Below are 254,356 nucleotides of genomic sequence, written 5' to 3' on the forward strand. Positions count from 1 at the left end.
TCAATGGAAAAATATCCTTAGATGAGGATTTAAAATATAAATAAATAAATAAATAAATAAATAAATATCTTAATGCTCGAGTTACTGCTGCATTTACTTTAGAGACTGAACAAACCATTGTAGGTCCTGACTCAGTGTGCAAGGCATTTTAAACTGCATCCGAATACCTGTTCCCTGTGAAGGATGACAACAAACTCAGTAACTTCTGTCCCTTTCACAATAGGACAGCAGTAAGGTGCTTTTTGCCACCTGGGTTTAAAGGGGGCCCAAAATATATTCACCAAGTAAGAGTATTTCATATGCTTATGTAGTCTATTTAAGTAGAAATACAATTTTATAGGTTAAATCCATTCAAAAAAAAATCTTTTGAGCACTGAGAAAAAGAGTAAGAAATAAAACAGAGTCACTATAGTTAAGCTGCTAAATCATTAAAATCAAGTAGACTGAGGCATGCCGTGTGATTCTGTTTTCATTCAAACTGACTCTGGAAACAGACTTTTGAGCTTGTCAGTTGTGCACCAATGCTCCAAGGTACATTTGTCATGGGACAGGGATGGGTTCTTGACTTCGTGCAGGAAAGGTTTCACGACACAAGTCCAGGTGACTGAGAGGACGGTCATTAAAGCTGGGCACAGTGGAGCAAAGGAGGGACATCGGGTAGAAGAAGCAACGGGAGAGGGCCCAGCGGTGCTCTGCTTTGGCTCCTAGAACATTGCAGGAAAGACAGGAGCCAAGATGGGGCCACTGTTAGCTCCCTGGGGAGTGAACATCATAGTGACAAGAGTGAGCCAAGGGGGGGCTGCTGTTAGCTCACTGGAAAGTCAGAGACAGTTTCAGGGGGTGAGCCCCAGAAAAGCTGCCTCTGCCTGCTGCTCCCCCGGTTGCAAGTCTTCTGGGGACTCTTAGAGTTTAGGAGAAAGTTCACACCCAGGAAGGGGCATGGACCTGCTCTAGAGCGAGCCTGCACTGGGTCTTTGTCCTGAAGGCTTTTTATCTTTTTCTCCCTGTGGATGAGAATCTCAGGGGAGGGTTTTAGTAGAATATTCATCAACTTCCTAGGTGAATATGTAATATGTGGATGCATCAAAATGAGTGTATAGGGAAGTTTGGGGTTACTCTTGGCCTGCCTCTCTGTTGCTTTTATCATGAGTCTGCCTGGTTCTAATGGGGTTTTTGTTATTTGTTCTCCTCACTTCATCTGTCCTTGGATTTAGCTGGCACACATGTTATTAATTGGGTCTCTGTTCTCTATTTCCCCTACCAGCGTGGTTTGTATTCTCTGGTTAGGGAGAGGAAGTATAAACCATTTGTTCTCAAGTGTCCTTGGTTAGGGAAGACAAGGTCTTGGGATTCACTGGCTGTCTGTAAGTTGCTCAAATTGTTTGGCCTTGTTTAATTTTCTTGTCTCAGTTTCCCCGTTACACTTGCCCAGGAATTTTTCTAGATTCTTACTATCCTGCCACACATGGACTCCATAGAGAACATTCTAAACAATTCAGAAAAGAATGCTTCATTAGCCAGACCATCAGTCACCTTGAAGAATACCATCTTGGACCAATTCAGAATACAAAACTGAATTGTCTCAAGAATGTACTTTTCCTATAAGAACTTTCACCTTTTCTTTCTTCTTTGGAGCCCCCTGCTGTTAGCTCACTGGAAAGTCAGACAGGATCAGGGGAAGAGCCCCAGAAAAGCTGCTGCTCCCCTGGGTATTCCCTAGATCTGTTGCTGGTTTACAAACCCTAAGACCCTTGAATAAATCTTCGTCATATTACTAAATAAATAAATAAAAATAACAAATAAAAAAAAAATTATCTGTTTCTTTTCACATCATTAATTTTGGTGCATTTTAAGTGAGAAAGCTTTCCATTTATGCATTTAGCAAATGCATTTAGTTCCCGCATGCCCAGTGTTGTTCTTGGTACGAGGGATATAGCGATGAACACAACTAAGTCCTTTCCCTCATGCATCTTACATTACTGGAGAGAGACAGACACCAACTAAACCATTGCACATCTCAGACGGTGATAGGCAATGTGGAGTATAACAAACCAGGATGAGGACGACAAGAGGAGCTGAGAGATGGGAGGTGCTACTCTTTTCTAGGGAATGACTGTCAGAGAATGTCTAATCCATAGACTGACATTTAAACCGAGACCTCAGAAAATGACGAGAGCTTTCTGTGGAGCGTTCCAAGCAGAGGGAACAGCATGTGTAGAGTTCTGGAGGAGAAATATGCTCGGTGTGCCCAAGGAACAGCACATCGCACGACTGCTATGTGGAAAGTGAAGGAGTGATGTAAAAGGGTCAGAGAGTAGTCAGTGTCCACACTGCGCTCTTAGAAGGCATTTTTAAAAGTTACTGTCACTGCTTTGGCTGTTACATTGAGTGGGGATTCCTAAATAGAGGGACAGAGTGAAGAGAAGAAAGGGGGGGAGCGGGAAAACCAATGAGGTGACCAGGGCCTTGGAGCAATGAGATATTTGGGGGAAGAGGAAAAACACAACAAAATTTACGTGTGGTCATTTTTATTTTTTTATTACTATGTATTTCTTAGACAAAGTAGACTGTGATGATCCAATAATTAAGTTAAATGTATTTACCGGACCCCTATATGATTGAAAATTTTATGATTTCAAATTCCTAATGGAATGAGTTCGTTTTTCAATACATAATTTAAAATAAGTGTAATGAAGTGTAGATTTGGGGCCCTCTACCACTTATGTGTCCCTATGTGAGAGCAGGCACAAAAGTGATAGAGGCTCTGTGTGAGGAGTTGGAGTGGCCTGTTGTGACGTGGGTGTCTGTTAGGGTCCTCAGTTTTCCATGAGGAATGGTCAGTCCAACCAACCGCTCTGGTACTTGCTAAAGCACCTAGCTCTGCATTCAATCAGCAGCAGCCTAGAACTGTTGCAACCACAATACTTCAGAATATGAGAAGGAATTCCCTTGACACCTCTCAAAAGTTTAACTATTTAAGTAAAATTTGTATTTATGAGAATTGCCTAAAATTTACGAAGCTAACCCACACGCTAAGGTCTCTCTTCTAAATGGGGCCACCACAACACAGTGGTCTGTCTGCTCTAAGGCACTTAGCAAATAAATTACACACACTTATATCAAGCGAATTACGATTATTCCCTCTCACTATCTACTCTTTCCATCTTACATTGAAATAGAACTTTAGCTGGGCATATGCCTTACTAAATTTAAGGCCCATTTACCAGCCCCTGTTGCAGGCAGGTGTGGTTAAGTGACTAACTTCTGGCCAATCAGATATGAACATAACTGACCTCAGCAACTGTATTAGTTAGGGTTGTTCAGAGAAACAAAAGCTATAGGATGGGTATATATTTAGACAGAGATTTATATTAAGCAGTTGGAGCACGTGATTATGAAGCCTGCCAAGTCCAAAATCTGCGGTGTAGGTTGGCAGGCTGGGAACCCAGGGAAGAGCCAAGGTTGCATTTCAAGTCTAATGGCTGTCTGCCGGCAAAACCCCCTCTTATTCGGAGCGAGCTCAGTCTTTGTTCTATTAAGGCTTTTCTACTGCTTGGATGGGGCCCATCCACATTGTGAAGGGCAATCTGCTGTATTCAAAGTTCACTGATTTAAATGGTCATCTCATCCAAAAAATAATCTCACACATACATACCCAGAGCTATGGTTGAACAAATACCTGGGCATTGTGGCCCAGGAAACTTCATGCATAAAATTAACCATGAAGCACATGCTCTTACAAAGAATAGAGGTGATTTCTGTGTATCACTTTGTATCTCCCTGCTGGCTTGATGATGGACATGGTACTGAACCTTCGCAAACAATACGCATGAGCTCAACACTCCAGGCACGGTTGAGCAAAAGAAAGAAGGCACCTGGGCAGAGGGTATCAGCTTGCAATTTGGGATGTGAGAGAAACAAATTCTGTCTTTTAGGCAACTATTGTTTTGGGATCTATGATAACAGCTGCTGAATTAATATCTTAAATAACATGCAAAGTTGTGCAATACTTTTATTTTTTAAATTGTGATAAAAGAAAGTTCCCTGTTAACAGATGGGTGGTGGCCATAGGCAGTGGGTGGGAGTGGTGAAATGGTGAAGGAGGTCAAAATGTACAAACTTCCAGTTGTAAAATAAGTAAGTCATGGGAGTGTAATGTGCAGAAGGGTGACTATTGTTAATAAATATGTATTGCATGTAAAAGCTGCTAAGAGAGTAAATTCTAAAAGTCATCACAGAAAAAAAATGTATAGCTATATATGGAGATGGACATTAACTAGACTTATTGTAGTGATCATTTTGCAATATACTATACAAATATCTAATTATTATGTTGTGCACTTGAAACTAATATATGTAAATTATAATTCATTAAAAAAAATACCTACAAAGTTACCTCCAGTAATATAGTAATAATATAACTCTTTCTTTGCTTACTTCTCTCTCTTTTTTTTAAATTGATGTTCGAGAGAGAGGAAGGGAGCTAGAGACAGAAACATCAACTGACCACCTCCTGCATGCCCCCCACTGGGGATTGGGCCCACCATCTGGGCATGTGCCCTGACCGGCGACCTCTTGGTGCATGGGTCGATGCTCAACCACTAAGCCACACTGGCCAAGCTCTTTGCTTACTTCTTTAGTCTGCTTTCTTCAATAGTAGACTAAGTGGATGATTACACATTCTTATTTAGTTGAAAAAAGTCCTTTTAATTTATTAATGCTTACTTTTATCATTGTACTAAGGGCTGACAATATCATGGTGAATGAGGCAAGCATAGTTCAAATCTCACAGAGCTTTTGGTCTAATAGGTAATAAAGATAATTAAAAAGCGATTTAAAAAATATAATACATGCTATGACGGAAGACAGGAAACCCATTTCAGAAATAACAGCCCTTCTTTTACATACATGCCTTTGTGTATGTGTGTGTACGTGTATATGTGGTTGGACCAAGGGAAACCCATGCTGTAGTAAGAAATAATTAAGCCAAGACAAGAATGATGTGTAGGCATTGGGTGAAGAAAGGCAAGAAGGTTGTATGCCAGATACTTGTGCTTTCAATGAGTGAGGAGTGAGCAGCCACTCAATGGAATATGACTTGGAGGGGAGTTAAAGCTGATGCAAAGAGGCAAATACATTTGCTTGAAGGGAAAGAATAATTCAGATTGAACAGTGGAGAGTCACAGAACATCAACTACATCTCATGATGGTTTCTAGAAGCATAGTCTTTCTCAAGAAAGTTGCAGAAAGCATTATCCTCAGAGGAGAGTCAAGTTGTAGAGGGCACAGTGGAATGGTGGAGCTAGAGAGAAACAGTGCGTGCTTAGATAAAAGGGGTTGGGAGGAAGAGTGGGTAGCCCAAGAGCTTCTGTTTTAATCACTGAGCAAGGATAAGAGAGATTTGGCATGCAGTATTAAGTTTATTTTATGGTTGATAAGAGGAAAAACCATTCAGAACTTGAGAGTTTCTTGTTGGATTGCTGTCTTTAGGCAACATCAGGGTATACCTACAGGAGATAAACAAGAAATCATACAAAAATCTCCATACAAAAATCTCCATACAAAATCTCCATACAAAAATCTCCAAGGAGGCTCTCTTTCTCTGCAATATTCTTAGATCTGTTTACCCTAGAGCACTGTACAGATTGCCACCCGTGTAAGACCTCACCTCCCGTCCCTCCAGGACACAGCTGCCAGGGAATTCTCCAGGGTAGTTTATGTCTTGTCCTTAACCAGCTCAAAAACAGTCACTGTCACCCCACAGGCTAGAATAGTAAAACCTTCAATGTTCTAGCTAGGCTGTTCACGATTATGTCAAAGAGTTTTGCAGCTGCCACGAATTGGGGAAAACCAAAGGCAGGGAAAAGTAAAATATCACTGGGGTATATTTTGAGAGTGATGGGAATGAATAAGCTGAACCATTTAGTTGTGTAGCAGCAGTAATTACAGACATTTGTAACAGTGTAGAACACTGAGGTTTTCCATCATGTCATATCAACAGGTCTTGAAAAGGGAGAAAATTGTTGCATGATCATCCACATCTTGTTGATACGCAGCAGGGGGTAAATGCTCAGTTTCCCCTTCTTATGTTGAGAACATCTGTGGAAAAGGCAGCTGGCAGTATGGCGGACCACAGCAAAAAGCAATAAAGTTCTCAACCCAAGTGAAATTAGACATGTCAACCAAATGTTTGCTATTAATCCATACTGCCTCATTTGCATCTTACTGTAACACATGTGTTTCTCCCAACTGGCAAAGCTGATCATGATAATTTGATATTTACTGAACATCAGCAGTGAACTTGGCAAGGGGCAGAACATAATCATGGAAAAATTTCATGGGCAGAGACTTTACATAGTGCTGAAAAGTAAGCAGAAAAGTAGAGACAAATGTTGATACGAAATATTTAATTGAAAATTATTACCTTGCTCTGGTCAGTTTGGCTCAGCAGTTAGAGCATTGGCCTGTGGACCAAAGGGTCATGGGTTTGATTCCGGTCAAGGGCACGTACCTCAGTTGCAGCTCAGTCCCTGGCCCTGGTCGGGAATGTATGGGAGGCAACCAGTGGATGTGTCTCTCTCACGTGGATGTTTCTCTCTAGCTCTCTCTCTCCCTCCCACTCTATCTGAAGATAAATGGAAAAATATCCTTGGGTGAGGATTTAAAAAAAAAGAAAGAAAGAAAATGATTACCTTTATGATCCTGCAATGAATTTGATAAACTAATATTAAAACAAGACCAAAAAAGTGATTTAAAAAAGAACTTAAAGTTAAAAAAAGAAGAAGAAGAAAGGATGAGCTTCTCATTCTGTCCAAAGAGAAGGCATGGTGTCCCGGAGCAGCCACAAAGGCCCCCAGTCGGGGGCATCGCTGTGAATTTGTTCATCAAGTGCATGCACATTAAAACATGCATTCAGTTATAGAACCGACTTGGATACCTATATAAGAAATGTTCCTCCTCATGTGAGTTAGCAAAGTCTGGAGCATGCAAGATAAATATTATGTCAAAATTTCCATTCAAGTCATTCTCATTATTCTAGCAACTGTGGGGTAAATGGCATAAATATCTAATGATCTACACATTCCAAAAGTGGTCAAGTCTCAAAAATGTGTTAATAAATAATGGACTTAGCCCTGGCCAGTTTTGCTCAGCGGTTAGAGCGTCAGCCTGCGGTCCGGAGAGACCCGGGTTCGGTTCCCGCTAGGGGCACGTACCTCGGCTGCAGTTTGTCCCCGGCCCTGGTTGGTCGTGCGGGTGGCAGCCACTCGATGTGTCCCTTTCACGTCGATGTTTCTCTCTCTCTCTCCCTTCCTCTCTCTCCCTCCCACTCTATCTGAACAAAAAATGGAAAAATATCCTCGGGTGAGAATAAAAAAAAAAAATGGACTTATTCAAAATTAGATAAAATACATATATAAATGATTGCTCATTGAGACCATAGAGCATGAGGTGGACCCCATCAATGAATTATCCAGGTAACTGAAACATTTCATGTTATTAAAATAAGTGTGAGAAAAGAATGAAAGGCTGTATGGGGTAATATATTTCAGCAACAGGCATGCTAGCTACTTTGTAGAGTTCATTATAATCTAACAAGTTAGATTTTATTATTATTACACCATAGAAGAACAAAATAGAGCCAGAGATTAGTTAAGGAACCTCAGGTTAGTAAAACAGGGAAGCTAAAATTTGAATCTAGTTCTGCTACCACAGAAATTCATGTACTTTTTTAAAAATTGAATTTCATTGGGATAACACTGGTTAATAACATTATATAAATTTCTGGTGTACAAGACTGTAATTTGACATCTGTGTACTCTATTAGTGTGCTCACCACCTGCAGTCTAGTTTTCTTGTGTTTGACCCCTTGATTCACTTCACTGTCCTCTGACGCCCTGTCCCTTTGGGCAACCACCGTCCTATTTGTATCTAGGACAATAATCACTCACTTTCTACTACACTACCTCCTCCAACTAGAAAAAAAGAAAAATGTTGTTAAAAATATTTGGTCAAAGTGGCACAGTTTTGTCAATATGGGAGGTAAGAGTGTTGTCAGGGGTGTGTAACTAATTATAGAGTTTCATGGCATATTCGGGTGTATGTAGACTGTTTATCTCTAAATAATGGATTATGTCATATTTTTACAAACTTTATCTCTAAAAAGGGTAGAAATATAATTACAAAATCGTAGCAAACTTGGGTTTTCCTAGTCTAGGCAATATTAACCTCCTACTAATCATTAAATGGAATCTGTGTGCACAGGCAATGTTCCTGTCATCTGTAAGATACTGATATTTTCACCAGTGTCATTGTATTTATAACAAATCACGTCAGGGGATTTACTAACCCCTTCGATACTGAGCCTATTGTAAGATTCACTTATCGATTACATATTCAATCCATGGGGTGGAGAGTATTGGAGATCATTTTATTGTCAAAAAAAATCATTCAATGGCAAGCCGCTAATTTTTTTACTATTCTATTCTGGGGATCTTGGGGGGCTTTACATTTACACGAGTTACATTTTAAAAAGTAAATGGCATAGAAATATCTTAAACTTATCAGTGATAAAGAAGGAAAACAGCTATTGACAAGTGACAAGCACCCACCATATGGATTCTAACATTTTAATTATTTTGTTCTTTTTCTTTTTAAAGCAACTCTTAGTGGTAATAATTTTTCAACTAATTAAAGACCAGCTGCTACTTAGCAAGCTAGACACCCAATTAGGAATCCAAAACCTGCTACACAACCTTTACTGCCAGCCAGCTGGCTGAATCACCTCCTGTCACTGGCATGGAATTGATTATTTTTTGTTTTGTTAAATGCATGTTGTTGTCACACACACTGGATCTTCAGAATGTTTTCATTTCAGAAGATCTGAACAATCTGACACCCTGTTCAATTTCATTTTTTGAACAAGGCTGAGATCTGTAACAAGGTCATTCATCTATCTTTGTAAATATAATTACAGAGTGGCTGTGGAGAATTATGTTTTGCAGAAAAAAGAAAACATGAAATGTAGAAAGTAACCACACACAACAGCTCAATATTACTTAGTGACTGACAATGAGAACGGTATTCTGTAAAATTGTTTTTATATACTCTGGAAAAACTTATCCCCAAAAAGAGAATTATATTTCTACATATAACAAAGAAGCTGGGTTTTAAATTTTAAAGACATTTTTTTTTTGCCTAAGAATATCTTAAATAATGGACTCTATGGTACCAGGATACACTTTAGAGAAAATAACTTTCAAAATGCAGTTTTATTGCATGAACCCTCTAGGAGAGTTCAAAGCAGTTTATCTCACAAAACAAATTAAATCTCCCAAACTGCTAAAGGAAATAACATATTTAGCATTGATACTATTGAAAATTTTAAAATGTAATATAATACTCAAAGAAATTGTTTCTCATCATTTTAAAAAGTTATTGCTGGTCAAAACTGAGTTCCAAAAATCAAATTGAAATCCAGAGATAATTGAGCATGCACGACAAATTGACATTTTGATTCATAAAGAGAATTCAAAATATTCTCTCAGAAGAGTTTGTCCAAGGCCTGGTGAATCCTTAGCTGTCAGACACCTTAGAGATCAGCAGAGGGGTAGCTGGGTCCCATTTTCAGTTGTGTTGAGTAATTCTTAATGGTGCGGAAAAGCTAATGAGATTGAAGGTGGCAGAGACAACACGAAGTATTGCCTTCTCCTTGGGCTTTCTTCACTGTGGCAGTTACAGGTAGCCCCATTTCTGTGCTCTGAGCACAGTGGGTATGCAACACACATTGTTTATTGGCTGCCATGACACCTGCTGAGAATGGCAATGAGTGCAGCCAAGGACCCTCGGGTGGCTCCAGCACAGAGTCGGGGCTCCCTCCAACTCTGCAAGCTGGAGTTGGTTGGAAAAGACAGCAGGAGGGGTTGCAATCTGGATCATATTCTGAGTCCTGCGCGGGTGCCGAGTGCCAGCGGTGTTTAGGATGTGAATCATGGCTGACTTCACCAGGGCGCCTCTGGGGACAGACACTGTGGCCCGAAGGCACCTGCTTAAGCTGAGAATGTACCTGCTCAGTGCTGACTGTGACTTAGGGAAGACACTGAAATTGCCTCTGTCAGGTGTGCCAGCAGGGAAAGCAATGGGAACGGGAAGTCGACTTTCATTCCACAATTCTTCATGTCTCTATAATGCTGCCATAGCACTTTTCTAGAAGGCGGGTCAGATCCTGTCACAATTACACTTCAGCACGTTAATGACTTTCCGCTGCCTGCAAGTTCACATTCGGGGTCTTCAGTGTGACAGACGAATCGAATCCTCTGTGAATTGGCCCTTGCCGACTTCTTTTCAACTTCTTGTCTGACTCAGATTAGAATATATCACCTTTTTTGGCAGTTACAATTTGTTAGGCGCCTTTCTATATACCTTACATATACAAACTCAATCCTGGGCTCAGCCATCAAGACTCGGCTAAAGAATTTTTCCTTATAATCTCTGATACTTCAAATCAGAGTTTCCCATTCTCTCTATTTTTTTAACCAACACTAGACTTAGAGAAGAACTAGTCAGAGCAATAGCTACCCCCACTCCCACCACAGCAATAATAATCACCATGTATCTATCACTTACTGTGTGTTTGGCAAGGTCATATGCCAGCTTCAGTCTCCACCAGCACACCGGTGCACGACAGCATGGTACACAGAAGTTAAGCAACCTTCCCAAGGACAGGTAGACGATGGGAGACAACTAGGATCCAAACCCAGATCTGCCTGTGTCAAATTTGAGACCACTTGTGAATAATTAAAAATGTTAGACGGCTACAGCAGAGCATTAAACCAAATGTGTGCTCTTTTAAGCATACATACCTATGTGACTGATGTCACAAGTGGTCTCAAATTTGACACAGGCAGATCTGGGTTTGGATCCTAGTTGTCTCCCATTGTTTACCTGTCCTTGGGAAGGTTGCTTAACTTCTGTGTACCATGCTGTCGTACCCAGCAAGCCAGCCCTGGCAGGAAGCAGTGGGAAAGCAACTATTACTTACTCATTTAGTAACTGAGGACATTACTAGCTTTAGAACTGAGATACACAAATGGATATGCTAATATTGAACTATTCTTGCCTATCCAGAATAAATTTCACTGCTGTATATTTTTAAGATGGGTCTGGATTTTACAGGCTAACTTTTATTTACAATTTTACACCTATATATTTTTTTATTGTTGAAAGTATTACAGATGTCCCCTTTTTTCCCCATTGAACCCCTCCTTCCTGATATATTTTAAGTGCTATTGTTATCAGCGTAGATATATGCTTCATTGAAAACATTAAAAAATGTATGTAACATTATGATTATGATTATCGAGTTTTTGCAACGTCATAAGACTTCCTCCCTGAAAGCATCTAGATGCTATTTTGAGTAGTATTTCCTTAAAAACATTATTTCTTTTATAAAAATGTCTTGGCTTAAACATTCTATTTCTACTCTAAGAAAATTTGATAAATTTTATTTTTATTAAGTTTATTTTTCTCTCATTTAGGTTTTCAAATATATATTTTGGAGTTATGAAAAGTAATCTCAAATTATTTTTCTAAAGTTTTTCTGTTTCAACAGTTATTTTCCTTTATCAGTTTATCTTATAAATTTATACTTTCTGATTTTTTTTAGGTTACCTAATGTTTGTCTATTTTGGTTTTTTTCCCCAAACAATCTTTAATTTATTATTTCTAATTCTTTCCTGTTTTCTCTCTCACTAATCGTGCACTTTTTTTTTAAATCCATATATTTACTTTATATTTTTTATTGGCTTTATGTTTGAATTTATTTAATGTTTTATCTCTTTGATTATTTTTATTTTTTCAAAATTTTATAATTTTTCCTTTTATTTTATTTCCTCCTATAGTTGGATTACAGATTTGCCACCAGATGGAAAGATTTTTTATTAATATTAATTCTAATTTTATTGTATTGTGATAAAATAATATTTTTGCATCATTACTTTTAAAAACTTGAGGTATTCTTGATACTTAATATATAATTGATTTTTGTGAAACTAACTAGAAACTGGGCATTTTGATTGTGATACAAGTTGAAGTAGAATTCAGGCCAAAAAGCACTAAAAATGACAATAATTAATACCTTAAAATATTACAGGACAAAATGTACAATAATAATAAAAATAATTATGAATAATTATGCAGCAAATAATACACAAATTAGACAAAGCAGAATCTGCAGGTAATGCAAGAATAAATAAACAGACACATAAATAATAGACTTTAACCTTTATACAATGCCTAGTCAAAGAAAGGTCAAGTGCATAAAAAACAAAGATATGCAAGATCTAAATAATGTAATTATTTTCTTAATTTTTAGTCTTATTGGATATCTTTAGTGTGTCTTTTATCTAAAACAGTTAATTTTTTATTGATAAAACAATTTAAAATGTTCTTTCTTTTAATAAGTGACTTAAGTCCAGCCAGTGTGGCTCAGTGGATTGAGCATCTTCCCATGACTGAGAGGTCCCAGTTAGATTCCTGGTCAGGACACATGTTCAGGTTGTGGCACAGTCCCCAACAGGGGGCGTGCAAGAGGCAGCCAATCGATGTTCTCTCATCAACATTTCTCTCTCTTTCTTCCTCTCCCTTCCTCTCTCCCTAAAATCAATTTTTATAAAAACAAAACATTTTAAGTTAAAAAAAGAGATTATCTCCGACATTTATTTCTCATTTGTTCAATCTCTTTTTTTTTTTCACAACAATTAATTTAATTTTTCTTTAGTTTCTCTTTTGTCACTCAAACCTGAAAAGACTCCACTTTATCTTAGAAGATAAAATGCTCCCCAGGCACTTTCTGGCCACATCAGAAACTACCACTGGCTCATGCAGAAGCCCATGTTTTTCACCGACGAAGACCTTCCTTCCCCTAGAAAGGCTCTGTACCCCGTACACTGTCAACTGCACCTCGCTTCCTCCTGAGACTCTACTCTGTTGCACATCTTGTTTCAAAAATTCATCCAAGAAAATTCATAAATTTATGTTTTGCAATGAGATATTAAAAGTTTCCCCTAAGTTAGAACATTTTTCCTGGAATGTTTTTACTTTATTTTTATTGTTGACACTTACAGATGTCCCCATTTCACTGCCCCCTTTGCCTACCTCCACCAGCCCCAGCCCCAGCCCAGCCCCCTTTTTCTCTGGCTATTACTGCTCTGTTGTCTGTGTCTATGTGATATATGTTTTTGGCTAATCCTTTCACCTTCTTTATTTATTTTTTCTTTATTGCTATTAGAGAGAGGAAAGGAGAGGGAGAGAGTGATAGAAACATCAATGAGAGAGAACGTTGATTAGCCACCTCCTGCATGCCCCCCCCCCCCACTAGGATTAGGCCCACAACCTGGGCATGTGCCCTGATCGGGAATCAAACTCTTGGTGCATGGGTCAATGCTCAACAACTGAGCCACATCGGCCGGGCTCACTTTCTTCATTTTATTTTACTTTTGTTTTTGTTTTTTTATCCTCACCAGAGGACATTTTTGCATTTATCTTCAGATAAAGTGGGAGGGAGAGAGGGGGAAAGAGAGAGAGAGAAACATCGATGTGAGAGAGACACATCAACTGGTTGCCACCCACACAACCCCAACCAGGGCCAGGGACAAACTACAACCAAGGTACATGCCCTTAGCCGGAACCAAACCTGGAACCCTCTGGTCCATGGGCCGACGTTCTAACTGCTGATCCAAACCAGCCAGGGCTCACCTTCTTTAAAATAGTCCCTCCACCAGCTCCTCTGAAAAGCTGTCTGTTGCATGTATCTATGCTTCTGTTTCTATTTTGTTCATTAGATTCTACATATAAGTGAGATCACATGATATTTGTCTTTTGATAAAGGAGGTAAGAAAGAGCATAAAATGGAGTAAAGACAGTGTCTTCAATAAATGGTGTAGGGAATATTGGAGAGGTACACACAAAATAAAAAAATAAAACAAGACCACCAACTTACACCATACACAAGAATAAACTCAAATGGATAAAAGACTTAAATGTAACTTGCAAAAACATAAAAATCTTAGAAGAAAACATAGGCAGTAAAATCTCAGACATCTCTCATAGCAATACTTTCACTGATATATCTCCCATCTAGGGCAATGGAAACAGGAAAAAAATAATAAACAGATGGGACTACATCAAACTAAAAACGTTGCACAACAAAAGAAACTATCAACAAAATAAAAAGGGAACCCACTATATGAGAGAAAATATTTGCAGGTACTTCTGATAAGGGGTTAATTTACAAAATCTATAAAGAACTTATAAAACTCAAAACTAGAAAGACAAACAAACCAATTTAAAAATGGCAAAGGACTTGAATAGACACTTCTCCAAAGAGTACCATTAGACATGTGAAAAAATGCCCAATCATCAGCGAGATGCAAATTAAAAACCACAATGAGATATCACCGCACACCGGCCAGAATGGCTACCATCAATAAATCAACAAACAAGTGTGAGGATGTGGAGAAAAGGGAACCCTTGTACACTATTGGTAGGAATGCAGACAGGTACAGCCACTGTGGAAAACAGTATAACGTTTCATCAAAAAATTAAAAATGAAACTGCCTTTAGACCCAGCAATCCCACTTCTGGGAATATACCCTAAGAATCCTGAAACTAACTCAAAAGAATATATGCACCTCTATGTTCATTGCAATGTTGTTTACAGTAGCTAAGATCTGGAAACCGCCCAAATGCCCATCAGTAAATGAGTGAATAAAAAAGCTGTGAATCATTTACAAAGTGGAATACTACGTGGCCATAAAAAAGGAAGAAAATCTTACCTTTTGTTTCAGCATGGATAGACGTGGAGATTATTACACTAAGTGAAACAAGCCAGTCAGAGAAAGTTTTAAAACTTAATACACGTAGCTTCTCCAAAATTAGAAAGACAAGCTGCCCTAAAATTGTGTGGAATCTTTTTCTTTAACTCCATATGCTCCTCTTGAATAATCTCAAATCTCAGGACATCTTTCCTAGATCAGGCCCTAGTCTTCTACCTCAGGCCCCAGAAACTCTCTGAGAACTACCATCCTTTGTCAGGGGACAAAACAAATTTCCTCACCTATCAGCCACTTTTATTTTATTTTATTCTCACCCAAGGACATTTTTCCATTTTTTGTTCAGACAGAGTGGGAGAAGGAGAGAGAAGAGAGAGAGAGAAAAATATCTACGTAAAAGGGACACATCAAGTGGCTGCCATGACCAACCAGGGCCGGGGACAAACTGCAACTGAGGTACAGAGGTATGCGCCCTTAGCGGGAACCAAACCCAGGACTCTCTGGACCGCAGGCCGATACTCTAACTGCTGAGCCAAACTGGCCAGGGCCTATCAGGTACTTTTAAAGAAGAGATTCTCCCCTGTGATTGTACATTAGAATCACCTGACACCTTCTGAACTACTTGGGCCCTGAAGTTTATCATTAAGTGAGAACCTCCGGAAAGGGATCCTCATCAGGATAGTTCAACCCTCTCCATGTAGCTCTAATCTTCAGCCTGAGTGTGACTCCCAGTTGCTAAAGTCCCCACCTCCCTGGAACACAATGTCGTGGGAATGGACCAAGGAGGCCCCTGCACTCGGGTGCGGCTCCTGGCAAAGTGTATGATATTCCACTAAGGATGCAGAACTCAACGCAGGCTGAATGTAGCATCACGAAGGAAATTCACAAACACAAATACCTGGGACCCAGCCCAAAATAATTAAGTCTGAATCGCTTTTGAAATGCCATGCAACTATTGTAGAATCGGGGCTGGGGAACTATGTTCCTGCTGAATTCACTTACTGTCAGTGCCGTGATATTGCTGCGTCTGTGGATGAGTGGGAGATCTCGCTCCACTCGACCGGAAGGGGTGGAGAACTCCCCGAGGTGTTAGTCAAGGTCAAGGGCAGAATGACAGGGAAACATCTCTGCCGGGTGTTGCACTCTGAAGGCCTCTGCACAGTGACTACTTGAGAACGGTGAGAAGGATACACCAGCTTGACGAACGGCATTCGTGGGGAATGGGAGAGGAGCAAACACATCCTAGACCTTTAATCGGGCCGAGCTCCCAGGGCTTCGGACGGCCAGGAGCAGAGAAGAGCAAACACGTTTCTGACTCTGCGGGACCTCCTGACCCTCCTGAGTCCCGCGGAGCAGAGACAGCGCATTTCCCTGCAGCCTGGATGTGGCCCTGTGGCTAAGCACACTGCAGGGCAGAAGTGGAGGTAAATTGGGAGGGAGCCTGCTACCTGTGTGTTTGTGGGATAAGAGCTGGGTTATGTGTCTTTCATTTTATTCCATAAGCATATTTATTTATTTATTTGTTTGTTTATTTTTGCACGTGCCCCTAGCGGGAAGAGAACCCGGGACTCTGGTCCGCAGGCCGACACTCCAACTGCTGAGCCAAACTGGCCAGGGCTCCATAAGCATTTTTACAGCCATTAAAATGTGTGTCCTGTAAACTTCTGTGTTCTGTATAAAATATTTTAATCCTCACAGCAAGCCCCAAGGAAGGCGTCTTTATTTGTTATATGAAGAGCCCGGGTTGGGGTTTGTTGATTCCCGAGGACAGGATGAGAAAGACACGGGTTTATTAGGACTATGTGCTCACTGGTGATGGCCCACCAGGGAGTCCACCGCCAGGTCCCATCGGCCTGAGGACGGCCACCCCGGGGCAGCCGGCCAGGGAAATGTTACTGCAACCCAGACCTTCCGAGGGCAAGGTTACAAGGACCACAGAAAACAAAGCAAGCAGGGCATGCAGCAGGAGGGGGTGTGCTCATGCACAAGCTGTGTGAAATCTAAACGCAAACTGTTTCCCTGCAGTTATTTCCAGTCCAGGCTCACATTCAAGAGCAATTTGGTTTGGCCATTTCTTGACTGAGGAGCTGGCCAGACTCCCAAGGTCGGTCCCCACAGTGTGCTTACTGATGCTCTTCATCATATCGCCACAGCGTGGGAGTGGGAGTTGGTAAATTCTCGTTTACCGTACATTACTATATTCAGTTTACAGAGAAGGAAACTGAGGAACAGCATAGAAATTCCAGTTGTAATTTCAGAGCCGGGAATAAGAACCCAGCACCGAGGCTCTTGAGTCCAAGACCTTAACAGCTGCTCTGTGCTGCCTCTTAACTGCTTGATCACTTCACAAATCCCTGACTTTAATGGGATTGTATGTCTGCTTTCATATTTTATTTTAGGCATTGTGTTTTCCTCTCTAGAAGTTCCATTTAGGTTGTTTGTGTGCCTTCCTATTATCTCCTTATGCTCTGCTTCCTCTCCATGTTTGACCTTAGGAAGTGCATTTACCACGGCTGTTATAAAGTCCCGTACAATTCTGCCATCTGTGTGGTTTTGGGGTCTGTTGATTGATTTCCCTGCTAGTGGTGGATGATATTACTCTGTTTCACTGCACACCTGGTAATTCTAGGTAGTAGACCAGCATTTTGCATTTTACATTGTTGGGTGCTAGGTGTTTTGTGCTCCTTTAGATTATGTTGTGTTTTGTTCTGTGATGGCATTAAGTTACTGGCAATCACATTGATACTTTAGAAGACTGTCCTGAATCTTTGATAGCAGGGACTAGAAAAGATTCAGTCTGTGGATGACTTGGCTCCACTGCGGAGTCAGTAAGTACCCTTCTGAGCACTCTGCTTGAGTCCCCTTGCATGAGAGGTCTTTATACTCTGGCTGCTGGGGACACACATTCTTCTGACCCTGAGTGACCCCAGGGAGCTAGTATTTCTATGCTGAGTGTTTGACTATCTGATTCAAGGTGTTTTCATTTACACGATGCTGATTTTGCAGTCAAATTTTACCTGAAATAATGTATCCTCATTTTATAAATTCCTCTTATGTTTCCCTTGTATAGATGTTATTTGACATTTTTTTGTTCATTTGAAAATGTCCAGTGTTTAAAAGACTCAGACGGCATATTTTTGTTTTGATTATATACTGGCATAAAAAAGTGATATTGTCTTAAAGAGTAGAAATTAATTTATTCGTCTTATAACTAGAAGGTTCTACCACATATTTCTTTGAATATATATCCAGAGGAAAGTAGGATTGCTAGATCATACAGTAGTTTTATTTTCAATTTTTTGAGGAATTTCCATAGTGGTTTCCATAGTGGTTGTACCAAATTACAGTCCCACCAAGGGTTCCCTTTTCTTCTCACCAGAACTTGTTATCTTTTGTGTTTGCAATGACACAATTCTGACAGATGTGGGAAGATACCTCATTGTGGATTTGATTTCCATTTCCCTGATGCTTAGTGATATTGCACCGTTTAATGTACCTGTTGGTCATTTGTATGTCTTCTTTGAAAAAATGTTTGAGTTACTCTGTCCATTTTTAATTGGATTGTTTAATTGTTTGCTAGAGAGTTGTATTATGAGTTATTTATATATTTTGGCTATTAACCCCTTATCAGATATATGATTTGTAAATATTTTCTCCCATTCTGTAGAATGCCTTTCCATTTTGTTGATGGTTTTAGTTGCTATGCAGAAGTTTTTAGTTTGATGCAATCCCACATATAAATATTTGCTTTTGGTGTCTGTCATATCCAAAAAAAAAATCATTGCCAGGACCAATGTCAAGGAGATTTTTCCTATGTCTTCTAAGATTTTTATGGTTTTAGTTCTCATTTTTAGGTCTTTAATTCATTTTAAGTGAATTTGGGGGTCCATTTTATTCTGGATGTGGCTATCCAGTTTTGCTAACAACACTTATTAAGGAGACTATTGTTTCTCATTAAGTATTAACTTGACCATTATACAAGGGCTATTTCTGGGCTCTTAATTCGACTCCATTGGGTTATGTATTTATTTTTATGCAGGTATCATACTGTTTTGTTGATTACTATAGCTTTGTAATGTAGTTTGGAATTCAAAAATGTGATGCCTCTAAGCGTTGTTCTTCTTTCTCAAGATTGCTTTGGCTACTTGGGGTCTTGTGTAGGTCCATACAAATTTTAGAATTTTTTTTCTACTTCTGTGAAAAATCTATTGAAATTTGATAGTGATTATTTTGAGTCTATAGATGGCTTTAGTAACCATTTAAATTTTTCCACTCTATGAACATGAAATATCTTTCCATTTGCCTCCCAGACAAAACTTTAGTTAGGCTTCTTTGAGTCCTCCTCTCAATTAAGCCTTGACCTTGACCTGCCTTTAGCAAGAGTCTTGCTGAGTTAGTTTAGTAAGAATCATCCATTCTTTTTCTCTTTTTTTTTTTTAATCCTCACTGAAGATATGTTTATCGATTTTCTAGGAAGAGAGGAGAGAGAGAGAGAGAGAGAGAGAGAGAAGAGGGAGAAAAATTGATTGATTGCCTTTCGTATGTGCTCCACCAGTAATCAAACCCACAATATTTTTGGTATGCTGGACCACACACCAACCAACTGAGCAATCCAGCCAAGGCAGAATCTCCCACTCTTTATATATGATCAAATTCCTCATTCCTCACCCTTGATGTTCTTGTCCCTCACTTTTTAAAACTAATTAATCAATTTATTTATTATTTGGAGTTAAGTTCATCACTCAACATTACATGTGAATTTCATATCATTGTGTAAAATTATGGAATGGTTCTTCATATTGGTGTATGTTATATCATTGTGTGAATACGTTTATCAGATCTACTATTGATGGGTAACAGTATATTTCCTGTTTTTAGTCCTTACAAACAGTGATATTATAAAGGTTCTAGTACATGCCCTTACACTTTTGTTGGATATATCCTGGAAGTGAAACTGTTGAGCCAATTTTTCAAACTATTTGTGGCTATTTACACTCTCACCAGAGTCTGTGAGGGTTTTCATTGCTCCGTATCCTTGCCAACACTTGGTATTTTAGTGTTTTGTTATTTTTTATTGTACATATTATGGAGTTCAATTTATCAATTTGCTCATTAATAGTAGGGTGTTTTTTTTTCTTTTAGTTTTATTTTGTATTGGTTTCAGGTGTACAGCTTAGTGGTTAGACAATCATATACTTTACATAGTGTTTCCTTTGATATTTCCAGAACCACAAATGGTACCATACATTTATTGTTTAAAAATTTTTTGCTAAATGCTAAAGATGTTCTATCTCATCCTATTGTTTAATCTTTTGTATTTAGATTTGAGTCCACTGAATTTGGGCTGTGGTGGGGTGGGAAGAGAGTGTGGTGTAAGACAAGTATCCGTAACTTTCTTCCATGGCTATCCAATTGACAAAGAAACATTTATTGCAAATGCAATTCTTTCCCAAATATTACACAATATTACTTTTGTCAAAAATAAGTTGAAACATCTGTGTGAATTTATTTCTGGAGTCTTTATTTTATTGATTTGTTATTCTTTACTTGTTACAAAACATTTCTCCATAATATTTATAGTTTTCAGTAAAGAGTTCTTGCAAGATTTTCTATAAATTTACACCTAGATATTTGTTGTTTATTGATGTTGCAGTGGTGACTTACTTGGATTTATTACATTATTCAAAACAAATACATAAATAACAAATTCTTAGTCAATGATATATGTCATGAATGAAGGATAATCATTAATGTAATTTTATGAAAATAAGTTTTTAAATGTCACCTTATGAATATAATTAATTTTCTCATATACTATACTATATAAATATTTCAATGATTTAGAATTCAGTTTTTCAATTATATCTTTAAATGCAGAAAATTTTAGAAAATAAGGTGACTGGGAAAAGTATCTACTCCAAGTATCTATTCTTCAATATCCCTATCAAGTGGCTATTGTACAGCTTTATCTAGAATAGCTGCAAAATCAGAAATTTCATTTTCTCTGAGACAGCTCTGTCCATCATTGGAAAGTACAAGGTGAGGAAAAAGTGGGTTTACAGTTGTTCATCTGGAAAATAATATAATAATTAATAAATAATATAAGAATAAACTCTGTTTCTTGTTCTCACAACTGTAAGCCTACTATAATGGATTAAACACTTACTCCTTATAATTATCCAAAAATCTATCTCCATATTAATTTTCTCCCTTTGGTTCTTATTTAAATCCTATATCGATACCGAGCTAGTCTATATCTTTCATGTGATAACTCTTCCGATTATAAGGGCAGTCTCCATGTCCTTATTTTCTTTCCCTTCCTTTCTCTGGGCTGTCTTCCCTTTTTCACAAAACATGGTTTCCAGCCCTTTAACCACCTGACACTCTTCCCAGAATTCACTGAGGACTTCCAAGCACTCTGCACACTCCACACTGTGGTGCCCATTATTCCAGGTGTGGTCCGGAAAACGAAAGTAGACTGGGAGCATCTTCTCACTTTGAACTAGGTTCTCTCTTCTATCAATGCCCTGAAGTTATGGTGTCCTTAGAGAAGCCTTCCAAATTGGCATTTATTCATTCCACCATTGTGATGCCTTAGCTTTGCCTTCTTGGTGACTTTGGCGGCAGTAGGGACCTGTACTTCAGTGAAGTGATCACACTAAGCTTGAAAGAAGGTTAGCCATGCACATACTCCAGCTGGTCTTCTCTCCCTGAGGGAAAAACACCTCCTGAAAATAAAATTATAATCATAAAACTGATTGGTGAACATAGAATCAGGGGAAGGAGAATTAGTTCAGCACTTCAATATTTACTTACATCAGGGTTCTAATAGTCAGATACATCCCTCATCAGAAGAGAGAGATACCTGTTACCAAAACCAAGCAGGGTGGATGTTTTACTAATGTGTCCTCTCCCCAAAACAGAACTAGGGGAAGGGACTACTATCATTGATTGCCTAATGGTCTTGCGTTTCTATATTTTATGCTAATTAATCCCTGCTTTTAGTAAATTATTCATTTTAGACTCATTAATATCTTTTCTCATCTTGCTCTGCTCAGGAATCAATGGCACTCTTCCAGGTGACTTTGAATCTCTTTTATAATTTACTGTGGATTTTATAATTTAATTCTTAGAGAACAATCCAATTTCTGTCTTTTCCAAATTATGAGAAACTATCACCCACATGAATGTATATGGCCAAGTAAATAGCCTTATAAAAATTTGACTCTGTGGCTACACACATGTGTAAGATCTTTTCTGCGTCTTTTCTGTCTTCTCTGGTGCCATTGAGTGGGGGCTGTAATGGATTCTGGACAGTTTGACCATAGGCGTTAAGTGATGAGCATTAGTCCTTTGGATATCAGTCTTCCTGGCCTATTTAAGAGGGCCAGCAATATCTCTGATTGGACCCTTCCTGCCTATACAGCTTTAGAGTGAGGTCTCATCTGTCCAACCTCCCATTCGCTTCCCATCTTGCTAAGGCACAGCCAATTATAGTTAAAAGCACTTGGCTTCAGCAGAAGTCTATGAAGGATCAGGGAATAATGCAGTTCAGAAAAGCACTTTAAAAACCTCGTGTTTTCCATAAATATTCTAAAAGAAATTCATTTGAATATTTTTTTTCCTCTGTGTAAGATAACATCTATATTTCTGAAGTTCTTTCAGCATCTCAGAAGGCCCTGACAATGTGTCTAGACCTTACATATTGGTTAACATGTGCTCTCACGGAATCAGACAACAGTTATCTCTATTTTAATATCTGCAGAAGTTCTCCACTGAACTATATAAGAAGATGCAGAAGGAATCATCTTTTTTATACAGCGACTTTGAAGATATGAATACAAATTAGAGAGGAAGGTGAAGATGAGAAGCAGTACCACAGAAAGATGCGTATCTTTCTAAAAGCTAATTGTAATGATAATTACTTTCTGCTATAGAGGCACATGGATGATGTTGGCTCTTACAATGGAATTTGTTCAAAGAAGTAAAATAGATTGGGCTATTCAACAGTGACTGAATTGTTCATTGTGTTCAGAATGGAAAGCAATCTTGTAAAATGTCATCTTTTGCATTTATTTTAATTTTCTGAGAACATTTATGCCAACTAAATGTAAAATTTCCCCAATATCACTCCTACCTCATTAAAGGGGAAAAATAATACAGCTAAACGCCTTTGACAACTGGTGTCATATTATTGAATAATTATCACTGTCTTTTTCAGCAGAGATACAGACAAAGAAAAAGCAGGTGAAGGAGCGAAAGGAGCATTCGAGATATTTGTTAAGGTTAAAAGATAAAAGGAAGACACAGTTCAGTGAGGGATTCGCCCTCTGCTACAAACAGCAAAGCTCTGCTTCTCTCTGGGCCACTGTGAACCTGCCATTCCTTAGTCATCACCCCTTCAACACACACTCAGAAACGTGACTAAAACAATGGCAAAGAATAAACTAGTTCCTGTTCTGGAACTATAAACAGCCATACACTGTTTATATAAATCTGCACATCTCTTCCGGATTTTGAACAGCTGTTCCTAGTCATCTGGTTACAAGCTTCCTTCCTCCGGTGTCCTCAGACCCAGCTTGAAGGCTGGGCTGGTGCCTACGAACTGGATTGTTTCTGCTTGAGCCTTCCTGCCCGACTGGGGCCTCTGCAGGTGAACTGCTTTGGGCCTGCGTCACACCAGCCTGTACAACCTTCAGCTTCCTCTGCTCATGCACCTCGATTGGCTCAAGCTTTTGGAAGTAACCTCTGGCCTGCATGCTGAGCCTGAAAATCTTATTCATATGTCCAGGCTGGCATCACACCCATACTCTTTTATTTTAACTGAGGTATAATTGACATAACATTGTTAGTTTCAGGTAAACAATCTAATGATTCAATATTTGTATTACAGAATGATCACAAGTCCAGTTAAAGTCATTACCATACATAGTTACAGACATACCTACTTTCTGCTTCACAGATATTACATTTTTTCTTTTTATCCTCACCCAAGGACATTTTACTATTTATCTTCAGATAAAGAGGGAGGGAAAGAGAGAAACATGGATGTGACAGAGACACATCGACTGGTTGCCTCCCATACAACCCGAACCAAGACTGGTACAAACTGCAACCCAGGTACATGCCCTTGATCGGAATCGAACCCGTGACTTTTTGGTCCAGGGGTCGACACTCTAACCACTGAGCAAACTGGCCAGAGCTACTTTTTTTTTTTTTTTTTTACAAATTGAAGGCAAGACCTACCCTCCTACCCCCAACGAGCAACAAGGTTACAACTTGTTTTATTGAGATACTCATTTTACCGCGGAGGTCTGGAACCAAACCCACAATATCTCCAATGTATGCCTTTACAAATATTTTTTTCTTGTGATGAAAATTTTCAAGATCTGCTCTCCTAGTTACTTTCAAATATGCAATACAGTAGTATTAACTATAGTCACCATGCTGCATGCAACCTCCTCATGACTCACTCATTTTATAACTGGAAATGTGTACCTTTTGAACCCCTTCACCCATATCACTCATTCCCCAGCCTCCTGCCTCAGGCAACTACCAATCATATCTATATATCCAGGAGCTCGGATATTCTTTGTTGATTTTTTTTTTATTTTAAGATTCCAAATATTAGTGAGGTCATACAAAAGTTATGCTTTTCTGTCGGACTTGTTTCACTTAGCATAATGCCTTCAAGTTTCATCCATGTTGTTGCAAATGACAAGATTTCATTTTTATGGCTACATAATATTCATTGTAGATAGATACATAGATATACACACTATATATACTATATATACCATACACACACACACACACACACACAGATCACATCTTTTATATTCATTCATCCATCAATGCACACTTCATGTCTTTGGTATTGTAAATAATGCTGAAATAAATAAACATGGGGGTGTACATATCTTTTAGTGTTTTGTTTTCTTCAGGTAAATACTCAGAAGTAGAATTGTTGGGTTATATGGTAGTTTTATTTTTATTTTGAGGACTATCCATAATGCTTTTCATAGTGGCTGCACCAATTTACATTCCCTTTATTCCACATCCTGGTCAACAGTTATATTTTTGATAATAGCCATTATGACTGTGAGATACTATCTCATGGATTTTCATTTGCATTTATCTGGTGATTAGTGATGTTTAGCATCTTTTCACATACTGTTGACTATCTATATGTCCTATATGAGAAAATTTCTATTCAGATGCTCTGTCCATTTTTTAAATCAGATTGTTTGAGGGGTGGGGTTTGCTATTGAGTTTTATGAATGCTTTATGCATTGCTATTAACTCCTCATCAGATGTATGATTTGCAAATACTTTTCCTTATTGACTATGTTATCTTTTCATTCTGATGGTGATTTCCTTTGCAGTACAGATTTAATGCTTAATGTAGTCCCACCTGTTTATTTTCACTTTTGTTGCCTTTGCTTTTGGTGTCTAATCCAAAACAAATCCCATGACCTTTGTCAAGGAGCTTACCACCTATGTTTCCTTCTAGGAGTTTTATGGCTTGAGGTCTTACATAAGCCTTTAATCCATTTTGAGTTAATTTTTGTTTATGATGTAAGATAGTGGTTCTGTTTCATTGTTTTGCATGTGGCTGTTCAGTTTTCCCAACACCATTTCATAGACTGTCCTTGTCTCATGGTATATTCTTGGTTTGCTTGTAACAAATTAATTTACCATATATGTGTGGGCTTGTTTCTGGGATTTCTATTCTGTTCCATTGATCTGTGTGTCTGTTTTTATGCCAGTATCATACTATTTTAATTACTATAGCTTTGTAATATAATTTGAAACCAGGGAACGTGATGCCTCCAGCTGTGTTCGTCTTTATTGGGATCGCTTTTGCTATTTGGGGTCTTTTGTGGTTCGATACAAATTTTAGAATTGTTTGCCCTTTTCAGGGGGAAAAAATGCCATTGAAATTTTGATATGGATTGTGCTGAATCTGTACATTGCTTTGGGAAGAGTGGACATTTCAACATTAATTCTTCCAATCTATGAGCATGGAATATCTTTCCATGTATTTGTGTCCTCTTCAGTTTTTTTCATCAATGTCTTATCATTTTTAGTGCATAGGTTTTTTTTCACCTCCTTGTTTAAATTTGTTCCTAGGTAGTTTATTATTTTTGATGCTATTATAGATGAAATTGTTTTCTTAATTTTTCTTTCTGATAGTTGATTGTCAGTGTATAGAAATGCAACAAATATTTGTACATTGATTTTATATCCTGTAACTTTATTAAATTTGTTTATTATTCCTAACATTTTTGGGTGGAGTCTTTATGATTTTTCTATATAATATATTATATTCTGCAAATAGTGACATCTTAAAACCCTCTCCTCATACTCTTAACCTTGCTTTATTTTCACACCTTGTGACAACATTCTGCCCCCTTTCTTTCAAAACAAGTTTCTTGTGTAACATGAGTCCTATATCCTAGGCCTTTGGAATAAATTATTCTGAGTCTTCCTAAATAATCTTGACTCAGCAAGTCACTATGGTAAAAGAGATCAATGTGCCCTGAGAGAGGGGCCTTGAAATAGGTCATGAAGGCCAAGCAGAAGATAACGATGGAACAGCTCTGAGGACAAACTTTACATACAAATCATAACTCAAGAGAAGTCTGTGTGGGGGACAAATTAGGATCACGAGGTGAACACCAAGGAAGAAAAGAAAGCACGGAATTATGAAAGGTAATTGACTTGCTCAGTTTTGAGAAAGTTGTTTTAGAAGACTGTTATTTTAGCAGAAATTGTAGATTCTTAGCTAGAGGCAAGTGTACACCTATGATTATCCTTAGACAAAGACAGAATGATTTTCTTTGTTAAAATTGGTGATTAATTTGCAAATTGTCCTCATAAAAGAGATTTTAATTTTTCCCATTTACTTTATTATTCTTCCCAATAACATCTAAAGACATGGCCAACAGAGGGAGGGGGGAATTAGAGAGTGAGCAAAGAAACATAGCTGGAGGAATTTGTCTGTGTAGACACAAGGCCCAAATACTGCCCATATCTACAGAAAAATACTGACCAATATCTTGGGAGATTCTAAAGTAAGGCTCTAGTACAAGATTGCTTATTTTTCCAACATCTAGCATGTGAAAATAAAACATTTACAAGGCTCTTTTACATGCACATTAATTTTATAAAATTAGAGACCCTAAGAGTGGTCCAGTAAGTGCTGATTAGACAATGATGTTATGAGATCTGGCGGCATCAGTAATAAAGAACTAAGTTTACTTTTCAAAGGGAGGAGATATCTTTAAAGTTTTTGTCTCTCAACAATTCAGTTATAACATACCTAATGTGCTGGACCCTAAGACAGTTATGGGACTGTTCTAATGTACCTGTTTGCTCGCATTTATTTTCTCAAAAGATTAGGCTTCTGTAACTATTTTAGATCATTCTTGGCTCTCACATACTTCACAATATCTTCCTTCCACTTTCTATACTTTTTCTATCCCTTAGATGTTTGAATAGATGACTTCAAATAAAATGACTTTGCTGGGATAAAAAAGAAAAAACCTTTAAGAATGCCTTTTAAATATGGTTTGGTGGATGTCTATTTAATGTCTCCTTTGTTGATCTCATGCTAATGCCTCCCTGTGGTCAAGAGTCCATTGGCCACTCACTTATTAAATCAATAAACACATTGTCCTCAGTGTATCCTTATTCCTAAATCATTTTTATGGACTGCCACATGCCGACATCTTTCCTTCCCGATTCTGCAGTCTATCCATAGTCATGATTAAATAGTGCCCTGTGCCCCCCTGGTATCCCTTCCAGGTTTGGGTCTCTAGATTCAATGAAATAATCACTAATTTTATCAAATAGTTCTTGATAATGTGAAAAAAAAACTAAATAAAACATATTTCCCTTACATGTTTTAACCAGAGTCTTCGTTGAAATCTCCCTGCCTGTGTCTCTCTATACAGAAACTGTAGTCCAGGTATGAGAACAGCATTCCCAGAGGCTAATTAGGCAACTGTATTCGGACTTTGGGGTTGCAAGTAACAGCAACCATTTTAGAAATTTACAATAAGATACACACAAATTTCCCAGAGCCCAAAGGTATGCAATTTGAAGAGAAAAAAAAATCATGTGAGATACAAATTTGGAGCAATTAGGAAATGCATTTTATTTAAGGCCATGATATTAGATGAAATGAGCACCAATGTAGCAGAGAAGAAGTTAGAGGGCTAAGCACATAAACACTTTGAGGTTCCTGTGCATATTCACTTAGAATATGGTGTCCCATCTACCAAGTGAAAGAAGATTTGAAAAGGGAATGATCCACTGTGTCAAAGGCCACTGACTGCATGAATGAGAAACTGAAGAATGAGAAACAAGTCTTTTGGCCAAGTGGAGGTCCTTTATGATCTTGACCAGAAGTAGATTTGGGGGAGGCGGGTTATAGGGAGGAAAGCCTAATTAGAGAAAGTTCAAGAAAGAATGAGAGTAGACAGAAGACTATAAGGAGGACATTTTAAGATGATCTGCTGCCCTGGCCGGTTTGGCTCAGTGGTTAGAGCGCCGGCCCATGGACCAATGAGTTGCGTGTTCAATTCTGGTCAAGGACTCGTACTTCGGTTGCAGATTGTCCCCAGCCCTAGTCGGGGTTGTGCAGGAGGCAACCAGCTGATATGTCCCTCTCATGTCGATGTTTCTCTCTCTCCCTCCCTCCCCCCCACCTCTATCTGAAGATAAATAGAAAAATATCCTTGGGTGAGGATTTAAAAAGAAAATTATTTGCTAGTGGGATATTGGGAGGTAACAGGAGGAGTATACAGTATCAAAAGAGGACTTTTCTTTTTTCTCTTTTTTAAAAACGTTAAGATGGAAGCACTTACAGGGTGTGTATATGTTGATGACAGTTATGATGCAGAGACAGAAAGGTGATGATGCAAGGAAGAGGGGACAATTATCAGAGCCGTTTACAAGTGAGGAAATGTGCAATGTTGAGAAGTTTTTACGGCTGGTAAGTGTGAGACCTGGAGTGAACCTCTGCAGGTCTCACTCCCGAGAGTCCTCTCTTCGGTTCTACTCTGTGCTGCCCCTTCCTGAGGGAGGGGGGGTAATTAACCAGTGACTGTCAGCTGGGGCTATGCCTCTCATTTGTTCATCCCAGCAGCTAAAAGGGAAGGGAGTTCCCGGCCATGGTTCCCTGCCACGGGCTCCTTTTATAAACCTTGGTGAGTTGAGAATGCCCCTGTGGATGTTAGAAAATATTCTCATGCAGAAAGGATTTCTCTCAAAGGTTCGTGGGAAAGTATAGGCCATCATCCCCCAAGGTAATAACAGCAAAGAAACTAACCACAGGCCTGGCCCACAGGCTGAAGGAAAAACACGAAGCACAATAATACAGAACAAGAAAACCAAGTTCACGTTTCTTTCTCTCTTCCTGTCCAGGCCAAGGCAGAACGAATTCACCACGTTCAGCAAAAGTCCAAGAAGAGTGAGAGTAAGGCAGGTAGTTAACCTCCTCATTAGGGCAGAAGATTTCATAAGGCAGATTATCTGTGAACAAACTATGTTCTACCATACTAGCAAATGAATAAAGCTATTAAATATTGAACTCTATTTAGTTTTCACTCTGAACTGAATCATCAAGAAGCAGATCATTCAGGAGCCACCTTTGTGGAGGTCCCATCCACGGTGGCAGCACCGTCAGAGCCCCGTGGGACACCTTACAGGTGATGTGGTTCTAGAGGATCTGAGTTGCCTTGTGCAAGTCTTCATCTCCTCCAGACCAGGTTTCCTTCCACCGGGGCATCTGTCCACCAGATCGGCAGGTGGACACTGAGTCTTTAGCTTTTGCACTGTGGGCTGTGTACAAGGGCCCTCCAGCCAAAAGCAGTTCCCCAGTTCCTAGCAACCAATGCAGGCTTTTACCAGGGAACAAGATATCTCCCCCCCAAGAAAATCTAAGATTTCTGAGAAGGTACAGTCTCTTCTGCCATAGCTTACACTTGACAAGTATTCGATACTGTGTTAACTGTAGTCACACTCATTCTGGTGGCAAAATGAAAGCTAGTGAGTTTTCCATCCTCAAAGCTTTGGTCAGGATCCAAACTACAGACCACTCTAGTCACCTGCTCTCTTTAATACTGACATCCTGTGGTGCACCAATTCTAGGTTTATACTTTCTTCTACTGCTCACTTCCTTATTGAAGATTCTACTGTGCTATCAAATACCTCAGTTCTAGGATTAATTCCTTTATTCCTCAGTATTCACTGACTATATTTTTTCCATTGGCAGAACTGAAATCCATCTTATTCCTGTGGATGCTATTTTCTCACCATTTTTCTCAGGCAAACACTGTTCATTCTCTTGGGAATACCTATCTTAAGACTCAGATAATGACAATAATTAATGTTTACTGAGCACATATGGAATGCCTTTTATGTTTATTGTCTCAGGTGATCCTATTAGCATTTTTCAGATGAGAAAAATGGAAGCACAGAGGTCAAGCACATCTGCAAAACCACACGATCAGTAAGCTATAGAACCAAAGGCTCAAAAAGCCAGGTCCGGTCCTGGTGGACGATCAGAATCTTCTTGCCGAGTGCCCTTCCCTTTTACATAGACTGGGCTGGAATATGCATTGCAGGAACGGTAGCACTGAGACCTCTGGGTGCAGAGGTACCCAAACAGTGTCCTTCCGGGAAATGTGTGTCTGTCTGACACATAACATCTCAAAGCAGATTTTATCAGAGGTTACTAAGTGAATGTGCATTAGGGATAATGCCAGATATATATATACATTAATATAAAAAACATTATATATATATCTTAATATATAAAACATCATATATAATCTTAATATATAAATCATATATATATCATACATCATATATCATATACCATATATTTATCATATATCATACTAGGAAAGCATCCGTTACCAAATTAGGAGTTGAGGTTCTTTGGCCAGGTCTCACCTCTCCCCTTCTCTCTAGTCCTGTCAGTCTAATCCCTGCTTTGACTCACACATTCTTTGTTAGACAGAGGACACATTTTTGTTCACATCACAATTAAAGTTAGACAAATCTACCTCAAAAATCGATCTCTAATCACATTACATTTTCCATCTCCCTTGCCGTCAGCCAAATGTAAGCCTGCGTCACTTTTTTCCTATTTTATCATAATATTCTTTTATTTAACTCCTGTTTCTATCCAACTCATTTTCCACCTAGTAGTTTCAATATGTTCTGAAATGGGTTGCTCTAAATCTTCCATTATTGTCTAATTGAACCTGGGGGACACTGCAAAGTTTTAATTGCAGGATCTGGCCGCTGCCTACTGTCCCTCAGCTTTCTTCTCCATCACTGCTCACGCCGCTTCAGACACAGGGATCCGCGGATTCTTGGCTGCAGTAGGCTTCCTTTCAAGAGGCTCCGTCTTTGGGCTGTGCCAGCCCATGTGTTGCTATGGGGAAAGAAAACACTAGAGCCCTAGAATCATATTTTTATCTTATCCTTTATTAATGCCTATTTTTGCTGAAACATAATACATGTTTTATAATGTAAATAATAAATATATATAGGAAATAAACTAGAGAGGGAGAGAGACCAGTTAACTATTGGCCCTGCATGCTCACAGGTTTTTATTGCTAGAAGTGTAAAAGAAAAAAAAAAAAGAAAAATTGAAGGCACTGCTGCTTATTGCCTCTGGATTTCAAACGTGTTACTGGGACGTTCGTTGCCCGAGCAAGTTAGCCTAAGCTAACTAATGGCTCGTGATGTAGTGTCCTTTGTAGAAAATGAAAACTGCCCAATCAAATTTGGTCCCCCTGCTATATGTTTTCTATACCTTTTCTTCAAAGCATTTATCAGAGTATGTAAATATATTTATATCAATATCTATAGCCATTTCTATATATGGTAGCATTATTTATTGTGACTCTTCTCAATTAAGCAGTAATTTTCTTGAGAATGAGAACCATCGACATATTTTGCTTATCACCAAATCACAACTCCTTAAATAGGACCTTGTTCAGTGAGTTCCTCAGACGAGGTGCTGTGGATGATTCTTTGTGTCTGAAAGACATCTTTCTTTACGTCTTTGCAGGCCTGTTATTTAATTTCGTAATGTATCATACTCACCGAGTTCTTGCAGGCCACCTCTTCCGCTCTTCAAACTCTGGAAACCACGCGAGGTAACGGAACCCCGCTGGGGCACACCGCAAGGCCGCCTGGGTCCGGCTAGACTTCAGATCTCAGATGAGAAGTGTGAAGTACTCAGGCAGCGTCGGTCATATTCAATACGTGCGACCATAGCCAGCTGTCCCCTGGCCTCACTCTTTTTACACAGAGGAAACTGTGCTTTTCAGCTTTCCTTTTGCAAAAACACTTACCTGGGCACATGAGGGTGATGCACAGTGGAAAGAAATCACAGTTATAAAACATCTAAAACTTTTTCAACTGTTTGCATATTATGGCTTTTTAAATTTAAATTTAAAATTTTTAAATGGAGGTATAATTGACATATAACATATTAATTTTAGGTATAGAGCATAAAGATTCAATATTTGTATGTATTGCGAAATGTTCACCACAGTAAGTCTAGTTGAGATCCTTCGCCATGCATAGTTACTCATTTTTATTTTTTCATGTAATGAGGACTTTTAAGGTCTCCTCTCTTAGCAACTTTCAAAGATTCGATAGAGTATTATTAACTATAGTCACCACTGTTTGACAATAGTGACAAATTAATCTTAAATTTAGTTAAGATTAAACCTTTTCCTTCGCTCTTCCTATGTAATTAAAATATTTGCTTTTCCGAAAACAATGTGTTCCATCATTCTTTATGAAAGTAAGTCCTCTGGGGAAAAACCTTTCTAGAGACCTCGGAAGCAGTTGGAGAAACTGCTGTCCTTGTTCCGGAAACAGGCTCCCTGATGAGTCCCCGCCTCGCTGAGAATGACGGCCGCAGGCATCTAACGGTGCTGCATTTGTGACTGCCAGCAGGGCCTTCCCTCGGGACCAGCTCACTGCTACCGGCTTCCTGCACCTGTTTGAAGTACCCGTGTGCGTTTCGGGATTTATGCATTCAGCTAGTTAGAAATACTTTGTTTAAAGATTAAATCTTAATATAGAAAGCTTGGTCCTGGCCTTTCAGATTGGTATTCGACTTTAATTGAAATGTGAGGTAGGTTATATGAAACTGACGCCTAACCTAGGGAATGTGAGGACCTCAGGAAATGTCCGTTCAAGAGAGTTGAAAGGAAAAGCAGCTCGTTTCAGTGGAGAGACGTTTACAAGAAGCCACGGAACGTGGAATATCAGGCTTGATGTTTCATTAGAGTCTAGACAGAAAAATAAATAAGTATCTTACATTATTATAGAGTTTATCTTTTTTTGTTTTTGTTAATCCTCACCCAGGTTTTTGTTTTGTTTTGTTTTTTTGTTTTTTTTTCCCATTGATTTTTAGATAGAATGGAAGGGAGGGAAGGAGGGAAAGAGACACACATCAATTGGTTGCCTCCCACGCTGGGGCCAGAGATCAAACCTGCAGCCCAGGTACATGCCCTTGACCGGGAATTGAACCTGAGACCCGTAGGTCCAAGAGCGATGCTGTAACCGCTGAGCCAAACCAGCCAGGGCTAGAATTCATCTTTGAAATTTTTTTCAGTTACATTGCTCTTCTTAGAATTAATATGCATTTTTAAAACAAAGCTAATGGAGAGGAGATAATAGCATTTTGGGATTGTATTTGAAACTGTAAGTTATTCCATTGTTCATTCATTTATTCATTTACATATTAACACATTCATTCAGAGTGTACTTCATAAAAGCTGCAGAGCAGACAACCTGACACTTGTCTCCACGCCCGGGAGGAACCCCTCCCACTTGCTTCCAGAGAAGGGCAAGACATCAGTGTGTTTCCGAAGTCCCTGACTGCACACCTGTTCTGTCGCAGAACACCCGCAGCCAGACTCTAGGTGGTGTGCTTGAGTCAGAGAGTCAAATCATGTCCCTTGAAACTCCTGTCTGGTGAAGTTTGTCAGAGACGTTCACTGTTGGTTTGCCCAAGTAGCAGAAAAGCAGTGTGACGGGAACGGTAGTAGTTGTCTGGAATTGTCCCACAAAATGAGGGCATTCCCGGCAGAAACTCCTTCACCTAGAACACGTTCTGCTGGCAAAGCCTGTCTCTGCGCGGACAGAACGGGTTTCTCACCCTGGGGCTCTCTTCCTTCTAATCAAAGGTGCTACTCCACGGGCAGTTAGACTCCAGGAGGTGTGCCAAGAAAACATTGATTGTATTAAAGACTTTAGTGAAAATCTGTTTTTTCTCCTATACTTTTCTTTAGAGGATCACAAAAAAAAGTAGTTCTTTAAGTATGTCATTACCAATGTGACATCTAGAAATTGCCGTACATTGGGAAATAATTGAAATATGGGCATTTTTACCTAAGTGAATATTATACCTCCTACAATTCACTTGTTTGTTTATATCTTCTGACAATTATGTTTTCCAAATAAATGCATTTATGTTTGTTTTTCATGTGACACTGTAGCCCTCTATACAGAAAGAACAAATCTTTGTTCAATTCCTTTTTTAAGTCTTTCACTCAAAAGATTTCTAAACATTTATTACTTGTGTTGGTAAGATTTTATAAAGTACAACAAGTATCAAATTACTTTAAATTCCCTTTTAAAAGTTGCAGAGATTTGTCTGCCTTTCCTCCGTGTTTAGGAAGTCTCGCTCTTGTGAAGGCTTCACGGTATCGTTGTTAACGTCACAGTGCGTGTGGCGCCTTGACAGCTGTTCACCACTGACCGTAGTGGGTGTGACTGCAAACAGCCTTCGTGATAACTACGGTGTAGGTGACTTTGGTGCGATCACCTTAGAGGATCATCTTTACTGGGTAACGAGGCCGTGGAGCGCTCCAAGTCTGTGGGCAGGGGGACCAGTTGGTTGTCATTTTCTCTTCTGTTCACATTCTTAGTAATTGCTTTTGTTCTGCAGTTCATCTTTTCTTTTTTCTTTCTTGACTCTTCTTTTAGAAATTTTGTAAACAAGGTGTCCTTTTCTACGAGTTTATTTAGTTAAAATAAGTAAAATTATAAGTATTTATAAATCCACTTAACTGGTCACGTGTGAACTACAATACAACAAGCTTAACAGCCAACTCCTCCACATTGTAAAACTCTCCTCTTTTCTTTTTAAATTTTATTTATTTATTTATTCATTTAGAGAGAGGGGGGATGGGTAGAAACATTGATTTGTTATTCTACTTATTTTTGCATTAATTGCTTCTTGTACGTGCTCTGCCTGGGGATTGAACCTGTAACCTTGGAATATAGGGACAACGCTCTGACCCACTGAGCTACCCGGGTCTGCCCTCTTTTTTTTTCCAGGAAATTTAAATACTACAAGTGATATATGACTAACAAAGACCAAGTGAGCATATCCTGGCCAATCTATACATTAAATACGAATCAAGTTTTTTGAAGTAAGAATAAATTCAGACAGTTTTTGTATACTCTTATGACACCTTCAATTAATCTAAGCATTTTCTGGCCCACTACCCTAGTGCTACCTACTAGGAAAGTTTATATATAAAAAAATAGTACATTTTAAAGTTTGAATTATGATTTTTTTTAAAAGTTGAATGTTGAACATCCAAATACTCGTTAAACACAGAAATAGAAATAACAATAAAATTTGACATTTATTAGGAAAAATATACATTTCAGTAATACAGTAATTTAAATACAAATATAAAAATAAAATTGCCAGAAAACACAAACATTACTAGCTTTTAATTAGAACACATTGGACAGGAAGTCAGAACAAAAGCACATTACTGAACTTATTCATAAAGAGCAAACACTAATTTATTCTAAGTTGTTAGAGTTAATGTAGTCTGTAACAGTGGACAAATCAATGTTAATTGAGTTTTAAAAGGAATACATGCAGGAAACAGCATTCACTATTATGAACATTGGGTAACTATGAAAAGGCAGCATTGAAATTAAATACAATTTAATTCAGTTCTGAAGACTTTTGCTAACATAAAAAATGCTGGGCCTTTGCCAGCATGGTTCAGTGACTGGAGCTTTGGCCCATGAACTGAAGGGCTGTGGGTTCAACTCCCAGTCAAGGTCATGTACCTGGGCTGCAGGCTCGATCCCAGGCCACGGTTAGGGCTCCAGTGGGAGGCAACTAACTGATGTCTCTCTCTCTCATCAATGTTTCCCTCTCTCTCTCTCTCCTCCCTCCCTCCCTCCCTTCCACTTTCTCTAGAAAATCAATGGGAAAAATATCTTTGGGTGAGGATTAACAACAACAACAAATAGGTAGATAGTAAATAAATTACATGCATCCTTAGTGCCGTATTTTTTTTTCTTTCCAGTACTTTATTATGCAAACATTTAAACGGGACAAAAATTTGAAGACCTTTTTAGTGAATACCCCTAAATCTCCCACCTAGATTCTCCCATTAACATTTTACTATACTTCCTCAGTCTGCCCCTCTCTTACTATACTTACTGTCTGCCCCTCTCTCAATTCATCCCTGAATTCATCCTATTTTCTACTCTTTTAACCATCTCAACGACTTCCTCAAATACTTTAGCATGCAGTTTTTATGTAAAATAAAAAGCACAAATTTCAAGTGTGCATTCCCTGAGTTTTGATAAACACACTCGCCTAGGTAGCCAGACCTCCATCCGTACAGAGCCTTACCATCCATTCACTCGAGAAAGGTTCCTCGTTACCTTGCCCACCATTCTCTGTCCCCACTCAAGACAACTGCTGTGAACCTGTGATTTATAACAAAGAATATATATGTGGTGTTCGTCCCTGTTTCCGGCACAGAGCTCCTAAAACCACTGGAATTTTCTGTGAAGAGAGCTGTAGTGGTGTCTTTCATGTATTATTTTTGTTATCCAGGAGGGACCTTTTAGAAAGCACCTAAGGATGGGGGCTGGGTGGCGGTGGAACCACGTCCAGGAAAGGAAATGGGCTGGCGTATTTGAGCTCAGTTCCACCAGCCAATGATTTAAACCAACCATGCCTATGCAAGGAAGCCTCCTTAGAAACCTAAGAGGAGAGCTTCTGGGTAGTGAACACAATTGTTATGCAGGTCGGGTAAGAGTGGCCACTGGGAGAGAGCAAGGAAGCGCCTGCTCTTCCCCACACCTTGCCCTATGCATCTCCTCCATCCGGCTGTTCCTGTTACATCCTTTCATAACATACGAGTTATCTAGACCCGGCCGTGTGGCTCAGGGGACTGAGTGTCATCCCATGGACTGGGTGGGAGGTTCTGCTTTGATTCCCTGTCAGGGCACAAACCCAGGTTTCAGGCTCGATTCCCAGTGGGGGACATGCAGGAGGTGGCCGGTCAATATTTTTCTGTCACATGAATGTTTCTCTCTCTCTCCCTTCCTCTCTCTATTAAAAAAAAAAAATCAATAAAAACACATTTTTAAAAATGGGTAATCTAGCAAGTAAAATGTTTCTCTGAGTGTTGTGAGCTGCTCTACAATTAAACCTGAGGAAGGGGGTTGTTCAAACCTCCTCTCTATAGCTGGTCCTTCAGACACACAGCGGGTAACCTGGACTGACAACTGGCATTGAAGGAGGGGGTGGGGATGTCTTGTGGGACTGAGCCCTGACCCTGTGGGATCTGATGGATCCAATGCCATCTGTGAGCCGAACTGCAGGGCACCCAGCTGGTGTCTGAGACCTGCTAGACAATGTGAGAGCCCCCTCCCGCTACATGCACATTGGAAGTGGGTGCTCAGAACCTCTTGAACTACTCTGTTGACTAAAAAATAATATTGACTAGGTGTTTTAGCACCAAAAAAGATTTATTCATGAAAGAGAGTTGCAACCCTGTGTATGCAGACATAGCAAGCCGCATGCACACTTCAAGTGACGTAGGCTTTGCTAATGCTTGGCCATGTGCCTAGATGGAGAGGTATTCACAGAAGGGGAAGGAAGGAAGAAAAGGGAAGGGAGTTAGAGCCATAGAGCTCTGTCATGAACAGAGTTCTTCCCATAGGGGGCTCGCGTGCAGTGTTCTCACTACTAGAGAGTGAGAACTTCTGTGAGCCTAGCACCTTCCATAGGCCCTTGCAGGCTAATGCTGTTCGCTTCAAGTTCGTTAGTCTTGACCAACTCTCAGGATGGATTCCACTGTAATGCTGGACATTTCTTAATATGACTGACTATGTAAAAAGGAATTATCATATATTCAACTGCTGGGCTTCTATTTTACAAAGACATTAGTAAAGTTTCTCTGGTTAAAAGATAATATGTTAAATTGTACTTATAAAATACTTAGGCATCTTTAAACAGTTGAGTAAAAACTGAAGAGTTTTTAAAATAAGAAGAATTTATTTAAAGGGAGGCTGTATTTGCCTGTAGAATGAGTGGAACATTAGAAAACATCTATCAAATTTCAGTGAGCGGGCAACTTACCTGCATTGAGGATGAACCGGTCACATTGCTTATTCTTCACCTCGTTGCTTATCTTACATTTAGATCTAACTATGAAATTGCTAACGACACCAGTTATACAGTAGGTACGCAACACAAAGCTGTTAAACGGATTAAGAGTGGATAAAAGGACAACAGAATGAATGAGGAGGGACTCACGTTCGCTAACTGGCTGGGAATGTGACTGGCACAGTGCTACGGGTTTTGAGTACATCTTCTCGTGTTTTTCCTTGAAACAGTTCTTCAAGTGACATAGGCTTTGATAATGCTTGGACATTGTAAGTGCTCAATAGATCACTTTAACCACTAAAATGCATCACTGCGACTATTGAAATGTGTAAACTGTAACTTACGGAAGGATTTTAATCCGTAAGAACATCACAGCAGCACCTGGAATACTCATCGGCAAAAGGCGTCACACTGACTTTTCATATGTCCAAATTCTCTTTGTCTGGGTCAGAGCGGAGTAGCCCAGGAAATACTTTATGAATATAAATCATTGGCATTTGAGAGTAAGTTATTGCTCTGTTATTCTAAAAACAGGAAACATGAGCAACATTATTTCAGTGTCAGAATTTTTTTACTATAATTGGTTAAATAGAAAAACTGTATAAAGGGTCGCGGCATTAGGAAGGTTGAGGACCACTGCAAGGCAATGGCAGCAGTACAGTGCCCAGGAAGAGGAGAACATCGACCACCCAGGTGACTGACTGCTTGTTTCAATGTGTCAATGATCTCAATAAATGTTAGGTGGCAAAACTTTTCCTCAAGAGAGAGTTAACTAGCTTAATTATTCTTTGTTCAGGTGGGTCCCGAGTTAGATCTTGCACAACTGATAGGGTGTTTAAGACACTTTCTGGCCCTGGCCAGTTTGGCTCAGCGGTTAGAGCGTCGGCCTGCGGTCTGGAGAGACCCGGGTTCGGTTCCCGCTAAGGGCACGTACTTCGGTTGCAGTTTGTCCCCGGCCCTGGTTGGTCGTGCGGGTGGCAGCCACTCGATGTGTCCCTTCACGTCGATGTTTCTGTCTGTCTCTCCCTTCCTCTCCCTCCCTCCCACTCTATCTATACAAAAAATGGAAAAATATCCTCGGGTGAGGATTAAAAAAAAAAAGACACTTTCTGTCTGTGAAGTTAACTCTTTACCATCATAATCTCTTATCCTTGCTAATGAGTTGGACCACGTAGGCTCTATTTGTGAGAGCAAGCACCAAAAGGAAAAATGTTAGCTGGCAGAAAACTTACAGATTTACTGCCAATGTCGTCAATCTTGTAACAGTTCCATTAAATAAGGTGTATTGAGCTCTTACTGTTCAGATGGCATCTTCATGCAGGGTAAGTTGCATCCTGGTCTTTGACATTTGAATTGCAATTTTATGGGAGATATAAGAATCTTACTCATTAACATTGACCTTTATAAGAAATGCCTCTCTATCTTATACAATGTTTCCTCCCTTCAAGTCAACTTTGTTGTATATTACTATTGGGACACCAGCTTTCTTCAGATAACTGTCTGCATAGTATATCTTTCCTTCAACATTTTGCTTTCAGCATCTGTCTTTATATTTAATGAGTCCTTAGAAGCAAGCAAAAACACAGGTTTTGTCATTGTTTGCTTCATTATTTAGTTACAGATGTTTCTCCTTTTTCCTCCTTAGACACCCTCCTCCCGATCCCCCCCCCCACACTCCCCCCCTCAGCATTGTTGTCTATGTCCATTGGTTATGCATACATGCATGTAAGTTCTTCGGTTTATCTCATCCATTACCCCCAGGCCCCCCTCCTCTGAGGTCTGTCAGTCTGAACCATATTCCTTTCTGTCCCTGGGTCTATTTTGTTCATCAGCTTGTTTTGTTCATTATATTCCACAAATAAGTGAGATCATGTGGTATTTGTCTTTCTCTAATTGGCTTATTTCACTTAGCATTATACTCTCCAGGTCCCTCCCTATCATCTCAAAGGATAAAAGATCTCTCTTTCATACAGCTGCACAGTATTCCATTGTGTATATGTACCACAGCTTTTTTATCCACTCATCTATTGATGGACACTTGGGCTGTTTTCAGATCTTAGCAATTGTAAATAGTGCTGCTTATGAACATAGGGGTACATATATTCTTTCTGATTGGTGTTTCAGGCTTCTTAGGGTATATTCCTAGAAGTGGGATCACTGGGTCAAATGGCAGTTCAATTTTTAACATTTTGAGGTAACACCATACTTTTTTCCATAGTGGCTGCACCAGTCTGCATTCCCACCAGCAGTGTGCTAGAGTCCCCTTTTCTCCACACCCTCGCCACCACTGGTTGTTTGATGATTTGTTGATGGCAGCTGTTCTGGCAGGTGTGAGGTGATACCTCATAGTGTCATTGTTTGCTTTAAACTAAAGCAGTGGTTCTCAACCTTCCTAATGCCACGACCCTTTAATACAGTTCCTCAGGTTGTGGAGACCCCCAACCATACAATTATTTTCACTGCTACTTCAATTCATACTGTTATGAATCGCCATCGGAAATATGTGTTTTCTGATGGTCTTAGGCGACCTCTGTGAATGGGTTTTTCAACCCCCAAAGAGGTTGTGACCCACAGGTTGAGAACCGCTGAACTATAGTATTGTTACTTGACATTTGAAGTAATTATACTGATACGTTTGGCTTTGTATCTACCACCTTACTTCTTCATGGGAAAAGCCACTGTCACTGCATTGTTGTTACTTTAAATTGAGTGTTTATTGTTCTTAACTTTTCCACTCTTTTCCTCTGATGCTTTATGTGCAATTCTCTTTGCATTTATCTTGCTCAGAGTTTGGATAGTTTTTCTTGTCTGTTGACATCCATTGTTTTGAAAAATTCATCATCCTCCCTCCCAATGTGGCCTCCTCACTATGTTTTATCTCCACCACCACCACCACCCCCATATCAAATCACAGGTATGTTAGACCTGTTCAATGTCCCATATTCTCTTCCATTTGTTTTTCTGTTTTGTAGGAGATATATATAGTATCCTCTCTTCCAATTCATTAATCTACATTGGCACATGTTCATTCTTTGCTTAAACCCATTTTTCTCAACTTCAGTTATTGTAATTTTCAACTCTAGAATTTCCATTTCATTTTTTAGATTCCAATGCTCTGGCAGAATTTTTCAGCTTTCCTATATTTTCTTCTTTCTCTGTTTTTCTTGATAACATTAATCATAGTTGCCATTGGGTCCTTGTTGGGTAATTTTAATATCGTGTTCACTTGTAGCTATGCCTCATTTTACATTTTTCCTCTTAGCTTTCTGTTCACAGGGTCCTACTCTTTAAATGCTATTTGTTTAATACCTTACGGTAGAAAAAAATTTGTTGAAACTCTATATAATACTATCTTTCTCTAGAGAGGATGCATGTTTTAATCTTTTGCAGAGCAGAGGCTGATGACATTGGTCCAGTCAGAGACTGAGCTGAATTGAGGTTGTGGGGCAGGTTATATTTATGTATTTGTTTTGTTTTCATTGAGAGGTAAGTGACATATAACATTATATTACTTTCAAGTATATAGCAATGATCCTATTATTTGTATATATTGTTAAATCATTGCCATGTAAGTCTGGTAAAATTTGTCTCTATACATAGTTACAAAATTTTTTTCTTGCAATGACTTTGAAGGATTACTCTTAGCAATTTTCAAATATGCAACACAGTATTAGCTATAGTCATCACACTGTACATTACATCCCTATAATTTATTTACTTTATAACTGAAAGTTTGTACCTTTAGACACCCTTCACCTATTTTGTGCCCCACCCCAACCCTTGCCTCTAGGAACCATCAATCTATTCTCTGTATCTATGAATTCGATGTTTGTAGATTCCCCATATAAGTGATATCATATGGTACTTGTCACTTAGCATAATGTCCTCAAGGTCCATCCATGTTGTTGCCAAAGGCAAGATTTTATTATTTTTTTATGTCTGAATAGCATTCCATTGTATGTATGTATATCATCCATCGATGGACACAGACTGTTTCCACACACTGCTACTGTAAATAATGCTGCAATTAACACAGGAGTGTTTTAGCTTGTGTTTTCACAGTCTCGAACAAATACCCAGAAGTGAAACTGCTGGACCATATGGTAGTACCAATGTCTGGTTAGAGTGCCATCAATCTGTTTCTGTCAAGTATGCATACATTCATCATTTAAGAACAGAACAATATTCATATTGATGTACTTGAAAAAAATGACAGAGCTAGTTTTAAGTGTATATTAAATTCAAGTTTTTAAAAAGGAAAGAATTTACTTCATAATAACCTTCAACTCTAAAAATAACAGAGGCAGTCAATTCAAGTGGACTTGTAAAACAATTTTAATTTTTACTCAAAATATATATCGTTAGCCCTTATCTTACACTTGGAAAAATGGAGAGAATTGTACAGAAAAAGAAGGAAACAGATTTTTAAACTCAGGTTTTAAAAATATTCAGATAAGACAGGTAAAAATTCCAGATACTTTTCCCATTGCCCAACATGGTCAAACATTAATTTTCATACCCTTCCTTACTTTATAACATAAATATTATCACTTATTAAGAATAAGAGTTTATTTTAGATTTTTTCCTAAATACAGGCTCCCCAGTAGTGCCACTGACTTTATAAACTGACCTGCAGCTTCTTCTTCTTTAAAAAATTCTAAACTATTTCAAGAATAAATATCACATATCCAGGGCAAATGATTTTATCCCCGCCAAATGTAAGTGATCCGTATTTTACAACGAAGAAATCGCAGTATTTAACAGCATGTTACGATACTATGATCGGACTAACCAGAGTATGGACCTTCGTATACAAATTCTGATAAGAAAGACACCTGAAAAATAGAGGGAATGAAAAGAAATGCTAGGGACAACGCTTGACTACATAAGTTTTAATTGAAACTTTCCAGAGCTGATAAAATTCTTAAGAAATTGCTGAAAAGTGCTGCCCCTAACATGAACCGTAAGTAGTACTGTCTGTCCTGGGAAAGTCACCAACCCAGCAGCCAGGCGTAAGTGGGAGTCAGACAGCTCTGTTCAGTCGCTCCGACCGCAGCAGGCCGCATGTACTTCAGTGCATCCTGACATTGCAGAGAAACACATCACAACCTTACTTAACACAGCAAGGCATGAACATACACAGTGAAACAATAACAAAAATAACAATAACAACAAAACCCTGTGATGGTGAACTTCGTTCGTACCAAAACCATAGCAAGGAACTACTGAAAAAGAAGGTCTGTCACACAGCACGGGGCACACGGCACCCAGGCCCGGGCACCGCTCCGCGCGGCGTCGGCTCCACGCGGGGTGTGCTCCGCAGCAGCCCCCAGACCTGACTGTAGTGAATGTGGACTGTGGCTGTTCACTCACGCCATAAATAAGGGTGGCCAGTGCCATTATAGATCTTTGTTGACTGCATATTACTCTTGAGGAATACTTAGCCTCTAGACAGTTTCTTAACAAGCAGTTTCTCAAAGATGAACGAGAATAAACCTTCACTGGCCTCGTTGGCTGCTAGGACGTTGGCCACTTACGTCTTCTGAAAACCCCAAAGCTGTCTGATAGGCAGTCACTAAAATAAATCCTCCCACTTTCAACCTACTGCCCTTTCTTTTCCCTACGGCACACCCAATGTAAACCCAAAAACATGTGGGAACTTAATATACAAGGTTTATCAAAGTGCAAAATGTGTTACACATAGTTTCATAGGCTTCATTTAAACAGCATTTTATACAATACAGTACAGTTTGATATTTCTGCTCATAAATTACATGACTTAACAACCACTTAAAAAGTCGGCCACTCAAAGTAGCCCAAAGCCTTTTTACACATGGTTAATATAGTTGAACTGTACAAGCTTTGTCCACACCAAAATAAAGTTAATCTTACACTTATCACATATATACATATGTATTTTTAAATGCTCTTCAAATGCTTACATATAGCTAGACAAATCGCACAAACCATGAATTATCTTACAGTTTGGTTTCTGATTTGCACATAAACATTGTCCAGCATATTTTAAAACTGCGGTTCACTTGACTTCTTTCTGCAAGGTTTGGTCACCCTGCAGCTCTTCTGGAAGGGTCCTTGACCGCTGCAGAACCACGCTAAGTTCTTCAATGACCTTTGACGGCAGCTTATTGCCAGGGACCAGAGTGGCTTTGCCATTCCTGTCCTCAGTCTTCCCCAAGGCCTTTAAGCCTTTGAGGCCCTTCTGCTGCCCATGCAAGGCCTCAGCCTCGCTGTCCTCCATGCAGTTTAAGCTCCGGTGTTTCTTGGTTCGATGGCGCACTCGCTCGTCCCTGTGCTCCAGGCAGTGAGCTACCAGGGTGGCTCTCTCCTTCAAGGTGCTGTCCCCAGCCTCCTGGTCGCGCTGTCCACTGAGCTGCAGCTTCTCCAGTTCCGCTCTCACACTCTAAAGTAAAACAAAGCATCGCACGGGAAAGCAAGACTTGGCACAACTTATTAAAACATGTATTGCATATAGAAGTCGATGCTTCTGAGATTAGAGCTTATGTCCATGATTTAGGTTCTAATTTTACTTTGACTCAAGGGGCTTGTTTACATTTATACACTGATCTGAGAGCTACAAAATCAACTAAAATGGAGACCACGGAAATTCATTTTAACATGCATTTAATGGAGAACTTCAAAGACATCTCTCACGTCAGTTATTCAAATTGACTGTCATTTCAAACTCGCCTCTTCTGCCTCACTCCTGCTTGCGTGTGCCCCGGTCCGTGCAGCACCTGTGGTTCCTACAGGGTAGTACTCACAGCACCCCGAGAAAGGAAGTCTCTGCAGCCACGTGAGCAGGGGGATCTGTGCCACACAGCCCCTCTCCGGGACTCACACTGCACAGCAGCACGTTAAAGACACTGAGAAGCATTATGAGGAGACCTCTGTTTAACTCTTTTTGTACTTTTATACCGCCCCCCAAAATATTTAGTAAAATCTTTTCTCCCACGTAATATTAGAATTCTAGATATATTTTTAAAAACACTAAAATCCCCCCCCCCCATGTGTGTACTCCCACTCCTGTACCAGGGGACTAGAGCACCGTCCAGTCAGCGAACTCGGAGGACCCACAGGCACTGGAAGTCCACTGCTGCTACACCTGCAGGGGTTCCGAGGTGCACCTCCATTGCAGTTCCAGGTTGCCGCATAGTGGTGAGCTATTTCTATACCTTATGAAGTGGTCACCCCGGTAAGTGTAGCAATCCACACGTCATTATCAGTGTTTCTGAGCACCTGCCCCAGGTGGTGCTTTACATCCCGGTGGCTGTTTCTGTTCATGGGTAAATTATATTTCTACTCCCTTCACCCTTTTCGCCCATCTTCCCAACCCCCTCCCGTCTGGCAATCATCAGTTCGTTCTCTGTATCTATGAGTTTGTTTCTGTTTTATTTTTTCATTTATTTTGTTGTTGTTTTAGAGTCCACATGGTATTTGTCTTTCTCTGACTTATTTCCCTTAGCATACCCTACAAGTCCATCCATGTTGTAGCAAATGATAAGATTTCATTATGTATGGCTGAATAATATTCCATTTATATGTGTACTACAACTTCTTTATCCTTTGGTCTGTTGATGGACACTGGTTGCTTCAATATCTTGGCTGTTGTAAATAACGCTGCAACAAACACAAGGATGTATATATCTTTCGAATTAGTGTTTTGAGTTTCTTCAGATAAATGCCCAGAAGTGGAATCACTGGCTCATAAGGTAGTTCTAGTTTCAATTTTTTTGAGAAACTTCCATACTGTTTTCCACAGTGACTGCACCAATTTACAATCCCACCAACAGTGCAGGAGGGCTCCCTGTTCTCCACAGCCTCGCCAATACTTGTTTGTTGATTTATTGATGACTGTCATTCTGGCAGGTGTGAGGTGATATTTCATGGTTTTAATTTGCATTTCTCCAATGATTAATGATGTTTAGCATCTTTTCATATGTCTATTGGCAATCTGTATGTTCTCTTTGTGAGACATCTATTCAGGTCCTCTGTCCATTTTTTAAATCAGATTGTCTTTTTGGTGTTAAATTGTATGAGTTCCTTATATATTTTGGACAATAACTCCTTATTGGATGTATCATTGGCAAATATCTTCAGCTATTCAATAGGTTGTTTTTTCATTTTGTTGGTTTCCTTTGCTGTGCAAAAACTTTTTAGTTTGATGTAGGTCCCATTTGTTTACTTTTTCTTTCTTTACCCTTGCCCGAGGATATATATCAAAAAAATATTCCTAAGAGCAATGTCAGAGTTTACTGCCTATGTTTTCTTTTAGGAGATTTATGGTTCATAAGAAAAATGTTCAATTCTTACTAATTTTGTTTTAATGCTTCTTAAACTTTCAACTTTTTTTCCCAACATTGAAATATTTAAAAACATTATTTGCCTATATGTTGAATCACCAAATCACCACATTTAAATTTAGAAGAAAAAAAAAAAACCTGATTAGTTTAACTACTCATTAATTTTCCATTAATTAATATTTTATGGAATTGTTTTAAGAGCCTCTTATAATTTCTTCAGAGTTTTAGATTCATCAGCTTCCTGGTCTTAAGTATGCTAAAAAAAACTTTCCTGAATTTGGTATTAGGTAACAATTATATATTAAATTTTCATCCCAATTTGTAACTGGGTGCTAGTTCATTTATTTTGATGCTAATACTATATCCTTTGCATTACCCTGTAACTGATCCTAAGGCCGTGTCAGGACAAACTGGGGTCACAGTTGGGCATGTCTACTCCCTATGTTTGCTTCATTTGTTTAAACCATGTCTCCTAACCTGGGTTCCTGGGAAAAATGACTCTTAGAATTGTAAGATTCTTGATTGGCTAAGGAGCCCATAGTTTTGCAGGGCAGTCTGTTAGCCAGAAAACCTAGAAGTGCAGAATGGCAGGAGAAACAAGCTCATGACTTCTTGGAGGCTTATTCTTGGGTTTGAGTACATCAGTGTAGAAGGACCAAGTACGCCACTGAGGTAATAGACCATTATTTCCAAAGCGTTTCTCTTTCAGAGAAGAGGAACGTTATGATGAGATAAATGCTCAAAGAAAGATAAGCATGGACAAATATTTTTAAAAATCTGACCACTAAATTAAAACGGTGTTAGTCTTTCCAAAAATATTTCTGTTTGGAAAGCAAGAAATTCAAAGAGCTTAATTCCAAACCTAGCCTTTAAGAAGAAATAATATCTTTCAATTTGAGAAATAGCATCTTTCTGCTTTGAGAGACTCCATGAAGGCACTGAAACATGCATTCGTCCCAACGTAGGTCATTAGCTTTGAATGTAAACAGCCAGCATCCTTTCCTGAACAGACCCAACCTCGAGTCAGGACTGATGTACTTGTTCTGTGCCCCTCGAGGTGAGAAGGAAAACAAATTGCAGCTGTCGTGAAAAGTGCCAAATCTTCTTTATTGATGCCCAGAGGTCATCTCGCAGTTCCTTAAATTAACTGGGACACCCCATTTGTTCCCAAACCACTGGAACTTGATTAGTTACTAGAAAGTCTAGTTACCATGGCTCCAGACATGGGCTGGTTCTCAGACTGTTAGAGGTAAACCAGGAAGACTACTTGGAGACTGTTTTTACCACCAGAAGTTCTGTACACGTGTAACATTGCTTGGTTACTTTAAGGATAAAAAACAGGTAGCATTGGGCATATTTAACAGTCAATGACATTATTAAAACTAATCATTTAAAAGAAGTTAAAAAAAACACAAAACTTCAAAAAGGTGCCATAGGGTTTTTCATGATGTTTTCTTATGCTTTGATGATTTTTCTTATGCTTTTATAATTTTTCTTATGCTTTTCAAAGTGAGCATTCTTGATTTTTTTGAAGCCAATAAATGAATTAATGCACTCAATCACAGTAAGACATAAGAAAACAAACACTATAATTAATATAAAAGAGAGAAAGTCCTAATCTACCTGAATGTTTCTCCGGGCTTGGGTTGCATTTCCCTCATGCTGGATGGGAATCAGAGGCAAACCTCCGATTTTGGGATTTTTGGTTATAGAGCGTTTTCGTTCCTTTCCAGCTGGTGGCTGTATATCATTTTCATGCTGCGGAAACAAGATTTCCTGCCGTTGGTGTGTGGTTTCATTACGTGGCGTACACCATGTCAGGAGTCACTTGGCTCCCTTCCCATGCACACAGATCGATGGTCTGCCTCCCAGGAGAACGCCGATCAGGGCGCTGCCTCTGGCCGCAGCATCGCTCGAGGACAGCAAGCTCCTAGTGAACTGAGCTTGGCGGTCTCAGTTCAATTTCTAAGTTTCAAATACACCAGTTCTCTACTACTTATCAAGCCAAAAAAGGGAAAATATTTTAAAAACTGGCAAATCTCTTTGTGGGAGAAAAAGAATACACTTGTCTACATTTCTATCCCTGTGGTAAAGTAACTACACAGTCACTTTTGCTCTCTCCACCCAAGACGACTTTAGTGTAAACATAATAATCTGATCTTATATAGTCTAAGTCAATCTTAGGCACGTCTATGAGAAAAATTAACCTTATTTTATGACCTTTATAAATGTTACTTTTTCATCTAATTGAATTCTAAAGAAATGTTACCTTGTACACAGACATTTATACTGAAAATCATTGTACAACAGAGAGTGTCGTACATTTGTTCTCAAATTATTGACTATATATTCTGGCCACTGAGCCATTATAGATATGACTGAGAGAAAGTTAATTTTGCAACTGGGAAAAATATCCACAGGTAAAAATATAAGCTCTTGAGTGATAAATCCTTGAGATATGCAGATAAAAGAAAAATCTTTAAAGATTTTTCTACTCCTCAGGATAGATTCACTTGTCAGATGTTGGGAATTGATTTTCAGACAACAATCTATGAAAGAAATACAGAACAGCAACTATAAAATGAGCAGCTTACAGATGCTGTGATAAAATGAAAAACATTTGGTGAACTATACAGCTAAATGCCTTCTCGTATTTTCCTCTACTCCTTAGACTCAACAGATTCTTGTTCTTGTGTTGCAATTAGTATTTTAATGTAGTGTTTTACAGCACAAAATTCATTTCAACAAATGCTGACTGTGTGCCCACTGTATAATAGCTACTTTATACCGAGGGGCTAGACTTTGTGTTTATCAATATACATATATTATCTAATCCGCAGTGATCTACAGTGCAGACCCCATTTATTACTAGACTTAGTGTATGTGTATGGGGTCTATTCAACAAATCAACCACAGTAGACTGTGCAATATTTCAATCAGAGGGAAAGTGACAAACTTCATAATATTTTTATATCATGGTCCCAAATTTAATAATTTTGATATTATATAACTGGGATGTTCTCAACATGTGAGGCTGGGAGAAAACTGGTTAGCAAGGAAATAGGCAATCCTATAATTATGCTTACACTTTTAGTCACTGATGTATAGTACATGTATTAAATGATACTTTGAGGAACCTCAGAGCAAATGCAGTTTTCAAACACTATTTCTTTTCCTGACATGATAAACAATGCTGTGCATACTGGCTAATTAGGTCTCACTGAATTGACCCAAGAGGTAGTTTACCCAACAGCAGAAATCATTAGATCGCAGTAGTGTGTCCTGACATTTACAGTTGTGTATAAGTGCCTTCCAAAGCTCTCCTGCATAGATCATACAGCTGAGGATCATACTGCCATTATAACCAGTGTTCACACCCCCAAATCTTCATTCCTGTCTCCCACTTTCTCTTTGTTTTCTTTGCCTATAGCTTTACTGAAGTATAGCTAACAAAACTGTAAGCTACTGAAGGTATACAGTGTGGTGATCGGATGTATGAACATGTTGGGAAAGGGTGCCCCATTGGGTAACGACCACATCCGTCACCCAGCATGTTTACCTTTTGTGGGGGAAGGCTTAAGTTCTACTCTCTTGATAAACTGAAACTAAACGATACAGTGTTATCAACTTCAGTCACCGTGTTATACAGCAGATCCTCAGACCTTATTCATCTTAAAACTGAAAGTTTATACCCTTTTACTCGTCTCTCTTTTCCACCCCCTCCCACACCAGCCCCAGCAACCACTTTTCCACTGTTTCTATGAGTTTGACATTTTATTTTTTTAAGATTCCACATATAATGATACCACACAGCGTTTGGCTTTCTCAGTCTGGCTTATTGCACTTAGCATGATACCCTCCAGGTTCATCAATGTTGTCACACGAGACGGGGCATGTCTCTTTTTAAAGGCTGAATGATATTCCAGTGTGTATAGACACTACCTTTCCTGATCCGTTCATTCATCTGCCAACAGACACAGGTGTTTTCATACCTTGGCTCGGGTGAATAATGCTGCAGTGAACGCGGGGTCTGCCTCTCATTCTCCCACCTTGACCTCTTATCTTTCCAGGTAATTTAATTTAGGCTCCTCAAGACCTTCAATGCATTCTACTCTGCACATTTCCCCATATCCTTCACCGCCTGGCCTAGATTTCGGGGTCAGTCCGTGTACTCAGCTCTGTGTGAACACCTTCAAGCCCCACGCTCACTCCCTCCACCATGCTTGCACAGCCCTGGAACGAGTTAAACCCGGTTCCACGTCCTCTGTGAGTACTGACCGACAGATGAAGGAAAATAAAACAGGTCACCCTGGAGATGCACCTCACTTTAAATTAACCTTACACTTCAAGTGAGCACGCAGCACGACATTGACATTCTACTACAGTGCAATTAGCTTCCTCACTCTCTGAAGAAGCTCACCTTTTACTCTGCCCCATGCTTCTAATATCCCACACTGCGGTGACCTGATTTAATTAAAAAATTACTAGTAACCATTCCAGAATTTTACTCTCCCATCATGAAATGTCTCAATCTCCCCTGTATGTACAGCCGAACAAGCGAGGCCCCTCCTCTTCGATCAGTATCGCTCTGATTAGAGAACTTCCTCCAGCCCTGGCTGGTTTGGCTCAGCGGTTAGAGCGTCGGCCTGCGGTCCAGAGAGACCCGGGTTCGGTTCCCGCTAAGGGCACATATACCTTGGTTGCAGTTTGTCCCCGGCCCTGGTTAGGTCGTATGGGTGGCAGCCACTCAATGTGTCCCTTTCACGTTGATGTTTCTCTCTCTCTCTCTTCCTCCCACTCTATCTTTCCAAAAAATGGAAAAATGTCCTCGGGGGAGGATTAAAAAAAAAAAAAAAAAAGGACTTCCTCCAGTGAGCCAGAACACAGTCATTTGCAAAGAAAGGTGCCCCGCTCGACACTCTTCCCAGCAACAACGAACAGGTGCACCTAACGGCTTCATGTCTGCTCGGGCCTCTGCTGGCTCAATAACCCGCCCCCTCCTAAGAAGATACATTTTGCTTCCAATTACTGGGTTGTCTTCATCAGTATATACACAATTTCCCATCTTGAAGACAAACAAATCGAAACCCCAAACCTACCTTGAGTTCTTGTTTCTATCTAGTCATAGCCTCATTTATGTAGCAAATTCCTTGATAGAATATTCTGTACCCATCACTTGCTTTTTTCTCCTTCCTCAACCCATTTCATTCCTTGTGATGGTTTTTCTCATGTTATACTTGGCCTTCAAATTTGGAGTGTCCAGGGCCTGTCGTCTCTTTCTCCTCACGCACAACCCTCTCGCTCATCCCTGTCTCTCTCATATCTCACCCGAACTCATGGCTTTCAAAACAATCTAAATACTGACTTCTCCAAAATTTACATTTCAGCCCCAGATTTCTGCCCAAGTTTGTCATCCCTACACCCAACCTGTAACCCAGCATATCCACTTGTAGGTCTAAAAGGCATCTCAAACTTCATGTGGCCAAAACAGAACTCTCCTTTTTTTCCTGCATCTCTGATAACATCACTTACATTTGCCAGTTGCCCAAGGCCAAAAAGCTAAGATTCTTCCCTGATCTCTAAATGTCTCAACCTCGTGTAGCCAGTGCATCTGAAAGCCTGCTGGTCTGCACCTTCCATGCCCAACCCTGAAGGTCTTGGCAGACCCGCCTGGTCCCACGGCCCTCGTCCCACAGTGATCCCTCCTGCTTCCACGCTGACCCCTGCAGCGCAGCCTCGACCCAGCAACCAACGTGATGTTTTCAATTAATGTGAATTCTATATCTTTTCTTTATTCCCTCTCAAACTCTAAACCGGGGACTACATGACCTGCCCTGTCTTCCTCATCTCTTATGTCCTCTCTTACACAGGCCTTCATGATGTGTGTGGAATAGGCCAAGGTTACGACATTGAGGGAACTTGGTGGCCCCTGTCCCTGGAATGTCCCCTGCTACACAGCGACACAGACACAGCTGCCAGCCAGCGACTCGGAAAGGTAATTTCTGAGAATATTTCTCAGTGTCCTACCCTACCTCTGCCACACTGGCGTTCCTTTCCCTCGCTTATTTTATTTTATCACACTAATATCTATTTGAAATTTTATCTGATTATTCATTTTCTCTTTTTCCTATTTTACAAATTCTAACTGAGCACATATTTTGTAAAAGGCATTGGGTTCTGTGAGGCAGATCTAATACGAGTCTTTCACCAAAGAGGACACACAGATGGCCAATAGACATGAAAAGATGCTCAACATCACTATTTGTCAGACAATGATCACCTCACACCTGTCTGAATGGCTGTCATCAATAAATCAGCAAACAGGTGCTGGCAAGGCTGTGGAGACAGGGAGCCCCCAGCACCGTTGGTGGGGATGCAGGCTGGCGCAGGCACTGTGGAAAAGAGGATGGAGGTTCCTCAAAAATGTACAAACGGGCCCTGGCTGGTTTGGCTCAGTGGTTAGAGCATCAGCCCGCAGACCAAATGGTTGTGGATTTGATTCCTGATCAAGGGCACGTACCCGGGTTGCAGGTTCGATCCCCAGCTCTGGTGTGGTCATGTGGGAGGCAACCAATCAATATGTCTCACATGAATGTTTCTCTCTCCTTCCTCCCTCCCTCCCACTCTATCTACCAAAAAAAATATATATATATATCAATGGAAAAATACCCTTGGATGAGGATTAACAAAACTGCATAATGACACAGATATCCACTTCTGGATATATGTCTGAAGAAACCCAAAACACTAATGGAAAGAATATCTGCCCCCGTGTTCCCTGCAGCGTTATTTACGATAGCCAAGCTCTGAAGCAGCCCAAGTGCCCATCAATAGAGGGGTAGATAAGAGGTAGTAGCACATATACACAATGCAATATTACTCAGCCTTAGAAAAGAATGCACTGACTGTTACAGACAGGCAGGCAGGCGTGAGCAGAGCAGAGACGAAGGGCCAGGTACCGAAACGCGCCAGGGCAGAAAGCACGGGCTGCCTGGCAAGGGGCAGAACAGGGGGCACAAGCATCTTTCCTCCCCTAGCGTATTGCTGGTCACGCGCTTTAGACCCCCTGACCTTTCCTCCCTACAGATCACATCTAGGCCTCAGTTGCATTTCAGCTCCAGGCCAGAAAAGTAGCAAAACCAGACAAGTGACACCAAGCCTGACCTCAGGACCAGCGACATTAACTAGTGACCTCCTGCCCTGGCACCAGGACCCATCAGTGGAGACCACGGCCCTGAAAGAGAACACCTAGAAAGCTGATGAATGTTCCATTGAGACCCACCCCCATGACCTTCCCGAAGATTCCTACCTGCTGGAGAGAGAAATACCCTCCACACAAAGGACCCAGTGTGCGCACCCCCAGCCCCAACCACGCGGGACCACACCCATGCCATTCCCTTCCCCTTCTGTCCCCTAAGGGACCTCAGGAGACTTGCAGCCAGGGGAGCGATGGGCAGCAGCAGCTCATCCCAGGCTAACCCCCTGACTGTCTCCAGGCCCCCTCTCTCTGACTTCCCGATGAGCCAGAGCAGCCCAGCCCGGCTCCCCTGTGCTTCTTCTGTGCTCTTCCTTGTTTCACTGAGCCGAGTGTGTTTTGCCGCGGCCAGTGAGTTCTTGCTGGCTTTGCTGCACTTGGTCTCGATTGAAATCTTCCCTTCGAGAAGGCAAGAACCCAGGTCTTGACATCTCACCAATAACTGGCAACAGCATGGGTGGGACCTAGAGGGTATTATGCTCAGTGAAATAAGTCAGAGAAATATATATACCATCTGATTTCACTCATATGTGGGATCTAAAGAACAAAATTGAAACAGACTCGTAGACACAGACAGCAAACTAGTGGTTACCAAAGGAGGTGGGTTGAAGTACTTGGTTGAAGAGATGAAGGGACTAAACAGTTATACAACAGTCCTGGGGATGTAAAGTACAGCATAGTGAATACAGTCAATAATACTGTAATCACTATGTATGGTGCGGGGGTACTAGAAATATCAGGGGATCACTTGCACAACATGTGGTTGTCTAACCACTGTGCTGTACACTTGAGACTAACACAAAATAATATTGAATGTAAACTGCAAAATAAAATGAGGGGGAAAAAGACTGATAAGTCTTTCCTCTCATGGAACTGATATTTTATTTTATTTTATTTTATTTATTTATTTTTTGTTAATCTCCACCTGAGGATATTTTTCTTTTTTTCTTTATTGATTTTAGGGAGGAAAGGAGAGGGAGAGAGAGATAGAAACATCGATGAGAGAGAACACTGATTGGTTGCCTCCTGCATGCGGACTGGGCCCACAACCTGGGCATGTGCCCTGACCAGGAATCCAGCCAGTGACCTCTTGGTACATGGGTCAACTCTCAACCACTGGGTGGCACTGGCCGGGCCTGAGGATATTTTTCTATTGATCTTTAGATAGAGTGGAAGGGAAGAAGGGGGGAGGGGGAGAGAGACATTGTGATAAAGACACATCAATCAGTTGCCTCCTGTACAACCCCAACCAGGGCCAGGGATCAAACCTGCAACCAAGTACATGGCCTTGACTGGGAAGCGAACCCATCCCTGCGGTCTGCAGGCCGACACTTAACTGCTGAGTCAACTGGCCAGGGCTGGAATTTACATTTTAGTAAGGAAAGACAGCAATGAAAAATCTAAATACACAAATGCTTTGCACTTAGTGCCATGTGTTGCGCACAGGATGTTCAGTGTTCCACAGGCAGGTCTACCTGGAAAATGAGAACGCTTCCCTGAGAATAACTGACAGGCAAGCTGAGGTCTGGAGGACTCTGAGGCGGGTGAGGATGCGGACGGATGTCAGAAGAGTATTCCAGGTACCAGAAAGACTTGTTTTAAGGAGCACTTCCTACTGATTTACTTGTGCGTGTGTGTGTATTAACATGTATTTTAACATTTGCGACTTTCATGTCTGTTTCCCTATGAAGGTAAACCATTAAATCCTTAAATGCAAAGGACTTTCTGTTCCCTGTCTGGCCTGGCTCAGTGGGTAGAATTGGGTTTCGCATTCAATTCCCAGTCAAGGGCACATACCTGGGTTGCAGGTATGATCCCCGGATCTGGTTGGGGTACAGGCCAGATGCAACCAATTGATGTGTCTCTCTCACATAGATCTCTCTCTCTCCCGCCCCCCCAGCCCCCACCCTGGTCCCTCCCACTCTCTCTAAAAATCAGTGGGAAAAATATCCTCAGGTAAAGATTAATAAAAGTAACCAAAAGGACCTCTGTGTTCACATTGACCCTAAGATGGGCACGAACCAGGAAAGGTAGCAGGGCGGAGACAACAAAGGCAGATGAGGCAGGAGAAATAACCGGTTCTGAGGGCAGCCTCTGCTTTCTGGCTATTTATACTCTGATTTTTAAACTATAGTCGACTGACTTCAATTATATAAACAAACAAACAAACAAAAACAATTTAGTTGCGCCACAAAGAGACTGTAATAGTTTTCCACTCTGTAGTTCCAATTTTAGTAAAATTCTACAAATCTAGTATTTTAGAGTAGGACTTGAATATCTGAATTATTAAAAAGTCACAAAAAAGAAGAAAAGTCTCTAAAAAGTTAGCAACTAGTCTTTTTCTGCAAATGTATTCCCAGGCTGAGAGGAACAGTGTTTATTAACCACTAGAGAGGATAATAAATTAAATGAACAAAGAAAATGGTTTTCAAAACAAATGACCAGATTTTGGGGGTGGATTAGCTGCTCTTTAAGAGGAACGCAGAAGTACATCCTCCGTAATAAAGAGTGGCAACCTCATCCTTACCACGAATGCCAATGCTCTTGGGGGAAGCACTACTGGAGAAAAAACCAACTCCACTAATGGGACTATATTTTAGTCAGGAGAGACAGAAATGAAAAACCTAAATACACAAATGTTTTTCACTTAGTGCTATGTGTAGAAGCACAGGATGTTACGTGTTCCTATAGGCAGATCTAACTGGAAAATGAGAAAGCTATATAGTCCTAAGCAAATGATGGCACCTCTGTTCATCTTTATTCCCTCATCCAGAAGCAACATCATGCAGTTTGTTGCAAGAAATACATGAGTTAACTCTTTGAAAGTTCTAGCAAATGACAAATGTTAAAGAAAGGTAGGTACTGTCCCTGTCTGTGGATAGGCAGGGGTGGGGAGAGTAGGTTCCCAGCGAGAACAAAAAGGAAATGAGCATATTTTTCTAACGAAGTCAACGTGGGACTGTTGAAGGATGGCAGCTTAGACGAGCCCCCCTTTCTTATTCTATCACCTTGAAGCGAAAGAGCTGCTGCTGGGATGGCAAATAAAGAGAGGAAACTCTCTTTCAAAGAGTATTGGAGCTCGGCTGGTGGGCTCAGTGTTGAGGGTCAACCCATGCACCAAGAGGTCGCCAGTTCAATTCCCAGTCAGGGCACATGCCTAGGTTGTGGGCCCCATCCCCGATGTTCTCTCTCATCGGTGTTTCTCTCTCTCTCTCTCCCTTTCCCTTCCCTTCTCTCTAAAAATCAACTTTAAAAAAATAGTATTAGATAAATCTGGATGCTTACATATTTTAAAAAAATGTATAAATGAGTAAATAAAAGTATATGCATAAAACAGTAAACATTACTCAAAAATCACCACCATTTGCCACATACCATCATTACACTTTACTGGACAACTGAAAACAGAGATCTTACTTGGGCAATGAAGACACTGGCCAACCACTCCATCTGAGCTTGTAAACTATCACAACACAGGTACCTGCAAAGCCAGATGGACAAATACATAAATCAAGAAGTTTATTCTCCAGTGTGCTTGGTGATTAAGTAATGATTTCTCTGATTGATGACTTAATGCAATCAACATAGGAGTATTTCAGTACAAGTTGCTTCCGGCTTCTTAAGGACACAATATAAAAATAATAGTGTACATATTTGTACACTATTTGAAACACACTATAACTAAGGTTTTGATAACTGCTCAACAATGATCAGCAATATTTTTGGAAAGGCAGAAATGTCACTGGCTTTATAAAGTTCATGATGCGAAAACATCTTTATCCCTAGAAACTCCCAGCATAAGAAGAAAAACATGAACATACTTTCTTAACAACCGATTTTTTTAAAAAGGCTTTGACAGTCTCCATCCTTATGATTATAAATATTAATACCCACAAGACTCATGAAAAATAAACTAAGTGAAAAACCACTGCCTGTCCAGTAACACCTTTTGTTGAAAGCCTATATATAACAGATCTTGCCTCAAGATTCACATCGTGCCCTGGCTGGTTTTGCTCAGTGGTTAGAGCGTCGGCCTGCGGTCCAGAGAGACCCAGAGCACGTACCTCGGTTGCAGTCTGTCCCCAGCCCTGGTTGGTAGTGCGGGAGGCAGCCACTCGATGTGTCCCTTTCACGTCGATGTTTCTCTCTCTCTCTTCCTCTCTCTCCCACCCGCTCTATCTGAACAAAAAATGAAAAAATGTCCTCGAATGAGGATTGAAAAAAAAAAAAAAAGATTCACATCGTCCACTAGGGGAGCCAGAGTGCAAACAGAGGAGGTAAAACTGAGGGAAACCAAGAGCTGAAACTAACAGGAACAGCACACTTGGGGATGAGGTGGAGGTTGTTCCCTCTGAGAGGAAAATTTTGTAACTGGTGGGAAAATGAGAAAACAGGCATTGCAATGAACTATATTTTTTATATTCCTGTACAATAAAAAAAAAAAAATATTTGGGAAAAATGTTAAAATTTCTGAACTATTTTTGCTTCATTAGATCCTCATAAAGACCCTATCTCTTCCCATCACCAGGTCCAAGAAAACCCTTCTCCCTACAGATCATTTTACTTACACACCCAGGTGTACAGAATACTGTAGACAGGAAGAAGATAGACACAGTGCTCACAGGTGAGAGTTAGAGGGTTTGGGGGCATTTGAGCTGCGGCTTGAATGAAGGACAGGTGAGCCGAGCAGGTGAGCAGAGAGTAAGGAAGAAGGCTGGGTAAGGGGACCACACCTATTAAACACGTAGATATGAAACAGCAAGGTGTGTGCGGTGAATTCAAGAGAGAGGATTGTTTTATCGTTCAGTGAAAAGGAAAAGTCAAGGATGATGAAGCTGATGAAGCCCCTATGTAAGGGAATTGTACGCCATGCCAACAATTCTGTACTTTATCCCATAGGCGACAGGATTCACAGGAGAGTTTTCAAGCAGGAAAGAAACATGATACACTTTAGAAAGTTTCTTTGGTGGCTGGGTGGAGAATGTACTAGAAAACAGAAGCAAAGTCAGAGGCAAGGAGCACACTTATCACTCCTGGTGTAATCCAAGGAGATGGATGAAGGCATGGCCCTGAGGGTACAGGGCACCGGTGGGTCAGAGATCATGAAGGGGCATATTTGGTGCAGTCAGTGAGGATCGACACAGGCAGGGGAGAGATGACATCTAGCAAAACCTCTCGGGAGAGTGGCTAGATTCTGGTGACATCAGTGGAATCAAGTCCATACATGTAAAGAGCAGGTGGGAGACCAACATTTTTCTCGTTCTTATTCTTTATTTAAAACTGAATTTTGGCCCTGGCCAGTCTGGCTCAGCAGTAGAGCGTCAGCCTGTGGTCCAGAGAGACCCGGGTTCGGTTCCCGCTAAGGGCATGTACCTCGGTTGCAGTTTGTCCCTGGCCCTGGTTGGGTCGTGCAGGTGGCAGCCACTCAATGTGTCCCTTTAATGTCGATGTCTCTCTCTCTCTCTCTCTCTCTCTCTCTCTCTCTCTCTCTTCTTTCCACTCTATCTGAACAAAATATGGAAAAATGTCCTCTGATGAGGATAAAAAAAAGACAAAAAACAAAAAACTGAATTTTGCCTGCTTATCTCATAAGAGCCAGGATTCCGCACTCATAACTAGAGAGAAATCAGACACAGTTTCTCTTAAGAGGTACAGGCAATTAGGACACATGAGACTGAAATGGACCTAAACCCTGGAAGCAACTATACTGTCTTCCTAGGCTCCAGGTATTTAGTAAAGATTTTACCTTCACTCAGGTAAAACATTCCCTGTCTATAGATCTACCTGCCAAATCACATTATTCGTTTACTGACGTTTCCATTAATACCTCACATCCCCAAACTGCCAGCTGGAACTTACCAGAGATGTTTTTCAGAATAGGCTGTCAATCCCCAACTGCATCACATGGAAAAAACACAAACATATTCAAAATGATGAATTTTACAAGACTGAAAACAGGCTCGGCTGCTAAGGAGGTAGCATTTCATGGTGGAGAAGCATAACAGAACTGACACCCACAAGTGATGATTCCATGGGTGTGCTTTAGCTAGAGGTACGTGACAACTGTTGAGGGATTTGGCTACACATTTAAATATGCGGTGGGAAGGAGCCTTGTGAGGGTAAAGGGCATTGGGGAACATCTCTCCAAAAGCAACCTTGCGCAAAAGCAGATGTCTAGGAAAATGTCCAAAGAGAGAGAGAAAGAGAAAGAGAGAATGAGAATAGACATGCTGACACACTGCTAGTGTGAGAAATTAAACAGTGTGCCAATCGCAACACAAGTATATGTGTTGAGCTTATGAATTAAGCATGGAGACAAAAATGAGAACATTTTCAGAATCTCAAATCATATACAGTTCATTAAAATGAAGTTTCATGAGGTTAACTATGTAAGTAGACAATTAATTAGCTAATCAAAGTAATTTGTGATAAGAAAGTACAGTGTAACTCCAGCCAGGTGGCCGGTCAGTTAGAGTGTCATCCCATACACCAAAAAGGTCGCAGGTTCAATTCCCAGTGAGGGCACATACCTATGTTTTGGGTTTGATCCCCTGTAGGGGCATGTACAGGAGGTGACCGACTGATGTTTCTCTTTCACATCAATATGTTTCTCTCTCTCTCTCTCCTCCCGCCCCCCTTTTCTGAAATCAATGACCATATCCTCAGGTGAGGATTAAAGGAAACAGAAAAGAGAAGTACAGTGTAAAGCAAATGTTGGGTTGATTCAAGTGTTAAAGAGAAACATGATGTTTAAGAGGCGTCCACTTCACACTGGCTGGTTTGGCTCAGCAGTTAGAGCGCTGGCCCTCAGACCAAAGAATTGTGGGTTCAATTCCCAGTAAGGGCATGTACCTGGGTTTCAGGTTCAATCCCTAGCCCCAGTTGAAGTTGTGTGGGAGGCAACCAATTAATTTGTCTTCCTCAAATGGATGTTTCTCTCCTCCTCTCCCTCCCTCCCTCCCTTCCACTCTATCTAAATAAAAAACGAATGGAAAAATATCCTCAGGTGAGGATTAACACACATACACACACACACACACACACACACACACACACACACACACACACACACGGGGAGGCACTTCCTCTCTACCATCTATGTGCTATGGATTTACTGCAAGTTCAGCAAAGCACAATGGGCAAACTATAGAGCCGGGAACAATATGTTCTAAAAGCCAAGCATCAGGAGGCCGAGGGCAGCCGTCTGTCTTCCTGTGCACAGAATGGCTGGGAGCATTCCTTACGCTGTGACTGGGGAAGGAATGGGATGTGGATGAACCAGGTGTTTCCAAGCAGACAGGGCCGTCCGGGGACTTCTACAAAGGGGACATGCGATCACCCAGAAGCCTGCCTGGGATGGGGACACCCACCCTCCTCATCCACCCACACGGTTCTCTTGATCTGGAACTTCAGAAACTTGACTGAAGCTTAGTTAATAAAAAGTTAGAATAGTACCACCGGTCCCTAATTCCTTGAACAGACATATGTTCCCCTAACTCTTACAACCACCCTTCCCCTTCAAGCTTTACCTTGTTGGAGGTTTCATTTTCTTTTTCACTCCAAGATAAAACTTCATTGAACTGAGAGGGAACATTTTGTCAGGTTTGCTACTCTGTAAGGAGAAACAGTATGTAATGAAACATTCTATAAATATCCTTGTTATTTGCATTGAGTGTAATGACTGGGCTTGGAATTATTTAGTTCCTCCAATGTTTTATGAATGTAAAACCAAATTTTTAGTAAGAGTGTTTTGATGACAATGTTATATATTTAAACACATAATTTTGGATATATATGTATGTTTATATATGACTATTTAAATTCACATACACAACAATTCCTTACTCATAACACCTGGAACCAGAAGTACATCAGAATTAATAATTTTTCATCTTTTTCATATTTTAAAAATACAATTTAGTGCATATACAATGTTACATAACTCCACACACTACCGGGGTTGTTGGGGCAGCACCCTGTATTCAAATATATTCCTATTTCCATATTAAAATGAGACATTTCATACAATATGAGATACATAAAGGCTATAGATACTGTTATAGACAATGTTTATATAGCCCCCTGCCCCCCCGACCCCCACAATTCATATGCTGAAAGCTAATCCCCAGTGTGATGGTATTTAGAGGTGGGCCTTCAGAAGGTAATAGGTCATGAGGGTGGAGTCTCATGAATAGTATCAGTGCCCTTACAGAAAGGGGCCAGAGAGCTAGGTTCTCTCTTTTCACCAGGTGAGGATACCAGAGGTTGGTAATCTACAACCTGGAAGAGGGTCCCTCCCTAGAACCGGACCAAGCTGGCAACCTGACATCCAGCCTCCAAAACTATGAAAACCGAACATCTGCTGTTTGTAAGCTGCCCAGTCTATGCACAGTACTTGGAGCAGACCGAACTATCAAAATCTTCATGTTGGTTTGGGTCAAGTTTTGCTACCAAATGAGTTGTGACTGTCCATACTTTTTGGATTTCAGAACTATAGAAAACATATCGTGAACCTATATGGACACATACTGAACTATCTCAAATATCCATATGAATGAAAATTTTTCACTAATAAATTCATGAAAATAGATTATAAAAAAGAGTGCACATACAATTGCTTTAGATCAATTGTACATTCTCCATACACATTCTGGCATATTTATCTGTGATGAATATTTTTAAAATGTTAATCCTTGAACACAGACCACCAGGAAAGTTGTCTGACAAGCAAAACTTGAATCATTATACTTTAATTAAAAAACTAAATATCAAATCACATACATTTTAATGTTTATCCTTGGATACCCTGCAATAGATTTTATAAAGATAATAGCTATGGAAATAATTATTAACAGTCCCTATATCCTAAAAATTCTCAAGGAACTCTCATTTCAAACCGGTAGGCAGATAGCGTTTATAACTGACAGAGGGGCTGAGGCTCGGAGAGCCCTTGGTGCAAATCTGTCTTGCTACTTACTGGTTTGTGACCTCATATAACTTCTCGTGGCCCTTATTTTCACTATCCCTGTTTACAAACTAGAAATATTGACCGTCTCATAGGGTTATTATGAAAATTAAATGAGAAAGTAGCGAGTCACTGTGAAAGGCTTTGGTACAGACCAAGGGAGAAAAATGCTTGTCCCGGGTTTAGTCCGGTAACTGGCATGTGGCAAGCACACAGGAGATTGTGACTGTTATTGTACATTTAGAACACACCCACAGAAATGGCAATACAGACAGGTTACTAGGATCGAAGACAGTGCACAAAAGCCCATTTGGCAAATATGTAGCTCAAATCAGTGCTAAGTTCTATCAAACTTAAAACTCTTACTATGAAATCTGTTTCTTATGAAAACAGCAGCATTTGAAAAGGGGTGGAAAAGATGTTTATAAAATCAACACTTGGTTTCCATGGAGAACACAGGTATAGAGGATACACAGAGGAAAAGGTAAGTAGTAAGAGGATCAGGAATTATGCTTTGGTGACAAATGGCTTCTATAACAGCAATGACAAGGCCTGGAATTTACATGATGAATTTACTCCTAGTCACTATTATTTTTTGTAATAAATAGCCTCACCCAAGGCTATTTTTCCATTTTTTTTTTTTTTTTTTTTTTTTTTTTTTTTTTTTTTAGATAGAGTAGAAGGGATGGAGAGAGAAACATTGATATGAGAGAAACAAAAATCAGTTGCCTCCCAAACGACCCTGACTGGGCTGGGGATCGAACCTGCAACCCAGGTATGTGCTATGTATTATAGAAGAACAAGGATTAAGTCAGTCAATCTAATAAAGACCAAGGTGGGTGACCCATTAAAGAAAACCAAGTAAAATTCAACCTAGATGACTTGACAATCAGCTGTGAAGTTTAACATTTACTTTCACAAATATAAACCTAAGTTCATGAACTTTAAACGCTGATGTGTTCAGTTCACATAACCCCAGATTCTTATGTGCCTTACTTCTGCAGACTCCATTTTCCCTCTAGGGAAGAACTGCAGGAGAAGAAGAAACAGTGGCTTGCACCTGCAGACTCCCTGTGGGGTCTGTCAGGCGGAACGGTGGGGTAGGCGGGCCAGCAGGGCAGATACACCACCTCTGGACAGAGGCACCAGGTGCAGAATCCAGGGCTGTCCTGCTAGCTTCCTGCCTGGACATGCCACATGCCACTATCCTCAGAGAAAGTGAATATGAGATGTTTGCATAAAGTAGGAATGCAACTAAGATTCCTTTATCGCCATGAATGGAGGCTTCCCTGGAGAAACATACAGAGAAAGTGGTCCAAGGAGGAGGAGACCTCAACACATACCACCAAGAAATGGGGCCACAGAGCTTAGTAAAGTTGCCTAACAACTCTCTCTTCATAACATGCTAACAGGTGTTGCGAGTCTGGTCTTTCTCTGTACACTGCCACAACACAACATAGTGAAGCGCCACACACTTCAAGTGTGCAAGCAATGTACAATTCAAGTGAGTTTTATTATTCGATATAAAGAAATGTGGCTTGGTCCTTGCTGTCATTCAGCATTTAAAATAACGGCAAGGCTACTGCCTGAATCTTAAGGAAGTCGAGATTATTCTACACACACCCATGCGCCCACCACCCAAAACTGGATAGAGAACATTTATTTCTGTCATTCTAGGAAGTACCTCCCGACTCTGCCTCTTCACAGTTCCACACCCCAGGCAAGCACTTGCTAATTTCTATCACCATTAATGGTTTTGCCTGATCGTAGACTTCTTACGGACAGACTCATATGGTACTATTTTGTGTTGAGCTTCTTTTACTCAACAGGGATCTGAAGGTGCACTTGTACCCATGCTGCTGCATGCACTGATACTCACTTATTCTACTGCTGAGTGCGATTCCATTGCATGAATTCATCCTTCTTATATTGATGGTCACTTGGACTGTTTCCAAGTTGCAGCTTTTATGAATAAAGCTGCTTCTGAACATTCTTGAACAAGTGCTTTTGTGGACATAATACTTAGGGACAGACTTGCTGGGTTATGGGGTAGATGTACTAATAACCTTCTCTACAAACTGCCTAACATTTCAACACAGCGATTGTTTATTCCATCAGCAATTTATGAGTTTTAGTTAATCAACATCCGTCAACATTAGATGTTGTCAGTCTTATAATTTAGTCATTATAGTCAATTAAAAGAGTAAAACAGCATTTCAAAGTTTTAATTTGCATTGATTAATTTCCATTAGCTAAACTCAAGCAACTTTTGCTTTAGGGCATGACCCATACTCTCAGTCAATTTTATTGACTGAGATGCTGATTTATATGCTAGTTTATATAACACATATTAGGCTTTTCTTTAGAATTTTTTTTTTATCCTCACCCAGGGACGTTTTTCCATTTTTTGTTCAGATAGAGTGGGAGGGAGAGAGGAAGAGAGAGAGAGAGAGAAACATCGACGTGAAAGGGACATATCAAGTGAATGCCACCTGCACAACCAACCAGGGCCAGGGACAAACTGCAACCAAGGTACGTGCCCTTAGCAGGAACCAAACCCGGGTCTCTCTGGACCACAGGCCGACATTCTAACTGCTGAGCCAAACCAGCCAGGGCATTTTTCTTCAGGAATTAAGTCATTCTCTGCTCTAAAAAAATGTGACAGACATGCTCAGAAAGGCCATATATGAAGCTCTTTACTATGTTACCGAGTGCATTACTATCATATCCCAGAGGCTGAAAGAAATCCTCAGCCTCCTATGCATTTTGTTTACTACAGGCTTTGACTCCCAAGAGAGAAGGCTGAGAAAGGTATAAAATAAAAATGTTAATACCAACACAAAAATGTGTACATATTCAAATACTACACATACAAGTACCTTCTGATCCTTGTAAAGAATGAGATATCCATTTCGTAAAACACAATACCGATCTTGAAATTTATTTCCAGCCAGTATTTTAGATGGTTCTTCTTTGATTTTCAAGGCTCCCTCTTTGATATTTTCCAGGGCCCATCTCTCTGTAAATGAAGTACATTTCTTCTGTAAATTGGGTACATTTTCATTTATTTGGAATAGAATATAAAACATTTCTATATTTTCAGTTTTGATATTATGAAGTAATAACTTGTTTCCTATAATTAAGAAGCCTATGGTTAATTTCTGGGAATACAGCATGCCAGGAGTGTGTTGGACAAGTCACAGACCCACAGAATGGATTTATTTATATCTATTTATAATATATAGGCCTGCCCATGATGTCCCTTTAGTACTTAAAACATGGTTAGTCTCAATTGAGATGTGCTATACATGTAATATATACATCAGATTCTGAAGACAGTACAAAAAAGCAAAAAAAAATCTCACAATTTTGCAAGATTGATTACATGTCAAAATATTTTGAATATGTGAGTTTAAATAAAATATATTAGTAAAATTAATTTCACTATATATATTTAATGTGGATGCTAGGCAACTTAAAATTACATAATCAGCTTGCATCATATTTCTTTTAAATAGAACGTGTACAGGCAATGCAAATACACAAGTCAATAGGGAAACCTCTAGCAGAATTCTGACACAGGAACCCAGGAATTTCTAAGGCATTCAAGAAATTCCCAGCAATATGAAACAGCTAAGGATAACTAAGGCAAAGCAGCTAACGTAGAATATTTAACATCAATTATATTTCATATGCAATATTGTGATTGTCCCACACTTAGGAATTGTTTCAACTAATTTTATTAAGAAAACACTTTTTGGTAAGAATACCAAATTTGTATGTGCATTAATTTATCAATATATCTCCATAAATTTAACATGTAAACATTTATCAATATATCTCCAGTCTAAAACTTCCTCCTCGAAATCCAGACAGTAATCAGCAGCCTACATGAGAACGGAAGCACAGGGCGAGAAAACGCCGAGTCGGGTAGCCATGACTATTGCAGTGCCCACTCCTGCTTCCCCTGTGACACGGGAGCCCTGACCGTCCTGCAGACGGCAGACGGCTGTGGCCCTCACAGTAGATGATGTCCACAGAAGGTGCAGGGTGGGTACCACAGCAGGCCGGGACCATTAGCAACTTCTTGGTGTTAAGGAGATACAATTCTAGAATATTCATGCATAATTTCCAAAATTTATAAAATAACTTGAATGACTGTAGAAAGAAGAATTCTGTCTTCAACCAAATAATCCTTGGTTTGGGGAAAACCCTACTTACACAGAAAATAATACACAGATGTTCACAATTATAATTAGCATAAGAAAACACTTTTTTAAAAAAGATGAGCATGGAATAACTTCCTAGAAGAAAAACCCCCATGATGAATCACGTCACTGATGCTAACCACAAACAATCACAGGTCATCGACAAACCCACCCCCATTTCCATGATACCCACGTACTGGCCACAGATAACATTCCTTCAATCACACTGTCATACTAAAATAGGTTATTTTTAGGTAGTTTGTGACTTTCAAATAAATTCTGAATAACACTGCTAGAATGGTCTCCTGGTACAATTTATTAATATTGAGTTTCATAAAAATATTTTAAATGATATTTTAGCCTTGGACAGTTTGGCTCAGTGCTTAGAGTGTCAGCCTGCAGACCAATGAGTTGCGGGTTCAATTCTGGTCAAGGGCACATACCTTGGTTGTGGTTTGTCCCTGGTCCTGGTCCAGGTCGTGCGGGAGGCAACCAGTCCATATGGCTCTATCACATCAATGTTTCTCCCCCCGCCCCCACTCTGTCTAATAATAAGAGAAAAATATCCTCCAGTGAAGAATAAAATAAAATGATATTTTATAGCTAAATAACTTCTACTTAAATTAAAAATAACACTTTTACAATTAAGAGACTTGAAGGCATGTTTTTATACAATTGGAAGATAAGAGAAAAATTCACATTATATAAAACTAGTATACATTTTAGACTTTTAAAAATGTTCACATAGCCCTGGCTGGTTTGGCTCAGCAGTTAGAGCACTGGCACGTGGACCAGGGAGTCCCGGGTTCGACTCTGACCAAGGGCATGTACCCCGGCCCCAGTTGGGATCCTGCATTGGGCAGCCAATCGATGTGTCTCTCACATCGATGTTTCTCTCTCTCTCTGTATTTCTCTCTCTCTCCCCTCCTCCCACTCTGAAGATATTTGAAAACAATATCCTCGGGTGAGGATTAAAAAAAATAAGTTCATATATTTTACCTCATGTGATTTGCATGCAAATTTCTGAAGTAGGGAGTACAGGTGATTTAATTTAATTTCACAAATGAGAAAATTGTGGCTCACAAAGGTTATGTGACAAGGTGAGAAGGCAACATCACTAGAATCACAGTTCAGGTCTCTTAATATCAAAGAATCTTATCTTTTATGCTGAGACACTTCTAAGTAATGGTCACGATCATTGTGATCACCACCTAAACCACAATAACAGTAAACATCCAGGTACCTTTCTTGACCTCCTGCACCATTTTACACTGTTCAGCAATTTTTTCCCCCTAAAACTTAGTCCTTTGATGATTTCCCTGACATTGCTCTGTGTTTGTTTTCTTGTAACCTTGTTAATTGCTCCTTCTCGCACTAGGCCTCCCTTGATAAATCCATCCCTTAAAAGCAAATCATGGTAACTCTCTGCTCAGCCCGCTAATGTTCTTACTTTATCAAGTCAGCTGCACGATCCTGTCTTCCCAAGGCTAAAACCATGTCCATACAATACGCTTCACCACTTCCTTCGTTCCCTTCCGGACATCCGCCCTGAGCACCCTTCACAGACAAGTAAACCCAACACATCCAACCCAGAATTCAGTGCCCTACCCCTATGGCAGCCCAAATAGTAACCTCTGCTGTGCTCCCTTCCTATGCAAAGCAGGACACTGACTGTCTCTGTGACAAGGCAACGCTGACTTCCTAGGACGCGCCCTAACTACCTGAGTAGGTGCCCCTGCAGTCTGGTGGAATTCTATCAGTCACTTCCTCCATCACAAAGTGCTTTCTTCATTTATAAGTTTAAGAAGTTTACTCAACAGGTACTTGTAGTGGGTAAAATAACAAGATAGAGTTGTATAATGGAAGACTAAGACATAGAAGAAAAACGAAATAGGAAATGATATTTCCTTGACTGAGAGACATTCAAGTGTTAGAAAAGATGTCAGTGACCATCGGGCTGAACCACTTTTCTGTACTTGAAAGCTCTCCATGAAAATACACACCCTGGTCTACAGCAGTCATTTGTAGCATCCTGTGTGTGTATTTATATTCATATTTAAATAGTCTTCGTACATTTGGATTTTCTGTTCCTTGTGGGAAATGAAAACCCTTTAAGTTTTCCACCGATTTCTACCTGACACAGAGAGCTAACGGAACCTTACCAACTGGCTTTCTCAGTACCAAAGTACAGTAAGTCAGGACATTCATACTCTAGTGAACATCAAAGACGATCACCAAGTCCCAAGAAAACTTCCACTTGAAGTAAACTGGGTCTTACCTTCAACTTTTAAACATCTTCGGATCTAAAAAAGATTTCATGGGAGTGGCATGTGAACTATTTTAGCTAGACTATGATTTATAGACTCATTATATTTCTTCTGAAATTTACTTTTATTTTCCTAAGTCAGTTGATAGTGGATGGCTCAGCTTTCCAGGTCTGAACTTGCTGGAAGCAGGAGTGTTTGGAACTATTTGATTCTAAATCAAGCTTGATTCCAAAGCCTCTGTCTTAGGCAGCCATCGAAATGTAGAAACCCCCAGAGATGTGCATTCGAGTTACATCTTATGTCTTACAAGTATTCCACTTGTAAGTGGAATTACTCCATCATATTCTATTGGGGTAATTTTTAAAAAATTGAGCATTTAAAATAAGACTTTAGCAACATAAAAGTATTTACTCTTTAACTTTACAGAAGCTATAAAGTTATGCCTTACTTGTGATGCAAATGTTGAAACAACTCAATATAACAGATAACGATAAAAGATGGTGTAATAAGATTAGCTATGACAAAGTCTATTTAGCCACTTTAATAAAATTTTATACTCGCTACCTCAATGTCTAAGTCATAATCCACAGGGTGAAAAAGAAATCTGAGAACTAGCCTTTCTTTTCAAGCTAGTTAACGCCTCATTACAATAATGACAACGGCACAAAAATGTTTCTAAGAAATCAAATGCTGATTTTGAAAAGCACGGAATTGTTTTTTAAGTGGAGGCAACAGAAAATTCATTTACTCTAGTTTACTTCTATGAAAGTAAAGTATGTTACCTCATTACCTTAAATGAATGAGCAGAAATGAAGTGTTGGCTGAATCTGCATCTATTCCTACTATTATGTCTACACTTTCAACTGTTCAGATGAAGGGAGAAAATTAAAATCCCTAGCCCCCCAAACTTTTATTTGATAAAAATTCTTCAATTAGCAAGAAGGTGGTGAAAACATAATGTCAATCAAAAGTATATGCTTAGAATTTACAAAAAATAAATGTCACACAGTTAATGAAGTGTAAGTCATATATGTATTTGTATGTGTAGTTAGAGTTGGAACAGAGACAGGTGGACAGACAGTAAAATTTGTGGCCACGAGGTGTCAAGTCTGAGGGATCAGTGTCAAGGACGGGGTGTTGCTACTTTACGTTTCAAAAAATGTAAACTGAGAGAAAATGTGACTGCAACCACCATCCTTATCTCAAACTCCGCTGACTTCCATTTGCCACCGCCCACCCCAGGTTAGAATAAGAGAATCTTAGGTGAAAGAAATCTTTAACATTGTTCTGTTCCTGCTGTGAAGAGCAGTGTATTTCTGAGAAGACTCTGGTTTTTCTAACAAACTGACAAAAAAATCACATATCGCTTATTTTCTATATTTTCCTTTTAGGTCTCGAGTTTAAGGAGTAGTGGATATACTCAAAGGAACAATAATTCCGGAGTTGGTCACTGTGATTGATTTAGGGGATATTAGCCAAGACAGAGACAAAGTAGAATGAATATCTAACCCACCTAAAACCTATCACACAGTATAACCCATAAAAAGTACTTCTAAGTGCCAGGTTGCTACAAGATCCAACTACGGGGCGGGGGGGGGGGGGGGGGGGGGGGAGGGGTAGATCATGATTTAAGAAATTGATTTAAAAACAAACAAAAAAACCTCAGGCCAGAGCTGATTTTTTTTTTTTTTTTTAATCCTCACCCGAGGACATTTTTTCTATTTTTTGTTCAGATAGAGTGCGGGAGGGAGAGAGAGAGAAAGAAACATCGATGTGAAAGGGACACATCGAGTGGCTGCCACCCACACGACCCAACCAGAGCCGGGGACAAACTGCAACCGAGGTACGTGCCCTTAGCGGGAACCGAACCCGGGTCTCTCAGGACCGCAGGCCGACGCTCTAACTGCTGAGCCAAACCGGCCAGGGCCAGAGCTGATTTAAAAGGCAATCCTGAATTCACACCGAGGCAGAACAACCATAATGAAAGAGACTGTTCTACTTTGATAATCAAGCTCTAATTAAAAACATTTCTAAAAATTTTGTTGGCTACCAAACTAAGAAAAGTACTTAAAATATTTATTTCATAGGTACTTCTATTTTTGATCCAAAATATGTAACTACTAATATGAAATGATCCCATTTTTTTTTTTTACTGACGATGCTACTTTCAAACTCGACTCTTTTCATGCAGTGAGACCATTTATTGGTGGAAACAACTCTAATGGAGAGTATAACAAGCTGTATAACGGTCTGGCAAACTGAGGCAGGAACAGCACAGGGACAGGGATGCGTTTCAGCTCTGCCCTGGCAGCGGGATGATGGAGACAGGAGAGTAACAGAAGTAGTGCCATTTTACTCTGGAGAATGTTCCATCCAGATCGGGAACGACCACGTAAGCCTGCCCTCCACCCCTCGGCTTCTCCAGTTCCTACGCGTGGCGCTTGGCCCAGACTCGCAGAGGCTGGGTGCTTTCACAACAGGAGGACAGATCGTGACCCACGCAGGAGCCACCGGGGATGTGAGCTTCCCTGCAGTGCCCACCCTTCCTACCCAGGCTGTGGGTACAGCCAGCGCTCAGTGTGTCACGCTACCGTTTCTTCTTGTCTTTAATCAGCACAGAGATTTTACTCCGAGGCGATGCTCTCCACGTGCTCATCGTTACTCCACCCCCACCCCACTTCCCCAAATCAGCAGAACTGAACAGTGTCCGCGTTTGGCGTTTGGATTATTCTTCACACCTGCACAAAACCTTCCTTTATATCATAGCCTTTTATGATGTTATTTTTGTCTATTCATATTCACAGAGCCAGCCCGCTACCTTTCAAACAAGAGCTAAGGTATTATAGCTAAGTGTGGGTGTCAAGTATTTTGCAACACGAAGAATTAGGTATTTGAAAGAATACCAGAAAAAAATGAAAAGCAAAATACTCACCAGAAAAAGAAAACTTTACCAGAAAAGTTGACTTATTTTCTAGAATAAATCATGAGAACCTATTTTATATATGTGTGTGTGTGTGTGTGTGTGTGTGTGTGTGTGTGTTTATAAAGCCAAACTTGCGGTTTATAAAGCCACCCAGTCCACCGTAGTTACAGCGGCCGAGACATCATCACGAAGGCCGCAATTTATCAAGTTAGCCATGGTACAATTTAGAATTCACTGGCCTGTGGATAATAGCTGGAGAGCCTGCAGTCCTACTAAGTAGCAGGTGTACAGCATTTAAGAATTGTATCGATACCCCCACATTGTTTTTTAATTATTAGAGGACAAATCTGTTTTCAAATCCAATATTAGCTATAATCTGGGTGGGGCAAGTTACTTCATTTCTCTGAGCTTCTCTCTCCTAATTTGGAAAATTCAAATGACAATATAACTCACAAGGACATTTAAAAAAGTTTAAACGAGAGTTGGTGTGTTTAGAGCTCAGTAAATGATTAGTATGTTATTAGGTTGTTATATAATATGTGATTAACATATTAATAGAGTTCAGTTAATATACCATTAATAAATTACAATGGTTATTAATATTAATTATTTAGCTGTGGTAAGTTTCACCTTACAGAACCTGAATCCTTTGCTTTTGGGGTTATTTTATATGCAAAGCTGGCAGGAAATCCTTTTCTGACCTGTCAGTTAATACCAACAGAAAGAAGAATCACAGTTTTTAAATAAAAGTTTTGTTTTGTTTTGTTTTGTTTTTTTTGGTGAATCCTCACCCAAGGATATTTTTCCCATTGATTTTTAGAGAGAATGGAAGGGATGGGAGAAGGAAGAAAAGGGAGAAAGGGAGAGAGAGCGAGAAACATCGATATAATAGAGACACATCAATTGGCTGCCTACCGCATGTACCCTGACTGGGGCCGAGGATCGAACCTGCAACCAAGGTATGTGCCCTAGACCAGGAGTCGAACCTATGACCCTTTGGTGCATGGGCCGATGCTCTAACCACCGAGCCATGCTGGCCAGGGCATCAAAATAAAAGTTTTCTGATCTCTCATCCAGGCTCAGAGACTGTCTTACATGGTCCTGTGTGCTAGCTAACTTCTTATTTAACCTGACAAATATACATGTCTTCTCCCAGGTGGATGTAAGTATCTTTATTGGAAATGTTTTATTTTATACTTTTTGTTTTATAACAACAACAAAAAGAAAATTATAATAAGCAATCGATCTCAGAGCTTGCCTAACTTGTACTTCTTGGATACCCAGAGAACTTTCCTCACTCAGGAAGAAGGTTCACCTGCTACCTAAACATTAGAAAAACATTAAAGCATGGCAAAGGCCCTTAAACACATAAACCACTCCTTCCAAAGGCTTTACTTTGGCACCATCAGATTAGCCAACCACTACCAAAGTGTCGTGCTCAGGCACTTGGTTCTGTGCATCTACATGTTCTTTCTCTTGGACAATACTCTGTCACCAGGTTCTGTGGTTAGCTACTCATTTTTATTTTATACATGTTCAAATAACACTTGTCCCATAGTAATCATCCTTTAATCACCCAATTCTCAGTCGCAGTTGCAATGTGAAATAAGAGCACCTACCGTTATAGAGTTGGACTGTGTTCGTGGTTAAGAATCTCTTCACCACAAGGTAAGCAGAGCCAGGTTCAGCTAATGAACTCCAGCGAAGCACCTGCTCCAACACATTTTCTGTGTAGTGAAGAGGGCGCTCTGCAAAAGAAAACCAATCAAATAAAAATACATTAAGATGTCACTTTATATAACTATAATTTTTTTAAATCCTTTAAAAGTAGCTATACTCAACAATAAGCATAACCATATCTATGATACACAACAATTGCATTAAGACTATATAAAAGAGACTCTTAACACCTAGAACACAAGTATATAATAACATCTACTCTATAAACGTATCTGTGCAGGAACATTTGTTTTTTGCTCAACTATTTAAAAAAATTCACAGATGCTATCCTTTAGATAAAAGCCGCAGAAATGATGCTAACCTTTTGTACAACAAATCATTATCTTGCACTATCTTCTTTTGAATTTAGATAGCATTCTGGTTTGTTTATGGAAATCTGTCTAATGCAATGAAATAACTGTAAAAGGATTAGCAAAATTACTCTTGTCCAGTAGCAAGTAACAACATAAATTAATCCGAAAGATTATCATATTGCAATTTCTGATCAATAGTAGTGAACAACTTAATGTTGATATTCTCATAGTCAATTAATATAAAATTATAAAAAATTTCAACAGAGAACATATGAAAATAATCAAAATATACTAATAGTTAATCTAAGTTTAACTATGAGTGGAAACATAAATCAGAAACACTATGTGACAATATTATACATTAACTGTTGATATGAAGGAACAAAAACAAGAAGTTAAAAACATCTTAAAGATTTATCCTTGATAAATACTCATCCATATACATTTTGTTTTATGCAATCATATTTTTTAATGCATCAGAAGTTCTTAGCACAAAGTTAAACAGATTTTGCAATGACAATCAAATCCTCACAGGAAAGTTTTTAGCTGATCATTAATAAAATGCTACAACAGAAGCATATACTGGGGAGAAAAATTCAACCCTTTCCACAGTACACTAAAAACAGCATAAGTAAAACAGCAAGCACATCAGCTCTAACAGCAAGATGCTGATGCAGCTTTCCCAGGATCACTGCCACACAGACGTCAATCCAATTCTTTCATATCCTTCTAAAAGCACTTCAGCTTTTCATTTTGGTTAAAATAGGAATGCTAATGACAAACTCGACAGTATCATAATGTTGATAGTATCATATTCACGTACGAACCATGATTTTTTAATTGATAATAAAACCACAAATAAAGACAACCAAATATATCATATCCCTCTTCATACCAGTGTCCAGAACTTATCAACAATCCCAGGCCCACAAAAGAACAAAACAAAAATTCTGCTTCCAATGGAAATGACCAGATTTTGCTTACTATTCAGTACAAGGTAATGCAATTCTGCATTTTATGTTTACTAGAGCAAGCCAATGATAATGGCAATTCAAATAATGAATGAATGAATGAATGCAGAAATACATAAATAAATATGAGCAAAGGCCATACATCTTGAAGATATATCTCCCTCTCATTTACATACATAGTAGAGTGCTGACTACATATATACTAGATGTTCAATAAATACTTGAGTAATAAAGTATCTTACTGAATTTCTATGGTGGCCTATAATTAACAGATTGCAAGTGGATCAGCAAACAAAATATAATTCTTTTTTTTTTTTTTTAATCCTCACCCGAGGACATTTTTTGCATTTATCTTCAGATAGAGCAGGAGGGAAAGAGGGGAGAAGAGAGACAGAGAAACATCAATGTGAGCTCTCTCGATTGGTTGCTACCCATAAAACCTCAACTGGGGCCGGGGACAAACTGCAACCAAGGTACATGCCCTTAGCGGGAACAAAACTTGGGACTCTCTGGTCGGCAGGCTGATGTTCTAACTGCTGAGCCAAACGAGCCAGGGCCAAAATATAATTCTTTATAAAACTAGAAAAAATATTTTATGCTATATCAATCTTGTTTTTCTTCAAATAATTTTATAAAGAGTTTAGCAAAGATCATAATTGCCCATAATTTGCCAAAGCTATAATTCACTTGTTGATTAATCTATACATTGGTCTTCTATTAATGGAGGTTATAATTCCATTTAACTGTATTTAAAAACAAAATTAATTATAATTTGAAGTCCTAGCCACAGCAATCAGACAAGAAAAAGAAATAAAAAGTTATCCAAGTTGGACTGTAAGAAGAAAAACTGTCACTATATCCAGATGACATGATACTTTATATAAAAAACCCTAAAGATTCCACCAAAAAATAAAAAACAAAACAACAAAGACTATTAAAATAATTAAATTCAGTAAAGTTGTAGGATACAAAATTAATATTCAGAAATTTATGGAGTTTCTATACACTAATGAATTATCAGAAAGATAAATAAAGGAAACAATTCATTTGCAAGAATAAAATATGTACTAACAAATTTAACTAAACAGGTGAAAGACCTATATTCTGAAAACTATAAGACACTGATGACAGAAACTAAAGAAGACACAAATAAATGGAACAATATACAGTGCTTATGAATTGGAAGATTTAGTGTCATTAAAATATCCATGCTACCCAAAGCAATCTACAGGGTCAATGCAATTCCTATCAAAATACCAATGCTATTTTTTGCAGAACTTAGAACAAATAATCCTAAAATATATATAGAACTACAAAGACCCCAAATACCCAAAGCAATTTTGAGAAAGAAGAACAACATTGGAGGTATCACACTCCTAGATTTCAATCTATATTACAAAGCTACAGTAATCAAAACAGCACGGTACTAGAACAAAAACAGACATATAGATCGATGGAACAGAATAAGATGCCCAGAAATTAACCCATGCTTATATGGTCAATTAATCTATGACAAAGGAGGCAGGACTATACAACAGGAAAAAGACAGACTCCTCAATAAATGGTGTTGGGAAAACCAGACAGATACATGCAAAAAAATGAAGCTAGACTACATTCTTAAACCATACACAAAAATAAACTCAGAATGAATTAGAGACTTAATGTAAGACCTGAAACCATAAAACTCCTAAAAGACAACAATACTGGCTATGAAGTCTTTGAGAGCAGTCTTAGCAATATTTTTTGAATATGTCTCCTAGGACAAGGGCAACAAAATCAAAAATAAACAAATGGGCCCTGGCTGGTGTTTCTCAGTGGTTAGAACACTGGCCTGTGCATCATAGGGTCTTGGGTTCAATTTGGGGGGCAACCAATTCATGTGTCTCACATTGATGTCTCTCCTCTCCCCCCCCTCCCCTCCCCTCCTCTCTCCTCTCCTCTCCTCCTCTCTCTCTCTCTCTCTCTCTCTCTCCCCTCCATCTCTCCCTTCCTTCCACTCTCTAAAAAATAAATAAATAAATAATGGGAAAATATATCCTCCAGTGAGGCTTAACAATAAAATAAAATAAACAAACGGAACTATATCAACTAAAAAGTTTTTGCACAGCAAAGGAAACCATCAAAAAAATTAAAAGGGAGAATGGCTAATATAAGAAAGATCAACAAATAACAAGTGTTGGTGACAACATGGAGGAAAGGAAATAATGTCAGTGGGATTGTAAACTGATGCAGCCACTATCAACTCAGTATAGAGTTCCTCAAAAAATTATAAATAGAACTACTACATGACCCAGAAATCCCACTTTTGGGTGTTGATCCGAAGAAAACAAAACACATTCAAAAAGTTATATGCACCCATGTTTACTGCAGCATTATATATAATAGCCAAGATATGAAAGCAACCTAAGTGTCCATCAGTGAATGAAAGGATAAAGATGTGATATATACACATCCACACACAATGGAATATTGCTCAGCCATAAAAAGAATGAAATCTTGCTATTTATGACAACATGGATGAATCTCAAGGGTATTGTGCTCAGTGAAATAAGTCAGAAAGAGTGAGATAAATGTATGATTTGAACTCATGTGGAATCTAAAAAACAAAACAAATGAACAGAAACAGAAACATACCCACAGATACAAAGAACAGACTGATGTTCTCCAGGGGAGAGGGTGGTACGGGAAGGGCAACAAAGGTGAAGGGGATGGAGAGGCTCAAATTTTTGGTTATAAAATAAGACGTGGGGATATAATGTACAGCACAGGGAATACACTCAATATCGAAAAAAACTAATTATAGAAATAAGCACTCTCTTTACATTTCGTGTTATATAATCTTCTTTTACTGCTTGCAAACTCTGGGAAACTTCTGATCCCATGAAGAGTTGCCATTTCTGGAATAACTACTATGTGTCAGACATTCTGTATGTTGGATACTTTGCAGTAAGTTCTCACAACAATATTCCTTATTAAATATTATTGTTATTCACACTTCACATGTCAGAAAACCCAGGGATCAGAGACATTTAGCCACTTGCCCAAAGTGAACTAGCTGGTTCAAGTAAGAAGCTGATTTGAACCTCATTATTTGTCTGACTTTACAACCCCAAATCTTAACGACTACACTTAGTTTCATTTTAGCAAGTATGTAAACCCACACATGATGCTTTTCTCACATGTAATTTGGGGAAAAAAGTATCAACTCACCAAATACTTTCTGAGAACTGAGCCAGGTGACATGAACAAAGGGAAAAACAATGTCAGGTTACACTGTTCCTAATTCCCTTCCACTTCCCAGTCCTTAGTGGGAGGGCAGTAGGAAGTACTAGCAAGGCACTCCAACCTCCCGCACTTAAGGAAACTGATGCTACTGCCGTTGGCTTGGAGATAAGGATGAGATATATAGAGAGAAAGAGAAAGAGAAATACCGATGCAAGAGAGACACATTGATTGGTTGCCTCCCGCATGATCCGACCAGGGCCGGGGACTGAACTGCAACCAAGGTGCATGACCTTGACGGGAATCGAACCCGCGATTCTTTGGTCTGAGGACCGATGCTCTAAACGCTGACTCAAACTGGCCAGGGCAAAGGTGATCTTCTTCACTGGAAAACAGTATCTGGACTGAAATAAAAGCTTACTCGTCTTTACTGGGACTTCTAAATCTCCGACAGTTTACACTGAAGAGGGACTGTTACAAGTAGGCACTGTGGTGACGGCTCGCAAGTGTTCTCAGTTAGAGAGAAATACATCGCAGACACAGAGGCAATGCAGATCAGCAAAAACTAGTCGTGTGTGTTTCTCACATCAGTCTCATAGTATAAACTAATTTAGGAGAGCAAAAATCCTGAAGACTCATGTTCCTGCATAAAAACAGAGCTAAAAAATGGGATGAAAAGAAAAATGTTTACTATACTGTCAAATGCTATAATTACAAAATGGCATTAAAATCCACTGTAAGAAAGAGATAGGGGGCAGGAAAAATTGAGTCATCAAACACTGCTGGAATACAAATTCCTACAAATAATTTTTCATTTATAGTTACATTTACAATCACCTGTCATGACAGATTATATGGCATGTAAGTCTGGATTAGGGCATTATCAGAAATAAATAACCCATTTGTGTACTCTCTTAGCATAGGAATTGCTGAAAATGCAGTGCAGTCCTTTGAGAAGAACAGGATACGGAGGTGGCTGTTTAGCTAGGTAAACCACATTATTAATAGTTTAGAGTCATGTTCACGGAAATAAACCTGGCCTCCCTTGTTAAGAAAAAGAGAACTATCTATCCATTTATCACTTGAAATTACAGGTATTGTCATTAAATTTCTGGCAGTAATGACACAAGATTTCCTGAGAGGACAACTTCCACAATGATGAAATTCTCAGTGCCAAACTCGGAGCTGTGCAAGTCTCTCCAGGTCCTGTCCATGTAATTGGAGGGGGACAGCACTTTCCATGTCAATCAAGAGAAAGGCTGGAAAGGATCCTAATGAAAAATGAACAGATCTTCTCCATCACAGTAGCTTTGAAGAAAAATCAAGAAAGCATTTCACTATGATATTGCTGCACAAAAAGTGTTTCACAAACTTGAACCGCTCAGTGAAAAAACCCACTTGAATGAGGGCCCTCAAGCAGTCACTGTTTTTCAGCGTGGCGAGGACCTACAGGCTCTGGGGCTGTATCAACAGAGGAAAGGTTCAGTTCTAAGGTGAAGCATTAAACTAACAGCCTGCTTGAGGAGATTAGCTCTTGATGAAGGTAACAGCCTCTCCTGGGGGGCTCTCTTGTGTCGATGATTGGCAGTGGTTGGTCAGGGATGCTTGGCAACTTTCAAAGGATGGGACAAAGAAAGACCTTTTTCTCTATCCACTACAAATTTCAAATGTCCCCCAAACATTCATTTAGAGCAGTGGTTCTCAACCTTCCTAATGCCGCAACCCTTTAATGCAGTTCCTCATGTTGTGGTGACCCCCCAACCATAAAATTATTTTCATTGCTACTTCAGAACTGTAATTTTGCTACTGTTATGAGTGGCCATCGGAAATATGTGTTTTCCGATGGTCTCAGGTGACCCCTTAGAAAGAGTCATTCGACCCTCAAAGGGGTTGTGACCCACAGGTTGAGAACTGCTGATTTAGAAGGAAAACCTACTTATAAATTAACAGAGCCTAGAATCTAACGCAGCTTTATACATATAAACTCTCAAAATATTTTATCCACTTTTAATATAACATATCTTTTCCATGAATCTGACTACCATATAAGCTTTAGATCACTACCATATAAGATCAGAACTGTCTAGGAATTGCTGACCATTTGCAAGAGTCTGAATGTTCATCCCCCTGAATTTCCTAGGTTGAAACTGAATCCTCAGTGTGATGATATGAGGAGGCAGCACCTTTGGAAGGCAGAGTCCTCATGAATGGGATTAGTGCCCATAGGAAAGAGACCTCCCAGAGCTCCCTTCCACCACGTGAGGAAAAGAGAAAAGCCCTCTGTGACCTGGGAGCTGGTCTCCCTCACCACACACCAATCTGCCAGCACCTTCATCTTGAACATCTCAGCCTCCAGAGCCGTGAGAAGTGAATTTCTGCTGTTTGTAAGCCATCCAGTCTACGAAATCCTGAATGGACCAAGACACCGTTTCACCAACAGCAGCGATGCTTCCACTGGTGTGTGAGCCACAGACTGACATGCGTTGTAGCTGTCACATCCATGGTGATTCCATACTGGTGTTAAGACTCTATTTTCATTTTTTTTGACCATGTAGCAGTGTGTCAGTACTTGTATGTTATCACATTTTCCTCTTTCTCATGTTATATTTTAATTAGCGTATTTTTTTTTAAAAATAAATATAATAGATTATCTCGAGAATTAAAGGAATATTAAAAAATATTTATTATACAAAGGGGGCACTGGATACGACAGGGAAGATCCCATTGCTTTAAAATTTACAGACACACCCTGGCTGCTCTGGCTCAGTGGTTAGAGCATCGCCTGTGGACCAATGAGTCCCGGGTTCGATTCCAAGGGCATGTACCTCCACTGCGGTTCGTCCCCGGCCCTAGTTGGGGTCGTGCAGGAAGCAGCCAGTCGATGTGTCTCTCTTGTGTCGATGTTTGTTTCTCTCTCCCCCTCTCTCCCTCCCTCCCACTGTATCTGAAGATAAATGGAAAAATATCCTCAGGTGAGGATTAAAAAAAATAAAAATAAATAAATAAATAAAATTTACAGACACCTAAAATAAAGCCCAGCACTTCTGGTTCACTTATTTATTTAGTTTTGGTTTCTTGCTTACTTGGAAGATTTATATATACATTAGGAAAAGCACCAGCTCCCTGCTGACATTCTTCCTGTCAACCAGTCTGTGGCTGCCCATGCCTCCACTTTGATCTTCTTTTTTATTTCACTTCATCCTCCCTGCATGTTCCTAGCAATAAAGCGTCTAACATTTCAGCAGGTCAGGCGGAGGCCCAGTCCCATCAGCTTCAGTAGCCGGCAGAGTCACAGGACCCGCTGTGCCCCTAGCTTTGTTCCTCTGAAAGCTATGACAATCACCCCCGTTTTCTCCTCCGGCGGTTCGACTCCGACAGCTGACCAAACAGTAAAACCAGCCAAGTCTGAAGTCTGAACTCCTTCAAATGTATTCTCTCCTGAGGTACATGGGCTGTTCCTTTGAGTATGTATTTGGACATTCACAAATCAAAACAACTTGAGGGCTCTTTGTCTTTTTATAGCTCCAACAAGGTAACTTTCTTTTCTTTTTTCTTTTTAAATTAGACAGAAGGAACCAAAAGAGCAACAACAACAAAAACCCACCCAGTCCCACCAACCATTGGTGATATGCTCTCTGTCAGATGCCAGCGGATAATCGTCATTTTCAGGGTGAGCGTCCCTTCATTTTCAAAGATGACACGCGAAAAGGATGTTTCTCAGTAAACAACAACTCTCCTCTGACTGCACGTAATTCCTTCCTGCCCTCACGCATCCGGCTCGCTGCTCTCGGTCACGAGTGCGCCGAGGCAGAGCTCCACTGTGACGCAGGGACATGCTCTGACTCAGCCCTGGAGAGAACAGGGCGGCAGGGAGATGATGCCACCCCCAGTCCATGACTCCTTATTATGTTGTGGAGTTCCTAAAAAACCGACAGAAGCAGAAGCAGGCAGGAGACAATCCGCTGTCTCAGGCCTAACCTGGGCCTTGAGACATCCTAGGGGTTAAAATCTGCAAACAGAAATCACTGTGTACGTGCTGGCCACATTCCATACACTTATCCTAGAAGCAACAACAGGTCCCTGGGGCCAGAATATGTCTATTTCAGGCTCCACCTCAGTTAAGGTATTTGCAGGACGTGTTCCTCATCAACACACTATGCAAGAGGCAGTGAGAGACATAAAGGTCTGAAAGACACGGTAAATGTCCTAAAGAACATACGATCCAGGGCAGAGCCCAATGTACACATACTGCTATTCCGTCAGGCAGGCAGTACACAGTATTATAGAGCTATAAGCAAATGATCAGAAAAAGATCAGTGAGAACTGTGTGCAAGTATCATCACAGAAGGGGCATTGGAGCTGGATCTTGCAGGATGGACGGGCAATGAGTAAATAATAAAAGGGCTTAAATGATGGGACAACATGATCCTATTTGTGATTCGGAAAGATAATTCTGGCAGGAATGCCGACAGTCCTCTTTTACTAGCAAATATGATGGAGCTGATAACTTAGCTCCTTTCCTTTAACGTAAACAACAAACATCAAAAGACTCTACCACCGTTGAACCATATAGTGATGCAAAATTGTGCTTCCCTTTTGTATGAGATTTTAGCTGTACAGCAACTATGTCCTGGGTACTGTGCCAGATGCTAGAGGTAACAAAGAGAGTGTCCCTCCTTCCTTCCCACACGCACCCGTTGAGATAAATACAAATCCATGCAGTGGGCCCTGTGAAAAAGGATAAGACAAAGTACAATAATACCCTTAGTCTGGACATTAAAGAAGGTAAATGGGGGGGAGGGGCACGTGGAGGCGAGTAAAGGGGCATTTGGGGAACACCAGCTCACGTTAGTCAAACACAAAGGATAGAAGAGCTTTATCTCTAAAAACATGTCAAATGAAAAAAGATGGCAAAGGAGATTGGAGCAGCAGAAACCCACCGCTTAGGGGACAGAGGAAGAAGAATCGACAAGTGAAATAAAATAGAGCTGGGAGGAGAATCCAGTCAGCACAACACACTGAAGACCTTGGCAGAAAAAGGAATGGTCATGAACAATACATGCCGCAGAAAGGACAAAGAAAGTGACGCCTGAGGCAAAGCCACCGGACGTGGCATTGGGGGCGGAGCACAGGAGTCACCTGACAGAACACTTTCTGTAAGAGGAAAGTCAGCCTGACGGGAGGCCACACGTGGGGCCAACACCAAAGCACCAGAGTCGCTGAATCCTGACAGTGAATATTGAAAACAGTGTTTTAATACAAACAAGATTTTTATTAACTTTATTATTATTATTATTTTTGTTAATCCTCACCTGAGGATATTTTTCCATTGATTCTTTTAGAGAGTGGAAGGGAGGGAGGGAGGGAGAGAGAGAGAGAAACATCAATGTGAGAGAGACACACCCATTAGTTGCCTCCCGCACAGATCATGGCTGGGGAAACCTGCAACCCAGATACGTGCCATTGACCAGAATCGAACCCGAGACCCTTCGGTCCCGGGGCTGACGCTCTAACCACAGAGCCAAACTAGCCAGGGCACAAATAAGATTTTTAAAGAACCGTGCATGGTAAAAGAAATGAAGATATAAAACCGTCAAGAATGGAGCAGCGAAAGACAACGTTTCTGATACTCCCATTTCACTCTAACACAATTGAAACATTCCTAATAATACCCGATGGGGTGTTTCCACATTGAATTTTAATTTTTATCTTGAGCTTGCAGTGGCAAGATTTTACTTTTGGCAGTCTGACAGGGACGCCTGAAAGGGTCCCATGGCCTTAGTAGACATCAGCTAGACAGATGGCCAAAGCACAGACACTCTGTTTCTTATTTTTGTTTTTCCTAGAGGTCTTTAGGACCCAATGGTGTCATTAGAATGTGAAGCTTATTCCGCACTTTCCTACTGGGCTAGTAGAAGAGTTTTATAAGCTCCCTTTATCCTTCCACTCCAGTAAAGATACAGGAAAAAAGATTTTTTTAAAAAAAAGTCTTCTGAGAAGGCTTTAAATTATTTTTTTAAATAATAAATAATCTTTCAAGTCAACATTCTTTTTGTTCAATAAGTAGCATACAGGAGTAATGTGGGTGGTGGTGGTGACATTTAGAACATTGTTACAAATCAAAGTGCTTGTCCTTATAAACAAAAACCTTATTTCCTGAGGCAACAACATAGACGACTAATGCTTTGCACATTTTAATAGCCAGTAAAATAATCCAATTATCGTGTTGAGTAAAATCACAGGAGGGCAACCTCACATGATACTAACACATATGGGCACATGCTCTAAAGTAGAAGGGAATTCAGTGTTAGTCTTCAGAACAACATAAGATGTTAGCAATGACGTCACAAAAATAGTGTTTCTTCACACTGTAGGGAATTTAAGAATTCCTGGCATGAAAATCACTTACCTAGCTCTTCATTTTCAATTACTTCAAATGTGGCCCAGATATCATCTTTTGAAGGAATAATATTTTTTATTGCTAATATATCATTAGTTAATTCTTCTGCTTCCATCACAGGAGATATCTGTAAATGAGGCAAAATTTCTTTAGAATATATGTCAGCCCCAGACCTAGCCTTATGCTAGGGCAATAATATTCACCATCCACCATCTCATGATACCCGGAGTTTCCTCCTAGTGTGTTTAACTAGCTTCTCTGAGCACACAGAGCAAAGAGCCTATACAGATCTTCTACATTAAATACCTTTTTTTCCCCCCCCGATTTCTGAAGCCTCTCATCTGAAACAAACAAAAGCATTTTTGCACCTGTGTGCTTTTTTTTTCATCTTTACTGTTGTAAGTATTACAGGTTTCCTTTTTCCCCCACTGACACCCTCCTCCCAGCTCCCATGCCCCCTGCCTTCACCACACTGTAATCTGTAACCATTGGTTATGCATATATGCATCACCTCACACCTGTCAGAATGGCTCCCATCAACAAATTAGCAAAAGATAGTGCTGGAGGGTGTGGAGAAAAGGGGACTCTAGGACACTGCTGGTGGGAATGCAGATGGTGCAGTCACTGTGGAAAAGAATATGGTGTTTCCTCAAAAAATTAAAAATGGAACTGCCATTTGACCTAGTGATCCCACTTCTAGGACTATATCCTGAGAAGCCTGAAACACCAATCAGAAAGAGTATATGTACCCCTATGTTCATAGCAGCACTATTTACAATGGCTAAGATCTGGAAACAGCCCAAGTGTCCATCAATAGATGAGTGGCTAAAAAAGCTGTGGTACATGTACACAATGGAATATTTCGCAGCTATAAGAAACAAAGATCTTTTATCCTTTGAGATGACGTGGAGGGACCTGCAGAGTATTATGCTAAGCGAAATAAGGCAAGCAGAGAAAGACAAATGTCACATGATTTCACTTATTTGTGGACTCGAATGAACAAAATACACTGACTAACAGAAAAGATTCAGAGACATGGAAGTAGGGAACAGACTGACAAACCTCAGAGGGAGTGGGGGGAGTTGGGGATGGGAAGAAAGAAACCAAAGAACATAAAATACATTTTAACACGAGTGCAAAGTTATTACAATAAAGACAGAATCAGGAAGAATTCTTTTTATCACTTAGTGAGCAATCCGATCACTCAGAAGGGAGACCATACCTGGTTACACAGGTAAAGACCGTCACAAGAAAGCAAAGCCAGTGGTCTCCTGGAGTAAAACTTTTCAGTTCTATAATCAGGAGTTCAAAGTGGTTTGGTGTACTCAGCCTGATGCCAGAATTACACAGTCGACGGCCGCCTGCCATGCCAAAGAGCCCCAGGGTTTTAGTGGTGTGCGGGGTGCCCTGCCATGCCAAGTGACAGATGGTGGGACACCAAAGCATGGAGCCAGGTTTTTAGGGCACAGGGCAGGGTCTGCAGTGCCAGCCTGGGGCCAGCTCTACACGAGTCCAAAGCCTTAGGCCACTGCATCAGCACACCAGCTTCCTAACGTCTGCGATCTCTGATTTTTCTTCTTGTTACTGTTGCCAATCTGAACTGCTGCTGGCCAAAAGCAAGCTGGCTGTCTTCAATCAGGATTTAGTTACAACATTAAACAAATAAGAGATGTTTTTAAGCATTAGAGTATTCTAACTGTACATTTTCAGTTAAATATGTACCTATTTTTTAAATGTCTTAGAAAAGAAATGTGCTCGTGTCCATTTCCCCCATCCATTTGTTTTTAAATTATCAACTTGAGAAAGAGACAGAGAGAAAAACATCGATTTTTGTTGTTGCACTTATATAAGCATTCATCGTTGATTCTTGTACATACCCTGACTTGGATCAAACCTGAAACTTTGGTGTATGGGGACGACACTCAAATCTCCTGTCCATTACTGATTATAAGCATATTTCACATATATAAATAATGTTAACATTTTTCATTACAGGCAACTCATACAGTCTATCTTTTGGACTTCGTGAAATCCAGTACTTCCTTTGGAGTACATTAATTACATGTGAGGTCCACTGCTTTCCAGTTAGAAAAGCCCAATAAACTTCAAAGACAAAAACAAACAAAAGCAGCATCTGGGAAAAGTAGAGAACTTGAAGCAATAGAACCATTAGTAGATGAATCATCTGAGTAGCTTTAAAATCTTTTCAGCATAGCCTTTTCTTAAAATAATAAATTACTGAGAAACCAAACTTGCAAAAAAGTCAGCAAAGTGTGCGCCTCAGACTGGCACAGGAGAGGGGGATGGAAACTCTGCTCCTTGTCCCAGGGAAAACCCAGGGCCCTTCTTCAGAACACCTAGAACTCCACCAAGGACACTCGGGAAATCATTATTCTAGAGAATACAAAAATCAGTGGACTGAACGTCACATTTGAAATAGGATGATCCAGGTTTGTGTCCTGGCCTTAACGCTTTTTAATTACCAGTATCTATTCTTATAAACGTGGGACATTACCTGTTTTACTTGCCTCCTGGGGTTGAGGTAATGATCAGCTGAGATAAATGTCACTAAAGATTCTTGCCAAGTCTCAAGTATTAAGCAAACATTAATGATTATTTTTGTATCATTTTTTGCAATGTTTTAAAAGAGAATTGGTAAGGTGAAACTGGACAGTCCTTTGTCTCAATACTGTACTTAAAGTAACAGAAACGTTGCTCAGCTGCAATAACTTGTTATAGCTTAATTAGTATGATAAAATTCCACAGAGCTACTAAAGAGGTCAGGTGCCGATGGAGTTCAGTCGCTTGCTGGGAATACCAATTCTAACATTAGAACTGTGCCGATTACTCTGTACTTACTGGCTCCTCAAGCCCCCTATTGTCACCATCACGAAATCAGCGTAAGAAATATGATGTGACCAAGGAGTCGCAAGACCAACCCCTATGCTCGTACTTCAGTTCCATGTTCTAAGTAACCAGTACTACATAGTCAGAATACATAATTATTAAAAATATATAAATTAACAATCACAATATATGTTTGACAAAACTAAACTCCAGAAACATCTAATATTAAGACCCTGGTTAGCCATAGCTGGTTTGGCTCAGTGGATTGAGCATCAGCCCACGGACTGAGAGGTCCCAGTCTGATTCCCGGTCAGAGCACATGCCCGGGTTTCGGGCTTGATTCCCAGTGGGGGCGTGCAGGAGGCAGCCGATCAATGTCTCTTACATTGCTGTTTCTCTCTCTCTCTCTCACTTCCGCTCTCTCTAAAAAATCAATACAAACATATTTTTTTAAAAAAACTGTTTAATCTCAAACTTTAAAAAAGATAAGAAGCTGTGTCTATGGGTTATTCATATATGTTCTCTGGCTAATCCCTTCAACTTCTTTCATCTAGTCCCTCTCACCCCCTCCCTCCGACAGCTGTCAGTCTGTTCCATGTATCAAGGCATCTGTTTCTATTATGTTTGTCAGTTTATTTTGTTCATTAGATTCCACAGACAAGTGAGATCATATGGTACTTGTCTTTCTCTGTCTGGCTTATTTCACTTAGCGTAATACTCTCCGGGTCCATCCGTGCTGTTACAAAGATTTCCTTCTTTTTCACAGCCAGGCAGCATTCCACTGTGAATGTACCACAGCTTTGTTGCTGTTGTTGTTAATCCTCAACCAAGGGTATATTTTTCAATTGATTTTCAGACAGAGTGGAAGGGAGGGCAGGGGAGAGGGAGAAACATCAATATGAGAGAGACACATCGATTGGTTGCCTCCTGCCCAACCAGGGATGGAACCTGCAACCCTTCAGTCCACAGGCCGACGCTCTAACTGCTGAGCCAAACTGGCCAGGGCAATACCACAGGTTTTTCATCCACTCACCTACTCATGGCCATAGACAACAGTGTGGTGATAGCCAGAGGGAAAGGGGTTCGGGACTGGGTGGAAGCAGGCAAGAGCGGGGAATGGGGACGTCTGTAATAGTATCAACAATAAAAATAAAGCATAAAAAAAAAGATAAGATGTTAAAGCTCAATTTCTACCACTACATGGCAGGATGTCTATTCCTCAAATAGAGAATGAATTTCTACTAAGTAGGAATCTGAAATAGCGCTATTACTCTTCCTAACGCAGATTAAGTATTGAATATGGTAGCATGATAAGGATCTTTTTAATTCATAAAAATGATTAATAGTCTTGAGAAAGAGTTATTAAATATTCAAATAAACTGGCAGACTGGAAGCTCAAATCTATGATACAAGGGTGGAGAGTAATAATAATAATAATTGTAACAGTTATTAAGTAGTTATGTGCTGAGCACTTTGTTAAGTGTTTTACACATATTATTTTACTGAGTCCTCATATCAATGCTCTGATGTAAATACTGTAATTTTTCCTCACTTTACAGGTGAGAAGTCAGGGGCTCAAACAGAATAAATAACTCCCCTAATGTTAAGAACCTAAGAGGGGCCCTGGCCGGTTTGGCTCAGAGGTTAGAGCGTTGGCCTGCGGTCCAGAGAGACCCAGGTTCGGTTCCCGCTAAGGGCATGTACTTCGGTTGCAGTTTGTCCCCGGCCCTGGTTGGTGGTGCGGGAGGCAGCCACTCGATGTGTCCCTTTCACGTCGATGTCCCCCCCCCCCCTCTCTCTCTCTCTCTCTCTCTCTCCCTCCCACTCTATCAGAACAACAACAAAAAAAAAAAGGATAAAAAAAAAAAAAAAAAGAACCTAAGAGGGGAAGGAGCAAAAAAATCAAGCTCAGGTTGTTTTCTAGAACCTCTAGAAAATCCTAACTTTAAGCTGAAGCCCTTCCCAAATGACTAAAACCTGGAATTCCCAGAGGAAATTGGCTTGAAAAGTCAGTCCTGTCATCGGTCACGGTTTGAACTGGACATGTAAAATCAGCCATAAGAAACAATGAAAAATCCAAAGCATGTAAGTTAAGCTAACACTTGCAATTCCCAACAGTACTCTTTCCACCCATCGCTAGGACTCACCCGGATAATAATACTGCAGTCGGGTTCCTTCCTTTCAACATACACTTCAATTAGCAAATCTCCAGCCTGGGAAACCTAGAAAAGGGCAGACGTGAGGACAACAAATAGAAGTCTGTTGTAAGAACACACACGACACTTAAGACAGGAAGTCCCAGTCCCAGTTCTAAACAGGCTATAATAATGCCGTGAGCCAATCTCCCGTTCAAGCGTGATGACACCATGTAGTGGACGTGGTGGATTAGGGACAAGGACTCAACTCAAACCGTACAAACAGCAACAACAGTCACAGTGAGGCTCTTTCTCTCTTACTAAGAGTTCAGAGTCCTCAAAACCCTTATATTCTGACTGAAATAAGGTGTCCGGGTAGAATAAAACGATGCTTACCATAGCAACAGAAGTTGTTAAACAAAACAAGGAGTGAAAAGGAGCCGTGTATAATTCTGCTCTGAGCTACGGTATGGGCCTAATACAATAATTAAAAGGGAAAGTAGGCCCTGCTAAATTTTCACAGATAATATGTCCAAAAATTGAAATCTGAGGATAACTTAGGTCAGAGTTGTTTTAAAACTACAAATAGAGAAATTATACTTAGCCAGAAAAAATGAAAGTAAGTAATAAAATAAGGTAGATAATAAAGATAAGTTTTTAATTCTCTTTAGCCAAGCGTTAGTGCTATTTTGGGTTATTATTATATCTGGGAAGATATACTAAGTGAAGAAATACAAGCCAAAAAATAAAACGCATAGATATTGTTATGTGGAGACTGACAGTATAATGTGGTGAAGACTAACAAAGAACCAAATGAATCTATAAAAAATACTGAGTTGCTTTTCCCAGAAATTCCCCCAAGTTCTATAACCGCTTGGAGATAATACCCATCCTCCAATTTTTAATGGAGAAAGAATTATTCTAAAGTTAAATTTGCCTCAGAGTAAAACCTAATGAGTAAATCTGTGGGGAAAACATTAAAAATGCACATTGGAGAAGCGTTTTAATTATTCTGACACTGTACGCTTAGAAAAGCTTATGCCCAATTTTTCTTTCTCACTTTCGATGCTATACAAAAATTCTAGGGAAGAAAAAATACAGTTGACATTTTTACTCTTCACTGTGTTTGCATAAACAACTCTCCAGGAAGGACACATTTTTTAAAATTAAAAAAGCAAACACCACAAACTCATAGAGAGAAGCCAAAAACAAGCATAGCTAGGAAATTCGAACAGGGGTAAGACAGACTGTTCAGAAAAAGAGTCCAAAGGAGAATTGGATAAAAACAGAGACAAGCTCTCCCTGGCCAGTATCGCTCAGTGGTTAGAGCATTGGCCTGCGGTCCAGAGAGACCGGGGTCTGGTTCCCGCTAAGGGCACGTACCTCTGCTGCAGTTTGTCCCCGGCCCCAGTTGGGTCGTGCGGGAGGCAGCCACTCGATGTGTCCCTTTCACGTCGATGTTTCTCTCTCTCGCTCTCTCTCCCTCCCACTCTATCTGAACACAAAATGGAAAAATGTCCTCAGGTGAGGATAAAAAATTAAAAAATAAATAAATAAAAAAACAGAGACAAGCTCAAGCAAAAGAACAGATTTTTCTAAACACTTCTACTTTCCTCTCCAAACTAATCTATTTTATAGGTAATTCATTTCATATTTTTATTTAGACCGAATTAGAAAGCACTCCAGACTCATTTCCTCATTGTAATATCAATATAAAAGATAAAAAAAGCAGAAGGGACCTCATACTTCATGTAAAACAGTGTAGCCAATGCTGTCAAAGATTAGCCTTGGGGCTCACACCATCCTTTATTCCCTGAATGGAACTCCCCCAGAAAAGCGAGAATCGCAGAGAACCAGTGATAAGCCTGCTCTGTCAGTGGTAGAGCTGACCCCCTGAAGGCTGCAATCGTCCCTCTGGGTAAAACGGAGGAGGCACTGCTTTAGGGAGTTCATTTCCGTCTTGGTGCTGAGGGAGGTAGGCAGAGAAGGAACCCTTCCCTCCTCTCCTGCATACCAAAGGGTGCCTCTGACAGCTTCTCCAATGAGGAGCGGATATTTCACGACTGAGGTGGGTTCAGGGTTTGACTGATCAGGAGGCATTTGTCTCATTCTGTGAGTGCACCTAACAAAGAGAATATCTCTGACCCATTTGTATTATTTACACTGGTACCCTGAATCCACTACAATTTCCAGTTACTCAAAGAGGATTAAAGATCAATTTTAAGCAAGTCCAATGAACAGGCATCAAACAAGGAGAGGTACCCTAGGAAAGTGTGGTACAACCTGAACTTCCAACAGAATGCGAGTGAAGAAAGAGAAAGACCTGGAAAAGTCAACTGAAGACATAAATCAGCATATAGTACAAAGATCACAGAAACATTCCCACGAAGGCAATCATCCAAGAGCAGGCAAAGCAAAAGCATGTGAGAAGTAATTTATACGTTCAAAATCGTAATGGACAGAATCACAAGGGAGTCTGAATTTTCAATTTACTCTAGTATTTTTGCCTTTAAATGCGCACTGTGAAATCCACTGGCATTTTCAATAGTGCTTTTATAAATGAAAACTGACTTTATAATGGATGTTTCGATAAGATTAACACTGATTTTTTCCTTCTATGTTTTGAAAAATTTACATGAATGAACTTTGGCATTTTGCAAATATGCATCATGCTGCTGAATTACACAACTACTTTAGGTTGGGTCCCTTTGCCCATTAATTTTACTTTGCTTCAGATAGAAACTTGAAAATAAACACAACAGATGTCTTTACTTACAATGGAGGTTTTTGGTGTTTATTTTTGAAAAACTTTTTTTTATTCTTTGGAGATCTAACTATTACTACTCACTTGAGTGTCTTTCCACTTGGTAATAAAGCTATTTTCTATGTCCATTTGTTTGACTTGGTCTTCTTTAACCTGTTTAAAATATAATTTGGGATATTCTAATAAAATACATGGAGTGATGGTACTCATCCTCACATCAGTTTCTTTAGGAATTTAAAGACCAACAAGTAAAAGTAAACGAATGGCCCTCTTAATCCGTGGAACAGCCAGGGCAGCATTGAAGTCAACCAGGCCGAGCTTCGCAAAGCTCAGAACGTTTCATGGTGACACCACTGCGGGTGACAGGGCCCACCAACAGGGCCCCCTTTGCCAAAGCCATTCAATAAGCAAAGAGGCAGATGGCTGGCTTATGGAGTTTATGTTGGTTGAGAAACAAGACTCATTTCTCAAACTAAAATATTTATTAAGTGCTTATGAAATTTCCACCATTTGAAGTTGGATTTAACAAAACCATGAAGATAGCAATTACCTGTTTTATCAACACAACAGTACAAATATAAAAATAAAGAGAGCATGCAAAGCCACACACTTGATCCTAATTCTTTCATTTCTCAGCATCAGAATTATTGCGCAGAGGCTGCTGTTGATCAAAAACAGTGAGCACATATACAAAGAAATAAAAAGAAGATCAAAGGAGAAGAAAATCCGACAACTCTGGTGTCCATGCCTATTTTAACTTAATATACAAATGGATATTTTACTTTATGAAAATGCAGTTTCCTTCCCTTTGCTAAGTAATCTTGTGATCAGTTATCATAAGAACGTAAGAACTCTACCAACAGTAACCTATTATATTGACCCATTTGATTGCATGTGGTGATCTACAGCACTGGAAGACAAGTCCTCTCCTAAGACACCCTTTAGTGGGTTGCTCACAAAGGTCCAGGGACAAGACTGAGATGCCACAAATAACCATGGAGCCGGACCATTAGCCCAGATCCCTGCATTTCCTACATTCGCAAATCCTGGGCTCGCTTACTCTATTTTTACATCTTTGAACTAAGAAAAACCATCCCTATTCTAACAGTTTTCTGATGAAACATAACAATATTACCTTCATAAAAATAACAAATTGAAAAGTCAAATAATTAGAACTGAGATGACTTAGCAAAACCCACAGAATCCTATTTCAGAATTTTCAGTTTTTTCCCAACTCAGTGTACAATGAAAAGAAACACTTTCAACTGCAGAATTTAACAGCCTGGTGTTTATTACTAAATCTGTAAATTCATAACTTCACACCTCTAAGTACACGTTCTTAGTGCATACACATACTGAGGAGAAAAAAAAACGTTAGTGCATACCCATACTGAAGAGGAAAAAAACACTGTAAATAGAAATATTCTGTTCAACAGCTACCAGATGGTAAAATAAAAAAAAAAGCCTTAAAAGCAGCCAAATTTAAATGAATGATTATACCTTTAAAAGCTAGTTATAGCTAAAAAAAATTAAAGATCAAATATAACTATATTTTATTTTTAAATATTCATAAAGATTTAAATAAAAACATCCTAAAATATGTATTTTTGTTTGTAAACAGTAACAAAGAAACCATTTTAACAAGAACACGATATAAAATATTTACCTCAAATATTTCAACATAATTATTAATTAAGTCCTCGATTACATTCACTTCTTCGCTGGTTTGTCCCTTCGTTTGGAACAGACAGGATGAAAAGACCAAGGCCAAATTATGGGCGTTCATATGATTGATTTCTGAGCACTTCTGAACCCTGTTGAAGAAAAGCATAGCTCTTTATGACACACTTCAATTTGAAAATTTCATTGATCATTTTTAACATGTTGAAGGTCTCCGATATACAGGGTCCAGTGGTGATTTAAAGAAGAATACATGGTTCTTCCTTCCAAGTAGCTAACAGTGTAGTTAAGAACATAACAGAAAACCACTGTTCAAGAAGACAGTACCACAAGTTCAGAGCAGTACTTACATGTTGATTTAAAAGGAACCCACTGTATTCGAACGGTTCCAGATAACGGGACAACCGTGGCTAAGCATAAAGGCACGCTTGCAGAGTGGTGGGAAATGACTGTGCACCGAGGCATGCATGAGAGGGCAAACGGGGCGGGAGGTAAGTAGGAAAGGAGGCAAGAAGGGCGAGCCCGGAGGCATATGGTAGAGAGCTCCAGACGCCATGGGCTGAATGCTCCAGGAGTGTGTAGTCAAGTGAGAAACGCCGTGCGCTATGTTTGTATGATTATTCAAACTGGATATTAGCTCTCAAAAAGCAAACACTTAATTTAAAAATACAACTACACTTTTCTCGAATATAACCAACAATGGCTTTTTGTTGTTGTTGTTCAGATAGAGTGGGAGGGAGAGAGAGAGTGAGTGAGAAACATCGATGTGAGAGGGACATATCGAATGGCTGCAACCCACACGACCAACCAGGGCCGGGGACAAACTGCAACCTAGGTATGTGCCCTTAGCGGGAACTGAACCTGGGTCTCTGGACCGCAGGCTGACGCTCTAACCGCTGAGCCAAACTGGCCAGGGTAAGAATGGCTTCTTATAATGAACAGAAATGAACAGACAAGTCAACTCCCCGAACCAGTAGCCTACACTTGGGTCTTGTAAACGTCATGTGAAGCAGTCACCTATGTAAGTTCAAAGAGATGAAATAGCCTGTGGCCCAGCCGGTGTTGCTCAGTGGTCGAGCGTCGACCTATGCACCATGAGGTCACTCGTTTGATTCCTAGTCAGGGCACATGCCCAGGTTGTGGGCCAGAGCCCCGGAGGGAACATGTAGGAGGCAGCTAATCAATGTTCTCTCTCATCAATGTTTCTCTCTCATCAATGTTTCTCTCTCTCTCTTCCTCTCGCTCTCTCCCTCTGTCTTCCTCTCTCTCTAAAATCAATAAAGAAAAAAAAATTTAAATAGCCCTGGCCAGTTTGGCTCAGCAGTTAAGAGTGTTGGCCTGTGGACCAGAGTTGCGGGTTCGATTCCAGTCAAGGACACATCTTCAGTTGCAGTCTGGTCCTTGGCCCTGGTCAGGGTTGTGTGGGAGGCAGCTAATTTATGTCTCTCTCTCTCTCTTTCTCTCTCTCTCTCCCTCCCTCCCATTCTATCTAAAGATAAATGGAAAAATATCCTCGGGTGAGGATAAAAAAAAAAGATTAAAATAAAAATAAAAAACTACAGCCATCACCATAATAAAAGAAAATGTACACTGATAAAATGCATGAGATGAGATGCACATGGAAGAATCTATGAATGCTATTTGACACTGGCTATGTATACACAGCTGGGTAACTGCCTAATTACATTCGCAAACTTTCAGATATATACTAAACAAGGCAGACCAATTCCATCCAAAGAATAAGCAAGACTAAGGTGGGTACACCTGTATGTAAGAACAGAGATTCTAGTAGGTACAAGGAAAAGGGAGTAAATATGACAGCAGTATGTATGATAATGTGAGAAACAATAAAATGTCACACTGCAGAGCACAGATGGAGCAAGTGCATCCATCCTACAGGATTTACAAGAAGCACAGAGCATTACAGGTTGATAGAGAAGAACATAATAACTGTGGACACCCCTCTCAAAACCACTTCTGCACCCTTATCACACTACGCTGTGAACATCTGGAAAATGTATCTGTAAGTCTGCCTCCGTTAGTAGAATCTGGGCATCTCACAGGCAGAGACCGCTGCCTTAATCGTACTGTAGTGCATAATAAATACCTGAGAATGGAATTAAGGACCTGGTAGTTATGGAGGAAGTGATCTTGTTTCTAGGACAAGGATGGAATTAAATGATAAATCAACCTGACCTCATCCAAAGTGACCTCAAACTTCTGACGACACTAGCAAACATTCCCGCCTTTCTTGAGACCGCTCTCTGCAGCAGCATTCTCCTTTGCTTCGCTTCACCTCTCTTCGCCTTCTGTAGATGCCTTCGTGTCTGGCAAAAGTCGGTACACAGAGTACTTTCCCTTTCTTCCTTTCTCAGCCGCCACAGGCTAGCATTACAGATGCTCAGTCTCTTCTTACTCAGGCCTTCTCATCAGAAGCCAGAGGAAACCGTTTCCTAATTAGTTTCTCTGACTCTATTCTAACCTCTTCCCAACCCATCCCATTACAGGAGTCATTATCCTACAGATTTAATCGGTCACTCCTAAAGGAATAAAATTCAAGTGTTTTCCCAATGGACAGAGCCTTTCACAACCTCCTGCCAGGAAACTACAAACCATCTTGTCTCCTAGCACACTTAATTCCTAGAAAACATCCTTTGCTCATGTCTTATACTCATCATTATTTCATGCTCAGTTCATATGTCTCCAAATCTGAAGCACCCCTGGACCTCGGTCCCTCCTCCATATGCCCATGTCTCATGGTAAAATTCTCTGTAATAAAATCTGCCTCAATGTTGCTGTGCTCCCTTAACAATACGAACCCTGCAGACCCTGGGAGCTCACTGTGATGTCCCAGGGCTCCTCGGTGCTCAGTCTGGGAACTGCAGACTTAGGACTGTATTTGTCATTTATGTATAACATCAAATATTTATGTTTGCATGGACTCTGACTAGGCATCGTTGTGTACACAACAGAAGTTAAAATACATGTTAGTTGAAAAGAAGGAGAGAGGGAGGAAGAATGGGAAGGAACTCCTTATCTCAAATTCAAATCTGCGTTAAGAATTATAAGAATAATGATGTGTAACTCAATGTTAATAAAGTATAGCAGCCTGGCCACTATTAAAAATGAAGAAAAAAAAATCTATCCTGCCCTGGACAGTTTGGCTCAACAGTTAGAACATGGGTCTACGGACTGACGGGTCGCGGGTTCAATTCCGGTCAAGGGGGAGTGCTTGGGTTGCAGGTTCGATCCCTGGCCCCAGTCAGCATGGTGTGGAAGGCAACCAATCAACGTGTCTCTCTCCCATCGACGTTTCTGTCTCTCTTCCACTCTATCTAAAAATCAATGGAACAATATTCTCAGGTGAGGATTAACAAAACAAAACAAAAAATCTATCCCAATGCCTCACAGGCACAGAGCAGGAACTATACACATTATATTTATATGGTGCAATAAGAAAGTCAGATCTACAGTGATGGAGTTTGCATGAGAAGCGGTGGCTGGGGAAGAGGAAGAGAAACTGTGGAGGATTTCAGAATACAGACTCCAAACAAAGTACTCTGAGCAGAATTCAGCGTCACAGAAATTTATTCAAGGGACTAGTGCATCCATGCAGGAGACTACAACAATATATTCCTTAAGCAATATTTGTACTTAGTAAAGTCGTCGTAATAATTTTCGCCAATAGCAAAACATTTGGTTTTAACATAAAAGGTTATTTTCAAACACCCTCATCTTTCAGGGGTCATTTCTCAAGCTACCATTATATTCCTCCTATCCTCCCAAATGCAGGGACTACAGGCCCTGACGTAGAAAATGTCTCTGACTGTTAAAATGCCCTCATCTGATAAACAGTCTGACACCGACACATTAGTCAGGTTAGAGACAAACTGGCAACAAAGAAGTAAGAGCTTGAGGACTCCACCAGGAGGAGATGCCAGGCTCAGTCCTGACCGAGAATTCTGGTCCCTGGACTTTCTCCTCGTCTCCAGCTTCCCTCTTAATGAGTTTCCAAAGTCTTGCTTTTTCGCTTGAGGATGCCATACATGATTATTTTTAACTCACTTAAGAAACTCTCCAGTGCTATTTATTTGAAATGCATCTTAATTGCAGAGACACTAAAGTGATGGCTAAATGGGAACTTCATTCTGAAACCCTTCTGAAGAAACAGGGACAGATCTGCAGTAGCAAGTAGAAGGTTACGCACAGTACTTTAAATTCAGGAAATAATGACCTATCAAGTGCCATGTTTGAAAATGCATTAGAACCTTCATGAATCCACCCACCTGTAAAGGTGTTCAATTAGAGCTGCCAATGTTGCTCGATTGACCCCTGGAAGAGTACGTATAAATGCTCCATATTTTTTCACTCTTTCCTTGTCATCTTGGGTATCTAGACATTAAAAAAGAAACACACACACACAAACTTTAGACCTAAAAAAATAGTACATGTTACAAATTTGCCTTTAACATCATTATAAAACAATATTCACAATTGTATTTCACTAAGTGATGCAATAAAATTTCAATAGAAAAATATTCAAACTTCTATAATTCTGGAGAAGTATTTACATAAACATTCCATGGCTATATGCTGTAGTTCTTATACTTTGTAATTAAAAATATATTACTTTCAAAAGTTGTTTTTTATCTTCTACTTGATTATTCAACTGCACCTAATAGGAATACATTCTATTAATAACTCAAAGTGGAGTGAAAATTGAAGAGATAAGGCAAAAGTATTTTAAATCTGGCTATGGAAAGATTGCACTATTTGTGTTTTAAAATTTCTGTTCTTTTTTTTTTCTCTTGCGAAATCATAAAAATCTCCCCCAAACTAAAACCATCCCAGAGCTGGGAGCTGTGCATTACTCTGCAGCCCAGGTGCCTTCCACTCCCTGGAGAGGAAGAGGGACAGGAGACGTCATGTGCGGGTCCCGATGACTGTGACACTGACTTGGAGGAGGATGGACCACTGCCGGAGTCATGGACAGAACTTGGCTAGTCATGGAGAAGGGGACAAGAAGGAATTACCCCCCACTCTCCTAACCCTAGGAAGTCAAGTACTTGCAGAAACTGGACACAGGAACGCCCAAAGTTCCAGTCCCTAGAACAGTGTAGTGGTGGTTTTGTTCAACCTACTGGTTCACCGGGGAAATAACAGGCCTTGGAAGCACGGGACAGACAGAAGAATCTCAGAGGGAAGGGGGGTAGGGCAGGAAAAGATACACCAAAGAACTTATATCACAGACACAGACAATAGTGTGGTGAAGGTCTGGAGCGGCGGAAGGAGAGTGGATGGGGTCAATGGGGAAAAAAAGGGGACGCATCTGTAATACTTTCAACAATCAAGATAAATTTTTTAAAAAAGACCTTTCTTCAAATAAATAACTCATGCTGACTTTGTAACTCCAAGAGACTGCACTTGCTATGTATTCCCTCTAAAACTCCCAGCTAGTTTTGGAAACAAGACTTTTTCAGTTTCCATTTAGCCCTACCTATTCTAGTCACAGAAAGCCAGCAGACATGAATGATTCTTTGAAAGTACAGTCACTGTAAAGGGCATTAGGACCCTTAGGGAGGTGAGGGATTCTGTGACACATTTCTGCAACGCACGCCTATGGAAACTGCCACTGGTGGCTCCTTCGTACGGACGTAACCTGCCGAGAGGTCTATAAAGTACACTCCGCCGCACTGACGTGTCTGCGCTGGTAGATGAATGACTGTCTAAAGGCAAGAGGGGCAAACACCCAAATTACGTTCAGGGATTATGCTGGGACTGAATTAACTGTCCTCCCTAGTATAATCCACACAGTTACCCTCCTGATATCCAGTTTCTAACTGCAGAAGTAATTGTATTTATTCAATACAAAGTAAATACTACTACTGCACTTATAACAAGAAGTCAGGCTGGTTAGTATAGTGTATTTCCACATGTCTTATAAAAATAAACAAAAGACATTTTCAAAATAAAGCTTAAGGAAATAGGAAGTAAAACTTAAGATAGATTTCAGGTCACACAGAAAATATAATGAACTATTCAACTAGCAACAGACATCGGCAATTTAATAGTGTTCTTAGAAAAATAGATCATAGATCACACAAACAGGTGCGGTGTCACTGTAAGGCGTTCTTCGCCGTGGCTGCACAGGACCAGGAGAGCTCTCTTACAAGGTAACCCAGAGAGAGCTGGCTGAGCCTTGTCACCCCAACACAGGGCCCTTCTGAAAGGTCAGGGTGAGAGCTATAAGGGATTTAAAAGCAAAGGACTTTAAGGTTGTTTGACTCAGCATTCAAAGTCTTCTCTGAGTCCGTTCTCAAAGAATTCGCATCCACGTGAAAGGTGAAACCTTCCTCTCTGACACACACTGCCATTTCCCAGCTCTCCTCCTGACAGACATCTTCATCACCGAATCTGAAACTTCATCACTGAACCAGCAAGAGCATATTTGCCAAAGATTTTTGATCACTGATTTTAAAAGACATTGTAAGTCTTCATCAAATAGATACAATAAATAACTTCATAATTATAAATTTCAATAAAATATTTTAAAAACCATAATGAGGGTGGCAAGTAACAGAGCTTATAGAGCGGTATCATCTAATTCCACATATTATATCCCAGAAAGTTATACAATCATCTCTTTTTGTGACTCAAGTTAAACCTATAGATTTGAGAAATATCAGGAAGCAAAGAAAAGACTTCGGGATTACATAAATTGTGAAAAAATTATTTTAATAACATTACTACTCTCTTCTTGCTGGCACTAACAAGGGATCATTCTTAGGATAATTTTTAAATTGTAGATGTTTCATGACATCATTTCAAAATCAATTCCTTCAAGTATCACATATACGTTTTAGTGTAAACAAACACTTTCAAAGAAAAAAACCATTTCTCAATGAAGAAACATTGTATTGTCAAATTTTAAGGGCATTTTCCAAAATTATCTTAAGCAGATTAAATGCCCAAGAAAGAAATATATTAGTAAATGATGGAATAATTCAATGATAAATTTTAAAAGTTTGAAAAAAATGAAGATTGAAAATCATTTTGAAAGCAATGTAAATATATAGAAAATGTTTGTTATTTGTTAATAAAATATTTATATATAAATTATAGGTATGGAGCAAAGAATATAAAATAAAATGTAAACATAAAAATAGTTCTATTAGAAAAACAGAATTAAAGGCAATGTTTACATTTTAAAATATTGTTTTAATGTTTCTATAAAAGAAGTTGTTTTAATTAATGGCTATAAATACAGGTTTACTGAAATAATTTGGCCAAATTCGTCATTTAATAAAATACTTTTCTAGAGTCATTTCTTACATAGGTTCTCTTACACTGTAGCAAAGCTTTTTAACTCCATTAAACAGAAGCTAAAGAAAATAAAAAGTCAAAAATAGTCACTGTGTACTCAAAAGAAGAAGAATAAATTATAGAGAAAAGCCAAAAGAACCATATAGGAAAATCTTATTTAAAAAATCATGTATTAAACCTTTCATTTTAATCTTAACGAGAAATTAAAAACATACATGGACTGAATTATAATACTTCCCAAGTTCAAGCAGAGTCAGAACTAAGAAATCTACTGAAAACTAAGTACATAAAACATTATTTAGCAATTATTACCATAAATTTCTCTTCAAGTAAAAATAAACAACTACTGATATTTACATAATTTCTCTTCAGAGCCATATGTACATTTTCGCCTTCAATTTAAATTTCAGATGATCAAATAAGTGTTCCCAAAGACAAGCACTGGTGATTGTCTATGCTACATGCGTTACCTAAGGCGGAGATCCAATAGGGGTAGAGCTCCTTAGTGAGAAGGGCGTCGTCGATGTCCGACAGGAACCGTTTCAACACATCCGTCACATCTTCAAGCTGATGTTTTCCAACCCTCAGTTTAAACCTTCTTGCATCTTTTTTGAAACTCTCCAGGAGTTCACTTACACGCACAGGATCACCGTTCTTTTGATAGATATATTTGCACCCTAAACCTTTGTTTAAAAAAAAAGAAAAAGGTTATATGAAAAAGTCTACAGTCAAAATCCACTTTGAGATCTTAAAAAATTGAACACACTTTTATGTTGGAATGACAAGCAAGACAAAATCATTATCTAAGTGTTGATACAACACGTATGAAAGGAAAAGGCTTATCCCCCTAATTTTAGTATGTATCGTGTAAACCTGATGAAATATTCCATCCTTGGCTTTAAACAAGACTGGTCAGCCCTTCTCACAGTTCCTCATAGTATCTTTTTTAAATTGTTCTTTTATAGCAAGTGCCCTGTCTCCGCCTAGTCCGCCAGTTTCACTGACAAAAGTGAGACTCTCTGGTATAAATTTCCTCACTCACCTCCCTCATATTTGCATATTAATATCTGTCTGTTCCCAACTTCACTTTCTTCTAGAATCTAGATGAAATGCTGGGTCTTCTTGTTTACAAAGATACTGATTTATCAAGTGCCCCATATAAAATAAGAGAAATAGTAGTGGTTGGCAGGAGGAGGAAGAGGAGAGTGATGGTGAGGACCAAGTCGATAACACAAAAACAAAATCCCTCCCTCGCCCCTCCCTGGTCTCTTGTTTCTCTTCCTTCCAAAACTAAGCTGTATTATTGTTTCTGTCATCTCATGGCCTTCCTGGCGTAATGATGTCATCTGCCCCCTGCCCTTCCTCGATGGCTACTCTTCTCCTTATTCTGCGTAATGTTTACTGGTGATCCCAGGAATCTAACCTCAAGTCTCTTCACTTCCACACGCCCCCACAAAATCCTCTGGATAAACCCCCCAACCTCATTACTTCAACTACTAACGTATATGTTTTCACCCAGGTTTTCTTTTCTAAGATTTCAAACACACACAAATACATTTTAAGAAACATGTGTGATACATGCAACACACACACACCCTCACAATACCACACATACGGACCAATCAAAACAACCTCAGAGAAATCCTCCTGGGCCGTTTACTGCTTCACCTCCTACTCTAACATGTTCTTTATCTCAATGCATGGCACTGTCTTCTCCCCAATCTTTTCCAACTCAGAACCTTTGTTTCTCACTTACCAGATTTAAAAAGAAAAACTTGGTCGCATAGACTTTTCATCATGACCTCACTCTCAAACGTTCCCCTTCCTCCCATCCTCCAGGCTGCTTCTCTGCTCTCAGTCCCTCGCTCCATTTTCACAACTCCCGCCCGTATGCTTGCGCAGCCGTCCAGTCTGCTCGACAATGATGACAGTGTGGCCTGAGATACAGGTCCAACAGTGCCACCAAGACGCCTAAGATCTGCACACTGCCCTTGCACTGCCTACAAGGCAATTTTGAGGATTTAATCACGACACAGAAGACCCTACCTGAATTTTCCTTACACATCCTTATCTTCCCCCTGTTCTCACATTAAGTTATGGGCACATTTAACTACACCGAGCTCTCTGAACAGACAATGCCCCTCATGACTCCACACATGGGCACACACTGTTTCCTCCTCTTCCCTCTAATAAGCTCCTATTTTCTCTTAATACCCCTGGTGGGCACTGCCTCACCCATGTAGCCTTCCATACCACCCCCACTCTGGATAAGATTTACCCCTAGACACATGGACACCTGTACCAACCCCAGAGCCTCTCTACCATAGAATTTTGTACACTTGAGATGTAACCACCCACTTGTTTGTCTTTGATCCACAAATCTGTAAAGTCCTGGAAGGCAAGGGTCTTGCTTACTCTGTGTAGACAGCAGTTACACAGTGCCTAGAAGAACTCAGTAAATAAACGACTGCTTAATGAGAGAATAAGCACATTCTACAAACAAACTACTGTGACTTAAGTTTCTGAGATACTATGTTCCTAGTTGAGTGAATTTCTAATAGCTGGTAATCAAAAAAGTTAACTGAATGTGAATTTGAACATAATTTTGTTTACATTAATTAATTTCCCCCAAGAACCAACTATTGTAACTCATTTAACACACATAAATTTCTAAAGGTTATACTGTGAACTCGGTCAAGTTCAAATCTTGACACAATGGAAAAAATTGGCCTTTCAATTTTAACCTGAAGGTCAGGAAGTTCAAAATAAGGGAGGCCTAAAAGGCTCTGGGCTGACCACCTGCATCCTATAATCACTGGACATTTTCTAATAAAATGGGTTTTCCCCAAGTACTGCTCATTAAAAAAACATTTTAAAAATAGAGTCCTTCATTGGCTCTATTACTTTATTATGCAAGTTAATGTAGCTTGTATTAGGGTTACAAAGTAGATATAATGTATCAAATTTAGTTGAAAACAATCTAAAGCTTAATGATTTTAAATTCAAAGAAACATCACAAAGTAGCTTCTGATTTCCCTAGAGAAACATGAAATTATATACACTGGAACCAGTCAAGTTATTTTGATCATCTGTCAGCTTAAGAAAGACTCTATGCCGTTATGAAACTGACATGTGAAAATTCCCAATGAGGTTATGCTCTTGCCAAAATGTAACACTTGTGCAATTCATTTATACCTACAAACTGCAGTACACTAACACCTAATAACAAATAACTAATAAAATGAAGATGATGACCTTCTTTCTCCCCCATTTTCAGATAAACAGATTACAGTCTCATAGCATAATGCACACATAATGTGATTAAATACATATTCACAGTAGATATATAATTTAAACACAATTCTGAATATTAATGATAACTGCACTTGGATTACATATGAAATAAGTAAAAACACTGAAACAGTGCTCTTCTTAGAAGCAGATTAATATACACATAAATTTCAAAAACTTATTTTCTTTACTTCGTTATTTCTGATATTTTGTTACATATCAGTTCATTGTCAGTTCTCAAGCAGAAACACACGATTCATGGCTTCGTCTTTAACTTTCTCCTCCCACAGCCGTATTCCAGGACCAAGATCAGCGGCTGGCACACAGCGGACACTCAGTAAAGAAGCAACAAACCAGTAACCCAGAGTTTCACTGCAGCTCTCTCACTGATAATACTTTCTCTCAAATTAAAATCACCTAAACTCATTTCTAATTTTAGAAAAATAAAAAAAGTTAATACACCTACCAAAACACCAGATCAATTATTTTACTCTTTTCTGCATTTGTAGTCTAACCCAATAGCATTTATCTATAGATTAAAGGGTAGAAACATTTTTATATTAAAAATATAGTTAAGAAATTTCTACCTTCTAGACTATTAAGGAAATCTGTAAAAGAAATAAGGAATTTGAAGAATTCACAGCAATTTAAAAATAAACACAAATAACAAAGGTATACTTTTACTCTGCAGGCTTACCTAAAATACCACCATGCACATTAAAATAAAGCTGGACCAGGCAGGTATCAAACTGTTTTTTCATTTATTTAGTTTTTTACCTACACATTATTCAAAGAAAATGCTACAATTAAGTCAAAAGTATTACAATCAATAACCATAATTCTTAATATAAACATGTCACCAATAGCACAGAAAGTAAAATAAATACATACACGCTTGTATGTATGTCAAAAAAATTCTTTTACATATTGGACCACAGATGACCACGTCTAAACACATGCTGAGGATGCACACTGCATTCTCCTAAACTTCACTGTAGCTTTATAACATCTGAAAAATGGTCTTTAATAGACATTTCACAATATAGATTCTTTCAATCTGCTATTTAAATTTTTACGCTTGTAAAGGAATAAGAAAATAATAAGAGTGTGCTACATATTTTAAATGAGTTTTACTGGGCAAAGCAATGGCATTTAACTGAACAGTGACGATGTTTGTATTTTTCACGGATGTACTTAAACATAAAATGCTCTAATGCAGTCCAATGGAGGTACAGTACCACTTAAAAACTGTAAGAATGATACCATGAGTTCGGGGCTGAATAAAAGCTGTGATACTTACCATACTGCGTAACAAATGCTATACAGCTGTTCACGATAATGGGAACGTCGTTTTTGCTGAGCTGCTGATCCTTTAAAGCGTTACCATCTGTACCTGCTGCTTTCTCGATCGCAGCATGCCAGACTGCGAAATCCAGCTTGGTGTGCCCGTGGATGTACAATGCTCTGTAAAGTTTAAAAAGCATTTCAAATTATAATTTTGCTTTAAAAAACACACAATTCTTACTCCTTGACAGGTGTTCTTTAAATCCAAATATACATCTGATCTTGTCTCAACCATGAGAAGAAAAACCCTCCATCTACCATTAGCTTCCACTCAAAATGCCTTTGTCCTGTCTACACCTCTCTCCACAGAGTAGAGGAAGTTCTCTGAACGTGTGGTCTTATCTCCTTTCATTTCACAACACCTGTTATTCTCTCTGAATAAATAAACTGAAACTGTTCTGGTAAGTGTCACCAGTGACTTCTATTGGATATATGTGGCTATATTTTTCAAGATTTTAGACCTGCTGATGACTTCATTTCTTGAGAGAGAGAATCCGCCCAACCTGGCTTTGTAGCACAATTCCCTCTGGCTTCTCCTCCTATCTCTCTGGTCAATCTCTTTCCCAAGCCCAAGTGCTCCTGAGAATGAAGCTGTAACCTCAATGAACTCCAAGGCCTCTCTAGGGACATGCCGTTCGGGCCAGAGGTTTCATCCCATATGTAAACTGGTAGCCCCCAAATCCCTATCTCCAGGCTATAATTTTGTTTTACAAACCGGATCTCCATGGTGTCAAAAAGCAAAAGCTTAAAACAGCTAAGAGAGTGGGAAATCCAATCACTTACAGACTCAAATTTCAGTTCTGTACTTACTTCCTTTGTGACCTGGGAGAAGTATCAACCCTCTTTGGGCCTCAGGTTCATCACTGGCAAAATGAGGATAATAAAAGTACCTACCTCAGCACTGAATAAATGTAATATTAATAACTAAGTAATAAACCATAATACTAAGTAATATTAACTTTTGGACCCTTTCACGGTAATGTGCCATAAGTACCTCAAACCTTTTGCTTCCTCATTCCAAACTGGTGCTACAATTCCCCACTTACCCACTGGAAATTTAGGATTAATTGTAGATTAGCACCCCCACCCCCACCTCGTCACGGCCACTTGAACTCAGTCACAAAATGCTATTGGTTCATTCCCTGACATACTCGCTGTGTCCCCTTTGTTCCAACAGAGCCTCATTTCAGGTCCTTGTATCACTCCCTCACTGAAGACACTAACACCCCTCGCACAGAACTCTGTTCCAATTATCCACCTCCCTAATCCCTACTCTTTCAGGCTGTCAAGATGTTCTTTCTAAAATGCAAAGCTAATGACACTGTTGAAATGCAGGAGAGATGAGTGGGCCAAATTTCTCCATTGCTAGTGAGAGTGGGGCTCTTGTGGTATCTTCATGAATTTTCTAAGACTCACACATGATAATGAATGATTTTTATTTGCATAAAATTATATTCCTTGGGGTTAGAAAGCCTCAGTTCCTTTAAACCAGTCCTGGAAGACATGCAGCTGAGGTTTGAACAGAGCTAGAAGTAGGGCCAGTGTTCAGAGCTTCGGTTCCATGGCGGAGTCTGATGTATCACCAGTCCATTGTGGGGGTCACATATAGCTGTGAGTCACATGGGCAAATGCAGGGGAGTGCTCCCCCTGAAAGAGGAGTCCCAAGAGGGCCAAGAGAACCAAGACAGGGGGCTTCCTTTGTTCAGGAGATTATGGATCTCAGATTTCAAACTCTTGCAGTGGCCAAGCCAACTCTGTTCCCTCATTACTTAGACCCTTCCCTCTGCAATCTTTGGGGAGTAGACCTGGACCACTTCCTGCCAAAGCCGTATAAATGGCATGCCTATATTATCTAGTCTTCTCATTATTCCTTTCCTGTTAAATGATAACTAGGTTATTAATGGTATCAACACTGAACATTCCTAATCAATGTTCTTCTATAATTCTGGAGTTTTCAAGATTAAAAGGCCCTCACAATCTGGCGAATGAGCCCCCTTCAACTTTGCCATTCCCCGACGTTCAAAAACACATTAAAGAGTTACATCTCCTGATCTTTGTAATAAATATTTCCTACCCTTTGGCTGGCAACACCAAATCTTCCCCCAGGTGTAGTCCTTGACACTCTACCCCTGATGTCCCTCCTATGCTCACTGTGCAACACGTGTCCTTTGTTGATCCCGAGGAGCCGCTCTGCCCTCCATTGTAACCCTGTTCACATTTGGGAATAGTGTAGCTGCTAGATCCAGGTGTCAGGGAGGTGACCAAGGAAAGCATTTCAGTGTCTCTTTAGTCATTAGCACAGTGTCTGCCGTTGAGTAGGTACATACCATTTTTAAAGTCCTATGACTAGATATAAAACTTGATTTGAAACACCAGCTGATCACTGATGTATTTACGTATATTTACACCAAAGTAAAACTATTTCATCTCCATTTCAAACCATGAGAGGGCTACTTTGGATTCAAGCAAAGAGAAAGGAATGAGCTGCATAAACTCTTGAGTTGTTGGGGATTTTTGTTTGTTTGTTTTTCAGAAGGAGGGTAATCTTTTATTTTCCTTAAAGCTCGCTGGCCCTCATTTAATTTTAAAAAAAGAGAAAAGGCCCCTTTCCCCGTGGTTGCGTTTCTGGAAGAGTTCCCCCAGAAGAGCTCCTGCACCTCCCCACACTCAGGTCTACCTTCTGGACTGGCTGTAACTACCAGGAATCTCCGTCTCTTGCTTTCTGACATCTTCGTGTTTTTATTTTTCCACATCACTACAGCAGCCCTGACCTGCAGGTTTTACAATTTTCTTTCTTTCTTTTTTTTTTTATCCTCACCCAGGGACATTTCTGCATTCACCTTCAGATAGAGCGTGAGGAAGAGAGAGAGAAACATCAAAGTCAGAGAGACACATCGACTGGTTGCCACCCACACGACCCCAACTGGGGTTGGGGACAAAATGCAACCAAAGCATGTGCCCTTAGTGGGAACAGAACCTGGGTCTCTCTGGTCCACAGGCCGACGCTCTAACTGCTGAGCCAAACCGGCCAGGGCCTTACAATTTTCTTTTTGAAGAATTCTGCCACTCTTATAATCCTAACATACTTTAGCCATTTCATTTATCTTAAATCATCTTTAGCCCAAAAGCACTCTATTGCTGGTTACATTTTTCTAAATGAAACTGTATAACTCGGGTAATCTTCCTGAGAAATATCAAGTCCCTACATTTAGGCCTAACTAAAATTACATCTTGTTGAATTCAGTTTAGGTAAAGAGAAAATTTTAACTTTTTTTTTTTTTTTTTTTTTTTTTGAGTCTTGGCTGTTTCTTTTTGTTAACCTGATGATTAAGCTCTAAATTTGATATAAAACATTTAAAACTGTGTACTTTTATTTATTCATTTAATTTATTTTTTTATCCTCACCCGAGGACATTTTTCCATTTTTTTTGTTCAGACAGAATGGGAGGGAGAGAGAGGAAGAGAGAGAAAGAGAGAAACATCAATGTGAAAGGGACACATCGAGTGGCTGCCTCCTGCACGACCCAAGCAGGGCCGGGGACAAACTGCAACCGAGGTACGTGCCCTTAGCGGGAACCAAACCCGGGCCTCTCTGGACCGCAGGCCGACATTCTAACCACTGAGCCAAACCGGCCAGGGCTAAAACTGTACTTTTAAACAAAGTACTACAATGGGCGAATCTCAGCAAGCAATGGAAGAAATCCAAAGAGCAACAGCCCCCTGCAATATCAGTCTAACTCTGCCTTTAACTGAATGTTTCAAACTTCACGCTCCCTTTGCAGTCAGAAGAAACCCCATGACGACAAGTTTAGCTGTCTCCCTGTGAACTACTGTGGGTTAGAACTGACAAGTTAACTCCTGAGTCAACCTGTCAAGGACGGAATACACCATCCAGTGCAGCGGACGTCTGACACTGAACTGCTCCGTCCAACACGGTTCCTTTCTGGGTATCTCAACCCTGCGCACACCGACCAGGCAGTGCGGGCACTTTCAACACAAACGCGGCTGGACTCTGTGATTTCAAGTGCTAGCAAACAACCATTTTATATTTATGAGAAAAATGCCAAAGAAACATTCATTTACATCTTTAAAATCTGAAAAGTTATTTTGAAGAAATTTAATTATATAGAGAAAGAATTATCCGAATTGTCCATAAATGTTAAAGGGTACTTCAAAGCCATATAAAGAAACCATCCCAATATCCTGTAACAAATCAAAACAGTTCAATAAGACCCAGAGACCAAGTGCCAGGACTAATAAAAACAATGTTTTCAAAACTGCAACATAATAACCAAAACGCACAGACTATCATATTCCTGCCTCGTCTACTGGCAAGAACCAGAAGCCTCTTCACAAATAACTGATTCAATAAATTTTCCTGAAAAATAAATGCACTTATATAACTAAAGAACATTTTAAACACAACTAAAAAACAAATAAGACTCCACAAGCTGACTGAAAATGACAATATCCTAAGCATTTATACAAAAAATTTTTTAAATAATCTTCCAGCCTAAGTCACATTTATATGGCGCACAAACACTTTATTTTCCTTTCATTTCTGAAAGATATTTTTTTCTAAAGAGAGTGTTTAGGTTAACAGCTGCTGGTTTTTGAGTTTGTTTTTATCTTTTCCATTTTTTTGCCAACATTTTAAAAGCTCTCATTATACCACCTCCTGGTTGGCACTGTTTCTAATGACATTCTCACCTTTGTCCCCTATGTTTAATGTGTTTTCCTCTGGGACTTATTTTTTTCCTCACACTGGTTTTTTGGAATTTGATTATGATGTATCTTGATATGGTTTGTCTTTATCACACTTAAGGTATGTTGATTTTAGTACGTGTGGGTTTACAGTTTTCATCAAATTCAGAAAATGTTTGGTCACACTTCTGCAAAAATTTTTTAAAATCCATCTTTCTCTTCTCTCATTTTTGGATTCTAATTATACTGAGACTGCTTAACATTGTCCCATAGGTCACTGACACTGCCAATTTCATTTAGTCTTTTCTCTCTGTGCTTAAATTTTGATCATTTCTTTTGTCATACCTTCAAGTTTATTAATCTTTTTTATACAGAGTCTGCTTTTATGTTAAGCCAATACAGTGAAATGTTTTTTAGATACTGTATTCTTTTACCTTCAGAAGTTCCATTTGGTTCTTTTTTAGTTACCCATTTTTTCTTGCTATGTTTGTTTCCCTTTACATCACTGAAAATATAAGTTTTATTTAAAAATCACTGTTTGGATTTTTTGCTGATTCCATTATCATTCTCATTGCTGGGTCTGTTCCTACCAACGGATCTGCAGCTTTTTCACATCACTGGTGATTTCAGTCATATGCTAGACATTGTGAGTATCAAACCAAATGTTGGGCTTGTGCTGTCTCCCTTGAGAATGCTGATGTTTGTGTTGGCATAATTTGCCTGTTTGACCTGGGCCACTACATTACTTAGAGCAGCTGATCCTTTGGAGGTCTGTTTCTTAAGCTTAGTCAGGTAGAAATAGAGCGTCCTTCACCCTGGGGCTGGCTTAGCCTTTATTCTGTGGAGTTACTTTTCTGGGTTCTTGACTAATGCTCTGTGTGTTTAACAAGGCCTGGATGGAATTGGAACATACCCCCAGCACTGTCTGTGCTCTGGGGGTTGTTCAGCTCATAGCTCAACCACGGGAGTGGTTTCTGCCTGGCCTCTTGGAGTTTCACACCACAAATATGCAGATGAGCACTGAGCTGAGATGGAAGTGAACCCCTAGGAAGATTTCTGAAACTTTCTCTACATAACTGCTTCTGCTCTGGTACTCCATCCTGCCAATTTTACTGACTACAGAGTCCCTGAACCCCTATCTCTACCTCTTCCATGTAGCAAACGCACCCCGTTCTGCCTGAGTCTCGCCACTCCGAGGCATGGAGTGAAAAGTGCCCACAGACAGGGCCAAGGTGATCTTCGCTCTTCGTTTGTTTCCCTCTTCTCCATGACCACAATCCTGGAAGGCCTATCATCCCAAAGCCTGCAAATAGTTGGCTTCCTATATTCTGTCCAATTTTCGAGCTGTTTGAACTGAAAGGACATATACCAGGAAAGTTATTTCTTCATGGCCAGAAATGGGAATCTGGCAAATTTTATTTAGTCATTGCCTCTATAAATTACTGTCATTTTAGTTTATAGAGATATAGTTGTGTTTTGTTTTGTTTTCCCCACTTTCAGATAAGAAACTGCTGCACAGAGAAGGAATTTTGGGCAAAAACAGGCAAAAAATTATTTAGATAATCTGCAGATGCAGGGACTGTGTTACAAGAATACTACAGTAGAAAATGTTACCCTAAGTAACTTATTTCTTCTGAAGCCCACAGTACAATACAAAGTGTCAAGGCACCTGATTCCCTGGAAAGGCAAGGTCTCCAGATTTTCCAGTTCACCTCTATACACTATCAGGACTAATTAACCTACAGGAATGAGAGAAACAGCCCTGTTGTGAGTCTGCGCAAAACCATTAATGCTGTTCCAATGGCTGCTGAATGAATCCAAATCTTCATTCTTAAAAATAATTTTTAAAACATTCTTTCAAAAAAGTCTTCTGTATCCTTGTAACGGGCCTACAACCCTTTCCAGAACAAAGCAAGTAAGTTCATTAAACTTAACTGATAACACTAACATGGTCTCAGTCTGTCTTCCAGGCCCACTGGTTCAGGTGTCCGCATCCTCCTCGCGGCATCAAGGCTGAGGCCGACCTGAACTGAAGTTGTTCCCCAGCCCATCCTCTCTCTCTGAACCTACTGTTTCCACCTCTTGGAATACCTTAGTCTCTCAGCCACCTCATTTTTTCCTACTGAAATTCTACCTAGAAACTCCAGATCCGGTTAAAAATATGTCTCTAAAAAAAAACCCACATTAGCCTGACCCTATTTATCTATCTAGAAGAAATCTTCTCAGCCTTTTGTATTTTTTTCACATTATATCGCATTTGTTTGTAAGCTTACATTTTAGTGTACAGAAGGGGCTTTGCATTGATTGAAACAAATTTTCAAGCAAAAACTATATTCTTTTTAAAAGCCACCTTTTGTTGGTCCTGTTATTCCCTTTATCATAATCACTTTATAATGTGAATCTGAACAGTCTCTCTCTTTTTACCAAACCTGTGGGGGTGGTAAGAGAAGAGAATTTCTTGTTTACCTTGGCAACATTCAAATTAAACCATCCCTTCAAATTAAATCATCAAAAAGTTATAAAAGCAGTCAAGCTGATGTTGTGGGCAATTGGCTACTGTTTAATTTGCAATTACATGCACAATTTAGAAACCACTTTGAGATAATTCACCCTCTAGAGTATTGCTAACATAGCTGCAAGGAAACACAATTCAAGGGGGGAAAATACCACATGCAGTAAGTTGATAGGAAATAAAAATCTTAAACTTAGGGTGTTAATCCCCTAAACTGAGAGAGGTAGCCTGTTTCATAAGTGTGGAACATATTGATAAAATGTTTATTCCCCAGTGAGAGCGTCTCCATGTCTGGAGTTTGCAATAGAAAGTGAATGCAGTCAGGCTTGGTGCATTATGCTTTACTATAGGTCAACCAAGGAGTCTTAAAGAAACAATAACCAACAAAACAAAGCAAAAAAACACACCGGTCTTTTCTATTTCTGATCACCCAGATGAGCTATTTATTCGTGTTTACTGTATTATTATAACCAACAACGTTTCGGTAAAAGTGTCTTTGACAGTTGGCTACGCAGCTATATGATGTGTAGATGGCGAACACAGTGGCTTATTTATCAGAAAGAGATACACAGTAAGTGTGGGCTAAATTGTAGAAAGAGTTTTCAAATTTTAAGAAAAGGATGTTATAATCTGTTAAATGTTCCAATGTTCCAGTTAAAGTAAATATATAACCCACTGTCCAGAAAAATGCCTTCTGACCTTGTGATCCGGAACATTTACTAACAAACAAAAGATACTCAAAAACACATTTTTTTTTTTTGCATACAGAAATTCTAATTAAGGCATTAAAGAAAAGCATAGGATCTCCCAGTAACAGCACCAAATAGCATGCCAGAAACCCTTAAGTATAATCAAGAAAGCGTTATTTTTCCAAAATAATAATTTTTAAAGTATACAAAGAATACACATTAAAGCGACACCATCTGGAACACCTTCTGTTTAGAGCTTTTTAGAGTAAAAATGCTATGTGTGTGGAAAATATTATTGCAATAGTTTTCTGTCTAAAGGCACTCACGCTGTGCATATAGTGAAAATTACCACGAAGATTACAATATATATCTAAGTAGTGACTGTATTCAGTGGATGATAATCAATTTATGAACTTTTCCAGTTCAGAGGGTTCTTTCTCTGCCCTGCCTTTAAGGAACATTCATCTATTTTAGTACTTTAATCAAAGATAGACACGGACAGGGGGAAAATGTGAAATTAATTCATTAAATGTGCCTATGATTTCCAATTCCGGTTCTAGCGGTTACTAGCAAAAAAAAAAAAAGGTTAAAACTTAAGCTGGTTGGTTTCTCACGCTTTCAGTTATTCACTATCTCTATATGCCATCAATATGAATAACTAGAAGTTGTTTTACTTCCAAAAGCCACAATTTTATCTGTTGTTGACAAGTCTAACACAATCTACTTTAATACTTGTTATTTCCCAAAGGGCTAATAGATCAAAAGAGAGATGAGAAAGAGGCCATGTAATGCAATTCTCTTATTTGGACGTGATACTCAAACAGCTCTCACACAATCATGTCTAGAGTAACAGGCTTGATTGCTGGGAGAGGGGTACATATACCCTATTTTGGCAACTGACACAACCATTCATAAAGTCACCCAGGCCAAAAGCTCGGGAGTCACCCCTCCCTCCTAGTTTACTAAGAATTGAACAGCATCAGACTACTGTCTCTCAACGTCCTGCCACCAAAACTAGAAAGCGACCAACAACCAAGACCACACATCAGTCCCTCGTCTCTTCCTGTTATGACTGCTCTCTTGTCGTCCTCTCTCTCATTCTTTCCATCTCTCCTTTTTTTTTTAGAAAAAGGATCATACAATTTTAACCAACAAAGAATAAGCTTTATTTCTGAAACTATAATTATTAAACATCAGTCTCATCTCTATTGTTTCAAAGATTGGGCAAGACAAAAACAAACTCTGTTCTGGCCATATGAGCGAGGACCTAATGGACTTGAGTTAAGGTCACAATATTAGAAATCATTTATTTTGAGACAAATATATGAATTGCAAACTTTTTTGAAATTTTTGGCTATGGCCCTTCTAAACTTGAAAACCATCATCCCTCAAAACTAAATATATATATAAACTGATTTTGCTTTTTGTGGAAAAGTTGTTTCAACTTATTGGGACTGCTATTTGGGGGGGGGGACTGCTCTTTGGTGGCTAACAAATTTATATGTAATCCTGTAACAAAATATTGGCACACTACTGAATAAACCTAGACTTTCGTAAATTAAAATTTTCATATGCATTCATGTTTGAAAATTCTAAATTGTTGAATCAATCTCTCCTTTTTTATGTCTTCTTTTATTTTTTTCCAACTTTTATTAATTTATTTTTGTTACAGGTGTTTCTCCTTTCCCCCCCCCCCCCAGACACCCTCCTCCCCATCCAGCCACCACCCCAACACTGTTGTCTATGTCCATTGGTTATGCATACATGCATATAAGTTCTTTGGTTCATCTCATCCATTCCTCTGTCCCCCTACTCTGAGGTTTGTCAGTCTGAACCATACTCTTCTCTATGTCTCTGGGTCTATTTTGTTCATCAGCCCACCTTATTCATTATATTCCACAAATAAGTGAGATCACGTGATTTTTGTCTTTCTCTGATTGACTTATTTCGCTTAGCATAATACTCTCAGGTCCCTCCATATCTTTCTTACAGCTACATAGTATTCCATTGCGTATATGTACCACAGCTTTTTAATCCACTTCATCTATTGATGGACACTTGGGCTGTTTCCAGATCTTAGCGATTGTAAACAGTGGTGTTTCAGGCTTAGGATATATTCCTAGAAGTGGGATCACTGGTTCAAATGGCAATTCCATTTTTAAGTTTTTGAGGAAACACCATAGTGTTTTCCATAGTGGCTGCACCAGTCTGCATTCTCAACAGCAGTGTACTGGAGTCCCCTTTTCTCCACACCCTCACCAGCACTTTTTGTTTGATGATTTGTTGATGGCAGCCATTCTGGCAGGTGTTATGTCTTTTTTTTTAAATTTGCATAAGTTCAAGCAATCTGAAAACAAATTGCACACACATTCCCTTTCTGGATCAAATAAATCCCTTCTACCTGGACAATCCTGTCATACTCCGGACATCCCTGACAAACCATCCTCACCAACTGTCCAGCTCGCTCAGTTCCCAGCCTTCACCTAATCCCGTTTCTGCCCTCTCACTTCTGCTCGCCTGGAAGTCGGTGGGTGGGGTCTGCACCACTTGCTGGCGGGGTCTGTCTCTCTGTCCTCCTCAGGCAGCACTGGACACTTCGGACTATTCCTCCCTTCTTGACCCTCTCTGTCTAGGTTTTGTGACACACACTCTCTTGTTTTCTGGATTCACTCCCTGGGTAACTAGCTTAATATCCCAGGATGGCTCCTCCTCCTGACAGCTGCCCTCACCTTCAAAGTGATGTTACCCCTCCTTTCTCACTCTGACACTCTCCCTACGTGATTTCATCTTCTTCCTTCTATATATGGGTAACTCCAAAACCTAATATCTCCGCCCCATAAACATCAGATCCATATACACAACTCTCTCCTTAGATGTCTATAAGCACCTCAGGTTCAGCACTTCTAAAATCACACTCATTATCTCCCAAGTTGTCTCCCAAACCTGCTCTTTTCCCACTATTACCTATTTCAAATCCACTTGTTTACATAATATATGTATATGCCTAAACACATATATGTATGTAAATACACAGACAAACACATCGGAGGCCCTATTTTTACCACTCAAGGTGCCGTGGGCTGGAACACCTTCATGCGCTTTGTCCTGTAGGGTTATAATCCAGTGTTACTTACTATCTCACAGGCTGCTGACCCTTTATTCACACTCTGACCTGTCTTCATTCTGATTCATCTTTAATTAGGTAAGCATTGTATGGATACATATTTTTTCCTAATAAATAACTTTCAAATTTCTCTGTTAAAAATTTTATTTTCTAACAAAACGCTGAAGTTTTAAATTCCAGTAACATATTGTTTATTCAGGTTCTGGTTACCTAGGTTGATCTAATTCTTGAGAATGACCTGTACAAAAGTATTGATAAATGAACACTTAGCACTTGCTTTATAAACAAAAAATAAAATCTTTAGACCAGTGGTTCTCAACCTCCCTAATGCCACGACCCTTTAATACAGTTCCTCATGCTGTATGTGGGCATATCTGCATGTGGGCGGACCCACCTGGAGACGATAGAGGAGCGGTGTCTCAGTTCCTAAGACCATCAGAAATATGTGTTTTCCGATGGTCTTAGACGACCCCTGTGAAAGGGTCGTTCAACCCCCAAAGGGGTCGCGACCCACAGGTTGAGAACTGCTGCTTTAGGTTAAGTTGCCAGTTAACTTCCTTGATTTCAAAATAGATTGTCCTCTTCAATATCACGGAGGCACTGGAAGGCTGTTTAAATGCTTAAAATAGTATCTGGTACATCCAAATTCTCATCAATGTATTATTGCTATTCAGAATATTATTGATTTGCGGAAAGCAGGAAAAAAATCAAGATATAAACGTGTGATAAATAGTTGTTTTAGAATGGTGCCTTTTGCATGGCAGCTATTCAAAGACATTAAAGGAACATAACGAGGTCATATATCTATGACCTGCATTTTTCCTACTCCCATCCTGGTGCCTTCCCTGTTCTTCACTTTTGTAAATATGCTTTCAGCATAACTTGTTACTAACACGTATATAAAAACTTTGAAATTATTATCAAAAACATGATTAAGTAGCTTTGACCATTACTTTGGAATTCCCTTAGTTTTCAACTATTCTGTAAACTCAAGTATACTCTGAACCGATATACTCTTGCTTCTTAGAGTCCAGGGAAGAAGTTAAGATGTTACAAAGTAGCAAAACATTTAGTCCTCCAGCTCCCCCAGCTTGCATCCCTGACAGGGTGCACTGCCTGCAACAATAAGCACCAAATAAAAATTCATTATATTGAGGAATTCTAATCCCTGTTTGCTGTATTTTAATGAAAACCTGTGTACCACTGGTCAAATCCTTCTTAGACTGAAAATGGTAGAAAAACACCTTGGCTATAGTAAACTGAAAATGTGTATAAATGATAAATACAATAAATTCAACTAGCAAGTTGCTGCTTATTTGTTTGTTTAAAAAAAATAAGCTCTGTGAGCTCAGACACCGTATCTGTACTACTGACCATTTTTTCCTGCCATGCAGGTAGCAGACAGTTCATAAAAGTAATAGATGACTATAAAAATTGCATTTGTGCTAGTACTTTAGTAATATAATACGACCTAGCCCTAGATGGTTTGGGTCAGCAGATAGAGCGTCGGCCTGCAGACCAAAGGGTCTCAGGTTTGATTCTTGGTCAAGGGCACGTACCTGGGTTGCAGGTTTGATCTCGGCCCCAGTCCAAGTCATGCGGGAGGCAACCGATTGATCTCTCTCTCTCTCTCTCTCTCTCTCTCTCTCTCTCTCTCCCTCCTACCTTCCCTTCTATTCTATCTTTAAAAAAAAAAAGAATTCAATGGAAAAATATCCTTGGTGAGGATTAACAACAACAAAAAAGTTAGCATTTCCAAAACCAAATTCTTGATCTACTACTATCACTAACTTACTAGCAGCCAACCTCTACTCTACTCTCCTGTATTTCTTATCTGAAAAAACAGGACATCATTCATGCAATTAACTGCTCAGGCCAAAAGCTTTAGGGTCATCCTTGACTCTGACACTCACCATCAACAGATCTTCTCACCTCTAGCTTCACGATACATCCAAGCACTCTCAGCACCATGCTGTTAGGCAAGTCACCTCCTGCTTGGCCTCTGCGGCAGCACCCTAACTGGACGCTCACTTTTACCCTTGTCCCCAAAAGCCTATTCGTCTGGAGTCAGAGCAGTCCTTTAAAAACATGTCAGATCATTCCACTTCCCAGCTCTCAAACTGAGCAGCTTCCCATCATTCTGAGAATAAAATTCAAATCTTTACATATCATGACCTGTAAGGCCCTATAGCATCTGGCCCAGGGATATCACTGAAATCATTTCTTCCCACTCTCCCCCTCATTAAAATCTCCCCAGCCACAGCAGCTTCCTTGCAGACCCTGATGCCAAGAACAACACACTCTTAGAGTCTGGACAATATCCTTGGTCTATGCCTGGAACACTGTTAAGATAGCGGCGTGGTTTGCCTCCTCACTTCATGCAGATCTCTGATCAGAGAGACTGTCCCTTTCCCCCGTCTAAAACAATATGCTCCAACAGCCTCTCTCTTTCTTTAAGCCAGTAAAAAGTGAGGGACACATGCTATGTAACTTTTTTCTGCTTCTCCTCTGCCCCCATCACTGTGCTTTGTGAGGCAGGGCCACGTCTGTGCTCTTCGTGGCTGTACCCTCAATAGCCATAATGGTACCTGACGCACAGACAATTCGCATTTACTGAAAAAGTGAATGAACTACTACGTATGACTCACATGCAAAAATAACTCAGGATATTACTTATTCCTCATGTATCTACACTAAAGATATATTCACAACTATCAAAGTGCTTCCAAATACTTAAATGTCAATGTCCTAAAGGGATCTAATTCTATAAAAAATTACAATAATTGATCATACTTTCGTGTAACACATATAAAAATAGGCAAGCATCATCCATGTACTCTTTCTACCTACGAGGGTATCAATATATACATATACACACATACAGACAGACACACACGCACAATTCAGAAAATTCCTAGCAGGCTATAAAATCATGGGTTCTCCCGCAAGAAGACAACAAAATATCCCACTCCCTAGAGTTACTACAATAGTCAGAGACAAAAATGCACTTACCTCCCTTTTTCTACCAAGAGCAAGATATCCACTTTTTCCCCATTTTGGATCATTGTGCTGATTGCTAAAGAAAGAAGAGAAAAGTATCAATACATTTCTTAAGAACATCTTATTAACTACCACTAAGTACCCACCAGACACAACCATTAATACTCCTTTGTCGCCGTGGCCAGTTTGGCTCAGCGGTTAGAGCGTCGGCCTGCGGTCCGGAGAGACCCGGGTTCGGTTCCCGCTAAGGGCACGTACTTCGGTTGCAGTTTGTCCCCGGCCCTGGTTGGTCGTGCAGGTGGCAGCCACTCGATGTGTCCCTTCACGTCGATGTTTCTCTCTCTCTCTCCCTTCCTCTCTCTCCCTCCCACTCTATCTGTACAAAAAATAGAAAAATATCGAGTGAGGATTAAAAAAAAAAAAAAAAAATACTCCTTTGTCATATATCTGGGATGGAGCCCTTATAATTTTATGTAAAAGCTGCCATTACCACATGCAATAAAAAATTGTGTCCAGCCCTGGCTGATTTGGCTCAGCGGTTGGAGCGCCAGCCTGTAGACCAATGAGTTGCAGGTTCGATTCCAGTCAAGGGTGCCTACCTTGGTTGTGGTTCATCCCCAGCCCTGGCTGGGTCGTGTGGGAGGCAGCCAGTCAATGTGTCCCTCTCGCATAAATGTTTCTCTCTGTCTCCCTCTCTCTCCCTCCCTCCCACTCTAACGGAAGATAAATGGAGAAATATCCTCAGGTGAGGATTAAAAACAAAAAAGAAGAAAACTGTGTCCAAAAATATAAGATGATGGGAGAAATCTTACTTAGCTCTTGCAGTCTTCTTAAGTTCATTCTATCTTCCTGAAGTTCTTGCATTTGGAGGCAAAAGCGCAAACTAGACTTGTCCATAGCAAACCAGCCCTTTCTCCACACATCCAGGGCATGGCAGTCTTTGTAGTACAGTTGACCAATCAAATCGTAGTCAGGTTTTGTTAAGTTCTCAGCAACAAAGGGAACAAAACGCTGTTAAAACAAATACAGAAAAGCAGGAAAGACAGTGAAAATCAGAAATCCTTTCCTTATCTATAGTTATGAGGGAGAGTGGTAAAATTATCTCTATCTTAAAAGATTTAGACGTAACTTAAATTTCAAAATAATTTGTTAAACTTGCTATTAATCTTAAAATTGAACAGCTAATAAAGCATTTTCAAGTGGCAGCATCCTAAGCCATCTTTCTTGATATGTAGAGAAAGAGGAAGACATTCTCTCTGTTGAGGTGTGGCACTTTCCATAACATCAACCTTCACTGTCTTCATTTGCATCTTTCACTAAATCTGTCCACTTCCCCTTTGTGTACTCCAGGAATAAGATACCTACCCATAAAAAGACATACACAAACATGCCTTCCAATATTGAAAAAAAAATCTTATTCATCAAAACATGACCTTTATTTGAAGAATGATTTCCCCAACGTCCTATATTAATTTCTTCTCTGTGTACGGCTTTAGGAAGATAGCTCTGCACCCTTCTGATTGCAACCTTTGAAAACCTAATGAAGCATGGACATTCTTCCCAGAACCTTGCATACAATTTTTCTGGGCCTAAAGCTCAACCACAGCCCTGGCCGGTTTGGCTCAGTGGTTAGAGCATCCGCCTGCGGTCCGGAGAGACCCGGGTTCGGTTCCCGCTAAGGGCATGTACCTCGGTTGCAGTTTGTCCCCGGCCCTGGTTGGTCGTGTGGGTGGCAGCCACTCGATGTGTCCCTTTCACATCGATGTTTCCCTCTCTCTCTCTTCCTCTCTCTCCCTCCCACTCTGTCTGTACAAAAAATGGAAAAATGTCCTCAGGTGAGGATAAAAAAAAATAAAATAAAAAAAAAAATAAAGCTCAACCACAATCCCCAAGTTGAGAAACTTCTCTGGATTTAGGGTAATCATACAATATTTAAGTACCTTAGCTATTGCCTCTGTCCATTTTCTTTGGGCTTGAGATGTTTCAGCTCCAAATAAAAACGCACGTTCTGAGGGCAAATAGATCTCAAAGGTGAAGATGGGCCTGCGGCACACGTGAATAAAAGAAAGACACCACTGGTTATGTTTGGCTCTTACGAAAACAAATCACGTGAAGTTCAAGTTTTTAAATTAAATTCATTCTGAAAACTAGATGGCGCTGTGACTCGTATTTTTCTGCTGATGGCTTGTGTCTTATCCAAATGAGGGAAACGGAGCACACTGGCTCTCACAGAAGGAGCAGTCTCCTGACTGCTCCCCGCGCTGCTGCACCCCTTTGCTGATGGCCTGGACACTCCTCAGCTGGCTCGTGGGCACAGGGCTGTCTTTGGTGTTATCTTCCATCTCAGACCACGCCTCCTTGATTCACTCTGACCAAACCGTTCAAAGCAAACACTGTCCGAACAGTTCTCTTCTTGTCTCACTTCATTAAGGTTCCTTCCTCCATCGCATCTTATTCCAAACTTTCAGCTCCTTGCAGTCAATAAAATTAGAGTAACATCCCTTGTCCTGAATTCTTCCCTCTGTTCTTCATCTACAGCTTCAACCATTTTGTGGAACATGCTAAGTATGTATGCTGCCATTACCTAAAAAAGCCCTCAGAATACCCTGTATCATACAGGTATCTTCCTTCCTCCTTTTTACCCCAGATGTAGTACATTTTAGAGGCACCACCACCTACCTCATCTCATTAACAAGCTCAAGTCCACAATGTTTAATTTATTCTTCCCCTTTAGGTTGGCTTTTCATCCAGTTAGCCAGACATTTAATCTTATCAGATCAACCGTAACATTCTCTCACCACCCACTTTTTAAATCATCTCTTCCTCTGGTGAGGCTCTTGGTAAGTAGGGTCTCTTCCCCCAAACTCTTCCTTACCGGTATATCCAGCTTTCTTCCCCAAACTGCCTAACTCCTCAGTGCCTTCATTACTGCGTTCAGACTCTATAATGTGCTATTTAAGGCAACTCAGAATCCGGCTGCGACAACGATTCTGTTTAACTGCATCTCTCTGTAGATGCTTTCTCCTGCACATCTACTTACATTAGTATCATTCCACCACGAACGCTTTATTTTTATAATTTTATGCTGACACAAACTAATATTATTTGAAATTCTATTTACTAATTAAATAACACAATGCATTGAATGAACTTATTTTAACATTCCACAGTAAGTCATAAAAAAATTGATATTTCATTTAAGACAGAAGCGCTGTTATGATTAAAATAAAAACAAATCAATAATTAATTTTGTTTGCATTAAAAAAATCAAATTAGATTTACCAGGAAACAACAGTCATTTTGACTAGAATATATGGATCATCACATAATAATGTTCCATGAAATCTTATGTAATTAACAAAGCTTTGCAAATATCTTCGCTTTCTTATATAACATTTTTATTAAATACTATGCTCTTATATAACTTACTTTTGCAAATTTGTTATTTGTATTTTTTTCCCATTAATTTCACCACAAAATGTGATAAGAAACTTCTACATCAAAGATTTTTGACACTATGTTTCTAAAATCCTCATAAAATTCTATTAAACTATTTGTGGGACAATATATTGAAGAAATAATGCTTACTCTTTGAATTGAAACGTTTTTGAGATGAGAAATGCAGCACTTCCATGAGTTATTAAATATACTTAGTGTGTTGTTTATATTACCATGAATAAGTCATCAATGGATATTTTCCTTTGTCATCTAATTGAACCATGGTGACATGAATGCATAAAGTTTGCCGTTAGTCCATTATTTGAAATAAGTAAGTCATTAAAATTATAGGACTATGTCCTGGCTGGTGTTTCTCAGCGGTCAGAGCATCTACCCGCACATACATGGATCTCTCTCAGGTTCGATTCCCGGTCAAGGACAAGTATCTGGGTTGCAGGTCTGATCCCAGGCCTCAGTCAGGGCACGTGTGGGAGGCAACCAATAGATGTGTCTCTTTCACACTGATGTCTCTCTTTCTCTCTCTCTCTCTTCTCTAAAAACAATAAAAAAAACACCCTCAGGTGAGGATTAAAATGATTTTTAATTCTAGGACAACATGTTTAAGAATGAAATACTGAAATCCTATAAATTTACTTAAGATTCGATGCAAACATAGAAGCCTTTCATATTACCTGCTATAACATTTTAATGTTCACTTTTTAGTGAATTCCTAAGAAACTTTCACAAGCTACAAAATGAGTAGGTTTCAAGTAACTATTAAACCCCTCCCAAAATAAGCCACTGAAGAACTGAACTAACAAAACTCTTATGACATGCTATGATGAATATCAGAAAACACTTTCACCTGCTGCTGTTTAGAGACCTACCCGGTGTTCAAACAGAAGTCCTCTTTGTGCACAGCCAGGCAGACGACTTCACTGATATTGATGGTGCCATTAGGAGTGGTAGACTTGTCATTTTCATAGTAACTCAAGAAGCCTGCTTCCAAAACACACCACTTTTTATTTGTCTCTAAGAATTTAAAACAAAACAAATAATAAATTGAACTACATTGCGACACTAACTTTAAAAAAATGCATGGTTTAAATGACTGGACTCAAATCTGTTAATTTTCTATTTCATGGAAAGTGCATGGTATTGCTTCACGAGATGTAAAGTTGTCATACTGTGCTCTCAAAATATTTATAATGTAGTAGCAAGGGCTGTGCAAAACAAAAACTGCTTGACATTGATGACCAGTGAAGGACATAAAGGACAGCTGCAAAACAACCCTGAAACAGTAAAGAGAGTTCTCACAGACTAAGGAAGGACAAAGTCTAGGGTAAACAGTAACACTGCGGCTGATCTCAAGTGTGCAAAGGAAGGAGGGTCCCTTAATACCTGGATTAGGAACTTAAATTTTATCTTGTAAGGTGAGTGCACTCTGGCCTGGAGGCCAAAAGGCCAAATCCAGGCCCTCATTTATTTCTGTAAATTAAGTTTCATTGAAACACAGCCACATCCACTCATTTATAGATTGTCTGTGGCTGCGATCCCACTACAGGGAAGATCTGAGTTGTGACACAGAGTATCTGGCCCACAATGCTTAAAATATTTACTATGTGTCCCTTTTCAGAAGTTTGCTGAGTTTTTATTTTGTAGTTGATGGTGAGCCATTAAAATGGTTTCAGCAGCCCTCGCCGGTTTGTCTCAGCGGTAGAGCATCAGCGCGTGGACCAGAGAGACGCGGGTTCAATTACTGCTAAAGGCAGTACCTCAGTTGCAGTTTGCCCGGCCCCAGTGGGGGTCATATGGGTGGCAACCACTCGATGTGTCTCTCTCACATCGATGTTTCTCTCTCTCTCTTCCTCCCTCTCTCCCTCCCACTCTATCTGAAGATTAATGCAAAAAATGTCCTCGGTTGAGGATAATAAAAAAAAAAAAGGTTTCAGCAGAGGATTATAATCAGTTTTGAGTTTTACACACTCTGCTTACTGTGAAAAATAGATTTGAGAAGGTGAGGCCAGAGGCAGGAGACCAGTTAGGATACTGTTGACAGAAGTCTATCTGAGAGATGAAGATAGCCAAAAGTAGGCTAGCGGTCGCGGAGCAGGGATAAGAAGATTGGAAGAGACAGAGGGGGAGGAGAGAGAGAGTAATGTGTACATGCATTGCGCTCAAAGGACATAAACATATACTGATTGAATGCAGGGAATAAGGGGGAACTAATTACTGTTCCACTATTTTTAGCTTTGATTACAAAGCAGACATAGAGATACCCACCTGTATTTAAAAGAAAATAAAGTAGAAACAGTTTTAGTGCATGTCATATGAGTTTCCTTTTAGAACACTGAATCAGAGGTATCTCAGAAATCCAAGCAGAAATATATTTTAGGCGATCACCTATGGATTGGCCTCTTGGAGCATGCAAAGGGCTCGATGACGAGAAAGTCTTTAGAATGTAAGTAGTATTTGAAAATATAAGTAACCAGGAGACAATTTTAGGGAAATTAAAATTGTAAGGAGTTGTCAGCTATACTTTAATAAAAAAATATATATATATAATTAAGTTGTAACAGATGTAGAGGGGTCCATGAAAGCAATGAAGCAAATGAGAAGAGACAGTGTGTAACAAAGAAAAGAGAGAGAGCATTTCCAAAAGGAATGATTGCTGCTATTAAATATAGCAAAGACATCTAATAAAATAAGGGCTGAAAATGTCAAATGGTCTTCATAACAAAGAGGTAGTTGCCTAGTTTACTGAGAGTGCTGGGGAAGCCAGACTGCAGCACAGTGACGACTCACTGGGAAGAGCGGAGCCAGTCAGAACAGGTCAATAACCTACGCCATAAAGGAAAGGATATCATAAGCTTACATGAAAGTATGGGCTCTGGCAAAGAAAACGGCAGACAATCAAAAACATCTACTGAAATGAAACAAGGATGAACATTTCTTCTTCGGAAACAAAGGGGAATAAAAATAAGAATTGGGAAGGTATACGTAGGTCATTAGGGAGGAAGATGATTTAACTGTAACGCCATCCCACTCAACCCAGTTTCTCCAGGGCGGGGACTTAGGCGCAAACTCTCCTGGGAATCTTCAACCCTAGGACCGTCTCTCCAGGCCAGGGTAAGTATCTCCTATGGCAACTTTACCACTGTGCGAACCCTAAGAAGGTGGAATTGGAAGTCAGAGACTCCGGGTTCTAATAATGCCTCCATCACTGACTACCAGGTACCCCTGAAAAGAGCTTACCCATCTGTGCCTCAGGTTCTTCATTTGTAAAATGGGGATAAAAAATATCTAACTCATAGGACTACAGCGGTGATAACATGATGAAATATATGTAAATAGTTATTTTCAGATTTCTAAAATTAAAAAAAAAGTCAAAGTACTAATCAACTGGAGTTATGAAATAATTTCGAAACAACTGTACTCCAATGCCTAGAATAACTTCATAAAGAGTAAAGCAAAAAATGTACATGCAAAAGTACACAGCTGATCGCTGGCGTGGCTGAGGACTCCCACCCCACGCTCAGGCGGTCTGGAACCCAATCTAAGAGTGGTGTTTGCGATAACACCCATCAGGTGGTCCCTTTCAGGTGAGAGTCCCTCATGGAGGAAAGCCACCCTGGGTCCAACGTGATAAGAAAAAATTCACAGAAAAACTGCTTTTGAAATAGTCATTTATGACTGAAGAGGCATGTTTCTAAAGTAGCAAAAAACACCTTCGGAACTGCAATCGGTCCATAATCCGGGAAGAAACAGCGTGAGGGAAGCCACGGAGAGGGGACGGCTGGAAACCTGTCGGCCGGAGACTCGAACACACAGAGTCAGGACGCGAGAACAGGACTGCACTCACAGCACAGGCCGGCCCCGGGAGCCTCACCTGACAGGTGTGCAGGAGTGTGCACCTGTCTCGGTAGACATGTGGGAGCCCTTGGAAGGTCTTAAACAAAAAGTGCCAAACGCATGATGCATAAAATAAATGTAAATGCAGAATCTAATTATGCAAATTCTAATGGGAAACAAATGACAGCTCTCTTTAAAAAGGTGAGTACAAACTCATTTTAGTTAGAAATATGGGCTTAAGGAGATTTAGTCCTACAGTATCATCATCACTATAACCCTCGATTAGCTTCATTTTTATAAGTGAAAATGGACCAGAGGTCAGGCAAGGGAGGCAGAGATATTACCTTTGAGGATTTATAATAACAAAGCTGTGATAAGAAATCTTGACATGCCTATTCATTTGGGAAGCAATGAAAAACTTTAACAAAATTATGTTGGATGGCATCGGTCTGCATAGGCCAATTCAGATATGGTCTACAAATTCTGACCTTGAGAAATGTTAGTAGCATCCATGACACCTTGTTGGCTACAGAAGCAGTCTTACTATTATTCAGTTATCAGGAACTACCCACCAGAAACTAATTTGGGGCCACTTTAAATGAATGACGCTCAGAGTGCAAACTGTTTCATAGATAAGAGGTCATGTGGTGGTGTCGGACGGCCTGGAGGGGTTGTTCATTCCTTCTATTCCACCATAATGTTTAGATCAGGGAAGACAAACATTAAGAAAATTTACTCGAGCACAGGTAGAGGACTCCAGAGGTGACCTACTGAAATTCAACCGTGAAGTGATATGAATACTATAGTTGGGTACCTGGGTTGTCCCTTAGAGCCAGTAGGACATACCTGGACTCAAGGGCTACCTGGACACCAGAAGCAGCCCCTCTGTTGCTCTTCCTTCTCCTCACCATCCCCTCACCATCCCATTTATGTGCCAAGCATTCTACACACTGTACGTACATTAACTCACTGAATCCTAGAGCAGCCCTATTAGGCAGTTCTGCTATGATACACCCCTTCCTTGTACCCTGTAAACAGGCACAAAGCAGCTCACCGACGTTCCCCAGACCTCACGAGTGCTTCAGCATCAGAGCTGGAGGTAGAACCCAGGCCGTCCGCCTGAGAAGCTGCGGTCTTGATACTCCACGTACCACTGCTCTGGGCCTGTTACACGTGTGAAGCACGTATGTCTGTTTTTAATGTGTTAGGGTGGAATGAAGGTCATACCTTCTAATACGTATGTGCACAATGAGTCTGAGATAATTAAGATGAAACTATTATTTTCAGAAAGCATAAAATCATTCCCTGGTGAAGAGTTTCCTAAACTGATAGTATTCAGCATTCACTGAAAGTAAGAATACACACTAGGAATCCTTTTCATTTAAAATAAATGTATTTTTTGCCCTGGCTGGTTTGACTCAGTGAGTAGAGCATCAGCTCTCAGATCAAAGGGTCGCCAGTTCAATTCCTGGTCAAGAGCATGTTTCTAGGTTGCAGGTTCGATCCCCAGCCCTGATGAGGCTCATGCGGGAGGCAACAAATCAATGTGTCTCTCTGACATCGATGTTTCTTTCTCCCTTTCTTTCTCCCTTCCACTCTATCTAAAAATCATTGGAAATGAGGATTAACAACATAACAAATAAATAAATACATAAATAAATAAACAGACAGATAAATAAATAAATAAATAAATTAATTAATTAATTTAAAAAAATGTGTTTTAGCCTTGTACAAATTTTATAAAACTGCACAGGCTAGGCATTTATGGAACAAAAGATCATCAAAATTCCTCAACACAATTCTATAAAATGAAATATAAATAAATGACACAGAGTTTCTAGTAAGCCCTATCAATGATTTTTTTTTAAAAAACCAAACACGGTACCAACAAATCAAAGTAAGATGCTAAAAGGACAAAGTGCGGTTGAGGGAAAAAAAACAGAAAACAAAACCAGGATGCTATTATTCAGCTCTACACTCAGCTGTAACAAGAACGATCAATCTTTCTTTCCATGAACACTAAATTGAGAAGACAAAGAAAAATACAGATCAGTCTTCATAACCAGAGGCCTGAAGAACTTCACACCCTGGAAACCTGAACTGACAACCTGAAGCCGCTGAGTCTCTGAAGGACGGCGTATACTTCTTTCCCTGACTTTCTCGTGGTTTTTAATCGTCCTGCTCTTTGGCATCCGGACCAGCACTGATGGAGTGGTGCAGCCCAGGAGCTCGCCACTCAGAGGCAAAGGTGACAACCACGCTTTAATCTCCCCATCTGCCCAAATAATTCATCTTTTCCATAAACAAGAGGAATAATGCTACTACAGAACCTTGAGGGCAACGAGAGAAAAAACAAAAATATCACAACTTGATGCTTCTTGGTAGTTCGACTGTCTCTTCTTCATTCTTAAGTAGGCTCCTTTTGAACAAAATATGTTTTTTACCAGCAATTATATTTTCCCCCAGGGGGAAAACAAAACATTAACCAGTCTCTTGCACTTGTACACTGATAGTAATGTGATAAGAGAAATGGTCAATGATTAGACAAACAGTTATTATGTGACTACTATGTGTCGACATGGTTTTAGGCACCAAAGATTTGATAAACCTGAATAATCCAGAACATGCTGCTGCTTCGTGGAGCTTTTCCTCCAGCGGGAAAGAGAAAGGCATCCGGGAGGGAGGACCACCCCCGTGCCCTGAGTGTACGACGGGACATGCAGCAGACTGTAAAGGAGGCAGTGGAGCTGGGCACCCCCTGCAGCAAGGACCAAAGCTGCCTCCGACTAGGAAAGCACTGAGTGGACCCCCAAAAGAGAACAAGGAGCCGAAATGGGGAAGGAGCCTCCTTGCAGAGGGAACAGCAGTCGCACAGGTCCAGAAGAGGCAGACAAGAGCGTGCATGGTGCTGACACAGACAAGAAGCCAGCGCGGCCAGGCATGATGCAGCAAAGGAAGGAAGAGTATGAGATGAGAGGGAGGATGTATGAGAAGGTCTTTCAGGCCATAATGAGGAACAGGGTTATATTCTGGAATGGGAAGCTGCCAAATGCACTTGAACAAGGGAAGTACGTGATCTGATTTACATTTTTAACGATCACTGAGTCTGATTTTTGGAGAATGGTTTGGAGGGAGTTAGGGTAGATAATGGCAGACAAATAAGGGGCTGTGACAACCAAGGCAGGACATGACGGTACTGGGGCCAGAAATACATTCGTGTTGATGGAGAGTAGCCAGCTGATTCAGAACCCATTTTGAGGTTGAAATAATAGACCTTGCCAAAATACTGGATGGAAGAAATGAAGACAATCAAAGAATACCTTGCCAGGAGATTATTTCCAATAAAATAATTTCTGTGTGCTACACAACCAATGTACAAAAGTTCAATTTCATATTACTTTACAGAGAATGTTCCAAAGTGAGAAAACATTCCTAATTAAATTGCACATACAGAGAATGTACCAGTTTGTCTTCTAAAACAAATTTTAGCAAAATCTATAGTTAATTTATGAAAGATAAAAGGAAGCAATGATTTAGGTACAAGTTTAAAACATCAATTCAGTCCTCAAATGATTAAGATAAAAGAACACATATTTCAAGGAAATAGTAAAACTGGCAGGTCTATAAATAGTATAACCACAATTGTCAAAAAGTAATCTTATTTTCAGCCTGCAGGGTGCTTATGATATTGGAAAGCTTCAGAAAGAAAGTCTTCTGTTTCAAATTCCCTAGTTCATCTTCGGATAATGGTTTGAAGAGTAGGTCTAAGACCTACTACTATTTCAGAGAAACAGTCTAGAAAATCTGTGAACTTATTTGCAAGTGCATTGATTGCCTTATTATCCAATTATTTTAATAATTGCTACAGCCAATTCACAGATCATTCAGGTACTTTCTCCTTCCTTCCAATCCGTCACCGTTTGACTATGTGAAAGTTTAGACACTGACAAGGAGTAACAGAAAATGAGAAAAATCTCTAATATTCGTCATTCATTATTGGTTAGGTTGAGTGAAGGAAGACATTAAAAACCAATTCTGAAAGAACCAAAAACGTCAAAATTCAAAGGATAAAAATGCTCTACCATCCCAGTGTCACCGCCAAGTGTTACAATAATAATTACAACACTACTCGGATGTAAAACTCTGCTTCATGCTGAACTCCTCCGTTTTCCACGTGAAAACCGGCATAGCATCAACAGCCTTGCAGGGTTTTTATGAGGATTATAATTAATGTATGTAAAGTACCTAAAGCAATGCCTTACATTCAGTGTGCGCTCAGGAAAGATTGCTACTGTTTTCAGAAAAATCTAATGAAGTACAGTTAATCCCAATATAATTCTGCTTAGGGGAATAATTTTTTTGGAAATAAAGCATTCATAATGAAATAATCACTTCAAACACACAAGGACCCGGATTAACACTTTAGAGTGAGTTTCCATCCTATTGTTCCTTTGGTGGATTCATACAGCTCAATTACACCACCTGGAGAACTAACTCCTGGGCCCTCTTTGTTCCAGGAAGACAGGTCTCCTATTTTCCTGCCTACAATTCTAAAATTAGATCAAATGTTCGTAACATGAGCATGTGGCCTGTGTCTTTTTAATTTTTGCATTCCCAATGCCTACCTAGCACATGCCTGACTTATTAAAGAGCCAGACGGATAACTGTCCACAGGGACTCCACTCAGATGATTCCCAAAACCTAGAACAGGTTGGTAAATCAAATTAACTCCCATCATTATTTGAGAAGCATGCTTAAGGTTTATTTCACTTACACACACACCCATCAGAACAAACTGAGCTACCTGGTATTACTTAGTATGCTGACAGAACATGCACTGAATACCTGTGAGTTCTTCTGTGTGCTGACGTTTACTATGTTATCTCCCCAGTCAGGGTGTCTGTCCCTAAGGGAAGGGGCTGAGTTTCCCATTCCTTTGGGATAATGCTGAAATCCTGAAACAGAATTGGTGGGCCCTACGGTAGACAGCCATGCTCCCGTTAAGAATTCACTCAGCACTCCAACCCCGCGGTAAATCCCTGCTGCAGTTCATGAACTATTATCTGTGCCTGGAAGCATTCATAAATCCTAAAGAAATATATTTCTCTACTACAAGATCAAATCTAACATCTTAAGGGAAAAACATACCAAAACTTAAATCTAATTGTCTTGATAATGAAAGACAGTTTTATCAGATAACAAAATCCAAGAGGAGCAGAAAAGATACCTTCCAGCAGTTTTCTCTCTGAAGAGAGTTTCGGCGCCGCAGAAGGAGCCTGGTACAGAAAGTCACAGAGGAACGTCCACTGGGGGGGCTCTGGGCTGAACCCACCTTCAGAATGAACGTCATGCTGAGGGAAATCTAGAAAAATGACAGAAATAACGCATTTGAAATCTAAAACGTGAACAGTTGTACCTTTGCTTACGAATATGCAGGTGAGCTTTAAGCTAGAAGAAAAACTACTTCAAATATACCACAGAATAAATATACAGAGATATTTATTTGACTCTAAATAAAACTTGCAAAATAAGCACTTAAGTTGTATTTATTATTCGGATATGAAAATCGGATTTAATTTTGGTGAAAATGTCAATGCCGTATTAACTGTTTTAATCTTCCATTTGTAAGATTATGGAAACATAAAAGATTTATTTCCTAAACTTTTTCTTAAAATGAAATAAAACGTACTCTTAGGCATGTTCCATCTTTTGGGTAATTACACATTTTTCTTCCTTCTGATGGCTTTTCTCATGCGAGAAAGGGACAGATCCGTGCTGCCGTCCGCCGGGGAGCTGGCAGCAGAAAGCAGGCTCAGGGGGGAAGGGCTCACCTGAGAACTTGTTATGGTACAGAAATTCCATCTGCAGGCTCTGCCCCGCCTTCTTGGCCAGCAGATAGGGGGTGCTGTGCACGGGGTCTCCGGTCGCACACATGACATCCGCTCCACTAAAGAGCAAAGCCATCGTTTCCAGAACGTCCGCCTTCACCACAGCAGCACACAGAGCCTAGTCGTTGAAAGAAAACAGATCTGTTAAAGGAAGAAAATACAATTCTGGCTACTAAAATGAGTGGAAGTCTGCCATGTATGATATGAAGTGTGCCCTCCTTTTTAACTAAGAAATATAATTATCGGTATGCCCTGAATTAAGCAACAGGCACAGAAGGCCTGCTTTGCATGAATTTAAATTACAACCCAAGACCTCCCAGTCTCAACTCGCTGTTTGGTTGCTGTGATGGTCCACACCTTCAATCCAGGATATTAGCTTCGGAAGACCCAGGTTACACTTACATACTACAATAATGATGGATGCTCAGAAAATTCAATCTATTTCAAATGTGATAATGAAGCAGCTACTGAATGTTTTGTCATATGAATGTCATATGTATATATGTATGTATGTATGTACTGTCCAGTCTAATCGGGATCTGTATACTCTTTCGATTATTGCTGTGCTTTGGTAATCTGAAAGATGCATCCAAATTCTGAATCTTTCCTTCTGGAGGGAGGGTGATATGGGAAGCAGAAATAGTAAGCAGACACAGTAAAACATTACCGACTAATGTCACACATCATCATTGTACAAACAGAATGGCTGGAGCCAGATTTCCTTTTTTTCCCTGAGATAATAAGTTGCCTTACATCCCTTCTCATCCTTCCTGCTGCCTCACTTGACTGCCTTCCCATTTGCTTCCAACCCTTCTGCTTTTGCACCCTGGCTCCATCTGACTTTAGCCTCAGGCTCACCATTTACTTCCTTCCTGACAAGGTGCATCTGGACTGATCACTAGTTCACTTGCCTTCCACAGTGCAGCTTCAGGGTAATCACTCATCAGCTATCCTGGTGGGCAGCCCAGAGGGTGCAGCCTAGAAGCCCCAGGAGGGATTCACAGTTCCAGCCCGGAGGGTTTAAAAAGCACTCATCTCTTCTACCGTGGGCTAGCTGAACTCCAGAATTTCCTTCACTTCAGAATCAAGAAGCCTGAATTCTTGTACCTGATTTGGCACTAAGTATCTAGGTGATCATGGGCAATCCTTCTCCGGAGTCACTGGGTCTTAGTTTTTTCACACCTGAAAAATGAGGGTATTGGAACATATAACAGCTAATGTCCCTTCTACTCTGACTGCCCTCTCAATGTAATCACATGTATCTTTTCTTCTTGTCTCTCTCGTCACCCGAGTCTTTCCCTTCACAACACTCTGTATTTACTATGGAATATTCACTGAAGTTCATCTGTTTATGGTCAGTGTCTCCTATTGCAGTCACTCGCACAATGAAATAACCACAGCTACTTTACCACAAAATGTATCTCCCCAGCACTGAGAGAATTCAGCAAGTTTCAAGTACGCAATAAATATCTATTCACTAGGAATTCTCAGTGGGGCAAGGATAGTCTCTCCAACAAACGAAGATGGAAAACTGATAACTACATGCAAAAAAGTGAAATTGGACGCCTATCTTACACCATCCACAAAATTAACTCGAGCCCTGGCGGGGTGGTTCAGTTGGCTGGAGTGATGTCCATGTACCAAAAAGGTAGCGGGTTCAATTCCAAGTCAGGGCACATACCTGGGTTGCAGGTTTGATCCCTGGCTGGGGCACATACAGGAGGGAACCAATTGATATTTCCCTCTCAAATCAGTGTTTTCTCTTTCTTTTCTCTCTTTCTGTCTCTCCCTTCCTCTAACAATCAATGAAAACATATGCTTTGGTGAAGATTAAAAAAAATAATAACTTGAAATATATTAAAGAATTAAAAATAAAACCTGATACTGTAAAACTTCTAGAAGAAGACAGGTGGTAATCTGCTTGACATAGGTCGTGGCAATGATATTTGTATATGACACCAAAAACACAAGCAACAAAAGCAACAAAATGAGTAAGTAAAACTACACCAAACTTAAAAGCTTCTGCAGAGCAAAACAATCAACAAAATGAAAAGGCAACCTAAAAATAGGAGAAAGTATCTGCAAACCATATACTGGATAAGGGGTTAATATTAGAAATATATAAAGAACTCATACAACTCAATTTTTAAAAATCCGATTAAACAATGGGCAGAGAAACTAAATAGACATTTTTCCAAAGACAACATCCAGATGGACAACAGGTACATGAAAAGATGTTCAACATCACCAATCATCAGGGAAATGCAAATCAGAACCACAGTGAGCTATCACCTCACACCTGTCAGAATGGCTGTGATTCAAGAAGACAAGAAATAACAAATGCTGACGAAGTTGTGAAGAAAAGGGAACACTTGTGCCCTGCAGGTGGGAATACAAATTAGTTCAGCCACGTTGAAAAACAGTATCAAGATGCCTCAAAAAATTAAAAATACAATAATAATATGATACAGCAATCCCACTTCTGACTACATACACAAAGAAAATGAAAACAGAATACTGAAAAGATAACTGCATTCTCACATTCATTGCAGCATTATTATAATTCACAATACCCAAGACATGTGTCCATTAAAAGAATCAATAATGCCCTGGCTGGACTGGCTCAATGGTTAGAACGTCAGCCTGCGGACCAGAGTCCCAGGTTCGGTTCCCGCTAAGGGCACATACCTTGGTTGCAGTTTGTCACCGGCCCTGGTTGGGGTTGTGCGGGTGGCAACTAGTCAATGTGTCTCTCTCACATAGATGTTTCTCTCTCTCTCTCTCTTCCTCCCATTGTATCTGAAGATGAATGCAAAAATGTCCCTGGGTGAGGATAAAGAAAAAATAAAGAATCGACAAAGATGTGATATGTATATAAAGGGTAGGGGAAATTAGGTTTACAATTGTTCGTATGGAAAATAATACAATAATTAATAAGTAAGAATAAACTCTGTGTTTCTGTGTTTCACGTACTTGCAACTGTAATCCTAGTTTGCCCCAGCCTGTATGATGGAATATTTTTCAGCAATGAGAAAGACGGAAACCCTCCCATGTGTGACAGCATGGATGAACCTTGAGGGCATTATGCTAAGTGAGATTAGCCAAAGACAAATACTGTGTAATATCACTTACATGGGCAATTGAATAAAACCCAAATTCATAGAAACAGAGACCAGAATGGCGGCTACCAGGGGGTGAGGGTGAGAATGGGGGTGGGTGAGAAGATGTTGTTTAAAGGTACCAACTTGCCACTAGTAGGTAAACACGTTCTGGAGATATAATGCACAGCACAGTGGTTACAGTCAACAATACTGTATTATACACTTCAAAAGTGGTAAGAGATTTGATCTGACAGTCTCACCACTAAGAAATAGTAATTACGTGATGTAATAAAGGTGTTAGCTAAAGCTCTGGTGGCAATCATATTGTAATACGTAAATGTATCAAATCAACCAAATGAACACCTTAAGTTTACACAATATTATATATAAATAATATCAATTTTTAAAAGTATCTACTCAATAAAATATATTTTTTTATAAAAATTATTCACTGACATTAACAGCACCATTTAAGAAGCCTAAAGTGGAAGTAAATCCTAATAGGTGAACTACCCTATAATATTCTTAGAAAGAAAGCAATAGCCAGCAACTATTGTAAAACCCACCTACTGTCTCAGCTCCGGGGAACTGCGTGGAATGGCAGAGCAGACTTCACCCGGGACATCAGATATACCCATGGACAAGAGTCCCATCACCATCAAGAGGAGAGAAACCACTGGGGGAAGATACACCCTGGTTCTCCAATCTCGCCAATTACTTACCCAAATCTACAACCTGTTATTAATATACTTATTTATTATGAAACTAGTACACGGAATTAGATTAATTATAACCCTTGGTTTACGATGCCCTGTCATCATTATTCCAAACATGTCTGGTATAATTAATTGGTCAGTTATTTTAATATATAATTACCACTCATAAAAACCACTACCCAAAGCACAATTAAATGCCTTAATAATAACCTATACAAACACACGGCCCCCACTCCCGGCCTCTCTGAGGCTCCGCCTCAGGCGCCATCGCGCGCCCTGAACTGATCGAGCCACTGCTTTACTATCCACGGGGGCCTCACTTACAAATACTGAAACTGTACAAAGAAGAAACGTTTAGTTAATGGGAACCAAACCCATAGAAAAGACATTCAAATCAATTGCATAAATCTTATAATATCTAGAGAAGTATGGGAAAGGTCTGCATTTGTTTTCCAAAATGTTCAGCATAATGCTACTATTGGGGCGGGATCCTTGTCTAATAAGTATTGCCATTGAAAGTATACTAAAGAATGGAGAACCAGGACAAAAAAAAATTTCTCTGAGCATAAAACTGTAGGTATATTAAAAGTACACGTTTTACAATGATGAGCTATCACCTCACACCACCCAGAATGGCCACCATCAACAAATCAACAAACAACAAGTGCTGGCCAGGATGTGGAGAAAAGGGGACTCTAGTACGCTGCTGGTGGGAATGCAGACTGGTGCAGCAACTATGGAAAACAGTATAGTGTTACCTCAAAAAGTTAAAAATTAAAAATTAAATTGCCATTTGACCCAGTGATCCCACTTCTAGAAATATATCCTAAGAAGCCTGAAACACCAGTCAGAAAGAATATATGTAACCCTATGTTCATAGCAGCGCTATTTACAATAGCTAAGATATGGAAACAGCCCAAGTGTCCATCAGTAGATGAGTGGATTAAAAAGCTGTGGTGTATATATATATACAATGGAATACTATGCAGCTGTAAGAAAGAAAGATCTCTTATCCTTGAGACAACACGGAGGGACCTCAAGAGTATTATGCTAAGTGAAATAAGCCAATCAGAGAAAGACAAATACCATATGATCTCACTTATTTGTGGAATATAATGAACAAGGTGGGCTGATGAACAAAATAGACCCAGAGAGATAGAAGGGAGTATGGTTCAGACTGACAAACCTCAGAGGAAGGGGGCAGGGAGGATGGATGAGATGAACCAAAGAACTTATATGCATGTATGCATAACCAATGGACATCGACAACAATGCTGGGGTGGGGGAATCTAGGGGGGGAAAAAGGAGAAACATCTATAACAAAAATAAATTAATAAAAATTGGAGAAAATAAATCAAGTACCCGTTTTAAATATCTATGCACAGGAACGGTTCCTAACACAAGAAATGGAAACAGCAATTTAAAAATGAGAGGAGGGCAAGATGCTTAACAAATGCTTTGCCAAATGGGTGAAGACCAAGTGGTCAGCATTAAATGGTCACAAAAAGACCTGGAATCACTCAGCCAAAGGCCAATGACTGCACCTCAAGGGCACTTAGCAAACCATTGCCTGTAACAATAAACTGAGTAAAGGATGTTAATTCTGGTGATGGCAAGTCAGCAATGTATGAGCTGAAGTTAGAGTCAATATCTTGTCCCTAAAATAAGGAAAGTTGTCATAGGTTTAAAAAGATTGGAATATGCCCTGGCCAGCCCTGGCCGGTTTGGCTCAGCGGTTAGAGCGTCGGCCTGCGGTCCGGAGAGACCCGGGTTCAGTTCCCGCTAAGGGCACGTACCTCGGTTGCAGTTTGTCCCCGGCCCTGGTTGGTCGTGCGGGTGGCAGCCACTCGATGTGTCCCTTTCACATCGATGTTTCCCTCTCTCTCTCTTCCTCTCTCTCCCTCCCACTCTGTCTGTACAAAAAATGGAAAAATGTCCTCGGATGAGGATTAAAAAAAAAAAAAAAAAAAAAAAAAAAACAGCGGAATATGCCCTGGCCAGTCTGGCTCAGCAGTTGGAGCGCCGGCCCGTGGACCAATGATTTGTGGGTTTGATTACAGTCAAGGGCACATACCTCAGTTGCAATTCGTCCCCGGCCTTGGTCGGGGTCATGCGGGAGGCAGCCACTTGATGTGTCCCTTTCCATCAATGTTTCTCTCTCCCTCTCTCTCTTCTTCTCTTCCCCTCTCTTTCTCTTTCTTTCTCTTTCTCTCTCTCTCTCTCTCTCTCTCTCTCTCTCTCTCTCTCCCTTCCTCTCTCTCCCTCCCACTCTAACTGTACAAAAAATGGAAAAATATCCTCAGGTGAGGATTAAAAAAAAAAAGAATATTCGAATATGCCTAGATTAGCTGGAATCTCATGGACGGAGAGTTTCATCTGTTATTGATGACAACTCTTTAAGTGAAACAATGGGAAACCACTGACACGATCTCACAAGAGGAAACAAAACAAGGTTAAACAATAGTTTTATCAAAGAGTAAAATATATTTTACTTCTTTCCAATATCCTTGGCACATATTTAAAAAGATATTAAAATCCATGTCTATTGTTCTGTTTTATTGGATACCTTATTTAATTCTTCCTTGGTGAGAGATGCCAGATGTGTTTTTCTGAATCTTCCTTCTTTGTACTTCTGAGTAATGAAGGTTTTTCTCTTTTCTACTGGCGCATCCATGAGTAATTCTTCATCTTTTTGAAGATTAGCAACCCAAAAGTCATTTGCTCTTTTGTTTCCAATGACAATAAAAAGCTGAATTATCAAAAAAGTATAAAACAGATCAGTTCCTAAAATGTACTTAAATCTGCAGAAAACTGACTCACATTATAAATTAAGGCATAATTTAGTATGAAATATGCAAAACTGCAAGAAAGATCCAACTCTTTCAGGAAGATGGAGTGTGAAAGCAGATACTATTTCTATTTTAAATACAGTCTGGCTGCTCTTAATAACAGTAAAAGATTATCGAGGGAAGAAATGGCAAACCACACAAATTGTAGCAAAAGCATGATTATTTTCTGAAGCGCACATTGAGACGGATTCATTTAAAATGGCTGAGTAGGTGGACTAGTGTGGTTGAGAGTGCTGCTGAAGCCGAGCAGAAAATGGAATTGGGAGACAGCAAGTGAGACATGATCGCAGTTAATGACATAACATGGCCGAGATAAAGAATGATAAATTTTGCCCAATGTTTTCAGCACTTTTCTAATATTTTATCCATGCTGGGTTAAAAAGAAAGTAAATTCTGTCTTAATGACAAAGCTGTCAAGCCTTTAACAGTAGTTATTACTATTAAAGCCCCTGTGCCTTTCGCTTTTTAAAATCACTATGTCATTTAGAGCATTCTGAAAGTTAAAGCAGAGACAGCATGCAAGCCGTTTCTACAGTGCGGTGAGAAGTTTGTCAAGGAGCTCCTAGAGTAAGCTCCGTGCCTGCACCTCTCCCTCCAGACCTCTGCTCACCACCAGTTGAACCGGACTTACCTCGATGAGTTCATTACTCCAAATGCTTGCATCCATTTTTAGACTTCTAACCTTGGAATCTTTGGGTCCTAAAGATCTATGTTGTCCTGAAGTAGAAAAAAAAAAAAAAAACAGTTGTATTTCTATTTTAATTCATATGTAAATGCATTTTAGTTTTTTAAAATAGTCTGTATGTATGTGTGCATGAGTGTATGTTCCAATAATTTTTCAACTTAAAATACGCTAATATCTTATTTCCACCCTAGAGGAGTGATAGTAGTTATACAGAAATCATAACCAACCACAGAGAAATTAACAGCAATCACCTTCATCACCACTTTGTACTGACATAAATCTATGCTCTTAAAGTGGGTATGACCCAGCCAGTGTGGTCAGTGGACTGGGCATCATCTCATGGACTGAGAGGTCCCTGTTTGATTCCCAGTCAGGGCACACGCCCGGGTTGCAGGCTCGATCCCCAGTGGGGGGCATGCAGGAGGCAGCCAATCGATGTTTTCCTCTCACATTGATGTTTCTATCTCTCTCTCCCTTCCTCTCTCTGTAAAAAATCAATGAAAACAAATTTTTTCTAAAAGTGGGTATAGATGTATGTGTGTGTGTCTGTATGTATAAACATACATATCTAATTTTTGTATCCTTTGGTAATTAACTAGAAATTGTTAGGCACTAAAAATATTTTATAACGGGTCTGCATAAATTACATGTATGTAAAAACAGATACTATCCCTTTATTCTAAAAACAAACAAACAAACAAAAAACTAGCTACAACTCTAATAAATGTGCACTTGGAAGTCTTCAGTGGATTCTTTAGTCTACTATTTTATGCCTAGAGGAGAATAACAGCCCAGCATCCAATTATTATCAATTCAATTCTGCTGTACACATCAACATTCAGTCATTACTGGGCACCCAGACATATGTCAGATGCTTTATTTCTAAGCTCCTGAGAGAGAAAAAAGGTATATAAGACATTATCCTTGATCTTAAAGACCTTTTGCCTTAAAGCATGAAACAGTTTCTCTCTCTGCCATCAAGCGTTCCTTTCCTCTCTTCTTTGAGATGGAAACTACTCAGAACAGAGCCCTGGAATTTCCAGGGCAGGAATCTGCACGGGCTTGCATTTATAAAGACTACCTAAAGCACACAGGGGTCAAGTTTAGAAGCACACAGGAAAAGACTTGGACAGGATGCTAGAGTAGCCTAGACAATACATGACAGAAGCTGAGCTGAGGCAACACAGAGAGAAACAAAATGGAAGGGAGATTTAGAAGTGCTGCAGACATGAAATTGGTGAGGACTTGAAGGAAAGGGGAAGGGCCAGGAGGGTCTCTCAGGCTGTAAGCTTTAGTGTAGGGTGGGCAAACTATCGCTTCTGACCAAGATTTGGAATATAGGAGAAGGTGCAGTTTTATGCAATGACCTGGGCACCAATGAGCGCTCCCTTTTAACATGTTACTGTTGAAGGATCTTGAGCAAATCCAAGCAGAGATTCTAGTAGGCAGACATAAGCGTGTGGTTTCCAGCCCGGCCAGAGTGGCTCATTGAATTGAGCATCGTCCCATGGACTGAGAGGTCTCGATTCGATTCCCAGTCAGGGCACATGCCTGGGTTACAGGCTCGATCCCCAGTAGGGAGCGAGCAAGAGGCAGCCAGTGGATGTTTTTCTCTCACATGGATGTTTCTATCTCACTCTCCCTTCCCCTCTCTCTAAAATCTCAATAAAAACATAAAAAAATAAAAAAGCCCTGGCCAGTTTGGCTCAGCAGTTAAGAGTGTTGGCCTGCAGAACAGAGAGGCCCGGGTTTGGTTCCCGCTAAGGGCACGTAACTCGGTTGCAGCTTGTCCCAGGTCCCGGTTGGGGTCATGTGGGTGGCAACCAGTCGATGTGTCTCTCTCACCTCGATGTTTCTCTCTCACTCTTCCTCTCTCTCTCCCTCTCACTCTATGCTGAAATGCCCTCAGGTGAGGATATTAAAAAAAAAAAGTGTGATTTCCAAAAGGTCGTCTGCATAAAAATGAGTGAATTCAAATGATAAACATCATCCCTCAGAAACATCACAGTGGAAGCGGCATGAGCCCAAGGAAAGACAGATGTTTTAAAGGATGGCCAGAGTGGGAAGAGAACACCAAGAGGAATGGTCTCCTGGAAGCTGAGGGAGGATGGGAAGTCATACAGTGACAGACTGATCACGAGTGTTAAGTGCAGAAGACGATAAAGACAGGAAAGACCACAGAAACTGAGAGGTAACATACACTGGTAAACGTGATGAAAATGTTTTTACTGGAGTAGAGAGAAAAGAAGGCTGATTATAGATGCTGGAGGAAAACTGGGAAGTTACAGAAATGAACAAAATCTGTGCAAATTACTCCTCTTGAAAGTATTTGTGTATGAAAGGAAAAAGGGACAGTCTGCGTGATGAGAACCGCGGCAGCGTGGCGCTCCAGGAGAGGATCAGGGTTGGACGCGACTGTCCCTGTCTGGGCTCTCGCTGACTTAAGAGCTCCTCCTCTGTGTCTCCCAGGGAAGCCTGTCCTCTACTCTGGTGTATCTTCCTTCACTGTAATTACTATCCATCTGTTACTGCAGGAAATGTCACGTCTTACACTCTTGAATTCCTAGGACCAGCATGGTACCTAGTAGAGCAGAAAGATGAAGGGAAGTTTGGGTTGGGGCTAACTTTCTCCAAGATCTCCACAATTACATACCTGAGCTGGGGTCCACTGACTGCACTCCCTGGATAACTGTCTGGGCCCCCAATACACTGAGCTGTCACTCTCAAAGGTGTAAGGTCACCAAAGGAAAACCAGTCATGGCAGTGGTTACTTCCATAAACATCAGTGCGCTTGGAAAATGCTTCTGCATAAAAAATTCTCACTATACCAGGTACCAGATCTGGTGCATGGAGTTTAGAGCTCAGAACAATCTTGATGTGAAAACCAGGATTTACAAAATATGACTGAGGAGAAATGAACAAACCATACAAAGAGCAAGCATGTTCAGGGTGCATGCTGACACGCACTCACCTAAAATCTAAAAATGTCGACGCTGTCTTTTAAAAATCCACACATAGACCAGTAGGCACAAAAAAATGATTACATGCTTAAAAATCAATTTTGATATCTAAGTCATGCATAAGAGAAGTTTAAAATTACATTTCTAAAATTGATTTAAATGTAATAAGCTTTCTCTGTTTTTTATTTTCCACAACCATAAGCTGGGACTCATTATACAGGACAATAAAGAGCACTTGCTGCCAATCTGCCGCCGAACAGGGATGAGCACAACTTATCACCAATCACCTGCACACTTCTTACAGATGACAACACAGAGGTTGATGGACGCCCAGTCAGGGTCCGGGGCTCTGCAATCGGCACAGCTCCTGTTGGACTCGTTGAACCAAATCTTCTCAGCTACTTCATAATCAGAGAGAGTTTCTGCTATCGACTGCTGCACAGCTTCAATCCACTCCTGCTTCTCCTTCTCAGACTCGGCCACAAAGCTGAAACGATGAGCGTTTGCATTATCGGTCTCCCTTGTAAAGGCCAATTGAGCAGTATGTTTAGTTTGCCTATTCATTTCACACATGAAACAGCAGCTGAAAAACATGCCTTACAGGCAGTGGCATAGGCACGTCTGTTAAAAATCATCTGATTTAGAAATCTATTCTTTTCCTTTGATTTTTCCCATTGCTTATGACTTTGTTTACATATCTTGAAGCAAAATAAACATATTCATTTTTCTGACCAGGATATAAACATCTCTGTTAAGTCCAAAGCTTCAGTGAGAGGACCTGGTTCCTAAGTGGTGGTTATATAATGATCAATGGGAGACTGGCAGAGTTTCGAACTTCAGGATTATTTCACCAAGAAAAAATGCCCCGTAGTCAGAAACTAAACTATTCGAGGATTATTTCACCAAGAAAGGATGCCCTGATAGTCAGAAACTAAACTATTCGAGGATTATTAAACCAAGAAAGGATGCCCTGATAGTCAGAAACTAAACTATTCGAGGATTATTTTGCCAATAAAGAATGTCCCGATAGTCAGAAACTAAACTATTCGAGGATTATTTCACCAAGAAAGAATGCCCCGATAGTCAGAAACTAAACTATTCGAGGATTATTTTGCCAAGAAAGAATGTCCCGATAGTCAGAAACTAAACTATTCAAGGATTATTAAACCAAGAATGTCCCGATAGTCAGAAACTAAACTATTCGAGGATTATTAAACCAAGAATGTCCCGATAGTCAGAAACTAAACTATTCGAGGATTATTTCACCAAGAATGAATGCCCCGATAGTCAGAAACTAAACTATTCGAGGATTATTTCACCAAGAAAGAATGCCCCGATAGTCAGAAACTAAACTATTCGAGGATTATTTCACCAAGAAAGAATGCCCCGATAGTCAGAAACTAAACTATTCGAGGATTATTTTGCCAAGAAAGAATGTCCCGATAGTCAGAAACTAAACTATTCGAGGATTATTAAACCAAGAATGTCCCGATAGTCAGAAACTAAACTATTCGAGGATTATTTCACCAAGAATGTCCCGATAGTCAGAAACTAAACTATTCGAGGATTATTTCACCAAGAAAGAATGTCCCGATAGTCAGAAACTAAACTTCCAAAGACACCCACCCAAAATTTTAATTTTTTAGTAATAAAAATAGATTCTTTTTTAAATTAGAAGAATGTACAGATGGCTTTAAGAAATGAAGAAATCAAAAACGTTTTCAGTGATTACTATTCTAGCAGAATTTTAACTCACTTTCAGCCATGTTTTGATTTGTTCTAGTTCTTAGTGTCTACTGAGTGCCTGGGTGAAAGAATGAGGAATTAAACATCAGTGCCTGAAACTCCTTTAAGAAATATTCACTGAGTACTTATTAAGGTACCAGAGTGCTCCATGCTCAGTCAGTGGCCCACGGAAGAACGCTGTGCATTAACATTTCCTGATCTGAAGATGAGAATGCTTTGAATATACTGAGAATAACAGATAACTAACATAGTATTCTAAACAATCTGTCAGATAACTGAGTGGCCTACGTGGATATTTGTTGAGGTTCTTTATGGTTCTATCACTATAATATCTATCAATTTCTTAGTGGTTTCTGTTTCTGCACAGAGACTGGTCACAGCCAATAGGGTACAATGGAAAGTAGATGATAGGTATTTGCCTCCAGTTCCTAGTGCTCAGCTCTAAAACCACTGGCATGATCGACGTGGGGCCACACTGGAGCTGGGCACCAGCAAGACCAAGGTGTGCTTAGAGCTGCAACTTCCAACCAGCCGCACCCCTGACCTCTGACTAAATCACCATGAATGTAATAATCATGCCTACAGAATGAAATCTCCATAAAAACCCCCAAACCACAGGTTCCGCGAGGTCCCAGGCTGGTGGGCACACTGGGGTGCTGGAGGTGGTGCCCTCAGAGAGGGCAGGGACGCTCTTCGCCCGCATCCCGTGGAGCCTGCCCTATGCAGCTCAGCCATCAGGCCTTTCTCGAGTTGCGTTCTTATAATAAACGGGTTATAATAATTAAACTGTTTCCCTGAGTTCTGTGAACAGTGCTAGTGACTTATCAAACCTGGGGGAGAGGGGGGGATGGGAATCCCGATTTATAGTCAATTTGTGCAGAAGTGTGGGTACTGAGGACCCAATACTGGGAACTGGTGTCCTGTGGGACTGCAGGAGGCGGGGCCTGAGGCTCACTCTGGTTCGGTTCGGCAGACTAGAGCGGAACTGCAGGACACCCAGCGGGTGCCCAGAGACGCGGAGGACTGAATGGTGTGAGGAAAACCCCGCGTATCTGGTGTCAGAGGTGTTGTGAGTAAAAACAATTCAGCCAATGTCTATATTTTCTGTTGAAGCATGAATCTACATATGTGAAAATAAAGCTTATTATTCTGTGTCTTTTTTGTTGTTAAAATGTGAGCCAGGAGACACGTTTTGACAGATAAATTGAGTACTAGACTTGATAGTATTTTTGAAATTGCTAAGTAATTGTTAGTCCTTAAAGGCCTCTGACAATAGCCTCTGACCTTTATACCACCCTGGGGTATGTTGATTATTTGTGACAGATGAATTACTGTGGCTGAACTCAACAGATACTGACTTATGCCCCTTCTGTATACTAAAGCTATGGAGTCAGTATCGATTATTCTCACACATATTAAGAATATATATTCAGTTCTCCGTTTCACTGTCATAAGGAACAATTACAAAATACTATAATATAAGATATATAACAAAGTGCTAAAATATTTGATCAGTAAATGCCAGGAGGTCCATTAAATTCAACATCATTTTAAGGTGGAAGTCCTTCTGGGAAATCATTACAGAGCATATATAATTAGGATGGATTTGAAAGCAGGGACACTGTGCTTGACTAGCCTAAAAGAAGGTAAACAACAACACAGCTTAAAGACAATGTAATATTCCCTTTTTATTTTACTCCTTCAAAATGTAAACTTTTCCAAAATTTCTTAATAACAAAAACGAATAGACTCACTAAGCCTACTAAGAAAAAGAGGTATTAAAAAAAACCCTCAAATTTCATGAAATTAGTATCTGCAGGTTTTGTGATTATTCAAGTCACTTTCACAAGGTGCTCACATACACTGGTTAAGAAACTAAACAGTATGAAAAGTAAACACAACGTTTTGGCAAATGTCCTGTAAGAAGTGGAGTCACCACCAGCAAGGTAAAGTGGCTCCCCCAAGCGTTCCCCTGCTAGTACAAACACACAGCTTAAATGCAGCTCACCTGAAACTCCGGTAGGGCGTGATTATTTCAAACGAGTGTTTCACAGTTCGGTCCACTTGCTTTACATTTGCTACATTCATGGGAATTATGGTAATTCCAAGTCCACTCTTGAAATCCTAGTTTGAAGAAAAATATAACAAATGATAAACAGAAATATAAATTTTAAAAGTACAAGTATATTCTCTAAAACCCAATACATCCTACTAAACTTGACAACACACATGTATATGGAATTAAAGGACTCATTAAAAAATGCATGGCGCAGTTTTCATATGTCAGCTAATCACTCCCTGTACATGCTGAGGTGCCATTCCAAGCTCGACAGTTGGGCTACTTATAAAGTACGGGCTTCTTGCACCGAAACAGAAGTTGAGTAGGGCACAGACCTTGAGCTACATATGCCTGGCTTTCAAAAGTTGGGCACATTTTTGCCGAGCTAGTGTAGCTCAACGGATTGAGCATCGTCCTGTGGACTGAGAGGTCCTGGTTTGATTCCCGGTCAGGGCACATGCCTGGGTTGTGGGCGCAATCTCTAGTAGGTGGCATGCAGGAGGCAGCCGATAGATGTTTCTCTCTGACATGGATGTTTCTATCTCTCTCTCCCTTCCTCTCTCTCTAAAAAATCAATAAAAACATATTTCAAAAAGCAAATAAAAGTTGGGCCCTTTTTTACCTTTATCACCATGTGCCCCTAGTTTTCTAGGGGGGAGCCAAATGGCACTGTAAGGTTGCTACCATTACTATTCACATACAAGAAGGGCAGGTCAAGGCTCACGAAGTCACAGCAGCGTGGAAAGCACAGCTGCACACAGTAGAAAGGGGCGGAAACCCAGGCCACCCGTCCCCTCCTCCTGTTTTACTACAGGATGTTACCTCTGTCCTGTGGCATTAGTTTTCCCATTTACTTTCAAACAAAGGCATTACTTATCTTAAAATGTTATCTCATTTCCAATATTTTATTACGTTCCTCTTTCCTCGATCAGATTTTGAAAAGGCTGTTTTGGCTTGAAAACTGCCTTTTGTTCAACACCGACAGCCACCATACCATGTTGGTTTGTCTCACCAAGGTTAGAAATTATTCAAGGAGCTACATAGTCTGCTTTAAAAGCATGAAAAGTTGCAACACATTGTCTAGTCATAAGGCCTTGGGAATTAGGTTTATCAAATAAATAATCTCAACACATTAGAAATATAATTACTATATACCTCAAAACATGAAATATCTATGTGAACAGATACAGAATAAACGTGCCCTGAATTCCTAAGTTAAATCCTAACTGGGAACAGCAGCCACACTGAAGGCAGACTGCAAAATGCACTGGTCCACTTTCAATAAGGACACTTCTGGCAGAGACTGTGAAAGGAACAAGTCACAGGCCTTTTCTTTGTCTCTCCTGCTGTCAGGTCGAAAGTAAAAGTACTATTTTCGCATTTTGCTTGCAGGTGGGAGGGACCATATGTCAGAGTTCTAGCCAATAAAATAAATAATTCCTGGCTTGGGGTGGGATAGTAGAGGGAAAAGCTGTGGAGAAACACCCCTTGCCTTCCCATCTTCCTGGGAAACAACGATGCACAGAAGCCACTTGAGACTGTTCGGATCCTTGGGATGAAAGCCCAGGAATAGATCCACGTACTCTAAGGAGGCCCGAGTGAGTTAAAAAACAGAAAGAACCATGTTCCCTGGAGGCGTCAGCTCTCCACTGCCCACACCAAGAGATTTGTGAAAACAAATAAATCCCCATCTACTGAGCTGTCCTTTGGGTGTCTGACACTGATGCATTCTTGACGTAAAATAAGTGAAATAAAAATGTTATAACGAATCTTCCCCTGCTTGTAAAGGTACCCAGACGTTCCATTACAAATTGTAGACAAGTCTCATTTTTTTAATGTACACGTTTTTAGTTAGAATAAGAAAATGACTCATAAAATCAATCATCAAGTGAATATTTTTTCCGATGAAAGAACAAATAGCTCATTTTGTTAGGAGAAACAAGCCATAATTGAGAGTCGATAGTATAAAAGATGTAGAGACATGCGAAGTATTGTAAAATAATTAGAAGAATGTGGCACATTTCTCCTCTGTATAGTAAACCCACTTAACAAAAATTAGTATTTAATGTCATCTATATAGACAAAAGGAGGGAATCAATTTTTCCAACCTGCCCCATGTTAATGTCTCGGCACACTGGACGGTGTTACACTGACTAAATTAAAAGCAAACTCTCGATTATCCATAGCAGTGGTCTGCTGGATAATGAGACTGTCGGAGAAACCCCCAGGGTGTGTGACTGGAAACTCAGCTCTCTTCCATAAATGAGGAAATAAAGTAGGGACAGAAAGATAAGATATTTTTAAACAGGTTTCTAATGGCTCAGCTTGATACAGGAATAACTCTAGAATAAAATCGTTAAACTGCATGTCTTCCCAACAATTCTGAGTAATGAAGCTTTTGACAAGAGCTGGACATCAGCTCACCGGGGGCTGTCTCCTCTGAGGGGAGCTCTGCCTGCAGGTATGGTGTGCTCCTGGGGGCGGAGAGCACACTCAGACCAGACTAGCAGAGGGGACGGCTGACCACCTCTATGGACACTGACGGCCTCTTCAAGGCTCCAGCCTGGAGAGACGGCCCCTCGTTTCTACAAGCAAGTCATGAAATGTCCACATACAAAGCTGAAGGTTCTGTTAAAAACAAAATAAGTGAAGATCGGCTCAAGGCCCCAGACTTCTTCCGAGCGAGACGAAGATGATTCTTCAGGCTGGAGAAAAACTGCAACCCATTTATCAGCTGCCTGCTATGGCCACATGGTTTGGAGTAATTAGAGCACCCACTGAACTCACCAGCACAAATGGACTGTAAAATGTACCGCAGAGGAACAAAACAAATGTCAGCGCTCTCGAGAGCTATTAAGTAAGAAACAACTGCGTCTCTTATTTAAAATATCTGTGGCGACATTAAGCCACCTTTTCAGGCAGTATTTAGAACATATTTGGGATATATCTCATTCCCTGAGGCTCATCAAAGTCGTCTGTGCTGATCGCTCCCTCCCACCCCGAGTTCCGACTCCGTAAGTCGAAAGCAGAGCCTAAGAATCTTCAGTTAAGAAATAAAGCAAAACAACAATTCTGTGATTCTCACATGTTGCCAATACTGAGAAACACTGAATTAGAGAGCAAAACCAGTCGCGGAATCTCGATAGGATGAGTCTGCAGTATTTAAATATCAGGACATAAACACTTTTCTCTGCCTTCTGTACAGCAGCAACAACAAAAAAAGCATGTGATCAGATCATACGAAAATCAATTGAAATCGTTGAGACTACTGAGTAAAACTAGGCTGGCCAGAACTCAGCGACACGCTGGATTTTGTCAAGATCCCATCTGTCCGGTGCCAAGCCCCGGGCTAATCCCTAGGGGCTGTGAACGCACAAGTCTGCGTTAGCATCTGCAGGGCGCTCCACAATCGGTGTAGTATCTATTTGTGTAGCGCTCTGAAGCTAACAAGCAGCTGTGAACTCTCATTTGATTTCCTGAATAATTCTGTGTAGAAGGCAGAGCAGATATACCCATTTTTAAAATGGGAACATTTGTCCTGGCCAAACAGTGTTTATGAAGTACTTAGCAAGGGCCAAAAAGTGTGCTAAGTGCTGGGTCCGCCCCAAAGTGTAAAACAGGACACCCGCCTTGGGGAAGATTCAGTGGAAGGAGGGAATGAGAGAACTGTAATAGTCAGCAGAAGAAAAGTGCACAGATGCCTGGAAGCACCGAATCCAGCCCAGAGAAGGGAGAGGGATGTTCGTAGGAGGCTTTCCAAAGGCAGTGACACTTGACTGGACAAAGGACAAAACCCAGACCAGCTTGGTACGCTATACTAGACCTCTCTTGCTCAGTTGGCTCATTTGGAAAACGGGGAAAACAGTAGTATCTACTGCCCCACTATGAGGAGCATTAAATTCATAGATTAAAAATGCTTAGAAGAATGAACACCTGGTACACAGTAAGTGCTATGTAGGCCGAGTTAGCAGTTGTTATTATTTTCTACCTCTTTAAGTTAAAAGCCAAATAAACATATTATCTATTAAAAATTTAATTACAAGATACACATATTAAAATAACAAGCATAGCCAGGCTGGTGTGGCTCAGTGAAATAAGTATCATCCCATGTATCAAGAGATCCCTGGTTCAATTCCCGGTCAAGGCACGTGCCCAGGCTGTGGGCTCAATCCCCGGTGGGGAGCATGCAGGAAGTAGCCAATCGATGTTTCTCTCTGACATCGATGTTTCTCTCTGACATCGATGTTTCTATTTCTCTCTCCCTCTCCCTTCCTCTCTCTCTAAAAAAATCAATAAAAACATATTTAAAAATAATAATACGCATATATACATTTTTAAAATGGGATGTAATGTAATGTGAATGTTAAACATTCAAGAAAATTTAAAATAAATTACCATGAACTGCAATCTAATTGTCAGCACTATTCTCATTTTGAAAAATAGGTACAAGCCAACTGCCAACCTTTAAAATGCTATAAACTGGACTGAAAAAAGCAATGCCATAAAAACTAAATGGCTAGAATATTACTCTAGAAAACATAAAGCTAAAAACAGATTGCGGAGTAAACCGTATTTTACATTTCATTTGCTGTCAGAGAACGTCGGATCTCAGAAAGCAGGAATCTCCCCACTAGCCCTGCTCCAACTGGCAGGGCTGTCAGTGCAGACCTGGAGGACTGCAGGGCGGCACCGACCAAGAGGCACTGGGGGTCAGACCTCGGGACAACCTCAGCTGAGCCCTCACTAGCTACACGACCACTGAGAGTTATTCAGCTTAGCTAGACATCAATGTCCTCATTTATGAAAAGACAGTGATATCCACCTTATATAGATAGCATTGCTATAAAAATTGATTAATATAAAATCAAGGGTCTAATACATCCAGACAATCCTTTCATTTGAGGGTTCTAAAGCCAAAATTTGTCCTTAATAAAAATATTTCCATTTTATTTAGAATGACTGAAAGCATTCACAACAATGATTCCATATTAAATATACAGATTAGAATTAATGGTATTTACCAGGACACTGAAATGGGTTATTTGTACAAATTTGAAGCAACAATATCTGGTTGAAACTACATTTTAAAACTATATATGAAAACTGCAAAATAAAAGTTGGATTCTTAACCAGAAAAAAATAAAGAAGAGTTTATTAACCCCAAATTTGCTGAAACCTCCAGCCTATTTCGGGAAATACTGGATGCCAGGTTTCCATGCCAGGCATTTAAGAACGTAGTGCTCAGACATTGGTAGAAAACAGATGTGGCATTGTATGACACTGGCACCAGACTTCCCGGGAAACACCAGATGCAGGGTTGGGCCAGATACAGAACCCGAGAGTCTGAGCCCACCACCTACATCCTGCCGCTTCTTTCTGCAACACACAGCCCAGAGCCCTGTGGGGTCTATTTACATTCTGTCAGAGTTTCAGCCCCACGCCAGACACCAGGGAACATCGTGCTGGGTGGGAGGGGAGTGAGTCTCTTGTTATACTCTGATTTGAGAATGTTTAATCAACTAAATTTGTGTAGTTAAAACCTCAATGCCACAATTATCACTAAGTGGATAGACACGCAAACCCACCAAGTAAGACATCTGGCTGTAATGAATCTGCTAATATTAACATGATATTAAAAACTCCTCATTAGAAAAGGATGGCAGACTGGTATTCAGGACAACATAACAAATGGAAACCAAAGCCAAATATCTTAAACTCATCTTCCATTCATTGGCAGAAATTCCGTTCAACATCTACATTATTTCAAGATTAATAAATTTATAAAAATAATTATTTTCCCAGAATACAGAAAATCTATAGGCTTTGAACTAATGCAAAAAAAATTTATTACATAAACAAAATTTCTATACAACAAAAATGAACTGAACAATAAAAAGTAAGCAATAGCTCAGAAAAGCAGTTGTATAAAATATGATATGAAGACTAATATTATTACATGAAGAGCTTAAAAAAGTTCTCAGAAAAGACAAAATCCCAATAAATAAGGAAAATACAAAGATAATCATAGAGAAGACAATAATTTTAAAATAAAAAAATTTTAAAGATAAACTCTCATCAAGAAAACAGCATAAATCATAAATGACCATTAACTCAACAAGGTTATCCTACAAAATGTTTACTAAGTGTCAGCTACTGGCCTGGAGCTCCTGAGGACACAGCAGTGAATAAAGTAAATATTTATACCATTGAATTTACACAAATTCAATTACACAAATTATTTTGTACAAAGTTGAAGTAACAATAGAGAAAAATTATCATAATTAAACTACATTGCAGGCACATAAAACATAAGCCAATACAAGAAACAGAATGAAAATTGCAAAAATTAAACCCGTTTGGGGGGGGCAGTTATGAGATAATGTTAAATATTTAAAGGGCTGATATTTAGCCCTGGCCAGTGTGGCTCAGCAGCTGGGCACTGGCCTGTGGACCAAAGGATCAGGGTTTGATCCCAGCCCTGGTCCTGGTCGGGCAGGAGACAACCAGTTGAGCCCATGTGTCTCTCTCTCACTCTCCCCCTTCCTCCCTTCCCTCCTCCTTCCCTACCAATATATCTAAAAAAATCAATGGAAAAATATCCTCAAGTAAAGATTAACAACAAAAAATAAAAATTAAAGCATTGATATTTCATTACTGTGATGATAGCATCATAGTGTCTTGCAACTGAGTAAACAGGTAAATCATTTCACACTGTGGAAAACAGTATGGAGATTACTCATAAAATTGAAAACAGAACTACCATACGTCCCAGCAAATCTACTGCTGGGTATTTATCCCAAGAAAACAAAAACAACAATTCGAAAGACATGTGCACCCGATGCTCACTGTAGCGCTGTTTATAACAGTCAAGATAGGAAGCAACCTTGGTGTCCACCCAGAGGAATGGATAAGGAAAAAGTAGTGCACATATACAATGGAATATTACTTAGCCATAAAAACAAATGCACCTGGACAGTTTGGCTCAGTGGTTGAGCACCAATCCATGCACCAAGAGGTCACCAGTTCAATTTCCAGTCAGGGCACATGCCCAGGCTGTAGGCCTGATCCCCAGTGGGGGCATGCAGGAGGCAGCCAATCAATGTTCTCTCTCATTGATGTTTCTATCTCTCCCTCTCCCTTCCTCTCTTTCTAAAATCAATAAAAAAAGAAATGCAATCTTGCCATCTGTGACAACATGAATTGACCTAGAGAGTATAATTTGAACAAAGACAAATATCGTATGATTTTACTTATATGTGGAACCAAAAAAACCGAACAGAACAAACTCAAAGATAAAGAAAACAAACTGATGGTTAACAGAGTGGAGCGGGGAGGGAATGGGTGAAAAGGGGTAGGGGAGTAAGAGACACAAACTTCCAGTTATAAAATAAATTACAAGGACATAATGTACAGCATAGGAAATGTAGTAAATAGTCATAATGACTGTAAGGTAACAGGTGGTTACCAGACTTCTTATAGTGATCACACAGTAAGGAATATAAATGTGGAATAACTATGTTGTATACCTAAATTAATATAATATTCTATGTCAACCAAAATTAAAAATAAATTTTAAAAAAGAATTTTAGACACTGACAGCAATGTAGTGAAATTGGGGGGGTGGGGAGGGGGATGGCAATGGGGGAAACGGGGAGGGACATCTGTAATGCTTTCAACAATAAAGATATATTTTTTAAAAAAGGATTTTAGCCCTGGCCAGTTTTGCTCAGTGGTTAGAGCGTCGGCCTGCGGTCTGGAGAGACCCGGGTTCGGTTCCCGCTAAGGGCACGTGCCTCGGTTGCAGTTTGTCCCCGGCCCTGGTTGGTCGTGCGGGTGGCAGCCACTCGATGTGTTCCTTTCACATTGATGTTTCTCTCTCTCTCTCTCTCTGTTCCTCTCTCTCCCTCCCACTCTACCTGAACAAAAAAAAGGATTTTAAACCTGGGCAGTTTGGTTCAGTGGACAGAGCATCAGCCCGCAGACCAAAGAGTTGTGGGTTCAATTCCGGTCAAGGGCACGTACCTCGGTTGTGGTTCGGCCCAGCGCTAGCCGGGTCATGGAGGAGGCAACCAGTCAATGTGGCTCTATCACATTGATGTTTCTCTCTGTCTCTCCCACTCTATCTGATAATAAATAGAAAAATATCCTCAGGTGAGGAATGAAAAAAAAAGAATTTTAGTGCCAGTTTTCACTTTGCTATCTTACTCTCTAACAAATGTTTTGATTTCTCTCTTTATGGTTCTTTTCAACTTTTTAGAGTCAATCTGGAAAAAACAAATATTCCCTAAGGCATTTCTCCTACACAGCCAAGAGCTACTTCAACTCTCAGTTCCTACAATCTGCTAATAAATGAAAGGGAAAGAAAGAGATGAAAAAGGTAAATGTTGGAATTGAGCAGTTGAGAAAAAGTCCATGGTGACTCCACAATTTAGACCTGGAAGTGAAACGCTGAAGAGAATGTGCAGGTTGGTATCCCCCCTGCTTCGTCATGCCACTCCTCTGAAAAGAGAAGAAATGTTACCCTGGCTGGTGTGGCTCAGTTGGATGGAGCATGTTCCCGTGCACCAAAGGGTCTTGGGTTCAATTCCCAGTCAGGACACCTGGCCAAGTTACGGGTTTGATGCTGCTCAGGGCTCGTGCAGGAAGCAACCCATCCATGTTTTGCTCTCACATAGATGTTTCTCTCTCTCTCTCCCTCTCCCTCCTGTCTCTATAATCAATTTTTTTAAAAGGTGAGAGAATTTCAAAAATATGAAAAGGTAGTAATTATGAAAAAGTCTGTTCTAATAGTAATTTTAACTTTAAAAATAAAAGTTCTTAATTCAGAAAAAGAAACAGATCCAGAAAAAGTGAAAGAATTACTAAAAATATATTCACAGGAATGCTTGACATGGAATATTAGGGACATCGATTGGAATTAGAGAAATAGCTTTAGAAAAGATCAACAATAATCTACAAAATTGGAGTAAATTTCCAGACACACACAGAGTTGGTTAAAGGAACTTATGGGATACAAGAGTTTCAAATTGTTTTTGAAACTTTCTTTTATGCTGACTTTGCAAATGGAGTTTTAATTTCTCCAACAAAGCATTCTCTAATAAAAGTCTGTGTGGAGAAAAAATAAAATAAATAGGATTTATAAGCTGAAAAATAACACTTTACATAAGAATTGAGATTTTAGCAAAAACACAAAAACCCAGAAGCTATAATTTAGAACCATATACAATTTATTTGTAATAGCTCTTCAATTTTTTAAAATGTATTACCACTAACATAGATTTTGTTAACTTTCCACTTAAATGTTGCACATTTCAAACTGTTCAGTCAAGAAAAAGATATGCTTATAAATGAAACTTAATACAAAAAGAGGTATAGCAACCCCAAATTAATGGATGATGAACTAAAGATTTACTCAAAGTTGTGGAAGGCTGTTTTTACACATTTTCCAACTCCAGGAATATCTTGTTCACTTTACCTGGATGCTTATACCTCACAGCAATGTTTTACTGGGTGTGGTTTCTGGATCACTTGTCACTGAACCACCTGGGATGCTTTCTACAAATAGAGATGTCAACACACCATCTCCCGGAATTCTAAGCCAATGGATCTAATAAGTCCAGATATCTGAATTTTAATAATGATTTAAATAATGGCCTTAGAGACAGTAATCCATCTCTCTTCTTCACTCGACACCACTTAAACCTAAGGAGATTAACTTAATTACCTGAGCCAATTAATAGCAGAGCAAGAATGAAAACCCAGAACTGCTACCACCCAGTCCAATCTTCTTCATTCTAAATGTGCTCCAAGCCCTTTTATAACAGCTCTTCAACATACGCTGCACAGCAACCCTTCCACCTCTATCCACTGTCTGCTTGCTCGCTCTCATCACCTCAAAGCAAAGGAGGAAAACTGCGTACGGAGGAAAGAAAGTTGAAAACTGTTCGTTTGCTAGAGAGGTGTAAGTCAATTCTCTTTATTCTAGTCACTGTAAGTTATGTGGACAATAAATTCACTGTGTTAATTTTTTTTAATGAAAATAATTAAACTTGGGTGCATAGAACTAAATTATAGCCAATAAAAATTAAACAGGTTTAAATCCAACACCCCTTATATTTTTATGATATTTTTTCTATCATCATTTAAAAAACCACCAAAGCGTGTATATAAAACTTTTAGAAGTTGCATCAAACTATTTTATTATGTTTTAGTGCTTTTCCTAAAACACTCTTAAAATCCTGTGCATTCAGGAGAAAGACTCCTTGCCCAGTCAGTGTAGCTCAGTGGTTGAGCGTCGACCCATGCACCAGGAGAAAGACTCCTTATTTGGCATGTCACCCAAATTCTTCACACAATTTGCTAAACCATATGAGCAAACCAATGGGAAACTTTCCTCTGCGGGAACAGCATACACTAGGATATAAATAAATAAAACTGGAATAGTATGTCAAGGCCTAAACACAGAAGGCTCTCCTTAATTTATCCATCCAGTCTTTAGCCAACTAGTTCTTTAAACCAAGTCCCTTAAGACTTGGCTCCATACAATATGATTAATATGATGTAGTTTTTTAAAAGAATACATATACAAACAATAGTATGTACCTTGTAACGGTGTGTGTGTGTGTACATTTTATATATGTGTGTGCGCGTGTGTGTGCATGTGTGTGTGCGTGTGTGTGTGCACATGTGTGTATGTTAATGCATTAAAAAGGACTTGAAAAATACATACATAAAAAATAGATTTATTTCTCAAAAGATTAGGAGGGGTCCAATCTTAGCACTTTAATTTTAAGGAGAATATACTCATTACTTGTGTACATGAAAGTGTCTGAATTCTCAGACCTCATTAGATGCCCATTTTCTGCACCTCTCTGTCACTCCTATGCACGTCCGACAGCACAGAGCTCACCATTGATCATAAACACTGCTCTTTTCTGACTTTTCCTCCTGAAAGACTTGGTCCTCCAGTAAGCGCAGCATTTTCAGAGTGCCTGCCATGGTATAATGCTTACTGAATGCACACTGTGAACCTTCCAGGCAACTAAATTATTCAAGGAGAGAATCTCAGTCTGTTTCTAAAAGGTCACAGGCCACAAATTTTCTTTTCAACATACACTTTAAAAAGATAGTTTGGTACAGCAGCTAAGAAGCTAGGCTTAGGTACAAAGTTCTGGTTTTAAATTAAACTCTGCATAATGAACTGTAATCCTTAACAAGTTACTTAATCCTCATTTTCCTCAGCTATAAAACATGAATAAGAATATCGTCCTCCCATATTTGTGGGGAAGATTAAAGGGAATGTTTATAAATTAATTAGCACAGTAGCTGCTACTCCAAAAATGGTAGTCATTATTATCCTTTTTATGCTCAAATACTAACATTAAAACAAAAATTTCATACATTTCTTGCTAATCAGAAAATATCAATACAACCTTAAAAACATTCTACTTTACTTCTAGAGAATAACAAACTCAGACAATTTAACTAATGTAAGCAATTAAACTAATAATCTGAAGCTCATCAGGTCTGCACAAGTAAAAGATGAATACCTCAATTATTCTGTGGTATTCATTCAACAGAGTAACTTCCATACTGATACATGCAAATTATGCACTTTTAACTGCCATTCCAATGAGGAAAGTTTTAATTATCTGTACGCCACTATTCTTGAGGAATATGCTAACTATCCGAGTTACCAATATGCCAGCCATGTTCAAATGATACTGTCCACAGTTAACTGGCCAAGAAATCTCATCCAAAAATGTAATGAGTAAGTTCACACCGGAGTTCAGAGGACAAATGCCTTAGATAAAGATCTATAGTTAACTTTTTTGAAACTACTGTTTGTTTTGAGTAGATTCCTCTTTTTTTGTTATGAAAATAGTCAGCATTCATATTTCACCATATCATAACCCATTACACTGTATTATGAAATGAGTTCATTTTAGATCAGCTATCCAAATCATACCATTTAATTCCACAAAGAATTAGGAAGCATTTAATATACTCTAAACTGAAAGACTGAGTAGGAATTAATTCCCAAAAAGGGGTAAGGGATTTTCTTACACATATTAAAAGCAAGATATGTTCGCCCTGGCCGGTTTGGCTCAGCGGTTAGAGTGTCGGCCTGCGGTCCGGAGAGACCCGGGTTCGGTTCCCGCTAAGGGCACGTACCTCGGTTGCAGTTTGTCCCCGGCCCTGGTCGGCTGTGCGGGTGGCAGCCACTTGATGTGTTCCTTTCACATCGATGTTTCTCTCTCTCTGTTCCTCTCTCTCCCTCCCACTCTACCTGAACAAAAAAAAATGGGAAAATGTTCTCGGGTGAGGATAAAAAAAAAAAAGCAAGATATGTTCGAAAACAGGAAGTCTACTGAATCAAACACAGTTAATGAAATTTATTAACATTTCATTTTAACATCAGTCTCTCAAAACATTTAAATTTTCTATTGAGTCCTTCGATATTAACCAAATTCAATAAGTTACACCTATTTTAATTATATATGTGATATGTGTGTATTTATGTGCATGTGTATATATCAATCACTTTCCAGTAGTAAATTATTTATCCCTACTAGCAACATATCTGCTTTATAAAAAAAAAGCCAAAGTGCTGTAAATTCAAGAAAATATGTGCTTACTAGATAATTTCCTATCACAAAAACAAAAGCACAGCAGGTACAGAAATGGGCCTATTTCATCAACAGCTGGAATGTTTAATTTGTTCTTAATTCCTTTCTCCTGTAGTTTTATAATGTTACTTCAGCTAAGGAACACTTTTCACAAATTATTTTCAGTGATGCTATTCCTCAGTCCCTTAAAAAGGTGATGTCTAGCCTCGAATCTGATGTGGATTACTTCTTTGCTGCTGAGTGAGCTGAGAACATTCAACAGAACAACTCTCTTTGTTACATGCAGTGGAGTACTCCAGGCAAAAGCAAGACCCTAAATAAAAACACAAATAAGCCCTGGCCGGTTTGGCTCAGCGGTTAGAGTGTCGGCCTGCGGTCCTGAGAGACCCGGGTTTGGTTCCCGCTAAGGGCATGTACCTCGGTTGCAGTTTGTCCCCGGCCCTGGTCGGTCGTGCGGGTGGCAGCCACTCGATGTGTCCCTTTCACGTCGATGTTTCTCTCTCTCTTTCTCTCTCTCTTCCTCTCTCTCCCTCCCACTCTATCTGTACAAAAATGGAAAAATGTCCTCGGATGAGGATAAAAAAATAAAAATAAAAATAAAAATAAAAACACAAATAAGTCTAACAAACTCAGCTGCTAACGTAATCAAGGAACTGCAATTTGCATTCGCAGAAACATGACTTACCTGTTCGTTTTTGCAAAGCCACACACTGCTTCCACTTAATGCAGTAAAAATTTTGGCTTTATACCCTCTCAATTCGAGATATCCACATTTCTCAGGTGTGACAGGTGCTTGAGACTTTGAGGAAGGGGACTGTGATTTCAGTGCATTTAACAGTATGCTGGTCCACTCATTTCTCTCCTCTGAAAACAGACAGGAGAAAAGACATGTATTCATACTTACACAAATCATACACACATAGGAACATGAACAAGGGATCTACTCTCTCTACAACAGATAATTCAAAGATTCCTTTCCACAACCACACTTAAATGCTCCTGCAGGCAGGGCCAATACCCAGTTCTGTAAGGAAAAGAAAATCACACACCCTACTCAGCTAACCTGGAACCAGGAACACTGGCTCCGCCTTGGAGCTTATTAGAAAGGCTCGCTCTCAGACCCCCAGACACGGTGAATCAGAATCTTCCTTTTTAAAAGATCCCCACGTGTCCATGTTCACGTTTAAGAAGCAGTCTTTCAGGTTATTCGTGAGGCTTTTCTCTTTGAACAGAAGAAAGTAATCATGTGACCAAATAGTTAGCATATTGTAGTCAGCAATTAAGTTACTCAATTGCCCAGAGAAATCTTACTTTCTGTCACTCAGAACATAAGCTACTCACCCAGTCCATTCTCACCACAGTCACTCACAAAAGCATCTTCATTTGGCCAATTAAAATTTGGGTCTCCCACAAAATCTAAGTGACCTTCATCTCTGTACAACACACTGTTATAGGCACAGGAATTCAATTTATCCCCAAAGAGCAACCAGAGATACAAGTCACATGAGATATGAACACAGAATACCATGTCATACAAGTGGTATCAAAAAATTTAGCCCTGGCCGGTTTGGCTCAGCGGTTAGAGCGTCGGCCTGCGGTCCAGAGACCCGGGTTCGGTTCCCGCTAAGGGTGCGTACCTCGGTTGCAGTTTGTCCCCGGCCCTGGTCGGTCGTGCGGGTGGCAGCCACTCGATGTGTCCCTTTCACATCGATGTTTCTCTCTCTCTCTCTCTGTTCCTCTCTCTCCCTCCCGCTCTACCTGAACAAAAAATGGAAAAACGTCCTCGAGTGAGGATAAAAAAAAAAAAAAATGTCAATTTAATGAAGCTAAGTGATTTGCTGAAGGTCATACAGCAGGTTAGTAATAGAATTAAGAGCATCAAATGTTTCCACTGTCAGACCATTGTCCCTGGCACTGTGGAATGGAGTAGTATTTGTGCAAGGTCTTGGAAATGAAGAGCGACCGAAAAGACAAAGCTGAGGTTTGGGGAAAAAGAGAGAAAAGTAGAACTTTATAACTGTAAAGCGAGGAAAACACAAGAACAAAGGCAGAAAGAATTAAGATCTGTTCAAGGACTAACTCACAGATGAACATATTTGTCATTTTAAACACACACGGAAATAATGGGAAGTAGGGTTAGAGGTTCCCCAGTACTGAGGCAAGTCATTTCGTCTTTATTACAGAGGCAGAGTAAAACCACTTCAGGATTCTTAGCAAGGAAGGGGTATGATTAGGATGACAATAGGTAGACCAAAAGGGAGCTTGGAGATTCAGAAATGAGGCAAGAGAGACTTAAAAGCACAATGAAAATGGAAACAAAAGAACACACAAAGAGTCAAGACATTAAGAGGAGTAAAAAGTAGCTGAGGCTGTGAATATGTTTGACAGGTGTGCACTAAAATATTAAATTACTCAGAATAACAGGTACCTTGATATCAAGAATTGATCAAAGAAGGCAGAAAATTCCATTTTATTAACAGAACTACTTTAGGTTCTCAGTGTGTGTGAGCACCTAGAAAGACTGACAGCAACATGTAAATGAACACAGCTTATAAGAGAGAAGGTCGTACATCAATGTTTAGTGTAAAAGAAGAAGAAACAGACAAACCTTGCATTACAACTGTATCTATCTATGAGGTTGAAAAATGGGTTAGGAAAAAAAAAATGGAGATGTTGATACCAAAGCAAAAGGAAAAAACAAAACAGAGTGAATTCCAGGTAAAAAATTTTTTGAAGAAGAAAAAAGATATTCTTTCCCAAAGCCTAGGAACCTGGACATTATCTCAGATCCTTCTAAGATTGGTCTGGCCAGAATAACTTCATAATAAACTCAAATAAGTTTCCACATCAGACTTGCTCACATTAAAACATGAATCCAATGTTATTTCGCAATGTGAGCCTTAATTTTAAACTATCTTCACATCTGCTCACCTTCAAGACTACTAAAAGCAGTAAGTTGTGTCTTTAATGACCAAAGCCAAAGCATTTATTAAACACTCACTCAAGCCCGGCCAGTGTGGCTCACTGGTTGAGCGTCAACCCATGCAACCAAGAGGTCGCTAGTTTGATTCCCAGTCAGGGCACATGCCCAAGTTGTGGGCTCAATCCCCAGTGAGGGGGCATGTAGGAGGCAGCCAGTAGATGTTCTCTTTCATCAATATTTCTATCTCTCTCTCTCCCTTTCCCTTTCCCTCTCTCTAAAATCAATAGAGAAAACTTAAAAAGAAAACTCACTCAACAATATTTATTGCAGGTGCTACATAATCCCCAGGTAGTAGTGCTTGTACCTATATATCAGGAAAAAATATTTACTGAACTTCCCCAGCATCGTTATAAAGTAAAAGATGTGAAAATATTCAAGTAACTAAGTCAATGTCAACATGTAGCAGCTACTGTGCATTTTACATCTGCATAAACAGATCCAGACTGCGTTCAGATCATTTATTACATTTTCAGTAACAAGAGAGCCTCCACTTCACTCGGTTATTACTTGTGATCATTAGTTTCACACATGATATTCCTGTCAAGTAAATGGTATATAATGTTTTTCTATGTTTGTTTATGTTAATCCACATAAATCACTGAGTTTGAAATGTTGGTTATATTTTAATGTACTGGGCCAAAGTGTTTGTGGCTTCTAGATTACTATTAGCATAGATCTCAGCGTCTGGAAATAATTTGAAACAGGCAATTGCATCTGTTGGACTTAAGCCTATTATGGCTGCATCTCAACAAACGGTTCCCTTATAGCCTAAAAGAATTATCCAGCTCCTAAGGGCCTCATCTACTAATAGGAAGTAAACAGTCATGAAGAAGATTAGGAATTAATAGTAACATTCACTTTATTCTTAATAACCTATGCCAGTGGAGATAAATAATGATACAGATAATTCAAACACAATAAAATAGATTACAAGTTGCATTTGGGATTTGGCTGTGCAATGCGTGCATCCTTAGACACGGGAAATATGCTTTGATAAGTCACAATATTCCCAAACAAATAAGGATTCTTCCCTTGGGCAAAGCAAGATGCTATGCTGGCTTTTGCCAGCTCTTCACACCAATGAACTTTTATTCTTTCCAATAACAAATATTTATTGAGTATCTACGCACCATTCCTTCTGAGAACATGCTCTGACCTAGACAGGGCTTTGCTCCAAGTAGAACATTTCAGATTGGAGAAAGAAAGGGGGTGCAAAAGCACCACTTTCCTGTAATTATGCTACAATGTAAATGAAAGGTAACAGCAATCCCCTCAAACCTCAAATTAGTTCTTGAGGTGTTCAGGAATGCCAACTAAGGTATAACACTCAACAAAGGACATTTTTTTTTTAAATTCAACAGGAGACACTATTATCTAGACTACAGGATTTGGCAGTAGGCATAAATATTAGTAAGAAAGGATTGGTTACACTAAGTATTACTATGCAAGGGCTGTGTGACAGATTAAAAACAGAATCTAACCAAGTCTAGATGGACCCTTACTTTTGATATAATCTGATACAATATTAAAAATCCCTTAGTATAACTCATGATCGATTTTATACAAGAAGTACTGCACACCAGGCTTGTTCTTGAAACCAACAACTATTCATTCATACACGTGTTTACTGAGTGCCTCCCACATTCAAAAACCTATTCTGAAAACCAGGAGTGGAAGAGTGACCAAGACAGACAGACCAAGGCAATACTCTCCTGAAGTTCACAGTCTGGTGACGAGAGCAAGGGAATAACACCACACAGAAAAGCGTACTGCACGCTGAGAAGTGCAACAGCATGGAATGAAGAGCGAGACGAGGCACCGAAGCGGCGGGCAGAGCAGCCTGAGCAGGTGACGGTGGGGCCAAAGCTTCAAGGCAGTGGAAGTAACAGAGCAAGCCAGGAGGACGGCTGGAGGAAGAGCATTCTGGGACTAAAACCAACAAAACAACCACCAAGTGTTAGGGCCCCAAGGCAACCAACCGCAGGTTTGCAAGTTAGGAAGAGCACAGACAGAGATAGGGACAGAGAGACCAGGGCCAGCCTATGGGGGTCTCTGGGACATCCTAGTGACTCTCCTCTCAGCGAGACAGAATACAGCGGCGCATCTGAAGTAGACTGACGTGACCTGGCTTTCTTGACGGCTTGCTGACAGCTGCAGGGAAAGTAGGGGTGCAGCCGATCAGGGGAGGCTGCTGCAATGCTCCAGACAGAACTGGTGGCTTGTGGAGAGGTGGTGGTGGAGGTGCTGAGAACTGGTCTGCATACAGACATATTCCCAAAGTCAAACTGGTAAGATTTGCCGACGGACTGGATGGAGGGGAGAAAGACAGGAGAAGGACTCCACAGCTTGTGGCCCATTATACGATGTGAAGCCTATCAAAGGACGCATCAGAGAACTTTTAATCCCCTGGCTCTCCCTCCAGGGAGTAAATGTGCCATGCCCTGCTTCTGAACCAATGACAATTTCAAAACAGAGAAGTCTGCTAACCAAAAAACAACTAAGGGGAATTACATTTTGTATCCCAAGTGCTCTTTAAAAAGAAAAGGAGGGAGCCCAGCTGATGTGGCTCAGTTGACTGAGCATCGCCCCATGGACTGAGAGGTCCTGATTTGATTCTGGTCAGGGCGCATGCCCAGGGTTGTGGGCTTGATCCCCAGTAGGGGGCGTGCAGGAGGCAGCCAATTGATGTTTCTCTTTCACAATGATGTTTCTATGTCCCTCTCTCCCATTCTCTAAAAAATCAATAAAAACAGCAGGGGGCGAGGGGAGCTGTGCAGTATCACGGCGACCACTGGAGGGCAGTGTGATGTAGTCTAGAAACAGTTGGAAAGACACTTCCTGTGGCCCAGGGGTCCAGAATTGGCTAAGGTGGACAGGGACATGGGACCTGCAGCTGAGAGCCAGTGCCACCAACGGCCTGGGAGTGGGAATGACCACTTAGAATTCTGAAGGCCTCTTTTAACTAAGAGGACTGGCCACCCACTCAAACAGCACCCGCTTTTGGAAGTAAGACATCTGTATGTGTGACCAGAGGTGCCAAGGGAATCAAGCCTAAATGAAGAGATCATTAGCTGTTATGACCAATTCCAGTGGTTCTGCTTGAGGACAAAAAGAGTCAGACTAAATTTTCTACATGAGGAAGAGCATTTTGAAATGGTATTATTTCCATATAATTCACCTCAACTAAGAGAATAACAATATTGCACTTGGCAACCTGAGGGAATTGAAGTCTTTGAAAATGTGTGGGGAAAAGATGCCAAGCTGTAACCTGTCTTAGCAGTGGGCATGGAGCAGTTTAGAAACAGTGACACTGGTTTCAGGGGAGACAAAGAGGAGCTGCTCTATATGGGTCATTCAGAATCTTTCTGCCCGTGATAACGAATCCATCTCTGTTAGGTCTGAAACTATGTCCTCCTTCTGTTCTCAACGTTGGTCTTGCATGATGAACGGATTGAAGCAAAGTTAAATTTGGCTTAAACTTCATTCAGTCAAATATTTCATATGATTGTTTCTCAGTTCCCACAAATAAAAAATAATCATTTGTACACATGGAAGGAAAAAGATAACACTTAATAAAACATACTTAGTGTCTTGTTGACAGTTCCATACTAAATATATGGACACACATATACCATTTATCTACATATATGTAAACACACACACACACACACACTGCATCCACTTATTTTTTAAAATGTGATTTGTAAAATGACTTTCAATGAAAGTAACTTATTCAGTAATTCAACGTGAATAGAGTCTCCATTTTCACTAAAACAGTATTTTCATGCTTTTAAAAATTAAAGACCTAAAATTTATTTAACAAATAATTTATATCAAAGTTAATGAAATTCTTATACTAAGTTGACATCACAAAGATGCACTATGTATCACAGAAGGATTCAATGGTCAATTATAAACATGTGTGGGTTGATACATTTTACTTAAAATGTGTGTGTTTAACTTTTAACTGCAGCATGTAAATATGGCTAAGCAGATTTTCACACAATTTGGAAACTTATTGGTACATCTATCTTAAAATGCAGGCCGTGTGGCATATGTGAAACTCACTCTGCCAGGCCAAGGGGAAGGTGACAAGCACCTCGAAGAAACAGACAGTCACCTCTGGGGCAAGGGAAACCAAAGCAGAAGGAAAGATCACCATGAGACCCAGTCAAGAGTAGCAACGCCATGTGTTTTAAGAAACAGCCTAAGAGAAAACTGTGACTTCAAATACAAGTTCCATATCAAGTATTACAACTGTGGATAATGTGTGGAATTTTAGGCAATGCATTACAAAACATGGCTTGTCACATAAGCAGCAGGTCAAATAACATGCTCTAGGACAGGTGTTGGCAAACTTTCTGTAAAGGGCCAGATAGCAATTATCTTAGGCTTACCTGACCATACAGTCTGTGTTGCCAATACTCAATACTGCCACCGAGGCACAAAACAGCCGTAACATCAGATGTCAATGAATGACAGTGGTTGTGATCTAACAAGATTTTCTTTACACAAGCCACAGTGAGCCAGATTTAGGCTGCAGGACACATTGTGTCAACCTTTGCTCTGGGCTAAACCTCTCAACATTTTTTTAACAGCAAGTAAGAAACACGTTTTATTTCTTTTTATCCTCACCCGAAGACATTTTTCCATTTTTTGTTCAGATAGAGTGGGGGCAGGGGGAACATCGACATGAAAGGGACACATCAAGTGGCTGCCTCCCGCATGACCCAACCAGAGCTGGGGACAAACTACAACCGAGGTACGTGTCCTCAGTGGGAACCAAACCCGGGTCTTTCTGGACTGCAGGCCGACACTCTACCCGCTGAGCCAAACCCGTCAGGGCAAGAAACACGTTTTACTTATGTGTGTGCAACATACGCATCGGTATGTTTCACAATACATTACTTACACTTACTAGAAGTGATGTACTTTGGTGTTTCTCACTCTCTTTTATGTTTGTTAGGGTCTTTGTTTGGATTGGGGGAAACTTTTTGGGGGTTCCATCAGAAACCACTAAGTTGATCTCACAAGTGGATACTGAGTCAGTTGGACAAAAGCTGCTCCAGTGTCAACGCAGCTGGACTCACTCAGTTACTGATTATCCCAAGCTATACAGGAAGCTTTCTAGGAACAGATAATATTTACTGAATGTTTTCTACATGCCATGCTCAAGAGTATGTTCTAGAAATCTAGCAGTTTCAGAAGGATAAATATTGCTCCATAATAGTTAACACTGTTGCTTATAAAAGGTGGGTGCTCATATGTGTAAAATGGAATAACTATAATACCTACATACATCATAAAACTTCTGTGAAAATGAAGCATTTTGATCATCTGGCACACATCAAGTAAGTTTTCCATATCACCACTATTCAAATAGTTAAGTACCAAGCAGTTAACATAGTTGAGTTATAATCTATACTAATAGTGGGCTTTAAAATAAGTTAAAGTGCTATTTAATTCATCAAGATGACCTTACCCATATTATTTTAAAGTAGTGACGTTTATTAGTAATGACAGTATTGGCAGTCAGTCAAAATACACAACAGAAAACTTTTAACTCCCCTGGCCGTCCCTCCCTCTCCACCACCCAAAACATCAGAAAAGGTTTAAAGGTTTGGACTCCATCCCCAAACCATCTTTCGATCAATTTCACTATCACATGACCCATAGCAGATGATGCAGGTGAAAAGATTCAGGAAAAAGAAAAGATGCTGCAAAACCTGTTGGATGATTACCATGCCTGTGTGTTCAGTAAAACCTGCCGTAAAACCAACCTTTATTAGTTAGAAAAATTGACTTTGCATATTAAATAACTATTTTGCATTATTATCTATAAGAGCGGAGATGACTGTCTACTTTTTTCACCACTATGTATCCAGAATTTAGAAGAGTTCTCAACACTTAGATTCTCACTAAGTATTAGCTGCATGTAAGAACAGTGAATAAATACTTGTCAACTTGTCTATGGCATTCAAAAAATTAATACAAAAGGTAAATTATTTAAAGGTAACATATTTAAAGATTTTTAACATTTCTAGCTTGACTGGTGTATTAATCTGAATGGTCAAAAATTAATAAATATCTGTGAGTGTTTTTATAGGGGTACAGAAATAATCTTACCTTCTTTTTCTACTTTAAAAACAAAAGTTCTTTGTGTTGTAACAACCTCAAATTTGTTGTCTCTTTGAACTCGTACTGCAGATATAGCAGAAAGGGGAATTATTCCTTTTGAAAACTTCTCCTATATTGGTTAGAAAAAAAGAAACACAAAAGAAGGCAGATTAAAATTCTCTTGACCTTACTGGGGAAAAAAGAATGGCACACATGACCAAGTGCTTCTCTTTCACGATTTCAATCTAAGCTCTAAATGACATCTAAACAGTATATAGCCTCATACATACTTAATATTCCCAGAAAAGAAAATATTATATGTTCCTTTCATGTAAAATGTCTTCAATCGTCTCTATATCTAGAATTAAAAGGCAAAGAATCAAACACAAACAAGTATTCTAGGTCAGTAATATATATGTATGTGTGTATACACACACACACACAGCTCCAAAAAACAGCAGTATGTTCTTTAAAACAATCTGGACAAAATGATTCCATGGTGTTTGCAGGCATCTGCTGGCCGTAACAGGTACTGTAACTAAACCATTTCAAAGCGACTGCTCTTACATATTATGAACGACAAGAATATATCTAAGAAACCAAACTGCTGGATTATCAATTTTTCATATTACTCAATGCTCTGATGATGACCATCTACTCTCACAACTGTATCACCTTACTTTTTATTCCCCAATGACAAAAGAATGAAAAAATATGGATGTAGCTGTCTGCAATTGATATATACAGATCATAATTTTGCTCAAGAGGGTCATTCTTAAGACTCTTGATAACTCTGTTTTCATTTACCAGGACCCTCTCTAACCATTCGGTATAATGACCACCCCACAAATTCAGCTATTTACTAAGGGTATAATGTTTTCTGGGTCCTGTGCTGGCAAGAAAAGTCCAGAAGAATATACTAAACCATTCCACGTAGAGAAGCCAAGGTCATATTCCCCCCAGGGGTAAACTGCCATACATCACAGACAGATACAGGACAGTCAAGTAAGGCACAGTCACTCTCAGCAACATGGCATCCCCCTTGGGAGGCTTCTCCTCTGCTAGCTGAGAAGATACATTATGCCATCATGGTCTTTTCCTGTTTTCTGACAGCTTCTTCTTCTCTACAGCCTCTGCTCCAATCTCCCATCCTTTTATGCATCCATCAAAACCCCACCAAAATGGAAAGTCATATCTGAACTGGGATTTAGGAAGAGTGGGCAACCTCTCGGAAAAAGGAGAGGGATGTCGAAAAATGAGTAATTACAAAGTAACTTATTCTTCTCATTATTTTCCTTTTTTTAAAAACCGTCCTTCCTTACGAAAGAAAATCTCTTCTTGCTATTCCAACAACCAATTGTATGCAGAGAATTCTAAAGCCCGCCCCCTTCTTTCCTTATCCATTTCAGCCATCTCCACTCCCATATTTCCAGTCATCGACAGTGCACAGAACTGTCCCATCAGCACCTCAAGTTTCAAAACGCAAGTTATCTCCTCAAAAATGTACCCTCCCTCTAGATCTATCCATTCAAATGTTACTCTTGTAGCCAGTCTTAAAGGAACAGTCTCGGGCCTGCGCTGACTTGGGGCTCTCCCTTCAGCTACCGTGTCAACTTGTCTCCTGCCACTTGCACCTCAGTCACATTAACCTTCTTGAGGTCCACTAGACACGGTGTTTCTGCCCAATCCAGTGCCTTTGCATACTCGGTTTATTCTGCAAGGAGTGTTTTACTTTTACATGTATTGTTAAATTAAATGTATTGGGGTGACATTGGTTAACAGGATCATGTAGGTCTCAAGGGTACAATTCTATGAAAAATGACCTACATGTTGCATTGTGTGCCCACCACCCAGTCAAACCTTCTTCAATCACCATATATTTGACCCCCTCTACCCTTTACTACCCGCACCCCCCTTCCCTCTGGTAACCACCACACTGCTGTCTGTGTCTACAAGGTTTTGTTCATCTTGTTTGTTCATTTGTTGCTTTCAGTTTTATATCCCGCATACGTGATATCACATGGTACTTCACCTTTTCTGTCTGGATTATTTCATAAGGACTGTTTTTCATCCCCAACTTCACACAGTGAAGGATGCTTCTAAAATGTTCATGTTTCAACATATGATATGCTTCTGAAGAAAGCCTTTCTGACCAGCCTCTTCTCTCTGTCCCTCATCCTTACCCAGGCAGATTACCCTAATCTAAGCTAATAGCAACCAGTACTTTTCCTTTATAACAATTACTAAATACAACTTAAATGAAGATTTTTATATTTACTCTATGATCATTTGGTGAATACAGTCTCCCCCGATAGACTGTATTCCTCACCACCATTCACATAATCAGTATTGTGTAACCATTTTCTGACTGAATGAATTCAATGTCCAGTCACAATTATATCGAACTCTGACAGCTCATTTTAAAGATTTTTCTAAATCCCTCCTTTACACAGCATGGGCCTGCAGAGCCTACTCCTGGAGAACGAACGCCTGAGTCCCACAGCCGCTCCGCCTCCCGACTTCCAGCCTCTTTTCCCTCTCACTTTCCTTGCATCTTGTATGTCATGTTACAGAGAAAATAAAAGATTCACAGAGGAGGGTGAAAAAATGGGTCTTGACATTCACACAGGATTTTGATGGAGGACAATGGCCAGGAAGGTTGAGAGGAAAGAGCAAAACCACGGACGTGAAAAAAGGAAAATACATGCTCCAGTGTCCCACCGTGTGTGTCCAGACACTGCTGAAAAGGTCATTGCCAAGAAATAAATGAAATGACTCACTGTACCAGCGAAACTCAATAAATGGGTTACAGTGGCAATACCAACAATGCTAGATCACTATGTGCTCCAGGACTGGGGGGACAACCTAAGACCTGGGAAAGGGCACAGCACCTGGGGGACGGGGTGAGGGCCTCTCTAGCTGGAAGGGGCTGAGACTAAACAGAAAGCTACAATGTGCAAAACTTACTCTTTATCCCTTAGGTGATCCATTCTCAAATTGTAGTTTGCCTAAGAATTAAGAGGAGCTTATACAATAATATTTGTAGTGAGATAAGTAACTATTAGTTGAGTAAAATGTTAACCCATTAACCATTAACCCATTTTTCAGTATAGAAAAATCAAGTAGCATTGTGTGCCTACCACAAAAAAAAAAATCAAGAAGATTCTTTTCCTTTCTCCAAATCTCTTTTTTGGGGGGGCGCAGTTATGGAGAGTAAAATTCCCACTCTTTTTTTTTTTTAAATACGTTTTTATTGATATTTTAGAGAGAGAGAGAGAGAAACATTGATGTGAAAGAAAAACATGGATCGGCTGCCTCCTGCATGCCCCCTACTGGGGATCGAGCCCATAACCCAGGCATGTGCCCTAACCAGGAATCGAATGCAGACCGTTCAGCTCAGTCCATGGGACAACGATGTTCAATCCACTGAGCCACACCAGCCGGGCCCTCCAAATCTCTTTTAAAGAGATTAAAAAACAAGTCCTTTAAAAAAATAACAACTCACCTACATGCCTATAGTAATTAGCTTATATTTAACAAGTATTTATAGAACAGTAATAGAAAAACAATTCTCCAGAAGTGATCAAAATGTACTTAACAAGCTAAATACTGTGTCGCTTTAACCTGAGGAAGTTGTAGTTTCTCTAATGGTTCATTTATAATCTATCATGAGATGATTACATAATAAATCTCCTAAATTTTAACACTGTTGAGCTGATTTTACCTTTCTCTTCAAACGAACACAATAAAGACAATAGAGAAAAAACAACAACTCAATGATAACAGGCTCAAAATGACTATGTTTTTCAGAGTGTAAAATTTTCCTTAAGGAAAGAAATTTTAAAGCATCCCCTGAGCCTGTAACACACAGATATCTAGGTCAAGTCTGTCATTTATCTACCACTTTCAGACAATGAAACGACCACAGGGCAATTCTGCCCACAGCTGAGTGAGAATGGGGGTGAGCTCGAATTCTTGGCAGGTGATAAGATATCAAGGCTATTGGGATGTTGCCATTTTCAGTAACACAATGAAAAGTCCTCGCAGAGCCATGATTGAGCAGCGCTGAGGAAAGTGGAAGGGAAGCAGGGAAACAGGCAGCTCTGCACACTGCCTCCAGAAGCCCAACTACATGTCCACAGGCCACATTTACACAATGAAAGCCCACCTGCCCGGCGCACATGACCACTAAAACCGCACACCTGCTGACACAGCGGCAAAGGCTGCACCTGTGCCTTCTGTTCCCTGGCCTTGAAGTATCCTCTTCCCACCTGGCTGGCGTGGCTCAGTTAGTTGGGCACTGTCCCTTGCACTGAGAGGTTCCTGTTTGATTCCCGGTCAGAGTACGTACCTGAGTTGCAGGCTCGATCCCTGACAGGGGGCATGCAGGAGGCAGCCAAATGATGTTTCTTTCACACAGATGTCTGTCTGTCTCTCTCTCTTTCTTCTCTCTTTCTCTCTCTCTCTCTCTCTCTCTCTCTCTCTCTCTCTAAAAGTCAATTAAAAAAAAATACCCTCTTCCCAGTCCACCACTTTTACCAGAAAGGCCTAAACAAACACTGTCTTCTATTAGAAAATATCCATCCGGAAGATAGCAGCAGGCAGGACCAGAGGGAGGCAGAGGGGGGGTGAGTGTGTGAGAGACTGAGCAAGTGTGTGAGACAGTGTGAGTGGGCGTGAGTGTGGACAACCAACCTGGAGCAGTGCAGAGACGCGGGGCAGAGGGTTCCTGGGCTGTGGACAGAAAGCAGCCAGCTACCGCGGTAAGCAGCCCATCAGCGAGCTTCCCCCTGCACAGTGGGAAGCCCTGCCATTTTGGAAGATCCCTGGTCTTCCCTAGGAGGAGGAAGCAGAGCGAGGCTAGGGCCGAGCGACCTGAGTCCACCAGAGCAACTTGCACCATCGGACCAGTGGACCTCACTGGGTCAACGTGGACTAGCACACAGTAGTGGCACTAGCGAGGTGCCTGCTGCAGTAGCCACAACCAGTCGGGAGCCGAGCACCATCCTTCACAGCAGCAGCCTGATGGGAGCCCAGCACCTTCCTCCACAGCAGCAGTGACTGGTCGGGAGTGGAGCCCCACAGCAGCTGAGGCTCGGGAGCTTAGACACACCCTCAGCTGCAGAGGCTTGGGAGCAGACATCCATCCCCAGGCAGCAGTAGCACAGACTGGCAGCTGAGACCCATCCCCAGTGACATCAGCAGAGGCTGATCAGGAGCAGTGCCCTAGCCCAAGCAGCAGCAAGACTAAGGCAGCTGAGAACTTCCCCTGACAACTACAGCAGCAGATTTGGAGTGGAGCCCCTCTATGGCAGCAGCAAAGTCCCAGAGCAGAGCATCCTCAGCCCCCCATAGCAGCAGAGGATTGGGACCAGAGAGCAGCCCCTGACAGCAGCAGCAGCAGTAGCAGTGCAAACCAGCAGCAACTGATCAGGAGCTGAGCCACACCAGGAAGCAGAGTACCCCATCAGCATGCCAGCAGGACCCCATACACCCCAGGACCATACCAGAAGGACCCATGCACCCCAGGCAGCAGCAGTACAGATCGGCAGCTGAGACCTATCCCCAGTGGCATCAGCAGAGGCTGAAAAGGATCGATGCCCCATCCCACGCAGCAGCAAAATTCGGGGAGCCAATACCTGCATGACAGACCAATACCAGCCACCTGTTGTCAATCCTCCAGGACTCACATCACAAAAGAGGCACCTTACACCAAACAGTCTGAGAGGCACAGCAGCCTAATTCGATACACACCAACCTGTCTACACATTCCAGCTTCCCTCACCAGGCCTAGAACTATCAGATTGCTAAAATGTTGAGACAAAGAAACAACACCCAAATGAAAGAAAAAGAGGAATCACTGAAAAGGAACGACAGGAAATGAAAGAAAGCAATTTGTCAGATAAAGAATTCAAAGCAATGATTTTAAGGGTGCTCAAACAATTTGGTGAGAACTACAAGCAACTTAATAAGAATTCTGAAGAGCTCACTAGGAACTACTTCAGCTTAAAAAAAGAGGTAGAAGCTATGCATAAAAATCAAGGGGAAATAAAGAATGACATAGCTGTTATGAAAAATACCTTAGAAGGGTTTAATAGTAGATTAGAAGAAGCTAAAGACCAAATCAGTAACTTAGACGACAAGGTAGAGAAAAACACTCAAATAGAGCAGCAAATGGAAATTTTTTCAAAAACGCAAAGGAAAGTTAAGGGAGCTGTGGGACAATACAAAATGTAACAACATTCGCATTATAGGGGTACCGGAAGGAGAAGAATCAGAGAAAGGAATAGAGAACCTGTTTGAAGAAATAATGACAGAAAACTTCCCTAAACTGGTGAAGGAAAAAAAAATCACACAAGTCCAGGAAACACAGAGAGTCCCAAGCAAGATGAACCCAAAAAGACCCACAGCTAGACTCATCATAATAAAAATGGCAAACATTAAAGACAAAGAAAGAGTCTTAAAGGAAGCAAGAGAGAGACAGAAAGTTACCTACAAGGGGGCTCCCATTAGACTGTCAGCAGATTTCTCAATAGACACACTGCAGGCCAGAAGGGAGTGGCATGAAGTATACAAAGTAATGAAATGCAAGGGTCTGAATCCAAGACCACTCTATCCAGCAAGGCTATCATTCAAAATTGAAGGAGAATTAAAGAGCCTCACAGATAAAAAAAAAAAAAACTAAAGAAATTTACCACCACCAAACCATCACTGCAAGAAATGCTGAAGGGACTATTATAAGAAGGAACAGAGAGAGAGAGAAAGTGAGAGGGGAACACAGGCATAAAATAAAAATGGCAACTAATAAGTATCTATCAGTAATAACCTTAAACGTAAATGGCTTAAATGCTCCAATCAAAAGAAATAGGGTAGCTGATTGGATAAGAAAACACAACCCAGCCCTGGCCCGTTTTGCTCAGTGGTTAAAGTACTGCCCTGTGGACCAGAGAGTCCCAGGTTCAGTTCCCACTAAGGGCATGTACCTCAGTTACAGTTTGTCCCCGGTCCCAGCTGGGCCTGTGTGGGTGGCAACCACTCGATGTGTCTCTCTCACATCAATATTTCTCTCTCTCTCTTCCTCCCTCTCTGCCTCCCACTCTATCTGAAGATAAATGGAAAAAAAAAAATGACCTTGGGTGACAATAAAATAAAACACAACCCATATATATGCTGTCTACAAGAGACCCACTTCACAACAAAAGGCTCACAAAGGATGAAAGTAAAAGGATAAAAAAAATTTTCCAAGCAAATGAAAATGAAAAAAAAGCTGGTGTAGTAATGCTCATATCTGATAAGACAGACTGCAAAATGAGGACCATATTAAGAGACAAAGAAGGTCACTACATAATATTAAAAGGATTAATCCAACAACAACATATACGCACCAAATATGGGAGCATGAAAATATTTTAAAACTTCTGAACAATACAATCATAGTGGGCGACATCAAAACCCCACTGACACCACTGGATAGATCTTCTAAACAAAAAATTAACAAGGACATAGAGTCCTTAAGTGATGAACTAGATCAGTTGCACTTAATTGATATTTACAGAACATTTCACTCCAAAGCTGCAGAATATACATTCTTCTTAAGTGCACACAAGACATTCTAAAATATAGACCACATGTTAGGACATAAGATAAGTCTCTACAAATTCAAGAAGACTGAAATCATATCAAGCATCTTCTCAGATCACAATGGCATGAAACTAGAATTCAATTACAACACAAACACATAAAAACAGTCAAACACTTGGAGGTTAAATACCATGTTATTAAATAATGAATGGGTTACGAAGAAGATCAAGGAAGAAATTAAAAACTCCCTAGAGCCCTGGTTGGTTTGGCTCAGCAGTTAGAGCATTGGCCTGCGGACCAGAGAGTCCCGGGTTCGGTTCCCACTAAGGACATGCACCTCGATTGCAGTTCATCCCTGGCCCCAGCTGGAAGTGTGTGGGTGGCAGCAAGTCAATGTGTCTCTCTCACATTGATGTTTCTCTCTCTCTCTTCTTCCCTCTCTCCCTCCCCCCTATCTGAAGATAAATGCAAAAATATCCTTGGTGAGGATTAAAAAACAATAATAATAAAATAAATAAATAAATACTTCCTGGAAACCAATGAAAATGAACACACAACACAAAATCTATGAGTACAGTGAAAGCAGTCCTAAGAGGGAAGTTCATAGCACTACAGGCCTACCTCAAGAAACAAGAAAAATCCCTAACTGACTTTCTAACCCTACAACTTAAAGAACTAGAAAGTAAACAAAAAGAAAAACCCAGAGCAAGTAGAAAGAAATAAATAGTAAAGTTCAGAACAGAAATAAACAACATAGAGACTAAAAACAAACAAACAAACAAAAACAATTCAAAAGATCAATGAAACAAAGAGCTGGTTCTTTGAAAAGATAAAAAAGATTGGTGGACCTTAAGCCAGACTCACCAAGAAACAAAAAGAGAGGACCCAAATACAGAAAATCAGAAATGAAAGAGGAGCAGTAATAACTGACAGCACAGAAAAACAAAGGATCTTCAAAAAAACCATGAACACTTGTAACCTAACAAATTGGACAGTCTAGGTGAAATGGACAAATTTCTAGAAACACATAGTCTCCCAAAACTGAACTGGGAAAAGATAGAAAACTTGAACAGACCAATAACAACTAAGGAAATTGAAGATGTAATTAAGAAACTCCCAGCAAACAAAAACCCAGGCCATGATGGCTTCACGGGGGAATTTTACCAAACATTCAAAGATCAAATACCCATTTTTCTCAAACTGTTGCAAAAATCCAAGAAGACGGGAGACTTCCAATCTCATTTTATGAGGCCAGCATAATCCTAATTCCAAAACTGGATAAAGATACTACAAAGAGCCCTGGCCAGTTTGGCTCAGCGGTTAGAGCGTCGGCCTGCGGTCCTGCGAGACCTGGGTTCGGTTCCCGCTAAGGGCATGTACCTCGGTTGCAGTTTGTCCCCAGCCCTGGTTGGTTGTGCGGGTGGCAGCCACTCGATGTGTCCCTTTCACATCGATGTTTCTCTCTCTCTCTCTCTCTCTGTTCCTCTCTCTCCCCCACACTCTACCTGAACAAAAAATGGGAAAATGTCCTCGGGTGAGGATAAAAAAATAAATAAATAAATAAAAATTAAAAAAAATTTAAAAAAGAGAGGAAAAAAAAAGATACTACAAAGAAAGAAAACTACAGGCCAATATCCCTGATGAACAAAGATGCCAAAATCCTTAACAAAACATTAGCAAATTGGATCCAGCAATACATTAAAAAAAGTATTCATCATGACAAAGTGGGATTCATCCCAGGGTTGCAAGGATGGTACAATATTTGCAAATCAATAAATGTGATACACCACATAAACAAAATGAAAAATAAAAACCATATATTCTTATCAATAGATGCTGGAAAAGCATTCTACAATATCCAGCACCCATTTCTAATAAAAGCACTCAGCAATGTGGGAATAGAGGGATCATATTTCGACATAATAAAGGTCATATATGAAAAACCTATAGCCAGCATCATATTCAATGGGCAAAAACTAAAAGCATTTCCCTTAAGAACAGGAACAAGACAGGAATGCCCACTTTTGCCATCTTATTTAACGTAGTACTGGAAGTCTTAGCCAAAGCAATTAGATATGAAGAAAAAAATAAAAGGGATCCAAATTGGAAAGGAGGAAGTGAAACTGTCATTATTTGCAGATGGTATGGTATTGTACATAGAAAACCCTAAAGACTCCATCAAAAATCTACTAGACTTAATAAATGAATTTGGCAAAGTATCAGGATACAAAATTAACGTCAAGAAGTCAACAGCATTCTTATACACCAACAATGCACTCACAGAAAGAGAAACTAAAAAAAAAAATCCCATTTATATTGTGGCAAAAAAATTAGGATACCTAGAAATAAACTTAGCCAAAGTGAAAGACCTCTTCACAGAAAACTACAAGTCAATGAAAAAAGAAACAGAGGAAGGTATTTTAAAAGTAGAAGCATATACCATGTTCATAGATTGGAAGAATTAACATCATTAAAATGTCCATACTACCCAAAGCCATCTATAGATTCAATGCAATCCCCATCAAAATACCAATGACAGCCCTGGCCGGTTTGGCTCAGCGGTTAGAGCATCGGCCTGCGGTCCAGAGAGACCCGGGTTCGGTTCCTGTTAAGGGCATGTACCTCGGTTGCAGTTTGTCCCCGGCCCTGGCTGGTCATGCGGGTGGCAGCCACTCGATGTGTCCCTTTCAAGTCGATGTTTCTCTCTCTCTCTCTCTCTTCCTCTCTCTCCCTCCCACTCTATCTGTGCAAAAAATGGAAGAAAAAAAAATACCAATGACATATTTCACATAACTAAAACAAATACTTCAAAAGTTTACATGTAACCAAAAAAGACCCCAAATAGCCATAGTAATCTTGAAAAAGAAGAACAAAGTAAGAGGAATCACAATACCAGCTATCAGGTTATACTACAAAGCCACTGTAATCAAAACAGCCTGGTACTGGAACAAGAACAGGCATAAAGATCAATGGAACAGAACAGAGAACTCAGAAATAGACCCAAGACAATATGCTCAATTAATATTTGAAAAAGGTGGCAAGAGCATACAGTGGAGTCAAGACAGCCTCTTCAATAGATGGTGTTGGAAAAATTGGACAGCTACATGTAAAAAATGAAGCTAGACCACCAACTTCCACCATACATAAGAATAAACTCAAAATGGATAAAAGACTTAAATGTGACTTGTGAATCCATAAAAATCCTAGAAGAAAATGTAGGCAACAAAATCTCAGACATCACACGCAGCAGAATTTTCAGTGATACAACGCCTAAGCCAAGAGAAACAAATGAAAAAATGAATACATGGGACTACATCAAACTAAAAAGCTTCTGCATAGCAAAAGAAACAACCATCAAAATGGAAAGAGAACCCACTATATGGGAGTGCATAACTGTCAACAATACATCAGATAAGGGGTTAATTTCAAACATATAGAGAGTACTCATACAACTCAACAAAAGGAAGACAAAGAGCCCAATTTAAAAGTGGGCAGAAGGTCCTGGCCAGTTTGGCCCAGTGGTTACAGTGTCGGCCTGCGGTCCAGAGAGACCCGGGTTCGGTTACCACTAAGGGCTCGTGCCTCAGTTGCAGTTTGTCCCCGGCCCTGGTTGGTCATGAGGGTGGCAGCCACTCGATGTGTCCCTTTCACGTCAATGTTTCACTCGCTCGCTCGCTCTCACTCTCTCTTCCTCTCTCTCCAAACAAAAAATGGAAAAATGTCCTCGGGTGAAGATAAAAAAAAAAAAAATGGGTAGAGGACCTAAAGAGACACCTCTCCAAACAGGACATACAAATGGCCAAGAGAAATATGAATAAAAGCTCAACATCACTAATCATCAGAAAGATGCAAATTAAAACAATGAGGTATCACCTCACACCTGTAAGAATGGCTGCCATCAACGAATCATCAAACAAGTGCTGGCGAGGGTGTGGAGAAAAGGGGACTCTAGTACACTGATGGTGGGAATGCAGACTGGTGCAGCCACTATGGAAAACAATATGGTGTTACCTCAAAAAGTTAAAAATTGAACTGCCATTTGACCCGGTGATTCCACTTCTGGAAATATACCCTAAGAAGCCTGAAACACCAATCAGAAAGAATATATGTACCCCCATGTTCATAGCAGCACTATTTACAATAGCTAAGATCTGGGAACAGCCCAAATGTCCATCAATAGATTAGTGGATAAAAAAGCTGTGGTACATGTAAACAGTGGAATACCATGCTGCTGTAAGAAGGATCTCTTATCCTTTGAGACCATAAGGAGGAAGCTGAAAAGTATTATCCTAAGTTAAACAAGCCAATTGGAGAAAGACAAATATCACATGATCTCACTTATTTGTGGAATATAATGAACAAAACAAACTGACAACAAAATAGACCCAGAGACAAAGAAGTAGGGTACAGACTGACAAACCTCAGAAGAGGGTGCAGGGGAGGGGGCGAGACAAACCACAGAACTTATATGCATGTATGCATAACCAATGGACATAGACAACAATGCCGGGGATGGGGTGGGAGGAAGGTGTCAATAGAAGAAAAAAGAGAAACATCTGTAATAAAAATAATTTTAAAAAAATAAAAATTCAAAATTAATTAATTTAAAAAAAAGAAAATATTCATCCCAATGTTTTGTTTTTTGCCAAGGTAAATCCACAGAAAACAACTTGACTTTTTTTTAAATTTGACGTTAAAGGATTTGTGATCATTCATTTTAACACAAACTTTTTATCTCATTTCGAAACAAGGTTGCATCCATTTTATTGTATCAATATTTAAACAGGTAATAGGCACGCAGATGGGCTTTCAAAGGACAGAGTGAGCCCAGGTGGACGGATACTAGAAATTCTCTCCCCCAAATGGCAATAATGGTACCACCACCACCAGAGCTTCGTGGCAAGGCAGCCTGTCTCATTCCTGAATAGTTTTCCTCCTCATTTCAATCAGACCAGAGAAGAGCACAGGTGCTGAAGGAAGTTAGGGGTCAGATTCCATCAGATACATTGCAAGAGTCTAGGCACAGAGAAGTGTCTCAACATTCAAATGCACAAGCAAACTAAAAACCATAGCTAAGGCAGAAAACAAGCTACTAATAAATATTCATCCAAACTTTCAAGAGGTGTGTTTAAACCTTGATGCTTTATCTGGATCACTGCAAAGTGAAATCAAACAATTAACACTTGTGTAAACCTTCTATTATTCTTAGTGTTGTAGCATGCAATGTGTTACTTTCTAAGAGCATATACTCTCCTGCCTTGCAGCACTGAAGACTCAGTACTGTATATGAAAGGGAATATAAATGTCTATTCAAACTACAAATATCACCAATGTAAGACAGTGGAAGTTTCTACATAATGGAAAAATAATGTTACATTATAAACTATAAATAAGAGAATGTGGTAAGGGTTAAATGTAAGTGTGAAATGTTAAAAGAATGGATATAGTTAAGACTATAAAATTCTGATTTTAAGTAACTGAAATATGGTGTATTTATTAATTCCAACTTCTTAAGGGAATTAATTTTCAAACAGAGAAGTTGAAATATTAGTATAATGAACACCCACTATATTTGATAATTGTTAACATCTTCAATTTTGGTTTTATCAAACTGTGCATTTGTGCAAATGTGTGTGTGGGGGGTGTATGTATACACACACACAGAGAGATAAATTTCGAAAAACATTTGTAGACATAATGACACTTCCCTCCTAAATATTTCACCCTCCCAAGAATAAAGACATTCTCATACCTAATGAGAAGGATATGATCAAAACAATACCACGTCAACGAATACTCAATTATCTAAAGACTATTATAACACTCTCACATAACTTCAAGATTTTCAATGAGTTCTAAGTCCAAACATCCTTTTCGGCTTCATATAAGTCTCCTTAATGTACTCTATTCCCCAATCAGAGAAAACCACATCCATAATAGAATGGGTTTCCCATCTGGGCATCTTTGTTCTCTCTGCTAGCAAGTCCTGTTTCCCTAGTTTCTCTATGTACAAACATTCCTTTCTTCAAGACCCGTACCAATGAAATTTCATGCAAGGAGCCTTCCTTGGCTCTTCCACAGGCCCTTCCAGAATACAAAGTAACCTCTCCGGCTTTGCCATCCCCTATGTGCTGTCACTTTGCAGACACTCCTAAGTGCTCTCTAGATGAGAGGCATTTCCTTATTCATCTGCATATTGCTCACAGCAAATCCTGGAGGCTGTTGAAGATACTCCATAAATAACTGTTAAATATCACATGCTTAGTTTCTTGAAGTATACTTAGTATGTATAAAGTAATCTTTGAAAACTGTAAAATGTACATACCTTTTCATTATTGTAATAAGAAATGCTAAAGCCATCAAATTTCACCCATCTCTTCTGAAACATGCGTTTTCTGTAAAACATATGAAATTGTTATTTTACATTTAAGTACCATGAACTTGAACTTGAAATACATTTGTAATGTAACTGCATTGAGTACATTCCCAATGCAGTGTAGAAAACAATAGGCTATGACAATGTCCAGTTTGGCAATGGTACACAAAGGGGAAAAAATATGTATGATAGTGCTTTCTAATCAGCGGACACAGGTACTTAAAACAATGACACTGTTAACAGTGTTGTCATCCACATTTGTACCACTGAGTGTGAACAAAGTGTTGTTCAACACACTATCAAAGTACCACTTCACTGAATAGAGTTACCATAACTTTCATCCCTCATTAAGCTTCAAACATGCATTCCACCTTAATTTTTTGCTTTAGAAAATGAATAATATTTTGCTAAAACGACAAAGGTTTGTCAATTGGATTTACATAGGTAAATAATTTAATTTTGATCAAATAATCTGAAAAAGCCCACTCTAAATACAGAATCATTTACAATCATTAACTTTTTCTGAAAAAGAATCATACGAAACACAAATGTCATTTACAATGGTTACTAACATGAGAAACAAAGCAAAATAATGTAACCACACATTTCCTAGTTAGGCTGAAAAGAGAAAAAACTTGCCCTGGCTATATGAAGGAAAAGAAAAAAAAAAACATTTCTACTTGGGCTTTTTCGTTCTGCTTGGTCTTCGTCTCCTTTCCTGCAGACAGACCATCCTAGAGGTTTTGAATGTCTACTCCTCCCTGCGTGTCTCTCGGTGTGGACTGACACAATCCAGACACTTTTAGCCTTTAACACAGATAAGAAAACTAACTTTTTTTTTTAAAGCCACCTCTAAAAAACTAGGAAAAACAACTGTCTGCCTTTTCCTTTTGCGCTGTTCTGACATGTTTAAGACAAGCAATTGGCATAATCTTCTGTGGTTTTCAGATTTAATGATAGAAAAGCTTCAGAATGTGTAGAGAATTTTTTCCTGAACACCACACATCTATTACTTAGCAAGCCTCCCACATTCATCCTTAGCCAATTTATTCAGCTTACGATAAAATTAGAGAAATTTGGATCCAATGGAGAAAAGTTTGAAAGTTCATCAGTGCAGATATGTTCACATACAAGCACTGAACTACGAAGTAATAGGAACATGTGAAGACCTTGGAATCAGGTATCCACAACTACGTACCCAGCCCTCTTTCCATTTGATTCCCTCTTCTTTCTGCTTCTTTTTAACTTCTCTGGGTCTGCAATAGGTTTTCCTAACATTGCAACACCCAACAGTGTTACAAAGATCTGGTTTTCACTTCTTTCACCAATCCAAGGGTTCTTTAAAGTTCTCAGCTTTAAAATTAAAAAATAAAGAAATAGCTCTGGCTGGTTTGGCTCAGCGGTCAGAGCATCGGCTCACAGACCAGAGAGTCCCGGGTTCGGTTCCCACTAAGGGCACATACCTCAGTTGCAGTTTGTCCCCAGCCCCAGCTGGGGTCGTGTGGATGGCAGCCAGTTGATGTGTATCTCTCACATCGATGTTTCTCTCTCTCTCTTCCTCCCGCTCTATCTGAAGATAAATGCAAAAATGTCCTCAGGTGAGGATAAAAATAAATAAATAAAAATAAAGGAAGAAAGAAATACTGAGCAAACACACAACAATAACTCATTGAACAAAATCACTTCACACCCATTGCATGGTGATCTCTGTCATACTCAAAAGCAGGTTAATATACATTTTTCCACAGGACCTCAGCAGTAATTCCGTAAACCAAGATTTGTTTGGAGCCCTACCGGCCTTACACTGTAAATGGGAGTAAAATAAAGCTCAGTAACTTATAATCTTATATTTTATGATAAATAATCAACATCTATGGGAGATAAAGGCCTCAGACCTTGCATTATCTACCCATTCCCTTTGCTAACTGCTCCTCCTTCGAATTTCACCTATACCACCTACACAGACATTCCTCTCCAGAAAATCCAGTTCAAGGCAGATCACAAATCTATTCTCCCTCGAAGCACCCTCTCCTTTTCCTCATAGCTCTTAACACAAGCTCCCATTTTAAATATATTTGTCTATGTGCTTAACAACCGCCTCCCACACCAGCCCTTATGCTTTACAAGGACAAAGTTCAAGAATGTTTCATTCTCTACGGTACAACCAGCAACTAACACAGAGACAAAGAGGGCACTAAAAAAAAGAATTTGTTGAATGAATCAGTGACATGACTCTGTGGCTGGCTCCTCATCCCTGGGTCACAGCTTAAAAAGTCGCTGCCCCACTCATCCCTGACTACCAGACAGAGACTTCAGGTCACCTGTAGCTCCATTTCTTGAATCAGACTTCACAGATTTTGAAATTATATATTTGTTTTGCTTCATCCATCTCCCATGATAGATATTTAGATATTTGACTATAGAAATGATTTCTGTTTTGTTTATCAACATAAAACCAGCAACTGCCATGGTTTCCAGCACATAAAATGTGCCTAACAAATAACTAATGAATCTATTTTTCACTGAAAAACACTCCAATTTGCATTTTATATAGAGAAAATAAATACTACTAAAATATTTCACCTTTAAGTTTTCTCTTTTTTTTTTTGCTTTTTTCAAATACTAAAGATCAGATTTTTGTATGACCATATAAAAGCTTTGTAATACTACCTTGTTATTAAAGAAAAATTAGACCCTACAGAAAACATAAAAAGATAATCAATTTCCAGATAGTTTTAAAATATATTTTAGAGTTAAACATTTTAAATATATTCATTTGAAATATATTCACTTGTTACTTTCCTATTTAAAATCAAGCTAATCAATTTAAGATGTTTCTCAAACTAACTTTACATAAACAACCTATTTTACTCTTTAAACGTGTCAGCATTCAATTAGCTATTTTATGCATGTGAACTTCAATACCGACTTCTAATAACGGGTTAATTAAAGAACTTACACTTAAATCTTCTTTCAAAGTATTAATCCTCTTTATACCAAATGAAAATTTCTATTTAATATTGATAATCCCTACAAATTAATAAAAATTTCAACTAAATATTAAAAAAGATAGTGTGAGAAGAATGTGTTTCTAAATATCAATATACAATTTTATTTATTTATTTATTTATTGTAAATCCTCATCCAAGAATATTTTTCCATTGATTTTTAAATAGAATGGAAGGGGGAGAGAGAGAGAAACATCAATGTGAGCGAGACACATCAACTGGTTGCCTCCTGCACAACCCCGACCAGGGCCGGGGATGGAACCTGCAACCTAGGGACGCATCCTTGACTGGGAATCAGACCTGAGACCCTTTGGTCCTCGGGCCAGCACTCTAAGCACAGAGCCATACCAGCCAGGGTTCAATGTACAATTGTAAATCAATACATAAATATTGCTGAACACTAGATTTTTAAGAATTATCTTTTCTGAGCAAGGGTTAAATGTTTCTCTCATATATTTATAAAAGTCTAGTAGATATCAGGCAACTAGTTCCACCGGAATTATGTAGAATTAATCTACTACACACAACGAGAGATTGTTAAAGTACTTTAAATATTTTATCTGATTTAAGTTACACCTTACCCTTAAATGTCTTTTAATAGCTGAATTTGTTTAGCGAACATTAAAAAAAAAAAAAGACGCCATGGCCAGTTTGGCTCAGTGGTTGGAGCATCGGCCCATGGACCAATGAGTCGCGGGTTGGATTCCAGTCAAGGGCACGTACCTCGATTGTGGTTTGGTCCCCGGCCCTGGTTTGGGTCCTGTGGGAAGCAACCAGTTGATGTGTCTCTCTCACATTGATGTTTCTCTCTCTCCTTCCCTCCCACTGTGATGATAAAAGGAGGATTTTTTTCAAAAATGCACCCTTGAGAGAATCAGTTTAAATGGAGTGTGTGTGTTTAAAAAAAAAAAAAAAAAAAGGCAAGGTATAACCCTGGCCGGTGTGGCTCAGTCCGGAGAAACCCGGGTTCAGTTCCCGCTAAGGATGTGTACCTCGGTTGCAGTTTGTCCCTGGCCCTGGTTGGTCGTGCGGGTGGCAGCCACTCAATGTGTCCCTTTCACGTCGATGGATCTCTATGTCTCTCTTCCTCTCTCTCCCTCCCACTCTATCTGAACAAAAAGTGAAAAAATGTCCTCGGGTGAGGATAAAAAAAAAAGGCAAGGTATAAAATGCAATGTCACTAATTATCACACAACACAAACTAGATCTGAAATAATTATGAATTGTTACAGAGAAGAGATATTAAAGCCTTAGTCAAATAACAATTAATCTGACTCAATATTCTTGGTAATAAAAAGCCGCAAACACTACCATGGTGCTTTGTTCTAGGCACTGCTGCCTGCCATACACAAATATTCTTTCATTTAACCCTCCAAACAACCAGAGAAGAAATCGTATTATTCCCATATTACAGATGAAGGCACAGAGGCACTGGTAGATTTAATCATTTGCCCGAGTCACAGGCGTAGTAAAGAGCATATATGGGAGTCAAATCCAGGCACTCTTCTTAACCACTACTCACACCCGACCCTGGTACATTTTATAGCAAAAAACCCTGGGCATCCCCTTAGGCAGCAATAACATTTGACCTCTACCTTTTATATGTGAGTTCAATTGTGCAAAGTCCTTAACAATTCCTTCAGGAAAACAGGTAAGGCAAACATGAAACACATTAGCCTAGGTTTTATCCTATTTTGTTTTTAGGGTTCTGAAGGGAAACATTTCTTTAAGAAGCTATTTTAGACTAGTTTACAAGGCGTGTGCAGTGTTAGTGAACGGATTTCTACAAATTCTTCCCTGGAGCTCTGGTAGGGCAGGTGGTTTAAAGTTTCAACTGCTTTCATAAATACAGCCTCACCACCTGATGTCAGTTTTTGTTGTCTCAAATTTGTGTATCTTAAAAATTCTTTAACAACACTGCATATACAAACAATTAAAACTCTATTTATTAAATGCTCTCACAGAGGCCCTGCTGTTTAATATCATTCCTAAATGCCAGCAGAATTTTTTTTTAAAGATTACATCTTACAGCTTAAAAAAAAAAAGCCAAAATTAAACAAGCATGCTAACCAATGATACTAATTTAAAATGTCAGAGGCTACCAAACTGTCACCTTTAAATATCACCCAACTGGAATGAAACTCAAAGGCACTACGTCAAATGTATCACTTTTATTAATATGGTCCTTAAATCATCACAAATGTACTTCTCAATCATTCTACAAAATAGCTGAGAACAAAGACACTAATATGCTTTACCAGATTCATGAGCCTTATTTACACAATCCTATGGAGTTATATGCACACTGTATCTTATTCCCTGCTCTAACCCTAACCAGACACAGTATGTTTTGGAACTACTATAATTCCCCAAAGTATACATTTTTATTTAGCTAATCACTCATTTTTTTTATTTAGCTAAATTGTTGTTGTTGTTGTTGTTGTTATTAAAACCTTTAGTTTATGTGCTCTTAAACCTGGTTCATTATCAGAATATCCCCTCTTTTTCCCCCATTGACCTCCCTGCTCCCACCCCCCGCTCCTGATTTCCCCACACTATTGTCTGTGTCCCCTGGTTATGCATATATGCATAGAAGTTCTTTGGTTTATCTCTTCCCAGCTGCCCCCTTCCTTACCCACTCTTTTAAGAATGAGGCTTTTAATGATGCAGTATAAGCTATAAAGGGTTTGAAAGATACAGATCAAAGGAATTATTACATTTCTATGAAATGCCAGTACTTTTCTATTCTAAAATTCATTTCCTCACTTTTAAGCAAACCAAAATGAGACATTTCAAGATTATATAAACCAAAGTAAGTTGGGACCAATAAAACAAAAAACAATAATTCTGTGAAACCTCAGCTTCATCTCTGATATACCTAACTCTTAAAATAACAAAAAACAAACATTATTTAATGAAAATTTTAATGAAAAGGACTTTGGAAAGTCAATAATAAAGCATGACTATTTATTTATGTGTGACTACCAATTTTTACAAGACTTGCAAAGAGCTTACTGCTTACATGATATGATATATGAAAATCTATGTTAGAGGATTCACACCTCTTTATTTTATGGACCCATACTCTATTTTTTAAAAATCCAACATTGCTCTGGCCAGTTTGGCTCAGTGATTAGAACACCAGGCCACGGACCAAAGAGCCACGGGTTCAATTCCAGCCCAGGGCATGTACCTCGGTTGCAATTCATTCCCGGCCCTGGTTGAAGTCATATAGGGGGGCAACCAATCAATGTGTCTCTCTTGAATCGATGTTTTTCTCTCTCTCTCTCCCTCCCTCCTGTCCTCCGTCCCACTCTATCTGAAGATAAATGGAAAAATATCCTCAGGTGAAGATTAAAAAAAAAAATCCAACATTTAACCAGCTTCTCGTTAAAATGACCGATTAAAAGCTTACATTTACCTCTACTCCCCAAATCTCAAAGGATTAAAAGATAATAATAAAGATAAATACCCACAAACCAACACTGATCAGAGCAGACAATGGTAGTAATATTTAGAAATCAGGAAAGCAGAAGAAAGGACAGGAACTGCCCTAAGAGGCTTCAGAGAGCTGACTGGTAAGCTTGCAATTGACCACAATAAGAGGAAAACCAATTTACCCACAAAATTTACCCAGAAAAATCTCAGGAGGTGGAGACACCAAGTAACTCTGGAAATAACTATGAAGGATAGTGGGGTGGCCCAGGCGGTGTAGCTCAGTGGTTGAGCATCGACCTATGCACCAAGAGGTTGCTGGTTTGATTCCAGGTCAGGGCACACATTCACACATTCAGGTTGCGGGCTCAATCCCCAACAGGAGGCGTGCAGGAGGCAGCTGATCAATGTTGATGCTTCTCTGGCTCATCAATGATTCTATCTCTCCCCCTCTTCCTTCCTCTCTCTCTCTAAAAAAAATCAATAAAAAAAATATTAAAAGGATAGTGGGGTGCTGAGGATAGAAAGATTTGTTGAAAGGAAATTTAAGAGGTAAATTTGTACCCTCATCACTGCATCCCAGTATCCCTCCCTCCTCTGCACTGCTGGGGAACTGCCCTTCCTCCTCCTCCTCAACAGAACAGCAACATTTCTTCATGGAGAAGATCACACAGGGTTCTTCTCTGGGAGACTCAGGGCTAAAGGCAGTGGACAGTAGTAAGAACACTAGAATCACAGCTTTAATCATGGTGGCCAAGACAAGGAAACAACCAAGTGTCTTTTGATAGATGATCAGACTAAGAAGATATGGTACATACAAGGAATGAAATACCAGTCATAAGAAAAGATGAAATACTGCCATTTGCAGCAACATGAATGGATCTTGAGAATATCACACTAAGCAAAATAAGTCACACAGAAGAAGTCAAGAACCATATGATCTCACTCATATGTAGGATATAAAACTGAAAGCCAGCCCTGGCCAGTTTGGCTCAATGGTTAGAGCGTCAGCCTGCAGACCGGAGAGTCCTGGGTTCAGTTCCCGCTAAGGACATGTACCTCAGTTGCAGTTTGTCCCCAGCCCCGGTTGGGGTTGTGTGGGTGGCACGCAGTCGATGTGTCTCTCTTACATCGATGTTTCTCTCTCTCTCTCTTCCCCCCCCTCCCTCCCACTCTATCTGAAGATAAATGCAAAAATGTCCTCAGGTTAGAATAAAAAATAAATAAAACTGAAAGCCAAAAATGAACAAACGACAAACAAACAAAAACTCATAAACACAGACAAGAGTGTGGTCATTACCAGAGGGATGGGGCGTGAGGAGTAGTAAAGGGTACAGGGGTCAAATATAAGGTGATGGAAGGAGGTTTGACTTTGAGTGGTGAATACACAATACAATACACAGATGATGTATAGAACTGTCCGCTTGAAACCTACATAATTTTATTAACCAATGTCACCTCAATAAATTTAATTTAATAAGAAGAAACAGTAGAATCAAATGAAAGTCTGTGTCATAAATATTTATGCTTTTAAAGCCCACTTTCACTAAGTTCCCAAAAAGTTGTTTACCAGTCTTACCACCCTCAAGAAGGGAATTCATTTAATTGTTTTTCTTTTTTGATTTTAGAGAGAGAAGAAGGGAAAGGGGGAGAGAGAAACATCAATGAGAGAGAACAGCATCGATTGGCTGCCTTCTGCATGCTCCCCACTGGGGATCTGGCCCACAACCTAGGCATGTGCCCTGACTGAACTGGCAACCTCTTGGTGCATGGGTCGATACTCAACAGCTGAGCCACACTGGTCGGGCAACAAGGGAATTCATTTAAAAGATCTGGCGTGAGGAGTCTCCAAGGAAACATATCAGTAAAAATCTAGCAAGATCATCTTATGAAAAATAGATAGCAAAACCCATCAGAGCCTGTTCCAATCAGCTTTGTAATATCTCACTTTAAAAATAAACATCCCACCCTGGCCGATTTGGCTCAGCAGTTAAAGCATCAGCCTGAGGACCGAGGGTCTCAGGTTCAATTCCCAGTGAAGGGTACGTACCTTGGTTGCAGGTTCTATCCCTGGCTCTGGTTGGGATTGTGCAGGAAGCAACCAACTGATGTGTCTCTTTCACATGATATCTCTCTCTCTCTCTGTCTCTCTCTCTCCCCCCTCTCTCTCTCCCTCCTCTCTCCCCCCCACCCTCCCTTCCACTCTATCTAAAAAAACCAATGGAATAATATCCTTGGGTGAGGATTAACAACAACAACAACAACAAAACCAACAACAACGAACAGCCCAAGAGTATCAAAATAATATTTGAGGAAAACATCTCTAAGGTTTTTACCCCTTCCAAAAAGGAAACAAACAGACTCTACAGGAGAAGAAAGCTTAAAAAAAATCAATATCCTCAAAGATAATAAGAGAATATATTATATTCATGGAACAATAATAGTATATTATAAAAAGAACAGTCAAAAGTAAGAAACTGCTTTCCATATTAAATATAGGTTAATAACACAAAAATGGATTCAAAAATACAATTGAAGAAACTTCCCAGAAATGAAAAAGCTACATTTTATCAGTATTTCTGAGCAGGAAGTGCAATACCAAAGTACCAGGAATTCTAGAATTCCTGTATTTAATATGGGTTACTGGCTTCTGGGTTATCTGACTCCTAAGCACTGTCTGGGCTTTGACCTTGGCTTGGTATTTGACCGCTGGCTTTTTCCTTTGCCCTAGTCCTCTGTCCAACCAGAGCATACAAGTCACTGGCAGTTTTTCCTTCTTCTTCCTGGTGCCCAACCTTGCATCTTCCATAAAATAGCCTCAGCTGACTGTGCCATCCATCACGCAGACCGCAGTACCTCCTGCTAGCGCCTGCATCGGTGCCCTTCTACTCCTTCCATCCAGAGAAGTATTTCATCTAAAAATGCCAGTTAAAAATGTATCCATTTTCCAAAGACCAATGTACTGCTACTTCCTATAAGGTCTTTGAAGAAATGTTTTCTCATATCCTCTGTAACCTCATGATTCTGTGCTCTGTGGACCTGACCTGTCCGGAGACCATCATTATACTCTGTTTTTTGGCTTTATTTTTAATTTACGAAATGGAAGAACACAAAAGACAGGGAACACACACATCTCACTAATCTGTGTATTTCTCCATAAATTCTTATATCAGTATATATTCAAACTGCTGAATCAGCATCATGTGTTCAGCTTCTGTTGTCCCACGCTCACATAACCACAATGAAAAAATTAATGATTTTTAAAAAAAAGAATTTAGCTGAGTAAGTAATAAAGTCCTAAAACAACTTGTCAAGTAAAATATGAGTTCCTCACGATATAGTGCAGTATTTATAAATATGCTCAGTGTGTCTTGCTGAGCCCACAAACATCTTTAGAAAACAGCAAGTTAAAGTTAAAAAGTGTTTCCTTATTGCAGATATTCTTGGATATTTTGATACATGCATCTCCCATAAAGGGGTACAGACATTGCACCATGTTCTTTTTTTCTTTACAGCAACTCACAGGATTCTTCCTCCAAGTTACATATTTGGAAAATGCTAGAATACATTATATCCAGTTTTGCCCTGGACAGTGTTGCTCAGTGGTTAGAGCATCAACCCTTGCACCAAAGGGTCTCAGGTTCAATTCCCAGTCAAGGGCATGTACCTGGGTTGCAGGTTCGATCCCCAGCCCTGGTCAGGACACATGAAGGAGGCAACCAATCAATGTGTCTCCCTCACATCTATGCTTCCTCCCCACCCCCACTTCGTTCCCTCCCTTCCACTCTCTCTGAAAAAGCAATGGAAAAAATACCCTCGAGTAAGGATTAAAAAAAAAAAAAAAATCACAGCCAATCTTTCATATTTGCATCTATTTAGATTTGCTAAAACACTTGAGCTTATTAGTTGCAGCTTGAAAATGGGCGGGGCACAGATTTGGTTTTTATCCTCAAAACACAGTTTTTCATTTGCTTGCCATTTTTGAAACACTAATAACAGACCCAAGTTCAACATGTTATCAAGTTTCTTGCATACAGTTTTGTAAGCCAATAGTATCAAGTTATATTATAATTAGATCATTCAACTATTTAAATATATTTCATACTTTAAGCTCAACTGGAAATATTTCAGTATTTCTTTAGTTGCATAATGTTTCAGAATTATTTTCTTACTAAATATTTAATGGTTTTTACATACTGTTCATTAATTCAGAACTGGCATTTCCATTTCAAAGCAAATAGATACTCAATCATGTGAAATAAATCCAGATTATGACGTTGATTATTTTGTTTAATGTCACTCATGACTGAGAACAGTTTCAAACAATATTTGGAGAAGGATAACTGAGTGTAGCTATTTGTTTTTAAACTGTGTTTTGACAACACATGTAAGTGTCTCTAAGGAGGAAACAGAATTATAACAACACTGAAAGGCCGCTGACTGGTAACTATATACCCGCATCATCAACGGTACCTGCAGATTTTCAGTCGTGTCCAGAGTTCAATCTTAAATAACAATAACCAGAAGTTTTAGAAAATTTTAAAGAAAAAAAATATGTCTAATGCTAGGTTATTTTTATAAATTCATTCAACAATAAATATTGTTGGGAATCTACCGTGTTCCAGGCAACATTCTAGCTGCTGGGGATACCGCAGTCAACAAGAGCCAATAAAAGACACTGTCCCCACAGAGCATATATAAAATAAATAAATCATCTAGTATAGAGCACCACAGAGAAAACTATAGTAACTAAGGGAGTAATGAGGTGGGGAGGGAGGAGCGGTGATCATTTTAAACTCTGTGTTCAGGGCCTCAAAGCAAAGGAGACATTACAGCGAGAAGCTGAGGAAGGGAGGGTATAAGCCCTGTTGCCCTCTGGGTAAGCCCATTCCAGGCAGAAAGGACAAGTGCAAAGGTCCATGAGAAGGACTCCTGCTTCTTATTACTTCTATATTTAACAGAGTAATAGAAAATGCTTTCCCTATTTTGTGATCTATCAGGTTACAGTTCTCTGTCTGGGGCCCAGGGGAGATGAAGGAAGCTGGTGCAAGATTTTAGCCAAACATACAATCTGTGTTGTGCCTCTATGCCCTGAAGGTCAAATCTAGCCCACTGTCTGTGTTTATAAATAAAGTTTTATTGAAACAGCCTCGTTCAGTGGCTTCCTATTCTCTATGGCAGCTTTCATGCTACAACTGCTGAGCTGCTGATATCCCATAAATATATGGCTGTGAAGATTAAAATATGCACAATCTGACCATTTATGGAAAAAGTTTGCTAAAACCTTCTCTTGGAATTCAGAATGTCATCTAAATCAATGTTACCTGCACCAGAGACATGTGACCATGAGTTAACCACCTCAGTAACCTCTGCAGAGGGAATGGCAGGCACCCTTTGTCTAACTAATCTCAAACACCCTCATGATGGCCAGAGTCTAATTAGGAAAAGGAAAAAATTCAAATTCTAATTCTGGTCTAATAAATACATGTTTCTTGGCCAGTTACACATATTTCTTTCCAGTCATAGCAATGTAATCATGGAGAAAATCTTTTTTAAATTTCTCGGTGATAGAACAAGCTCCTTTGTTTACTTTCCTATGTCCATTCCTCCTGGTATTCAGAAGAAAGAAAAATTAAGCCAGAAAACTCAAGTACTTCCCCTACAATAGAAAAATATAAATCTAAAAAACTTACAGCAGGTGCAGAATAGAAAGACGGAAGAGTCAGAGTTCTGACCAAGAGAAAGGAGCAAATGTCCCAACAGTCCCAGAGGTGGCCAGTAATGGTGAAGCTTTCTCAGTGTGCCTGGAGCATAAACATACCAACCCTGTAAAGAGCAAGGTGCCACCAGAGAGTACCGGGAAGCCACAGCTGCTGCGGGCTCTGTACCCAGCCTGCGAAATCTCACAGTGACATTTTGAGAGAGCACTCAGATCTCCCTAAACACTTGATTTTACAGAAACGAAAGGTTTGGGAATATTCTAGCTCACTGTCTCATCCCACCAATGTGTATATTTGAGTGCTGACTCATACATTTGCTATTTACCAATAACACTGATGACTGATGAAAAGCAGACAGAGCTGACTACTTTATCATCCTAATGTAACCAACAAAGGTGAGATAAAGTAACTGATAACTAAGAAGAACTGGGCTTCGGTTTACTCAACATCTGATTTGTTAAAAGAATATAATCGTATGAAATATGAACCACATGAGTAAAAGCCATTAAATTGTTGGTGATTTTTGGTTTTCTTAAGATATGCAATTCCTGCTCCCAGATACTTCTTCTGGTAATTATTTGCAGATAAAATGTATTTTTAGGTCAAACCAAGGCCTTCTAGAAACTATGTACATTTGGGGGGCAAAAGGAGACAAAACCAGCACATTGTAGGGATCCACCACCTTAATTACTGAAACAGGAGAGAGTCAACCTCAAAATAACATAATAATTCATGAGGAACATTTCAAATAAATATTGTGGAAAGATATCCAAAAACCAAGAGGCCATGAAACAATTCTAATTAAACATAATCCCTCCCCAAAGATTTCTCAGTGCTATAAAATGCTTAAGGGACAGAAGTTTCTTTGTAAACAGAAATGATAAGTCTGTTTTAAAAGTATAATATTCAAGGGACTATGACCTTCTGTGCAATATACAAAAATCAAAACAATATATCAATAACAGTGAAGCCTGAAATCTAACAATGACATGCTTTCCCTTAACTACAATAAGCCTTGTATTCTCAAACAGAACACTGTTATGAGATGAGCAAAAGCCAAACAGTGTGGGCTGAGGAATACTAACTCAATCTGTGTTGTTTTTCTTTGCTACAAATTGGGACACAGGATGGCAAATTTTGGTGCAAAGTTAGAAACTCACCTAAGGCTCTAGAGGTGATCCTAATTTCCAGTTTTAATCTGCTATTCAGCACCTTAATCCAGTGTTCCATGTAGCACATTCCACATGTTCCTCTACATCTAAGCAACAGCATTTGCAAAAACATGTTGAAAGCCCTGAAAAACTGTATCTGTGTGCACGGAGGGAAGGGAGCAGGGAGTAGCAGCAACCCAGCAGGTTTAGAAATGGACAAACTTGAATTTTTGAAAATATGCTACTTATGAAAAGAAATGAATAATACATACCCTTGAGGGGAGAGTTTGTCTAGCCATCCCGCCTTAACATTCTTCGAAGAGGATCCATAAAAACAAGCATAAGGAGATATTGCATCTGAGGACAGGACTGATGAATCAGCATTTCCACTTGTTGAGCTTAATGGATAACTGTGCCTACTAACAGGGTCCATGGTGAATGCCTTTTGAGTCCTAGATTTAGATGCCTTTGAATTTTTTCTTCTTAAACTCTGAAAGCATTCTTCTACCGTTGAATATTCTGAATCTGAAGCACACTCTGTCGGAAAACTGTTTTTGTCCTCTCGAGGTATCCAAATATCTTCCACTTTGTCTTCGCTTACATTCTCCTTCCTGGTGTCACATATGCTAAACAGAAAACAATAGTGTACACATCGCAAAGTGCTACATGTCATTTAAGCCACACGTTATTTTTTAAATTTATAAACAACCCATCGCAGAAATTTAAGACCAGGAAAATCTTAGAATTCAATTAATCCATCTGATAATTTTTAAAACCTTTCCAAAAAAAAAATTAAATACAAATCTCTCGTTATCCTAAGACATATCTGAACACTACTAGAAGTAGTATACTTTTTTCTTACGTATCGTTTAATCCTATCTGTTTATTTGGGGAGTTGGGCACAAGTTGTAAGGACACAGATGGACTGTATTCTTTGCATCACAGTTTAAACATCTTCACCAGGACCATTAAGTGGTTAGCCCAATCTCTAGTCCCTGGGCAAGAACATGAATGACTAACTTATCTTTTTGGAGATCTTTCTTCTAAACTTGCTGACTTTTTTTTTGATTCTTCATTAATAAACTTCCAGGACTCTACTTTCCATCACAATGTAACAGAACAGGGAGTATGTCTGACTGATGAAAGCTTTAGTGTTACTTTGCAACACTAATGAGGAAGAACCACACCACATTGCTAGCGAGAACATGGGAAAGGGTCAGGTTACACTAAGAAGTAAGAGCTGTGTAGCATATAATATTTACTGGAACACATTCATAATAGCTAAGTATACTGCTATAAATTTAAGGAATGACAAAACAGAATCACTGAGTAATTTATGTATAATAAAACTCATTACAAAGAAGGTTTATTTCTAATCAACAAAACATGCTTAGGGGTCCAATTATATCCTAGATAACAGTGTTCTAAAACCCGTACTTCCTTAAAGAATGATTTAGCCTGGCCCCTTCCATATTTTGCACTATAACAGGTTCATAGCAAATGCCTGCTGAAGATATACAATAAGTATTTTAGTATCTTCCTAATATTTTAATATTTTCCTTAACTTTAATTTCAACTTCAGGAAACCCACAACAGTGTTAGCCTTGGGGAGGAAATGGATAAAATAGAAGAGAAAACAAATGTTAAGTAATGAACCAGTATACCAAGTCCTAATAAAGCTGAGAGAAAAATAAAATTTAGCTGGAGCCCTGGAAATTGTTTAATTTCATGTGCGATCCAAAGAAGTGGATAATTGTCAAGCCACTTGTCAGTGCAGAATGTATCCAACAAAAAGGGTACAAAGTTACATTTGTAAAAACGCTGCACTCACAGTGACATCTTTTTGCACTGTGGCTTCCTCCCCTTTCTCCTTCATATTATAACTTCTAATCCTTAAATTTCTATCACAGTCACCACACATTTGCCACTTTGGAGAGGAAAGGGTAGTTTCAATTAGAGAAAGACCAAAATAATCTGCTACAGAACATACTTGATTTATAGACTCTAAATTTAATTGTTAAAATGAGTTCTGTTATCGACACCTTTAAAAAGAAAAGCTTTGAACTTACCAATGTAAACTATCTTCTTAGAAACACATGAGCAAGAAGTAAACACTGTATAACATTTTATTCAAAAGAATTAATCATCATCAGTCATGACTTCATACCTTGATTTGACAAAAAGAGAGTTTCTTTCAGTAGTTGCTTCTCCTTTGAGTGTTTCGTGATGGGTCCAAAATTCATTCCTTACAGACTTCTTCTATTAAAAAAATATATATACACTTTTTTTAGGGTTTCAATATTCTACAGAGATCCACAATATCTGGGTTTAGTTTTATTAACCAAATGTCTAATTGCTTAGATCAGTTTTCAGTAAAAACAACTTAATTAGGGAGACTACATTAAACTGTAGCCTTTGGATGCCTTTCTCAATATTTAACTTCAATCATCAATAACTCATCATTTCAACTGAGAAAAACAGAATATGCTAACCAAGAAAAAATTTATTTACTTTTACCTTCCCAATATTTTTTGTCTTCCAACTTCTCTTTTATCATCACCAAGAAATAAAATAGCAAAAGAGCATAAGTACTGAAGAGAAAAGACTAAGTGATACACTGAATAATTAACATATGTAACTAGTCAGAAGTCTGAATTTGGGTATAACGCAAAGCTAAATCTGGGGGAAGGTTGTTTGCTTTTCCTTCTTATGTTCTTTTTCTGTCTTTTTTTTTTTTTAAGTAACTTCTCTTGCAGAAAACTATAAAAACCCACTGACCCTTATTTCTAAAATCAATCTGAAAATGTGTTTTTGTGATATATATTTGAAGATAAAAATTTATCATTATTTTACTGAAGAGAATTTTACTGGTTGAAAATTTCATTTTTTAATATAACACATTCTTCAAAAAACTTACAGGAAAATGAGGCATAAAATATAGGCAGAAGAGCAAACAATATGGAAAAAAGTTAAACGAACCCTGGTAGTTTCTGGTCTCTGGAAGAGAAGGGTCTCTCCATAAGGCAGGATGGAAGATGAATTCTCCTCATTTGAATCTGTCGGGGGGATTACAGGATAAGTGAGAATGAAAAGATATGAATAATGTGAAATACTATTTTTAAAAAGACATGTGTTTATTTTAAAGTAATATTACAAATATAGCTTTATTTTCTGAGGATCCAAAATTATGCTCATAATTCTTAACCCTAACTAAACTTACCCCATGGCCTTCCTGATGCAGCACTCACAGTCTACACTCCTCACTTTGCAACATGACATATTTTTTAGTATTTCTTCAGCTATATATGTCCTTGCTAGCCTCTAAGATCTACATTAATATAACCAAGCATATTTCCCACTGTATACAATGAAAATGGTTACAATGTCACTTTTTTTCTTTATTTTATTTTTTATTTTTTCCATCATCATTTATCCCCCCTATACTATCTCCCACCTTCACCCACCCCCTTACCCCCACCCACAGTCATGGTGCCATTTTTAATGTTAATTCCTAAATAAAAGAATAGTGTTAACAGAAAATTAATCTTAATTCTATCATAATTTTCAATAAGTAATTACTAAACATTCACTAACATAACCACTAGATGTTATATCACTCAAAATGTCAGAATACACTTAAAAAATCCCTCTGTTTCCATAGCTACTAACATATTTGTAAATAAATTTTTTTCAAAAGACTGTCCACCATCTCTGAATTATACCAATCTACAAGAAAGAATTCTCAACACTTGCATTTTCTGATATGGCAAAACAATTTTTAAAGGTTCAGTAGCCAAGTGTTTGTCGTCTTATTGTTGAGAAGAATGTTCCTGAATCTATAGAAGCAGAATTTTCAAAAAGGAAGAAAAGCCTCTGTCAATGATCAATTTACCAGAGCAATATCAGCCCTTTCCTGTTACCATGGCAAAATTACTTTCCATAAATCTATGTTCTGGAGCTCAGACTGTCAGAAACCACTTAATTCAGTTAAATGCCTTCAACTGTGGCTAATGATAAATGAAGCCTGTACAGAAAAATCCTTTTACGTTACCATGTGCAAATTTCTAGGAGTGTGCGTGTGTATACATTACTGTCTTTTATTCATTCACCTTTAGAAGTGTCTGAAGTACTGTGAACCCTAGCAGACAGTATTCCCATTAGTCCCCATTCCCCAGGTGGGCTGCCTTCTCCGTTACGATTTAAACACACAAGACCATCAAATGAGTGCTAATAATTTACAGAGACTCGAAGTGCTAAGACTTACTTTTCTGTGTCACAGATTTTCCAGTTGAGGTAGCAACGTTTTTTCTCTCTCGAAAATGGCTTCAAGCAAAGGGGAAAACAGATACGTAAAAATAGATAAGTTACTATCTTGAGTAAAGAATTAATTATAGAGACATACATTCTTTTAGGTAGAAAAACCAATATTCAAAAATAAGTTTGATTTTAAATAAACAGAATGGCTAAATTCCACAAATGTGTTTTCTGAATAGCATAAGGGAAGAGATTTCCAAGCATCTCATAAGTGTTCGCTTCTCATACTTATAATTCTCAAGAGAACATATTTGCCCAATGCTAGTATGAACATAAAGCAATTTTAAAAACCCTATACATACACATCTGAGAAACAAATTTTCGACCTAGATTTCAGTATGTATGTAGTGCTTTTGTTAACAGCTTTATAATATGGAATAAAAAGCTGGCCTGTCTTTATGAGCACAATATCAAAATACACAAGACTTTTCCTCAAAGATCTGGGAGTCTTGAGGCAGAGACATGACAAGTAATTAATGAGAACACAATCTAACAGCAGTGACAGAGGAAAACGCTGTGAGCAGAGGGTACCGAGTACCTACCACTGGATGAAAGAGTTCTACCTACTTTTCCATCTAAGTGTAAGGATCTGGACACTGTCCTTAGACACTTATCTGTCCAAGTAACTACAAGCAAGTAAATTAAAAAAAACAGAAATCAACAAAATAGAATATGAACAAAATTTAAAAGTCACTACAACCAAAAGCTAGTTCTTTGCAAAGATCAGTAAAATTGATCAACTTCAGGAAAGGGAAATAAAAGAGAGACAGAGACATAAATTACTAACATCTGGAATGAAAGAGGACATCACTACAAATCCTATGAACATGAAAGGGATAACCACAGATTACTAAGAAAAATTTTATGCCAATAAATTCAACAACTGAGATAAAATGAAAAAAATTCCTTAAGAGATACCAATTACCAAATATGACACAAGAATAAATAAAAAATCTATTATATCCCTGGCCAGTTTGGCTCAGAGGTTAGAGCGTCGGCCTGTGGTCCAGAGAGACCCGGTTCGGTTCCCGCTAAGGGCACGTACCTCGGTTGCAGTTTGTCCCCAGCCCTGGTTGGGTCGCGTGGGTGGCAACCACTCGATGTGTCCCTTTCACGTCGATGTTTCTCTCTCTCTCTCTCTCTCTCTCTCTCTCTCTCTCTCTCTCTCTCTTTCTCTCCCCCTCCTTCCCTCCCTTCCTCCCTCCCTCCCACTCTATCTGAACAAAATATGGAAAAATGTCCTCGGGTGAGGATAAAAAAAAAATCTATTATAGCTAATAGATATAATCCCTATATCTATTAGCAGAACCAAATTTAGTAATTAATCACCTATTCACAAAGAACTCTATGCCCGGATACTTCATTGGTGAATTCACTAACCATTTAAGAAAAAATGACACCAATTCTACACAAACTTTTCAAAAATGGGAGGAAGGAGTACTTCCCAACTCATTCTTAAGCCCAGTATTACTGATACTAAAATGAGTCAAAAACAAAACTACAGATAAATAGTCCTCTTGAACATGGATGCAAAAACCATTAAGAAAATGTCAGCAAATCAGATCCAACAATTTATAAAAAGGATAGCCCCAACCAAGGGCCTTAGTTAGTTAGAGTGTCATCCCATACAGCAGAAAGGTTGAGGGTTCAATTCCTGATCAGGGCATATTCCCATGTTGCAGTTTGATGCCCAATAGGGGCACATACAGGAGGCAACCAATCGATATTTCTTTCTCTTTCTCTCTCTCCCTCTCTTTCCTTCTCTCTCTAAAGTCAATAAACATATCCTTGGGTGAAGATTAATAAAAAATAAAAAGGATAATATGACCACGTGAGTTACCCCAGGAAAGCAAAATTGGTTTAACATGAAAAAATCAATATAAGTCACCAAATAAAAATAAATAAATAAGGGAAACAAATCATATGCTCATGATAATATATCCAGGGGGAAAAAAAAGACAAATTTCAACATCCATTCATGGAAAAGACTCTCAGCAAATTAGAAATAGAAGAAAATTTCTGCAACCTAATAAAGGGCATTAATAGAAAACCTACATCATAATTAATGGTTAAAGTCTGATGTCCTCACATAAGATTGGGAGTAAGGCAAGAAGGTATGCTCTCTCTACCTATATTCACATTATTTCAGAGGTCCAAAACCGTACAATAAAACAAGAGAAAGAAATAAAAGGCATGCAGATTAGAAAGTATCTTTTTTGAAGATTGTTTTTAAAGATTTTTTTTTAGAGAGAGAGGAAGGGAGAGAGAAACATCAGTGTGAGAGAGAAATATCCATCAGCTGCCTCCTGCACGCTCCCTACTGGGGACTGAGCCTGCAACCCAGACGTGCCCTGACGGAGAACTGAACTGGGACCTCTCAGTCCATGGGCCAATGCTCATCCACTGAGCCACAGTGGCTGGGTTGGAAGGTATCTTTTAATTAAAAGGTATGCAGTAAGCAAAAATTCCTAAAGAATATACTAAAAAGCTTCTCAAAAAAGTAAGTCTAGCAAGGTCCAAGGATAAAGGGTAAATAATTTTAAAATTCAATAACATATTCAAAAAGATTTTTTATATTATTTTAAGTACATCTATTAGTGCTTTTTAAAAGCATATTTTGTTGGTTGTACTATTAGTCATAAAATATGAAGGAAAAAGTTTGTGATAATTTTTTATTTTGGTATTCAATATCCACCTGCAAGAGATTCCCGGCTCTATCAATCAAGTTCATTTGATCTACTGCAGATGAAAGATTAGGTCAATACAGGAAACAAGTTGTTTTGAAAACTTGTGATTAACAATTTCTATTCTCATTTATCTATGAATAAATGATCAGAAGCTATTTTATATTCTAATACCTATTATGCCCAAAGCACTATGTTAAGGGTTTATATATCTACACCTCCTATTTCATCCTCATAAGAGCCCGATGAGGTAGGACCTGGTGTCCTAATCCTACCAATAATGAATGCACCAGTACCACAGCTAATAAGAAGCAAAGCCAGCAGTCAAGGTCAGTTCTGTCGTGAGTACAAAACCCATGTTCTCTCTTCCTTTCTGCCTTATTATCTTCCCACCAGTTACCCATGTTCTTTCTTCCTTTCTGCCTTATTATCTTCCCACCAGTTATCCTGAAAACTGCAGGTTTTTAAAAAATTTTGAAATATAAAGCATGGTTCATTTGTGAAATTTCAAAACCCATACAGAAAAGCCATACTTATCATCCTTATTATCATGCTTTTGTCATCCTGGTCAAGTTACCTAACAGCTCTGAGCCTGGTTTTCTCATTTATTGAAGGAGAATAAAAATAGGACATGCTGCATAGGAATATCATGAGAATTTATAAGATAATGCATTTAAAGAGCATAAGGTGTGCCCTACACAATGTAAACACACAGCAGAATGACCAATCATCACTATTTCCAGCAGAGAAAATAATGGTTGTTCCTCCTGCTAAACTTTTAAAGCCCTTGAAAGTATGGACACTCTTCATTTGTAATAGTGAAAAAGTGTCAACAACCTAGTGGAAAATTTTTTTTTTCTTTTAATAAAATACTATACAGGAGTTACTGCATAAAATAATGTGCAGGCACATCTCAAAATATAATACATGAAACACCAAGTTGCAAAATAATAACTGAATCAAAGAAAATCTCCAGCATACCTACAGATGCTATTTTTTCACATATTTTTAACCACAAAAGTTGCTAAGAAAAGCAGTAGCATACAGGTTAATTAATGTTAAAAATCTCCCTTTTTGACTGAAACTTACCTATTACTTAAACAAGGTAGCCACACCAAAAAATTATCAATTATAAATCACAAATGGTCCATCATTTCACAGAATGTTAATCTAAAAAAAATTTCAATTCTTACAATTCACAATAAACTAACAACAGACTGAGTACAGGTCATTATAGACTGAATTTTAAAAAAAGAAAAACACAATAATTAGGCAGTAGTTTTAAACAGCCCGAAGTTTTACATAATATCTAATTATAACACACAAATCTGAATTCAAAAAGCATGAGTGTATTAACTACAGCACAGACCAAGAATGTGAAATTCACAATGCATAATTAAAACAATCTATGAACATCCCCCACAAAAAAAAATAAATATCCTTGGGATAAGAATAAATTATATTTATAGGAAGATTACAGCACAAAAATCTACATCATCACAAATCTTTTTTTAAGCAACTAACAGAAGTAGCAGTTCAAAATGTGGATCTCAAGAAGATTCATTTGATGTGAACCCCAAGAAGGAATATATCTGCTAAGAAAGATTCCTCATGATCAATAAAAGGCCCAAGTTTTATGCATAAGCAGAGCCTAGTGGTCATTTGTGGAAAGGATTGTCACAGAATCTAATACAAGAAGAACCTCACACTGAATTCTTGGTTTCTAAGCCCTTCTAGTTTAAAAAAGGATGAGCAAACTATTAAAAGGGAATTCCTGGTTTTATCTTTTGACCAATGAACAAAGACCTGCCCTGTCCAATCAGAACTACTCCATAGTGACCAATTAGAATGCACAGTGCCAACCAAAATGATTTCAAGATTTGGACCAATCGGAAGTGTCTAAATTTGGATACCTCATATACATAAAATGGACCTAACTGGGTGAAAACTTTGGATGTAAAAGACTGCCTCCCCTTTCTCTGGGTGGCATACAATTTAGGTTACTACGTAAATCAATGTCTCCAGGGATGCAATTCCTTTTGCTCAAATAAATGCTTTGTATTATTTATTTTAATGTAAAATTAATTTACAAAAATATACTTTTTAAAACAAAATGGAGCTTTTTAATTATGAAAAATAAGAAAGTATAAACATATTCTTGTAAAACAAGCAGATAGCTATTTTTATCCTCTAACAATAAATCAAACTATTAATTATCTAAATTTTGATTTATTTAGATGTTCAAGTAAAAATTTTGCAGCCTATTTTTTCATAGAATTTATAAGAAGGCATTTTAAAGAAAAAAATACAAATTTTAGATTGCTAAGCATTTTTCTGGTAAAACATAAAATGTGAATTTTTTCTTAAGCATGAAAAAGATGTAATGAGTTTCTGTATTTTTTTTAATTCAATGCAGCCAACAACTGTTATTACTTTCCTGTACAGTTGTTGCTCATATATATTTTGACATTAAAGTCTAAAATATTGTTACCCATTTCTAATGTCTGTACCATGTCTATGTACATCTAGGAAAAATATCTAAGATTTTTTTTTTTTTTTTTAATTCAAAGAAGGCTGGAGAATTAAGGTTTAGATTTCAAATTTTTTGTTGTTGTTGTCAGTTCTCACCTACGGATATTTTTTCCACTGATTTTTTTCAAGGAGCGAGAGGGAAACGGAAAGAGGAGGAGGGAGAGAAACACAGATGTGAGAGGGACACACTGACTGGTTGCCTCCTGCATGTGCCCCAACCGGGGCCAGGGATTGAACCTGCAACCCAGTTACATGTCCCTGACCGGAATCAAACTCAAGACTCTTTGGTGCACACACTGACCCTCTAACCACTGAGCAACACTACCCAAGGCTAGATTTCAAACTTGTGAAAAGCCCTCAAATAGCCTTTTTTTTTTTTTTTTTCCTTTATTGATGTGAGAGAGAGAGGAAGGGAGAGTGAGAGATAGATAGAAACATGAGAGAGAACATCAATCGGCCGCCTCCTGCATGCCCCTCATTGGGGATTTGACCCACAACCTGGGCATGTACTCTGACCAGGAATCAAACTGGCAACCTCCTGGTGCATGGGTCGACGCTCAACCACTGAGCCACACCGGCAGAGCTCAGTCTTATAATAAGTTATAATAGATATACTACAATCATAATGCTGCTTTGCACACCATCATCCTCCCCATTTCCCTCTGTTTCCCTCCTTTCCTGTCCCCCAAAACATTCACCTAGAGGGCTCTCTGCCTTGTGCCAAGGATAAAACAGTTGCATGAAAGGTACGTGAAAAGCATTAAACTGGGGATGATGAGAAAGGCACCTCTTCAGTAACTGATACCTGTTCCTTCCTGCCTTGAGCACTAAGGAGGATCTTCCTGTAAGGATCACAGGACACACCTAGGACTCCCAAGGAAGGACAGCTGGTTGGACTGGCTTTCCGCTTGGAGGCTTCCAGGGCACTAGGGAGACTTCCAGGTGAAGGTGGTAAGAAACTGGTTCTTCCAGCCTAGTTCTAACCTCACCCTCAAGAGGTAGAACTTTAAAAGGGATCTTTTTTTTATTTAACGTATTTTATTTTTTCCATCACCACTTATCCTCTCTATGCCCTCTTCCACCGCCCCCAATTACCACATTGTTGTCCATGTTCCATGACTTCTGTCTCTTTTTTGCTCGATTCCCCACCTCCAAAAAAAGAGATCTTGAGATGCATTGTTCAGACAGCCCCACCCAGTCCAACCCAGAGAAAAGGAGCAGGAATTCATGGAATATGACCCAGGCAAGGGCAAAAACAATTCCTTTGACTGCAGAGTCAACTGTATCAGATAAAGGGGTGGGAGACTTCACCCCAGGAAAGCACATCCAGCATCACATTCCTTTCAACAGTTACATGAAATGTTTAATGTTAAAGCACTGGCCACAAAGAAATATTTTTATTTGGTACACCAAGGAATGTACTAAACATCATTTAGATGCTATTTGATTAGGAGACTCTCAGATTACATAATCCACAATTTTATTTTAAACGTCATATTATAGCACCTTTGAAACTTGCAATTACTTTCTGTAATTCTGGTAAGGACCACAAGTGAAAACAGACAGTAAAGTCTGAAAATAACCTACTTTCTCCTTCTATGATCTAACTATCACGAATGCAGAGCTACCATTTACAGCCATAATCAAAGAAGAAAGGAAAGGTTACAACAGGTAATCTGGCTATGGTGCAGCTACTGAGTTATTTACTGCTCATTTTAACGTTATTTTAATTCTCATTTTCAAGGACTCATAGTCATAATGGGAATAACACACCTTTCAATTTATGAAAACTAGCACATCTTATTTAAAGCTTAAGTCAAATGTTTCTTATCTGAAGTTACTGTTATGGCTCCCAAAAGGATTCTGTTCTGGCACAGATGTAACATGTTTTTTAATTTGTCTTTATTGTTGAAAGTATTACAGATGCCCCCCCCCCCCCCCAGTAACACTCTCCTCCCCACTCCTCCCCCACCCCGCCTTCACCTCACTGTTGTCTGTGTTCATTGGTTATGCATATATACATATAAATTCTCTGGTTTATCTCTTCCTGTCCTCCTCCCCCCTTCCCTCTGAAGTTCATCAGTCTGTTCCCTGCTTCCATGTCTCTGAATCTATTTTGTTCGTCAGCTTATTTTGTTCATTATATAACATATTTGCCAATGATACATCGGATAAGGGGTTATTTCCCAAAATATATAAAGCATTCATACAACTCTACAAAATGAAGACAGACAATTTAATTAAAAACTGGGCAGAGGACTTGAATAGACACTGCTCCAAAGAGGACATACAAATGGCCCAGAGACATATGAAAAAATGCTCAACATCACTAATCACTAGAGTGATGCAAATTAACACGACTATGAGGTATCAGATCACACCTGCCAGGATGGCTGCCATCAACAAATCATCAAACAACAAGTGCTGGCAAGGGAGTGGAGAAAAGGGGACCCTAGTACAAAAACTAGTTCTACATTCCTGAGAAATATTCCCATTCTTATACAGGCATATCTCATTTTATTGCTTTAAGCTTTTTCTGCTTTACAGATGTTGCATGTTTTACAAATTGAAGGCAAGACCCTCAACCAATAAGAATCTGACTCACTTTATTGGGGTGGTCTGGAACTGAACTGCAATATCTCCAAGGTATGACTGTATATATAATCAACATTTTGTAGAACATTTATTAAATGAATGGTTCAGAAAGCCGGTTCTGGAGTCAGATTTACTCCAATGAAAAATTCAGTTCACTATCCTTAGGATCCTAGGAAAATTAACCTAAGTAAGATTTAGTTTCCTCGTAAGAAAATGGATGAATATTACCTACTTTGCAGGGCCATCGTGAGAATTAGATAACCCATGGAAAATTATAAACCAAACTAGCAACTAGCTGCTTAATAAATGGCACTATTACTATTGATGTCATAATAAATACTAGACACTGCTTTGGCCATGAGGGATGCCATGGTAGACAAATCAGGGCCTCTGCCCTCAGTGTGGCTGCTCTAATGGAAGGTACTGAAATTAAGCCTTGTACATTGCCGTGTCCTCTCTTGCAAATACAACCAGGATTCCACACTGTAATAACTAAAGACACCTAAGAGTACGAGGACAGAGCAGATGGGGAAGGGGGCCCAGCAGGAATGCCAGCCTCCAGCCCGTGCAAGAAATCTGTAATAGCTTTTAGCACATCAGTAACAGCCAAACTTGAACAGCCTCATGACTCCCAGCAGAGACACAAGTGTTAGCTTTCAGTGACAAAAAAATTCTACCTCAACCCTAGAGAAAAACCACAAGTATTTTAGGTGTAACTTTGAGAAATAGATAAAAGCTCTCTCTGCTGTAAGTTGGCTCTTCTTAGACTCTGCAGTTGCCTCATGCTACCAATGACCAGCCAATCCGGTAGGGCTACTCTTTAGAGTTCTTGTCTCTAGTGGATGTGGTTTTATACTGTACTGTTACCATCATTTTACATCTGTCTCCTACACCACACTTCCTCTACACTCATAAAAAAAAGAAAGAAAATAAAAGAAACGGACTCAAAATGAGTCAGCCATGCTAAGCCCCACAATACCCAGACAGACTGCAGTTTGGGCCTCTCCCTGGAAAAGTAGCATTGACCTAGTCAGTATAGAATTATCTGGTCAACACTAGTCAGGCAATCTGCAGGATAGCACCAACTTCACTCCCCAAGGAAAGAGACCTTGCCTGAAACAATCCACTCTTCGCTGGAATAACTTCCTAGCCCAGCCTCCCCCTGCCTAGGAAAGTCTTCCATTGCGTACAACTCCTCAGAGCTCCTTTCTATTTGCTCAATGGGATGCTGCCCGATTCTTTAACCAGTGAACAAAGCCAATTAGATCTTCAAATTTACTTGGCTGAATTTTGTTTTCTAATACTACCTCCTTCACACCTAACACAGTGACCAGTAAGTAATATCAAGTAGGTACTCACTAGATGTCTGTTGAATTATTAATTTATAGCAAGCACTGTGCCAGGAAGTAGAAATACAAACAGAAGCATGGTCCCTGCCAAAGAACAAATAAAGTAGTGGGGAGACAGAGTCAGCAACGGGAATATGAGAACAGCACACATGGAAGAATGTGATGGCAGGTGTGGAGGAAAGGTATGGGTAGGAATACCCCGAGAGAATAAAGAGAAGGGAGCTCCCCCCAATTAAATGGGCAAAAGCTAAAGAGCTCCAGTTAAAGTTGGAAACAGACCCTGGGAAAAGTGTTCAAGAGAAACGGCATGACCAAAGAGTTTTAAAAGAGAAGAAAAGGTTGGTGGAATAGGTAAATTCATAGAAGTCAAGTTCAGGGAAAAAAAAAAAAAAAAAAAAAACACTGAAAATGTAATTGTCCAAAATAACTAAATTCCTCCAAATCAAAAACTTACAACTTATCATGGAAGTTCTTACCTCGCTGAGATTCCTTTTCCTGACCCTGGGATCTCTGGCACAGGCCGATGTCTTAGCAGGAAAGATCGAGACGGCCTGGAAACCAACTTGCTACGGCTTCTCATAGGTGCCAAGAAGGGTGACGATGGAACGTACAAATCATTTACAACCATTTCTCCTTGAAATTTAAAAGTGGACAGTGGTGATCTTTCTAACAAACCATTCGTTCCATTTCCAGAGCTGGCTTCTGACACTGAACAGCCGCTGGAAGAAAGACACTCAGGGTCGACATCGGGAAGCTTGCTCACATTTTCTAAGATCAAATCAACTTTTTCTGTTTGTTGTTCTTCAGCTGCACAATCCAGAGTCGTCTTTGTCACCAAAGATGCTATTTTAGTATTTTCACTACTAAATAAAGAATCTTGAACAGAACCTACATGCAGGTGTGGTTCTTCTGAAATGGGAAGGGTGTGTTTAGGAAGTGACAGTTCATCATCTGATTTAAGAGACTGGCTATTTTCCACACTAGTGTCATCTTGATCAAGATTTTTTGTAACAGTCTCCAACTGCGCTGGGCTTGCTGTCTGAACAGCACGTGAATCGGAAAGTTCTATGCAGGCATCCTGTCCAGAAGGTGGAGCATGGTGATCCCTGGAAGTCTCATCATCCTTCTTTGTTTTGTGAATATTTGCATATACTGGGATATCTGTCATCTTTGACAAGAGTAGCTGTAGCTGCTTGATGATCCTCCTCCGGTGCCCTGTAGGTAATATTCCAATCTTGTGCAGCACGCCGTCATTTATTGCCGCACAGTCCTTCACGGTATTAAAGCCCAGCTCACGGAAGTGAGAGAGATACTGCTCCAAATTAATGCTCATTAGGAAATCTTTGATATCAACATTTACTTCACTGACTGAGGACATAATGGTGGCTTCATTACTGAGCTGCTTCATAAAAAGCAGTACAAGATACATACACGGGAGGGTGCGCTTCTGTGTGGCTTCTTCCTCTCTCACTGGCAACAGAAAAATGTCTCAAAATGGTCCTTTCTCCATGATGAATGCTTTATGTGCTTAAGCCTAGAAAAATAAATTAATTAATTAGGGCATTTTCGTTATTAAAACTTAGTTTTACATTATAAACTTTCTCTGAAGATACACAACAGAAATGAGGAGAATCTCTTTCACCGTCTGAGGGTTTGGAATCTTTGTCATTGCTATGATGCCCTGGAGAGTCAGCTCCCAGTAAAGCACGAAGGTTCAGGACAGAAATGCTATGGTAGTATCAAATGATGACTTTCAACAAGTTGAAAATGCCTCTCCCACGTTATTCAGGCCTGGCCGGTGTGGCTCAGTGGTTGAGCACTGACCCATGCACTAAGAGGTCGCCAGTTCGATTCCCGGTCAGGGCACATGCCCAGAATGTGGGCCAGATCCCCAGTGGGGGGCACGCAGGAGGTTGCCAATCGATGTTCTTTCTCATCAATGTTTCCATCTCTCTCTCTCCCTCTCCTGTCCTCTCTAAACAACAAAGAAAAATAATTTTTTTTAAATGTTATTCAACTCATCAGTGAAGGAACTGGTAAGACGGTAAGGTTAGTTCCAACGGCATTTGTGGAACAGGTTCATACAGCCATCAGAAAGGGCTTTTGTGTGTGTGTTAGAGTAAGACTGGTAGGTCAGTTAAAAAAAAAAAAAAGAACTGGTTAATGTCCTACAGGGCAATAAAACCAAAGCCTTTAGAGCTGTCTTTCTAAAGGAGAGAAATCTATAAGCCCAGTTCTGAGCTGTAACCAAACATTAAATAGAAAGTGGAGCACAATGATTAGAATTAATATGCCGAGGATGGGCCTATTAAACAGGGCCCCAACAAGGCGCTGAAGGAACATGTTGTACATTCTTCTGATTACCAATTTTAGATAATTTTTCTTAACAACAACTGGACACGAACAACTTTCCCCTTTGTACTCTTTCCTCAAAGGCTCTCTTAAAAAGCACAGTTAGGACATATTTCTCAGGTCAATAACTTTCATTTCAAAAAAGCATTAGCATTGTAGGCACAATACTGACATGCACGATAAAACTAGTTGAATGATTTGTCAATGCTTAAATACATTATATAACAGGAAATAAGTTAATATGAAAGTAAAACTAAAACGTTGAAAGGTCACATTTTCCTTCATACACAGCAGATTCACAGAGGTTCATTTTTCTCCCAAACAACATTAGTAATTTTTTAAGTCGATTTATCCAGGTTCGGTTTTTATAGCTGTGTTCACTTTGTGAAAACACGTATGTACAAATTTCTGAATATCAGGCTTCAATAAAAATAAAAAAGTACAGAATATGCAAAACACCCTTATACTGAAGGAATAAATTGCAAAACACCCAAACAAGGTTAATTTATCTGAACAAGTATTGATACACTGTTTCTGGAAATCAAGTCTCAAAATAGTTCTCCAAAAGGTACCACTCGGATGCTGCATGTCTTACAGGCCAACAGCCCAGAGACGACTGCCCGAACTATTTAAACTATCAGCCAATATTGACCAGCAGGTATAGGACAAGAGGGGAAGCCCATCTCACTGCAGGAGCAGAGAAATAAAAATACAAACAAGAAGTGAAAGGCAGGAAATGCCTTTATCAATAAGGTATCCCTTAGTCACACTCCAAACGACAAAATGTCAGTAAGAAAAAGGAGAAAGTCAAACCTCACACCACATGCAAACCTAGATCACAGATACATCACTCTAGTTATACCCAATTATCTTGTAAATGAACACATGATCTAATTTCTTGGCAGATCACAAAACGGGAATAATTACTGCCAGATCTGCAGGCACCTTGATGTTGGGCCTGAACTGTGAGAAAATCAATGTCTGTTTTTAAGCCAGGCAGTGTGGTATTTTTGTTGCAGCAGCCCAAACTGACTGATACACTCCTTCATCGTTGCTGCCTTCACCCCAGGTTCAGACCTTCATTATATTATCTTGTCTGAATTACTGCAACACCCTGAACAAATCCCTCAGCTCAGTGTCCATGTATCAGTGAAATACTGAAAATCCAAATTTGGCATATCATGCCACACCCTCAACAGGATAAAGTCTAAGCTTCTTATGGTGCCATAAACCCAGTCCAGTCTTGGTCTAACAATATATAGCAAATACTACAGATGTAAACAGCAATTATGTGCAAGATACCATAACTCATATATATTTCCTGCAAGGTAGGTGTTCCTATGTACTAACTCCAGGCTCAAGTTCAACCTGTGCCAGTCTACCTACACTCCTCACTCTCTCTAGCTCATTGTTAATCATCGTTCCCAAGGCAAACAACTGTTTAATAGCCTCTATCTTTTGTGGATGCTGTATCTGCTTGCAAATCTACACATCTTGCAAAATCCTATGTACTATTTAAAATTCTGATTAGGGCCCTGGCTGGTGTTGCGCAGTGGTTAGAGTGTCAGCCCATGCACTGAAGGTTCTTCAGTTCGATTCCCTGTCAAGGACACATACCTGGGGGAGGCAACCAATTAACCTGTCTCTCTCACATTAATGTTTTTCTCTCTCTCCCCCTCCCTTCCTCCCTTCCATTCTCTCTAGAAATCAATAGAAAAAATATCCTCAGGTGAACATTAACAAAAAAAATGAATAAATAAAATTCTGAATAGGCAGGTATTATATGTATTACCTCCTCTGTGAAGGCTTCCCATTGACCGTAAATAGAATCAGTCCCTTTTCAACGTATTAGTCCTTGAAACTCGCCAAGTGCTTGGGACACGTAAGAGCTAGGAGAGAGGTTGGCAGGGATGGCGGAATTGGCTGAGAGACCCTCTTTGTTAGTTTCTGGTGTGCACGTGTGTTTTAATACACAAAGCCCTTTCCTTCCCTACGGCAGATACATATACTTCCTGGGTGACTGACTCAGGGATGGATACACCAAATGTTCTACCCAAAATGCCTCCCTCCACTATTAGTCAACATGCTGAATACGACTAATGAAACCGATTCCTTTTCGTGACCCAGGAGAGGCTCCCTACCATGGGCCTTACAATCCTCTGTGTACTTGAACATCAGCTCACCCTCCAATCACCTAACTTTGTAACTGTCTTACCACCAAGGGAACTCACAGATCCACTTCTTTGTTTAGAGGCTTCTAGCCCACATGCACTCATCAGAAGCAAAGAGATGGACACGTCTAACTATGAAAGTACTATATTCAAACTCCTTAATGGGAACTCGGAGCGCATGGGGTTCTGACCTCTACCTGGGCACAATGGTTCTGCAGGTACTGGGTGTGGGCAAGTGCTGATAACAGGCCCGGGAATTTGCATTTGTACCACAGACCAAAGATAACTGGGATGTGCCACAAAACTTGGTGATTACAGTTTTAAATTCCTCATGCTCCCCAATATGCTTTATACCATCTCCCCTGAGCCTAAGCTTATCCCTCTCCTCCCCTCGAACAGAATGTCCCTCTGAGCACATTGCCCACGAGTCTGGAGTCAGATGCAGATCCTACCTCCCCCACAGGCTGGCAGTGGAAACACAGGCACACGTCTGTAGGTCAGTTTCCTTAACCATAAAATGGAAACATCAAAGGCACCTCGGCACTGGTGAAGATTAAATGAGATAATCCATCTGTAAGTGTTAAAATAGTGCTTAGGATATGGTAAGTGCCTAGCAAACATTCACTTCCATCATTATAATTATTTCTTTTCATCACTACAGTCATTATCTTCCCACAGCTGAAACCGGTTCCGTTGTCTGAAGTCTAACTCAAATGCTAATTCCTTCCCATGGTTTCTACTCAACGAGAAATAAACTCTCTTCTTTATATTCCCACAGCATTCACTTCTTACAGCATTAAATTACACGTTAGTCATTCAGTAGTAGCCTACAGAAGTGGATAATACAATGCAAAAGCCAAGAATCTGGAGTTAAACAACCTGGGCCAAATCCCAATTCCTCCACATAAGTTTTGTGAGCTTGGGCAAGTATTTTACCTTTCAGTGACTCAGTTTCCTCATCAAGAAAATGAGAGTCATAATAGTACCTATTGCCAGGCCGGTGTGGCTCGGTGGCTGAATTGGCCCATGCACCAAGAGGTCGCTGGTTCAATTCCCGGTCAGGGCACATGCCCAGGTTGTGGGCCCAATCCCCAGTGGGGGGCATGCAGGAGGCGGCCAACTGATGTTCTCTCTCATCAATGTTTCTCTCTCTCTCTCCCTCTCCCTTCTTCTCTCTAAAAATCAATAAAGAAAAAACAATTGTTTTAAATACTACTACTACTTACTTCACTGGGTTGTTGTAAAGGATTTAGTACACCAACTGCACACAACAAATAGTAGGTAACTTGGCCATTATAATTACTTTTTGTTATCCCATTTTAAACTAATGACTGTGCCAAGATGATGACCAGCCCATATAAACTGCCCGCTAAATTCTAGTCAAATTACTGGTTTATAAACTCAGTGCATGATGGACATGCAGAACATGTTTAGAGAGCGTGTAAAGAGCTGGCATGACAGATGTGGTTGTGCATCTGCCTGTCCTATCCTGACCCACTTCCAAGAGCAAAGAGAAGTAACACTGAGGAGCACCTGCTACATGCCTGGCTTGTAACACCATTTAATAAACATGACCTTATCTTTTTTTTTAATCCTCACCCAAGGATGCTTTTCATTTTATCTTCACATAGGGCAGGAGAGGGGGAGGGAGGGGGGAGAGAAAGACGGAAGGGGAGAGAAAGAAACATCGATGTGAGAGAGACACATCAACTGGTTGCCTCACGCACGACCTTAACCAGGGTCAGGGATGAACCGCAACTGAGGTACATACCCTTGACCAGAATCAAACCCACGACTCTTTGGTCTATAGGTCAGCACTCTAACTGCTGAGCCAAACAAGCCAGGGCTGACCTTATTATCTTATTGATCTCTACCTCTGAACTACATCCTGAAGCAACTACATCTCAGGACCTGCTCTGCTCACATTCTAGTCCCTGCTGTTATCTTATCTATCTTAAACCCTTGCGATAGCCTCCAGACCCATAGCCCTGATTCTTTCCCAACATCCTACCCCACCTCCCCACAGTATATTCTCAATACAGCAGCCAGATGATATCTTTTCTAATCAAAGGCAGTCCTGAGACTTCCCAGCTTTCCCCCTCCATCACTCAATCGCCACCAAGTTGGCCTCAGTCCTATTCCCACCTCACAACCTTATCTCTTGTCCTTCCATCGCCTTCAAATCTGCTTCCCTACATACACCCACAACTCATGGCTTAGTAAGTCTCTGACAACGGGGCCCTTTAGAAAGGCCTTCCCTGATCCCCCTATTGCATAAGCATGCCTGTGCCCCACGGCCCCTTACCCTGCTTTATCTGTACTCATGGCATTTGTTCCTACCTGCCGTCTGTGCACTGCTGCACGAGGGCAGGGTTCTTGTATGTCATTTAATGCTGCAGCTCTTCAGTTCAAACACTGTCAGGCATATAGCCGGTGCTCAATAGATGTTTGCTGAATGACTTCTTCCCAGCTTTGGGGAGATTTCAGACAAAAAGTGGAAAGTATACATAGTTTTAAAGTTTTGCCTATTTAGGGCAACAAATTTGTAAGGAGCAGAGACGGGATTCAAATACAGATTTCTCCAGTCCATCTCTCCACAAAAAGAGACCAAATCAGGAGTTAGGGGTTGGCAGGAGGGCAGCTGAAAACATATGAACCACCCAGAGGGTTTTTAAAAACTCATGGGTTGGCACAGCTTCCCTGTCCCAACGCCTCAAGGAAAACCACCACAAAGATCCACTGCGCACTCCCACCCTTCAGCCATTACCAGTGGAGTTTTGTCATTTTCCGTAGCTGAGCTAGAGAAAAAAAATTTTCTTGAAAACCGTGGGTCCCTTCATTAAACCAGGTCATTAATTATCACTTCTGGACTCACCTGCACCTGACTCGAGTACCTTATGGGAAGGAAAAATGAACATAATACAATTGAACTTAGTTGTAAGTTTAATCCATTTTTTCAAAGCACACCATTTTAAAATCAGAAACATAACCTTAGAGTCTCTAGAAACTGCAAATGTGTTAAAATAATAGGTTTAACAATCACAGAGTCACAGGACTGAAAGGAACCTCAGAAAATACCAAATAAAAAGAAATTAAATTGCCACATGCATAGTGAAACTTTTTAATGGTGTCAATACAAGTCTTACAGATTGTAAGAACAAGAAGAGTTGACTGTATTCCAGAACAGAAAGAGAAGGTTCTCGGTAGAGCGGAACCATTTCCCAGGGGACACCCAGAATTGTGTAAGAAAACGCTTTTGCTGACCATAATGGCTGAGTGGCACCAGGAGATAGGAAAGGCGATTTCTGACATCCTACGAGTACAGTTTTTACTCCTCCAATTCTCTACAACTAATCACCCCCACAGGGTGCCTGGCACTATAGTAAAAGAAGTGCCCCTGCCTTTAAATTGCTATTAAGCTTATTGTGGAGAAACAGCTAACCATTAAAAAAAAAAAAAAAAAAAATTAGGGGGCTCCATTTGGAATAACTTGCTGAACTAGTTAGTTCAGGCTACAGACCTTAACAGAATTCCAGCGTTGCTTCAGTACAGAATACAGTCACAAGAAACAGGTATCATGGTATTTGCATATCAAGCAAACTCACTGTTTAGTACCAAGATAATAACTCCAAGTATTCATAAAGACAATTAGTTCTACTTTGTTCCCCACAGCCTCGCAGAAGAGGAAGTGGTTTTGAGAAAACATGCTTGTTGTTACATCACTCCATCCCATTGTAAAGAGCAGACTGCCAAAGGGCACAGGTCCTAACTTACTGTTCTGGCCTGCGTGCTCAGTCCCCAGAACACAGTGACCTGGTCCTTCTGCAAGCCTCTTCTCTACCGTCCATTCACCGACATTAGCCTGGGGCAACACTACCCCCACTAAACCCCTTCCAGCACAGGTGGGGAACAGCCAGCCCACAGGCCTTATAAGGCTCTGGAATTCAATACCAGGTAACATCATGTGCCTCACCAAATTAACCTGACCAAATTCAGCAGGGTAATTTTTAAGTTGATAATTTTGTATGGCCCATGAATGATGTTATAAATACCCAAATGGCCCTTGGCAGAAAAAAGGCTCCCCACCCTGCTTACAGGAAGCCCAGTTTCCTCAATCTGGCCATCACTCTTCACTGTGGTCACCTCTACTTCCTGTGCTCTGACCTCCACTGCCTCCAAGCTGCCTACCTTGACCACTGCTACCAACCATCAAAAACACATCCATCCTCTTCCATTCTCCCTCAGATTTTCATTGTTAATAATAATGAGTATGTGTGGAGTGTGTGTAGGATCGCATACTCCTCACAGCTGCCTTAGGAGGAAAGTCTCATGCCCAAAGTCACACAGCAGATAAAGAGTAGAGCCAGAATTCTAAGTCTCACTCTACCACCTGTGCTGCCTAAGAGTTATACAATTTATTTAACAGTGGAGGGGCATCAAGGACTTCGTGTTTTCCCCCCTCTATCTAGCTAAGCACTTACAGTCACTACAGAAATGCTACTTAAATATACCATGCCTTGCAAGCCCAAGTTTTATACACCTTTCCAATTTGATTGTGGGTATGTGTCCATTTAAGTGGTTAAATATGGAAGCCTACATTCATTTACATTTAATTGTTTAAGATGTAAGAGCCCATGACAATTTAGGCAGAACATCTTTGAAATTACTGTATAAAGAAATGTTAACATAGAACTTAGTTTATTAAAATTTATTTTGCATCTATCATTGGAGAAAGGCAGCTTCTGAAGAATTATGTAGGACAACTGATAAAGTAAGTACAACAGTGTGAAGCCAAAATGAAATAATCAAATACGGACAAAGAATTCACTGCCCACCAGGGCAGTCCATGGTGAGGGGGTGAAAAAATACTGCTTGCTTAGAACAGGAAGTATTGAAGCATTGTTCCAAAAGGTAATTAACCATGGTTGTAAAGGTTTAACTTAAAATGTGATGCAAAAAGAGACAGGGAGGGGAAGCAACCCAAGTGTTGACAGATAAATGGATAAACAAAATGTGTTACATATACACAACTAAATACCATGCATCCTTAAACAGCAAGGAAATTCTGCAATATGCTACCAACATGGATGAACCTTGAGGACATTATGCTAAATAACCTAGGCCAATCTAAAAAGGACAAATACCGTTTGACTCTACTTACGTGAGATACATAAATTAGTCAAATTCATAGAAGTAGAAAGCAGGATGGTGCTTACCAGGGGGTGGGGGTGGAGGGGCAGGTGTTTAATGGGCATAGCGGTTCACTTCTGCAAGATGAAAACGTTATGGAGATATGTCTCACAACAATGTAAATATACATAACACTACTGAACTATACACTTAAAAATAGTTGAGTACTATGTGATGTTTTTGTTTTTCTGTCACAAAAAGAAGGAGGTAGAAAGACTGACTAGAAGATTCAGCCAGCTTTTCAGCTTTTATTCAAATGGAACTCCCTGTACATAGCTTGGCTTTTCTCCCCCCTTTGAGGGCAATTCAAGTCTTACAAGCGTGTACCACCACATCCATGAATCTTCCCAACCTGTTTCATTCCCCCTTAATTCCTCATTAATTCTACCTAGGCAGCAGAACAGGGAGCACAGTGCTCTGGCCAGGCTGCCTGAATTCCAATTGGCCCTTCCCCACTTGTCAACCATGCAACTTGATTATGTCATTTAACTTGCTGAGATCTCTGTTTTCTTGTCTTTAAAATGAGGATAATATATCTACTAGGATTTCTATTAGGATTAAACAAGTAAATTATGTAAGGTATGTATAACAAACAGTACCTGACACAAATTATAAAGTTTGCTATTATTATTACTTCATCTGTTGTATACAATATTGCACTTGGTCATCTTCATAACAGATTCCTGGACTTGGTTGGATTGGTATTCTTCTGCCCCCCCTTCCAGTAAAATGACATTCCTTTTAATTAGCATTGTAAATTATTCTTCTAATAAACCTACAAAGCACCTAATACAGCAGTAAACATCGTTTTATTAATTTAGTAAAATATAGATGCGATTAGCGTAGGGAGAATGATGATCTTACCAAAGACTTTAGACTTGGGACAGAGAGCACAGTGATTACCAGTGAATCCAGTTCTGCTATGTGCTAGCTACATGACCTTGGGAAGACTCCTTTATTTTTCTAAGCCTCAGTGGTGTCATGTGTAAGCAGTGATGACAATAGTGCCTACAACACAGGAATGTTTTGAGACTGGAATGAGTAAATATACATCAAGATCTCAGGACAGACCCTGGCATGTAATAAGTAAGCATTGCTGAGGTTTGAAATAGCCAGGCTCTAGGCAAAAGCATTCATGGCTTGGATCACGGAGGAAGTATTGTTCTACGTTATGTTTTGATTATTTTATTTACTGTGCTATCTGAAAAATACAACTCTTTCAAAATCTAGAGCTTATATCTACTTCCACATTCGGTGAAGGCCAGAAGTGATAATTCCTTTACTTGTTATAAGAAGTTATTAGTGGTGTAAGTAGTACTTAGGTTAGGTTTCTTTAGATACTATCTCGATAGTTATATGGTTGATAATCTCCTTCATTTGACTTAGCTTCAGTAAGTGTTTTCTCTTTCAAGCTGTCCACCCAGATTTTCAGTTAATTGGCTAATGCTTGAGGCTTGTTTTCCATTAGAGATCTTTAAAGAAGAGCCATATAAATTGGGTAACCAGAGAAAGAGTTTGTCCCGAGTTCCTACAAGAGCAGAAGTAAAAGTAGTAATAACTGGAAGCCTGCATCACTGTGGAGGACTCCCAGCTGTGTGCCCCTAACACCTGGGAGCTCCCTCTGCCCAGTGCCAGCCCCCTCCTACCCTCTCTACAATCGGGCCACATCCAGCAGAAACAAGGAGAACCAGACCCCCTAGAACCCTTGATATGAACAAAGGCACATATTCTTTAGGACTCTGTTCCACCTCACACTACAGTGAACACAGCTTTAATGTTTCATTTACTCAGATCAAAAGTAGTCTGATAATATACTTCAATAAAAAGACTTTAAAATGTACACTTATAATATGTGCCTTTTATATATCCATATTTAAAATTTTTAAATTCACTACAAATGTGTACACTACCATTCCTCTAAATTTGAGCTGCATTTTTAGACTAACAACCAGATGTTTCAAAATAGCCTACTGTGAACTGTTTCCTCCCTTTGCATTTATAAATAGCACCCTGACCTCTTTTCCAACTGAATTTGTGGGCTTATTCCTAGTGGTTCTGTAATTGTCAAAGTCTCTCTTTCTTAGAAAAAGAGGATATCTCGGCAAATGTCTCCCAATTTACTGCTTCGTTTATTTACAGTTATCCATTCCATAAATATTTAAAGTACATAATTTACTCTCTAAAATAACAGTGGGAAATAAATATTTGCAGTTCAAGATAACAGCACCTATTATTTCATTTGAGAGCAGTAGTAAGTACTACAAACAAAGCAAAGATGCAATGTCTTCTCTCAAAGAGCTTAAAACCAAAAGGCTATATCAGACATGACTACAAGCAAAAGACAACAGCACGCATATAAACAGACAGTTAGTTCCTTACTACAGCGGTGTCAGTCAAGGGGGAGTACCCAAACTGGAAGACCAAGGGACCCAAAATAGCACTAAATAGTAATGATAAGAAAAATCAAATGTTGTGACCTTGACTTTCACGTGGTTTACATTTTAAGTATTGTTTTATTTCTGTACGCATAGAGAAGTAGCTCTATCATCTTTCATGAGTGCCAGGGAACTGTCAAAACCTCCAATCAGGTTCATAAATATAGGTGAAATATGCAGCAATTTGAGCCTTGAGGATGGAGCGCTCAGTGAAGGAGCTACGGAGGGGAGCTTCGAGGTGGGTGGAAGAAATGCAGCAGCAGGAGACAGCAGCTTCTGAAGCAGAACGACTGCCATAAAGGACGAACAGAGGAAGAAGATGTCTTCAGGCAACAGCAAGAAGATGAGAGTAGCTGGAAGGGACCAAGAGTTCAATAAGAGGTGATGCCAGAAAAGGAAGCTGGAATTGGCAGGATGAAGGGCCTTGAAGAACAGGCTAAAGATTCTGAACTTCAAGATACTGTGAAAGCATCTTGGCACCCACTTTCACCACCACCACCCCACAAGCCCAAGTCACAAGCAATCCGACCACTTCTCTTCTCTTCTTTCTTGATTATCTCTCCAACTCCAAAGGATTACACCATATTTGCCTCTTCCTAAAGTTATGCAATATAACAGTCCTTTTTGCATCCTATTTTTGGGAGAACTATGAAGACAGATGCATTATCTTTTTTTTCAATCCTCACTCGAGGATATTTTTCCATTTCCATTTATCTTCACATAGAGTAGGAGGGGAAGAGAGAGAGAGACAAACATCCACATGAGAGAGACACATCGACTGGTTGCCTCGGTACATTCCCAACCAGGGCCGGGGTCCAAGCTGCAACCAAGGTACCTGCCCTTGACCGGGATGGAACCTGTAACTCTATGGTCCGCGGGCCAATGCTCTAACCACTGAGCAAAACCGGCCAGAGCCAGATGCATTATCTTTATCAGCCCTTTCCTGAGTATTCCCTTTCCTACCCACGCACCTAAGTACACAAATGGTGTAAGATAGAAACATAATTCTCTATTTCTTTACTAATAGTTTTGTTCCTGAAGCTGCTCAGAATGATTACTTTAACCCAGATCCGGCCTCCTCTGTCTCCTCCATGGCATGAGCAAGGAAGTTAAGTTTATGCCCAGTCAAAACTGTAACAAAATTTCACAGATCAAATTTCTAATTAGAAATGATCATGTGAAGAGAATATCACTGACCGTTAGTTCAATTAAGGAAATAAATGAGCAAAACAGTTTAACTATCATTACATATTTAATCTGGCCAATGTTTAAAAGAACCCTAAAATGATCAACGACAGGGGTGCAGGACTTCACAAAAAAAGTTGGAGACATCTCATAGCCTCTAATCTCTCATCAATCACTTCTCGTCAAAGCTAAGAATATTTCCACATTAATAACAAATTCTATACCTAATTAATATTTCACAGAGAATTTTTTAAATCCCTCCATTTAGAGTAAGTGAAGACTGGATCAAATGAGTCAATAAATAAATGATGGGAGGGAACCGCTTGTTATAATAAGGCTTTAACAGCAATGACTATTATTTATATTTAGCATTCTTATAGTATTTTTCACCAAACTTTCTCGAAGTTGCAGGGAGATGGGGTAGAAAGTAACAAAACAAGAAGAAACACCTTCTTGGATATCATGAGGTTTATTACCCAGTCATAAGCTGGTTTGTAAAACTTCATAGTTTCATAGTTACAAGAAAACAGCAATTCATTATAATATGAATCCTATATTAACCACAATAACTAAGAGTAAATTGGGGGGGGGGGGTATTAATTGAATATCTGTTCCCGACACTGCTAGAAAGCTGTAGTGATAAATGATTACAAATTTGTTTTCAAATGTACCTTCAGCTTGTCCGTTCATGGACAACACAGAATTTTACAGGTTTACAGAAGGAAAAAACAAAAACACATCAATGCCCACATAAATAAGTTTTAACAAGTCATTTGATTTACCCTCTAGGTATGTTAATTTAAATAAATCTTTGAGTACTGACAAATCAACTCCATATAAAACACTCCCTGTGTTAAGACTCACCTTAAAAGTGTGTTTAATATAAAGGGGTGGACAAAAATAGGCTTACAGTCGTTAGTATGGAAAACACAGTTTATTCTTGTATTATTTATTATTCTATTATTTTCCATATGAACTGTAAACCTACTTCTGCCCCACTCTGTATGTTTAAAAGGAGCCAGAGAGATATTTCCACTCTAAAGCTCTAGCCTAGTTCCATGACCCATTTTACTTTTTCTTTCTTTTTTAAACATTGTTAAACAGTGGAATGTCCTGAGAATTTTCCCTCAACATTTCTCTTGTAAGTGCATGAAAGTCATTACGAATAGATTAGAGGTATTTTCCTCTCTCTGTTTCCTTAAAAAAAGTTAGCTTCCTTTTTAAAGCAGCCAAAACTTCATCTTCCAATTACTTATGGGCAAAGTTCCACAAACTCTCTGGGGTGCAGAGTGCTTAAGTGCGGGGAAAATCAATACTAAGCTTGTAAGTACAATACTATTATTGGTAATCACAATAACATCCGATTAAAGGTAATTTTCAAAACTGTTCCTTTTTCAATATATTTTTTTAACCAAAGGATCTATTCCACTAAGCAGCCAACTTCAAGGACAAATTCGCACAAACAAAATAACGTTGCTATCACCAAACGAAGGTTATATTTCAGGAAGCTTTCCACCACAGCAAAATACTCCAGATCGCTGCAAGGAGGCGAGGGGCAGGGCGAGGGGCTGTGCTTCAGAAAACAAGCTAGGATGAACTTACTTAAAGGAGATGGACACCTCCAAGAGTCCTGTCTCCAAAAGTAGAGAAAGATCAATCTGGTTAACTCACTACCGACAGGTCGGCGTGTCCGACGTTAGGTCCAGGCAGGTGGAAGCCCAATGACAGTAATTAGAGTGAATTTACAGGCCTGCCGTCTCCGGGTGTGCAAGCAGGATGCGGGGGAGCTCCAAGATCAGAGCAAACTCATCTCTCCCGAGTAGATAACTTGGTGCCTGACACTCGCTAAAGGGCGGCTCCTTTTTGTTTATTTTCTTTGGGGGAGGGGGATGCGCGAGGAGTCTGTCTATCCGACTGTCACCCGCCCCCCACCCCCCGGGCCAAATCGCTCTAGTCAGTGGGTTTTTGTATCACTTACCCGCTTCTGGTTTCCTTTTAGACGCCCACACGCGGGAGCGAAATCCAAGGGGCTGAAACCAGAGCCCAGCACTCGGCACTCTGGAAATTTACCCGAAAAAGTACCGAAAAGCCCCGGCCCAACCTGCGACGGTCCTCCCACACCGGCCGGGTCCACGCCGCGCAGCCCACCCCGTGGCCCCCGGTGCTCGCCGTGCGCGAGGGCCGCCAGGCTCGGGAGGCGAGGCGGGCGGGGGGGAGCCCGGGCGCCGGCTCGCTGGGTCCTCACCCGTCGGTCCCAGGCGCAGGGCCTCCTCCTTCCCGGTCCCCGCCGGCTGCCCGCACCGCGTCTGCTGCCCAGACGGCGGCCACGCGGGCGGCGCTGTCACTCGGCCGGCGCGCCGCGGCCGCCGCACCTGGAGGCGGGGAGCGCGGGGAGCGCGGGGAGCGCGCAGCTCCGGAAGCGCCGCGCCCGCCGCCGGCGCCCAGCCCAGGTGCTCCCGCGCCCGCCTCGGCAGCTTCCTCTCGGCCCGCGGGGGCGGGGAGCTGGCGCCCCGCGCGGGGTAGCCCGGGCTCAGCGGCGGGGGCGGCCGAGCCGGCTGCCCTGGTTCCGTAGCATAGTTGGGCGGCTGACTCAGTCCGCAGCGACCTGGCCGCGCCTGGCACCTGACCACCTGGCGACCGAGGCTCCGACGCGCCGGGCCGGGGAGGCTGCGAGGGCGCGAGCAGGAGTGGAGACCCGCGGGGCGGCCCCGGCCCGGGAGGGAGAGGCCGCGACCGCGCCCCGGCCCCCGCCCTCCGGTTGGTCTACTGGTGCGCACTTACGGGGGGTGCTTGCCAATGGGGCGGAACCTCGCCACCACTGATTATTAGTGTTTCTCTACTCCCTGCTTTCCATGTTGCTTCAGCGTTTCCCGAACTTAAGACTCACCTAGGGCGCCCGTTTTCCCCGCCTGCTTCCAGGTAAAGTTGCAGTCCCTGGGCCCGGGAACCTGCCTGCTTACCACGCCACGTGCACACGACCAGGCCGAGCCCCTCGATGGGCTTCTCCTGCAAGCCGTCTCTGGGGAGGGGGCTAACATCCCCCTTTTCTAGATAAGGAATCAGAGGCAGGGCAGCTTGCCCAAGCAGACAGAGCTGTAAGACTGGAGCTGATTCTCAATGTAGATTTAAACCCCTTCCCCCGAGAAATTCACCCTCCTCGCTGATTTTCTAAATTCCCCTTTCTTGACTTCTCCGCTGGAGAGAACCTTGCCGCAATCCTGCTGGCACCTGAGATTGTTCGAGTCAGGAAAGACACTTCCCCTTGGAGTTGACACTGCTCTTGAAGTGATCATAAGGAGGCAGCAAAAGAAAATAAGAGGATCAAAACCAAACAAAAAGCCCATGTGTCCCCAACACCAAAGAGTTTTAAAATCCACTTGTTCGCCATGAGTTCAAAGGCCAACTAATCATTTTTATTATTTTTATTTTTTTTTATTTATTATTATTTTTTGTTGTTGTTAATCCTCACCCGAGGATATTTTTCCACTGATTTTCAGAGAGAGTGGAAAGGAGGGTTGCGGGGGGAGAGAGAGAGACAGAGAAAGAAACATGAATGTGAGAGACACACGGATTGGTTGCCTCCTGCCCATGCCCCCACCAGGTACCTGCCATTCGGTCCCTGGCCGAAGCTCTAACCGCTGAGCCAAATCAGCCAAGGCTCGTTTTAATTTTTAAAATAATCATCTCTTCACAGACTGTACCAAAAGTTCTCCCCCTTAAAAGATGCAGTGTCCTCATCTCTCCTCTGTACCTGTTGATGGAAGTGATGCAATTAGGGAAAGTGGTGAACTTATTATGAAAATGAGGTGATTGGTGAAATTCAGTGTGTGGGAGGCTTCATCTTCATCAAAGTACCTGGCCCCCAACAAAGCACCGGACTGCTCCCCAGACTCTGAAACAGCTGTGGCAGCTCCAGAGACACCAAATCCCAGTTCCTTTTTAACTTCAATACTTTATAGTAAACCCTATCTCCACCAGGAGAGTTTTTCTGACATTTTCTAAACTTCAGGAATTATCTTTTCTTTGAATTCCTTAGAATTTTATTTACGTGGCTCTTTCCTGGCTTCATTTCTAAGTCCATACTCTTGTTTTTGTTTTTATTTGAGGCGTGTTTCTTTTCTCTCCTTCTCAGAGTTCTCACATACTTTTCATTTATCTTTGTAAGCCATCTTAAATCTCTTTCTGAACAAGGGAGATTACAAGTAAACAAAAATTCTTACATTAGTTATGGTATTTCTCAGACTATCAAGCACTGTTTTGTTCTCAAGTTACTCCTCTTGGTAGATTTGATAACTAATTGGGACTTTGTGCCTTTTCGTAGCAATGTCTTAGTTCCTTGAGTATCATTCAGTTATTTATTGTTTAAAAAGTTTATTAAATACTTACTTTTTAATAGTTTGAGAATACAGTGGTTAGCACATACAGTACCACCTCTGGGTTTATAGTCTTCTCTGAAGGGAAAGACAATTAATAGCTGTGAGGCACACTGATGATTTAATCATAGCTCTGGGAAGTGAAAACACAAAGCTCCCCCATTTAATGCATACATTGGTTATATGATGTACTCTGGTTTTAAGACTCAATATATTGGAGGAAAGTAAAAGGTAAAGGAAATATGGCGAAACAACCCTTTATTAATTGCTCATTAATCAGACCAGGTTCTTGCCAAATATTTAACATATATGTTGAGTTGGAAATTTCCCCCCAATTTTATAAATATAGGTTTAATTGAGACTTAAAGAGGTTAAATAATAAATAGTAGCTAGATTGAACACAATGGCTGTATTCATAAGCTGTAAATCATTTATGCAGCAGCCTTCATAGTGGGGCATTCAGAGAGCAAAATAGGAAAATTAAATTTATAAGAATTGAGGTATGAAAATCTGTTTACTGCTAAGGCCTTTGGAGTCTATATTCCTCAGCAATTTTCATCTTGGCTGGATTTATTCCAAAATGACCACTCCCACCCGTTTTCTCCATTTTGAACAAGAGAGCAGGTACAACTAAGTCCTTGCCAGATGTCGCATCTAGGCTCCTGCCACCCCTCCTGCCCAGAATGCCCTCTGTTTCTGAACAAGGCAATTTGAGAGACTGGAAATCCTCCTCCTCCTCTCCCTCCTTTTCCTCCTTAACCTTTTCCCTGCAGGGGGAGGCTAACACCCACAGAGCATTTACCAGCCAGTTGTATTTCCCAGCACTTTAATTGTAAAAGCTCATTTAATTATCTCAACAGCTCCTTGAAGAGATGATGTTATTATCCCCATGATAAGAAACTTAAGAAAGGGAGGTTGAGCAATTTACACCAATTAGGACCTGAAGGAGGGAGAAGTCCAACCCAGTCTTCTCCTGGCCCCACCCTCTGCACAGATTGCCTGTTAGGGAAAGCACAGTGCTGGAATTGAAAGGCCTGCTCTCAAAATGAAACCTAATGGTGTCCGGTTGTGGCATTTTGCGCAAATTCATTAATTTCTCTGAGCCTTGATTTCCTCACCTGTAAACTGGAAATAATAATACCTATGATAATGTAATGTGATTACATATGTAATGCACCTAAAAAATAGAATCCCCCTGATATATTTACATATATTCCTTCTTCTCCAATTATTCAAGACAGGTTCAAATCCCACCTCCCTCTCAAGTCTTTCCAAATCACTGATGCCCAGAATTATTGACACAAGAGAATTTAAAGTAATTTCTCCATTGTTCTCTAAATAAAACCCAATATTATTTTTGCCAAATATAAAATTTTAGTGATATAGATAACATAGGCATGTCTACTTATTTAATTAATACTTAATGCATCATTTTAGATAAACAAATATAAAAGTAAAATTATAGATTAATGTATAAATACTGCCTTTTCCATTTATATTTTCTAAATAGTTTTATTTAAATTTTGACATCAATGACTTTATCATGAATGCCACATTTTGAATCATCAGTGGGTTTTTTGGTTTTTTTTCAGAGCATGATTTTTTTCACTTCTGTTATATTTTTGACAGTATCTAACTTTCTGAATCCTTTTATGATTCTGTCACTGGGAAATTTATTACAAACCACGTTTCCACTTGCTTTATATTAAGAAGTTGTTTTTTTCTCATTCATCCTAAATATGTACACTAGTGATCTTCACCAGTTTGGGGACTTTTGAATGATTTTTAAAAGGATGCTTGCACTAGGATGGAATACTTAAAATTTCGGGTTATACCCCAATAATAATTACTTCATCTGTTTTCAATATCTTTACTTCCTTGTATTTTAAACCAATTTGGTCAGGTGGCCTCTGCATGGAACCTACACTAGGACTGATTGAGGATGTTTCATGCTACATTCCCTACCCCCGCCTCCAGTAGTTTAGTAGTTTGCAGTTTGGATGAATGTACAATAACTGAAGACAAGTAGAGGTTCTGTGACGTGGATTGTGTGTATCAGGCATAGTCACATATTATGGACTCTGCATCCTCTCAGCAGAGCTGGGAGATAGGAGCAATCTTTACCTCCTTTTGTAGCCAGTGAAGAAACCAAGACATGGAAAGGTGATCTCATCTAAGAAGAGCTCAGGAGCAGTAAATAAGGTAGAAAGAATTTGAACCAGATAAGGTGGATTCAAAGTCTATGCCTTAAGCATTCTGCCTTGATGCCTCTGAGAAGACTTAAACTTTTGACCACAGGGACCTCTCTTTTCTGATGCCTAATTTTGGGATAAAAATGATGTGCTTTATATTCAGGCATATATTATATTCTCTCTCTCTCTCTCTCTCTCTCTCTCTCTCTCTCTCTTTCTCTCTCTCTCAGATTTTCCCCTTGCCCTTTGATTTTACTGTTATTGGGCTTGTCAGTGGTCTTTGCATTGTGGACACTGAGAAGTTTGTCTTACTATTTGTATTCCACAAGTACCATTATCTCTATCGGAGTACTCTTGTCAGTCTGCCTTGAATTGTGAGTACTTGGAGTCTTTATTACTATTTGAATTTTCTGAAGTACCTATCCTAAGGACTTAGATAAATGCTTGTTTTATTACACTGAAATACTTATATTCCTTTGGTGATTCCTTTAGGTACCCTGTTATAAGTTTGCAGAGTTGCTTTGAAAGGCTTTTCTCTGTAGCTCTTTTCACCTCAAGGGAATGGCTTATGGAAGTCTGCTGTAAAACAGACAAAGGAGCAGTATAAAATATTTCATCAATTGAATTATTGACTAATAGTTGCTGGTATTGTGGAATTAATTTATTTTAAAACATGTTTTTCAGAAATCATTAAGTGATGACCAGAAAAAAAGTGAACATAAGTTTTCCTATAAAACTAATATTTCAGAAACTCATTTAGGCACTAGAGATGAGAGTATTTCTTTGATACTGAAACACATTTTTAGACTTTACTACTTCTGAAATGGGGATTTTATCTTAAAATGAATTATTGTTGACCAGGTAGCAGTCATGGCATAGTTGAGATTGTCTTACATGTTCATGAACTTGATCACAGATGTTGATGTTGTCATCTCTTTATTTAAGTTACTTGCATTGACAGTGCTACACATGTTGAGTTTACTTATCATTTGAAATGCCCTCAAAATTGTTACACTAGGTTTTTGAAGAAAGGCAAGGAAACAGAGCAATGTGATATTTGGTAAAAAAAAAAAAAAAAAAAAAAAAAAGTATGTGTCTAAGTAATTCTCAAAGCATTTTCATTCCAAACACTAGTGTTATATCATTGTTTAGGTTACAGTGGTATTTTTTTCCTCATAGTGTGGAATATATTCATGTATTCAAAAATTGATTGCATCTTAGCATTGTTGACATCCAGTAGTTTCTACCACTGTTAAAATAAAAAGCTAATTTTATTTCTCAATGGCTAAAAGTTCCTTAAGGAAGAGTCATTTTTAAAGGAAATCCATAAAACCTAACTATCGCCCAATGGATTTGTACATAAAATACAACTGAGCGTAAAATCATTGCTTCGGCCTTGTTGTGTCGATTTTTCTCACATACTTCCATAATTGAGTTTACTGAACACATCACAAAACTCTATTTACTTGTGATATAGCTTTAAAATACTATAGAGCCCTATTTTTTCCTTTTTGCTAAAAATTCTGCCCTTATGATGTAATCAACTTTAAAGCTCTTTGGACATCAAGAAAATAAAGAGGTGGGGACTTAGAGAAGCAAAAGGTAGAGAGGTAGAAATACAAAAACAACACCTAGAAATAGATCTCTTGCAAAGCAATTAAATGCAACTGTTAAAAAACTCATTTGAAAAGCACAGACTAATATCTATGTGAAAGGTAAATGAAGAAGAAGAAAAGGATTGCTGAAACCCCATACCACAAGGCAACTGCCATCAAAGCAGAGCTCACAAACTAGCTGTCCGTGGGCTGTATGGAGTCCAAGTATCATTCAGACCACATAGAGTGTAGCAATATTTATTTAGTAAGTTATTTCCTATATTTTTTTGTTAATCCTCACCTAAGGATATATTTTTCCATTGATTTTTAGATAGAGTGGAAGGGAGGGAGAGAGAGAGGGAACTATCGATGTGAGAGAGACACATCGATTGGTCCCCTCCAGCACAACCCTGACTGGGGCCAGGGATTGAACCTGCAACCCAGGCAGATGCCCCTGACCGGGAATTGAACCTGAGACCCTTCGGTCCACAGGCCAACATTCTAACTGCTGAGCCAAACTGGCCAGAGCAGAGTTTAATCATTTTTAATTAGTTTCCCCAATTTAAAAGATTTTACACTAAAATATGGATTTTTCAGCTTCTCTTGAAACATCAATATGTGATAGTACTAAAATCACATTTTCACAAAGCAAGTTTCAAGGGATTGAAAACCGGCTGGCCTTTCAGGACAGGACATACACTGTCAAGTGTACTATAGTCACTACTCACCTGCTTCTCCGTGAGTTTCTGCCTTAGGAGCTGTGGAGGTGCAACCAAGGGATGTTGCCTGAAACCGAGCTCTGTGAAGGACAAGCTATATATGAGTGACACCCAAGGCAAGGCTATGGACTTGTGAAATGCATGTCTTAGACACATACAGCCCGGATCAAAAATTAATACACAAACAGTGAGGATGTTTTCTCAGCAGAAGCAGCAGCAGTGTGATCATCATGATCTCTAGCTTACTGAGTTCTTAAAATAAGTCAAATCACAAGTTAAACACTTTGCGGGTATTTTTTAGTGAACTAAGTTTTGTAGACATTTGTTTTTGAAGCTTGCAGTGTGATAGCAGAGGCAGATATTACCCAAATAATAATCACGCAGTGTATGTGTGACATGTGCCTGTGTGAGGAGGGTTCGGGCATGCCTCAGAGATACTGCAGATTCCTTCAGACCACCACAAGAAAGTGAATGTCACAATAGAGTGAGTCATACTCTTTTTGCTGGTGAAAGTTCTTGCCTTTCATTTGTAAAAAGCAAAACACCTGTAACGTGCATAAGACGAAGCACAGCAAAACCAGGTATGCTTGCATCCTATATGTATAATATACATACACATTGATACATGTATTGCGTACACTGTATAGTATATCTGTACATAAATACATATCGCTGTATATAGTTCATGTGTATAGAACATAGACATGCATGATTATGCTTAAACCATATGAATTTGCTGATATTAATAACCTCAGAAATGGTCACTGCATGTGGTTCAAGTGAATGCAATTTAATGGAGAATGGAGGGACTGTTTTCCCACTACTCTCAATCTTTACTTCATGTGGATGGAGTTTCTAACCTTCCTGGCCTCTGTTTGCCCCCATCTCCACCCACCCCCTACCACACACACACATTCTGTCCTGTGTGACAGTGTAATAACTTATTTATTTAGTGTGTTTGGAAGGAGGAATCAGCCCCATGAGCCCTGCTCTTTCATTCCCCCATTCTTGCAAGGAGCCAGAATTCTGTGTTGCTCTTCCAAGCTGTGAGTCGTATGGGAAGTTTGAATCTATCCATGGCTTCCAGAAGCTGACGTTTGTCTAGAGGTAATAAAAGTAATATTTGCATCCTCATTCGCTTGATTCCTATATTTCCATTCATTTCAAACAAGGTATCCCAACATTTGCTTTATTAGGATTGGACAAGATTTTATGCAAGAGAATAATAAGGAGAAGGAATGGTTTTTCATCGGTAAATCAAAGGAGTCCTCTTTAAATAAGTGACATTTAAACTGAGAAGGAAAGGCTAGGTGGGGGTGAGCTGCATGTGCTGTGTGGGGGAGACGGGGTGGGGAGGGGGGATGGAGATATATTCCAGGCAAAGAAGAACATTTATAAAACCTGAGGGACAGCAAAACCAGGGACTTTGAAGGAACTAAAAGAAGGTCTATCAGCTGGATAGTGAGTAGAATAGAACACGATGAAGCTGGGGGCCGGTGGGTACATTACGTAGGGTCTTACAGGCCATGCTGAGTTTTGGGATTTTATCAGAAGAGAATGAGAACTCATCATAGGGACTGAAGCAGAGAAGAATATAATTATTTTATTATCTTATATAACCTTCTAAACAACTCTTGATGGCAGGTATTATTATAATTATGATCATATATCAGCTGAATAACTTGAGATGCAGAGAGGTTAAATTGAAAATGTAATTACTTGATGGGACATAGATATGATACCAGGGACCATCCTTTGAATCACTCTTTATTCTACCTATCCAAAAAATTCTGTACTCTAATCAGTAGAAATTTCAGTATATATGCATCTGTAGACTATGACTTACAAATAATAGATATGACTAACACCATCTTTTTGAGTTATTTATAAAAATTATTTGGTATTTGTTATTTGATACATCTATCTTTAGAGAAATAAAGTGAACAATAGAGTCAATTCATCATTCCAGTGTCTACAGTAGAATTCCAGTGTTTGGGAAATTTTAACTTTTTAACTGTGAAGTACCTCTTTTGTGTTATGTAAGCAAATTCAATAATTTTCCCCAAACTAGGTAATCAAAAATAGATTAACGGAAGGGGAACAGAAGATAAAAAAGTCCCAGCACTTCATGGAAAAGTTTTGGTACATTTTGAGAATGAAGATGCTAAACAAGTTAATCATTCTATGTCTAAGAATGCCAGAAATAGACTCATGATTTAAAAGTTCATTCATCATTGACTTCAGGTAGTTTGTACATTGTAGTAACTTCTATGCAATCAATGTCTGTGCTTTAGAAAAAAACAAGTTCCACCCTGGCCAGTTTGGCTCAGCGGTTAGAGCGTCGGCCCACAGACCAAAGAGTCTTGGGCTTGATTCCAGTCAAGGGCATGTACCTCGGTTGCAGTTTGTCCCTGGCTCCGGTTGAGTCGTGCAGAAGGCAACCAGTCAATGTGGCTCTATCACATCGATGTTTCTCTCTGTCTCTGTCTCTCTCTCCCTCTCTCTGTCTGTATCTGATAATAAGTAGAAAAATATCCTCCAGTGAGGAATGAAAAAAAAAGAAAGAAAAAACAAAGTTCCATATATCCTGTCTCTCTGTCTGGAAAGGTAGTGTTCTCAGTTGTTTTAAACACATTTTTGGAAAAGATATCTATCTTCCATTTGATCATTTTCTGTGTGTGAAAGGTGATATACCATTTCAGTGATGCTGCACAGCAGGTGCACAGACCTTCAAAGACCCAACTCTCAAGTCTGCGTTTCCTTCGCTCCACATGGCTTCTGTAGCATCCTGTGTAATGGTTTGATATTTTTTCCTGTGGAAACTCTTACCCACAAGACTTGAACTTCAATCTGGGTTAGCATCAGAGTACATGGTGTCTGCTTATACATTTTGCAGGCATATTAAGGAGACCGTGGCAGCCATGCTTGATTGAACTTCTCTTTCTTTCTCTCGTGAAAGGACTGCTGCTCATGCATTCATTCAGCCGTGGATGCTTGGCGTTTTCGTTACAGTTACCAGGCCACTAAAAAAGGAGTGTTTTTTTGTTTTGTTTTCCATTCATCTCAAAAAAAAAAAGAAAAAAAAAAACCCAAGAAAATAAAACAGCACTGAAATCTGTCACTTTTCTTTATGGCCTAGGTGGGGACAATTTTTACTAAAGCAGTAATAATTTAAAAAGACACTAATTTAATTCATTAGATTATCTTCATAAAGTGCTAGGTGCACTTTCAAATAAAAATCTCCAGATCAGTAAATGTTTATTCAGCCAGCTGGGACATCTATAATAGTGTCAATAATAACAATAATAATAATAAAATAGTCACAGAGATGTAAAGTACATCACCGGGAATATAATTAATAATATTGTAATGACTATGTATGGGACCCAGGTGAGTTTTTTAATTTTTTTTTTTAATCCTCACCCAAGGACATTCCTCCATTCCTTATTCAGACAGAGCAGGAGGGAGAGAGAGGAAGAGAGAGAGAGAGAAACACCGATGTGAAAGGGACACATTGAATGGCTGCCACCCGCACAACCCAAACAGGACCGGGGACAAACTGCAACCGAGGTACATGCCCTTAGTGGGAACCAAACCCGGGTCTCCCGGGACCGCAGGCCAACATTCTAACTGCTGAGCCAAACCGGCCAGGGCTTGAAAAACTTTTTTAAATAGAAAAAAAAAAAAAAAATGCCACTAACTCAAAAAGATATCTGCACCCTCATGTTCATTGGCCAAGACATAGAAACAACCTGTGTCCACCAATAAATGAATGGCTAGAGAAAAAAAAATTAAAAAGAACTTTAGCCTTTCTTCCATTGTCCCTTCCAAACTGTGTTTTGAACGTACTCTTCTGCCCCTGAATGAAACATAGCCTGAGTCCCTCAGACTTTTCTGATCTGTGTCAAGGACAAGAACAATCTAAACTATATGACAAAAATGTCCAGTCTGATTTAGTAAGTCTAACTCCAGGGTAGTTCATTCAATATAAAATGTGCTGTCCTCAGTCACCAACCCCTTTCGCACAAGCCTACTGCAAGTTTGCAAGCCCTCCTCGGGATGGTGAGTGGGATCAGAGAGTTAAACTCTCTCCTCTCATTTGCTCACCTCTTCCCTCTTTCACCAGGTGCTACATCAGATCCCTCCCTCAAGAGCGTGTTCAGTGGGAAAAGGAGGTTGAGTGGTACCTTAACCTCCACTACCTGCTGTTCCTGAGATGCTGGGAATACTTCCTCTCCACCAGCAGCTTTTGACACCCCTCCTCAGCCCCTTGTGGGTATATTAAGTTGCTTTCTTTCAACAGACTGAGTGCCTAACAGACTTCTCACATATACTCCACAGCCTTCCGCAAGGTTCAAGATCCACAGCCGTCCTTATTGAGACGTACCGACTGTTGTCTACCTTCTTCAAAGCTGAACCTCGAGCTGCTTTACGTCCTACATCTCACATGACTAAGAATATTGGATAGGAGCCTGTGGCTTAGTATATCATTTACTAGACACAAATTATGAAAGAACATGTCCCTACATCAACCACGCTGGCGTCTTTCATTTTTGTAGGAGTGCCTGCAAGCAAGCATGTGTGGGTGGTCCTATTTATTAAATACTGCCCATAGTTATTAATATGCAAGTCCAGCACATAAGCTGTCTCCCTCAATCCTCACAGCAACTCTATGTATTAGATTCTATTATTAGCCTCATTTAATACATGAGGATACTTAGAGGTTTAAAGTTAAAGTAACTTGCCCAAGGTCACATACCTTGTAAATGGTGTCCAGCATCTGGAATTCAAGCTCAGTACCACTGTCAGAGGCATGGGCCAACTTCACTATAATTATCACATCAAGCCACCTCTCCTCGGAGCTGCAAGATTACTAGTGTAGGTAGTGACTGCAGCTAGGCTATTAAACAGATTGTTGCATCCATAGCCAACGGTTTGCCAGATAACAAACTTTAACGGCAGCTTTCATCTCTGTTACTGATAGAAATCTTCCACTGAGAAAGGGCGTGCCCAGGTACAGGCCTATACAAGAGGGTAATCCTCCGGTTAAACAATACAAAACAATAACAAGACCCAAGTCTGCAGAGTCGTCCGTCCACTCCTTCAAACATCATCTTGTGTATTGTATCAGTAATACATCAACAGTGTTCTGATTCAACTTTCTCCTGACAGTTAATTCAATGTATAATTTACTTATGATTTCTAGGGGGTCTAGCTATTCATTTTGAATTCCAGCTTATAGGTTCCTTGTGGCATCTTTGAGAACTGAAAATAATCCTATTACTCAAAATAGTGAGAAAATAAATGGATTCAGTCAATAACATTAATAAGCAGGCAATGGATTTGCTTTATACACAAGACAGCATTTCAAAGTCTTGAAAAAACTTAAGGTTCTTGGCTCTTAGACCTATAGGGACCTCAGTGGCAAGGGTCAATGAAGAGAAAGCCAGATTCGGGCCTGATGATAGGCCCTGGGAATGGTCATTATTTTAACACATAGCATCCAAAGGGGTTTAAGGGATAGATCCCAGAAAGCATTTGACTAATGGTTAAATCTGATGGGATGGTTATGCCAATAGGGAACCCATGCAATGACCATACTTAAGCCAATCATAAAATTAGCCTTTCCAAACTAAGGTTTCATATTAGGTTGACATAATGCTTTATAAAAGCAAAAACGACTTAGTCAAGTTCTGAAAAATACTTCAATCAGTACTCTTTCCTAGAGATCTATGGCATGTTTACCATATTAAAGCCTTCAAGGAAGTCCTGCATAAAAGAAACCTGTTAAACCTTGTTTAATTTAGCATTCCCTAGTTTTATTTGGTAAGGAAATCATCTTTTTCTTTTTTTAATCTTTATTTTTGGATGTAAAATGTATTACAGATGTTCCACATTTTTCCCCCCTTGACCCCCCTCCTCCCCACTCCCGCCCCCCTCCCGCCTTTTCCCACACTATTGTCTGTGTCCATTGGTTATGCATATAAGTTCTTTGGTTTATTTCTTCCCACCCACCCACCCCCAACCCCTTTCCCTTTGAGGTTTGTCAGTCTAGCAATGAATTTGTACTTCTTAATCCCTTCACCTTTTTTACCCCTTCCCCCAAACCCCCTCCCAACTGGCAACCAACAAAATGTTCTCTGTATCTATGAGAATGTTTCTGTTCTACCTGTTCATTTTGTTTGTAGATTCCATTGTTGATAGATATGTATTCATTGCCATTTTGTTTGTTCATATATTTTATCTTTTTCTTCAAAAAGACCCTTCATCATTTCATATAATAACGGTTTGGTAGTGATGAACTCCTTTAACTTTTTCTTGTCTGGGAAAGTTTTTATATGTCAATCGATTCTAAATGATAGCTTTGCAGGATAGAGTAATCTTGGTTGTAGGTTCTTGGTTTTCATCACTCTGAATATTTCTTGCCACTCCCTTCTGCCCTGCAAAGTTTCCTTTGAGAAATCAGCTGACAGCCTAATGGGAACTCCCTTGTAGGTAACTAGCTGCCTTTCTCTTGCTGCTTTTAAGATTCTCTCTTTGTCTTGAACCTTTTGCATTTTGATGATGATGTGTCTTGGTGTGGGCCTCTTGAGGATCATCTTGTTTGGGACTCTCTGTGCTTCCTGGATTTGTATGTCTGTTTCCTTCACCAAGTTAGGAAAGTTTTCTGCCATTATTGTTTCAAACAGGCTTTCGATTTCTTGTTCTCATTCTTCTCCTTCTGGCACCCCCAAGATGCGAATGTTGGCATGCTTGAAGTTGTCCCAGAGGCTCCTTACACTATCCTCATTTTTTTGGATTCCTTTTTCTTTTTCCTGTTCTGATTAGGCATTTTTTGCTTCCTTATATTCCAAATCAATGGTTTGCTCCTTGGATTTACGTACTCTATTATTGAAGCTGTGTAAATTATTCTTTATTTCAGTTAATGCCTCCTTCAATTCTAACTGTGTATCCATGATTTCTAACTGGTCCTTTTTTATGCTCTTGAGGCCCTCCCTAAGTTCACTGAGGTTCTCACTAAGTTCATTGAGCATCCTTATAAGCAGTATTTTGAACTCAGTATCTGTTAGGTTGCTTATCTCCATTTCACTTAGTTCTTTTATTGGGGTTTTGTTCTGTTCTTTCATTTGGGACCTGTTTCTTTGTCTTCTCATTTTGGCTGCCTCCCTGTGTTTGTTTCAGTGTATTACTTAATGAGAGGTATAGGGCTTGCTGAGACCAGATGCTGCTTGTTTGAAAGAATTTAGGGAAAACCTGAAGCAGGATCCAAGACCGGCCAATCCTATGGTTAAGCAACTGGCACCAGCTTGGGTGGGCTTGAAAGTTGGGCGGGGCAGGGCGGGCCTCAGGGAGTCACCAGGGCGGGGCTACCAGTGTGAGCCAGGTTGCTGGAGTCCCGGATGTGGGGGCTGTCTGCCGCCCCAGGGAAGGGCTCATCAAAGGAACAAAGGCCTCTGACAGCACTTTTGTCCCCGAGAAAGCCCCCTCTCCAGCCCTCGCTCCAGTGCCAAACAGCTCAGTTCTTCCCTGTATGTCTCTGGCGCCCCTCGAGCTGCCTCCCCTCCGAGCTCAGAGGGAGAGAGTCCGATAAGTCTGTGCGCGGGCCCTTTAAGGAGCTGCCTGGGGCTCCAGCCGCCTCAGCCTCCCTGAGCCTCAGTTCCCGCTGGTTTTTCCAGCCAGAAGTTATGGGGACTTTTCCTGGCACTGGAACCCTGAGTGGGGCACCTGGTGTGGGACGGGGACCCCTCAGTCCTCAGGAAGGACCTTCCCAGCCGAGGGAGCCTCCTGATTTTTATCAGCCACACGTGGGTGTGGGACCAGCCCCTCGCGCCTCTGCCCCTCCTATCGGTCTGGATGTGGCTGCTGCTTTAATCCCGTAGTTGTAGGACTTCCATTCAGCTTGATTTCAGGCGGTTTTAAATGATGGTTGTTCTGTAGTTTAGTTGTAACTTTGATGTGGTTGTGGGAGGACGTGATACCGTGTTTACCTACCCGCCATCTTGACCGGAAGTCCAGGAAATTATCTTTTAATGCAACACCTTTAGTTTACTGAACAATACTTTCAGAAAAGCTGGTCTAGTGCAATTGGGGAACCCCATATCCTATAGGTATGTTCAAAGAAGATTAATGGCTATGACTTATTACAGCAAGGCTATTGAGAATGTTTTGGTGGGCATGGTTTAAAAGAAATAATCTTTAAAATGTTGCCAGTATGCAGATATTCTGTTCAAGTTTCATAGACACCAAGCTGGAGATAAGGCTGACAAACTCAGATGAGAATTATAAAACCTCTGGGATATGGGTGGGCCCCAGTCAGTCAGTCCACCTCTTCATGGAAATGAAAGATGTCTCTATGGATTAAGTTAAGGTTTTACATAAAAATCAGTCCTGAATATAATCCAACCCATAGCTAAAAAGGAATAAATATCAGAAAGTTCCATAGCATAGGAAAATTTAACCTAGGAAATTATAGAGTGTATGGTAACAAATAGTGATATAAGCTCTAAATACTCACTAAAGTAGTCTCACAATAAAAAGTTTAACTAGCTCAGTTGCATAATTTCCAAAGAAACTATTGAATTTGTTATTTGTCAAAAATACATCCATATAACTAAATGGGTTGACATACTGCTTTAACAATAATAACAGCTAATATTTTTTAAGACTTACGTTGTGTCAAGTACCAAGATGAGCATGTGCATGGCCTAACTATGTTAATCCTCATAGCAACGTACATTTTTTAGAAGGAAAGGGAATTTGAGGATAACTAATTTGTTCAAATTCATACCGGTAATAAGTGGTTGAGCCAGAATCACCACCTCTATTCAAGAGCTTATTATAAGATTTTTATGTATTGGAGTTTTTATGAGTTAGGATACCTGTTTAGATGTGGCAACCAAGGCCAAAATAAAAGTCACCTAAATCAGATAAAAGTTGATTCCTCTCTTAACTCATATAGAGGTAGTTCAGAAATGAGTTAAGCTTTTTCCCTTTATTAACACATGGTGCATATCTCATAGAAAGAGATGGCTACCCTAGTTCTCACCATCACACCCACATCCCAGCTGTGGGAAAGGGAGATGAAGAAAGGCCACAGTGTACTCTTTCTCTTCTCTTTATTTATTTGGGAGAGAGAGGAAGGGAGACAGAGAGACAGAAACATCGATAAGAGAGAACATCAATTGGCCGTCTCCAGCATGTCCCCCACTGGGGATTTGGCCCACAACCTGGGCATATGCCCTGACCAGGAATCAAACTGGCAACCTCTTGGTGCATGGGTCAATGCTCAACCACTGAGCCACACCGACCGGGCCACAGTGTGCTCTTTTATAGTCCAGACCACCTAGAAGTTGACATTACTTTTACCCATATCTTATGGGATAGATCTTAATCAAATAGCTACATTAGCTTCAAGGGAAGCTGAAAAATGAAATCTTTATTTGGGGCATCCATGTGCTCAGTTAAAATTCCAGGATCCTATTACTAAAAGAATGAGGGGAGAATGTCTTTTAAAGAAAACTAGCAGTTTTCTCTCTGAGTCATTAGCTATAAGCTAGTTAGAAATTCCTACCAAAAATAGTGTTTTAGCTTTAGAATGTTTATATTAGGCAATTTTTTTTCTGCTAGAAATTGAATAGCAGGGCTTGTTGACTAGAATGGTGTGAATTCTGAGACAACAAAGTTTCTTTCTTCATAAAGATGGGAAAGTGTTTATCTTTCTAATGGAAGATACAATTAACGTCTCCAAAATTGTTCTAAAATCATTGGAAATTATTGTCTGATCTACCTAGATATCAAAAATACTTGCCGTGTCTCTATGATGAAGATGTAAATTGAGTGAAAACATAAAGGATCAACACTGAGTTCATGCAGATGAGTCCATGGAGGTTATGTGTCCACAAAAGTCAAGGACTAATCACGAAAGCTATTAACAGTCTCATTTATTTCTACTGGATTAAATAGATCATAAATAAGAAAACTAAACACAAATAGGTGCTTTTTACCAATTAAAAGTCACATCATAGGAAGTAAAGAATATTTATCCTAACTAAATACACCAGTGAAAATCACTGAACTATCTATGATTAATTTGGAGAACACATGAGAGAAAAATCTATAGTAGAGCAATCCATTCCAAGTCCATGAGAAAGCATCAAGACGTTCTATAGAAATGTCTATTGGGAACCATTTTCCCTTACAAAAAATATGAAAAATCTATTGCCTCACACAGAAGTTACTGAAACATCACAAGTAAATGGCCCAGTGTTTGAGAACTTTATTCTTCACATTTTGCTTATTTTAACTAATAAACACTAATGTGTATAGTGTTATCACATTGAAAAAAATAAGTCAATTTTAAAAAATCTTGGTTATCATGGCTTTGACTATATAAGTTCTGATTTCTTTTAAATTTCTGTATTTCCATTTCCTTTTCTTTTTTACCTTTTCAAATATTTGCCTAAGTATTGACTTTAATTGAGAAGAGTACTAAAAATATCTACCCCTTGCTTTTGTTAGTACTCTATAGCTTCCATATGCAAATTTCACTTACTTCTTGAAACTAGTGCATATTAATGTAAAGTACTACTTGTTATGAGAGATCTCAACACATTCTTTCATTTTCTCTTGTTTAGTGAAATTCACAGGATGGGAGTTTTTCTTGAACTTGGGAGCCTCCAGAGCACTAAGTATAACTACCACATCTTTTCCAATAAGTTCTTGGGACCCACAAATACAATTTCAAGGAATGTAAGGTTTGAGTCTCCTAGAAGATCATGTACACACCAGCAATATTCTTCAACAAATAAAAGGAAAATTTATTCTTTATTCAATGTAATAAAACTTGGGAGAAATTTATATATTGAATCCTAAGACTCATGGGCCATGTAAATATATCTTAGGTTTATACTGATGGTCTCCGTTTGAAACTTGGGTATATTTAGGTTTGGATTTAGATCAATCTGGGCACACCTGGAGTTCTTATGCTAGCAGCTTTGAAAACATAGTTACAGCAGAAGACTCCTTTGTTCAAATGAAATCTTCAAAGGAAATGAAAATGAAACAGATGACACTGATGATAATCTGTTTGAAACAGGGCAGGAGTGGGGGTGGGACCTATTCCCCTCTGTGGGAGTGTGGGTAACTCCGGTACTTCACTCTGTCAGTGAGATAGATTGCCCTTCAGCTCAGACCTATGACTTAGACCTCTGCCATGGAGTAGGACTTGTAATAAAATAAGTCTGAAAGTAAAAGCTGCTGTCTCCTTGTCAAAAAGATACTGAGAACCCAACACGAAAGTCATATGCAAAGTACATCAAAGAAAGTAGCTCCGGAAAGTAGAGGTTGTGCTATGATGGATTTTTTGGAGCAAGAAGGGGACACAGTAGATTGAGCAGCAGAATGAGTAAGCAGATCTATATTTGGACCTCCGGGGAAAATCTCACCTTTGATGTCTATATGCAGAACCTAAGTTTTATAGCTTTCAAGGCCTTGGCAACGGACTTCACAAGGAACCAGGAGGAAGAAGAAAAACTGCAGATGCCTCATGGTAGGTGACAGGATGTTTCTTGAGACCATTTAAGACATACCTTAGAAACACTCACAAATAGTTTAGGGGAAGAAGGAGACAGGGAAGGAGATCTCAATGTCCTTTATTTTGAAAAAAAATTTTTTTATTGATATTATACAGAGAGAGGGAAAAGGAGAGGGAGAGAGAGATAGAAACATCAATGAGAGAGAACATTGATTGGCCAGCCGCCTCCTGCATGCCCCGCACTGGGGATCAGGCCCACAACCTGGGCATATGCCCTGACCAGGAATCAAACCGGTGACCTCCTAGTGCATGGGTCGACACTCAACCACTGAGCCACACCAACCGAGCTCAATCCCCCTTTATTTGTTAGAAGCCATGTAATCATGGGAATATCAAACCAGGTTAGTCAGGAAAACAGATTTCACATTGAGTGTTTCAACAAAGAGGATTTAGTATATGAAATGGTGACACCGTGTGGGAGGTCCTGAGAGAATAAAGGCAACAGTGGGGTAAACCCAGAGCCAATAAGAATAAGCCACCCCCCCCCCCCCAAGGGCTGTGGGAACAAAGGGGAAAAATGGAATTTACTTGAGTAGTAGCTTAGAGGAGGGGTCCCGAATGCTGAGGCTCAGACCTTTGATCAGGGGCCCCACCTGGCTGGTGCTTGTTTCTCTAAGTCTAAGGCATAAGATGAGACTTGTTTTGGAAGTGCCAAAAGGAGGTGGAGTACTGACAGAAAAAAACAAGACAGAGAAGGAAGGTCCTTTCTATTCTCCCTCCCCCTCACGCCTCCAGTGACTCCTACTGGCAGAACCAGATAAGATGCCAGTTGGCAAAGCTGTATCATGCAGAAGCATAGAGAAGAATAGACTGGGGACTGAGACACAGTAGATACACAGAGCAAACACAGGAAAGACCTGTGACTGCTACCACAGTCCTATGTTGTTTCTCCCAGGTTGGTGTGACAGCATCTTTGGTGAAATTTTTTCTTATTTTGATTCTGTATTCAAAATTGAAAATTGAAAAGCAGAAAATAGATAAAAGTCTTGTAACATTACTGTCATAAAAAGGTTTGCTATAAAGTATGACAAAGCCATTGCTTTTGAAATATATTTTTAACGCTTACCTTTATATATTGACACAGTAATATTAAATAACTCCATTCAGCATCCTGCAGATATATTTTGCAAGCAATTTTAGACACATTAGAAACTTTAATATTAGAGGATTGGTTGATAATGCCCGCTTAAGAGTTTCTTCACTAAAATGCTTTGCCTTGCTTTCTAGGACACAAAATTCTGGGGTCTCAACCAGGTACACTTGAATTTATTTAATTTTTATTTGATGAAATCTTGGACTCACACATTACACATTATGAAACTAATAGGATGAACTCTTGATTGGGCAAACTATAAGTGAAGTAATTTCATTTTCATAACTTCTAGTCAAATTTTCTTCTTGCATATTTAGTATTTGAAACAAATGGATTGTGCTTTCTTTAATCCAAAGTTCAAAATATTGGACTCTGAAGACAGATTGCATAGATCTCAATCCCTAGGCTAGGTCTAAATTGCCCATTTATCCAACAGATGTTTATTACACTGTTATTCCATCAGTCAGGTTCAGGCAGGGAGGAGAGGCACTGTCTGTTCTGGGAAAGGGGATTTATTATAGGAAGTAGACTTACAACTGCAGGAGAAGCCAGCAAAGTGAAGGTCTGGAAGGGAGAGGTCAGAAGATCAGAAATGTTAGCAAGGAGCTAATCTGAAAAGCCAACTACATCCAGTTGCTAAATTATTATCATAAAAGGGGATCCCATGTAGGGCTGTTCTTTCTGTGAGGACCCATTTTGTGGGCCCACAGCCAAACATCTGGAGGTATACACGAGGCCACGGTTGATCATCAGGACCAGTAGGCTGGGAGAAGACCTACGAGCAGAGCAGAGGAGAACTAAGACATGCTGGAACCCACTGATCACCACATCATCTGTCCATCATCTACTCTGGCTACAAAACAACTTTCAGACAGTAATGTCTGCTTCATTACGTCCAATTTTTAAACTTTTTGTAAGTTCTTCTTTGGCGAACTTAACAGTAGGGGGACCATGTTGGTGAGATTCTGGGCAACATAGTTCTCAGTTTAACCATCACAGCTTGTCTGTGCAAAACCCTTATTAAGTAATCTTCTGTAAAATGGAAATAATAACTGGGTGATTATGAAGATGAAATGCCATAATGCATGTGAAGATTTAAAGTATCTACAACGTGGTAAACATTCAAAAATAGGTTTTTATTATTACATAGTAAATAGATGGACAAAAATGAAAAGTAGTACAAGCAATTCTTCTCAAGGTAAATTAAGGCCATAATATGTACATTGCTATGGCGGTTGTAAGACTGTATCTGTGGCATCTCTGACTGATCAGAGTGCAACTAACTAATGTCCTGGCTCCTAAGCTCTGGAACCCTTCACCTCAATTTGCTAGGGCCACACCTGCCCGTTGGCTCCTGCCAAGTGATTGGGTACGGCAGTGATACTGAAGCAGGTCTGCTTCTGGGAGGCCTGGGATTCCTCTGGCAGCAGAGACTGGTTTCAGATCTCCCAGAATTTTCCTTAGAACAGCAAGTTCCATCTAGATTCTCTCCTTTCCTTTTCCTTTCCCTACTTTCCTTCCTTCCTTCTCTCTCTTCCTCGCCCAAGGCAGACCAAACCTCTTCCAACTCCTTCCTCTATATAAAGAAAAGAAGGGAAGAAGGGAAAGTTTCCCTCCCCTGAAGCAAGAAAGAATAGTTAAGTGAGCTGTGAATAGTTTAACAGATCCAATTCAGGTGAGTGTGTGAAGCTTACATACAGCTCTTTCATGTAAAAGGATAAAGCTTTCCTTTTCTGAGCCAGGTACTGGAACTGGACTATGGAACTAATTGGTAGCAGGGGTAGGTCTGTGGTGACACCTCATCACTTCAGCTAGTTCATCTCTCAGTGCCCTAAATCCTAAAATAAGGAGTTGGGATGAGGGGGACCGAAGGCATCAGTTCCAACTCTGGAATTGTATGATACTTTATAAATTTAAGCTTAATCCATTTTCACATTTAAATATTTAATTATCATAAAAGAACACAAACAGAAATGACAAAAAGAGATGGCATTGGAAATTTCCAAAATGGCATCTGTTTACAAAGACACAGTCAGGAAATGGGTTCTGGTGAAGCATTTCCTCCCAAATTAAATTTGAATGTTTTATCACATAATGAGCCTTTTGAAGCTCCAAGAACTCAAAATTCCATCCAGTGATCTGACCTCATGAAAATGGATCCTTAACCAGTCAAAAGAGCTAATTCATGATAGGGGAAAAACAATACTAAAAATATCTACAATTTCTTAGTCATTATAGTAGTTTTGTGAAACTATAACCCACTTAAAAACACATATTTTAGTAAATATTGGATAAAACAGATACTGCACTTGACAACAATAGGGAATAGTCTTGGTAACTAGTGGAAATAGAGCGATTTGTTTGTTTCAAGCATAACTGTTCATAATTACTTTATTCTAAGCGTCAAAATAAACAAAACAATCAGATCTGAAAGAATTTGGTCTTAACTTTGTTGTGAAATATCAGATAATCTTTACACGCTGCAACATGTTGGAACTGCTCTTTTATCCGTAGCACTAAGATAAACACCCAACAAAATATATAGTAAATTCAGATTACATAGCATTAGGAACTGTTTATTTAAGTCCATCTGAAATAGTTGGCTAGACTCTCCTGGTTGGCTAACCATTCAAATAGGGTACGTCACCCACTTTGATATCAGCTACATGAGGGATGGGACTTGTGCGTTCAGTGCCTTAAAGGGGACCTGCCACACAGTAGATGCTTAGTAAACATTGTAATGAATGAACATATCTGTAAGTTATCTTGCTCAATTTAGGGCTTGAAAGTGAAATTACTAGCACTCGTCAAAATGGATACATTTTATTTCTTCACAACACAGCACACATTTCAGAATGGATGTGTAAATATGTATGTGTATTCAGATGCCACTTATATTTCTGGTATAGTACACATCTGTTTGAGGTGGTTGCTGCTGTTTTCTTCTAAATATTGAAAATGGATTCTCTACTTGTGGAAAATGCCTCGAGTCAGAGCTTACAAAGTGTCCTAAACTTGATTTTATTGTGGTACTGAGGCTTTCCAAAGCATGTATTTTTCAAAACATCAAAGGAAACTATATTTTATGTAGCAGATGCAATCAGCCACAGCACAAAAACTGCACTTTCCTGAAGGATTCTGAGAGATACAAAGGCGTTGACTCTCCATTTTCAGCTGAAAGGGACTTGAAGTAATTCCTGCTATTGTATCCTTTCAATGGGTTACCACGTTGGATCCCAGAAATCATTTGAGAGTAAACATGGGGGGGGGGGGAGTCATATTAGCAATTTACATAGAGTAGTAGTAAAAAATCCCAGGATATCCTAGAGAGAAAACAGGTGCGAGTAAAACTATTTGTTTCAGTGTCTTACATATGGTAGGTCAGGGAAAAAACAATGCTTAAATTTTTATTCAAACTCACATCCATAAAGTTTTCTCTGGGCCAACCAAATTCAATTATATACCAGCTTGAGAGATCGAAAGATTGAGCAGAAAAATGTCATTGTTAAAAATAAACTGGTATATAACCTAGAAGTTGTTTTTTTGTTGTTGTTTTTTTTTAAGTTCAAGATGTTGGTTGCTTTGCAGCTCTTGTCCCCACGGCAACAAGATGTGCTTGGTATAACGAGGTGATGAATGAAACAATGGCTCCACGCTGCCTCCCTGGGGATGGTTTCAGCACGAAGTTCTCCTGGCTGCTACCCTCATGGTTCATCTACTGCTCTTTCTACAAATCAGGGCCTTTGCAACAGGTTTGAAGTGGCATTTGAGGATATCTGAAGTTATTTATATTTAAAATCTACCACTCCATTTGCCTGCCTGTGCTATTTGCTGTTTCTTCCCATTGCTTTTTTTGTCTAATCTATAGCACTCATTATTATTATTTTTTTAATGTTTGTATTGCTTTTTCAGAGAGAGAGGAAGGGAGAGAGAGAGAAAGAAACATCGATGAGGAAGAGAAACATCAATCGGCTGCCTCCTGCGCGCCCCATGCTGGGGATCAAGCCCGCAACCCAGGCATGTGCCCTGACCAGAAATCAAACAGGGACCTCTCAGTGCATGTGACAACGCACAATCCACTGAGCCACACCAGCTGGGCAGCACTAATTCTTTTAAAACCCTGTTTAATACATGGCTAATTTGCTCTTTTGATATAAATTTTTGGTGTCCTATGATCATCATCAAAGGCAATGCTTAACCACTTCAACTACATTTTTAAGATCAACAAGGACCAATACTATTTATTTTAAGCCATTTACATAGTAGGACAATGCTTAGCACACAATAAATCTACAACATGCCTTGCCTGGTGGACAAATATCTCACTTCAGGGCCCCTGTCTCCCTAACTTGTATGTGTACAGGTCAGTTGTCCTCACTTTATCTAGCAGAGAGTTAATGATAAAAACCTGTCTTCACTTGAGTGGGCTAGTGCAGATTATCTTGCTATTTGTTCCAGTCACAGCTCACAGGTGATGTTGATCCAAGGTGTCCCCAAACGAGTTGCAATATCTATTATTGGCCCAATTCTCATAGCTATGCTGCAGGAAGGATATCACCATTGTCATGTTGAAGGAATAGGGAAGCTGAAGCTGTATCCACATAACAAATTTTCTCAAGAATTCACTTGCCTTATTATATTCTGCTTCTTTTGTATAATACAGAAGGGCATTGCCAGAGCTGCTGAATTAAGTAATGGCTCAACATATCAGTCTTCAAGATCACCCAGCTATTCCTCTTTTGGACAAAGATAATAATTTTAACTGTAAAAATCCTCAAAACATTTCTTTGTACTCATAAACAGCCATGCCATGGGTCACCTCTTCTCAGAAGCATGCTGAAAATGTTTTCTTCAATTCCTAGCCCGTCCTCTGCTGTCCATCCTTGACGTGCTCCACTTTGAGTCTTGAAGAATGTTGACGCTGTTTTCCACATATTAAGTTTGGAGCTTGTTGTTGAGAACAAAAAGTACAAGCAAATATTTGAGAGCCTGGTACTTAAAAATAAAAATCTAGAATTTTTTAATGAGAATATTTTGAATATGTGAAAAATTCCTATTTAAAATATTATAGCTCATCACACAAGGTAAAGTCTGAAGGCTCCTTACACTTCTACTTATTAAATTAGTAACTATGAATTATTTAATTACTTTAAGCTATGATCAACATTTTGGAGATTTAATGGATGAAATTGTGGTTTTTAAAGGTTCCCAACAGTTTTTCCCATGGACGAATACTTTATTTCTCTTGTAAATTTTAAGTAAAGAGAAGAACTCCGGTATTGAACATTCTGGCCTATTTCTCCTAGTACTTTGTGACCATATTAGGATATAAATAAGGACTGGGAGGATTAACTCCTTCAAACTACAAGTTAGTTATTTCCCATACAGAGGCACCGATGAACTGTACCACAGTGTGTAATCAAATGAACCCATAGGGAACCTTTACTGGAATGCAATAAAATCATTAATCCCTCAGCACCTATTATTATTTTTCAATTTTAGACTTTAGAAAAATACAAACCAGTGTAAGATTAAGGAGGGATTACAACGATGTATTTGCAGCAAAAGGGAGTAAGAAAGGGGTGGTAGGAAGGACAAATTGGACTCTCCTATTTAAATTAGAATTTTCTTACTCTGAACCCCACCTGGACAAAATGGCTTAGGGCATTCATGATCTATTAGGATTTTTGCTTTTAAAACAAAACTAATATTCTTAAGCAATAACGATATATATAAAAGAAGTATAGACCTGATTAAGACCTGTTTTTCAAATAGGTTTCTCAGTTCCTTTGTAGGTAGCAGCCAAGAGTTGAAAACGACGCTCATCCTGTGTTAGATAATACCACAGAGTATTTCTAACTTCAGTTTTAGCTTCTGTCTACTCGCTAGACCTATTTAAATTTTCTAACCCGTTTAATGAGCTCCCAAAATAAATATATATTATAGAGAAAACCGAAGCACACTCACTAGTTACAGAGAAATGACACAGGGAGGGCCTTTATGCAGTATGTGACCTAAATAACCCAAAGCAGACTTAATTCAATGTGGGAACCAGGGATTACATTGGAGCTGTTATCTGGGTCTACCAGTAACTGTAACAGCATCTTTAAAAGGTGGCACATTCTTGGATCATCTGTGTCCTAACAAAAATGGAGTCCTTTGTGAGAATAGATATTAAATCATTCTTATTCTCATTTTTATCACAAAGAGTTAAAAAAATTAAAAATCAAATGAGGTTCCCTAAACATTTTATAGCTGATTCTGAATAAAGAAATGGATCAGTAAAAAATCATGCATTTCTGACAGTGCTCAAAATAACAAAGAAAAAATGTTTTTTTTTTTTAACATCTTTATTGTTGAATGTATTACAGATGTCCCCTCTTTTTTCCCCACTGACACCCTCTCTTCCCCAATCCTGCCTCCCTCCTGCCTTCCCCACACTATTGTCAGTGCCCATTGGTCATACATATATGCACAGAAGTTCTTTGGTTTATCTCATCCTGCCCTCCCTGCCCCCTTCTCTTTGAAGTTCATCAGTCTAGCAACAAATTTGTACTTCTTAATCCCTTCATCTTTTTCACCCATTCCCCCAGCCCCTGCCCACCTGGCAAGCAACAAAACGTTCTCTGTATCTGTGAGTCTGTTTCTGTTCTGCTTGCTCATTTTGTTTGTAGATTCAATTGTTGAAGGATATGTGTTAGTTGCCATTTTAGTGTTCATATTTTTGTTCTTCCCCTTCAAAAAGACTCTTCAACATTTCATATAATACTGGTTTGGTGGTGGCGAATTCTTTTAGCTTTTTCTTGTCTGGGAAACTCTTGATATGTACATCGATTCTAAATGATAGTTTTGCAGGATAGAGTAATCTTGGTTGTAGGTCGTTGCTTTTCATCACCTTGAATATCTCTTGCCACTCCTTTCTGGCCTGCAAAGTTTCTTTTGAGAAATCAGCTGACAGTCTTATGAGAGCTCCTTTGTAGGTAACGAGCTGCTTTTCTCTTGCTGGTTTTATGATTCTCTCTTTGTATTTAACCTTTGGCATTTTGATGATGATGTGTCTTGGTGTGGACCTCTTTGGGTTCATCTTGCTTGGGACTCTCTGTGCTTCCTGGACATGTGTGTCTGTTTTGTTCACCAACTTAGGGAAGTTTTCTGTCATTATTATTTCAAATAGGTTTTCAATTTCTTGTTCTCTCTCTTCTCCTTCTGGCACCCCTATGATGCGAATATTGGCACACTTGAAGTTGTCTCAGAGGCTCCTTACACTATCTTCATTTTTTTATTATTATTATTTTTTCTTTTTGCTGTTCTGACTGGGTGTTTTTTTGCTTCCTTATATTCCAAATGGATAGTTTGCTTCTTGGCTTTACCTACTCTACTATTGATTCTCTGTAGATTATTCTTTATTTCAGTTAGTGCATCCTTCATTTCTGACTGGGCCTTTTTTATGTTGTTGATGGTCTCACTAAGTTCCTTGGAGTTCTCCTTAAAATCCTTGAAGGTCTCACCAAATTTCTTGAAGAAACTTATAACCAGTTCTGTGAACTATGCATCTGATTGATTGCTTATCTCTGTTTTATTTAATTCTTTTCCTGGAGTTTTGTTCTTTTCTTTCATTTGGAACATGTTCTTTGTCTCCTCATTTTGGCTGCTTCCTTGTGATTGTTTCTATGTATTAGGTAGAGTTTCTATGTCTCCTAGGCTTCATAGGGTGGCCTACTGTTGTAGGTGTCCTGTAGGATTTAGTGGCACAGCCTCCCTGATCACCCCAGCTGGACCCTGGAGGTGCACCCCTCATGTGGACTATACACTCTTCTGTTGTAATTGAGTCTTGATTGCTGTTGGCATGTCAATGGGAGGGATTTACTCAGGCTAATCAGCTGCAAGGACTGGCTGTGCCCACTGACCACTGACCTCTGACTATCTTGGAGGATCAGCTGTGTAGGGGCCCACCACACAGAGCAAGACTTACTTCATCAGTGCTCTGGTATTCACTGAGTCTGCTCATTGAGTGTGTCACTTGTGGAGGTAGTGTTTCGATGTGGTCTGAAGCTGTCCACTGGGTATGTTGGCTCTGGGGCAAGGTCAGCCACTGCCTGTGTTCTACCTGGGGACACCAGACATAAGCTACAAAGTGATCTGCTGATGGCTGCTTCTTGTGCTGGGCTTGGAGGTGCCCAGAAAAAGCCAAGTTGTGAACCAAGGCTGGCTGCTTCTAGTGCCAGGTTTGAAGCCACTTAACAAGAGGTATGAGGCTCACTGAGATCAGATGCTGCTTGTTTGAGAGATTTTAGGAAATTCTGAAGCAGGATCCCAGACAGGCCAATTCTACGGTAAAGCCTTTGGGAAACAGCTTGGGTGGGCCTGAAAGTTGGATGGGGCAGGGCCTCAGGGAATCACCAGGGCGGGCAAACAGTATGAACCAAGTTGCTGGAGTTCCAGATATGGCGGAGTCTAACACTCCAGGGAAGGGATCACCAAAGGAACATCTTTCAGGAGAAAGCCACCTCTCCAGTTCTCGTCCCAAGGCCAACAGCTCAGTTCTTCCCTGTATGTCTCTGGCACCCCTCAAGCTACCTCCCCTCTGAGCTCAGAGGGAGCAAGTCTGAGTAAGTCCATGTGCGGGCCCTTTAATAGGATCTGCCTGGGGCTCCTTCAGCCTCAGCCTCCTTCAGCCTCAGTTCCCACTGGTTTTACAGCCAGAAGTGATGGGGATTCTCTTCCTGCCACTGGAACCCTGAGCTGGGTGCCTGGTGTGGGATGGGGACCCCTCACTCCTCAGGGAGGACCTTCCCAGCTGAGATGTACTCCTGATTTTTATCCGCCACACGTGGGTTTGGGACCAGCCTGTTCACCTCAGCCCCTCCTACCAGTCTCAATGTGGCCGCTTTAATTCCGTAGTTGTAGGACTTCAATTCAGCTCGATGTCAGGTGGTTCTGAATGATGGTTGTGCTGTAGTTTAGTTGTAATTTTGATGTGGTTGTGGGAGGAGGAGATACCGCATTTACATACACTGCCATCTTGACCGGAAGTTCCAAGAAAAAAATGTTCTTAATGATATCACTTCACTGTGCATACTTAACAGAGGCTCAGAGGTACCTGGAAAGACATCACACAGAAGCTTTGCTTTTACCATTACAGAATCATTCTTTAGAAATTCAAGTAACGCTGGTGAGGAAATTCACATACTTGCCAAGGCTCTAGTGCAAATGAGTTTATCCAAATGACTTTTGGCAGATGACTGAAGGTAGCAGGAGAGAAAGAACAACATGGAAGTGGTGCTAAAAGGGAGAGATGGTGGTAAACAAGGCCAGGAAGATGCCAGGGACCGTTACACAATATAGATGCTTGCCTAGGGCCAGCTCTGGCTGGTCCTCCCACCCACCGCCACTCACTGA

At 39.8% G+C, this 254,356-nt stretch overlaps 1 protein-coding gene across 6 annotated transcripts; it reads right to left on the reverse strand.

The window, feature by feature from the left end:
* Positions 1–42,684: 42,684 nt before the first annotated feature.
* On the reverse strand, positions 42,685–225,705 carry ARAP2 (ArfGAP with RhoGAP domain, ankyrin repeat and PH domain 2). Of its 6 annotated transcripts, none has more exons than XM_036245273.1 (33): positions 225,638–225,705; positions 210,536–211,593; positions 200,850–200,908; positions 199,565–199,641; positions 198,753–198,844; positions 196,858–197,211; positions 183,221–183,290; positions 169,324–169,444; positions 160,900–161,078; positions 147,535–147,650; positions 144,068–144,267; positions 140,767–140,852; positions 139,853–140,035; positions 133,413–133,587; positions 132,809–132,943; positions 124,617–124,761; positions 122,232–122,334; positions 121,104–121,302; positions 120,304–120,367; positions 106,219–106,382; positions 102,098–102,310; positions 98,591–98,696; positions 94,291–94,438; positions 92,709–92,777; positions 89,873–89,947; positions 84,888–85,005; positions 73,872–74,000; positions 65,734–65,873; positions 61,419–61,501; positions 59,749–59,784; positions 57,307–57,370; positions 48,258–48,392; positions 42,685–44,734 (listed from the first exon to the last, which is right to left on the reverse strand). In XM_036245273.1, exons 2-33 carry the CDS (start codon positions 211,486–211,488, stop codon positions 44,351–44,353), a joined length of 5,175 nt encoding a protein of 1,724 aa, XP_036101166.1. In that variant the 5' UTR covers positions 211,489–211,593; positions 225,638–225,705; the 3' UTR covers positions 42,685–44,350. The 6 variants fall into 6 exon arrangements, with proteins under 6 accessions (XP_036101166.1, XP_036101183.1, XP_036101159.1 ...); XM_036245290.1 differs by lacking the exon at positions 225,638–225,705 and adding an exon at positions 225,371–225,505 and having other exon boundaries at positions 198,753–198,841; XM_036245266.1 differs by lacking the exon at positions 225,638–225,705 and adding an exon at positions 225,371–225,505.
* Positions 225,706–254,356: the final 28,651 nt, after the last annotated feature.

This window comes from Molossus molossus, unplaced genomic scaffold (assembly GCF_014108415.1).
Source record: "Molossus molossus isolate mMolMol1 unplaced genomic scaffold, mMolMol1.p scaffold_m16_p_1, whole genome shotgun sequence".
NCBI lineage: Eukaryota > Metazoa > Chordata > Mammalia > Chiroptera > Molossidae > Molossus > Molossus molossus.

Excerpts from the sequence above, each read along its gene's own strand:
- ARAP2 (XM_036245273.1), bottom strand. The coding sequence starts at position 211,488 with ATGTATCTTGTACTGCTTTTTATGAAGCAGCTCAGTAATGAAGCCACC. Across the intron at positions 140,036-140,766 it reads GGAGTAATGAACTCATCGAG|CTTTTTATTGTCATTGGAAA; the intron begins GTAAGTCCGGTT and ends TTGATAATTCAG. Across the intron at positions 102,311-106,218 it reads AGCATTTGTTACGCAGTATG|GTTTAGGGTGCAAATATATC; the intron begins GTAAGTATCACA and ends TTTTAAACAAAG.